The following is a 288,358-nucleotide window of genomic DNA, read 5'->3' as shown; positions in this document are numbered from 1 at the left end:
TCTGACCCTGTAATAATTTTTTTTACAACTTGCTTTGCGTCACACCGACACAGATAGGTCTTACGGCGACGATGGGACAGAAAAGGCCTAGGAGTGGGAAGGAAGCGACCGTGCCTGTAATAATTAAGAGGAGAATTCCTCAAGGCAGTATTATTTGATCTTTATGTTTTCTTATATATATATCAATGACGTGTGTAAAGAAGTGTAATCAGAGATAAGGCTGTTTGCAGATGATGTACAGAGTAATAAATAAGTTACAAGATTGTGAGCGGCTGCAGGGTGACCTCAATAGTGTTGTGAGATGGACGGTGAGCAATGGTATGATGATAAACGGGGTTAAAAGTCAGGTTGTGAGTTTCACAAATTGGAAAAGTCCTCTCTGTTTTAATTACTGCGTTGATGGGGTGAAAGTTCCTTTTGGGGATCATTGTAAGTACCTAGGTGTTATAACATAAGAAAAGACCTTCATTAGGGTAATCACATTAATATGATTGTTAATAAAGGATACAGATATCTGCACATGGTTCTGAGGGTATTTAGGGGTTGTAGTAAGGATGCAAAGGAGAGAGTATATAATTATCTGGTAAGACCCCCAACTAGAGTATGGTTCCAGTGTATGGGACCCTCACCAGGATTACTTGATTCAAGAACTGGAAAAATCCAAAGAAAAGCAGCTCGATTTGTTCTGGGTGATTTCCGACAAAAGAGTAGCGTTAGAAAAATGTTGCAAAGTTTGGGCTGGGAAGACTTGGGAGAAAGGATACTAGCTGATCGATTAACTGGTATGTTCCGAGCTGTCAGTGGAGAGATGGCGTGAGAGGACATTAGTAGGCGAGTAAGTTTCAGTGGTGTCTTTAAAAGTAGGAAAGATCACAATATGAAGGTAAAGTTGGAATTCAAGAGGACAAATTGGGACAAATATTCGTTTATAGAAAGGGGATTTAGGGATTGGAATAACTTACCAAGCGAGATATTCAATAATTTTCCAATTTCTTTGCGATCATTTAAGAAAAGGCTAGGAAAACAACAGATAGGGAATCTGCCACCTGGGCGACTGCCCTAAATGCAGATCAGTAGTGATTGATTGATATCCATATGTGGCTGGGAGGCGTGACCAGTCTTAGGGAAAATAATGGATAGGAAGTGCATTGTGAGATATGACCTTTTGCCCGAACAGCGACGAATTCTTGATGAAACGGCCATTTTGAAAAATGTTTGTTAAGTCTATTTAACACCAGTGTTAACACTTAACATTCGTTATGCTCCTATGTGACATATGTGTACTTGGCTCTGTTTTACGGCCGAATGCCCTTCCTGACTTCAACCCTTAACGGAGGTATACATTCACTATTATCTGTTTCTGTGCTGGTTCCTTGTATATGTGTAGATACGAAGAAGAGAGTATTGAGACAAACACAAAACACCCAGTCCTCAAGTTAGAAGAATTAACCATTTACGATTAAAAACCCCAACTCGACCGGGTATTAAAGGTTGGGAACCACTGAACCGAAGACCTCAACGTTGACCATTCCGCCAGGAGCCAGGCTACTTAGAATCTAATATAGTAGCCATTGAAAACCCAAAGGCTTTATTTCATATTCGTGTAATGTCTCCCATTGTTAGGCGATACCCCTTGATAGCAAAATATTATTTTCATTTGAGGAATATTAATAGGAAATACGGATTCTATAGTAAGGAATAAACTATACTTCAGTTATATATCCTTACAAATTATACTTTTAACATGTTCTTTTCCGGTATATATGTCATTTTCCTCACTGCCTTGATGACAATTTCAAAATTTTCTCCCTAGTGAGCATAACTTTTAGTTATCCATAGGAATATGCCAGCTGTCTAAAGAATAATCGCACATTGTCCCATATTTGCGCTTTGTAGGCAGCAATTACAAATGCCGGAATAATGCAGGAATGACATCTTTTGAGCGTGAAAGGTAAGTTGTTGTGACAATAGTGAGGACTTCGGAAATTCAGATCTTTTCTTTGGAAATTCCCTTTGTTAGGTTTCCCATGGGTATGTTTCGTCACCAAATATTTCTACAACGTTACAGATTAGAGTCTGTCTGCGTGCGAACTTACAGCTTCCTAGACCTTCCAATTTTTGAGATTTCTTTTTATAAACAATCCATTACAACTTCTGGTGAATTCTTGGTTCCGAACTATTCTGGCAAGCTTCCTCTTAAAAGGGAGTCAGTGAATGGAAAACCAGAACTCATTATGATAAAGGAAAGAACTCCCTTTTCAAATTTCAGATTTCTTTCCGGAAACCCTGTTTGTTGGGATAGCTGCACTCCTGCGGGTTATGAATTACCTGCTTCATAGGCCTTCTAGCCTTTGAGACCGTGAACAGAGGAGCTGTCTATTAAACAAACAAACAAACAAACAAACAAACAAACAAACAAACAAACAAACAAACAAACAAACAAACAAACAAACAAACAAACAAACAAACAAACAAACAAACAAACAAACAAACAAACAAACAAACAAACAAACAAACAAACACATAAACCCCAATGGCACTACAGCCCTGACGGGCCTTGGCCTATCAAGCGACCGCTGCTCAGCCCGAAGGTCTGCAGATTAAGAAGCGACGCTTGGTCGAAGTGATCGATCTTCTCTACCGTTATTCTTGGCGCCGGGGCCGCTGTTTCACCATCAGTAATTCCTCAATTGTTCTCACAAACCAAGCAAGTGGGCTACGCGGTTTGAGTGAAGTAGCTGTGAGCTTGCATGTGGGGAATGTTGGGTTCGAATACCACTATCTGCAGTCCAGAAGATGGCTTTCCGTGGTTTTTACTTTTCATACCAGGCAAATGTAAGGGCTGTACCTTAATTAAGGCTTCCTTCCCAGTCGTAGCTCCGTCCCGTCATCGCCATCAAGACCTCCCTGTAGCGGTGTGACGCAAAACAAATAGAAAACACATTTGCACGTGGGCGGAGTAGGCCTCAAAACAGCCCTCAAATCCATGTGACATTCCCTGATATAGCCAGGAATTCTTCTTCTTCTTCTTCTTCTTCTTAGGGACCGGATATCTGAGTGCGATCGTCACTAGTATTAATTTATTTATATGTTTATTTACATATGTATTTGTTCACATTTAATTCTTCACCATAGTTTAATTCTCGTGTTAAGAGATGGTTTATATCTGAACCCCTTTTAACAAGCTATGTACTGGAGCTTGTGACATTCGTCATGCAACTGGGGAACAATGGGATCAGCCTACAGTCTGTACTCTAGCTAGACGATTATGAGGGGATGGGGGAGTGGGCAGGAAATGGGATGCACTAAATACGGGGCTGCTGAAAGGGTAGAACGATTTGTATTCACCAGGATCTGAAAATAACAAAAATCATAGAAAACCACTTCAAGGACGGTCGACGTCTGGAATCGAACTCACGTGTATCCTGTGTCTAGACCCATGGTCACCGGACTTTAATTTGCTGAAATAAACCAGTCTCTTAGATGTTAAACCGATTACAAGTTGTACTGTAAACTAGGCAACAGGTTATAATTTAAATTATAAGGGGGTGTGAAAGAGGAAGTGTCAAGTCGTTTGTGTCAAGAATTATAATAAAAGCATTCAGGCTCTTTAGATTTTTTTCAGTCGTGATATTACCAACATTTCGAGCCAGTGTAACATTAGGTTCGTCACAATGGGAAGAAGCGCAGGTAATTTTATGACTATAAAAGCCTATAGAAAAATATTTTCATGATATTCGGAAAATCTTGAAATTTTGGTATGAGAAGTTAATCAGTTAATTAATTAATCACCGCTGATCTACAGTTAGGGCTGTCACCTAGGTGGCATAGTCTTTACGAGTTCTTCACCTAGTCTGCTCTTCAGTGACGGTGATAAGGCCCCCGCAGATCCCGCTGGGTGGGTGGGGTGGGGGTGGAGGGGGAGTTTGGGACGGCTTGTGAGGTGACCATCACTCTTTCTTACTTCAGTAGGTGAAGAATGAGTTTACATATTGATAAAGCTACAGCACGCAACACAGTATTATGGTATTACAGAGGAGTAGGCCGTTGTAGTGCAGTACTTTCGTCAATAGGAGTACGGCAGGGTGCGAAATCAGAAAGAAATGGTGGGGGGGAGAAGGAACATAGCGCTTAATTACTAGTGTTTACTTCAGACAATAACCGGCAGGGGAGGGGGTATAAAATTCCCCTGTAATTTAATTACTCCCTCCCCCAGAAAAATGTACATTTTAAATTTTTTGTTTGAATTTTGTTATAACAAGAATGATAAACATTAGAGAGTTATTCCAATCAGCTGAGAAGTTTATGAGAGTCTGTTCCTTTCTTAAGGAACGCCAGACCGTGCACGATTTGTCCTGATTTATTGTTTTAATAGTGTAATCTTTCTCTGCTGGCTGAACGAATTTGTCAGCTTGTACACTCCTGGAGTGAATATGTCCTATTGGCTACCTATCGGAAATATACGCTCCTCAAGAAGTACAGGAGTGGTGTAAGCTCGAGCAATAACAAGAGAGGAGAGCTTCAAGTAAGTTACATTTTGGCCGGGTATCAGATGGGCTTGCCACAGTGAAACATGAACAACAGGCTGCAGGTCTGGATTGCCACTGCTGCGTTGTTATTGCTGAAGGTGTGGCAGTCGTTTGTATTAGCCTATTGCTGATGTTTTTATGAAAATATGCACAGTAAAATTAATTCATTTCAGTAGTAAATTATGTGTGTTCTGCGTTTTCCTGGTTATTTTATAATGAAAGATTTCCTCCTGGGAAATTTGTGTGTGTGTGTGGGGGGGACCTTTGAGATAAAATCTTCGGTGGGGGTGGGGGGAATCTCCACCCTTCCTCCCTGCGATTTCGCACCCTGGAGTACGGTAGTTATTTCTGAATTAATGTGGCTATTCCAATAATAACCAACCCTTCCTGCCTCTCACAACAATCAAAAAGGCTTTTGAAGTAATTAGTCAATTCTGAGAACCCAGCAGTCAGCGAAGATGCGATAACAAAGACATCTTCCTTATCTAAACTCTAAGTACTCAAGTTTCGAGCCTGGTTATAACTCTCGGCAGTCAGTGTAGCTAAGTAGGCCTACGATGGATAGTTTAGATTATTGCTTAATATTGTGACGTTAGCGTGCTTTGGTTTCTGTAATTGGAATATGCGCTCGTGTGTGTGTGTGTTCGTACGATATATGTGTATTGTTTTAATTCCTTCGGATTTGAAAATTAAATCGTGTAGCTTATCATTATCATTATTATTATTGTTCCGGGTATTTGTGGACCGCAGAGGTGAAAGAAGGTGCCGGGATGAATGGGTCCAACTACAATGTCAAGAAAAGAATTTAAAACTTAAACTGAAGGTTATATTTTCTTAAATTCAACCTTAGCAAATTTTCATAACAATGAAACGTCAGGTAAAATGACAAATTTTAGACAAGACAAGAAATTTCAACATTTAATGACAGTTTAAAAATCTGGGCTTCAAGCCCCCTCGCTTTACAATTCTTGAGCTCCTAGCTCAAATTTACATAAAAACACAAATTTACTCAAGGTCAGAAATCCCTCAATACATGGAGCACTTGCTCCCAACTTACAATATCAAGCCTCCCAGAGGCACTTTTACAACACTTGAAAAGAGCTGACGTGCTCTCAGTTTTCCAAGCCCATTCAAGGCAATATTAGAAAATTACAATCACTCGCCATCAAGGCACCACTTACAAATTTGAAACAGGGGTATCTAGTATCCAACCTATTGGGCCTTTGCGGAAAAGAAAAGGTTAAGTAAATGGCCCGAAACACAAATTGAGTGGAGGCGTGTACTTGCACTTCTAGATATAAATTCTTGAAACCTAAAGGGCACTAGGCCGATGAAACAGGGGCTATTCCCAAACTTTTTTTTTGCTAGGGGCTTTACGTCGCACCGACACAGATAGGTCTTATGGCGACGATGGGATAGGAAAGGCCTCGGAGTTGGAAGGAAGCGGCCGTGGCCTTAATTAAGGTACAGCCCCAGCATTTGCCTGGTGTGAAAATGGGAAACCACGGAAAACCATCTTCAAGGCTGCCGATAGTAGGATTCGAACCTACTATCTCCCGGATGCAAGTTCACAGCCGCGCGCCTCTACGCGCACGGCCAACTCGCCCGGTATATTCCCAAACTACTGAGGTAGCACGCAAGGAAATCACTTTAATACATTGCAGAAAACAAAACGTGGCACCTCAGACCAAGATGAAGGGGATCTCGAGAGGGTACAGCACTCTCTATCCCCAATTTACAGTTGGAGATATTATGAAGTAATTACATTAGCCGGAAGAAAGTTACATTTTTAGAAAAGAAGGTTACATGGTTAACGATTTCGGACCTTTCCCTCGGGTTAAACTGCGGAGCTAGCAAGCAAGAAAGAACGATGTTATGTGGCCATTACCTTATGGAAGTTCTAGCAGCTGACGAAGAGGCCTCCCGCCTCCTGCTTGACATACACTCAGTAAGATGACAATCAATTGGCCAAGAGACATGCAAAGCCGCAGTTTATAAACCCTCGGGGAAAGTTCTAGACCATTCATGATTAAACTAGCCACAACCTATCATGTTTATTGGGTACTTTCAAAGTTACACTCAAAATCGGAGAAGAAGGCTGTGATAGGTTGAAAATTAATTACGGAAATTTGGGATTGGCTAGATTAAAAAACTGGCGGAAAGAAAAGATAAATATTGTCAACCCAAAAATAAATGAACATCAATTAGTAAGAACACTTATGAATACAAAACTTCTTTAACTCAAAAGTTCTTTCACCTCGCACCAGGGTGCATGATCATAGTTTTTAATAGTGACATGTGTGGAAGAATGACCAAACTTCTTGATGAAAGACAAACAAAACAAGTAGAAAGACAGTCAGTTCAGGAAACTTCACAATAACAAAATTAAATCAGTTTTTAGTGGTGACATCTTCAGAGTAAAGTTCTAACTTGTTGTATTATTGGTTTTACATTTGATGGATAGGAGATCGTTTCAGGCGCTCATTTTGAACGCGCGGCGTAGAGGTGTACCTCCCAGTACAATTATTAGTATCATCGTTGCTGTTCATTGTAATATTAAACAACATTGTACTACGACAAAACTTGTAACGTTCCTTATCAGGAAACGACGGGGCCCATTCTCAATTATTGTGAGGGGGGGGGGTCGAACTTCTTAGCACCGCTACTACTGCTCTTAAATTATATCAAAGAAGTTGAAAATTTATCAAACATCTCCCTTGGTAAATTATTCCATCCCCTTATCCCTCGTCCTATAAACGAATATTTGCCTCAATTTGTCCTTTTGAATTCCATCTTTATCTCCATTTTATAATCTACCCTACTCTTAAAAACCCCACTCAAGCTTATTTGTCTACTAATGTCATTCCAAGCCATCTCACCACTGCCATCTCGAAACATACCACTACGTCGGGCAGCTCGTCTCCTTACGTCAAGGTCTTCCCCAGCACAAAGCTTGTAACATTTTCGTAACACTATCATCGAAAATAGCCCAGAACAAATCACGCTGGTTTCCTTTGGATCTTTTCCAGTTCTCGCTTTAAGTAATCCTAGTGTGGGTCCCATGCACTGGAACCATACTCTAACAGTTCGGCTCCATGGCTAAATGGTTAGCCTGCTGGGCTTTGGTCACAGGGGTCCCGGGTTTGATTCCTGGTAGGGTCAGGAATTTTAACCATAATTGGTTAATTTCGCTGGCACGTGGGCTGGGTGTATGTGTCTTCTTCATAATCATTTCATCCTCAAGACACGCAGGTCGCCTACGGACGTCAAATCGGAGGACCTGCATCTGGCGAGCCGAACTTGTCCTTGGACACTCCCGGCACCAAAAACCATACGCCATTTCATTTCGGGCTTTACGTCGCACCGACACAGATATGTCTTATGTCGACGATGGGATAGGAAAGGCCTAGGAGTTGGAAGGAAGCGGCCGTGGCCTTAATTAATGTACAGCCCCAGCATTTGCCTGGTGTGAAAATGGGAAACCACGGAAAACCATCTTCAGGTCATTTCATTTCATACTCTAATAGGTGTCTTACCAGTGACTTATATGTCCTCTCCTTTTCATCCTAAAAATGTATTAGTTTATTATTGTGAATCATCGGCACTATTTTTAAATAAAGCTTCGTCATTTTATACTGACAATGGATCATGACAACTAAAGGCATAGTGATTTACGCAAGTGGAGTTACATATCGCCTTCTGTTCCCTATCACTACATGTGCTTCAAAAGGCGGTTTGGAGTGGTGTCTTAAACACGCTAGCTGCCATTATCTTAGAGAAGTATGACAAACCGACTAACGATACCAATGCCACAGTGGGGCGAAACGCTGGTCATTTCACGATTTAAAAGACTGATTTTTTTCTATAATATCCGCAATCGATGACGTCGCTTCCTTTCTGTGAACTTCAGTTTTGATAAGAATACTGTGCCCTTTTCGAGGCTCGCCTTATGGGTGCTATGCAGTAATTAAATATAGAAACTTAATTTTATTAGGGAGTACTCTTCTCATGGGGTACGTCATGATTAAAATAAGTGCGGTTAATATTCACAACGAGCAAGTGTAATAATCCGTCCCGAACGTCATTGCGCCTTCGGTTTGTTCAGTCTATTGAATAAGCCTATTTCCCCTATGAAATTTAACAACGGAGGAGTAGCCTTGTAATTCTGTTTCCAAGATACCATGTTCTATCTCAGATAAGGTCAGTAACATTTAATTGTTCACGTAATAATAATATAATAATGAAAGAAGAAGAATCCCACCCTTGGCAGTCCTGAAGATGGTTTTCCGTGGTTTTCCATTTTCACACCGGATAAATGCTGTGTCTGTAACGTAATTAAGACCATGATCGCTTCCTTCCCTATTTCGGCCCTTTCCTATCCTTTCGTCGCCGAAAGCCTTCGATGTGTTCGTGAGACGTTAAACAAGTAGAGAAATAAATAAATAAATAAATAAATAAATAAATAAATAAATAAATAAATAAATAAATAAATAAATAAATAAATAAATACTCTTACGGTTTCAGAGAGTTTGTTAGACAGGAGTTGACGTATTTGTGCACCTTCAAATACCACCGGATTGAGCCTGATACATCGCGCGAACATGGGCTCGGAAAGCTAGTGCTCTATTATCTGAGCCACACTCAGGCTGGTAGTATTTCAATGTGACATTATTGGATTCCGGAATTTTAAGAGGACTTGGAATACCAGTACTAAAAACAGAAATTTTTAAAAAGTTTATTATTTTGATCTTACGTAGAAATTATTTGGGTGTGGTCAATGGATAGGAAATGTCCTGGTATTTGCCTGGAATGGAAAATGGAAAACGACAGGAAACCATTCTGAGGACTGCCGACCGTGGGGTTCGAACCCACTCATTTCCCAAATGAAGTGCTTGGCTCCATAGCCGTAGCGCGCTAATGCGACCAGGAGTTGGAAGACTAGAAACAAAATATAATGATATTTTAATACTTTTTAGCAAATAGTCAGAACACTGGTAGACATTTTTGGTTGTAGATGAAAAGGTTGTAGGCATTTCAATTACTTGACCTTTAAAAGTATTTGTAATTTTGGCAAATGGGCATTTTAAGTAGACACCATTTTGGTGTAGACATTTAGACCTTCAACCAGTTGGAGCTGTTGAACATCCGGCCTGCTTTGGCGTTGGCCTTCTTAGCCGAAGTTGGTGGGTTCGAACCCGGATCACTCCGGTGGTATTTCAATGTGCTCAAATTCATCACCCTCAGGTCGCTGTGAGAAATTGCTTTTGGCAGTGCAGTGCCTCCAAAGACCGTAAAAATAGTTAGTGAGACGAAAAATCGAATAAACCAAACCAAAACCCACGGCGCAACAGGACCATGGCCTTCAAAGTGACCACTGCACAGCCCGAACTCCTGCAGATTTCCAGGTGTCGTGTGGTCGACACGACGAATCCTCTCGGCCGTTATTCTTGGCTTTCTAGACCGGGGCCGCCATCTCACCGTCAGATAGCTACTCAATTGTAATCACGTAGGGTGAGTGGACCTGAGTGGACCAGCCTTAAGTTCCAGGTAAAATTCTGACCTGGCCGAGAATCGAACCCGGGGCTTTCAGGTACAGGGCAGTCTACTCTACCCCCACACCGCGGAGCCGGCTCGAGAAAACTAATAACATTATTTATTTAGGCTGTTAACACTTTGATGAGCAGTGGACTAACTCGCTTTCTTTAGTTTTTTGTTTCTGAGATTTGTCTGGTTTGGACAAAGTGGAGACACGACAGGTTTTCTCCTTCCACAGTAATCGGCCACAGCAAATCATCGTCGAGAAGATAGACCAGCCGTCACATTCCAGTACCTGGCCATTCCATCACCTGCCTGCTCAGTACTTGACTAAATAACTCAAGTTAATGCTATACATGATAATAAGAACGTACACACCCATGCCTGGGGTCGCACTCGAAACAGTAGCTGAACGAGGGCACAGTCACAAGGTCAACATCTCGATCCCAATCAGCGTCGGCCGGCCGACAATTTACCAATTAAACACACGGAGTTTGTTGTAATGGAGACTTATATCGCCCTCCTTTAGGACTCCACCCTAGATTTTTCATGTTTATTGTACTTAGTCATTCATTTTCTGTGAGTGATTTCAACCTTGCTTCTTGTTTTGTGCTGTCAGTACGTAGCAATTTGCAATTTACGATGTGTTCACACACTTTCAGCGTCCCGTGTTCACCAGTTACAAACGCCTGATGGAGTCTTGTATTATTGTTCTTATTCTTTCCTTCTTTCTTTCTTTCTTTCTTTCTTATCAGTGTTTATTAAAATTGGAATAGAGATTTATTTTTCCCGAATTAAAAAGGGCTAATTTGTTTTCTTTCTTTCTTTCTTTCTTTCTTTCTTTAACAGTTGCTTGAATTCAGTACGCTTGTCAGATGACATCCGTGGTTTTAGAGTAGGTAGTACAATACTGCGTGTATTTAGAGACCCGAACAACTGACGCTTCTTCCGTATTTCTTGGCCGATGTTTCAGTAGAACGAAAAATAACATTCTTTTTTTTTTTTTGCTAGTTGTTTTACGTCGCACCGACACAGATAGGTCTTACGGCGACGATGGGACAGGAAAGGGCTAGGAGTGGAAAGGAAGCGGCCGTGGCCTTAATTAAGGTACAGCCCCAGCATTTGCCTGGTGTGAAAATGGGAAACCAAGGAAAACAATTTTCAGGGCTGCCGACAGTCGGGTTCGAACCTACTATCTCCCGAATACTGGATACTGGTCGCACTTAAGCGACTGCAGCTATCGAGCTCGGTAAAAAAAAAATTTTGGTGAATTGCTACCGTTTAAATCAGGACAAAGTGAAGACAGACTTCTTCTTCTTCTTCTTCTTCTTCTTCTTCTTCTTCTTAATCTGCTTACCCTCCAGGGTCGGTTTTTCCCTCGGACTCAGCGAGGGATCCCACCTCTACCGCCTCAAGGGCAGTGTCCTGGAGCTTCAGACTCTGGATCAGGCGATACAACTGGGGAGGATGACTAGTACCTCGCCCAGGTGGCCTCATCTGCTATGCTGAACAGGGGTCTTGTAGGCGGATGGGAAGATTGGAACGGATAGACAAGGAAGTGGGAAGGAAGCGGCCGTGGCCTTAAGTTAGGTACCATCCCGGCATTTGCCTGGAGGAGAAGTGGGAAACCACGGAAAACCACTTCGAGGATGGCTGGGGTGGGAATCGAACCCACCTCTACTCAGTTGACCTCCCGAGGCTGAGTGAACCCCGTTACAGCCCTCGTACCACTTTTCAAATTTCGTGGCAGAGCCGGGAATCGAACCCGGGCCTCCGGGGGTGGCAACTAATCACACTAACCACTACACCACAGAGGCGAACGTGAAGACAGTCGATCTAAATGAAATAGTAGTTATTTTACCGTTGCTGCTAGTTATTCTTTTGTTAGGTAAAATTATGACGTTCTACGTTTCCACAGTAAACTCGTGTCCTCATCCGAGGTGGTGCAGCTTTTTCAGCCACACCCTCAATGGAGATGACCTGCATGTACCAGCCGCTTCCTATCCTTGCGCCGCCGAAAACCTTCAATGTACTAGTGCGACGTTAAACCACTACCACAATATATACCAATAATGGCATATCATGTACAGGATGCTCCGTAAGTTACTGCACAATCTTTTTTGTATAATGCAGGGATAGAAATAAGATTACAATATTAGGCTATATTCATTTTGTCTAAAAGTGTTTTATTTCAGATTTATGGTTCATAATGTGCTGTCTTGCTACGTATTAAAATATAGCCTTTGGACGTGTCACGTTCGCATACATAGCGATTAAAAATTGCAGGATTTAATAGAAAACTTAATCTTCGCGTGGCCTGTGGAAGAGAATACTTGCATGGCCATAATGCATGTGACATCAACAAAAATCTTGTAAATTCTCCTGTTGAGGTTTATGTATTCATTATATATATATATATATATATATACATATTTTTTTTTTTTTTTGCTATTTGCTTTACGTCGCACCGACACAGATAGGTCTTATGGCGACGATGGGACAGGGGAGGGCTAGGAGTGGGAAGGAAGCGGCCGTGGCCTTAATTAAGGTACAACCCCAGCATTTGCCTGGTGTGAAAATGGGAAACCACGGAAAACCATCTTCAGGGCTGCCGACAGTAGGGTTCGAACCTACTATCTCCCGAATACTGGATACTGGCCGCACTTAAGCGACTGCAGCTATCGAGCTCGGTATATTTAATTCTAAAGGGGTTGTTCCATTCGGTATCACTCCAGTACGGTAGATGTTTAGCATCCGATTGTGTACTCCCCTTGCCTAGTTGATTCCCACAAGAATAGCTTTTGTTTACTGTAGTAGGTCTTAAAGGATTCTATTATATTCTGTAAGCACTACAACGACGAGTACATTTCTGTCTGCACTTCTATCTACGTAACATCGAACATGTTTTGGGAAAGAGAGTAAGGTACAAGATTGTGGGCGACTCCAAAATAACCTGTTGTGAGATGGACAGACGATAATGGTGTGATGATCAACGGGGTTGAAAGTCAAGTTGTGAGTTTCACTAGCAGGAAAAGTCCTCTCAGTTTTAATTACTGGGTTGATGGGGTAAACGTTCCTTTTGGTGATCACAGTAAGTACCTAGGTGTTAATATAAGGAAAAATCTCCGTTGGGGGTAATCACAAAATCGGGATTGTAACTACTGTCAAGCCTACACATCTCTGCACATGGTTTTGAGGGTATTTAGAGTATGTAGCTGTGAACTTACATTTTCGAGATTTTATGTTCGAATCCCACCGTCGGCAGCCCTGAGATAGTGAGTGCAACATAATACACTGATGTCATAAAAACAGAACACCTTGAAAGACTGGAGACAGGAAGTTCATATTCACAGGACATGTTCATTAGTATGTTCTGCAGAAACTATTAGCATTTCAGTCACCTAGGTTCAGCCTGTGTCCTGTTGCCTAGTAGGCACTCGGTCCTCCATGGGCGCTGTTAACTTTTTCTATGCATGATGGTATCGATGCGTATAAGGCGTGAATGGCGTCGTGGGGTATAGCGATCCACGCTGCACTCGCCTAGTTCCACAGTTCATCTTCGGTGGCTGGCATTGGCTCACCGCGCCGCACCCTTCGTTTCACCACATTCCACACCATTTCGATTGGCGACAAGACAGGTGATCGGGCGGGCCAGGGCCACATTCTGACATCCTGTGACAACAAGAAGGCACGTGTTCGTACAGCAACATGTGGTCTTGCATTGTCCTGCTGAAATATGGCGTCTGGGGTGTCGTGCACAAAGGGTGTGGCTACGGGTCGCAAGATGTCATTCACGTAGGTCAGACTGGTCACAGTGCCCTGGACACGCACAAACTGTGATTTGTGGTTGTACCCAATTGCACCCCAAACCATAAGGCCTTGAGTTAGCGCTGTATGCCTTGTGCGAACGCAGTCAATGTGATGCCTACCTCCCTGTCTGTGGTGAACCAAAATGCGGCCGTGATTTTCAAACAAACAGAACCTGGATTCGTCCGAAAACACTACCTGTTGCCATTCCTGTCCCCAGTGACGTCGTTCCATACACCATTGAAGTCTATCATGTTTATGTACAATAGCCAAAGGTAGGCGGAGAAGAGGACGGCGCGCCGGTAATCTAGACCGTAATAAACGGCGACGGACTGTCACTCCTGCTAGTGTACGATGTGTTACAGTGTTCCACTGTTGCGCCAGAGCCGAGGAGGACGCAAAATTGTCCTGCAATGCCATTCGGATGAGGTGTCGATTTCTCGGGGGTTGGTCTGGGTGGTGCGACCAGACACGTCTCGTCGTGCTCTACGGCCTTCTGTTGAACCATTCTGTACTCACCCGTTGCACTGACGATACGCTTCGTGCTACACGAGCAGCAATTTCCCGGATGGATGCATCAGGTTCCCTCGTGCCAATAATGCGCCTTCTTTCAAACTCACTCATTTGATGGTACAGTTCTCGCATGCGTCTGCGAGGCATCCTGCACGTCTGCTCAAGTCACACTGATCCATTACCTTCGCTTTATAGCGACAACGAGAGCCGCAGACACATTTTACCAGTCGGTGGTGGTCGCCGAGATATCGGTGTGGGCCTTGAACCTGGGGACCGACATGGTTCAATTGCGATTTCTTCAGAACATGCTAATGCACATATCCTGTGAATTCCTCTAGTCCCGGCCGGGTGGAGGATTTTAGCCGCGCCTATTTAATTTCTCTTGCTTGGGGACTGGGTATTTTTCTCAATATAATTGTCTGTGGTAAGATCCCAAGTAGAATATTGTTCCAGTGTCCACGAATCTACTACGCTGGCGTAGCAGGGGGAGAGAAGATACTCCTACGTGGCGCGGCCCAGGTGGCGGATAGGGGAGTCCTAACTGGCTTGCCGGCGGACTTGAGGGAAATAAAATAACTCTCGCGGACCGAACACACAACCTCCTATGGGTTGGGGACGCAGACGAAGAATACACCCACGGTATTTCCTGCCTGTCGTAAGAGGAGACTAAAAGGGGCGACCAAGGGATGATTGTATTAGAACCATGAAACTACTTGTGATTAGTACCACCACGCGGGGAACACCATGGGTCGATTTACTTGCGCGTCGTACCACTATGTTAGGTACCAAATAGGTTTGTGATTAGTAGCACGCAGAGCACTGTGTGGTCAGCCCCCCCCCCCACTTAGAGTGCACTGTCGGCTTTTACAGTACCTGTGATTAGTACCATTATATGAACGCCACCATGGGTGAGTGACGCCATGGTTCCGGCTTGCCTATGATTAGTACCCACTATATGAGGAATACCACGGGATAGTACGAGTCCCTGTAGTTAGTACTCTTATGTGATGAACACCATAGATTTGCCTTGTCTGTAAATGGCACCGCAATGTGTAAAACACCATAGGTCTGTATTACACGCGCGAATTTCATTACCTGTGAGTAGTACCATAATGTGTGGAATACCGCGAGTCTACGCTACTTTTGATTAGTACCGCACCATGACGAATACCATGGTTCTACTTTCGTAGCGATAAGAGCCATTATGAGGGGCCGATAACCTGGATTTTGGACCCCTTTAGACTGCAAGCATCATCAATTCAGTGTTGTGCTTTAGGAGTCCCTTAGTCCGTAATACTATTGTTTTACGTCAGTTTCTGTGAATGTGAGGCACTGCGGGTCGGATCCACTGATTGTTTTAAATTTATATCCATCCATTCATTCTTCGACCTCATGTTTTGAATTCTGGTCAGTGGAGGATTTTGGACTTTTAATTTGTCATTACATTTAGTCTCATTTCGTACCATTAGGGGCCGATGACCTAGATGTTAGGCACCTTTAAACAACAAGCATCGTCATCATCATGTTCCAGTGTATCTGACCCTCACCAGGATTACTTGATTCGAAAACTGGAAAAATCCAAAGAAAAACAGTTCGATTTGCTCTGGGTATTTCCGTTACGGAAATATTGCAAAGTTTGAGCTGGGAAGACCTGGGAGAAAGGAGACGAGCTGCTCAACTAAGCGATATGTTCCGAGCTGTCAGTGGAGAGATGGCGTGCAATGACTCTAATAGACGAATAAATCTGAGTGGTGTTTTTAAAAGTAGGTAAGATCACAATATTAAGATAAAGTTGAACTTCAGGAGGACAATTTGGGGCACATATCCATTTCTAAGAAGAGGAGTTAGGGAGATATTCGATATTCGATAAATTTCTAAATTCTCTGCAATTATGGAAGAAAAGGCTAGGAAAACGACAGGTAGGGGATCTGCCACCTTGAAGACTCCCGTAAATGCAGAGCAGTGGTGACTGGTGTCTGGAAATAGCACATGATTCGTTAAATGAATGTACTGAGCATAGATTACACTACGTGTAGTGACTTAGTTGAGTTTGTGATCTTTAGATCTACAAACTCTGGGAGGAATATATTTTGTATTGAATAACTCTGAAAGAAATCAATTTCAGAAGATGTTGTATATACCAGTTTAGTCTTACATTTACCTCTACATTACACCTACAAAGTCTGTGCAGTGACTTACGAATCACCGTTTACACAGCGTGTGTTGAAAAACATAGTTTGAAAATACTATTCCTAAAATACTATTCCACACGATAATAATTAACTTCGGAGACACGTTCTCTGACAGTAAGCTTGTTAGTTATCGATAGGGACCTGAACAATTAGCATCTATTTTTTTCCAAAATTAGCATCTATTTTCCTAAAATTAGCGTCTGTTTACAAAGTTAAAATAATCGCATGGTATTATTAATTTTAACGATTCGAAGTTTATGAAGTGCAATTATCGTCCTTGGTTCACATACAATACAAATTCATTGTTTAAAAGAAAGCATTGTCAGTACTTCGATACTGCTTTTTTCAAATTGCACCGTCTGTCTGTAACCAATGTGTTGTAATGAGACAACACGCGCTCAAATTCGGTATCCTTCAATTTTGCGCGTGGTTTCGGTGTCATAATACCTAAATCGTACCCGATCAATGAAATCGAAACTTACCCAGTAAATATACTTCACGTAGAGTTCTCACGAATGGCAGCTCTTCATTTGAAAACTCAGTAATCCAGGCTCTTAGCTTTTTGCTTTCCAGCTTTTCCAGAGGTATATTTGCTTTGGCAAATACATCAACTGTGCGTTTCGAGAAGTTATCTGTGGAAATTTTTCGTCGTTTACAAATATCTAACTGTGTAAGCACAGAAGATTGCTTTCTTTGAGACGTACTTCGTTATCGCTTCGCTTACCCACGTGTTTTTCAGATTTAACATGTTTCATAATGCTATCTATTTTTCCCACCCAACTCGGCAATTACAATACTTGCAAATCACTGTCGCTGAATCTGTGGCATATAAACCATCTTTGCGTATTTCTGAGCCTTTCGTGCGCAGTTTTTGTCGTGCGCCCCATAACCTACTGTAAATAATCGCCTCGACTATCTACACTTCACTAGTTTCAATTTTGAACAACAGGTAAACAACGCTGCGTCTATCGCGTTATTCACGTGACACTCGATTTATTCGATAATAATCGACATAGATATTTTTCCCTTTACTATTCCCATTGTAAATATCGACTGAAGTCAACAAGCAACAATCGATAGGCTACTTTTGTTCATCGATCGGAACGGTCGAAAGATTTATGCATCTTAATGTATTTTGAGTATTTCTGACGATTTTTCCGAAATATGTTTTCGCCAGTAAAATAGCACATTTTCGCAGAATTCGCACCAAAATAGCATATTCATACTAATTTCGCATTTTGGATCACAATTCGCATATTGTCGCACTTCTATTTATGCGCAAAATGGTTTTATTCTACATTAAATTTACCGTAGGTTTGGATTCAGTACAAGATTCAAAAATTCATATTTATCGCAAATGCGATTTTTTCAGGTCCCTAGTTATCGATAACTGAGTATATGTATTAAGCTTAAGAATTTTGTTTTGTCCGGCTCTTCGGCTGAATGGTCAGAGTCGTGACTTTCCTGTTCGAGGTTACTGGGTTGGATTCCCGGCCGCGTGGAGGATTTTACCTGTGTCTACTTAAATCCTCTTGCTTGGGGACTGGGTGTTTGTCTCAATCACTTTGCATATACTTGCAGCACACCACTTCCATACAACACAAACAGGCTCGCGTTAGGAAGGGCATCCTGCCGTGATATAGAGCCGACTCCACATGTGAGGTATAGTTTGTATCTGCCACTTGAACAGGGTGCGGGATAAGCAGTTGGATAAGATTAATGAGAATAATTTGATAGGATGATCTCAAACATTTACAACTGCTCTGTTTTTTGAGGACCCCTCTGAAAGGAGGACGCAGAGGAAGAATACACCCACGGAATCCTCTGTCTGTCTTTCCTTTTCCTGCTTTGTGAAAATAAGGTCTGTTTTCTTCGTCGTTTGTTTTATCTCGTTTGTTGTATCACGCTGGATCCCTTGTATTCCATTGTTTTTAAAGCATGACTTTTGTTTTTCTATTTGCCCGTTGTTTTAATTAAGACTGTTGTGTTCCCCTTACCTTCTCTTGCGACGATTAGGTGTTCGATTTTTATTTTGTTGTTAACTGTTTTTAATGCCGAGTATTGATTTATATTAAATTCTGTTGTTTAACAAGAATTTTAATTTGTGAAAATTTAGATTTTATAATTCCACCTTTACAATACTGTAATTGTCTTTATTACAAAAGACTACATTAAATTACACTCGTGAAACATGTTTCGTCCTCTTATAGGACATCTTTAGTCACAAATACAAATACATGACATTAAAAATAAGGCGAGGACACATTAAAATAAGTAAATGCAAAGTCTTTGTATACTGTGACGCGGGGTGACAGCGTCTTGCCAATCTTCAATGTTAAAATGGTGAATTAAAATAATATGTTAAAACTGTTGTTCAAAACAACGAATTGTCAATTATAATTTATAATTTGCAAACGGTGCAATGCTACCAGGCTGCAAATTTATAATTTATAATTGACAATTCGTTGTTTTGAACAACAGTTTTAACAGTTAACGGTGTTTTATAATTGACAATTCGTTGTTTTGAACAACAGTTTTAACATATGATTTTAATTGGACTTCATGCTTCTTATCATGTTCACGCCGCACCATTTTAACATTGAAGATTGACAAGACGCTGTCACGCCGCGTCACAGTATACAAAGACTTTGCATTTACTTATTTTAATGTGTCTTCGCCTTATTTTTAATGTTATGTATTTGTGTTTGTGACTGAAGATGTCCTATAAGAGGACGAAACATGTTTCACGAGTGTAATTTAATGTATTTTTGTAATAAAGACAATTACAGTATTGTAAAGGTGGAATTATAAAATCTAAATTTTCACAAGTTGATACTTTGACAATACGACCTCTAATATTAAATTTATAACGTGCAAGAATTTTAATGTTTAATGATTTTTAGGGCTTCTTTGGTGGCTACGATTTTTTAATTATTTTTCTTAGTACTGTTACGTTTTCCTATGCAATTTCTACGTCAGTGATTACGACGAACTATTGCATTGGTTTCTAGTTACACAATTTAAAATTAAGTATGGTGTTACTCGTACTTAACTGCTGAATAGGAATTGTTGCTACTGGTTTACGATTCTTTTAACGGTAGTTTGCTCATTATGGATCATTGCTTGGTTGTCAGGGTGACTGTTGCGCAAATTGTAGTGCACAACAGACGTGATGGTGCATGCTTCATCTCTTCACTGGCATAATCGGTGCATGATTATTAAATTAGAAGATCCGGTTATGTTGCTAAGAAGTGTAGGCCTATATCCTCCTGAACGGTGCAATGCTACCAGGCTGCAAATTAAATTGCGACTCTCACATCTTATTATAAGGACCATCGTTACAGGCCTTGGTCAAGGAAAAATGGCTTTTATAGCATGAATATCTGTCATACAATCAGGCTATCCCTTTCAGTTTAAAATACTCCAGTTTCCTGCCAAACTCTGCATTACAATGGCTGTGTAACGCTCAAGAAAATGTTCTCTGGGCGGCTAGAATTGATTTGAGGAACAACTGCTCCTCCTACGGACAGCTGTACGTAGCTTGTTAAGAAGAGAGCTTGGTAGTCCTCAAGCCAGAAAGTAGAATATATTGTTTACAACTTTTTTTTTTTTTTTTTTTTTTTACAATTTGCTTTACATCGCACCGACACAGAAACAATACCTGACCAATTTATTATAATCACTGTGTATTTTCTTTCCCACCAAGTTTAACTGATTTGGTTCTTCCACAGATGAATTTTCTACCGACGGATTTACTCCATTCTTCTGATATGTACCGGGGCAATTATATCATGTTAATAGAGGGACTCGGTTAATTGTTAATCAATTATCTTTACTAAATCCACACATTTGAATTTATTATAAAATTTTCTTGTAAAGGTGAATCTTCATTTTCTGTTAAAAATCTTATCATGTTTAATATACGTAATATTCACTATTGTTTCCGCAGTTGTAGTGTTCAATGTGATAGACAAAACAAACTATTTTTCCACTAAGAAACTGATCGCAATTTCGATGTTACTCAAAATGAACGATGCTTTGTAAAACCAAACAGCACAGCCAACCACTGCATCTCAGATCCTGTGTATCAGTTGAAAAAAAAAACCCCTGGATAAATATTTCAAGATATCACGCAGGATAACGCAAATTACTGGGCTCAACATGAAAAAAAACCCGAAGTGTTTCAGAAACTTGCTCTGGGTGATTGTAATTGTGTGGCCAGGTACTGTAGGTCTTATGGCGACGATGGGATAGGAGCGGGAAGGAAGTGACCGTGGTCTTAATTAAGGTACAGCCTGGTGTGAAAATGGGAAACCACGTAAACCAGGGCTGCCGACAGTGGGGTTCCAATTCGTGATCTGTAAAATTTAGTGGTGTAGTGGATGACCATTGAGGCGGGAAAATGGAGTCATCATCATGAAGAAAAGAACAGAAGTGGAGAGTTCAAGTCGGTTGTCAACTCGGCTCAAGAAACAAACGGACGATGAAAGCCGGTAAAATGAAAAACTCCCTTGACCACATTAGAAGGAGAACCTTCAGTATAAAACGATAACGAAGCATGGGTGTTAATAAGAAGAGCATACAATTGTTGAAAGTAATTTTTCTGAAATTATCTTGAAAACTAGTTTCTGAAGCTTACTTCCTTTCGTAAGTTAAGTCATGAATCATTATCACTGTAACCTGAATCTTATGAATAATATAACCAGAGTCTACAAATATTTAGGTATCGTTCAGCAAAACAGACCTAAAAACAGAACACGCGTTGGACCTTGGAGAGAAATGTTGGTAAATATTACTAGCCAACGTCGAACTGAAGAGAAAGATTTTTGGTCCATGATTTGTACTTTGTTTCGTCACTTGTTCAGAACGTACTGATGTCTATTGCAAGTATGAGCTATTTCCCTTACAAAGAATGGTACATCAAAGAGACCGTTCTGTAGTGGTCACGGAACCATTCCCGGACGCACAGGGCGGGGCCGGATATATGTGAGCACGCCCGCTTTTAAAACACGTCGTCGTTATTTCCAGAGCTAATTTTAGTGCCGGAGCGAATACAGCGCAAAATGTATCCTGGTAATATATTCCAAGTGCACACAATTTAAAATCATCATTTGAACTTTAAATTATTTCTACTCATAACTTACTTGTTACGCTGTCGTAAACGAGAACTTAGCACAGCAACTTTCCGCCACTTATTTTAACAGCACATACATCCTGGTCATCCGTATGAGCAACCTATCTTGAAAGATAGGTGGTATGTGAGCTACCGATATCGGTGCTCTTCGTTGCGCTCCTCTGTTGGTCATTATTTGAAGTAATTAATTTTATGGGTTAAAATTATAATAATGAGTTAGTTAATGGATTGTTGATTGATTTTGCGAAAGAATACGTATTAAAAATTTTGATTATGCAGTTATTTGACTAGGAGCTCGAACTTTATTCTCCTGACGTTGCTGACACAGTAGATTGACTTTTTTTTTGCTAGTTGCTTGACGTCGCACCGACACAGATAGGTCTTATGGCGACGAACAGTAGATTTAAGTGGAATACGGCATATACATAGATACCATTACTTTTGAAAGATCAATTTTGTCTTATATTCAGGTATTCATAATTTCATGAATACCTGAAATTAATACATAAGGTCATCATCATCATCATCATCATCCCTTAACGGTATCTACCTATAGATTCAACTGGATCGTGGCAAGTTTAGTTTATTTCAAATTGAATCTGTATTCCAGTATTCTTCATCCGGCCGCTATAATCGTATCGTCGCTGTGAGAGCAAAACTTTCTATTCATTATTTTCCTTACGACTGGTTACGCCTCCCAACCATGCAGTCCATCAGGACTTGTTTCGTTGTGTTCATTTTCCTATGCCAACATGTAAAGGGAAATGAATCTCAAATGCATTATGCTGTACAAGTGAGTAAATACGTCATACAAACATAAATTCTTACAGTCCGTTACAGTAAAGTTCATTTTCTTTACTCACCAGCATCGGAAAATGATCACAATGAAAACTGTTCTGATGTGCCTGGGAGGCGAGACCAGTCTTCAGGAAAATAAGGGATAGAAAGAGCATTGTGGGGTACGAGGTATTGTTCCCGCAGAGATGATGTAACTTTATGGTGTTCTTAAGAAATTCCATTCATCGTTACCCGAATCTTCTTCGACCTGTTTGTCTTTTCATTTGTAGTCCCATAGTTTGTTTTGCCACAGTTTCTAGGTAAATCTGTGTAATATTCCGGAATCATCTGTATGCTTTCCTCTATCTTTCGTTCAAACTCTTCTCTTTTATTTGTTTCCATTTCTCATTCTATTTCTCATTGATTTTTTAAGATACATAAGAAATAAAATTTATGTTTACTAAATGCACTTTGTGTTCTTCTGTGTCACTCATCATGTCTCAGCCACATACTTATAATTATTATTCGATAAATCTTTATCTGTTACGTACGCACTCTTTGTGATTGTAAGTGACCTTTACACAACAAGGTGTTCATTAGGAGTGTAATTTATATACAAGGTGAAGCGTAATTCGCGCACTTGGGCGTCGCAGCGCGACTCCTCACATGCCAGCAATAAGAAAATGTATCTTACAAAATTTCGTCTTGCGAGTATATCCGGCAGAAAACGGACGTTAAAGAGTAGCAATCTGGCAACGCTGTAACCATATGTAGAGTAACTACCGCTGTCAGCACGTCCACGTCGTGCTGTACAGTTGGTGCAGTGGATAGAATTTTTGGTTGGCATGCAGGAGGTCGATGGTTCGATCCTGGGTTGAGGCGCATTTTTTATTTGCTAATTTCCATCTGACATTACCTACTGTGATACAGTAAGACACCGTTTCTGAGGTCACATGTATCCTACATTTACAACAACAACAACAACATAATAATAATAATAATAATAATAATAATAATAATAATAATAATAATAATAGTCCGCCTCTGTGGTGTAGTGGTTAGCGTGATTAGCTGCCACCCCCGGAGGCCCGGGTTCGATTCCCGGCTCTGCCACGAAATTTGAAAAGTGGTACGAGGGCTGGAACGGGGTCCACTCAGCCTCGGGAGGTCAACTGAGTAGAGGTGGGTTCGATTCCCACCTCAGCCATCCTGGAAGTGGTTTTCCGTGGTTTCCCACTTCTCCTCCAGGCAAATGCCGGGATGGTACCTAACTTAAGGCCACGGCCGCTTCCTTCCCTCTTCCTTGCCTATCCCTTCCAATCTTCCCATCCCTCCACAAGGCCCCTGTTCAGCATAGCAGGTGAGGCCGCCTGGGCGAGGTACTGGTCATACTCCCCAGTTGTATCCCCCGACCAAGAGTCTGAAGCTCCAGGACACTGCCCTTGAGGCGGTAGAGGTGGGATCCCTCGCTAAGTCCGAGGGAAAAACCGAACCTGGAGGGTAAACGGATGATGATGATGATGATGATAATAATAATAATAATAATAATAATAATAATACATTGAGATACGTACTAAACAGCATACGGTTACCAGACGCAACACGCAATGTTGAAAGGCAGAATTATTGGGACCATGGTGATAACACATACAAATTGTAACCGAGTTTGGACATTATTCGCAGAGCACGTTGCTAGGCCTACTGGTAACGTAAGGCCCTAACGAAATGTAATGGACCTGAACGAGGCAAGAATAATAGTTGGTACTAATCTATGGGACCATTGGAGGAGTGTACAAAGAAAACAGGTTTCACATCTAGTAGATGAAGTGGTGCGAATAAATTCACGCCCACGACGTGGAAAGGGCGCCTTTCAAAGCTGACCAATGAAAACAATTGTTCGTCCATTTCTAGGATCGTAGTATGTAAGTGCAAATGGTTTCTAGGGGACCCACTGCAATCGCTGTTGATCATTAAGATGCCAGATACCATACCACCTGGACTACATTTACGAAATAAAAAACATACGCCTCAACCCAGGATCGACCACTCGACCTTCTGCATGCTAACTCAAAACTCTATCCATTGCACCAACTGTAGAATACGAGTAATGTTTGCTGACAGAGGTGGTTACAGTGTTGCCAGATTGCTAATCTTCAACGTCGTTTTTCTGCCGGATATACTCGCAAGATGAAATTTTGTAAGATACATTTTTTTATTGCTGGCATGTGAGGAGTCGCGCTGCGACGCCCGAGTGCGCGAATTACGCTTCACCCTGTATATCTATTTCTTTATCCCGAAGTTTCAGCTCTCCTGCGGCGATTTCACGTATTGGGAAGACTTGAGTTCTCAATGATTCTGGAAGCGATACCGGCGGGAGCTTTGGTTTCTCACAGGCGAGGTGGAGGCTGAGGTATCGGACTAGAAGAACGTTATAATGTTGGAAATCGGTGACATCAGTTTGATCCGAAGACAGATGTTTTGAATGATCCCAAGACTTCTAGTTCCAAATAGAGGAGTAGTTCCCGGAATGGTTGGAATGTTACAAAGGGCTCATTTTTCAGGTGGCAGCCACAACAGCGAACTAGAAAGCTATAGATCAATTACAAAATAAGAAAAATGAAACCTTTTGAGAATATAATGAAGATTTGTTGTCAAAAAAAATCGATTTTGGGCTGCAGTCTATCTGGAATTAGCGCCGTCAATTTAACGTAGATCATTCTGCGCGGACAGAAAGCAGACACAGTGGTAACCAGACAGTAGCTACAAATGGCGCCGTGCTTTAACCGAGTTTCCACTGGCGTTTCATTTACGTCACACCAAAGCCCCTTACACATGGTAACGTAATCGAAGGCAAAATACGTATATTGCAAATACACTGACTGACAGAGCAAATGCAACACCAAGAAGGAGTAGTTCGAAAGGGATGAAAGTTGGGAAAAAAACAGAGACGGCACGGACGAATAATTGATGTTTATTTCAAACCGATATGCAGGTTACACAATGCGCACGGCATCGACTCAGTAGGATGTAGGGCCACCGCGAGCGGCGATGCACGCAGAAACACGTCGAGGTACAGAGTCAATAAGAGTGCGGAGGGTGTCCTGAGGGATGGTTCTCCATTCTCTGTCAACCATTTGCCACAGTTGGTCGTCCGTACGAGGCTGGGGCAGAGTTTGCAAACGGCGTCCAATGAGATCCCACACGTGTTCGATTGGTGAGAGATCCGGAGAGTACGCTGGCCACGGAAGCATCTGTACACCTCGTAGAGCCAGTTGGGAGATGCGAGCAGTGTGTGGGCGGGCATTATCCTGCTGAAACAGAGCATTGGGCAGCCCCTGAAGGTACGGGAGTGCCACCGGCCGCAGCACATGCTGCACGTAGCGGTGGGCATTTAACGTGCCTTGAATACGCACTAGAGGTGACGTGGAATCATACGCAATAGCGCCCCAAACCATGATGCCGCGTTGTCTAGCGGTAGGGCGCTCCACAGTTACTGCCGGATTTGACCTTTCTCCACGCCGACGCCACACTCGTCTGCGGTGACTATCACTGACAGAACAGAAGCGTGACTCATCGGAGAACACGACGTTCCGCCATTCCCTCATCCAAGTCGCTCTAGCCCGTCGCCATGCCAGGCGTGCACGTCTATGCTGTAGAGTCAATGGTAGTCTTCTGAGCGGACGCCGGGAGTGCAGGCCTCCTTCAACCAATCGACGGGAAATTGTTCTGGTCGATATTGGAACAGCCAGGGTGTCTTGCACATGCTGAAGAATGGCGGTTGACGTGGCGTGCGGGGCTGCCACCGCTTGGCGGCGGATGCGCCGATCCTCGCGTGCTGACGTCACTCGGGCTGCGCCTGGACCCCTCGCACGTGCCACATGTCCCTGCGCCAACCACCTTCGCCACAGGCGCTGCACCGTGGACACATCCCTATGGGTATCGGCTGCGATTTGACGAAGCGACCAACCTGCCCTTCTCAGCCCGATCACCACACCCCTCGTAAAGTCGTCTGTCTGCTGGAAATGCCTCCGTTGACGGCGGCCTGGCATTCTTAGCTATACACGTGTCCTGTGGCACACGACAACACGTTCTACAATGACTGTCGGCTGAGAAATCACGGTACGAAGTGGGCCATTCGCCAACGCCGTGTGCCATTTATCGCTCGCTACGTGCGCAGCACAGCGGCGCATTTCACATCATGAGCATACCTCAGTGACGTCAGTCTACCCTGCAATTGGCATAAAGTTCTGACCACTCCTTCTTGGTGTTGCATTTGCTCTGTCAGTCAGTGTATTTATGGCTATAGTGTGCTAATTCAGCGACCATTTTATTGAAACAAAAATGAAATGGCGTATGGCTTTTAGTGCCGGGAGTGTCCGAGGACAAATTCGGCTCGCCAGATGCAGATTGTTTTATGTGACTCCCGTAGGCGACCTGCGCGTCTTGATGAGGATGAAATGATGATGAAGACAACACATACACCCAGCCCCCGTGCCAACGATATTAACCAAATTCTGGTTAAAATTCCCGACCCTGCCGGGAATCGAACCCGGGACCCCTATGACCAAAGGCCAGCACGCTAACCATTTAGCCATGGAGCCGGACACCATTTTATTGGACGTAGATCTTGATAGATGGGACTATCTCGTGACATGACGTGGGAATGTTGTGTGCTGGATCTGCCGCCATTTGGTTGGACGTACTGTAGATCATAATGGGACTTTTTTCGATTTATCGGAACTCATATCTCCCCTGTGAGTGAAGTGAAAGTTTGCTTTATCTGTACCCCCAGCATGTCATAAGAGGCTGCTAAGAGGGGAAGATTCAAGGAATCTGTACTCGGTCTCTTGTCTTCTAAGCTCGAAATCATATCCATCAGTCTATAGTTCTAGATGAAGCGGAGACATCTGCGTACACTGACTCACAAAAGTATGCGACCACCATATTATGTTTTCTGATTTGAAGCACTCTTCCAACATTTGAATCCCAAAAGAAGCAATTGCCAGTCCATTTAGTAATGTGAATATTGGCATACAATGTAGCACACACAAGTCACCGTAAAATGTAATTAACTACATGGAATTTTAAGTTTAGTTATAAGGCACCACAATATGCAGCCACGCAAATATTAGGGCACTTGTCGTGCAGGCAGGAACAGGTTGGAGTGAGGGGTACTTGTAGGCAGAACAAGTTCATTATGTCCTCCGTTCCTGTTTAGTAAACACGAACGTTTTACAGCACGATGGGGCGGAAAGGGAAAAATACATTATTTGAAAAGACACAACTTGTTATTTTCCATCATGCTCAAGGGCGTTCTGAAAAGAGACACTGCCGTATTGTTACAAATAAGTAAGAGAACTGTAGGTGATATTATAAGCATACTCAACAGAGAAGATATAATTGAAGACAAACCTAATACTGGGTGACGAAGGAGCTGAATAGAAGAGAGGAAACTGGAGTAATAAGAAAAATTAAGAAAAATCCAAAGTTACCGGCAACAAAAATTTCTGCCGCAGTACTGCAGGAATATGGGAAGGAAGTTCACCCTGCAGCTGTGCGGAAAGTTATCAAAAGAGAAGGTTATAATGGCAGAGTGAGCAGGAAGAAACCCATGGTGCATGAGATAATAGAAAGAAAAGTTTGGACTTTGTGAATAATAATAATAATAATAATAATAATAATAATAATAATAATAATAATAATAATAATAATAATAATAATGTTATTTGTTTTACGTCCCACTAACTACTCTTTTTTACAGTTTTCGGAGACGTTGAGGTGTCGGAATTTAGTCTCGCAGGAGTTCTTTTACGTGCCAGTAAATCTACCGACATAAGGCTGTCGTATTTGAGCACCTTCAAATACCACCGGACTGAGCCAGGATCGAACCTGCCAAGTTGGGGTCAGAAAGCCAGCGCCTTAACCGTCTGAGCCACTCAGCCCGGCACTTTGTGAATCAGCACATAAATAAACCTGTCGGTTGGTGGGGCGAAGTAACTTATGTAGATGTTAGTCAAATGCGGATGTTCTCTTCAAGCAGAAGAACTTTTCTTTTTTTTTTTTTTTTTTTTGGTAGGGGCTTTACGTCGCGCCGACACAGATAGGTCTTATGGCGACGATGGGATAGGAAAGGCCAGGAGTTGGAAGGAAGCGGCCGTGGCCTTAATTAAGGTACAGCCCCAGCATTTGCCTGGTGTGAAAATGGGAAACCACGGAAAACCATTTTCAGGGCTGTCGATAGTGGGATTCGAACCTACTATCTCCCGGATGCAAGCTCACAGCCGCGCGCCTCTGCGCGCACGGCCAACTCGCCCGGTAGCAGAAGAACTGGTTTGGAGAAAACCAAATGAAGAGCTTCAATTGAAGAATCTGCAACCTACAGTTAAACACGAGGTGGAGGTGGAAGTGTCATGGTTTGGGGCGCCATGTATTCATCTGGCGTGGGCGTATTAGCATTCATTGACGGTAAAATGGACAAGCACATGAACTTGAATATTTTGTAAAAGAACTTACCGAAAAGTGATGAAAATTTAGGTCTTTCAGTCAAGTTCAAATTATATCAAGACAATGACCCGAAACATAAATCCGGAGATTGTGAAACTATGGACGCTGTATAATTGCCCTAAAGGTTTGGATACACCTCCTCAGAGTCCGGAGATAAACCCTATTGGAAATCTATGGGATGAACTGAAGATAAAAGTAAGACAAACGCCAATGACATCAACGAAAGCTTTAAAGGATAGAATAATGGAAGAATGGAAACAAATAAGTTCAGATTATACAAGAAAACTCATTCACAGCATGTCTAAAAGCTTGAATTAAGTGATAAAAGAAAAGGGACTTCACACAAAGTATTGAAATGTATTGTGGTGTGTTTGATTCACATTTCGCCCGAAAACTTTTGTTGCTGCGATAATGGGCATGTTTTTTATGTATTACTGTTTATGTTATTTTTGTTAAATTATCAAGTAAGAAAATGATTTTATGTTATTTATTACATGTGCCCCATTTTAATTCATGCCAAGCTTCTTCCTATGTTTTTCTGTTTAATAAAAGTCTAAAAATAGCACAAAACACTAGTACCCGATTACTTTTGTGATTCACAGTATATCTTTTTGGACTTTTGGGTCTTCACCTGAAATTTATAGAATTTGATACCAAACTCAGGCTTTTCTTTTTAAAAGCACATCGGCATTTAAGAGTGCATTGGATGATATCAATGGCGGACTGTGATTGGCTTTCTCCTCCCAAGGTACTGGGTTCTGTCTCGACTGAAGTTGGTGGCATTTGAGGGAGTAAACCTATGACAACTTTAAGTCTTCGGGGCAAAATAATTTCCAACACTGTTGTATCTAATAAGAACGTTAGCAGTCATTACTATTTTATATAATGAATAAATAAATAAATAAATACATAAATAAATAAATAGCCTACCAAACATCCCGCACAATCTACAACAAAAAATGTCTTTCCCAAAACACCAAGATACGTCACTATGAAACAGTTCTGAAGCCAGTAGTTCTATATGCAGCCGAAACCCTGTCTCTAAATGCCAACAAAGGACTCCTTGAAGAACTGGAGAAAAGAGAACGCAAAATTGTGAGAGGAATCTTGAGATCAAAGTACAGAAATGGAATCCATCAAAAGAGATCCAACAAGGAAGTCTACAGCAAAATAGAGAAAATTACCGACACAATCAGAAAAAGACGGGCACGATTTTACGGTCATCTGAAAAGAATGGACTGAAGAAAGTTAACTAAAGAAATCTTTCACTTTTTTGATTCAGACCCCAAAACCACAATTCCCTGGTTTAGAAATACCAAAGAAGACCTGCAAATGCTACATATCTCAGCTGAAGATGCCCTTAACAGAGATCTCTCCCTTAAGAAAATATTGACGAACGGGCTAAACCGAGACGAGCAACCGAAGAGAAGACACGGTGCCCCTTGGACAGAGGAGCGCAAGCAGGCCCACTCACAAAGAATGAGGGAAATTTGGGCTCTAAAGAAGGCCAAGTTCAGTGTCAAATGCAACAAGACTTAACGTGGTCCTTGATGGCCCCAGCGAATTATATATCTAAATTAATTAATTAATTAATTAATTAATTAATTAATTAATTAATTAAATAAATATGTATAAGAATAAATGAACAAATGAATTTAAAAAAAAGAGTCTTTTCCTTAATGATGCGGCAGACAGTAGTGTTTCCCTGGTCACTGAAGTCATTTCCTGTCACAAAAACAAAAAGGACTATTGTGTGAAAGAAATATTTTCAAACGACTGTAGTCAATGTCTCATCCTGTGATATGCCCTTTGATAATGAAATGTTTCTTGTCATAGCCTTTGATCTGAGGGCTGGTTCAAGGTCCACTCAGCCTACGTGATTACAATTGAGGAGTTTTATGACGGTGAGATAACGGCTCCGGTCTAGAAAATCAAGAATAACAGCCGAGGGGGATTCGTCGTGCTGACCACATGACACCTCAAAATCTGCACGCCTTTGGGCTGAGCAGCGCTCGTTTGGTAGGCCCTGGTCATTCAGAGCTGTTGCCCCATGGGGTTTGTTTCGTTTATCAAATTATTTAACTACCTGTTCTACGTCAGTACCAGCTTATTGAATAATTAAACAAGAAAAATGTTCTTCGCATTAAGTATTACAGAACGCATCATACGTCAGGTTTCACACATGAAAGTGCTAAATGAATTCAAACGTTCATCGTTAAGTAGCAGAAGGGAGATTCTTCAACAAATATTCTTATACAAACTGGAAAATAATCTTACTGATGACAGTGAGCTACTTGCTCGAGTGAACTTAAATGTGAAAATTATGAAGTTACGGACACGACAAAAATTTTGTTTTGAACACTTCCAAACAGAACTTCTGCAGTCGTTAGAATGTGTGAGCTTGCAACCGGGAGATAGTGGTTAGAACTCCAGTGTCGGCAGCCCTGTAGATGGTTTTCCGTGGTTTTCCATTTTCACACCAGGAAAATGATGGGGCTGTAGCTTAATTAAGGGCTCGGCCGCTTCCTTCTCACTCTTAGCCCTTTCCTATCCCATCGTCACCATAAGACTTGTCTGTGTCGGTGGGACGTTAAGCAAATTTAAAAAAATACAAGTTAAAACGTGTAACCTTTGTTAACGAAATTGCCGCATGCAATTGGAGAATTGATTCTACTATGTTATTTCAAAACTTCAAAACATTTTCTTTGTTAAACATATAATTTAAAAAGATGAATTACTCTGCAGTAAAATCATATTTTACTTACTATATCAATCAATCAATCAATCAATCAATCAATCAATCAATCAATCAAAGGCCAGGTGACAGATTCCCTGAATGATTACCTAGTCATTTTTTAAATGATGTGAAAGAAATTGAAAATTTTTTGATAAATTAATCCCTTGGATAATTCCTCTTCATATAACTGAATACTTGCCCCAGTTTTTTCTCCGGAATTCCAACTTTATCCTCATGTTATAATCATTCCTACTTTTGAAATCTCCTCTCACACTTGTTCGTCTACTGAAGTCACTCCACGCCATCTCTCTCCCCCATCTGGGAACATACCGCTTAGTAGAGCATTATGTTGTGAGAGAAATACTGACCCGCAACACACATTTTATCAAGAGGTTACTCACACAATATTGAACCTTAAATGACAGAATTTTACCATCCGAAGTTCTAAGTTGTAACTTTTTATTTCGCATAACGATTTTCGCAGGTGTAACGACGATATGCTGAGCGAAATTGAATCAAAGTATAGCAAAGCTAACGGAATGAAATCACGGTCAACGGCATTTCGTGAGGAATAAGATACAGTAGTTCTGTTTTCAGACCAACTTTTCTGTACGCAAGTGAAAGCTGGGTGGCCTCAAGATATCTTTTTCGTAAATTAGAAGTAACGAGAATTTTTGCAGCATTATAGCCCGCGGTTCAGTGGGTCCCGGGTTAGATCCCCGTCTTGGTCGGGTTCACCTAATTCCTCTAGCTCGGGGAGTGAGTGTTTATTTGCTAGTTGTTTTACATCGCACCGACACAGATAGGTCTTATGACGACGATGGGACAGGGAAGGGCTAGGAGTGGGAAGAAAGCGGCCGTGGCCTTGATTAAGGTACAACCCCAGCATTTGTCCTATGTGAAAATGGGAAACCACGGAAAACCATCTTCAGGGCTGCCGACAGTTGGTTTCGAACCTACTATCTCCCAAATACTGGATACTGGCTGCACAGTGAGTGTTTTGTTATCGTCCTAATACACATATTCATCTGTATCCAACACATAGCACATGAACCACCACAGAAACACACAATCGAATACATCTCTCCATATAGGGTTATCGTCAGGAGGGGCATCCGGTCGTAAGCCTGGGCTTAGTTAAAGTTAGTGCTGACCTTAGATAAATGAAAAATGACCAAAAAAGAAGAATAGTATTAAGACATTTATTACTATAATTTAATATCATCATTATCATCATCGTCAACATCATCAACATCATCAGGCCTCTGTGACACAGGCGGCATTGCTCCGGCCTCTCACCTTCGGGTTCTGCTGTTCAAATCCCAGTGACTCCATGTGAGACTTTTGCTTGCCAAAACGGAGGTTTTCCTCCGGGTACTTCGGTTTTTCCTGTAAACTTTCATTCCTGCTACTCTCTCCAACATCATTTCATTTCATCTGTAAGTCATGAATCATTGCCCCAAAGGAATGTGATAAGCTTCGGCAGCCGGCACAGTTCCTATCCTTGCAATTAGATGGGGCTTCACTCATTCCATTCCTGACCCAGTCGAAAGACTGGAAACAGGCTGTGGATTTCCATCTTCTTCTTCTTCTTCATCATCATCAGAAAGAGCTAACAAGTATACGAAATGCATTGATTGAAAAAAAAGGCACCTTCTGAAATGTGCGATTATACTGCATTTGAGTCCACATTAACACACAAACAGTGCTCATCTGAATGTTTTGTAGTTTATATTTCCAGTCATAGAACACACATTATATCGACTAGTGGAAGGAAATTAATATATATTCAGTTGGTGTCACAGATTACTTGGGATAACGCGAATCAAGGTCGGTATATCTGAACGACCCACTGCGCACTTGATCCGTCTGACATCACACAGGTGTTAGAGAATACCGTTAATACTGGCCGACGTAACTCAAGGTCAGAGCACAGAGACCGTGTCCAGTCAAGGTAATGAAGTGGCGAAAGTGCTTATTGCATTTGCTTTATCCCTTGCCTGAGGATATAGCAGTCAAAAGCACTATGTGTTGCGCTACTGTTGAGGTTTAATTTACTACGATTGATAGGTGGAAATTCTTCAGCTTAAATAGAAGAAATTCGTAATATCAAATAGTAGGAAGGGAAGGTTTTAGATGTTAGAAAGGTGGGGGGAGTGGAATTGTAACCCAAGTATCTCCTTAATTATGCTACCTGAAGTTGAGTATACTGCGTTTCAGTATCCCAGGCCACTGAACTTGTGAATGATTTGGGAACTGTACCACAAATTGAAACTGGATAGACGCAAACTTCAATTGATTCCAATACTGGAAAGAAATCCATTTCTAAAATTTAAGCATTGAATAAAAATAAAGTTTGCTACCTAAATTGGCAACATTACATTTTCTTCAGTGCATGCATATATCGTAGACCATTAGCCTATGTACTTCAGCGTTCAGTCCGCAATACTGTGTGAATTAAGCAAGAGCCTCTACAATCCTCTATTTAGTTCCTCTATTCTTGTCATTAAATCACTATAAACTAAGCATCATTGCCGTGGTCTTCCTCTATTTCTCTTACCCTCCATGGCCAAGTCCACTATTCTCCTCCACTCACCTCTCATGACAACCCTACTAAAACCGGCGTATGCGTATGGCTTCATCCATCGAGTTTATTCCTTAGTCTCCACGAACCTACTACGCTGGCGGAGGAGGAGGAGAGGTGATACTCTCACGTGGCGCGTCCCAGGTGGCGGATAGGGGCATCCTAACCGGCTTGCCGGCGGACTTGAGCGAAATAAAATACCTCTCGCGGACCAAACACACAACCCCTGAGGGTGTGGAACGCAGACGAAGAATACACCCACCGTATCCCCTGCCTGTCGTAAGATGTGACTAAAAGGGGCGACCAACGGATGATCAAGTTAGAACCATGAGACTACTTTTAATTAGTACCATCACGCAGGGAACAGCATGGGTCGCTTTTACTTGAGCGCAGTACCACTATGTTAGGTACAAAATAGGTTTGTGATTAGTAGCGACAGTGTGTGGCGCAGGATGCATTTTACAGTAAGTTACCTGTGATTCGTACCCCCATACTAGCAACACCATGGGATGAGCGACATCATGGTTCTGCCTTGCGTATGCTTAGTACCCACTGTGTGAGGAACACTACGGGATAGTGCGAGTCCCTGTGGTTAGTCCATTTATGTGAGGAACGCCATAGGTTTGCGTTGCCTGTATAGCTTTGCGTTGCCTCTAAATAGCGCCGCAGTGTGCGAAACACAATAGGTCTGTATTCCATGTGCGAATTTCATTACCTGTGAGTAGTACAATAATGTGTGGAATACCGCGAGTCTACGCTACTTTTGATTAGTATCGCTACATGACACATAGCATGGTTTTATTTTCCTAGAGATAAGTACCATTATGAGGGGCCGATGACCTGGATTTTGGACCCGTTTAGACTACAAGCATAATCGACTCAGCATTGTGCTATAGAAGCAGTCCCTTGGTTAGTAATACTGTTTTCTTGTGCCAGATTCTGTGCATGTGAGGCACTGCGGGTCGGTTCCACTGATCGTTTTAAATTCGTATCCATCCAACCATTCTTCGTCCTCACGCTTCGAATTCTGGTCAGTGGAGGATTTTGGACTTTTAATTTGTCATAACATTTCGTCACATTTCGTACCATTAGGGGCCGATGACCTCGGTGTTAGGCCCCTTTAAACAACAAGCATCATCATCATCATCATCATCATCATCATCATCATCATCATCATGTATTGTGCCGGACTGAGTAGCTCAGACGATAGAGCGCAGGCTTACTGAGCTCAATAACGTGGGCTCGATACGGACCCAGTCTGGTGGCATTAGAAGGTACTACACGCCACTCTCGTGTCGATAGATTTACTGACACGTAAGAGAACTCCTGCGGGACAACATTCAGGCTCCTCAGCGCCTCAGGAAACCGTAAAAGTAGTCACTGGGACGTAAAATGAATATTATATAATGGTACCTAACTCATTAATATGACTGATACAGGTTAGAGATACTAGCATTGAACACAATAATCCCACTTAGCATAACATTTGATTTTCTGAAATGGCTCTCTCGATGGTTACATATTTTATAGACGTTTTTAAGTCAAAATTTTAGAAGTGGAGCCCACCTGCACTGGCTTATCGCCCATAGGACATGTATAGGCCTAACAAGCATATTATAGCGGAGAGGAGCTGATAATTTGTATTTCCTTGCTCCTTCAAACATCAAACAATACGATAGCGATGATTTAGTTAGGTCACAAAAATAATCGTACCGGGCGAGTTGGCCGTGCGCGTAGAGGCGCGCGGCTGTGAGCTTGCATCCGGGAGATAGTAGGTTCGAATCCCACTATCGGCAGCCCTGAAGATGGTTTTCCGTGGTTTCCCATTTTCACACCAGGCAAATGCTGGGGCTGTACCTTAATTAAGGCCACGGCCGCTTCCTTCAAAAATCCTAGGTCTTTCCTATCCCATCGTCGCCATAAGACCTATCTGTGTCGGAGCGACGTAAAACCCCTAGCAAAAAAAAAAAATCGTGTGCTCTACAGCCCTTCAGAAGTAATTACTTTAATAATAATAACAATATAAAGCGTTATCATCCCCTTTGAGGACGTTGCTGCAGTGGACATGGAACGTAGCGCGACTCCGATGCGGGTATATAAGCACGGACATGTAGGCAAAGGGATTCGTGTGGCAGTTGTGTCGTGCTGAGGTGCGTGTGTTAAATGCGGCCTTGTGAACTATGGCGACGTTATTACTAAATGAGTCCAAACTGGACCAACGTGCTGTTATTCTGTTCTTGGCTGCCAAAGCACAAACACCGTTGAACATCCATCAGAGAATGGGGCAACATGTCTGGCGAAAACCACCGTTGTGGAATGGTGCACAAAGTTCAGAGTGCGGGTCGCGTTTTGAGACAAGATGCCGGTCGATCTGGAAGGCCATGCGGAAGGTACGCCAACTCAAGTGGGAGACACCCGAGCACCCGCCCTATAGCCCTGATTTCTCCCCATGCGTTTATCACGCCTTCGGTCCCCTGAAAGAGGCTTTCAAGGGTCGACGCTGCCTGTCGGACAAGGATATGCAGCAGGCGGTTACGGACTTCTTACGCAGCAGGACACGGTGTTTTACCAGACGGGGATCTTCATCCTGTTGCGTCAGTGGGATGAGTGCCTCAATGCTCACAGCTATTTGGCCTGACTGGCATCTCGATTCAGGACTTAGCCGTCGAACGGAAACTTTTCGATCGCCCCTTATAATAATAAAACAACCATCAGTCTTCGGATTATTATGCATTTAAAAATACCAAAATGTGCACTAAAGTACCAAATATGCACGAAAATGTTTAGATATGCATTGAAAAAACATAAGCATGCTGCCATTTAGCAATAATTTATATTATATAAATAAATGTTACACTTTTAAACATCGACAAAATAAAAATAAAAACCTTTACTCCATCTTCTCAACGAAATTCACAAGTATTAATTTCACTTAATCACAGCATGATGCAACAGGTGCTAAAAAACAAACTGCACCCATTTTCACTTAAAATGGTAGTGTACTCTCAGGAAGTGGATTTAGCGATACAAATAATTTACCAAGGGAAATGGCTGATAAATTTTCAACTTCTTTGAAATCATTGAAGAACCGGCGAGGGAAAGAACTGATTGGGAATGTACCCAGCTGGATGACAGCTCTGAAAGCAGTTCAATCGTAATAGATTGAACACTCTCTTCTTCACATGGGAGCTTTCTCCAACTAAACAAAATCAGAGACTTGCGGTATTGATGCACTGCCAATATTTTCTTTGCCTTGGAGAGCACCAACATTATTGTTTACGGAGACCGGATATTTTTAACAGTACATTCCGCATATTTTCCGAAAAAACTTGCTTTATTAGGTTACTTAGGGATCGTTCAATTTCTTCAACAATTCCAGCACTGACGCAAAATAAGAGTCCTTTTCCTTGCAATAACTTGATGACTAATGTTATTAGAATGAATGAATAAACTTTGCTGAAGACTTCTTGTGTTTCTTTAATTGAAGCAGCTTCTTTAGAATCGAGGCCTTCAACTACCTTTTTTTTTTCACTTCAAAATAATCGGTATAATGAGTCAAGTTCCACATCTAGTATGAACTGATGAGGGTAGGAACGGCACATTACCAACCGTATCTAAAACCATATTCTTGCGCCGTGGAGCCTTCAGAAATACTCTTTTCACTGTAGAGATAAATACGTTTATATCAGGAAAGTAATCACGGACTGCTTCAGCGACTCGATGAAGTCTATGTGATACATATGTGACGTGTATCACCTTGAGATATGATATCCCAAGACCTCCCATGGCTTTGCATAGATAAAATGCAGTATCTAGTGCAGGCCATGAGAACATCAACGTAAAGAATGCGTGATGACCACGAAAAACCAAGTGCATCAATGAAAAATGCAGTAACTGTAGAGTGATTCACCTTTTTGTTACGTAACACATCCATAATTAGTAGCTATTATTTAACACTCTCGTCTTACTCTCCTAAAAATCCGGACACGAAGTTAATTGCAGTCCTTCGATCAACACCCGTTGTTTCGGGCAGCGAGGCCCAAATATATTTTCCATCAGCCTTTTCCATTAGTGTGCCTAATGCCACTTTATAAAGATCAGGAACGTAATTCCTCCTAATAGCGGATTCATCCAGGACTGGTTATTTCTTATACTCCTTTAGAAACTGAACTAAGTTTTTATTGTTATGTTTGCCGAGACGGTTACGTCTCAAAACTCACGAGTTCCAAAACTTACGGGCTAAAATTAGTTACAAATAGTATGAAAACTCACGACTACAAACTGGTAGCTAAAGTAAACATTCTAATGAGTCTCAAAATTCACGACTCCGGTCAGCAGGTGCTTGGGATGACAGTAGGAGGGATGAGGTGCGCCGTGACTCACGCTTCCCTTACGACAGGCAGGGGACACTGTGGATGTTATTCTGCCACCCTAACACACAGGGGAAAAGTAATGGCTGACGAATGATCGAGACCGAGGTGTATTATTATTATTATTATTATTATTATTATTATTATTATTATTATTATTATTATTATTATTATTATTATTATTATATTTTGCTGTTGTCTTAAAGCTAATATACAGTAATGCGCAGTTTACCTTTCACACAAATATATAATAATGACGTGTGGCCTCCGGGGAGGTCTGGTGCAGTTCTTTAGAGTTGACGCCGTATGGGCGACCTGCACGTCTGTGAAGATGAGGCCCTACGGGAGATGACGTTTAATGCTGAAGACGGCACGAACACCCAGTCCCCGAGCCATAAGAATTAACTAATGAAAGTTAAAATCCCCGACTCGACCAGAAATCGAACCCGGGACACCCAAGACCCCTTGGACCAAAGGCCAGCATGTTGACAATTTATGCATGCAGCCGGACAACATAAAATTAAAGTAGATATTGTACCGGGAACACCGCTACGACAGAAGTCCGAAGTATGTTTGTTGAACTTCGCGCGAGATGGAAGGTAGGCAGCCCGCCGAACACAGTGACGTACCCAGCGAGTGACGTGGCCGCCGTAAGCCAGCTCTCCGCTACCATATATGGTAATGATCCAGCTCGTCCTCAAAAGTACATCTTTGAGCTAATTTATCGCTATTTTGACACTGCCATCTTAAAGGCCCTTACAATAGACATCATCTGTTCAGATTTGAAGAAAATCCACCGAGTATTATAGAAGTTATAAGGGTAAATAGTACCCGAGTTCTAGACACTTCCATGCGAACGTGTATAAAAGGAAGACCACCCGACCTACGAATTCAGTGTGTCTGTCACTCCGCCGTCTCTGTGACACGGGTGACAAGAGAAGTCTTGTGTGTGTCGAACTTCTAGTCGACAGTCTGCGATATCCAAGTTCGGTATTTCTCTAAGTGTTGTATCGGGACTTTGCCATATTCTTGAAGTGCCTGAATGGGACTTTGTTTTCTGCGAGCATCGTATTGGAACTTTGTCATATTGACACATTGGGACTTTGTTTTTTTGTCGTGTGTCGTGATTGGACTTTGTTTTTTTCTTAAAGTGCCATATAAGAACTTTGTTTTTTTTTCTGAAGCGTCTCATTGGAACTTAGTTATTTTCGCCAAGTGTCGCGATAAGACTTTATTATTTTCTTAAGGTGACATACTGGAACATTGTCATCGAAACTTTATTTTCTTCGAGTGTCGTGTTGGGACTTTAACATTTCGACACGTTGGAACTTTATTTTCTTCGAGTGTCGTGTTGGGACTTTAACATTTCGGCACATTGGAACTTTGTTTTTTTTGAAGTGCCACATAAGGACTTACTTATTCGACGACGATTGAATTTTCACGTGTGTTGTGTATCACATTGAACTTACGCGAAATATTTTTGAATCAATTTCTGGAACATTGAACTTAGGGGACATTAAACATTACGTTTAATTGTGAAATATGCGATGCTTTCCAAGTGCTGCACAGGGACTTATGTTTTGATTCTTAAAGACTGCGACAATTCGGAATACGCATATCGCATTTCCAGAAAGCCTAGAACTTTCCAGTATTTTGAGTGATCCATAATTTATGAAGTCAGACTTTTTCTTTCAAATATTATTTTCTTTAATGGCTATTCACTTCGTTTATTAATGCAACAGGACAGTTTCCGAGTGCTACTTATTCAGTTCATTGCCAATATGTTTTAAACCTTCAGAACTGTGCATTTAGGGCTGCAGTAACAGTAATCCTCTAGAACATCCTGACTTACAGTGAGCTTGCCTTATGAACTTGCATTTCTACCAGTACTTGTTCTTCGAGTGATTATTCTAGAACGTTTTTGCAGTAATCATAATTAAAAAAGTCATATCTGTTCAGACAGTGCCCTGAATGTGTGGAGTGCCGTACAGGAAATTCAGGTGCGAATTACGTCTCGAATCGAACCCAGGAGCACGTACCAATCTTCGAGACATTCCAGAACGTCGAGACTTCCAGAACGTCGAGACACTTCCGGAACCTCCAGACGTTCCAGAATTCCTCATCCGAGCAGGTGTGGTCCCTGTCCAGTCGATGTCCAGCACCATCCCAGGACTTGGAGGTACCAACCAGCCACGACATTTCCACGCTGCTGTATGAAGGTGATATGAACTTGCTTTTGATGATCAATAAACTCAATTTATCAAAATAATCTCTCAATTTGATAACTATACCTCTCTCTGTACCAGCTCCAATGATAAAGCCACAACAGAGATTAAGCCTCATGCTCGTTCATTTAATATCAAGCGCCTTAAAGATATGAACACATTTTTACGGGTACAATATATTGCCCGCTGCTAGTTAAAAGAAACTGTCTGTTGGTAATACTGTGGTTTAGTTCCATTATGCGGCCAGAAGGCGGCATTTACTTGAATAAGGAATTTTATTTAGAGATATGAAAGATCAAGAAAGTTAATCCACTCATTTAGTTTCAACACTTGGAGATTCATTTGGAAAAATGGCGCACTCCTATTTTTCGTAAGAGTTCATCTATTCGCTTATTTCAATAGATTGTCTACCCGATACACTTAAACCGAAAAAAGAAAAAATATTCATGACGCGTCCGATTATTCTGTGCGATATAACATGATGATATTTGAAACTCATTCGATAATTTACATAATGGGATGGAAGTGTTTCGATTATTAAAAGTATTCCATTATCCCATCACTAATAGGACTGGCTCTGCTCGTGAGTTTTGAGACTGGCCCAGGTAGAGAAACCTGTTCTTACTAAACCTCTTCCTGGAATTCGTGAGTTTTGGGACTCGTGAGTTTTGAGACTCGTGAGTTTTGAGACGACACGGCCTAGACAAACGTTTTACACAAGTCTTCAATGAATTTACTCCGTGTTGTTTCAGTCCTTTTTCTTGCAATTTATCTTCCAGGTTTAACAAAAGCTGTGGTTACAAGAGGCTGGTGTTTTGGTTTCAGTTTACCATTTATAATTTATTGTGTTTTGGCGTTTGAAGATGCTGAAGTTGATACTTCTAGTTACCTTTACAGCTGAACTATAATATTTACAAAACATACTTCCGTCAGTTGAAAACTCTTCAAGCTCGCGTACATATGCGTTCAATACATCATTGATAGTTTTCTTCTCCTTAGGCTTTATAAATTAAGTAGCAACTACACAGTCCTTAAACGTACTATGAATCGCAACTTGTTTCAACACAACCAAAGCAGAACTGATAAGAAATGATTGTGCATGAAAAGACATTGCATATATCAATTCACGAAGTGAGGGAACTAGGTAGGCTACTTGCCTAATTGGGTTGCAGGTAGACAAAGCAATGGTCGGATGTAGAGCTGGCATTGCTCATCTTAAACGCCCTTCCCACTTCTCAAACAGGCTATTTGGCGATAACCAGCACAGCTCAACTTCTTGAATACGGCATGAGTCATGCACAGGATTCCAGTGCTTAAGTTATCTCAAAGGCATGCCATAATTTTCCTATATTGTCCTGCAGAAGCCGACGTCTACACTCAAAATGCAGAAAAATTTGAAAATATGCCCTAAGAGGAGGAAATCACATAATATGCACTATTAAGATAAAACTACTCCAAATATGCAATTCCATATACAGTATGCAAAATCAAGAATTATCCAAAGAATAATAATAATAATAATAATAATAATAATAATAATAATAATAATAAAATAAAAATAATAAGGCCTACGTTTCACTGAATACATTTTTATAGTTTTCGGCGACGCCGAGATGCAAGAATTTTGTTCCGCAGGACACGAGACACGAGACTGGCGTATTTGGGCACCTTCAAATACCACCTGACTGAGACATAATCGAACTTGCGAAGTTGGGCTCAGAAAGCCAGCATTCTATCGCCCGAGCTATTTCAGCTCAGCCTGAGAAGTACATAGACAGTCCCAGAAACATAGGAATTAGAAATCTGGAGTTAAATTTCAACATCCTGTGTGGGAATCGATTCCTAGCGTAGATGTAAGGATAGTTCCTCAAACATTCTATTTTTTGGGTGCTGTCGTTGTATAAATACTGGTAATACGAAAGAGTTAGTAGGTCATGCATAATACTGCTCTTTCTAACGAATGCTTCGCGTTACTCTTGTAACAGACCAATGGTCATCCTTTTGCTTGTATCTTCTCAACACTAGGCAAGGAGAGACCTAATTTCTCGGCCTGCCTTGAAGAGAAATGTCGTGAGTTCAAACAGGACGCCCACAGACCGAGTACAGGTATGATTGCAGAAGGACGCTGGGCGACCTTGTTCTTCTGTTCTTCCAACTGGTAATCCCAGCTACCCCAGCCGTGTGGTCAGTTACGTGACCTGCCTAGAACAACTTGCGTTCAGTGCAATACATTCAGCGGAAGAAAATTACCAGAATGAATTTCAATATTGTTGCTTTTTGAAGTGTGGCGAATTGTCCACATTTTTACCCACTGGTTACTTCTTATTCGTTGTTAGCACTTAGGAAGGTTGTAGAACATCCTTTGAACTGATTAATAATTTGAAATATTTCGAGTACAACGCGGTTGGTCCGCCTTTGTGTGTATTACCTTATGAAGTTATCTCTGAGATCGCTAGAATTTACTTGGCCCATTTGGGTGAAATCATGCCACGTCGTGTGATCTCTGGAGGAGTCTGGTTCAAGACTTTCTATTAGACTCCCAAAGGCAACCTGCGTGTGTGTTTTTATCATGATGGAGATGATGATGATGATGATGATGATGATTGCAATGAGGCAGGAAGAGGATGAATGTTGGAGTCGGCCCATAGCCTACTCCTGTCTGCTCAAGACCTAACTTCACCATCTTACGGAAGAATCATATGCTCTCACTCCACACGAACACTGTGAAGAGTTTTGGAAATAAATCCAGGCTCTTGACACGAAATCTAGTGATTATCTATCTACCATATAACAAGGTTAAAGGTAAAAAACCGAAATCCACGACCAGCGGAATTCAAATTTCATTAAAAATACCTAACTTGACAAACAAATTTTATAATACAAGAGATTCAATCACAATATTGAATGGGAAAGACGGCGTAAATGTTACACAAATATGAGTAAAAGTAGATTGCAGAGATATTTAGTGGCAAAGTCTAGATTGAAGAGAGCACTTAAGATTCTCATACAAATGTATTAAGTGCTAAGATGAGGTTTGACATTCTCTTACGAAATGATAATACCATGGATGACTACCTACACGGAATGCTATGAAAATCAAGTAGGAATCGAAGTTTCACTTAATTTCACCTCTTAGGCCAAACAACACCAACACCAACAACATTAATTAAGTAGAGAGATACCCGAATATGGTTTTCCACAACAAACATTGTGATAACACCTTTCAAAAATACGAAAAAAGTATTTTTATATTAAGTAATAATCAACACTCGTAAGGATAGGGGAATACATTTGTTCGAAATAGGCTGCCATCCAATGGGAGAAGAGAGAAATTAGTTGACGCAAAGAGTTTTGCGAAGTTAGGATGGACTGAAGTTACAAGCAGAAAAGGGTATAAAGAATTAATACTATAATATACAGATTTAAAGGAAACGAATTTAATCTCGTCAAATATTGATCTTGCATGCATCGATATTGGTGTTTCTATGGTAGAGAGATGATTCGGGTGGGATGGAATTCCGTATGATTGGTTTCTTCTCGATAAAATCTCTCTCATTCAACGTAGTGAGATTGCCATTTTGTAGTACGTAACAACATTAATTAACGTCATCTATTGTAATAAGTCCGAACCAAGCTCTTCTGTATGCCCTGAAAGTTTCTACACTAAATCACGAAGGCAGTGGTTTCTAGTATCGAAAGCGGTAACTGACAAGACAATCGCTAATGCCTCTCATTCAGCACAGTGAGATCGTCATTTTGGAGCAAATAGCAACGTTAATTAAGAGAGAAATTCCTCAAGGCAGTATTATTGATATATCAATGATATATGTAAAGAAGTGGAATCAGAGATAAGGCTGTTTGCAGATGATGTTATTCTGTACAGACTAATAAATAAGTTACAAGATTGTGAACGGCTGCAGGGTGACCTCGATAGTGTTGTGAGATGGACGGTGGGCAATGGTATGATGATAAATAAGGTTAAAAGTCATGTTGTGAGTTTCACAGATAGGAAAAGTCCTCTTCGTTTTAATTACTGTGTTGATGGGGTGAAAATTCCTTTTGGAGATCATTGTAAGTACCTAGGTGTTAATATAAGAAAATACCTGGGGTAATCACACAAATACGATTGTTAATGAAGGGTACAGATCTCTGCACATGGTTATGAGAGTTTTTAGGGGTTGTAGTAAGGATGTAAAGGAGAGGGCATATAAGTCTCTGGTAAGACCCCAACTGGAGTATGGTTCCAGTGTATGGGACCCTCAGCAGGATTACTTGATTCAAGAACTGGAAAAAATCCACAGAAAAGCAGCTCGATTTGTTCTGAGTGATTTCCGACAAAAGAGTAGCATTACAAAAATGTTGCAAATTTTGGGCTGGGAAGAATTGGGAGAAAGGAGACGAGCTGCCCGACTAAGTGGTATATTCCGAGCTGTCAGTGGAGCGATGGCGTGGAATGACATCAGTAGACGAATAAGTTTGAGCCGTGTCTTTAAAAGTTGGAAAGATCACAATATGAAGATAAATTTGGAATTCAAGAGGACGAATTGGGGCAGATATTCATTTATAGGAAGGGGAGTTAGGGATTGGAATAACTTACCAAGGGAGATGTTCAATAAATTTCCAATTTCTTTGCAATTTTTTATGAAAAATGCTAGGATAACAACAGATAGGGAAGCTGCCACCTGGGTGATTGCCCTAAATGCGTATCAGTATTGATTGATTGATTGATTGATTGATTGATTGATTGATTGATTGATTGATTGAAGCCTCCAGACGAGCCTTCGCGTGTTGAGCATGTGGAAGATGCCCACGCGCAGGCATGTGACAGCAATCCATTGGTGCACCGAAATAACGGTTTCCAGCTTTTCCTATGATGGACAGTTCTCCTTTTCATTAACAAGGGTAAGTTCCTCGTAAGTGTAATGAACATTTTGCGGGCTAGTTTTATTTTGTACACCCGGTACGTGTAGATGGACGCCAGTGGTAGATATTAGCAACTATGGTTGACAACGTCCACTCGTTAGTCGAATAGGGATTTATATCAGAGGAGACTTATTTCTGACAGATTAATGCATCCTTCCATTTAGCTCATATCGTCTTTGAGTCTCCCGGTGCTACTTCCATTGTGTACTAATGGGATGCGATACGATCTTCTCCATCAATCAGCCTTCGGGAATTACAAAACGCTATCCTGTGGACGTGGTATACGAGCTCTCAAGCGCTGTACTAATGACTTGCTAACCTTTTCTACTGTATCCCACACCTAGAAGTGTACACGTATTTCACTGTTGTCCCAACGAGTTACCTAGGATTTCAAATGTCACTCTTTCTTCCACTCCCATGTACAGTGTGATTCTGTAGTCGCCCAGATCTACAAGATCTGATAGAATCTAACGTGTCATGTGAAGACGACATTCGAGGCGGTTATAAGGTAATCTTTCGATAATTCAATGCCTTGTGTTTTAAATACACTGAAATTTTACCTTGAAAATGTAATACAATATAACAAGATCCAAGTTCAGAGAGTGGAGAGATACCCGAATATGGCTTTCCACAACAAACTTTGTGATAACACCTTTCAAAAATACGAAAAAAGTATTTTTATATTAAGTAATAATCAACACTCGTAAGGATAGGGGAATACATTTGTTCGAAATAGGCTGCCATCCAATGGGAGAAGAGAGAAATTAGAAATTGACGCAAAGAGTTTTGCGAAGTTAGGATGGACTGAAGTTACAAGCAGAAAAGGGTATAAAGAATTAATACTATAATATACAGATTTAAAGGAAACGAATTTAATCTCATCAAATATTGATCTTGCATGCATAGATATTGGTGTTTCTATGGTAGAGATATGATTCGGGTGAGATGGAATTCCGTATGATTGGTTTCTTCTCGATAAAATCTCTCTCGTTCAACGTCGTGAGATTGCCATTTTGTAGTACGTAACAACATTAATTAACGTCATCTATTGTAATCAGTCCGAACCAAGCTCTTCTGTCTGCCCTGAAGTTTTCTACACTGCCTTCGTAATATACATCACGAAGGCAGTGGTTTCTAGTATCGAAAGCGGTAACTGACAAGACAATCGCTAATGCCTTTCATTCAGCACAGTGAGATCGTCATTTTGGAGCAAATAGCAACGTTAATTAAGAGAGGAATTCCTCAAGGCAGTATATTGGACCTTTATATTTTGTTATATATATCAATGATATGTGTAAAGAAGTGGAATCAGAGATAAGGCTATTTGCAGATGATGTTATTCTGTACAGACTAATAAATAGAGTCTAGCTTAAGCCAGTAAGGAGGACGGACGTATCGTGTGGCGTGCGCCTGCTGAGTGGAGTGGAGTAGGAGTGGGGAAGCGGTAGGGTCAAGCGGTCGGCAAGGAGATAGATAGGATGAGTTGGGTAGACGTAGAGGCTATGAAGAAAGTAGTAAAAGAAGTAATACAGGAGGTATGTCCGTTTGAGCAATTAAAGAAGATGCTTCAAGAACAAGTCCAGGAGCAAGAAAAGACGAGACAGTGGATCCAGGATTATATGAAAAATTCGAAGGCGATGATAGAAGGCAGCGAGAAAGAACTGGTGTCACTAAGAGAGAAAATAAAAAATATGGAAGAAGAGATGGTAAACCTGAAGAAAGAAATTGAAGTCTGCAGACAGGAGCGTAAGAAGAAATCCATATTTATTTATGGGGTGGAGGAAGAAAAGGCAGAATCTAAAGTGGACATTATTTACAAAGTGGTAGATGTCATACAAAAGAAAATGAAAATAAATTTCAGTGAGGTAGATATAGGCAATGTGGAGAGAGTTGGCAAGGTGGGAGGGCACAGGCCCATAAAAGTGTCGCTGCTATCTTCATTGATGGCAAATATAGTGACAAGGAACGCTGGTAATCTACAGTGTGAGAACATTAGAGTTAAGAGAGATTTCGGAAGAGAAGAGAGTAGGAATTTTAAAATTCTCAAGAAACATTTTGTGAAAGCAAAAATTCAGGGATTGAAAGCGTATATTAGTGGTCAGATACTTGTGGTGAGCGACAGGAATTGGACCCGAAAGTGGACAATATCGAAACTGAAATTAATGGATGAGAGTTTGAGGCAAGAAGAAACTAGCAGGGCGGAGAGTTCGAGGCAAAAGAGTTTGAGGCAAGAAGAAAAAAGCAGGGCTGAGAGCTCGAGGTAAAAAGAAACTACCAGGGATGATGTGAGGCAAGAAGAAAAAAGCAGGGCTGAGAGTTCGAGGCAAGAAGAAACTACCAGGGCTGATGTACATACAGTAAAGGGAGGAACACTGAGTAGATGGGGTTCCTGGGAAGCGATCGTAAAAAGAGCTGAAGAAAAAGGAAATGCAAGGAGGATGGAAGTAGCCAGAAAATTAATGGACGAACTAGTGTCGGAGGTCTGCGCGAGGAAAGAAAGCAGGATGCAGGAAGAGATGATAGAAAAAGAATAACAGGGGAAGACAAGTGGACATAATCGGAGCGAGAATAATGGTTTGAGGGAGCAAGCAGAAGTAAGAAGTGCCGTGATTAAAGGGAGAAGCTTGAGTTTGAAGGAAGTATGGGACAAAAAGGGAAAAATGGAAGAAGGAGTAATTACGAGAAGTAAAAATTCAAGTAACAGTAGTAAGTAACATGGTTTGCCTATGGATGGATGATAAGAGAGGTAGCGTAATTTATGGTGGTGTCTGTATGTGTATTGTAATTGTTGAAGTAAATGTGGCCTAGAAGGAGAGAGGTAGCGAAGTTCAGATGGTATTTACTCAAGTAATGGTGCCTGTATGTGTAGTGCAATTGTTATTGAAGTGATGGTGTCTTTAGGTAAAAGATGGATGGATTATGGATGGATGATAAGAGAGGTAGCGAAATTTGAGTTCGATGGATGGAAATGAGGAGAGGTAACGAAATTTAAATGGTATTTATTCAAATGGTGGTGTATATATGTGTATTGTAATTGTTGAAGTAAGTGTGGCCTGGAATAAGATGGATGGATTGTGGAGTTCGAGGGATGGTTGATAAGAGAAGTAGTGAAGTTTAGATGATTGTAATGGTAAAATAAACGAGGACTGGAATTGAAGTGTTAAGTATGAATAGGTGATGATGATGGAATGATGTTAAGAAAGGTAGCGAAGTTTAAACGATGGCATTTATTGAAGTGAAAGTATCTTAATGTGTATTATAAATGTAAAGTAATTGAAGACTGGAATTGAGTGTTAAGTATGAAAGGTGATGATGGATGGATGATAAGAGAGGCAGCGAAGTTTAAATGGTATCGGAAAGTGATTTATTAGTTAATGGTAGATCGGTAAGCAAAGTTGGTTGTAGATGAATATTTGTGTTTTTAGATATAAGATGGCTGGACTGTGGAGTTCGATGGATGGATGATAGTGTATTGTATGATGGATGAAGAAGAATAAGAGATAGCGAAGCGATAAGGTATTTTTTAAGTGTACTGTAATTGTTTGGTATTTATTCAAGTGATGATATGACGACTGGATTTGAAGTGTTAAGAATGGAAGGTGATGATGAGGGATGGATGATAAGTGAGGTAGCGAAGTTTAAATGGTATCGATGATGAAGGAGGTAGCGAAGTTTAGATGGTATTTATTCAAGTGATGGTGTCTGTATATATGGATGAAGGATAAGAGAGGTAACGAGGTGATAAGGTGTTTTTAAGTGTATTGTAATTGTATGGTATTTATTTAAGTGTCTTTAGGTATAAGATGGATGAATTGTGGAGTTCGATAGATGGATGATAAGAGAGGTAGCGAAGTTTAGATGATGGATGGAAATGAGGAGAGGTAACGAAGTTTAGATGGTATTTATTCAAGTGATGGTGTCTGTATGTGTATTCTGATTGTTGAAGTAAATGTGGCCTGGAATAAGATGGATGGTTTGTGGAGTTCGATAGATGGATGATAAGAGAGGTAGTGAAGTTTAGATGGAGGACTGGAATTGCAGTGTTAAGTATGAAAGGTGATGATGGATGGATGATAAGAGAGACAGCACAGTTTAAATGGTATTGGTAAGTGATTCATTAATTAATGGTAGATCGGTAAGCAAAGTTGGTTGTATATGATTATTTAAATTAGATTAAGCATGGTTGAATAAGACGAGCAGGAACAGATAAGTAGTGCAGAGATAAAGTTACAACGTGAGCAGAGTACGTAGTAGCAGAATGTGTGTGCAACGGAAGTATGGAATCAGCAACTCAGAGGGAGACAAGTAGAGGAAATGTAGGAGGAATGGAATGTGCAAAGGTTCGTGTGTTTACTCAGCAGGGGCACGAAGGTCTGTGACATTCATAATACAGCTTAAATTGCATATTCTGGGAAAACAATAGAAATATTCAGGAGAGAAGTTGGACGTGACATGAAGAGGCCGAGGATGACTACCGTGTTGACCTTCATTTGGGGCGTCACGTTTCCGGAGTATCCTAGGGGATTCATGCCATGTCCAAGAAGTATCATTATTTTACTAAATTGTTTTATTCATTTTCTGTTCATTCCGTACATTATTTTCTTTTCTTTTTCTGTACAGCATATAGAGTGTGAAATGTATTATTTTCTTTTTTTTCTGACAGTACATAGAATGTGAATTTTGGCTTAGGCTGGACATTGTTATTTTTCTCTTTAACGGATCAAATAGGTATTCTTACTGTAGATCTGGAGAAAAATAATAAATCAATCAATCAAAAAAGACTAATAAATAAGTTACAAGATTGTGAACGGCTGCAGGGTAACCCCGATAATGTTATGAGATGGACGGTGGGCAATGGTATGATGATAAATAGGGTTAAAAGTCATGTTGTGAGTTTCACAGATAGGAAAAGTCCCCTTAGTTTTAATTACTGTGTTGATGGAGTGAAAATTCCTTTTGGGGATCATTATAAGTAAGAAAAGACCTGGGGGAATCACACAAATATGATTGTTAATGAAGGGTACAGATCTCTGCACATGGTTATGAGAGTTTTTAGGGGTTGTAGTAAGGATGTAAAGGAGAGGGCATATAAGTCTCTGGTAAGACCCCAACTGGAGTACGGTTCCAGTGTATGGGACCCTCAGCAGGATTACTTGATTCAAGAACTGGAAAAAATCCACAGAAAAGCAGCTCGATTTGTTCTGAGTGATTTCCGACAAAAGAGTAGCATTACAAAAATGTTGCAAATTTTGGGCTGGGAAGAATTGGGAGAAAGGAGACGAGCTGCCCGACTAAGTGGTATATTCCGAGCTGTCAGTGGAGCGATGGCGTGGAATGACATCAGTAGACGAATAAGTTTGAGCCGTGTCTTTAAAAGTTGGAAAGATCACAATATGAAGATAAATTTGGAATTCAAGAGGACGAATTGGGGCAGATATTCTTTTATAGGAAGGGGAGTTAGGGATTGGAATAACTTACCAAGGGAGATGTTCAATAAATTTCCAATTTCTTTGCAATCATTTATGAAAAATGGTAGGATAACAACAGATAGGGAAGCTGCCACCTGGGTGATTGGCCTAAATGCGTATCAGTAGTGATTGATTGATTGATTGATTGATTGATTGATTGATTGATTGATTGAAGCCTCCAGACGAGCCTTCGCGTGTTGAGCATGTGGAAGATGCCCACGCGCAGGCATGTGACAGCAATCCATTGGTGCACCGAAATAACGGTTTCCAGCTTTTCCTATGATGGACAGTTCTCCTTTTCATTAACAAGGGTAAATTCCTCGTAAGTGTAATGAACATTTTGCGGGCTAGTTTTATTTTGTACACCCGGTACGTGTAGATGGACGCCAGTGGTAGATATTAGCAACTATGGTTGACAACGTCCACTCGTTAGTCGAATAGGGATTTATATCAGAGGAGACTTATTTCTGACAGATTAATGCATCCTTCCATTTAGCTCATATCGTCTTTGAGTCTCCCGGTGCTACTTCCATTGTGTACTAATGGGATGCGATACGATCTTCTCCATCAATCAGCCTTCGGGAATTACAAAACGCTATCCTGTGGACGTGGTATACGAGCTCTCAAGCGCTGTACTAATGACTTGCTAACCTTTTCTACTGTATCCCACACCTAGAAGTGTACACGTATTTCACTGTTGTCCCAACGAGTTACTTAGGATTTCAAATGTCACTCTTTCTTCCACTCCCATGTAGAGTGTGATTCTGTAGTCGCCCTGTTCTACAAGATCTGATAGAATCTAACGTGTCATGTGAAGACGACATTCGAGGCGGTTATAAGGTAATCTTTCGATAATTCAATGCCTTGTGTTTTAAATACACCGAAATTATCCCTTGAAAATGTAATACAATATTACAAGATCCAAGTTCAGAGACAAGGCAGGCCGAAAAGGAAAAGCTGTGAAAATTGTCAGATGCAACTAATGGAGGAGCCTTATATTACATACCTCTCGATTAAATATACTGCCCTTTCTTGTACATTTACCGGGCGAGTTGGCCGTGCAGCCGTGAGCTTGCATCCGGGAGATAGTGGGTTCGAGCCCCACTTTCGGCAGTCTTGAAGATGGTTTTTCGTGGTTTCCCATTTTCACACCAGGCAAATGCTGGGGATTCTTCCTTCCCATTCCTAGCCCTTTCCTATCCCTTCGCCGCCATAAGACCTCTCTGTGTTGGTGCGACATAAAACAAATTGTTGAAAATTGTAATTCTACATTTTCTATTTGAATGATATTTCGTGTTTCCTGATTTTCTCCTTCGACAGTAAAGTTGCAACGGATTTTGCACTATCTCTGACTGATAGAAAATAAATATGAACTTCGAATTGAATTGATTTTTCTATGAGAAGGGACCATTCCGATCTTCTCCACATCATAATATGTAGCAGTCCGAGACTATGAAGCTACGTGACTCACTGTGAGCATGACGTGAGGATGGATTATGCATGGTAGGTCAGAAAATGTATTGTACGGGTCTGCCTACTTGCTAGGGGTTTCACTACTGGACGAAGCGCTGACCTTTTGTTGGTCTCTACTCATCGTCCACCATCAGTTCATAAATTTTACCGAACATGTGAAGGTTAGACATCTCGCTCAAGTACTTGCCCTTGAACTTTTGGCGTTATAGAGTATGGCTTGAACCTACACCCAAAGGAAGATGCGTGGTTTACTACACCCAGTCGGACAGCTTTGCTACACTTCTTTGTACCGAGTTCGATAGCTGCAGTCGCTTAAGTGCGGCCAGTATCCAGTATTCGGGAGATAGTAGGTTCGAACCCCACTGTCGGCAGCCCTGAAAATGGTTTTCCGTGGTTTCCCATTTTCACACCAGGCAAATGCTGGGGCTGTACCTTAATTAAGGCCACGGCCGCTTCCTTCCCACTCCTAGCCCTTCCCTGTCCCATCGTCGCCATAAGACCTATCTGTGTCGGTGCGACGTAAAGCAACTAGCAAAAAAAAAACAAAAAACAAAAAAAAAACACTTCTTTGTGTCTTATATTAAACGAGGAAGCAGAGACTACTGTCTCCCCTGATAGTCACCACTATGTGGGGATATATTTACTTTTTAGTTGTTTAAAATCGCACCGACACACAGGGAAGGCTTTTATTTTTACTACTAACAGTGTTCGGTCTCAGAAGACCATGTGGCCAACATTTACAGAGTGAGAGGGAGCATACAATCATAGATCTTCGCGGTTAAAACACATTCATAAATTATAACTTAATACTACAGTCTGATAAATATTGACGAATTACAGCGCAAAATTGTGGAGTTAGGTTTGACAGGATGACAACTGAGGTTGGTAGTGGGATATTTAACATCACTAGAGAAGATTACAGATAGTTCTGCTGTTGGGAGTACTCCAATGGAAGATTTTCGACGACGAAGAGATGGAAAAGGGCTGGGATTCGGAAGGTACAGTCGGTGGTCCTAGTTAAGCTACTTGGTGTGAAAATAGGAAACCACGGAAAAATATCTTCAGAACTGCCGACGCAAAGGTGGGATTCGAGCTCATCATAAACCGAAAATAAAATCACAGCTATGTAATCTGTACAGGGCTTCGCTCAGTATATGTCGACCCCTGTGGATGGGGGACGCCGACGAAGAATTCACCCACGGTATCCCTTGCCTGTCATAAGAGGCGACTAAAAGTGGCGACCAACGGTTGATCAAATTAGAACCATGAAACTACTTGTGACTAGAACTACCACGCGGGGGAACACCATGGGTCACTTTTACTTGCGCCTAGTAGGCCTACCACTATGTTGGGTACGAAGTAGGTTTGTGGTTAGTAGCAAACGTGAGCGCGACGGCTTTTACAGTACCTGTGATTAGTAGCACTATATGAGCGACACCATTGGATGAGGGAATCCATAGTTCTGGCTTGCCTATGATCAGTACCCACTATATCAGGAACACCACGGGATAGTATGAGTCCTTGTTGTTAGTACCATTATTTGATGAACACCACAGGTTTGCGTTGCCTGTAAATGGCGCCGTACCGGGCGAGTTGGCCGTACGGTTAGGGGCGTGCAGCTGTGAACTTGCATCCGGGAGATAGTGGGTTCGAATCCCACTGTCGGCATCCCTGAAGATGGTTTTCCGTGGTTTCCCATTTTCAAACCAGGCAAATGCTGTGGCTGTACCTTAATTAAGGCCACGACCGCTTCCTTCCCATTCCTAGGCCTTTCCTATCCCATCGCCGCCGTAAGACCCATCTGTGTCGATGCGATGTAAAGCAAAATAACAAAAAAATGGCGCCGCGGTGTGCGAAACAGCGCTAGGTCTGTAATACATGTGCGAATTTCATTACCTGTGAGTAGTACCATAAAGTATGGAATACCACGAGTCTACGCTATCTTTTTTATTAGTACCGCTACATGATAAATAGCATGGTTTTATTTTTCTAGCGATAAGTACCATTGTGAGGGGCCGCTGATTTGGATTTTGAACCCCTTTCGACTACAAGTATCATCGATTCAGTATTGTGCTCTAGAAGCAGTCTCTTGGTCAGTAATACTATTGTTCTACGCCAGCTTCTGTGCATGTGAGGCACTGTGGGTCGGTTCAAATGATCATTTTAAATTCATATCCATCCATCCATCCATCCATCCATCCATCCATCCATCCATCCATCCATCCATCCATCCATCCATCCATCCATCCATCCATCCATCCATCCATCCATCCATCCATCCATCCATCCATCCATCCATCCATCCATTAATTCTTCGTCCTCACGTTTTGAACTGTGGTCAGTGGATGTTTATGGGCTTTTAATTTGTCATTGCATTTCGTCTCATTTCGTACCATTAGGGGCCGATGACCTAGATGTTAGGCCCCTTTAAACAACAAGCATCATCATATTCAGTATATGTCGTGGAACTACAAACCCTTCAACAAACAAACATTCCACAGCTAATTGGTCCTCAATTGTTCTCTGATTCATGAAAGGGATATGTACGTAATACTCTATTTACATTCTCGTGTTGATTCATGAGTTTGGACAGCAAGTGGTAGAGTGAGCGAGAAAGTAAGTCAAGGTACTCTAAATGACAAGGCTTGTTGGCAACTGATAATATTGTGGTGGGAGATAATTTAAAGTGATCTCTGTGGCCAACTCTCACAAATACAAACGGTACCAAGTTTTCTCTCCTATTAAACTACCTATGTACGCTTAAGAGTTGCATGAGCCAACACAGTCCAGGTGGGGAACAATATTGAGCAAAATATATTATTCTTTGTAGTTTAGTTCAGCTGAGTCTCCGTGGATCAGGCGCAGCGCGGCGGCCTCTCACCACTGGGTTCCGTGGCTCAAATCCCGGTCACTCCATGTGAGATTTGTGCTGGACAAAGCGGAGGCGGGACAGGTTTTTCTGCGGGTACTCCGATTTTCCCTGTCATCTTTCATTCCAGCAACACTCTCCAATATCATTTCAAAGGAGTGCGACAAGCTCCCGCAGCTCGTCGCTGGATGGAGGCTTCATTCATTCCATTGCTGACCGGTCGAATGACTGGAAACAGCCTGTGGATTTTCGTTTCGTGTTGTTGAAATGAAAGATGACAGGGAGAACCGGAGTACCTATGCCACCTCCGCTTTGTCCAGCAAAAATCTCACATGGAGTGACCAGGATTTGAACCACTGTATCCAGCAGTGAGAGACCGGTGCGCTGCCACCTGAGTTACGGAGGCTCATATTGAAATAATAATAATAATAATAATAATAATAATAATAATAATAATAATAATAATAATGTTATTGGTTTTTGTCCCACTAACTACTCTTACGGATTTCGGAGTCGCAGAGGTGCCGGAATGTTGTCCCACAGGATTTCTTTTACGTGCCAGTAAATCTACCCACGTGAGGCTGACCTATTTGAGCACCTTTAAATACCACCGGACTGAGCCAGGATCGAAGCTGTCAAGTTAGGGTCAGAAGGCCAGCGCTCTGCCATCCGAGCCACTCTGACCGGCAGGAAAATGAATAAGAAGAAGTGGCAAATCAAGATAAATTTAGAATGGGGGAAGTTGAGTATATCTACGCCTTAGTGCGGTGACCAGATACGGGGTTGGGGATGTTTTACGGTCGGATGCCAACCTCAGTTGAAGAGCTGATGGAGTTGAAATTGAATTTGTTAAGTGGATGCAAGGAATCGGCTGTGGTCTACAGACAGAAACTGTCCTGGTATTTGCCAGTAAGTGAAAATCGGAAACCACAGAAAACTGCTCTTAGGACAGCCGACGGAGAGGTTCGAATCCACTATCTCCCGAATGCAAGCTCAGAGCTTCGCGCCTCTAACCGCACGGCCAACTCGCTCGGTAGTTTTGAAAATACTGAGGTCCTGGATTCGATTCTCTGCCGCGTCAGGGATTGTACCTACCACAGAAACACGGAATAGTCGTAAGAATGTAAAAAATGGTATACTTTTAACTAAATAAAAATGAAAATTAGACCACGATTCATGAACGGGTTTCATAACCAGTGAAACAATAAATTAATAAGAAAGTTCTCATCTCCTGTAGGTGGGGAAGGTAGACGAGGAATACACCCACCGTATCCCTTGCCTGTCGTAGGAGGCGACTAAAGGGGGTGACCAAGGGATGACGACATTAGAACCATGAGACTACTTGCTATCAGTACCATTGTGAGCGGAACACCATGGGTTGACGTTACTTGCGACTAGTACCACCTTGCGAGACACACCATGAGTCTACGTTACATACGAAGAGTACCATTATGTGAGGAACACTTCGGACCTGGGCGTTGCTTGTGATAAGTGTCATCGCGTGCATTCCACCGGTTGGTTCCACTGTGTTCAGAATGGGTCTGCGTTACCTATGAGTGGTACCACGGGGTTGGCTGTCACCCGTGAATATTACCACTATGTGAGGAACACCATTGGTGTGTGTTGCTTGTGATTAGTACCCTTATGTGTGAAACACCATGGGTTTGTGTCACCTTTGTGTGGTGTTATTGTGTGTGGCATGCCATGGATCTACATTACCTGTGATTAGTACCACTGTAGGAGGAACATCATGGTTCTGCTTTACCAGTGATAAATATTATGAGAGTGGTAACCTGGATTTTGGACTCCTTTGGACAACAAGCATCATCTCCGAAAATAAGGAATTGTGAATTGGATCCATTGATTGCTTTGGATTCATGGTCATTTTTTCATCATTTGTTCTAGATTCTAGCCAGCGGATTTATTTTGAAGTTTTAATTATCATGTCATTCCGTTGCAACTCGTACCATTAGGCTGTTAAGCCCCTTTAAACAACTACAATACTCATCAGAAAATTCTCAAGTTATTTCGCGGAATGGATTTGGAAAATGGAATGCCAATATTATTTTCCTCCTTCAGGCTCCACTTTTCCTTCACAGCATTGTGATTATCAGACCCGAATGTATTCGTAGTTCAACGTTACTCTAACACGCACTGAAATTCAGCGACACTGGGATAGGAAAGGTATAGGACTGCGAAGTAGAGGCCGTCATCTCAATTATGGTACAGATCCAAATTTTCCTGAGCTGAAAAGGGAAAACCGCAGAAAAATTTCCTCTAGAGCTGTTGGCGGCATAGTTAGAACCAGCCTTCTGCCGAATACATGTTGAGAACTACGACCCGTACCGCATAGGATGTGAAAGGAGGAGAATCTGCGTTATGCTAAACCTGTATTCTTGATGTGAAAAAACTCGCGGTAGAACTACAGCAAGATAGCCATGGGGAGTTCAGAGTCACTTTAAGATCAACAGGTGATGGGACGTTAAAAAGTAACAATTAGTTACATTATTTATTTATTTATTTAATTATTTATTTATTTATTTATTTATTATTTATTTATTTATTTATAAAATAGTACTTTCTGTCCGTCTACTTGACGTTTGAACAGCGTCGCGGCCTTAAGTTCAGAGGGTCCTGTGTTCGACTCCTAGCCGTCTCAGGAATTTTAGCCGCGTCCAGTTAATTGTCCTGGTTCGAGGAGTAATGGGTGTTTGTAATCGGCTCAATGCACACCTCTTCATAATATACATATCACACTTTCAACCATCACCGAAACAGGGAATAGTCAAAAAGACAACCGGTCGTAGAACAGGGCTTAGTTCGGAGTGAGCTGAATTCGTTGTTTGAGACGTAAAGTTGTTAGTTTATATTCGAGAGATAGTGAGTTCGAACCCCACCACCAGCAGCCCTAAAAATGGTTTTCCGTGGTTTCCCATTTTCACACCAGGCAAATGCTGGGGCTGTACCTTAATTAAGGACACGATCGCTTCCTTCGCAGTTCTAGCCCCGTCCGATTCTAGCATCGTCCTGCGATTTCCCGGAAGTCAGAGTGACGTAGAAAGCATAACAATAAACTAAAACAGAGCCAAGTCCATATACACGAACCCTACCAGGTTGTGAGAAACGCTGTGAAGACGTAGGTTAAGTGAATCTTTATGCCCACGGATCAAACTTCTGGAATAAAAGCAGCATACATGTTCAATTACATGCAGGTTCTTCAGGTTTAACCACATCAAACAATAAGCTAAAGGCTCATGGCTTGTGATGGTGAAAGTCTTTTCGAGTTAATTGTAGCATTGAGCGTGGTCGGGGCACAATAGGTTGACATGAAACAATACTTTACACAGTTCACGGAAGTTACTATTTTGTGTTATAAAAATTAACCAGGAAGTTTACCTCTCGTTTCTAGTCCTCTCACTGAGAGTTAGGAACTGAATGATATTAGTACCTTTTAAACCGGTCAAGTTGGCCGCGTGGTCAGGGTCGTGCAGCTGTGAGCTTGCATCCGGGAGATAGTAGGTTCGAACCCCACTGCCGGCAGCACTGAAGATGGTTTTCCGTGGTTTCCCATTTACACAACAGGCAAATACTGGGGCTGTACTTTAATTAAGGCCGCTGCCACTTCCACCCTACTCCCAGGCATTGCCTATCCCATCGTCGCTATAAGACCTATCTGTGTCATTGCGGCGTAAAGGAAATAGTAAAAAATAGGTACCTTTTAAACGATCATTCTGAAATGTCCTCCTAAGAGGGCTTCCAGCTTGTATGAATGCATGGGCGAATATGAGAATGAGTCACGTAGTGCGTGGTTATTTCCAGTAATGATACGATATACACTAGTGTCCAGAAGTTAAGCATAATTACTAAACGAGGCCGTACCGCCTGATAGGAATGTCAGACGGATTGCTGAACAAACGGAAGTTGACTCACACACCATTGTCATACAACTTATCCCAAAAAAAATCTGTGTCAGAAACGTTCTGATAGCTAAGGTACACATTTGACAACAACTAACAAAACTTGGCAATGTCTTCCACAACAAAATATGCTGTTAATAGGGTGTACAGTTACCCGTAACGGCCACACATGCTTCACAGCGACGTGGCATGCTCTCTATCAGATGGTCCATGAGCTCTTGTGTCAGTCGATCCCATTCCTCCGACAGGGAAATGCGAGGGTATTGGAGGGTCCTTGGTGGGGGCTGACGGGATGCAATTCGCCTCCCCAATGCATCCCAGGCATGTTCTATAGGATCCAGATCCGCAGACCCAGCTGGCCAGTCCATGCAATGAATGTCTTCCCCAGCCAGACATTCACCAACCAGAGCAGCGCGGTGTGGTCGGGCATAATCGTCCATTAAAAGGAAGTCTGGACCAGCCGCACCTCTGAAGAGTCGCACATGTGGTTTCAGTACCTCATCCCTATATCTCCGAGCGTTAACAGTATTCCTCGGACCACCCATGAAGATGTGAATGTCCGTACGGCCATTCAACATGACGCCACCACCACCACTATACTGGTCCCATTCCACGATGTTCCTGTGATTGTATTGGCTACCCGGTTCTCTCCAGATTAATGTGCGACGGGAATCGTTCTGCAAACTGAAGCGGTATTCATCTGTGAAGAGCACATGCCTCCATTCATTCATGGTCCAGTTTCGATGTCGACGGCTCCACAGTAAACGGGCCCGTCTCTGTGCTGGAGAGAGTGGGACGCACACCACTGGACGTCGGATAAACAGCCCTGCTGTTCTGAGCCTCCAGTACACAGTTTGCCGGGAAACGGCAACCCCTGAGACGGCTGCAAGCTCCGCCAACAATTGTCTTGCAGGTGCACTCCGATTTCGTCGGGTGGTTAAGGCCAGATATCGGTCCTGCTGTGTGGTGGTTACCCTTGGTCGACCTGGTACTGGCAAACAACTAACATCTCCTGTGCCTTGTCAGACGACCAAGAAGGCTACCTCCTTGGATAATACGACGACCTGAATTCATTCTACATTTGCACACTGGCCCGAAGGAGAATACGGACCCCTCCATTTATCGGAGACTCTTTCTGTCCATTGTTGGCCGGCATCCTGATTCGGTTGCTTTCACGGATGGTTCGAGAGCAGAAGCGGGAGTAGACTGTGCGTTCGTTTTCGACAATACTAGGTTTCTTTTTCCTCTCCCGGAAGCCTGTAGTGTGTACACAGCAGAGCTCTATGCCATTTGTGAAGTTCTGCGGTATACGCTGTCCGATGAGCGTCGGCACTTTCTGCTGTGTGCCGACTCCTTGAACGTACTACAATCTACAGCTACGTGTTTCCCTCGGCACCATGATGCAGCGGATCCAGGACCTGCTGGCCGGATGTTCGGATGCCGACAACAGAACTACGTTTATGCGCCTCCCATGCCACATGGGTGTAGAGGGAAACGAGTTAGCTGATAAGGCTGTCGAGAAGGCTGTTATATTGCTCCCGTTGCCTTACAGGGTTCCAGCCAGTGATATTCGCTCTCAGCACAGGCATTTGGTTATGTCCCATTGGGAGATGGAGTGGCAGGCCACTCCACTTCCAAATAAGCTGAGAGCGATATAAAGGAACTACGAAGGTATGTAAGACTTCGTTTCGGGATTTTCGGAGAGAAGCAGTGGTATTTTGTCGTCTTCGGATCGATCACGGCATAGTAACGCACTCCTACCTACTGAAGGGTGAACGCTCCCTTGGTGTGCACTAGTGGTGGTCATCTAACCCTGGTACACATCCTTACGGAGTGCGTGGACTTGGCCGATCTGCGCCGTGGTCTACAACTCTCGAGTGTCATTTCCCTCATCCTACGAGATGATGATCAGTCAGCAAACCTCGTCATCCGTTTTATGGGGGATAGTGGCCTTTTTTATCGCGTGTAAAAGTATAATTTCTATTAGTGTATTTTTTAACTACACTTTTATCCCACTGACTGTATGTTAGGTGGTGTTTGTGTTTTTAATTATTAATTTAATGTCTAACCTGAATGATTTATATATATCTGCACTTCAAGGCAACGACTTATTCCATTGCAAATTATTCTATTTCATTTTATCAGAAAATAAGGTACTGCGAATTTTATTCTCCGATTATTTTAATTTCATAATCATTTTTCATCAAACTTTGTTTTAAATTCTAGTCAGTGGATATATTTAAAAAATTTAATCATCATGTCTTTTCGTTCCAGCTGGTACCCCTTAAACAACAAACATCATCATCATCATCATCATCATCATCATCATCATCATCATCATTATAAATTCATCTAAAATTTACTCAGTAAATCTGGTGTTTATTGTTTGTTCTAGTTCGAACCCCACTTTCGGCAGACCTGGAAATGGTTTTGTGTGGTTTCCCTTTCCACACCAGGAAAATACTTGGGTTGAACATTAAGGCACGGTCGCTTCCTTCCACCTCCTAGCCCTTTCCTAAGCTATAGCCTTTCTAAGATCTATGTGTGTCGGTGCGACGTAAAGTCAGTTGTAGAAAAAGAGTTTGCTCTTAAAAATATCCCGAAAATTGATCACCCGAATCTTAAATTATCGTGTTTTCCTTAGGTGAATATGGCGTGGTGTGTTGCAGTCTGCATTCTTGTGATCACTGCGACTAGAGTGTACGGACAAAAAGTAGTTGATGAGAGGGTGATCCAGAAGGCTCACCATTTTGCACCAGAACTCTTCATGAAAGCGGTAAGTAACCTGATGTACTTCAGAAAGTTTTCTATTTTAAACTCGCATGAAAGTCTGTTATTCTTGATTTGTATGCATACTGTAATTTCTCTCAACCATGTTCCAGACATACTTCTCCTTTCTCAGAATATTTTAAAAGTTAGTAAATGATTTTGTACGGTTCCCTGGTTGAATGGTCATCTTAGTGGCCTTCGGTTCAGAGTTCCATTCGCAGTCCGGTCTGGAATATTAACCATTACTGGTGAGTTCTCCTAACTGGGGTCTTCAATTATAAACGGTCATCCTCCATAGCGTAACGTTTAGTGTTATTAGTTGTCCTCCTCGAGAGCCCGGCTTCGATTTCCAGTACTGCCAGAAATGTAAGAATAGAAGGAGGGCCGGTATTGGGTTGAAATGATACATGCAACTCACCTTCTCACCTTCAGTGCGAGTGCCTGAAAAGAGTTGCACCTCCTTGTGATGAGGACACAAGTTTACTTTAATTACACACAACACCCAATAATAAAGACATCCCTCTCTATGAAGTTGACGTCAGAAAGGGCATCCAGCCATAAAACTTGGCCCAGTACAAATGTGTGACACAGTTAGTACCCAGCACCCCACTAGGATGTGGGAAATAAATGGTAGAAGTAGTAATTTCTCCAGACATATAACTATATACACCAGTTAGTTCTCCTCCTTAATAATAATAATAATAATAATAATAATTGTACGACCTAAGCTACCAGGAGCAGACATTTCAATTTGACGCCATCTGGCTGTCTACCCGTCAATTTCGACGTTCCGTTTTAGTCTAAGCCCATTAGATGGCAGACCGAGTAAAACGAAACTCTCTTGGGCGTCCATGGCTGAGATTTTAATCAATTTTGTCGGGTAAACACCAAACGTGTCACCAGAGATATTTTACATGCCGACATCGTACGATATGGAGTGACGAAAGGAATTTTGCCATCCTTCAAAAATCCGACTACCTCTGCCAGATTTAAACCCGCTATCTTAGGATTCGGAGGCCGACACTCTACCACTGATCCACAGAAGCAGTTCCGTTTAGAACATGATTAGCCCTTAAATGCACAGCTTTGTATATGTGCACAGGAGGATGTTCTTTCTTGTAATAATTGCTTTACGATTTTACAAGTGTTCATTTACTTCTACCTTGCAGATGAACTCGCTAGGAATCACTAGTGAATTAAAAATTAATGATTTTTCTTGATAATCAGCTGGACTGATATAAACTTTAAACAGCTAAGGTAAAACAAATAAAATATTCTTTACTTCAGAGAATCCATGAGCAAGGGCATCTATAACACTGAAGTGTGGCAATAGATACAGTAATCGTACAGCTTTGTATATAGGTGTATGTAAACATTCAAAAGTCTTTACAATTGACTGATCCACATAAATAAAAGTTATTTTGACAAATATATTTTAAAACATTTTTCTCTCTTTTATAATCTGCTTACCATCCCGGATTGGTTTTCCCCTCGGACTCAGCGAGGGATCCCACCTCTACCACCTCAAGGACAGTATCCTGGAGCGTGAGACTTTGGGTCGGGGGATATAACTGGGGAGGATGACCAGTACCTCGCTCAGGCAGCCTCACCTGCTATGGTGAACAGGGGATGGGAAGATTGGAAGGGATAGACAAGGAAGAGGGAAGGAAGTGGCCCTGGCCTTATGTTAAGTTCCATCGTGGCATTTGCCTGGAGGAGAAGTGGGAAACCACGGAAAACCACTTTCAGGATGGCTGACGTGGGAATCGAACCCACCTTTACTCAGTTGACCTCCTGACGTTGAGTGGACCCAGTTCCAGCCCTCGTATCACTTTTCAAATTTCGTAGGAGAGCCGGGAATCAAACCCGGGCCTCCGGGGATGGCAGCTAAACACATTAACCACTACACTACAGAGGCGGACTAAAATATGTTTCTGATATTAATGCATTACTTTTGGAATGATAAAACCATCACATTTGAGAGATATAATAAATTGCACATTTAAGCGTTAGATTACTTTGTTAGGCGCTTTAGATACGGGAGAAGACAAAAATTATACTAATGCAATTAAATATTTCCCCGGAACGAGGAGGAATGGTTAGTCCACAGTTTCATTCCTGGATCAGTTGTAGGAAACTGCAGTCGTTAGTTAAGTGTGACCCTACGAATTGGGTGCCGCACTTTGGCGCGGTTGATTTCCTACCTGCAGATGCGGTGAAGGTTGGGTTAGTAACTCGGAATTGTGTGTTTTATTTGCTGTAGTAGTCTGGTTTCGAGGCTGAATGGTAACCGTTCTGATCTTCAAAAATGTACGAAATGCTTGAAAGCTTTTTCTTACTCTAAAAATTGTGATAGCCACGGGACGTCCAGTTATACGTGGAATCCGACTCACAGGGAAATTATTTTTCATTACGAAATTCCCACGCGAATTGTCCGGGATTCGAACCCCATCCGCCTTGGTAAGAAACCAGTGGCAACGCCACCAGGCTATCATGCCCCTCTGATCCTCACATCATGGAGTTCCACAAGTTCGATTTATGACTGAGTTATGGAATTTTAACCCTGTATAATGCATTCCTGTGGCTGTCTGACCTGGATATTGGACCCTTTATAATGGCAAAACAGGAATCATCTCAAAAATAAGGCATTGCGAAATGGATCCACTGATTGCTTTTGATTCATGGTCATTTTTTCATCATCATTCGTTTTAGATTGTAGTCAGTGGATCAATCAATCAATCAATCAATCAATCAATCAATCAATCAATCAATCAATCAATCAATCAATCAATCAATCAATCAATCAATCAATCAATCAATCAATCAATCAATACTTATCTCTATTTAGGGCAGTCGCCCATGTGGTAGATTCCTTATCTGTTGTTTTCCTAGACTTTTCTTAAATGATTTCAAAGAAATTGTAAATTTATTGAACATCTCCCTTGGTAAGTTATTCCAATCCCTAACTCCCCTTCCTATAAATGAATATTTGCCCCAGTTTGTCCTCTTGAATTCCAACTTTAATTTCATATTGTGATCTTTCCTACTTTTATAAACGCCACTCAAACTTATTCGTCTACTAATGTCATACCACGCCATCTCTCCGCTGACAGCTCGGAACATACTACTTAGTCGAGCAGCTCGTCTCCTTTCTCCCAAGTCTTCCCAGCCCAAATTTTGCAACATTTTTGTGACGCTACTCTTTTGTCGGAAATCACCCAGAATAAATCGAAATGCTTTTCTCAGGATTTTTTCCAGTTCTTGAATCAGGTAATCCTGGTGAGGGTCCCATACACTGGAACCATACTCTAGTTGGGGTCTTACCAGAGATTTATATGCCCTCTCCTTTATATCCTTACTACAACCCCTAAACACCCTCATAACCATGTGCAGCGATCTGTACACTTTATTTACAATCCCATTTATGTGATTACCCCAATGAAGATCTTTTCTTATATTAACACCTAGATACTTACAATGATCCCCAAAAGGAACTTTCACCCCATCAACGCAGTAATTAAAACTGAGAGGACTTTTCCTATTTGTGAAACTCACAACCTGACTTTAAACCCGTTTATCAACATACCATTGCCTGCTGTCCATCTCACAACATTATCGAGGTCACGTTGCAGTTGCTCACAATCTTGTAACTTATTTATTACTCTATACAGAATAACATCATCCGCAAAAAGCCTTACCTCTGATTCCACTTGTTTACTCATATCATTTATATATATAAGAAAGCATAAAGGTCCAATAATACTGCCTTGAGGAATTCCCCTCTTAATTCTTACAGGATCAGATAAAGCTTTGCCTACTCTAATTCTCTGAAATACATTTTCTTGAAATAGAGCAACCCATTCAGTCACTCTTTTGTCTAGTCCAATTGCACTCATTTTTGCTAGTAGTCTCCCATAATCCACCCTATCAAATGCCTTAGACAGCTCAATCGCGATACAGTCCATTTGACCTCCTGAATCCAGGACATCTGCTATAACTTGCTTGAGCTTCAGTGGAATAACCTTTCCTATAAACTTCCTTCTATCGAACCTGTTAGTAATTTCGCAAACATGTCTAATACAATCAGAAAGAATGCCTTCCCGAAGCTTACATGCAATGCATGTCAAACTTACTGGCCTGTAATTTTCAACTTTATGTTTATCACCCTTTCTTTTATACACAGTGGTTACTATAGCAACCCTCCATTCATCGGGGATAGCTCCTTCGACCAAACAATAATCAAATAAGTACTTCAGATATGGTACTATATCCCAACCCATTGTCTTTAGTATATCCCCAGAAATCTTATCAATTCCAGCTGCTTTTCTAGTTTTCAAATTTTGTACCTTATTGTAAATGCCATTGTTGTCATATGTAAATTTTAATACTTCTTTAGCATTAACCTCTTCCTCTATGTGGACATTATCCTTGCAACCAACAATATTTACATACTGCTGACTGAATACTTCTGCCTTTTGAATATCCTCACATACACACTTCCCTTGTTCATTAATTATTCCTGGTATGTCCTACTTGTGACCTGTTTCTGCCGTAAAATACCTATACATACCCTTCCATTTTTCACTAAAATTTGTATGACTGCCAATTATGCTTGCCATCATGTTATCCTTAGCTGCCCTTTTTGCTAGATTCAATTTCCTAGTAAATTCCTTCAATTTCTCCTTACTTCCACAGCCATTTCTAACTCCTATTTCTTTCCAGTCTGCACTTCCGTCTTAGTCTCTTTATTTCTGTATTATAATAAGGTGGGTCTTTACCATTCCTTACCACTTTTAAAGGTACAAACCTGTTTTCACTTTTCTCAACAATTACTTTAAACCCATCCCAGAGTCTGTTTAGATTTTTATTTACTGTTTTTCACCGATCATAGTTACTGTTTTAGAAACTGCCTCATGCCTGCTTTATCAGCCATATGATACTGCCTAATAGTCCTACTTTTAAGACTTTCCTTTCTATCACATTTATTTTTAACTACGACAAAAACAGCTTCATGATCACTCGTACCATCTATTACTTCAGTTTCTCTATAGAGCTCATCTGGTTTTACCAGCACCACATCCAGGATATTTTTCCCTCTAGTTGGTTCCATCACTTTCTGAATCAGCTGTCTTTCCTTTCCTACATTATGAAGTTTTAATTACCGTTTCATTTCTTTGCACCTCGTCGGTACAGGCCGTTGACCTACCTGTTAGGCACTTTGAAAAACAATCTTCATCATCATCATCATCCCCGTGGATATATTGCACGAAGAACTGGAGTTAACTATAATCACTATATAAGACTACAAGCTCGCTTGCTTACTTTTTACCTCCTAATTGTAATAGTGGACACGAGTTATACTTGTGAACTAATGGCCAGTTGCATGCGAAATAGTTCCGTGCTGTGAACAGTCTTACGGAGTATTGCATTATCAAACTGGTTTGACACCCACTGAATATTTCACTAGTGGTGTATGTCGAGGTCACGGCGATAGATATCTAAGATGTTAAGATAAAACTGGAACACCGCCAAGTGAGCAGGCGACAAGTAACGACAGCGGTTACACTTTCTCTCAATACATTGTTGTTGTTGTTGTTGTTCTAGTTTGTCTAACAAGGGAACATCAGCAAGTGTGACATTGATGAGATTCAAACTTTCACATGAACAAATCCACAGCCTGTTTCCAGTCATTCGACCGGGTCAGGAATGGAATGAATGAAGCCCCATCTAGCGGCGTGGATAGGAATTGTGTCGGCTGACGAAACCTCTCGCACTCCTCTGGGGCAATGATTTATAACTGACTGATACAACTTCATTGGAGAGTGTGGTTGGAATGAAAGATGCCAGGGAAAACGGAGTACTCAGAGAAAACCTGTCGCGCCTCCGCTTTGCCCAGCACAAGTCTCGCATAGGGTGATCGGGCTTTGAACCTCGGACCCCAGCGGTGAGAGGCCGGCGCGCTGCCACCTGCGCATCGGAGGCTCCTCAAACTTACATTTTGTAGTTCCAATTGTCAAATACAGACACGCGACAGATTCTCGTTAGTATTGGCCACGCGAAAAATTTGTACTGAAAAGTAAGCAAGCAATGCAAGAAAGCCTGCGTAGCGAAGTCAGAACGGTGCTGGACTTATGTCCTTTGTCACTCGTGCTTTGAATCACACTGCAGAAATCATTTTTAATTTTTACCTAGAATAAATCTATAATTCCGGAACCATGCTTTGGACGGTGAACGTTATAAAAGGACGAATATTTAAAAATAGCAATTGGTTCTAGAAAACATGTGTGATGACAGTATTCAATATCTCATTGTAAAGAATAAGGGCCAGTGTATCTAGTAATAAGATCTTCACCTCGGTATGATGTGATCGGGTGAAATGCTAAAATGTCCGCCAGTATCCAGTATTCGGGAGATAGAAGGTTCGAACCCCACTGTCGGCAGCCCTGAAGATGGTTTTCCATGGTTTCCCATTTTCACACCAGGCAAATGCTGGGGCTGTACCTTAATTAAGGCCACGGCCGCTTCCTTCCCACTCCTAGCCCTTTCCGGTTCCATCGTGGGCCATAAGACATATCTGTGTCGGTGCGACGTAAAGCCAATAGAAAAAAAAAAAAAGGAAAAAAAAAAGGTAAAATGTCCATGCCGCGCGGGTAACAATTAGTGAAGTTATGCACTCTAGTAGAACAAACGTCGTGTGTGCTATTGTTCGATTTGCTTCACTGAGTTTTATAAGTTTCTTTCTTTCTTTCTTTCTTTCTTTCTTTCTTTCTTTCTTTCTTTCTTAATCCATTTACCCTCCAGGGTTGGTTTTTCCGTCGGACTCGACGAGGGATCCCACCTCTACCACCTCAGGGGCAGTGTTCTGGAGCGTGAGACTGTGGCTCGGAGGATACAGCTGGTGAGGAGGACCAGTACCTCGCTCAGGCGGCCTTGTCTGCTGTGCTGAACAGGGACCTTGTGGGGGAGGGAAGATCGGAAGGGATAAACAAGGAAAAGGGAAGGAAGCTGCTGTGGTTTTAAGTTAGGTACCATCCCGGCATTTGCCTGGAGGAGAAATGAGAAACCACGCAAAACCTGTTCGAGGATGACTGAGGTGGGAATCGAACCCCCTCTACTTAGTTGACCTCCCGAGGCTGAGTGGACCCCATTCCAGCCCTCGTACAACTTTTCAAATTTTGTGGCTGAGCCGATAATCGAACACGGGCCTTCCGGAGTGGCAGCTAATCACGCTAACCACTACACCACAGAGGCGGACGTTTTACAAGTATATGGCGAGAAATCAAATAGTGAACATTTAAAAAAGCTGTGGTGCGAAGAAAGATTTTCTTTTGCAAATTGTCGTGCCATATGGATAATAACTAGCTTCAAAATTATCCAAAACGCATTTCAGTCGATAGAGCAGCTTTTCAGCATCCCAAAACGTCCAAAATCGTGAGTGCCGGTCATCAAAAAGCTCATTCGGAGCTTCTCAAAGTTAAAGTGGTCAAGCGTCTTGACGTGAATTCTGCGTTATTGGAGCCCAGCCCAGCCGAACACATGTACTGTCACAGTGCTGGGAACATTTTGAGCAAATACTGTCTAGATACTTCATTTTGACAATACTAATCACGTGGTAGGTATTCTATATCAAAACCTGCGGCTATGACCATCAACAGAGCTCCGTCCGAAAGATTTTGCTTTAATTTTAAGTATAGCACACACTTCTAATTTACTATTCTCATTTTTCATAACTATATGTTGTTTAGCGAGAGGATTCGTCGTGCTGACCACACGACACCTTGTAATCTGCAGGCATTAGGGCAGAGCAGCGGTCGGTTGGCAAGCCATGGGTCTTCGGGGCTGTTGCTCCATGGGGTTTGGTTTTATATATTGCCTATGTTGACGAAATTTTACTGACATTAGTTAAATGTGTAACCCCTGTGGGCGGGAGAAGCAGACAAAGAATAAACCCACGGTATCCCCTGCCTGTCTTAAGAGCCGGCTAAAAGGGGCGACCAAGTGATGTTGAATTTTGAACCCATGAGATTACCTATGATTAGTACCATCACATGAGGAACACAATGAGTCTACTTTTCTTGCGATTAGTACCACTATGTGAGGAATACCATCGGTCTGTGTGTGGATCACTATGGGTTTACAATACCCATGTATAAACTCCGTACGGCTCTACTTCTAAATTGACGTTTTAGCAGATTTTGGCTCTGTCTGGTGGTTATGCGCTGAAGCATAGACATCCAACCAATCCCAAGCTGCCATTCATATCGATTTATATCGGCAGAGCACGATCTCGAAACCCAGTTGCCAACTCTAATATTTACATTCGCCACGTGGTTAACCTATCTCGCTCAGCGTGTATGATATTCGGTACGGTTCGCGATCTTTTGCATTTTCCTTCAATATTTAGTGTGTTTTTCATATTGTTGAAGGGTTTCAGTGACTCTGATATCAGTAGAGTGTTCCCTTTGTAGGTCATAACCTCCTACCTGTGCCAGCCATTAGTCGTTAGTGATGTACTATTTCCTCATTCTCTTTTATTGTTCATAATATATTCTCTTTTAGTGCCAGATATTGTTAGAAAGAGTAGTTCTTGTGAATTTGTTTTCAATCCATATTCATTCGTTTTTCTGAGTACTGTATTACAATTTAAAAGGGCAGTTTACCGCGGTCATATTGCATCAGCTGTTCTCGCAAGCGTAGCGCGCTGGCAACAGAGGGAAGGCGATGCTCATTTGTTTTTCGAAACTTCAATTTAGAAGTAAGGCCGTGCGGAGTATAGTATCCGCCACTCTGTCCAGGTTCGGTCGGAACACCACAAGGTGGAAAGAGAAGGCTACACTTGCTGGAGTGTTTCATCATCTGGTTGTGGGCACCATGGGCCTGCGTTTCGAGGAACACCACGGGTCTGTGCGTTGCCTGTGATTGGTACCACTCTATGAGCGACGCCGTGGGTTTGCGTTGCTTATGAGTGGCGCCGTTATGTGAGAAACACCATAGGTCTGCTTTACCTGTGAGTAGTACCCCAATGTGAAGAACACCGTGAGTGCACGTTACTTGTGATTAGTACCGCTACACGAGAAAACCATGGTTCTACTTTACAGATGATAAGTAACATTATGAGGGGCCGTTGACCTGGATTTTGGTCCCCTTTTAAACAACAAGCATCGCCGATTCAGGATTGTGCTTTGGAAGCAGCCCCTTGGTCAGTGTATACCGTTGTTTTACGTTAGTTTTTGGGAAGGTCGGGCATTGCGAGTCGGATCCACTGATTGTTTAAAGTTCATAACCATTGTTCACCGCCCTCTTATTGAATTCTAGTCAGTGGATTGATTTTGGAATTTTTTTTTAAAATTGTAATATTGTGAGTTGGTTCCGCTGATTGTTTTACATTGATAGTCGTCCTTTATTCTTCATCATCAAGTTTGGAATTCTGGTCAGTGGATGAGTTTTGGATTTTAAAATTGTAATTATATTTTGACTCAATTCGAATAATTAGGTGCCGATGACCTAGATGTCAGGCCATTTTAAAGAACAAGCACCGGGCGAGTTGGCCGTGCGCGTAGAGGCGCGCGGCTGTGACATTGCATCCGGGAGATAGTAGGTTCGAATCCCACTATCGGCAGCCCTGAAGATGGTTTTCCGTGGTTTCCCATTTTCACACCAGGCAAATGCTGGGGCTGTACCTTAATTAAGGCCACGGCCGCTTCCTTCCAACTCCTAGGCCTTTCCTATCCCATCGTCGCCATAAGACCTATCTGTGTCGGTGCGACGTAAAGCCCCTAGCAAAAAAAAGAACAAGCATCATCATCATCATCATCATCATCATCAGTTAAATGTATGAAATTATACAGTCTACTATTTATTGTACACTAGAATAAAAACCTGCCTGCCATCATTTATTGATGGATGCAATACTGTCTCTTGGCACAGGCCAGAGCAAAGTGTAGCTTCCACTGAAGTCCCAGTCTCGTCCATGACTGTGACAATATGGAATCTACTGGGGTGTGGATCTTCTTCTTCTTCTTCTTATGACGCCGTCTCCCTTCGAAGCTTGGCGATCCAATTGATTATGATTACACGCGAAACGGCAGCACGGAAAATTTCTATCGACGTATGTCCATACCACCGCCGCAAGTCTTTCAGCCAGGAATTTCTCCGTCTTCCCACAGATCTTTTCCCGTCAATATTCCCTTGAATGATCAGTCGGAGAAGTTCGTATCGTTCACCTCTCATGATGTGCCCGAGGTAGCTGAGCTTACGCTCCTTGATGGTTATGAGAAGCTCTTTCTTCTTGTTCAAGATGTTGAGGAGTTCTTCATTTGTCTTCTTTTCTACCCAAGATATTCGGAGTATTCTTCTGTATAAGTACATTTCAAAAGATTCAATACGCTTCTCCAATAAAGGGCTAAGCGTCCACCCTTCGAAACCATACAGAAGGACAGGAAAGACATAACACCGTGGCATTCGAACTCTGAGCTGGAGGTTGAGTTCTCGGCTGGTGAATAAGGTCCTCATGGTATTGAACATATTTTTTGCTTGTCCAATCCTGGATATGGATAGTGCTAAATGACATTCGGAGCACAAATAGTGTCTGCGTGTTATGAAAGGTGTTATTCATAGGGTTAGTTGTGCTACAATAGCACTGTCTGGCCCAGTGAGGAAAGCAATGACAAACTACCTCACTTCTCGTCTTGCCTAGTACGCCTCATTTTGGTGCTGCTATTGGTTTTTGTGGTTTTTCTATAAATGCTTAGCCTTTGACCCCCTGTGGGTGGGGGACGCCGACGAAGAATACACTCACGGTATCCCCTGCCTGTCGTAAAAGGCGACTAAAAGGGGCGAGCGAGGGATGAAACTACTTTTGATTTGTACCATCACGCGCGGAACACCATGGGTCGCTTTTACTTGCGAGCAGTACCATTCTGTTAGGTACCGAATAGTTTTGTGATTCGTAGCACTCAAGCGGGGTTCAGTGTGGTTTTCCAGTACCCGTGAGTCGTACCCATGTGAGCAACATTACGGGTCTGGGCGTTGCCTGTGAGTTGTACCACTATATGGGCGACACCGTGGGTCGGCGTTGCCAGTGATTAGTACCCACTATGTGAGGAACACCACGGGAATGCCGGCGCCCGTGATTAGTACACCTAGGTGAGGGACCTCATCGGTTTGCGTTGGCTATGAGTAGCGCCATTGTGTGAGAAACACCATAGGTCTGCGTTACCTTTACGACGAAAAATACTTGTGAGTAATACCTTAATGTTTGGAACACCGTGAGTTTACGCTACCTTTGATAATACCGCAGCTTGAGAAATATGGTTCTACTTTACTCGCGACATGTACCCTACTGAGGGGACTTAGACCTGGTTTTTGGACCCCTTTAGACATCAAGCATAATCGATTCAGGACTGTGCTTTATACGTGGTCCTTTGGTCAGTAATACTATTATTTATGACCGCTTTGAGTCGGATCCACTGTTATTTTGTTTGTATGTTTCTTGTTTTTTTGGGTTCATGTCCCTCCATTCATTTTTCATGACATTTTTATTTATTTTGGTCAGTGGATTTTTTGAACTTTTTGTTGCTATTTCATTTCGTACCATTAGGGCCCGATGACCTTGATGTTAGGCTCCTTTAAAGGACAAGCATCATCATCATCATCATCATCATCATCATCATCATCATCATCATCATCAGCTTAGCCTTTGGTGGTGCTATTTGAGGATCCAACTGGCCTCTCTCTGGGCTGGTGTTGCCAGATGTACGGTTTTGCCCCGAACAATACGGTTTTTCCTCATTTTGTTCCGCTTACGGTGCACCCTTTAAACCGTACGCCTGATGTTCCGTTTTCTTTAAAATATCACGGTTTAAACAATAGTATAGTATCGAAAAAGTGCGCGGTTATGATCAAAATATTCTCACCAATGATCAGTCATTACAGTTGAGAACAGCATCTCTGACAGTGTGCTAGCGGTACTGGTGGGCATATGCTGAAAAAAGTATTTTCATTAATGGTAATTAAATGGAGTGATGATAGAACCAGATGCTCAGTAGATTTAATAAAAATGTTCTTGTGTACTTCAACTATGTTACAAGTTATAAATCTCATTTTCCAACCGTATTGGAGTTCAGAGTATCAAATTATTATAATTAATGAACCACCTTTCCAATACACAAAATCCTTATATTTAGGATGAAACCATTTAATCACAAATTGGACATGTTTCACTCAACTTTGTGAGCATCATCAGCAATAGTTAACATAAATCATTGGTGGGTCAGGGCCCTGATCCTGGTGTATATCACAAAAGAATGTCTAATATACATTGATAAAAATATATAAATTTAACACTTTAAAAATAATCAATAAGATTATTTATGTCTATTAAACAAAAATATTAATCATTCAAATTGTTTAAAATGTAAAACGGAATGGATGGCTTAAATGTTAAAAATAGTATATGGTAATTAGATGTTCTTAAAATTTTGTGTATTGGAAAGGTGGTTCATTAATTATAATAATTTGATACTTCAACTATGGTCAGAATTGTAAGGAAATGGATAAGATGCATCTTCAATTGACAAGTACTTGTGAAATGTTCATTTCAAGGTAAAAACTAACGCATTATTAGTTTGTAATAAATTAAGTACCTACATATTTCACGCTTACGCTGTTACATTATTACCGGTACCGGCATTTATTTGTTAATATAATCCTGGTCTCTTCTCTTAATCATGGGTATGGAGCCTTAATTTAGCGCTATATTGCAGGGAAATGGAAGTGTTCCTTATTTGCCATCCGGAAATCTGGCAACCCTGCGTCTGGACTGATGGCCTAACAAACACAGACAGAGAATATAAACTTCCCCAGTGAGGAAGTGCGCGAAAAGCCAAAGTATACCAGCACAGTTCATGTGTTCCTAAATAAACGGTGCCGTAGTATTGAAAAATAATCTTTCAGGGCTGAGAGAACCACTCTCTTTTTCACAGCTGAATGCAGTACGGCCCATATTGAAATTCAAAGTCATTTTCTTCTGCTTCGGGACAGTATCAATTTATACAGGGTGAAGCGTAATTCGCGCACTCGGGCGTCGCAGCGCGACTCCTCACATGCCAGCAATAAAAAAAATGTCTCTAACAAAATTTCGTCTTGCGAGTATATCCGGTAGAAAACGGACGTTGAAGAATAGCAATCTGGCAACACTGTAACCACATGTAGGGTAACTACCGCTGTCAGCACGCTCCTGTCGTGCTGTACAGTTGGTGCAGTGGGTAGAGTTTTTGGTTGACATGCAGGAGGTCGATGGTTCGATCCTGGGTTGGGGCGCATTTTTTATTTGCTCATTTCCATCTGACATTACCTACTGTGATACAGTAAGACACCGTTTCTGAGGTCACATGTATCCTACATTTACAACATAATAATAATAATAATAATAATAATAATAATAATAATACACTGAGATACGTACTAAACAGCATGCGGTTACCAGGCGCAACACGCAATGCTGAAAGGCAGAATTATTGGGACCATGGTGATAACACATACAAATTGTAACCGAGTTTGGACATTTTTCGCAGAGCACGTTGCTAGGCCTACTGGTAACGTAAGGCCCTAACGAAATGTAATGGACCTGAACGAGGCAAGAATAATAGTTGGTACTAATCTATGGGGGTCCGCCTCTGTGGTGTAGTGGTTAGCGTGATTAGCTGCCACCCCCGGAGGCCCGGGTTCGATTCCCGGCTCTGCCACGAAATTTGAAAAGTGGTACGAGGGCTGGAACGGGGTCCACTCAGCCTCGGGAGGTCAACTGAGTAGAGGTGGGTTCGATTCCCACCTCAGCCATCCTGGAAGTGGTTTTCCGTGGTTTCCCACTTCTCCTCCAGGCGAATGCCGGGATGGTACCTAACTTAAGGCCACGGCCGCTTCCTTCCCTCTTCCTTGTCTATCCCTTACAATCTTCCCATCCCTCCATATGGCCCCTGTTCAGCATAGCAGGTGAGGCCGCCTGGGCGAGGTACTGGTCATACTCCCCAGTTGTATCCCCCGACCAAGAGTCTGAAGCTCCAGGACACTGCCCTTGAGGCGGTAGAGGTGGGATCCCTCGCTAAGTCCGAGGGAAAAACCGAACCTGGAGGGTAAACAGATGATGATGATGATGATGACTAATCTATGGGACCATTGGAGGATGGTACAAAGAAAACAGGTTTCACATCTAGTAGATGAAGTGGTGCGAATAAATTCACGCCCACGACGTGGAAAGGGCGCCTTTCAAAGCTGACCAATGAAAACGATTGTTCGTCCATTTCTAGGATCGTAGTATGTAAGTGCAAATGGTTTCTAGAGGACCCACTGCAATCGCTGTTGACGATTAAGATGCCAGATACCATACCACCTAGACTACATTTAGGAAATAAAAAACATACGGCTCAACCCAGGATCGACCACTCGACCTCCTGCATGCTAACCCAAAACTCTATCCATTGCACCAACTGTACAATACGAGCAATGTCTGCTGACAGAGGTAGTTACCATACATGTAGTTACAGTGTTGCCAGATTGCTAATTTTCAACGTCGTTTATCTGCCGGATATACTCGCAAGATGAAATTTTGTAAGAGACATTTTTTTATTGCTGGCATGTGAGGAGTCGCGCTGCGACACCCGAGTGCGCGAATTACGCTTCATCCTGTATAATACATGAAAATCTACAGAATAGGACATTTTTGACCTCTAAACTACAGTAAACAGCAAATTTGTCTGATCTAGTTCCAAAAAATCTCTATTTACCAAAATGGACAAAAGCTTTTCGAGCAGAGTAATTGGCTATGCGGTTAGGGTCGCGCAATTGTGAGATTACAATCGGGTGACAATGGGTTCGAACCCCACTGTTGATAGCCCTGAAGATAGTTTTCCGTGGTGTCCTATTTTCTCACTGGGGCTATACCTTAATTACGGCCACGGCAGATTCCTTCAACTGCTAGCCTTTTCATATCCTATCGTCGCCGTTAGACCTATCTGTGTCAGTGCGACGTAAAACAACTTGTTAAAAAAAGTTTCGTCGACAAAATTTGTCAGTATCTACTGAATATATAAGTTCTGTTCACGCATGTGTTTGAGGTATCACTGAAAAATGGTTTGATGTTATTTCCAAGCCCGCAAATCCCCGACGAATTTGTCCTAGTTAGTGATTATATTCATAGGCGCAATTCGGGGGAGGGGGGGAGGGCAAATTGGTGGCAGTAACACCCCTCCACCGAAATTTTGAATGAAACCTAATTTTCTTAATATTACACACATCGAAATACATATTTTACAAGTATATTTTTCGTTACTCTGGTTAATTTAGTTCAATGAAACAAAATGATCGCAGCAAAATTGTATAGGCTACCTATAGAATGATGACACAAATAATGTATCTTATAGTTCAACTTTACCTTTCACCCCTCCATTCTAATTAAAATGTCGCTAATAATATTCGAAAAAAATCTGACGGATGGGCGGCGAACGCCACGGACTGTGAACTATGGCTTTACACGACTTTCACGATTATCATATTTTCAAATTACCTACCGTACGCGTAGATGCCGACTAGTAGACACTGCATCTCCTTCAGTTATATTTAATGGCTGTTCTGTTTTGCTGCATTCTTCGGTATTTTAATAGCTAAGTGGTAAGCAAGCTCCCGGCCTTATTCATTTTCTTACGTTTAATATGTGCCAGTTTCCTTTGTCTTCATTGCAGTATTCTAAGTCAAAATGTGAGCTTTATGTAGAAACATTTTTACGATCTTATAGTGAAGAAAATGTACTCAATATTGTTCAATCTCTTCACGGAGGTACTGTAGCAGAGAAATGTGGATTTAATTCAAAGCAGCAGAGTTACCAAGAAAACGCAACAATCCGTCGAAAATAAGTTGTGGGAATAAAGCTCCATATGAGACATTGCAACAATACTACAAAGCTACAATGCTGATTCTGTTATTGCCACACTTAAACAAGAGATGGAGACCAGGCTTCAAGAAAAATAACTTGGATGTTCTCAACCATTCAAGTCAAGTTCTAAATGGAAGTTTAATAGACATGACCAGTGGACAAGAAACGTTTTCTATCTGAGCTGCATTTTGTTTTACAGAATGGAAGAATAAAAAACAATATGTGCAAGAAAGAGCTGCCGGCTTTATAAAGAAGTATTTGAAAAGAGTGTTCAATTTCATTTTTGAACTTTTCCGGTATTTTTACAGTTCAAATGAAAACAATTAATCATGCTCATGGCGTGTATTTACTAATAACTTGAGAATATATATATATATATATATACACACACAGTATCAGCACTGCTTTAATTTCTTTCACTGTCGGCAGCCCTGAAGATGGTTTTTCGTGGTTTCCCATTTTCACACCAGGCAAATGCTCGGGGCTGTACCTTAATTAAGGCCACGGCCGATTCTTTCCCACTCCTAGGCCTTTCCCGTCCCTTCGTCGCCATAAGACCTATCTGACCGGGCGAGTTGGCCGTGCGCGTAGAGGCGCGCGGCTGTGAGCTTGCATCCGGGAGATAGTAGGTTCGAATCCCACTATCGGCAGCCCTGAAGATGGTTTTCCGTGGTTTCCCATTTTCACACCAGGCAAATGCTGGGGCTGTACCTTAATTAAGGCCACGGCCGCTTCCTTCCAACTCCTAGGCCTTCCCTATCCCATCGTCGCCATAAGACCTATCTGTGTCGGTGCGACGTAAAGCCCATAGCAAAAAAAAAAAAAAAAAAGACCTATCTGTGTTGGTGCGACGTAAAACAAAATAGCTATATAATTTCTTTCACCGAACGAGTTGACCATGCGGTTAGAGACGCGTATCTGTGAGCTTGCATCCGGGAGATAGTGGGTTCGAACCCCACTGTCGGCAGCCCTGAAGATGGTTTTCTGTCGTTTCCCATTTTCACACCAGGCAAATGCTGGGGCTGTACCTTACTTAAGGCCACAGCCGTTTCATTCCCATTTCTAAGCCTTTCCTCTGCCATCGTCGCCATAAGACCTATCTCTCTTGGTGGGACTTAAAGCAAACAGCATGTCTTTCAAGTGCATTTATGTTGTGTTATTTATGTGTGTGTGCTGACGTTCACTTCAAGTGCTGAAAGATGTTCACATGTATTCCATTAATAATCTCAACCCTCTACTGCATGAATTATTTTTCGTTTCCGTATGGTGAAGAAAATTTCAAGCTTTAATGTTCAACATACGCTCAGTGGTTTAGATATACCAGCAATTCTTAACTGGGCCTAATAGCTTAACACTCGTATGTGATGTGGATTGCCATATTGGAATATATATATACGATTTTCCACGATTGATCATTTTCCCTCCTGGTAGCCTCCGGACTGAGCAGTTCTCCGAGCCTTCTCCGTCGTTCTGCCCAGCCTCCGCCTCTGCTAACTGGTGTCAGCGCATTCTTCGTGGTCTCCTCGGTCGTCCCCAGCCTTTGCCTGGACTGCCAAGCCGCTCCCGGCCAGATACTGCTGCCTTCAATTGACTTCACCTACCCGGAACTCATAAGAAGCGAGGAGGTATTCCAACTGGTAGTTGGGCTGGTTGCCTACCTGCCTCTCCCCTGCGGGCCATTCTTCACGGCTACTCACCTCTACTGGGACGTGACTTCACGCCTGCTACCCACGGTCACCCGACCCTCGCCTTGCTGGTTGCCTACCTGCGCCTGCACCTCGCCTTGCGGGTTGCATACCCGCTCTTGTCTCCGCTTCGCACTTCGTCTTCGTCGCAGCCTCCTGACTGCCACCAGCCCTCCATCCTCGGCCTGTTTCCAGGCTGACCAGAGCAATTTGTCTTTATAGCGGACCTGGTTCAATCCATAGTCCAGCTATAGCCCTCCGGTCTCCGTAGCAGGACTGGTAGTGTAGGTTGAGCACTTAGCGTCCTGCTTCGGCCTCAGGTCCCCGCTAAATCTTTTCTCTGCTGTACCGACAGCCTTCGTAACTTGTGTCGCCTGTTGACCGCAGCTCGCATCCTGTCAGTGGCCCCAACCACTACCAGAAAAACTCGCCCTGGTGCGACCTCGACAACAGGAAGACACTTTTCTGACAGTCCACTCCTGGTGTTTGACACTCCCCCCCCTGCTGCTCGCTCTTTTCCACCCTGCCCGACTGCATAGCTGTTATTTTGGCTGCCCCCTCAGCCCTAGTGACTAAGGCCCCTGCCTTGGCAGGGGCTAACTTTCATCTCTCATTCTAACTTACTTATCATGACTAAAGTTGGCAAGAACCCTTCTGGTTCTTTGCAGTCTGCTTCCACCTCAGGCCCTTCAGGCCCCTGTAATCAAAGAATCTTCAAAATGAAAAACCCTAATAGAAACAGCCCAAGTGTGCTGTCCAACGCCAATCCTGCTGCAGTGAGCATTATGCCCGAGAGGACAACCAATTGTTTAAGAGTTGAGGTACCTCCAAGTATTACCCCGCCTTTTCTACGCAAGACTCGGTCACCTCCCCCCCCTCCCCCCCCTTCTGTCACCCCTACATCCTCGGTGGTCACCACTACAGCTGATCCACCCGATTCTGGTCCTGAGTCGGAGCCGCCTCCAGCCACCTGTTTGAGGATAAGATCTTCTTCGCTTCCACCTCCGTTGTCAAGAGCCAGGTCCCCGGCCACCCAGTCTGTTAGCCTGGACAACCTCACTCCAGACTCCGATGATGCTGCCTCCACGGATGGTTCTTCTGATGACTCATTTACGTCGCCCACTGGACGTTCCCAAAGAAGACGTATGAAATGCCATGATGTGAAACCAAGACCACTGGTTGTGTCCAACAAATTTGATATCTTCAGTAAACCTTCTGCTCCCCCCACTTCGCCCCCAAAAACCCCCGCCGTCAAGCCCTCCACTCCCTCCCGTTCTTCCCCCCCACCTCCCCTCATTGACAATAATTCTTTCCAGCAATCTAGAACTGATTCTAACTCATCCCCTCCTGCGCAAAACTCCTCCCAGACTTCCCGGACTCCAAGAATCAAGATTCCCCCTGTCTATGTCAGGGACGTTAAGGACATTAATCAATTCACCGACCTTCTGAAGGCAAATCAGATTGAATACGCAATCAAAGTACTTCACGACGGCATCCGGGTTCAAACCCGCTCTTTAGAAGACTTTGAAACGTTGAAAGCCCTCATCCGAAAATGCAACGGGCAATATCACACTAGACTCCTAGTTGACAAAGCCTACAGGAAGGTGGTAATCCGTGGCCTCCATCACTCTCAATCCCTGGAAGAGATCGCCGAAGAATTATCGTCCATTGGTTTTCGCATAGCATCAGTAGCCCAGATGACGTCCATGAAGACCAAAAGGAAACTCCCGCTCTTTCTGGTCACTTACTTCGATGACCACGACGACGATCTTAAGATCTTCGACATCAAGCACCTCCTGCGCACCGACGTCAAAATTGAGAAATATAACAGCCCTTCTGGTCCAGTCCAGTGTTTCAAATGCCAGCGCTACGGCCATCTCTCAGGAGGTTGTCACTGCCTCTCAAGATGCGTAATCTGCGGAGACTACCACACCACCAACGACTGCCCCAAAAGAGGCGACCGCTCCCAGAAGCCTCGCTGCGCCAACTGCGGTGAACAACACACCGCAAACTACCGAGGATGTAGTCACTACCTCCGACTCCTGCAATTGCACAACTCCAGGCTCCCCTCTGCCCGCAAAGGCCCCTCCGGTCCCCCTCCGTCAAGACTTAAAGCTAACATAACTTACGCCAATGCAATGAACCCCCAGCCCTCCGAGTCAAATCAGACCACCACTCCCAATCCGATAAACCTTTCCCTTTCCGACTTCCCTCTTCTACCAGGAACTACGGCCCCCTTACCAGAAAGGGAAGCTCCGTTAAACCTTACCTCCACCTCTAGCGCTTCTGACATACTAGAACTTTTCAAACTTCTCACAGATCCAACCATCAAAAGTTTAATCTCACTTATCAAGAACACTCTTTCTCGCATTGCTGCTGCCCCTACACCTGCTGCCAAAAAACAAGCCCTCTTTGAAGCCTTACTTGAGTGGTTCCAAGATGCCTAAACTTTCCACCAACCGGGCATCCCCCAGGGAACTGAGGGTCCTCTTTTGGAACGCCGAAGGCGTTCAACGTCAACACGTCGAATTGTGTGAGCTAATCAAGGAACTGAAGGTCGACATCGCCCTTATTTGTGAAACCTGGCTCAAACCCCGTCACTCCTTCCACCTTCCCAACTTCAAGTCCTACAGAAACGATCGTCCCAACCGAGAACATGGCGGCACTGCCATCTTTATCAAAAACACCCTTTCCCATCAACGTATCCCCACTCCACCTGACCTTTTCTCACTTGAAGCCACAACCGTCGAAGTAGCCACACACAAAGGACCCCTCAGTCTCTCTGCGTGTTACATCTCACCTAATGCAGTATTTGACTCAGCTGATCTGGATAAGCTCATCCGCCCTGGCCACCAACACCTGCTTGCTGGGGACTTTAATGCCAAGAAACCACGGTGGAACAGTCGCACCTCCACAACTAGAGGCAACCAACTGGCCCGATACTGCGACAGAAAACTCCTGCTTACTCACGGTCCTGATAGGCATACCCACTACCCCCATAACCCCAATCATATGCCCGATACTCTAGACATTGCCATTTCCTCTAACATCCGTCATTATATCAAATTGACTACCATTGATGCCCTAAATTCAGACCATTTACCAGTTCTTATCAATATTGCTTCCAGTCCCATTCACTCCCCAATCCCCATCCCCATACATCTACGCAAGATCAACTGGCAATCCTTTCGAGACTATCTACAAACGCATGTCAACGGTAACCCCAGCATAAAAGGTCCGGAAGACATCGATGCCCTTACAAAGGAGATCACTACCGCTATTATCTCTGCCGCTGAAACTTCCGCCGTGGGACCCTCGGTGGCCAGGACCAAACCTGAACCTCTACCAACTGAGATTCTACAACAAATTAAAATCAAAAACCGCACCCGCAAGCAGTGGCACCTATCCAGAGACCCATATCTAAAATCAGTCTGGAATCGCCAGAAAAGAAATCTGACCACCCTCATCAGAAACCACAAAATAAGTTCTTGGAAATCCAGATTAGCTGAGCTCAGTGCTGCAGATAACTCACTGCACAGGATGGCGAGACGATTCACTAGGAAAAGGACTGGCATCCCTACCCTACATGGTCAACAAGGATTGGCTCATTCAGATTACGAAAAAGCTAACGCTCTTGCAGACACTCTTGAAGAAACTTGTACCCCCAATGTAGACCCGTCCGATGACGATTTCATTGACCTTGTCGAGGAGGCTATTGACAACCTCGACGATTTCAATCTCCCCCCCGAATTCAAATTTGTCTCACCTTCTGAGCTCCAGGCTGCTATTCGCAAACTTAAAAACCGTAAAACTCCTGGTTTAGACAACATCTCAGCCACGTTCCTAAAAAACTTACCCAGGAAAGCCTTAACTTTTATAACCAAACTCTTCAATGCCATCTTCAGATTTGCACACTTTCCCAAACCATGGAAACTGGCAAAGGTCATCATGATCCCCAAGGCTCTCTCTGACCCCACTTTCCCCCAAAACTACAGACCCATCTCTCTTCTCTCTATTCTCTCCAAACTTTTTGAATCTATCCTACTTTCTCGTCTGCAAGCTATCATTGAAGCCAAACACCTCCTCAATGACGAACAATTTGGTTTCAGAAGTGGACATTCCACAGTCCACCAACTTATGCGAATCACCGAGGAAATTACAAAAAATTATAATCATAGGAGGCACACAGGAGTCTGTTTTCTTGACATCTCGCGTGCGTTTGACAAGGTATGGCACGAAGGACTAATCTATAAACTCAATCTTCTTCAGATTCCCAAATACCTGATTCACCTTCTTCATAGCTATCTCTCACAAAGAAAATTCCAAGTGCAAGTCGGCAACTCCCTGTCGGAACCCCGCCCCATCAACGCCGGGGTCCCTCAGGGGGGGGTCCTCTCACCGGTTCTCTTCAACCTATTTATGTCAGACATACCTCGTCCACCGCACGCGAATGTCTACATGTATGCGGACGACACCGCCATCTCTTCTGTATCCTGGCAACCACCCAGAGTACAAAATTACCTCCAAGAAGCCCTCTCCACTATCGAACCCTGGTTTCGACAGTGGAGAATTAAAATTAATGTCACTAAGAGCAGTGCTACTCTTTTCTCCAAAAGAACTCATTCTGACCCACTACCACTGGTCTTTTTCGGCGAGGTGATCCGGTGGTCAAATGTCACCAAATACCTGGGTGTTTCCCTCGACAGAAGATTAACTTTCAGACACCATATTGAAAGAATTTTGGCCCAGGCATATAAACGCCTGTACGAAATTATACCTCTAATGAAAGCCGACAATGGGCTCAACTTAGAAAACAGGCTCCTGCTGTACAAAACCTCCATACGGCCAATCCTTGAGTATGCCAGTCCTGTCTGGGGGATCGCAGCCAAAACGCACCTAAACAAAGTTCAGCGCTTTCAAAATCGTGCACTTCGCATGATCAGCGGTGCGCAATGGTACGAACGGAATCGCGATATACACAATGACCTTCATGTGGATGAAGTTTACTACAGAATCCTGATCTCGGCACAAAGATTCTACTACAACCTGAACTCCAACCCAAACCCACTCATATCCAACCTGGGTAACTACGATACTGATGGTCTTATCCACAAGCGACCAAAGTCCCTCCTAAGTTAAATCCACCCTCCGGGGTGCAGGTCATATCCTGACCAGTGCGATTCCGTTCAAAAAGTACCACCTCATAACACCTATGCAGTCTAGTTAGAAACCTATCGAAAGTTGCACTCAAGGCCCCTAAGGCCGAAGGGCTAAAATTGCTCACGGGATTGGGTTCCGACCCTCTTATCCCACGAGATGTGTGGTCTACTACGCTAAGCTTTTAACATTCAAAGACCGAACATTACTGCCTACTGGCCATGGGTACGTATTGCAGGGCGCAAGTATACTTGCACGACCGTAGGTCGGTAATGTCTTTGAGGTTGAGCCAGAGGTACTCCTGAAGCCTGTGGTAATATGATGGGGAGGGTCCACGTAAAATAAACGGTGGTTGGTTCGCGTAGATGTTGACGGGGTGGAAGGAGTACCTTTGGCTGTTTTGTCTTATGTTATGTAAAAAAAAAAAAAAAAAAAAAAAAAAAAAACAAGGCATCACTGGGATATGTGTTTAATTGACTGTACAGTTGAAGGTGTGCCGTAAAACTACCTCTGTCTATAATATTTATCCATTTACACAGGTGAAAAGTTATTTGTTGCCTAATGGCAACAGTATGCAGTAGAGGGTTAATGTATAGTAACATGTGTATTGATTTGGTGGTTTAATTATCTATTTCTTTCTTTTTCCTCAAGTTCCAATGAATTCAGAAACCTGTCTGAGGTATTTTCATGCTTGCGGTGTTTGGAAACATACTGCAGGAATGCGATCACCTGGGAGAAGTTACCTCTTTGGCTTTCTGGCCATCAAAAGCAGTAATTAATGACTTTAATTCAAATCGAAAGAGAAGACTTTATTTTGTGTAAAAATACGATGTGATCAGATTGTGAAAAATGTTACCTGCTTGATATTCACTTTTACAGACAAAAACGGGCCAAGTAAGAAATAAATTTGAATGAGATCTACTTTTCAATTGTATGTGAAAATTATTTACTTTGCAGAGGTTTGGTTATTGAATTAAAGTTATTATATATATATATATATATTTCGTGTGGTTATTTCTAGCCGAGGGCAGCCCTTGTAAGGCAGACCCTCCGATGAGGGTGGGCGGCATCTGCCATGTGTAGGTAACTGCGTGTTATTGTGGTGGAGGATAGTGTTATGTGTGGTGTGTGAGTTGCAGGGATGTTGGGGACAGCACAAACACCCAGCTCCCGGGCCATTGGAATTAACCAATGAAGGTTAAAATCCCCGACCTGGCCGGGAATCGAACCCGGAACCCTCTGAACCGAAGGCCAGTACGCTGACCATTCAGCCAACGAGTCGGACATTAAAGTTATTAATAGAATATTCATGGAGACGTAGACAGTATTAACAATAATGTTTTGGTCACAAGGAGGTCTCAAAAGGGAAGACCCGTGGATCCCCCGGTAATCCCTGCCCCCATATCAAAATGCTCAAATTACGCCCATGATTATATTGATCAGTTTATGGTGGAAATTTCTATCACTATTGTCACAGATCGGCTAAGCCGTCGTAAAACAGACTTTACAACGAAACGGTTTTATCGGGCATCTCTTCACACAGAATGAAGGAAGCTCAAAGCTCCAAATAAAAATCAAGATAAAGACGAGAACATTCTATGCAACGTTCAACGCTCTATCAGTCATATGCCTTAAGAACTAAAGAGTCGTGTTCTGTTTTATGTATAACTGAGTAATTATTTTCCAGGTAAAGTACGTTAACGTCCTCTCTTCTTTTAGCCCGACAGAGCTGAAAAGGATGGCTACCCAATGGAGACTCACTACGTCCTGACGGATGACGACTACGTTCTTGCGCTCCATCGTATCCCTGGAGAGGAATCTTCACCGCCCGTTCTCTTCCAGCATGGGCAAACCTCCATGTCGGACAGCTGGATCGCCTTCAGCGAAAATCGCTCTCTTGGTGCGTATCGATCGTCGTTAGACATCGGAATTATATGCTTTATAAATCACTAATATAAGCATGCAACTATGCTCCAAAAAGTGGTGAGTTATGTATTCAAGTTGTTGCTTGAGTCCTCAGTCCATAAACTGGTTCCATGCTAACATTTTCATTTCTACGTAACTGCTGCATCTTACATCTGCTGTAATCTGCTTTTCATATTCATACCTTGGTCTACCCGTCTCGTTCTTAGCGCCTACACTTCCCTCGAAAACCAACTGCACAAGTCCTGTGTATCTTGAGATGTGTCCTCTCATTCTATCTCTTCTTCTCGGCAAATTTAGCAAAGTCGATCTCTTCTCACCAATTCGATTCAGTATATCTTTATTAGTGATTCGATCTATCCATCTCACCCTCAGCATTTTTCTGTAACACCACATTTCAAACGCTTCCATTCTCTTTCTTTCCGAGCTAGTTATCGTCCATGTTTCACTTCCACACAATGCTACGCTCTTCAAAAACATCTGTCTACTTCCTATATCAGTGTTCAAAGTGAGCGAATTTCTTTTCTTAAGAAAGGCCTTCTTTGCATGTACTAGTTTCCATTTTATGTCCTCTTTACTTATAAACCAATCCAAACCAAACCCCGTGGCACTACAGCCCTTGAAGGGCCATGGTCTACCGACCGACCGCTGCTCAGCCCGAAGGCCTGCAGATTACGAGGTGTCGTGTGGTCAGCACGACGATTCCTCTCGGCCGTTATTCTTGGCTTTCTAGACCGGGGCCGCCATCTCATCGTCAGATAGCTCCTCAATTTTAATTACGTAGGCTGAGTGGACCTCGAACCAGCCCTCAGGTCCAGGTAAAAATCCCTGACCTGGCCGGGAATCGAACCCGGGGCCTCCGGGTAAGAGGCAGGCACACTACCCCTACACCACGGGGCCGGCCCCTCTTTACTTACGCCACCGTTAATTATTTTACTATCCAAGTAAGGATGTTCATCTACTTCCTTTAAGACATCATGTCCTAATCTAATATATCCTGCATCACCTGACTTCGTTCGACTGCACTCCATTACTTTTGTTTTGGACTTATTTTCATCTTGTACTCCTTACCGAAAACTCTGTCCATACAATTCAGCAAGTTCTCCAGATCTTCTGCAGTCTCAGATAAAATAACAATATCATCAGCAAGTATGCATTTATTTTGATGCTATTAAACACTTGTATGAAATTTCAAACGTAACATTGCTATTCTAGACTGACACGATTCACCCACGCCAAAACATAAAATCATGATCATGAATAAACAATAGAATGAAAAAACAAAAAGCACACTACTTATAGCTGCGGCTGTTCCACAAGTACAAACCAAGATAACTAGAGTACAAACAATCCATCCATAGTTCGGGAGGTGTATCAGTCTATCATATTGCATTTACTACTCAAACTGATACTTTTGATGAAGCAGAGATCTCTTTAACTGCTTGCTTCATTAGAAGAGCTAGGTACCTATTATGAGAAAAACCAACTCAAACCAAATCCAGCTAAGACTCAAATCTGTGCGTTCCATCTGTGGCATGCGCAGGCCTCTCAGAAACTCAAAGTACTATGGAAGGGGAACTTACTGGAACACTGCTTTACACCAAAGTACCTGGGAGTTATGCTGGATCGCACATTAACATATAAGAAACATTGCCAAAACCTGAAACAAAAGATAGCTGCCAGAAACAACATTCTTCGAAAGTTATCAGGAACAAGTTGGGGAACACAACCACAAACAATTAGAACATCAGCTCTAGCTCTATGCTATTCTACAGGAGAATATGCCTCCCCGGTTTGGTACAGGTCAGCTCATACGAAGCAGGTCGACATCGCTTTAAACGAAAGCTGCAGGATCATCACTGGATGTTTGAAACCTACACTCATTGAGAAGGTCCATCTTTTAGCTGGTATTGCTCCCAATGAGATTCGTAGGGAGGTAGCAGCTAGCAAAGAAAGGCTCCAGGCATCTTCTTCAGAAGCACATCCTCTCTATGGATACCAACCAGCCACACAGAGGCTAAAATCTAGGAAAAGTTTTCTCCGCACATCAGTTAACCTTGAGGGGAAAGTAGAGAATGCTAGAGTCACAATGTGGAAAGAAAGAATCCACCACCTTTCCAACTGGATAGAGCCAAAGGAAAGTCTTCCATGTGGACACCAGGAGAAGTGGACAGTATGGAAAGCCCTTAACAGACTCCGTACAGATGTCGGCAGAACCAAAGTAAACTTGCGGAAGTGGGGCTTCTCAAGTGATTCATCACTTTGTGATTGCGGAGAGCAGCAGACGATCCAACATCTATGTCAGTGTGTTTTATGTCCTTCAATGTGCACTATGAAAGACTTGATTGCAGCCTCCCCCAACGCTATTGACGTCGCCCAATACTGGGCAAGCATCATCTAGCTCTCGAATATTGTTGCTCTATCTGTGATTGTATAATAGACTTGTATATTTGTGTAGTAGGAATGTAGATATCTTGTTGCTTTTTGTTAAATATCTATAAGTAAAGTTGATACTTCTTACACAAATAAAGAAAGAAAGATCAGTCTATCAGTGTTCACAGTGAAAAAAATATGCACTCGTCTCGTATACATTGTGTTATTTAGTACACATGATATTAGTAAGTGAAGAAATACTCTTTAATACACATTCCCGTTTCATTTTACACTGCACACTCTACTTTTAGTATCCATCATTTACTTTGCAGTACTCTACAATGATCTCTCTGCATTTACGCATGCGTGAGGACAGTATTGTTGGGAGATCAGAAGAATGCACGTGCCCGGTGAGGCACGGGGCGAAGGGGTTTTCACCAGTAGAGCCAGTGACGCAATGGTTACCATAGCAACTACGCTACTACCCAGGCGACTTTATATTATCTTCTACTAGCAGCTCTTCGCCCTTGACAGCTGTAATCCACCAAACTGCAAAATGTGAGTCAATGCTTTCGTCTAGCAGATAAGAGCAGATAAGAGCCGATCTGGCTGGGTAGAACAGGAAGTTCGTGCTTGCAGGCCACATTCCTCATTCTTGCATTCTTCTCATCTCTACACAGTACTTGAATTCGGGAGCGAGTGTAGGTGTTAAACATTCTAGTGGATCCACATTAGCATTACCAGCCAAATATTTCTTTGTATCCATCATGATGTAGCTGGAATTTCGTTTAAGGACATCACGATATTTTGTTCGCAGGCGAAATACGGCATTCCCTGGGATACCTGCTAGTTCACGCTTCACGTTCTCCGTAATGTCCAACGAATCACCAAGATGCAAGCCACGTGTTTCTAGTTTCTTGATTGATTCTAGCTGGTATGATTTGGAAGTGTGTCTTCATTAGTACAAGTTCCCTTTTTAAACGGTTTCATTGTCGGAAGAGTTCACGGCATTAATTACTTTACAATGTACTGAAGGCTGCTTGTGAAACATGTTAAAATATGCATAATAAAAGTCGAAAACATGCACAATAAATCCGAAATTTGAAATTTATGCACTAATCTCAAATATTTGCAAATATCCATGTATATGCATTTTTGAACTTAATAATTTGTTCAATTTAAGGTTCAAACGCACTTCCTTGTCGGGTTGGGAGGTCTACATATCGGCAAACGAAGTATGCATTTACATACGAATCCGATGTCTATTCATCACGAGGTGGTGGAAGAGCTGATATTCTGAGAGTCGGACGGTCTGTGTCCCGTCCTGAAATTAATCCGAATGATATAAGTCGCAGTGAGGTGGCGGAGAGCGAGGAATTCGAGTCGGAGGGAATTATTCCTTTATCAGATTCTAATATTTTTTTTAAAAAGTACTTTTTAAATTTTCTCAAATACTGCATTTTCAAAATATTATTTATTCTAGAATATAATTTTATTGAAATATTTATATTTTAAGTGTGCGAATATTTCCTTATACTGGGTGGCCCACTTAAACCTTTCACCTGCATCCGGGAGATAGTATTTTCGAATTCCACTATCGGCAGCCCTGAAGATGGTTTTCCGTGGTTTCCCATTTTCACACCAGGCAAATGCTGGGGCTGTACCTTAATTAAGGCCACGGCCGCTTCCTTCCAACTCCTAGGCCTTTCCTATCCCATCGTCGCCATAAGACCTATCTGTGTCGGTGCGACGTAAAGCCCCTAGCAAAAAAAAAAACCTTTCACCGCAGATATATCTGGAACAACAAGAGATATTGAAAAATGACTTTCACAGGCATGAAGGCAGGGAAGGGGCTAATTAAAGTAAATAGTATGAGCCAGTAAAAAAAGTAGGAAAATAGTACTTTCAACATTAACTTACGTTTTTTTAAATGGACACCCTGTATTATTTCGTGCGCAATCGTTAACATGAAAAATCACATAAGTAATGGTGTTTGTTTCATCGCAATAGGTCAATTACATCCCGAGATATTGCAACGTGAAATTGACGCTTGAGATAAACGAAACGCGCAGCAGTTGCACATCCCGAGAGTCAAGCGCGGAACTCACTGTCCTCTTACTCGCGATATGATTGCCGTACTACGATGCGACAGACACTGTACTTAACGCTATTTGCACTGTTATCAAGAGGGACGAAAATAAGAGAAGGGTTTCCTGCCACAGCAAAAGGATATGTAAATAACGGTTTCTCTCTTGCGTGTTTTATTTACCTACACAGTACATTGCAGTACTCTGTAATGTACTACTTCAGAATGTACATAATTCGTACAGCAAAGTTACTGTAACGAAATTCTCTTATTTTAATCCCTCCTGATAACAGTGCAAATAGCATTAACTACAGCGCCTGTCGCATCGTAGTACGGCAATCATATCGCGAGTAAGAGGACCGTGAGGTTCGTGCTGGAATCTCGGGATGTGCAACAGCTATGCGTTTCGTTTATCTCAAGCGTCAACTTCACGTTGCAAATATCTCGGGATGTAATTGACCTATTGCGATGAAACAAACGCCATTACTTATGTGATTTTTCATATTAACGACTACTTACGAAATAATACAGGGTGTCCATTAAATAAAGGTAAGTTGATGTTGAAAATACTATTTTTCTACGTTTTAGACTGGCTTATAGTATTTACTTTACATAGCCCCTTCCCTGCCTTCATGCCTGTGAAAACCATTTTTCAATATCTCTTGTTGTTCCAGATATATCTGCGGCGAAACGTTTAAGTGGGCCACCCTGTATGTGCTGCTGTGAATGATTCATTACGTATTTACATTTTGGACACAACTTCAAATCCTTCAAACTTCCGTAATTTCTTTCTTTCCTGAGATGTTAAGTATCCGGGTATAATATGCCATTCGCCTGTTGTTTATTCCTCGCGGAATAATTTGCTTCATAATCCATATGACCGTGGCATTTCACCTAAATGCCGACATCAGTGGCATCCCGTAATGGCAGTTCTTAGACCACAACACGTGGCTTTTGTCATGTGGTCGGAAGTAGCCCGGTCATCCTCGAATCAACGTGGAGATCACGGATGGATACATGATGTTCTTTACTTATATCAGTTTCAGTTCTCCCGATGAGGGAAGAATACCAAACTGCACATAAACACGCATTAATGAACACATCCCTCTAAATAGGGTTGGTGACAGGAAGGTCATCCGATCGTAAAACTGAGCCAAATCAGCATCAATTACTGACCCAATAAATTGAGAAGAAGGCCAAGGAAAAAAGTAGAAGAATAAGTAGTAGAATATTATTTATACACTGCTGTGCAAAACTTAGGGACGAAAGAAACTTTCGCATGTTGTGTCACTGCCAAGTAATATAGCTTGAATGAAACTTGAACCATAAATAGGAAGAACTGCTACAGTATGGTACGGTCGGCAATGAAAGGAACATGCGATCAGGTAAACAGAAATTACTCTTTTATACACGCAAGTCACGGCGACTCTTGGTGGTCCCTTGGAGATCACAAAATAAGGGATATGGTTCTTAAAAGGGTGTGCGATCACCACCGATAGCATGCTCTGCAACGTGTTCCCATGCTGGCCACAAGGAGTTTTTGTGGTAGGGCGTTCCATTGCTCCATCAGCGCGGTTAACAACTCCTGGATGGTCGTTGGTGGATATAGACGTGCTGCTATACGTCTGCTCAACATGTCCCACACCTGCTCGATGCGATTTAAGTCGGGGGAGTAGGCAGGCCAGTCCATTCACCGAATATCTTTTCGATCCAAGAGCTCTTCCACCTGCGCTGTTCGATGCGGTAGTGCCTTTTCATCCATAAAAATGAAGTCAGGCTCAAATGCATCCCTGAAAAGAAGCAATTGGGATGGAGTACACTGTCACAATAACGTTGAGCTGTGAGTGTACCCCGGACAAATATTTGGAGATCGGTACGCCCATGCAACATTATGCCTCCCAACACCAAAACACTTGGACCACCGAAATAATCATGTTCGGCCATGTTACTTGGTGAATTACGTGTTCCCAGCCCTCGCCATATGAGAGTACATCTAGAATCACTACTCAGACTGAATATGCCTGCTATATTCGTGTGTTATCTTTCGTGTGTATCTATTAGACCGTAATACTAATAATAATTTGTCTAAGCATTTAGCTTCGTTGGTAATCTTTGAGTACAGTAGTTCTTGCAAATTTCATTTCTGTTGTGCTTAGTAGTGACATACGGTACGGTACCGGTATCGTAATTAGGATACGTCTGAAAGTAGTTTAAAAATTACTGTAGTGTGTGTATTACCTTCGATATTCAGTAATTAACAGCAGTTTTTATCCTGTTAGGGGTTGTAGGATTTAAAAAAAATAGAGCACGACTAAGTAGTATTGAAGTGTAGTCGTATATTAATTACCTTATTGTTGTGTACTATCCCAGACAATATATCCCCCCGTTCATTTTTTTGCAAATAAGTTATTTTATTTTTTAAACTTAAAAATTTCCCCCCCGTAAAGAATGGCTAAGGAGCGCGAGTGTACTTATTGTGGGTGTGGTGAGGCATTGAGGGGTATGAGGGAGGAGTTGGAAAGTTTGAGGGAGATAATTAGGAGTCTCACAGAAGACAGGAAGGAAGATAGCACTCCCTCAAACAATGTACAGGTTACAGTAGGTGTACAAGAGGGAGGGGAAGGAAAGGGAGGAGTTGTAGAAGACAGGTGGTCTAATGTTCTAAGGGGAAGGAGATTGCAGGCCAAGGGCTCTATTCAGGATCAGAATTCAGGACAGGTGTCTGTGCGAAATCGGTACGAGTCACTCCAGGTAGAACAACAGAGGGAAGATGAGGGACAGGGAACTGTTGCTGAGATGCATGGAAGTAGGAGGAAGGGAAAAGGTAGGAAAGGGAAATGTAGAGTAGAGGATAGGAAAAGACAGGTGGAACAGGGTCATGGGAAGGAGAAAAGGGAGGAGGAAGTACCTTCTGCAGCTATCAGGAAAGATAGGGCTGACCAGGAGGGGAGGGGATCAAATGAGTTGGGCAGGGTTGAGGCTCTGGTCATGGGGGATACCATCGTTAGACACGTGGGGAAAGTGTGTGGAGGAAAGGGAACCAGGGTAGAATGTTATCCAGGAATTAGGTTGAGGCAGATGTTGAGGAAAGTAGAAGAGAGGGAGGGGGGGGGGGGAAGGAGAAGGTGGTAGTGTTTCACGTTGGTACCAACAACGTAAGGCAAGCTGATATAAGTACCAACATAGTTGGAAATGTGTGGGATCTGGTAAATGCAGCACGGGTGAATTTTAAGAAAGCGGAGATTGTTATTAGTGGAATACTGTGTAGGAGGGATACTGACTGGAGGGTGATTGGGGATTTAAATGAGACTATGGAGTGGGTATGTGGGAAACTGGGAGTGAAATTTCTAGATCCTAATGGGTGGGTAGGAGATAGGGATCTGCGCTCGGATGGCCTTCATTTAAACCGCAGTGGTACGTATAAGTTAGGAAATTTGTTTGGAAGGGTAATAGGGAGGTATATTCAGGGCAACGGGATGGCCTAGGGAGCGGTGATAAGGGAACAGGGAACTGGAAATCAAGTAGGGATGACATAAAATTGTTAGTGTTGAACTGTAGAAGTATTGTAAAGAAAGGAATAGAATTAATTTAATAGATATATATTTACCAGATATTGTAATAGGAGTTGAATCATGGCTGAGAAATGATATAATGGATGCAGAAATTATCTCACGGCACTGGAGTGTGTATCGTAGAGATAGGATAGGAATGGTGGGAGGGGGAGTTTTCATACTGGTGAAAGAAGAATTTGTAAGCTACGAAAAAGTTAAAGATGAGACACATGAGATTCTAGGTGTAAGGCTCATTTTTAAAGATAACAGGCAACTTGATATATTTGGAGTGTACAGATCGGGAAAGGGTAGCACTGATGCGGATTAGGAATTATTTGATAGGATAGTCAGCTATGTGGGAAACGACATGGAAAGAAATGTGACTGTAGCGGGAGATCTGAATTTGCCAGATGTAAATTGGGAAGGAAATGCGAACGACAGGAAGCATGACCAACAAATGGCAAATAAGTTAATATGGGAAGGACAGCTGATTCAGAAAGTGATGGAACCAACCAGAGAGAAAAATATCCTGGATGTCGTGCTGATAAAACCAGATGAGCTCTATAGGGAAACTGAAGTAATAGATGGCATTAGTGATCATGAAGCTGTTTTTGAGGTAGTTAAAAATAAATGTAATAGAAGGGAAGGTCTTAAAAGTAGGGCTGTTAGGCAGTACCGTATGGCTGATAAAGCGGGCATGAGGCAGTTTCTAAAAAGAAACTATGATCGGTGGAAAACTGTAAATAAAAATGTAAACAGACTCTGGGGTGGGTTTAAAGAAATTGTTGGGGAATGCGAAAACAGGTTTGTACCATTAAGGGTGGTAAGGAATGGTAAAGACCCACCTTATTATAATAGAGAAATAAAGAGACTAAGAAGGAGGTGCAGACTGGAAAGAAATAGAGTTAGAAATGGCTGTGGAAGTAAGGAGAAATTGAAGGAACTTACTAGAAAATTGAATCTAGCAAAGAAGGCAGCTAAGGATAACATGATGGCAAGCATAATTGGCAGTCATACAAATTTTTGTGAAAAATGGAAGGGTATGTATAGGTATTTTAAGGCAGAAACAGGTTCCGAGGAGGACATTCCAGGAATAATTAATGAACAAGGGGAGTGTGTATGTGAGGATCTTCAAAAGGCAGAAGTATTCAGTCAGCAGTATGTAAAGATTGTTGGTTACAAGGATAATGTCGAGATAGAGGAAGAGACTAAGGCCAAAGAAGTAATACAATTTACATATGATAACAATGACATTTACAATAAGATACAAAAGTTGAAAACTAGAAAAGCGGCTGGAATTGATCAGATTTCTGGGGATATACTAAAGACAATGGGTTGGAATGTAGTACCATATCTGAAGTACTTATTTGATTATTGTTTGGTCGAAGGAGCTATACCAGATGAATGGAGAGTTGCTATAGTAGCCCCTGTGTATAAAGGAAAGGGTGATAGACATAAAGCTGAAAATTACAGGCCAGTAAGTTTGACATGCATTGTATGTAAGCTTTGGGAAGGCATTCTTTCTGATTATATTAGACATGTTTGTGAAATTAATAACTGGTTCGATAGAAGGCAATTCGGTTTTAGGAAAGGTTATTCCACTGAAGCTCAACTTGTAGGATTCGAGCAAGATATAGCAGATATCTTGGATTCTGGAGGTCAAATGGACTGTATCGCGATTGACATGTCTAAAGCATTTGATAGGGTGGATCATGGGAGACTACTGGCAAAAATGAGTGCAATTGGACTAGACCAAAGATTGACTGAATGGGTTGCTATATTTCTAGAAAATAGATCTCAGAGAGTTAGAGTAGGTGAAGCTTTGTCTGACACTGTAATAGTTGAGAGGGGAGTTCCTCAGGGCAGTGTTATCGGACCTTTATGTTTTCTTATATATGAGTAAAGGAGTGGAACCGGAGGTAGGGCTTTTTGCGGATGATGTTATTCTCTATAGAGTGATAAATAAGTTACATGATTGTGAGCAACTGCAACGTGACCTCGAAAATGTTGTGAGATGGACAGCAGGCAATGGTATGTTGATAAACGGGGCTAAAAGTCAGGTTGTGAGTTTCACAAATAGGAAAAGTCCTCTCAGTTTTAATTACTGCGTTGATGGGGTGAAAGTTCCTTTTGGGGATCATTGTAAGTTTCTAAATGTTAATATAAGGAAAGATCTTCACTGGGGTAATCACATAAATGGGATTGTAAATAAAGGGTACCGATCTCTGCACATGGTGATGAGGGTGTTTAGGGGTTGTAGTTAGGATGTAAAAGAGACTGCATATAAGTCTCTGGTAAGACCCCAACTAGAGTATGGTTCCAGTGTATGGGACCCTCACCAGGATTACCTGATTCAAGAACTGGAAAAAATCCAAGGAAAAGCAGCTCGATTTGTTCTGAGTGATTTCCGACAAAAGAGTAGCGTTACAAAAATGTTGCAATGTTTGGGTTGGGAAGAATTGAGAGAAAGAAGAAGAGCTGCTCGACTAAGTGGTATGTTCCGAGCTGTCAGCGGAGAGATGGCGTGGAATGAAATTAGTAGACGAATAGGTTTGAATGGCGTTTATAAAAGTAGGAAAGATCACAATATGAAGATAAAGTTGTAATTTAAGAGAGAGGACAAACTGGGGCAAATATTCATTTATAGGAAGGGGAGTTAGGGATTGGAATAACTTACCAAGCGAGATGTTCATTAAATTTCCAATTTCTTTGAAATCATTTAGGAAAAGGCTAGGAAAGCAACAGATAGGGAATCTGCCATCTGGGCGACTGCCCTAAATGCAGATCAGTATTGATTGATTTGATTGATATGCTCTCATCTGAGAAGAGCACGCGACTTCACCTCACGTCGGTCCAGACCTGAGCTCTTGGCACCATCACAAACGGTGCCGGCGATGTGCGGGTGTCAACGGAACACAACGTAGTGGTCATCGGGCCAACAGACTACCCCCATGTCCACTGTGGAGTGAGAGATTGGGTGCCTTGCAATTCTGTTTAAATGTGGTTGCACCGGGCGAGTTGGCCGTGCGCGTAGAGGCGCGCGGCTGTGAGCTTGCATCCGGGAGATAGTAGGTTCTAATCCCACTATCGGCAACCCTGAAGATGGTTTTCCGTGGTTTCCCATTTTCACACCAGGCAAATGCTGGGGCTGTACCTTAATTAAGGCCACGGCCGCTTCCTTCCAACTCCTAGGCCTTTCCTATCCCATCGTCGCCATAAGACCTATCTGTGTCGGTGCGACGTAAAGCCCCTAGCAAAAAAAAAAATGTGGTTGCAACTGCACTCGCTGTATGACGTATCTTCTTGCCAGTTGCACAATGTAGCGGTCATCAGCTGCTCTGTGCCTGTGATTCGGAATGCTCCCCATGCACGTGAAACAATGCTGTGAGCAATACCAAACTCCTGGGCTACATTCGTCACACTTCGTCCTTCTTCCAGTTTCCTGATGATTCTTCCCCGTGTGAAGTCATCCAAATGTTGTACCCGGGCCATGTTGTAATGAATAACACCACTACAGTGCACCGTAACAGCTCGCTGATTGACTCACACTGTCTTGTCCTGTTCCTTCAACAGCCTCTGTGGATCCGTGGTAGAGTGTCGGCCTCCGGATCCCAAGATAGCGGGTTCAAACCCGGCAGAGGTGGTCGGATTTTTGACGGGCGGAAAAAAAGTCCATTCGACACTCCATGTCGTACGATGTCGGCATGTAAAAGATCTCTGGTGATACATTTGGTATTTACCCGACAAAATTAATTAAATCTCAGCCATAGACGCCCAAGAGAGATCCGGTTTACACTGTCTGCCATCTAGCGGACCTAGAGTAAAACGGAACGTCGAAATTGACGAGCAGACAGCCAGATGGCGACAAATCGAAATGTCTGCAAACGGTAGCTGAGGCCATACGATTATTATTATTATTAACAGCCTCGTTTCGTGAGGCAGACCCATTTGGCGCTGTAGTCGCGCTGACCTCACGCCATGTTCCTATGGACGTGTGGGAGACCTCTGGGAACATGTTATCGCACTTTTAATTTATTTTCACCGTGTAGCTGCCATGTTTGTTGCTTTATCTATCTCGTCCTTAAGTTTTACAAAACAGTGTATTTTTGCCTCCTTAACTCTCTTCTATTAGACTAGTATTACCGACAGCTGAAGCTTGTAACATTAAATGAACAGAATAATAAAATATACTAAACATTAGTGTTCAATGATTTCTCAATAACAATGATTAATCTATGCCTCTATTATCATGATGATAAATTGCTCACCGAGCTCGATAGCTGCAGTCGCTTAAGTGCGGCCAGTATCCAGTATTCGGGAGATAGTACGTTCGAACCCCACTGTCAGCAGCCGTGGTTTCCCATTTTCACACCAGGCAAATGACTGTACCTTAATTAAGGCCACGGCCACTTCCTTCCCACTCCCAGCCCTTCCCTGTCCCATCGTCGCCATAAGACCTATCTGTGTCAGTGCGACGTAAAGCAACTAGCAAAAAAAAAAAAAGATAAATTGCTCAGTAATAGCATCAAGTATCTAAAATATAACGTAAGCACAGAAGAGGCTAAGGTATCGCAATACATCTCAGGCCTGAAGAGAGTGAAGGCTTATAACTATTCTTTACGTGTGAAGGCACGTCATTCTCGGGTAATACATCAAGGTGCTGGCAGTTGGTTTTATAACGTCTTGTTTATTGCAGCGTACCAGTTGTGGGAGAACGGCTATGACGTGTGGCTGGGGAACGTGAGGGGAAACTTGTACTGCAAGAATCACATCACAATGAAACCTTCAGATCCAGAGTTCTGGAAGTTCAGGTAAATGTTTGTTTTTCTTTTAATGTAATTCTTCTTTCATAGTCCTTATTCCTTCTTGTAAAAGAGCCAGTAGAACGCGAGTATTACTGAATCGAATTGAATTTATTAATAACTACAGGACGCGTGTTGCTCCAGTGCATTCCTTATGAATAGGTGAAATAACGTTTCTTGATATGAAATAGCTCCATGCTCGACCCGGGTACTTTCTTGGATGTCTATTTTTACGATTTATATTGCTTGTTAATTTTTTGTCAAGTGAATTTTTGTAAATTTATTTATTGTGACGTTGATTGATATTTTAAGAACTAGGGGACCCGTGCGAGAACTCTCGCATGTTCATAAAGTATGGGGTGGAGTAGCCACCTCGTGAACTACCGGTGAACTAAGGAATACACAAATCTGTGCAGTATTAGGCAGTCTTGCTCACCACTTAATATAATCTTTTATTTTTTAACTTATGGTATCCACGTCAACGGAAGCAAATACAAATGCATTATTATACTGACGAATGTTCCGGAAGTAATTTTTAGTTTTACTATAATTCCTTTGTTAACTGATAATTACAGCATATTATAATGACATAAAACAGGCGTCCCAGCAGCCAAAATTTGAGCGGACAGGAATGATGGCGCGTATTTTCCTACAGCAACAGTATTTGCAAATCGCACACTTCGTACAATTTTTTAATTCATTTTTTAAAGAAATTATCGATACTTATGAAATGAGAGTGCAATTTTTCACTGCTAATGTATATTCTCTTTCTTTTAAATGCTCATTTGTCACTATCGGTTGCTTGTGAGCACTGCAAAAGAGATCTATATTACTGAAATAATACATGTGATTCTTTCGTAATTTTAGAGTTTGTTGTGTGTTCAAGTTCTAGACTATTTTGTTTCGCCTGGAACTTTGTCCTGGTTGACGCCCATATTGTGTGGGAATTAGCCAGTCCTTTCAAACAAATAATAAAAATAAGTGATAATTGCATTTTTGTCGCCTACAGATATGATGTACACGATTTCAAATGTCGTTGGACTGTCATTAGTTGGCCTAGTGAACCAGAGAACTTATTCTCGGTCATTTAGGACATTCTTATCAACCCTTCTGACTCCCATGCCGATGGAAGCTGAGCTTGGACTTCAGCGCCATCCATAGTGTAACAATTCTTCTTAGCAATCCAGAAAAGTATGGCTCCGGAAGCAATATTTCTTGATGATTTCTACATGTCACTCCTTACAAACCCCCAACCATAGGTGCCTTACCCCTACAGTATTTTTCTCCAGATAATAAGTCATACGTGTACCAAGTTTGATTGAGAGCTACATTCGAACATACACAAAAATATCCATAGTCTCGGTCATTTTGGACATTTTCTTCTTCACCCCTTTTCACCGCAAATGGCGATAAGAGGCTTAAACGGCATCCGGAGTGTCTCTGTTCATCTCACCTATTCCAAACGTTATGGATTCGACACTAATATTGGCCATTTTCGATTATTTGCTCATGTAATTCCTTCCCAACCTCCATCCTTGGCCTTAAGTAAGGTAGAACCCTGTCTGGTGTAAAAATGGGAAACCATGGTAAGCCATCTTCAGGGCTAGCGACGGTGTTGTTAGAGCCCACCGCTTCCTTAATGCAAGCTCACAACTAAGTGACCTGAACTCCACAGCCAACACACTCGGTCAATTTTGAGATGAAATTGGATCTTCCAGTGATTCGTATTCCTCGTTGTAAGCAGTCATTTAAAAATACAAGTTAGTCCTTTTTTCCTTACCTACGAGATATATAATGACGAATTTATTGAGTAATGCCTGCATCTTAGTTCCAGTGCTTTCTAAATCTTGAAAAGTCCGTTAGAGTGATTTTTTCTTGCCAATATAATAATAAGAATAATAAGAATAATAAGAATAATAAGAATAATAAGAATAATAAGAATAATTTTACCGGGCGGTACACCTCTACGCCGCACATTTAAATCGTGCGCCAATTAAAACCTTCTCTACAGGAGAAACACTGAACTTAAAACTAGACCTACTTAAACTTTTACTCAGAAGATGTCACTGCCTTAATTTTGTGATTGTGAAGCCTCCAGGACTGTGTGAATTTCAACATGTTTTGGTTACCATTTATCAAGAAGTTTGGACTTTCTAAACCAGATGTCACTACAAAAAATATGATCATGCACCCTGGTGCGAAGTGAAAGAACTTTTTTGAAGAAATTTTGTAGTCATAAGTTTTTTCTTTACTAAATTTCGTTCATTCATTCGTGGGTTGGCAATATTAATTATTTCTTTCCGCCAGTTTTGAATTTAGCCAATCCAGAATTTCTGTAATTAATTTCTAGCCAATCACAGGTTTCTTCTTCGATTTGGTGTGTAACTTTAAGGTAGCTAATAAAATTGAGAGGGTGTGGCTTGATTATTCACGAAAGGTCTCGAACTTTCCCTGAAGGTTTATAAACTGCGGATTTTCACGTCTCTTTGCCATTTGATCAACATCTGAGTGTGTGTATGTGAATCAGGAGGCGGGTAGTGCCTCTTTCATCAGGCAGCAGTTCTTCAACAAGGTAATGGCCGTTTAACATCTTTATCTCTTGCTAGCTCAGCAGTTTAACCCGCGGGAAAGGTCCGAAACTTTTACCATGTAACCTACTTTTCTAAAAAAATAATTTTCTGCCGGCTTATGTAAAAACTTCATAAAATCTGCAACTGTAATTCGGGGATAGAGAGTGATTTACCCTCTCGAGCTCCCCTTCATATTGGTTTGAGGTGACTACGTTTTGTAACTGGTTTTCTTCCTTTCTGTAATATCATACATTATTCTTATACAAGTCACCTCCATAGTTTGGGAATAGCCCCTGCTTCATCGGCCTAGTGCCTTTTAGGTTTTTAGTATGTATTTTTAGGAGGGCAAGTACATGCCTTAATTCAACTTGGTGTTTCGGGCCATTTACTTAACGTGTTCTTTTTCTGCTAGGGCCCAGTAGGTTGGGTACGAGATACCCCCGTTTCATTTGTGTAAGTTGTGCCTTGATGGCAAGTAATTGTAAAGTCTGATATTGCCTTGAATAGGCTTGAAAAACTGAGAGAGTGTCAGCTCTTTTCAAGTGTTGTAAAAGTGACTCTGGGAGGCCTGATTTTGCTGGAGCAAGGGCTCCATGTATTAGGGAATTTCTGCCCTTGAGTAAAGTTGTGATCTTTGTAAATGTGAGCGTGTAGCTCAGGAAATGTAAGCTAGGGGCTTGAAGCCCAGGACTGGTAGAATTCACTACCTTGTATTTTACTTGACTCATTTCTAACTTGCTTATGGGACCTGTTATATTGTTATTCGTTGATTTTTTGAAATTCTAAAAACAGAAAAGAAAATATAACCTTTGTTAAAGTTTTAAATTCCATTCTTGACTTTGTAGTTAGACCCGTTCACCCCGGCACCTTATTTCACCTCTGCTGTTCCACAGATACCCAACGGAATAATAATAATAATAATAATAATAATAATAATAATAATAATAATAATAATAATAATAATAATAACTCACAGGACGTGCAAATAAGTGGTACATTTTAATACTCCATATTAAACGCATTAGTATATCGTTATAAAAAATTTATGAACTTTACTATTCATATTAACCAATATTATGATACAAATCTCATTCAAATTATTTTCATTAAGAAAGTCATTTGTGTAATACACGGTTCAAAAACGAAAGTTGCTCATTGTTTGGTATGTTCATACCCCTATAGTACGCAGCCATACTGCATTAAAAATAAACCTTCTTCTTTGCCATAATTAAGGATTGACATGGAAAGCATTCATTGGACATTGACTGTACAACGTGTCATAAACAAATTGATCGCTGGTCATACACAAAAATTTATTTGTGGTAACTAAACGTCTTAATAAGAAATATTGCCACCTCTCATATAAATAACAGACTGACAACGCCTTCTCATGCTTCTGACAAGGCGCCGTACGTTCAGTTTAGGCAGATGTCTCCACACTATGAAAAAGACGTCTTCAAAGGCTTGTAGTATTTGGGTTTGTCACTCGGATGAGTTGTTCCAGTTTGGATTGGCCCTCCGTTCGTAGTACGTTGTGCCCTTGTGGGAATAAATCATTTATGAATACTGCGTTCCCTCCAAGTTGACTCACGCCAGGAAGCACGTGTGGTACTACGATTTCGTGAAAGCACCGCCGAGGAGTTAAGGGTCCATTGCGAATGATCAGGAGATCAGTTTTTGCCTACACTCACCATAACAGATCCACCTCGGTAGGTTGTACAGCTGTCGGATTACATCGCTCCCTGCGTCTTCTCCAGACCCGCAGGTGACCTTCTGAACGACATAACGGGAAACAGGATTCATCTGAGAACTGCACAGGACGCCAGTGTCTTAGTTCCCAGTGCAGATGATCTTTGCCAAACTGCAATCTCCTGGCACGATGTCGCCTTTCCAGAGCAGGTCGTCGATATCTTAAATTGGCCTCTTGAAGTCCCGTCTATGACTGTTTGGTCACTAACTCATAATCCAGAAGCCTACTATACGTCCACTTGTAGTGCTCGTGCTCTAACTTGGCGGTTCCAGAGAGCACGTAGACGCACAAAACGATCCTGTAAACGTTTGCACAGATATCAAATCGTATTCTAAGCAACCACTAGCATTCTGGAAACGTACCTCTGCGAGTGGATTCATCCGACAACTGCTTCCCTCGTTGCCCACCTCGGTCCGCACGATCATCGACGACTTGTAAACACTGCACTACACTGCAAACAACTCAACCTTCGCACACACTTTGAATTGAAACACTCGTACCTTGCAATTGCCATTCGAATGACAGTGGAGCCGTCTGCCATGTAAAAAAGTATGCAGTAACTGTACAGTCACCATCCCGTTCTGCATTCGTACAGTGTAGTTAGGTATATCGAAACACGTGACCAAATTTCTTTCTTGACTGGTATAGAATAATGAAGTTACAGATGATAACTGTAAATTTATTAGGAGATGTATCTCTTCTACTGTGTGATTAAATCATTTACTAATTTTTACATTTGCTATTTCTGAGAAAACTATCCACCATGCACAATACCACAAGACTGGAACAACTAAAAAAATAACGGTAAATGTGGGGAAATCTGCAGCAAATAGTACTACATGCCCAGAACTTCTGCCAAATTATACTTCCTGGGAGCAATGAAATCGCCCAATGTATCGCGTATTAGAGACGTCAGTTTACCGGATTTTTCTTAAAGTGTTTCCTGTAATGTTTTGGTAAAACCACTTACACGGGTGTCACACAATTAGCACAGAGAATATATTTCGCAACGTTGAATACAGGCGAAGGAAACATAACTGGCTACGCTAATCAGCCATTTAGAGAGAGAATACCATTCTCTAACCCTCAATATGCAGAAAATTAAGTTAATACGAACGTTTATATTTCAAATTCATGGTTAATTTGAACTTTCCTCGTTGTCCCTTGTTATTCCTATACAACTCAATACTAAAAGTTTGGTTTAATTCGAATGTTAAATTGTTTGAATCGAAGTAAACTTTTATTAGATCTGTAATGTATTAAAACGTTAAGGAAGTTAATATTAATACGTAGACTTTCACGACCACTAAATGACATTATGATAATTATTTGGAGATATTAGGTCGTGTAATATTAAATACCAGCTGACGCGTTTCGATCCTGCGATCAGGATCGTCTTCAGAGCAATAAGGAAGCAAAATGGCAAGTGTCACTCCATAGTAACCAGACTCAAGAGAGAAAGAGACCCTGTTATAAATGTAGTTCATTCTAGGGCCTCCAGATGTGGACGAGTTAACTTTGGAGGGTAACCATGATCTACTCCGTATACAGCCGTCACCTTTGTTGAAATTGTTCAGGCGTTTAGCAATTTCTATCGCCTCAAGAATGATTACAGGAATAAAATATTTATCTTTACAAATGACAGAATTTGCATCAAAAATTATTTGATGGTCATTATGTGTGGCATGTTCTGCCACAGCAGACTTCTCTGGGTGGCAAAGACGTAAGTGCCTGTGATGTTCTTTAACCCTTGTTGCTACCTTCCTACATTTTTGGCCAACATAAACCGATCCACAGGAGCAAGGAATCATCTGAAGGTACAGAACCATTCTACAAATACTGATCACGTTATTTATTTGATTTCTATTTCTAGCGAAGCATTTCAAGAGCAACTCTACTAATATATGGATCTGGTGGGGACGTAAGTCAGTTTTCACTGTAATCCAAACAACAGGAGGCTACAACCCGCTGTACATAAGTGATAACAAGGTATACTTACACTGCAATGTCTAGGAGTTAAGCCGCAACTTGTCCGTCCACGCCGTTAAGTGGCTATGCATACCTTCCAGGCGTTCTACATGACGATACGAACGGACTTCGTTCCCAATTATATACATCCCATCTGATTATCACTGACACAGTCCACCTTAGTTAAGGATCCATTGCTCAACTTATAAATTAACTGTGGGTTTATGACAAAGTAATGAACAATATTTTAAAATTAACTTAATTCCTTTTTACGCACAAAAATTGAATTCTTAACTTCTCTTCTGTGTGCTTGTGATTGAACCAACCGGCGTTATTTTTATGTCCTTTATTTTATGTCTTTTATTTACAGTTAGATACACTGCGTGGAAGGGAAAACTAGTATCGAATTACTGGAAATGGAATTGTAGTTGACAGGAGTAGTCTTCTTGTTAGCTAACATTGTATCTTCTTCTCCTTCTATATGCCTTGCCCAGTCTCTCGGACGTTGGCGATCAGTATGGACAGTGTTCTTCGATCTTCGCCAACACGGTAGAGTTGTGCGATGGTTCGTATTCCAGCCCAGTCTTGAATGTTCTTGAGACATGATGTTCTTTCTCTGCCTACTCCTCGCTGTTCTTAGATTTTTCCCTTTAAAATGAGGTGTAATAGTGCATATATTTCACCACGTAACACATGCCCCAAGTACGCAATTTTCCTGCATTCGATGTTAATCAGTAGTTCTGTTTTAAAGTTTGCTCTCTGTAATAATTATTCGTTCTAGACGCGGTCTATCCAGGAGACTCTTAGTATTCGTCTATGAAACCACATTTCTAGAGCTTCCATCCTTTTTATGGTGGTCGTTTTAAGGTCCAAGCTTCAACTCCATAAAGAAAAATTAACCAAACCTAACATTTAACCATGCGTTGTCTCAGTTTTAAGTTTAAGGCGTCATCAACACAGTAAAACCCTCGCCTTCTTGAATACTGACCTTGCCACTTCTATACGGGTCTTAATTTCGAGATCTGGGTTTAAATCATCTGATATCCAACAACCAACCTTTAAGTTTTAGAATAGATTCAACTCTTCCTCGACTGAAAACCATTATTTTAATTTCCTTAGTGTTGATTGTGAGAGCCATCTCTTCCCCAAATGTATTAAGCTGTCTAAGTACAGTTGTAGGCTTTCAATACTACTGGCAAGAAGTACTGTGTCATCTGCATATCTGAGTGTGCGTATTAGTTCTCCGTTGACCTTGATTCCCACTTCTGTATCTGATACTGCCTTAAATACAGCTCCCGAGTAGACGTTGAATAATAACGGGGACAAAACACAGCCTTGTCGAACCCCTCGCCTAATTTCCATGTAGTATGATATATCACCATTAATCTTCGTTCGAACCCCACTGTCGGCAGCCCTGAAGATGGTTTTCCGTGGTTTCCTATTTTCACACCAGGCAAATGCTGGGGCTGTACCTTAATTAAGACCACGGCCGCTTCCTTCCAATTCCTAGGCCTTTCCTATCCCATCGTCGCCATAAGACCTAGCTGTGTCGGTGCGACGTAAAGGAAAAAAGTAAGATTCCAGTAGAGGTTTTCGATGATTCCTATATGTTTACTGTATTATGATGAGTTTACAGTGTTTTACATTATCAAATGCCTTTTCATAATTTAGGAAGCAGGCAATAAAATCTTCCTGTTGGTCCCAGCATCCTTGGAGAAGAGTTGTTAAATCCAAATAGAGCCTCACGAGTTCCATAACCGTTTCAAAATCCAAACTAGGTATCTTCTGTCTGGTATTCACATTTCTTTCATATTCGGACATGTATAATTCTCAGGAAGTACGAGTATTTCAACAAATGGGTCATTAAGCTTATAAGACGATATTCATTGTATTTTTTAGAAGTTGATTGTTTTGGCAGGGCCAATCCTTAGGTATTTCTCCAGAGTTAAATATGTTGTTAAAGAGGTTCAATATCTTATTAATTTTGTCCATCATTGATAACTTAAGATTAAATCTCACCAGGGCCAAAAGCTTTTCCGTCTTTTAATTAATTTATAGCATGAGTCATTTCCGATTTCAAAATTATTGGCTCATTTGCGTATTTATGATTGACATATACTTGTAGTCATTTATCTAAAAAGAGGTCTGTAATATAATTTTCCCATGTTTTGAGTCTGTAAATATAATTTATAATAGGTTTACCAAAGTTATCTTCTAAAACATGGGATATCTTCCGCCTGAAGAACTTGGGTACTACATTGATGACCTTATGCATGTTAAAGGCGTCATGCTTTCCGTTGAAAGGCTCTACAGTTGTATATTTTTCATTCATACTTTCCTGTTTGGCTTTTCTATTTTCTCTTCTAATTCTATTATTAATCTGCCGATATTAGTCCTTATTGGATTTAACACTCCTGCGTTTCCCCATGAAATCCAGTATGTGTTCTGTTACCTATTTCTTCTTCTTGTTTCTATTGTCTGGCTGAAGGTATTTTTTCTTCCTGTCAGGAGAGTTTGTTAAAAATGAAGCCGTGTTTTCCAGTGTTGACTTAGTTAAATGTAGCAAAGGCTTTTCAGTCTGTCAAACACATAGCAAATACAAATGTAAATTAAAACACTAAAAGCATATCTGTAAACACACACTAAGTGATTTGATAGAATCTGAGGATGTTCTTGTAGAACGAAACATGTCATTCTTTGTATGTTAGTGTGTGTTTTACAGATATGCTTTTAGTGTTTTAATTTACATTTGTATTTGCTATGTGTTTGACAGACTGAAAAGCCTTTGCTACATTTGTCAGGAGAGTGGTTTTTATTTATTTCCATTGATTCTCTACCTCTTTAATGTTAAATTATAGTTGCTTTAATTCTTCACTGGGTTCATGAGCAAGTTGTTATTTTATTTGACAATTCCTTACTTTCATCGCAGTTATTCTGCTTGAATGTTTGTCTTTATAAAAAACTTTTAATCTCATTTGTTCATCAGCGACTAGTGGGTTATGATCGGAACCTACGTCTACCCCTGGATATGTACTAACCCTTTTAATAATGTTCCTGAATCTTTTATTGATGAGGATATAATCAATCTAATTGCGTTTTGGAATGTCTTGCTCATTATCAGCAGGCGAAATCCAAGTGTACAGTCTACGGTCTGGAAGTTGGTACCATGTATTAGTGATTACGATTTCATTTTCTATACAGAACTGATACAACATGTCTCCACGATCATTGGATTCACCAAGTCCCCAATTTCCCACCAAATCTCCACGCTGTTCCTTTCCGATTTTTGCATTGAAATCTCCCATTATTTTTTTACACTATCACTTTTAGTTGCTTTCACGATGTGTTGAAAGTATTTGTAAAAGTTCTCCACCTCATTATCATATTTTTTTTATCTGCTATGGGAGCGTATACTTGTATTATATTGATCTGGAAAGGCTGACCATGTAGTTGTATGAACATAAGTCGATCTGATATTGGAACGAATTTAGCGACATGTTTCACAGCTTCTGACTTCACAAATATTGTTACACCATTACGGTGACTTTTATAAATGAACTTTGTTTTAGAAACCGAGAAAATCTGATCATTATGCCTAACCCCAGAACACCACGTGGAGCTGGAATTGCTTGACGGCTGTCATCAGATGAAATGATACACTTCCCTGGTAACTAAAAGATCGGAAGGTAGAGCGTAGGGATACTAATTAAAATATCCGTCATTAATTGCTGTTGTAATAGGCGACGATGGCTAGCGTATGCTACCGACTCAAAACTGTATACAATTAATTGCTTGCAATAGAGTCTGGGCCGTTTCGAATTCGAGATTCAAGTAAGTACGTTGTGTGATACAGTTTAATACGAACACGTGGATAATTCGAATGTTTCTTCGGACGCTTCAGAATAACTAATTTCTATTGTAGTAGGCCTTTTAACGGGCATGCGCAATATGTCATCCTTTAGGAATTGTGTTGAGGTCGGTATTTCGTGGACAAGGAAGCTTTAAATTACATGACTTTCATACTTATAAGCTATGTGCAGAGCGAACTAGAGGGATATAACAATTCATTTGAATATCCCATTAATTTACTGCAACTTGTACCGTAGTTGATTTACTTACAAGATAGTGATGACGAGACTTAGACATTTACTTTCAAAAAACGTGAGGAAACCTTCAATCTAAAATGAAACAATATTATCATGATTTTCAGCCTACAGAGCACGAGATACAAATTTATGAAAACATAGTCCACACCTTAAGAAAAGAAAACACCATATTGATAATAGAATAACATATTACATTCTATAAGAATATTTTCATATTCTATCAAATCACTTATTTAAACTGAGCCGTGCGTTTAGGGTTTTGTAGCTGTGAGCTTGGATTTCGGAGATAGTGGGTTCGAACTGCACTGTTGGGAGCCCTGAAGAAGCTTTTCCGTGGTTTACCATTTTAATACCAGGCAAATGATGGGGCTGTACCTTAATTAAGACCACGGACGCTTCCTTCCAACTCCTAGCTCTTTCCTATCACATCACCGTCATAAGACATCTGTGTCTGTGCGCCGTGAAGCCAATTGCCATAAAGAAACTTTTTAAATGGGTATGTACGTACCGAGTTGTTTACATTGTATAGCCTTGTCACTAATTATGAAAGGGAAATGTTACGGACAAATGAAAAATAAATATGAAAATTAAAACTGTGCGTTCAATACCACAAAAATTGCGAGAATTTTTTTAATCAAACACCTTTTTATTACTCTATCAACCTGTATAATGTATGTATAATGTATACACAAAAACTGATGACATACACTTTCTGAAGTTCATTGTCCCAGTTCCTTAATGCTAAACAAATGTTGTCAAACACTGATCACATTTTAACTTTGGTTGTTTTTGTCGGTTCCTTAAGTAGTCTGTGGCACATTAACACCTTATACTGATCTAATAATTAAAACATTCAAACACTGTTACGCCATGAATTAAAACTGATATAAGAATGAACCAAAACCTGTTGACATCTTCTAATTGCACTTATATGTTCATCTTTCCATCCGTATGTATTGCCGAAACGATCGTAAGTTCAGTTGTCTTGGTTTCCGTCGGTGTTCCATAATGAAGTGAATGGTTGCTGCAGTGAGCCATAGAACTGCGTTGTTGACCGTGGCCGGGAGGAAAGCATATTCTATGTTGAGAAGTCGATATTCTAAGATGGGATTTGGAGTCATGTGAAGTATGTTGCATATTTTCGCGAAAGACCACGCCCATATGTCCGCACTGACACAAGACTTAACACGATGTATTAATGTATCTCGTTGTTGACAATGTTCACAGATATTGCAGTCAGACCGTCCATGTCGAAATAACTTATCCTTTGTTGGTATAGTTTCATTTATTGTTAAGTATAAAGTTGTTTTCCATTGAAGAGGAATCCATTTATTAGCAATATTATTCCATACTAGTTTGCAGTGTCGCGAAGGATACTTTGCCTGTATTTGAGGTGGTTTAATATTCTGGTTCATTATATGGTTATAGATGGATTTTGTTGTTACAACTGAAGTTGGATCTACTAAAGTTCTTGTAAGGTTATCTACAAAGCTCAAAACTCGTTTGAAATGCAGTGGCAAATTATGATGGGAAGTGAGAAAGGCCACGCTTCGGATAATATTATTCAGAACCGCCTTAGTATAATCGTCATCAGGTCTGCACTCACAATTAGTAATATTTCGCCCAATAAGTGCAGTGCATTTAGCTTCTGCAGAAACCAGTCCTAACCCTCCACACTTAATGCTTTGGTACAATTGTGTTCTGGCTATCTTGTAGTGGTGTCCTCTCCATAGGTAATACCCTATAACTAGATCCATTTTCTTGACTATTATAGGTGGTGGAGGTAAAATCTGTGCGACGTACCACAGTTTGCTTAGTGCAAAGTTGTTAACTGTCCAGACTTTTTGACTTATATTGAGGTTTCGAAGGTACTGAGCAAATAGGACAGCGCGAACTGTATTGAGCAATTTTCTCCAGTTGTCATCTATCATCTGGGTCAAATTCGCAGAAAATGTTATTCCCAGGATTTTATGTGTTTCGGCAGAGGGAATCCAGTGATCTTGTGTCGGCCAGGGCCCAAATGGTAGTATGGCAGAATTATGTGGATTAATTTTCGCTCCAGAATGTTGATAGTCGTCGGTGACCAATCTTAAAGTCTTCAAGCTGTTTGGGCTGTGTCAAGATAACAGTGATGTCGTCCGCATAGACATGCGCTTGTAAGGACGTTGCACCTCGTTGTATTCCTGGAAGCTTCAAAGTTAATTGTCTAATGAATGGTTCCACACTGATGGCGAAAAGAACTGCAGAGAGTGGACAACCTTGTCGAATCTATCTGTGAATGTGGATTGTTTTGGAGATAAAGCCATTCATTTGTAATCTGGATGTTGCATTATTGTATAAGTTTCGTAGTGTTGTGATTATCCTGTCGGGGAAACCAAATCTTCGTAGGACAGACCATAGATAAGAATGTCGAACACGGTCAAAAGCTTGTTGAAAGTATATACTGACGAGTGCGGCAGAGCTGTTGGGTTGAGAGGACATGTGCAACACAAAATTACGTAGAGTTGAGAGTCCATGTATGATGTTGGAGGTATTCAACACATTACGTTGCTCGGAACCAAAGATATGAGGCAAGGTGAGTCATATGGGTCTGGCAAGAATTTTTGCAAACAACTTGTAATCTGTATTAATTAGTGTCAGCGGACGGTAATCCGACAAGGATTTGGGCGATTTAATCTTAGGTACTAACACCATTATTCCTTCAGCGAAATTGTTCATCTGTGCTTCACTTGTGAATAGTTCTTGGAAAAGTAACAGCAAGTCGTCCTTTATGTATTGCCAATAGGATTTGTAAAATTCGAAAGACAGACCATCAGGGCCGGGTGATTTTTACAACATGCGTCGTTGATAGCTTGTAACAGTTCATCTTGGTGTATGTCGCTCTCTAGTTGCTGGGCTTCATCTATTGATAGTTGTTTCTGTATAGCTTGCAAAAAGACTTGGACTGTTGTGTTTTGTTGAGGCGAGTCCTGAGCGAAAGCTAATTCAAAATGAGTGGTTGCCATTTGAATAATATTGTCAGTTCCGGTAATGGACCCCCCTGTGATTTGTAGTTTTGAGATAAATTTCTTCCTATTTCTACCCTTCTCCTTGGCAATATGGTATAACGACGTCCTTTCGTCTTCGTCTAAGGAAGGAATACGTGTGCGTGCCTGTACACCTTGTATATCATGTTCTTTCAGCCGACAGAGTATATGTTTAATTTCTGTTAATTTATGCTGCACGTCATATCCGTGCTGTTGCGCGCGACTGTAGTCGTGTAAGGCTTGTTCGTAGAATTGCTGTGTGTGTCTTCGTTCCAGAGCTTTATGAAAGGACAAATTTCGGAAGAAACGTCGTATGGCAGGTTCAGCCGCGTGAATCCACCAGAGGAGGTGTGAGGAATAATGCCGTTTCCTGTCGACTAATCGTTCCCACATCGCAGGAAAATTTTCTATAGCATCTGAAGTCTTTAAAAGGTTATTGTTCAACTTCCAATATCCTCTTCCTATCACTGGAACATGCGTGTCAACACGTAATTGAAGGAGTACTGTTTGATGGTCAGAGAAAGGAACTGGGATGACTGTGTGTAATTGTGGACATTGAATGAGAGAGATAAACTCTGTGTAGTCGAGATGCTGAATTGTGGCGGGAAAATGTGAATTCAACATAATTCCCGTGTTTCATTTCCCAAGCATCTCTTAAACGGAGCTGCTGGACTAGTTCTGAGAGCGCTACCGAGTTGTTAATGTTGGGTCCGGTTTGATCCTTCGGGTGGAGGACGCAGTTGAAATCACCTGCAAGTACAAAGTTGGTTCCTCGCGTGAGATGAATATTGAGTTCTTCGAGAAAGACCTTTTCTCGTTCTAATCGGTTTTGTGATCCTGATGGACTATATATATTCATGAGTATGAAGTTTTCATAACGAGCGGAGAGCACTCTACCGTTTGGATGTGCAACAAAGTCATGAATGTCAAGACCAGGTCTATATACAATAGCTGTTCCTCGAGTATCCTCTCCTAAGTTAACATAGTATTCATATGGGCTTAATATATCTAAATTGTAGGTACAAACTTCTTGGAGAAATAAAATATCAATGTCATTGTCTCTAATAAACTTCTTAATGAGTGCCCACTTCGTGATACTCAAAATGCCACAGATGTTTGCCGTAGCAACAGTACGCAGAATCATCTCTGGAAAGTAGGTGTCACATGTGCTCTGTGCACGGGTAAGGTCAGGATGACATGGTGAATCGGTCTTGGTGGAGTGCTGGTGCTTGAACACAATAGCCAGGAGACTAAAAAGTGTGAACAAGCTGTATATCCGAAACATAGTGCGACCGTGATGATTTGAAAGGACATTATTCTGTAAATTGGCAACTAAGAGCTGTATCCAGTTCTTCAATGACCGATCTTCTCCTTACGCTGCAATGCTTGCGTGTCCTTGGTCGAAAGGCTTTTGGTGGAATTAGGTTTATTTCGATTCCCAGAAGTTGGGTTTCCCTTAAACAACCGCTGGTCTTTAGGACTAACTTGCTGCGATTGGATTTTACGTGTTTTGATTGTTAGAGAGCTATCGGAATCTTCTGAAGTATCAGCTGGTGTATCGATCGTGGGGGTGTTAACTTCCTCCGCCAATTTAATTTTCTTGTGTGTGACGTGCTCTTTACTTAACTGGGCAGTATTGTCAATATTAACGGGATCGTCCTGTATTGTGGACTGATCTACTTTCAGTTGTGAATCTAGTTGCTCTGTAACCTCCATGTGTTGGTCTGTAGTGTGTTGTGTTACGTGGCTTGGAGCCGGCTCTGATGTGGTGAGTGTGTGCATATCATCTGTTGACACATGAACAGCTGTTTCGCTCTCAGGGTCAAGTTGTTCCCCAGCAAGTAAGGTGTTTACAACAGTTTGCGATTGGGAGTCCAGTGTGGCGAGGTCATCTGTGCTAGACCTGTTTACGAGGGGAGGAAAAGCTCCACTCGTCAATTGTAACTCAGATTGGAGAGTGGTGGCTGTTGTTGTGGGTACATAGGGACGAAATAGTGTGGCAAGTGATGTCGGTTGTCTCAAAACATTGCCCGCACGACGGGGACAGTCAATACGCAGATGATCCGAGGCGTTGCATATAGCGCATGTTTTTTCTTGCCCCTCATATGTGACTTGTCCCCTGTACCCCTCTATGGTTACGAAGGATGGAATTTGCTGTTTTAATTGAATTTTTATTTGTCGGATACCATTGGGAACTGGTAGACGGTAGAGCTGAGACCACGATTCATCATAAATGTCTTTAACATGACCGTATTTCGTGAAATAATTCCTGATTTTTTCGTTCGGCAATTCCGGAGGAATATTAAATAGACGAACTCTAGTCGCCTCAATTCCAGCTGCTTCAATAACTACCGGTACTGTCTCTCCACTAAAAAGTTTGAGTGTGCAACCTGTTTCAAATTTACGTAATATTCTCTCCATAATGGTTGATGAAATTACCTTTATGTATATTGCATTAGCCGGGACATCCAGTTGGAGAGCTGCTAGCTGGTCGATGTTTACTTGCAGTGTTTCTGAAACCCAGGTGTGTATTTCCGCTGCTGTTGGCCTTGTATAATTCCGCTGGAAACTGCATTTCAGCGTATTTTTACGAATGCTTTGCATGATTACTTTCAAACTGAACAATTACTAACTCAAAAACACTAATCACAGAGAATATTATCAAGACTTGTTGGTAAAAGTGCACTTATCACTGCGGTGTTCTTGTTGTACGTAAGACAAAACTGGCACGTCTAACTCGCTCCGCTCTCTGCGGACACCTGGTGGGAATGGTATATGGACTTATCTTCGTGCATACTGTAGCGTGTTGGCGGCGTAAATAAGTAAATAAATGAGTACAGAACCTGGTAGCAACCTAGTTCTAAGATTTATTAACTTAGCACTACAATTACAGATTTACACACACACAGACGATAGCCGAGATTACAAGTTACACAAGTACACGGTTACACACACGATTCGCGCTCTCTCTCTTAGTTTCTCATGTCCCATCTACAATGACACACACACACAGATCCCCGATTATTTACACTACACTCACTCAGCCACTCAGTCACACTCGTTAGCGCTGTCACGGTCCACAGCCTACACGTCAGTCTCGCAGTATCCGCTGTTCACTCAACCCGTCGAACCCCGTTCGCAGTCTACACACGTCGCCACACAGTGTTCCCTTCTTCGCCGCCCCAGAACACCCAAGGTTCTTCTCCAGCAGCCAGCCACAAGGGACGTGCACACACACACGCGACGCCAGGGGAGCAGGAACGAGTCCTCGGCTCCAACAGGCAGATAATTCATCAGGCTGCACTCTCCCAGGCCATCACTGACTGCGCTCCAGCGAACTCAATCTCGCTCTCACTCACTCTTACCGTTGCCTACGAGATAAGTAAAGGCCTCTGCATGCGCGGTCTTTTCAAGTACTAAATTGGCAGAGTAGCAGTAGTTCAAATAGAGCCGCCAGATGTCAGGCTAGCCCTCCATTTCTCACCATGGTTCCAATTGGCATTTTCGACAATAACTTACACATAGAAGCACATTATAAACAAAACACATTGCGTTTTGACTAGAAAAGTGATACGACGTTTAGTAACGAAAAATAAATGTATCACACAGTAATTCAAGAAGAGCTCATACGAGTCAGATCGTATAGTTGCGACTGGAAAGTAGGGCCATACTAGCAAGGTGACCTGAGAGGTGTCTGTGTTCTTCTTTCTTCATGTCTGTATCTACCTTTCTATTCTCACCTTCTTAAATTTAATTCCTCTTACTGTCTAGCCTATCTCACTGCCTCGGGTAGTTAACCCTGTGGGTGGGGCGGTAGAATATCGGCCACGGTAGCCCCTGCCTGCAATAAGAGGCGACTAAAAGTGGCCCCAGGGGCTCTAAACTTGAGAGCGTGGGTTGGCGACCACAAGGATTTTAGCTGAGTCCTGGCATTGCTTCCACTCACTTATGCCACCTCGTCACTTTCGTCCACCGGTATCCTACGCGTATTCGACCTCCCTTGATCAACTCTTGTTCTTTTTGTCCTCGACTGTATTAGAGTATTCGAGACCTAGGGCGTCTTTCATTTTCACGCCCTTCGTGGCCCTTGTCTTTCTTAGACCGACACCTTTATTTTTCGAAGTGACGGATCCGTTCCATTTTTCACTCTGATTAGTGTTATATAGAGGATGGTTGCCCAGTTGTACTTCCTCTTAAAACAATCACCACCACCACCACCACTCTCTTCGCTCCACTTGTACGTCGTTTGAAACATTTGTATTTGCCTGCGAGAATGCATTTCCATAGCTTCTTTTCTTGGGCAGCTTACGCGTTTTATTACGAAATACGATGAATACCCTGAAAGAAGTACTGGAATTGAATTTGGAAGAAAGCGTCTGGTTTTAGCAGAAACGCTAAAGCACGTGCTTTCAAAATGGCCACTACATACTATACTTTTCGAGGAAGGTTGCCACATGGTATTTTTCTCGTCACATCGACGTGATATAATTTTGACCCATTTTTCTCGTCATTCTGTATTTGCTGGGAACTTGTGGAAAGAAATTCCGCTACCTTTGTGAAGTTTACTCTTGCAGAATGGTTCATAGCAAAAAACAATTGTTGAGGACGCGCAATAGACATCCTGTGAATAGAATGTTCATAATAAATATTCTTCTTTTCTTTCTTCTTTTTCTATCGCTTTTTCCCACAGTTGTGGGGACGCGGGTGCGAATTGTATCGCACATGTGGTTCCGACCTTGTTTTACGGCCGGATTCCCTTCTTATCGCCAACCTTGTATGGAGGTATGTGATCACTATTACGTGTTTCTGTGATGTTTTTTAGTGTAGTATGTTGTATGAAGAGGAAAGTGTTGGGACAAACACAAACACCCAGACTCCGAACCAGAAAAATTTAACATGAAATGCGCGATTAAAATCCCCGACCCGCACGGGAATCGAACTCGGGACCCTCTGAACCGAATGCCTCAACTCTGACAATTCAGCCAAGGAATCGGACGTTTACAATAAATACTCTCTCGGCGATAAGTACAGAACCTCGTATATATTTATAACTATTACTTTATCTTAAACTTACATGTATATAGAAAGTATATACTCCCTACAAGCTGAATACACAAATCAACACCTTACATAATTATTTTTAAGGTCTACCTGATCTAAAAACTCACTAACTTAACATTTTGCTGCACAATTTCTATATACGTCAGTGTTGAACAGTGGGGGACTAACACGAAGTCTAGCGGCGACTCTGGAACTAGAATGTATTTCACGCTGTGTAAGCTGCCATGCGGAGGCCTTTTACTGATCACGTAGGCAACGCTCTTACTCACTAACTCCGTCTAACTCTCACTGACTGACTGACTCGATTTTTTTTCCCTTTCTTTTCGGGGGGGCCCCGAAGCCCGCTCCCCCCGCGTGACCAACGACTCAATGTACATGGCCTCCGACATGCTATTATTTCTAAGAAGAAGAAAGAGATAGCAGGGAGGAGTGGGAAGTGATACAAGGAGTATCTGCCGGTTTCCGAGTCAGACTCGCTACCACGGCAAGAGTTTGTGTTAGGTATATGGTGTTGAAGTATGGTATTGAAGGGCCAGGGAAAAACCACATAGGCAGAAAGAAGAAAGAGCCTACATGTAAAACCTGACATCTTTTGACAGCACATGCAAGGATGTGGGCTGGAAAAAGACCAGAGGTTGTGTTAGTTAGGAACAGGTAACATGCACAAAACATAAACCAATTCCTCGCCATTCCATCGCCTGGAGATCAGTCCGTCTGGGCACTGCTGGGACTAGCGCGGTCCTTGCTGGCTGCGGAGCCATGCGTCAAGTACCACTAGGGCCTGTCGCACGGCTCCACCTCCTTGGGGTACCTCGTACCCAGTCTCCGATCCCGGAGAATGAGGCCAAGCCCGCCGAGGCGGGGGCCTCCTGGAATGGGGTGGGTCATGGTGCCGGGCCTCCCTCCTCTCTGCCCGCGCCATGGCCCTGTAGACTGGGCAGCTGCGGTGGGAGGCCGGGTGCCCCCCCGCGCAATTGGCGCACACCGGCGCCTCCTTAAGTGTTGCGCAGGCCGTGTAGTGGTGATCACCACCACAGCGGTTGCACTTCACTTGGAGTCCACAGCTAACTTGACGGTGCCCCACCTCAGACAGCGGAAACACTGCAAGAGCTGCTGAGGGGGACGTTTTACTCTCACCTGACTGCCGCTACCCGCTGAGGTCCTCTCCTGATTGGCTCCTCGGTTGACTGCTGTCCTGGGAGTAGTCTTGGGTTGCGGCTGGGCGGCTCTCTCCTGGTGGGCCGGCGTCGCCTTCTGCTTCGTGGTCCGGCGTCGTCTTCTTCTTCTTCCCGGGCGTGTCTTCTCGGCAGGGGAGAGGCCTCGTCCTGGTGACGCTCCTCCCGGCCTGGTGACCCCAGGGTAGCTGATAGCTCCGCTGCGTCGCCGTCTTCTTCCTTCTCCTGGCTGGCGGCGGCGGCGTCGGTCGGTGCTAACGCTTGACTGCGTTCCCTGTCCTGTGGGGCGCACATCGAGGTCTGCAGCTCGATAGACGTGCTGGCAGGCTGGGCCTGGACAGCAGCCTCAGAACGCCATGGGGCGTCCTCCTCCACTGAAGTCGCACAGTCGCGGCGCCAGAGGGCGTCATGCCCCACCTCCGTGGTGGCGTCGCTGGTCGCCGGCTGGGTGGCCAGGACTAGGTCGGTATTAACCGCCCTATTCCTTAGCCTCCTCGGCGTCTCCCTGGTCTCCGTCGCGGCCCTGACTGCGCCGGTGTTCATCCCTGGCACTCCGTCCCTCCCTGGTAGACGGATGACCTGGAACAGAATAGAGAGCTCCTTCTCTGCGTCGCGCATCCGCTCCTGGTCGTGATGCCTGATGATGAGGCCTCCTGGTAGGAAGCTCTCGACGGCCATGGTTGTCGAGACGATCCTGCCTCCTCGGCGAGGGCGCCGCATTCTGTCCAGGACGAGGCCCCGTTCAGAAGTTACAGGGCGCCCCGGCCTGTAGTACACGAGCAGCGCTTCGTGCGCCGGGTCGGTGTAGCCTTCGGAGAAGAAGAAGCCTTTAGGGGGGTCACACTCGTCCCTGTAAGGCTCCGTCTCCACCTCAATCTCCGGCTCCTCCTGCGGCAGCTCCGGCTCAGGTGCCGGGGTCTCCGGCACAGGTTCCAGCGTCTGCGGCTCCGTGTTGCTCTCCGGTGTTGGTGTCATGCCGGTGAAGAGATCTCGGAGCAAGTGCCCGATCGCCACCGCCCGTTCTTGGGTTGTCATCGTGTCCGCCTGGTTGTCCATCCTGGTCCTCCTGTAACAAACTCTGAAAGAGAAAGAGCGAGCACTGAGAAGTGCTCAGCTCAGACAAATGCTCTTCCGAAGTCGTACTAATAAGTACAGCTGCCTGGTTAGCACTAGAAGTACTGAGCGCCTGGCAAGGAGAGAGAGAGAGCGCAGCGAGAGGCACGTACGTCCTTTCACTTCGGCAGCCACCTCGTCCTTGACTGACTCGATTTTTTTTTTTTATACGGGGGGCCCCCGTAGCCCGCTCCCCCGCCGTGACCATCGACTCAATCTACATGGCCTCCGACATGCTATTAATTTCTAAGTAGAAAAGAGATAGCTGGGTAGAGTGGGAAGTGATACAAGGAGTATCTGCCTGTTTCCATGTCAGACACGTTACCAGGCGAGATTGTGTTAGGTATATGGTGTTGAAGTATGGTATTGAAGGGTCAGGGAAAAACCACATAGGCAGAAAGAAGAAAGAGCCTACATGTAAAACCTGACATCTTTTGATAGCACATGCAAGGATGTGGGCTGGAAAAAGACCAGAGGTTGTGTTAGTTAGGAATATGTGTCATGCAATCATAACCATTTACCTAGCTTTTGTCAATTATTATGGGGGATCAGTCCTACTTGTCACTGCCTGGTGCGGCTCGGGTCCGCTGGCGTCTGGGCTTTGGGCCACAGGTTAGTCCCTTGGTCCAGCAGCCAGCAGTCCCTGGTGCCAAGTCTCCTTTTAAGGAGAAGGGGATTAGTGCCAAGCCTTACTTGTTGTAAGGGGCATCTTCTTTCCCGCCTGATGACGTCCCTTCTTTGCGGTGTTGGTGTCACACACTTGTCTCTGTAAATATATACACAAATATACACACATCCTATTATATATACATTATTACTTTTCTTCTTTAGAGTGCGGGCCGCATTTCCGCTCTCGTGTCCTGTAGAACAAGTACAAGTACAATTAGTAGATTAATAGTTAATGATATTAGCAGGCGTGGGTTTTTTTTGACCACTCCTTTGTCGTTGGTGGGAGCGGGTTGGATTGGATCGTCTCTTTCTTGGCTGTGTTGCCTTCGTCGTGTTGTATTACTTCTCTCAATCCTCGCTCGCTTGGCCAAATCTGTAACATAGTAATAACATAACACAATCTAGGGAAAGGATGTATGTTGTAAACAAGCATGCACATATATACAGGTGTTGCGGTGTGTGTGCATAGTGTTAAGTGGTGCGGTATTGTGAGTTGGTGTCAGTTTAAGAGCGAGGGCGGTTTTGGGCCCCCGGCCTCCTGGCCCTGTGCCTGAACAGAATGTGTTTCGGTGTGGGGTATTTAGTGTATAGATCGACGTCATAGCGTCCTATTCCACTGACTAGTGGGTTGACCTTACTACCCCATGACTTCTTGTACATTCGGAGTGTTTGATTTCGTATGTGTTGCCTTATCGAGCTGACTTTCGCAATTGCGCGTAGGTGGCGTATTGGTGTGTCATACGGGAGTCTAGCCGCTGCTCGAATGCATTTGTTTTGTATTAGTTCCAGCTTATCCAGGTTTGTCATAGCAGTGTAGCCCCAGGCGGGAGCTGCGTACGTTATTATCGGCCTAATTAGGGCCTTGTACATGTTTATTGCTACTCGCTTGTTAATACTGGATCTTTTATTCAGTATTGGATAAAGCTGTGCCAGTCGTGCGTTTGTTTTCCGCTGGATGTCTTTAATGTGATATAGCATGGTTAGTTTTCTATCTAGGACTACTCCTAGATATTTGACCTTGTCGTGCCATGCTATATCTCGATTAAATAGTTTGAGCGGTTTTATGTTATCTGGCATACGTGTGCGTCTGTTCTTCCTAGTGAACATCACAGCTTGGTATTTGTCAACGTTGACCTTGATACGCCATTTGGTTAGCCAGGGCTCGAGAGTTCGCAGTGCTACTTGTAGTCTCTTTCGGGCGCATGCTAGCTGAAAGTGTTGTACTGTGATAGCAGTGTCATCCGCGTAGAGGTGCGTGGTAGTGAGTTCCGCTGTCGGCATGTCATTCGTAAATAGAATGAACAGGATTGGCCCTATAAGTGACCCCTGGGCTACGCCCGCCCTGATTGGTCGCGTGCTTGACAGCGTGTTATGAACATCTACTTTGAACTCTCGGCCTTCCAGGTATGATTTAATTAATCTTATGTACCCTGGGTGGAATTCGAGGTCTATTAATTTCGCTAATAGGCCTTCGTGCCAGACTTTATCGAATGCCTTCTGGATATCAAGGAATACCGTGCCTGTGTCCCTCCGCTTGTTTAGTCCGATGGTCGCTTGTTCTAGGACCCGGGTAAGCAGTTGCGGGGCGGAGTGGCCGTTTCTAAAACCGAATTGTTCGTTTCGAATGATTCCTCTTTCCTTGATATGTGCTATGAGCCTTTTCAGCAGTATTTTCTCAAATACTTTGCTGAGGGCGTCCAGGAGACTGATGGGCCTATAATTATTAGGGTTAGATTTGTCCTTGCCTGGTTTGCCGAATACAAGAATTCTCGCCTTTTTCCACTGTTCCGGATAATACTGCAATTGGAACATTGCATTGTATATTTTAGTGAGTAGTGCGAGGGCTTTCGGTGTTAGCTTTTTGATTATTATATTTTGAATCTCATCTGGGCCGGGTGCCTTCTTCGGGTTAAGGTGATCTATTATCCACTTAATTTCGTGGATATTAGTCTTCTTAACCTCGGGCTTAGGTGCGTTTGCTAGGAATTCCGCTACCTTGGCCTCTGTTTGCCTAATGAAGGCGGGGTCCGACGGTTCGTCATTGGGCTTAAAGGCCTCCTCGAGTGAGTCGGCTATCACCTCTGCTTTGTCTTGATTTTCGTATACTGGTCCGTTGGGTCCCTTAATTGTTGGGATCACGTGTGGTTCTCGCGTGAAATATCTCGCTAAGTTCCACACCGGTCTGGTATTTGTGTCGAATGTACTCAGTTTGTTATTCCAGATCCGTGACCTATACTCCATTATTTCGGTTTCGATTTCGACCCTAAGTTCGTTTTTACGTATCCGGTCTTCATCGCGGTGGTGTCGGGCCCAGTTGCGCTTGTGTCTGTTGCGCTGGCGTATTAGATCTTTAATGTGGGCCGGTATTTCAATGTTAGTGTTTTGTCTAGGTTTGTGTACCGGAATGCTCGCAGTTGTGGCTGCCTGGATCGCATTAACGAGTGTTCTTAGTGATTCATTCGTTTGGGCTGGGTTTACTATTTGTATGTCCTCAGTCCCCTGCAGGAGTGAATCTAATTTTCTTTCGAATTTACCCCAATTGGCTGCTTTATAGCTGAGTCGGCGCTTGGCGTTATTCTCATATTCCTCCGGGTTCGCTTCCAGTGTAAATATTACTGGTTGATGCCTCGACCCTAGGTCGTTAATGGCCTTTATGGTGTGTCTTTGAGGAATATTTCGCAGTAGGGCGATGTCCAATATGTCGTCGACCTGTTCGTTTGGTGCTAGGAACGTGGGTTCACTGGGGGCTGTTACCACATAGTCCTGGGATAGCATGTGGTTGTACAGCCTTTCGCCGTCTGCGTTAGGTTTCAGGCACCCCCAGCTGGCGTGTTTCGAATTTAGGTCGCCTCCTAGGATCGTGTTTCGATTTTGCCTTAATACCGATTCTATATCTTGAGTGTTAAGGTGTTTAGGTCTGGAGTATGCCGATATTACATTGACGAGTGTTCCTCGCACTGGCATGGCAATTCCGCACGCTTCCAGCTCGACCAGTTCTGGTAAGTCTATTTCCATATGTTTGATGTCCTTCCTTACCAGAACTGCCACTCCTCCGACTCTATTAGCCTTATCGCTTCTGTGTATTTTGTAGCCTCTTATAGTGAACTTCTTCCCCGGTGGGAGGAAGGTTTCAGTTAGGAGAGCTACGTGTATAGTGTTCGCGGCTAGGAAGGCTTCGAGTTCGTATTTCCTAGACCTGACGCCCTGGCAGTTCCATATTAGAACTCGAAGCTCCTGCGTGTTATTATTGTTATTATTATCGTCTTCGTTTGGTTGTTCAGCCATCTAGGGTCAGGAGGTCAGCAATGGCATTAATCAGGTCCTTCAGCCAGGGGAATGGTAGCATGTTGGCCATCATAACCCCAGTGGTTATGGCTGCCGTGAGGTTCAGGTTCGGGAAGAAGGTTTTCAGGATTTCTTCGATCCTTTCCCTGAACGCCTTTACTACCATTTTCCCTTCTGGCTTCTGTGCCTGTTCTTGTGTAGGTGTTGTGATTGGTGTGGTGCAGGGGGCGGGCGTTGGGGGCGGTGGTGCGAATGCCGGTTTACTAGTGGCAGGTTCACTGCGGGGGGTGGAGCTGGCCTGGGGGGGCCCTGTGGCTGCTCGGGATGAGCTTGCGTGGGCTTAGCCTGCCTTTGATTTCTTGCTTGGGTCTGGGCCTTCTTTTTGTCTAGATTGGAGTTCTTGGTTTGAACGGTAGTGGGGGCTGGTTGGGCTGAGGGCCCGGGGTTGTGTTCACCCACCGTCCTTAGGGGTTTAAAATTTAATATTCTTATGCCTGAAGGGCGCTGTGTGCCTGAAGGGCCTTGTTCTTGGCCCTTTGTGTCTGAGGGACCTGCAGGACCTGAAGGGTCCTTTTTGCCTGACTGGCCTGGTTTATTTTTGCGTGACGCGCCTTTGGCTGAAGGGCCTGCTTGGGTTTTAGGGTTGCCACGCTTATTACCCTTTGGCCCTTTGCCTTGATTGACGGCTTCGAGTGTCCTGCGGCTGGGACAGTTTCTGAAATTAGCCGCGTGTTTTTCCCCGCAGTTTGCGCACTTGGAGTACGCAGGGTCGTTGCCATGGGGGCAGTCGCGAGACAAGTGGGAGGCGGCGCATCTGCGGCACCTGGGCTCCAGTCGGCACCCCGCCCCTGGATGGCCATGCCTCTGACACACTCCACATTGGGGGCCAGTGGCTGGGGGGCGGTACGGCTCGACTGACACCAGCATGTTCGCGAGCATCCTCATTTTCCGCATGTTGTCCGCTCCTGGGGTATCCGCCACGGCAACTAGGAAAAGGTTGCCCTTGGCAGGCCTATTTCCTGGTCTCATTCGCACCACGGAGAATGCGGGGATATCCTGCGCCTTCAGGGCAAGTTGGATTTCATCCGCATTACTTCCGTTAATGGGAGTCCTCACTACGAATCGCTTCATAGTGCTGTTGGGCAATATTCTTACAAAGTTAATATTCAGCCGTTTCAGCACCTCGATAGCGATTTCATAGCTCTCAAAGCTAGTCATATGCAGCCGGATTGCTTCGTGCGCATCTACTCTCGGCCTAGAGAAGTAGTAGTTTCTCTGATCATGCGCTAGTTTTTTGAGGAGCTCCTCTTCTAGTGACTTGGTGTTCTTGGTGTACACCGTAAGGGGTGGGGGAGTTGCCACCTTACGGGTGTTTGGTTGTGTTCGTGGTGGTGGTGGTTGAGGTGGGCTCAGCCGAGCCTGCCTCGTGTGGGTGGCGTGTTGAGGCTGGGTTGGGCCGATAGATGTTTCTGTGTTGCTATCGGCTTGGGTACTTGGTTTACGTACCCCGCCTTTCTGAGCCTTGCGGCTCAGGGGCTGCGCTACTTTGCCTTTCCCCTTCCCCCTCTTCCTCCCTTTTGCCTCCCTGAAGCCGTCGCCCTGGTTTCCCGGCCGGGTGGCTGGGACCTCGGGTTCGGTCGCCACGCGCTCGCACGGTTCCTCTCCCTCCGAGCCTTCAGAGTCGGCATCCTGGGATGTGCTTGATGCATCTATCACCAGTTGTTCCTCATCTGAGTCGGAGTCCGATTTGCCAGCTTGCTTGTGGTGGGGTTGAACTTTACATTGGGCCTTTCGCCCAGTTTGTTTATTCTTGCCCTCTCTCCTTACCTTGGGCGCCGCCTCATCACACAGGTTGGCGGGACTGGGTCCCGCTTTCCCGGCGTCCGACTGGCTTGCCGCTGGGTTGGGTTTGGGGGCAAGATTTGTGTTAGGGGGAGAGGTGGCCTCCTGTTTATGTTCAGGTATCTCCCCAGTCACTTTCCCATGTGCGAGTTCCGGCACTTCAGGGTCGAACCCCGGTTCCCGCTCACTCGCACATAACGTCAGGCCTCCTAGTTCGCTTTCCCCGCGCTGCGCGCTCCTTTCTCGGGGCTCAGCTCGAGTAGAGCCAGCCGGCCGAGTGGGCAGCAGCTGCACAGGTATGTGCTTGCCAGTGGCTACTGACGGGGTGGCTATGGGGGTTGTCCTGGTAGTGGTGGTGGTTGTTGTGTTCGTGGTGGTGGTGAGCGCGAAGTACTGCATGGCGCACCCTGTTACGTGAGTTTCGTGCGTCAGGTTTACTTGCACAGAATCAGGGGTGACTGTTCTGTGCTCCTCTGGCGCATTTCGCTCACTGCTCACGGGGGGCACGCAGTGGTGGGTCGCCAACAGTCCCCGCTCGGCCGGGTCCGTGGCCGTAGCGGGGGCCGTTAGCGCTGAGCTGCGCGCTTGTGGACACCCATCCAAACACTGACCAAGGCCTATGTTGCTTAACTGCGGTGACAGCACCGTGGAGCACAACATGGTATGGCCGTTGGTGGCCTGGGTAGGGCTACCTGAAGGCAGGAAATGGAGGTAGTCCTTAAAAGTGCCCTTGTGTAGTGATATGGGGCTGGTCAGCCCCACCGTACTGTGGGTGGTTGGCGGGGGGTTGCGCTGTGAGAACAGCGCTGTTCCCTCCGCTGGTGGGCTGACGGCCGTGGAGTGAGTAGCTTGCCGTGATAACGGCTGCCCCTCACTCGCCGTCAATTCTTGAAGTTCGTCGCCTATGTCTGTAGTGGCTCCAGACTCGCTGACAAATTGCTCTTTCCTAAGTGCATGACAATTGCCCTTTTGGTGATTACGAGTCTGTTGCCGTGTGTTTTTGTGTGGGGACATTCTAAAGCGAGCTAGTAGACGCGGGATGATCCGTTGTTAAGCGGGTCCCTGGCCTACAGATTCCCTATCTAACCCTAGGTACTGAGAAGCGGTAACCGATTGGGACAGGTAGTGTAGTCTCTCGTGGTCTCGAAGGTCTCGGTGAGAGGAGAGAGACAGCGGAGCGACAGGCACGTACGACCTCTCGCTACGACAGTCAGCTGCTCCTTGTTGACTGACTCCTATCCTATCCCTGGTTTCGATTTACTTTCCCCAAGGGGAAAGTAAGTGATAAAAGTTAGAATTTGCCGACCTAGAAGGTCTCTGAATTCTGTTGAATGTGGTACCTAGAGCTTGCGATAGGGATTAATGAGGAAAGAATGTGTAAGAATGAATAAGATAAGAGGATACAAATATGGACAAGAAATGTGATACAAGGAGTAGTTGAGAGACGGCCCTTTCAGGTAGAGGTAGAAAGAAAAGTGTGTAAGCAGGAAATGGAAGGTACAAAGAGGGAAGTGTGAAGAAGGAGTTAGTGTGGTAGAAAGATAATGGGGTTGAAAGTCTGAGGCAGATTAATTGATTAGTGTTTTAGGGTGCATTTTCTTGTAGAAGACTTTGCTGTCTATGGCATGAATTTGACGAATGAGTTCACTAGAGTGAAGCTGATTAGGACGATAGAATCGTTTGGCGTTACTAACGATTTGTTGACGAATTGTGGGCATATGTAACATAGTGGATATGGTTTTGTTGGAAAAGTGTGGTGGGACATTTGCAACCATACGCAGAATTTTGTTTTGAAAGGTTTGAAGCCGCTGAATATAGCTAGGCTTTGCCGTACCCCAAACAGTGGACGCATAGAGGGTAACAGAAGAAATGAGGGTTTTGTATATTAATAGTTTGTTTGTAGTATTCAATTTTGATTTTCTGTTTAATAGACAATAAAGAGCACCAAGTGCTTTTTGCGATTTAGAAAGAATGTTGTTGAAATGCGACCGGTAAGTCAATGTTCGGTCTAGCGTTACACCGAGATATGTGGCTTCGTTACTCCAAGTGATGGGGTGGTTAGAAAACTGGAGATTGGTATTAGGTTTTCTGTCAGCACGTAGGGTGAAGTAGACGGCTTTAGATTTAGCTGGATTAATTTTTACTCTCCACATGATGCACCAGACTTGAAACTGGTCTAAGGCTTCTTGAAGATCTCTAATAACGATATGAGGCATGAAGGACTCAGCCATTATGGCAGTATCATCCGCATATAGGGCTAATTCTGTTTTTTGTGTGGTAGGGGTGTCAGCGGTGTAATGAAGGTATAAATAGGGCCCAAGAATACTACCTTGGGGAACACCCGCTGTGATAGGCCGTAGAGACGATTTTTCACCCTCAAGTTCAGTGAAGAATAGACGATTGACAAGGTAACTGTCCATAAGTTTCCATAGGTAGAATGGGAGGCCATGTAGATGAAGTTTGTAAAGAAGTCCAGAATGCCAAACACGATCAAATGCTTGTGCAACATCAAGGAAGACTATGCCCCGACCCCGTTTGGTGTTTAGGGTTTTTGTGATAGAGTTGACAATACGGACAAGTTGTTGGACGGTAGAGTGCCCGGGTCTAAAACCAAATTGCTGCTGAGGGATTTTTTGATGAAAGGGAAGAATGGAGATCAAACGTTTGTATATAAGGCGTTCAAAGATTTTCCAAGATTATCCAGGAGGCTAATTGGCCTATACGATGCGGGGGCTGAAAGTGGTTTTCCAGGTTTAGGGATGGGTATAATTTTGGCGAGCTTCCATGGGGAAGGAAAGTGTCCCAGTGAGAGGGAAGCATTGTATATGTTGACCAAAAGATGAATCATAACAGGCGGGAGGTTTTTAATGATAAGGTTACCAATGCCATCAGGGCCAGGAGCTTTGACATTGGGTAATTTTTTGATAATATGATAAAGTTCCCGATATGTAACAGGAGACATGCCCTCAGGGCTGATTTTGGTTGAAAATTGCTGCCGAAGATGAGTGACTTCCTCTTCAATGTCGGAGGTGAACTCAGGGTATTGGGGTTCCTCATTGGGTTGAAACTGTTTTTCGAGATGATCAGCAATCAAATCAGTTTTGTCTTCAGTGGTTATAGCAGTAGTATGGCCATCGATAAGAGTTGGGATATGCGTGGGGGTACGTTGTAATGCCTTAGTCATTCTCCAAATACTGTTATTTTTGGTACTTAAGTGGGTGAGGGTAGAATTCCAAGTTTGATTTCGAAAGTCTGAGATCTGTTGTGCACAACGACGACGGAGTAGGTTGTATGCCAGTTTATGTTGAGGAAGACGGGTGCGTTGCCAGCGAATACGGGCAAACGTTTTAAGCTTGATAGTAGTAAGTATGTGTTCAGGTAGACTAGCTACCGGGCGTGATGGTAGAGGGGTTTTAGCAGCAGTGGCAGCAGTGCGTATTGTTTGAGTAAGAGAAGTAACTGCTTGATCTATGGTGGCAGGTGACGAGAGATCGAAATTGAGTTCAGAAGAGTAGGTGGTCATAAGATCTCGGAAAGTTTTCCAGTTGATATGGCGTGTATTTATGACATTTGTGGGCGGTTTGGACCGAAATTTTAAGTCAGAGGCAATGGTCATCAAGACAGGGTTGTGGTCGGAATCGGTCGCCCAGAGAGTGTGTAAATCAATGTGATGAGGAAAATCATGGATGAGAGCAATGTCGAGAACATCAGGGGAATGGTTAGTCTGATAAGGAACATAGGTAGGGTCTGTGGGGTCAAGAGGTGTGGTATTGTTTAGGGAACAGAAATTTAAGATTTTGCGACCTAATTCGTTGGTTAGGCGAGAATGCCAGAGCGTGTTTTTGGCATTGAGGTCACCAGCTACAATTGTTGGATAGCCATGGTTGAGAAGGAGATCAAGATCAGAAGGATAGAATTTCTTTTTGGGGGGACGGTAGACTGCTGTTAGAACTAGCGGCCCGTGTTTTGTATGGAGTTTGATTGCTAATGCCTCCATACCCTGAAGGTTTGGAATGAGAAAATCATGATATTTGAGATGAGGCTTTAGTATGATGGCTAGCCCCCCACCATCACCTGTCCTATCTTGACGAATGACTTTGTAGCCCGGGAGGGAGAATTTGTGATTTGGTTTGAGGAAGGTCTCATTGACCAGAGCAATGTCTATGGATTGTGTCCGAAGTATATGATAAAATTCATCTTTCTTGTTGCGTATGCTTTGAGCGTTCCAGAAAAGGAGACGTGGATAATGGGATATAGATGTGTATGTGCAAGAAGGGGTGAAAGCTGGTGGTGTATTAGTACCCATTAGCGACGGTGAAGAGATGACGGTAGATAACTTGTTCAAGAGTCATACCCGGGGGTGGGTAGAGCAGATCAAGGAGAGTGTTATTTATGCGTTGGATAATACCAGAGGTCTGTAGTTGGTACATGAGAAACTCGTGTTGTTGATCTAGGGGCAAGGTTGAAAGAAATTGTATTGCTTCTTGGCGGGTAGAAGGAAGAGTTGAAGATGGAGAGGTAGTTGGATGCTGGCGATGTATGGGGAGATTTGCTGTGGGGTTGGGATGAGGAGGAGTTATAGCATGTGATGAGGAATGGCGAAGAGATGAGGCATACTGACGTTTGGGAGGCAGAGTCTGCTGGGTGTGGGAGAGAGAACGAGGTAGCTCAGAGGCATCGTCGGTGTCTGGCTGCGAAGGAGGGGCTAAATCGGTGGTCTGAGGGAGAGGTTGACCTGAAGAGGAGGATTGGGAGAAATGTGTGAGTTGAGTAGGTGTGGGGAGAGGCGGGAAATCCGCCTGACGAACTGTGAAAGCTGGGGCCTGTCTTTTGGCAGCATTAGCCCGAGTTTGAGTTGCTTTAACAATGGCCGGGCAACCCTTGAAATTAGCCGTGTGATTGCCTTGACAATTCACACATTTAAAGTCTTGAGGGGTAGTAATGAGGCACTCAGCAGTACTATGCGGGCCAGGACACTTGACACACCGAGGAGGCATGTGGCAGTTCTTCTGGGTATGACCTGTGCGCTGACAGCGCTTACATAATGGAGGGCCCAGAGGAGTTTTGGGCTTCTCAAAGGTAACTTTGAGATCTAGTAAGGTAGTTTCGTCGAAGATCTTTTTGGCTGCGTCAGTAGCCTTAAGAGTGGCTGAGTAGAGCGGAATCTTCCTGCGTTCTTTAATAGTGGTTGAAGGATTGTCAGTAGAGGGGGTATTATAGGTTTTAAAGAGCTGCACTGTTTGATACGCAGGGTACCCCTTGTCAGTAAGGGCTGTAGTGATGTCATCGGAGTTGGTATCAATGGGCAGATGCCTAATGATGACGGAAAACATGGTAGGAGGCTCAGCAGACTGTGTGAAGAAATTAACATTGTCCTGCTTGAGGGCCTTGATTACATTGTAATAGTCAGCTTTGTCGTCAATATAGTAGCGGATCAGTCCGCGACGTATGATCCGCGCCGTGAAGGAACCGTGAATATTAGCTTTGAGGAAGGCCCGGCGTTGGGCGTATGGAAGAGGGTCGTCTTGGAGGGTAATGGGCGGTGGTTTACGACCTGGTGGAGGTACAGAAGAAGGGAGTGTGGTGTCAGAGGGTGGTACAACGTCCATAGATTCTTGTGAGAGGGGCTGGTAGGCATTATTAGTTTCAGTTGGGGTGGGAACAGTGGTAGTTAATCGGACGGTCTTCTTTGGTGGAGGATAGACAAAGCCCTGTTCGTCAATACGGGTACGAGGGTCTCTTGATCTCGGAGAGCTCGAACGGCTGGAAGAGGCATGTACATCAGAATCTGGAGGTAAAGACGTAGCAGCCGAGGAGGTAGAAGAAAGAGTTTTTGGTTGGTGCTGTTTAACATAATCAGTAGGGTTGGGAACCCGGGATGCCTGAGCGGCGAGCTTTAGCCGCTGTGAATGACTGGATTTTGACCCAGTTTTGAAGGTGGGTGGTTTGGCGGGAGTATTGAGTTTCGTAGCTTTAGTGTTCTTGGATTGAAGGAATTCCTGGTAGTGACGGATTTTCAATTCCGCAGCAGTTAATGTAGCAGGGGTGAGCTGAGAAGCATCTGGGAGTGTGTCGTGCGAGGCTTGCCCGTCGCCTTCGAAAGATGAAGGCAGGCGGTTATCACAAGACTCATGAATCGGGTATGAATGAGGGCCAATGTCCGAAGAATGCGACATATTGGCAGTTTTAAAGGTGTGGTGTACCCAGATGTCGAAAGAAAGACGTGTATTGTGTGGAAAAGGCCTACCTAATCGCAAGCTCTAGGCGCCAGGAGGAAGACCAAGGGCCCGAAGGCCGGTCAATGCTGGCTATAGTGGGGGGGGGACGGGTCACACACCCGAGGGTGGACCATATACTAAAGGGAGAAGTGCCTTTCAGTAGCAAAAGTGCGTCAGGTAACAGTTGATGAGTGGTGTCTCCACGACAAGAAGCACAATTTACCACCTACGGGCCCAGACAAATTTGCTCGGGATAGTTCACGGTGATTGGCTGCAAGAGCAACCGCGTCGACCAATCAGAGCGCTGGCCGAGTTCAATGCAAGGAAGAGCTGCTGAAACGATCCGATACGTAGCGCATCCAAACGAAGAATAACCTTGACTGACTCGAAGTTACTCCTCTCCTTATATACCTGCTCTGGGCCTTCCAGAACAGTCCGGATGCTATATGTATCAAGGAACCTCGCGAGATGGAACACTCCAGATTAATCGTCGAGTAATTTCCGTCGTCCCATGCGGCGCAACCACGGACAGAAGAGAGAAGGGCCCGCCCAGCATTTAAATGTTGCTCGCGATTGGCGCGCTCGAGCCTAAGGGGGTGGAGCGATGGGTGACGAGCTCGGCGCGTAGCGACTTGGCATGGCGGACGCTATAACCATTACAATACTAATCACTGTACGTCGACTAATCGCTATAGTTCAGCTTGCACTGAGTATAATCATTCATGTATTAAGATAATGTTTTACTTGTAAATTAGTAGTTGGTATAAGACAGGATAATGAACAATATTTTAAAGACAATTTAATACGTTCTTACGCGCAGCAAATGAATTCTCAAGTTGTTCTGTGGTTATACGTACCGGCGTTAGTTTTATGTTTAGAGATACAATTTATTATCATTTTCCTTTATTTACATCTACATATTTATTTTACTAGTTGGCATGTACATGTCATACATACGATGTAATACTTCATCAGTCAAGTAGATTTTATTCCAAGGTTAATGCAAATTATTATTTGAGAAATTTGTGAGTGAATGATCATGAGTTTGATGGGTTCAATACAATATCCTGATATCTGAAAAGTATGATATCCTATTAACATTGAATTATGGAAGTTGTAGGTAACAGACCCACTGACCTACGAAATGCGAGTTATTTTTTCACTCGGTATCCTTAACTGGTTTCCTTTGGTTTGAAACTAACGTGGAAAATTAGATTATTGCAAAAGCTGTGTGAAGTATTTGAAGTGAACGCACACAAACATTTTAAGTATGATCTCTGTTTTCTTCAGCTGGCACGAGATGGGAATGTACGATTTGGCCGCCTCCATTGACTATATTTTAAACACGACTGGACATGAGCAGCTCTTCTACGTGGGTCATTCCATGGGAGGAACCATGGCGTACGTGTTGCTCTCCATGCGGCCTGAATACAACACCAAGATGCGGCTTGTAATCAACTTGTCGTCCAGTGCATTTGGAAGTCACGTCACCTCACTGTCGACGTATTCCGGGACGATTAACTGGGGCCTCTTCAAGGTGAGATAAATGGTATTAATATTTGTCACAGTTAACGGGAGATACAAGTGATTCTGCACTTTTACGGTTTTTAATCTTTAACAATCTTCCATGTCATGTTTAGACATCTATCAGGTTCCTTTGTATTACTTTACATCAGTCAAATAGAATTTATTCCGAAGTCATTGTAAATTATTATTACATATTAATTTGATCTTTGCTGTGGGAGACTACATTTTCTCAGGAAAACATCAACATTGCAAGATTTTTATTTACAACTTGAAATAATAATAATAATAATAATAATAATAATAATAATAATAATAATAATAATAATAATAATAATAATAATACAGCCTCAGCCACCACGTTTCAGAAATTTTAATTTGACGCGATTTAAGCTGCAGAAATCCAGACATGGGTGAGGTAAGGCTGCAGTTTGTACCCCCCTTCTTTTCAATGCGTAGGTCTATATAGAACGGGCGATAAAGGAAATCACAGAGGAATTTAAAAATGGAATCTCAATCTAAGGTGAGGAAATTAAAACTCTGAAATTTTCGGATGATATTGTAATTGAACTGAAAATCTGGAGAAATTGCCGAATGGTATGGACAGTCTTGGGGAAGGAGTACAAGATGAAAATAAATAGGCCTAAATCCGAAACAAAAGTAATGGAGTGAAGTTGGACGAATTCAGATGATGAAGGAAATATTAGAAAGGTAATGAAGTCTCAAGCGAACCGTCACGTGTGAAACAATAGAAAAGTGTAACTTCCGATATTTAGTTACGTATCTCAGAAACTAAAAGAGGTATTTACATGAATGTTCTTTCGATATATTCATAATACATTCCTAATTATTTGGGTTTGAATATGGAGCTTCTATGTTTAATATTTTGAGTCAGAAAGAACATTGTTAAACATATTTTTAAAAAAAATATTAAAATTTCTGTTAACTGATGTACCTTTTTCTGAGAAAACACTCAAACCAGACCAAAGAAGCTTTGCGTACATAATATATAAAACGTTTCTGAGCTGCTGAACTAAAATTATTGTCCGATTGTTTACAGGAGTTGAGAAATTTCGTTCTTATAAAATATATCCTAGATGAAAACTGAAATTTTCTGTAAAATGTTTAGTGCTTTTCAACCTGGCCTCCATGAACTAATCAAGATATCCGATTAAATTTACCTCCAGAAGCAGATCAATATTGTGTCTAAGAGACTAGCAAGTTTCAAATACATTGATGTGACAGTTTCTGAGAATAAGGTACACAAAGTTGTAAAATTGACTGGTAACAGGCATCTAATGATATTCAGCGTGCAGAGTTATGTTTAAACCTAATTTTATTGCCTCAAATATAACTTCAGCACAAGAATTTAAACACCAAACTCTTCAAGAAAGGTTCGAGATCTTTAACTTCAGAAACGAAAATTGACACTTTTGAGCTTATCGCACTTCCCGGTAGTTAAATAACTAACAATGGTAGAAATAACGACGCCATAAAATGCAGACTACAAGAAGCAAGGAAGGGCTTTCTTAAGAAAAGAAATTTGCTCACTTCGAACACTGATCTAGGAATCGGAAAGATGTCTGGAGTGTGCCAGTGTACAAACATGGACGATAACTAGCTCAGCGGCAGCAAAACCGCGCATAGTGTTCTTATTTATATCTCAAAAAGTAATTGTCCGATTTTGAAAATACTTACATATTTGAACTTGAACGCAGTTCACCTTTTAGGCCAGCTGTATGAATTTGTGCCTTTCTATTTAAAAATATGGAGTTAGTATCAATATCTCGGTTATTAATCACGCCATGAGACTAAGTAGCACGTTATTTTACAAGGGCCTAGGTGCCATTTACGAACATGAAAACAGAATGCCGATATCTTTAATTGTTTAGAAGTTATTTCTGTGTAACATGTTAGGTGAATAACCCTGTATATCGAGCTTACAGACCTAGTCCAGAAGGTGGGTTAGAGTGAGTGTTACTGTGAGCTGAGGATTTAGTTGCTATCTGTACTTCACAGAATCGACTGTAAATTGCTTCAGTGTGTTTCCCTTAATAGTGTTGTGTATAACTGTGTGTTGATGAGGAATAGACGTAGCGGCAATAAAGTGGTTTCATGCAAGGGAGTGAACGTACCTCGTGTGATATTTACAACTGTTTACACCAAAATAAAATCGCATTTAGAACGATAACCACAATGCAACCACAATTGCTTTCCTGTTAGCAGACTTAGGACTGTCACTAATAATTTACAAGCGTATGTGCATAATTCGCCCAAGTTACTGGTTTGGTTAATATGTGGTTAAAATATTGATCAGCATCGGTTAGGAAAGATTCGTAAAAGTATTTAAAAATATCTTCTTTTTCTTCTTATTGGCCATTTCCCAATTACCTGCGGCCGGTACTTAGTGTGTCAATCGCACGTGGATTTGTAAATTGAATAATAATCATAATGATATGTGTTTTTACGTCCCACTAACTGGACTACTTCTACGGCTTTCGGAGAGGCCGATGTGCCGCAATTTAGTCCTGCAGGGGTTCTTTTATGTACCAGTAGATCTATCGACAGGAGGCTGACATATTTGAGCACCTTCAAGTACAACGGGACTGAGCCAGGATCGAACCTGTCAAGTTGGGGTCAGAAGGCCAGCGCTTCAACCGTCTGAGCCGCTCAGCCCGGCATTTCAATATTCGACGTCCTAGGCAAATGGGGGGGGGGGGAATTTACGCACATCTCTAGTAAACAGACTATATTTTAACTATGGTAGGCCTATTTATGAACGGGTGAAGAGTCCCCTTGAAGATAACTTACACCATCCACCATCCCATTATTATAACGTAGAAAAGTGCTGGAAACATGGAAAACACGGCGTACTTGTAGCTTAAGAAAAATCACAATGTATGTTCCATCACTACCTCCAGGGCCTCAGAGTCACAGAGATGCATGTGGCTGAAACGCGGCTGCGTTCTTGTACGCTATTACTTCTGATTACTTTTGCCACGTTCATCGGTTTTCTCTTTCTCTCTGACTCGTTTGGCCAAATCTTTCCTGTTCTGACATTTCTTGTCCTTTAAGTAATAGCCTCGTTCTCCGAAAGTGTCTTCTCTTTCGAAAGCATTGTTGGAGAAATTTAATCTCATTGTTGTGCCCCTTGAAACGTCAATCATATCAGTCACCTTTTACACTTATGATTAACTGGTATCGGAACTGATTAGGAAAGAATCAGTCGTGATGTTGCGATAGATATTATCCTGACAGTCATGAGGAGTTGAAAATGGAAACTAAGATAGACCGCTTCTAGGATTCTAAACAATTGTATTCGAATCCTTATCTCTTCTCGGTTATCCCTACAAGGTTCCCTACATCTCGTGCCAATCTGCGTACTTGAATTGATATCCTCCATGACAGAGCCGGGTATCAAACACGTAGCATCAATAATTTTTATTTTTATTTCAGGTTATTATTGCTAAGAGTGCTCCCAAAGCGTGTGTGAAATCAGCCAACAGGATCTTGAGCTGCAGTTTAGTTTCATACTATAACTGACTTTAGTGTATGGGCTATGTTTGGAGAGGAGGAATCGTGTTCGAAACTCAAACACTGGAAACTTTCAACTCTTCATCATAGAAAGTGTTAGTACCTATGACTGCGCTGTCCAATACCAGGACTAAGTGATCCCTCAACATCACCAATTCAAAGAAAAAATGATAAATAATTTTCCTCTTATTTGCAAAGTTTACTAGACATTTCGTAAACTAGCAATAATTCCCTGAACGAAATGGCGATGATTGTGATGGCGACTGTTGTTTTAAGAGGAAGTACAACTAGACAACCATCCTCTGTTAACAGTAATCAGAGGGGGAGGAATTAAGGTATCGGTCGAAGAAAGGCAAGGGCCACGAAGACTCTCTATCCCTCGAATGCCCTAATACCTTCAGGGTCGAAAGATAACATGAGTTGACCATGGATAAGATAGATGAAAATGAGGAGCCTGGCACAAGGAAGAGGAAGCAGTGTCAGGACTCACTTCAGAGCCCCATGGTTGTCAACCCACGCTCCCAAGTTGAGAGGCCCTGGGGCCCATTTTAGTTGCCTCTTACGACAGGCAGGGGCTGCTGTGTGTGTTATTCTACACCCCCCACAGCACCATGAACAGGATGATCCCTTTTTAGAAGCAACGCATGCTCTAGGGATATGATATAATATGATCTGTGAACAAAGAAATACTACCCATGAATGCCTTATTGTTCAACAAAATAACAATACCAATGAATCGATATCCACGTATTTCCCATGTGAATACACGTGACTTTTGTACCGTATTTGTAGATGAATGTCTTAATTGGGCAAACATACTTTAAGTTAGGGCGTGCAAGCAGCGGTGAAGAAATCCTGTGCACAGTGCATCGGTCCCGCTCGGCTCGGCTGGGACCAACGCTTCGTCTCTGGGCTACTCGGCTAAGCTCGGCTCAACTCGGCTCGGATTTGGAGCGCTACGGAGCGAGTGAGAAAGAAGGAGACAGGGGGAGCGAGCGAGACAGGCGTGGAGAAAGAGACAGCGCTCTTGCTCCAAATCGAGGAGTGGGCGTCTCCACTCTGGTCAACCAAGCGGAGTCGTCTTCTGCACCGTGCACAGTGCATGCACCAGGCGCATGCACCCTGAGAGGCCCTGCTTTAAACACTGAAAACTTTTGTAACCCCAGAAACTTCACAACATTGTTAGTATCCAATAAGAACTCAAATAATTTTTTATTTACTTGTTTTGGAATACTTAATACAGGAATCTCAATCTCATGTTGTATGATGCTCTTAAGTTGGTAGACATTGCACGTCGAAGTTCGTGTCTTTTTGGTTTGTAGATGGCAATCTTTGGATCGAATCACAGATTAAAAATAGGATTGAGATAAGTAATTCCACCACATCACCTTAAAGAAAATACTTTCTTCCATTCGATACTTCCCATTGTTTTCTGAAATACAAAACAGTGGAATTTTTGTGACGATAATTGATCTATGTAGTTGAAACATACTGTACGTCTTAAGCTCTGAAACAAGGCGACCGTGACAATTAAGAAAGAGAATGCGGATAAGAATTATTGTAGTTCAATGGGAGAAAGTACCTATATTGTGCTGTACTCGAAAAACATGGTTGAGTGAAAGAGAGAGATTTATAGTACTACTTGCTCATATTTCGTAGGTACGCCGACTGTTATTGGAACAATGATGTAATAGTGAAAGTTCTAAAATTGAAAAGGTCATAATAAGAATATACATATCCAATGTACTCACTGGATTCCAAAGTGAAAGGAATAGGCATGCGAAATCTAAGAAAGACTTACGCGATATCAGGGCTTTACGAAGTGAGAAAATTCGTTCACTCCTTTCACACCATGCAAAAGGTAAACTTCCTGCTGTCTTCCTGGGGATAAAGTTTTCTGGCAGCTAATAATATGCTTGTGAACGAGATTTTTGGTGCTATGGAAAAAGTGTTTGAGATGAAAGAAATCTTACCAAGAACTCAAAAGGATATGAGAAAGTACGGCCGTGCGTAGTCGGTGGAAGCTGCAGAAAAATGAAGAAATACAGGCTATGAAAATGACAAACTCAATGCAGGTGAAATTAAATACATATAGTCGAAGTCGATTATAACGACCCCGAAAGGACCACCAATCAACTGTCGTTATAGACGAAAGTCGCACAAACCGGCTTTATTTTGTTGTTGCTAAAAATGTCGTATCTGTAAGTTTAAGGCTGCACACTAGCATGGTTAATTAACAGAATTTACAACTTCCAAAAAAGTCAAATAAACGTAACTGAAATAAGTACTGTATTTACGGTATAGTATTTGTGAAGTGGGACTACAAGGAATTTAATTGATTTTCGCTTGAAGAATAGGTCAATTGGTCAGTACATTATTTGTTTTTTTCTGCTTAAATATATGTAAAGATTCTTCAATATCTTTATATTCAAATTAACTAACTACCTTGATTTTCATATATTTCTTTTTTTTCGAAAAGAGACTGTTCTCCCAAATTGTAGAAATCGTCAATGTGATACACACAATTATTTTGCGACGCTGAGGTTTTTTCTTCGGTTTCTAATCGCCGTATTACGTATGTTTTTTCTTCAATATTAATAAATTTACTTTTCTTCTGAGACATCTTCACCGCCTTAACTATTTAACAGACTGATTTGAAATCTACACTAAGCGTTACAAGCAATCCCCAAATACGTAACAAACAAGAATCAACACTGGATGTTATAGCCGATGTATTTCTCCGAAAATGTGATCAAAATACTTCGTTTTATACGGTATGTCGTAATAAGCGATATTTTAATTACAGTGTTTATATTACATTTCGCCAATACGCCAATACGTCGTTAAAGGCGATGTCACAATAAGTGGTTTCGACCGAACTTAACGAAATAGTGCATGATTTTTGCATTCTCACTTGTTGTACTCCACCGATATTAACATTCTTAACTGCCTTTACACTTATGCCTTATGCAATGCCTCAATTCTCCAGATAAAAATTCGTCATGCTCTTTTACTCCACATTTGGGATGAGCAGTGATAGCTTGGAAGTCCTTGAGGCCTGTTGCACCATGAGGTTCGGTGAACATTAGGATAAAATCTAATCAAAGGATTCAGTTTATTATTCCATCTCCCTGAGTCATTGTCGCTGCTGTTAACAATTCTGCATGTCGACAGAAATTTACTTCAACCACTGATCGACACAATAGTCAAAAATTGATCATGTTTCTCATTACCTGATACATTCCATGATAGAATTCCATGTTTTTTCGATGTCTGCTGGTGGAATAAGGGTCAACAGGTAGCACATTCTCACGTGTAGTCTGGTTCCTAAGATCTGTCTTGTCATCGGTAGTCGGTCCTGGTTTCCACACTTACTATAGTTTCCCCAGGAGCTGTAGGTGTGCAGTTCGTCCTCTAATGTCTGGGTATAATTCTGGAAAATAGAACGCAGAGACTTAGAGTAGGAGAAGCGTTACTTAATCCTGTAATCATTTCAAGGGGAGTTACTCAAGGCAGTATTATTGAATCTTTAAGTTTTCTTCTATATATGTGAATGATATCAAGATAGTGAGCGACTGAAAAAAGACTTCGTCAATATCGTGAGATGGACAGCAGATAATGGTGTGATGATAGACGGGATTAAGTCAGGTTGCGAGTGTTACTAACAGGAAAAGTTCTCTCAGTTTTAATTACTCCGCTGATGGGTTGACATTTTCTTATGGGTATTACTGTAAGTATCTAGGGGTAATATAAGGAAAGATCTTCATTGGGATAATCACATAAACGGGATTTTAAATAAAAGCGTACAGATTTCTGCACATGGTTATGAGGGTGTATGGGGGTTGTAGAAAGGATGTAAAGGAGAGGGCATATGAAGTCTCTGATAAGACCCCAGCCAGACTGTGGTTCCAGCATACGGGACCCTCACCAGGACTACTTGATTGGAGAACTGGAAAAAGTCCAAAGAAAAGCAGATTGATTTCTTCTGGGTAATTCACGACGAAAGAGTAGCGTTACGGAAATGTTGCAAAGTCTGGACTGGGAAGACTTGGGAGAAAGGAGACAAGCTGCTCGACTAAGTGGTATGTTCCGAGCTGTCAGTGGAGAGATGGCGTGGCATAACATTATATTAGTAGACGAATACGTTTGAGTGGTGTTTTTAAAAGTAGGAAAGATCACAATATGAACATAAAGTTGGAATTCAAGAGGAGAAATAGGGGAAAATATTAATTTATAGGAAGGGGAGTTAGGGATTGGAATAATTTACTAAGGGAGATTTTCAATACATTTCCAAATGCTCTGCAGACATTTAAGAAAAGTCTATGTAGACTTCAGATAAGGAATCTGTCACCTGGATGACTTCCCTAAATAAATATCAGTGGTGATTGATTGATTGATTGATTGATTGATTGATTGATTGATTGATTGATTGATTGATTGATTGATTGATTGATTGATTTATATGCCAAAATAGGGGTGGAAATATCGTGTTCGGATGTGCCGTGATTCCATTTTAGACACACCGCTTGTGGTTTAACCGGTACGCCCAGTACCTGAACATTGGCACTCTGCTGTACTTCGTATAGCTGATGTCTGGATATTTGATTATTTGAGGGTGCAGTGGGGAGGAAAGTTGTATAAGATAGTTTACATCACACTTGACAATTGATGAGAGTACTACTTTATGGCAGTACGTCACTCATTCATTCTCAGACATAAACTGAAATTCCTCACTATATAACTTGTAGGTCTAATGTGTGTTCACTCGGCTTATAAATGGGTCATGGTGCGGTCCGACTCATACAAAACTTCTATTTATTTTTTTCAGTTGGTGAAAGAGTAGTCTTGCAGAAAGAATTTCACGGCCTAGGCGTTCTATTAGTGGCTTCTTCTACATCATACACGTGGGATTTTCAGTAAATAAGGTAACAGAAATTCACATATATTTACTCCTAGTTAGGAGTTTAGAATTTGTAATACGGACTTCACAATCACTACATTTGGATTTATTTTCCCCTTTCTTTTATCCGTTTGTGACATCGAAAACCTAACTATAAATAATTTAATCCACTGAAGTGAATATCAGTATTTAGCATCTGAAATTAGATCATAATAATGGTAGAGATTCTTGTTAATGGATACATCTTCCCCTCGTAGGAAATAGGGAGTGTCAGATAGAAGGAATGAAGTACCATGGAAAGTGAGAAAGTACAGTACACGCAAGGGAATGCAAACTACCAGACCTAATACTGGGCAATATTTGGTTACTTGAAGAAAGATAAGAAGGATGTGAAGAACCTAACGGAGTTCGTGAAATGAATGAATGACTGGGTAGCCACAAAAGATTGAGATAATTCGGGACTCCAGACAACAGATTAACAGATCAATTGGTTTAAACAATTCAGGAAGTTATTGTACGTTTAAATTATTATGGATACTGGGGATTGCAGATTCCGACTCATTGGCTGAATGGTCAGCGCTGAGGCCTTGGGTTCACAGGGTCCCGGGTTCGGTACCCGGATGGGTCGGGGATTTTAATCACCTCTGAATAATTGTTCTGGCTCGGGGACTGGGTGTTTGTGTTTGTCCCAACACTTCCATCTTCATATTCACACAACACACTACACTATCAACCACCACAGAAACACGAAATAGTGATTACATCCCTCCATATAGGGTTGGCGTCAGGAAGGGCATCCGGCCCTAAAACAGGGCCAAATCCACATGTGCGACACCAGCGACCACGCAGATGTGGTAAAAGCGGTGGTGGAAGAAGAAGAAGACTGGGGATTACAGGTTTCCTGCGAACCGAGCGAGTTGGCTGCGTGTTATGCGCCGCATAGACAGCTATCTGAGAAATAGACGGTTTATTAATCCCATCTCATCGTCACCATAAGACCTATCTGTGTCGTTGCTGCGTAAAGCAAACTCAAAAAGAGTCCTAAAGGACGCCAGTGTGCATGCTCCAGGAACTGAATAATTTACTGCAGCACCAAGTGTTTATAGTGTATGACAATATTTCTGTCAAAGTTTTGTACAAATATCGTCAGATGATGTTTAATGATCACTCCGTTGACTGAATCAGTGCAGTGTTGTATGCCAGCCAGCCTGCTAATGTCTTCATGCAACTATTGTATTCTCCAACATACTCCTCTTAATTTTGTGTCATAGTCACCTCTTGGCCTTTCCTTACCAATCTTACCGCCTATCACACTCACTCACTCCCCCCACACCTCAAAAACAACTGAATAATTTCTGGGTGTCCCTAGATGCATCATATCAGCCTATCTCTTCTCCAGGTAAAGTTTTATAACATTTTTTACACTCATCAACTTGATTGAGCATTTCTTAATTTTGTGATCCGACTTCCTTTCTCACATTCAACTGCCTTTGGCAACACCATATTTCAATGACCTCTATTTACTACAATTTCTCTGTGCCAGTTATCCTCCATATTTCAAGCTCATACAATTCAACCCTCCACACAAAGTATTCAGGAACATATTTAGATTGATACTTTCACGCAGTGGCGTGCCGTGACCCTCGAGACTAGTGAAGCACTGTGTTACAGTGAAGAGTAACTAACTGGATACCCAACACACTATAATAATAACAACATTAAAAATAAATATTTTGAAGTCATCTTCATACAGTACAATTCAGTACTGCACGTATGTGTGTATGTTCAGTCCGTCAGCGATTCCGCTGGTGGGATCCTCAACAGCTCTGCCATCAGCTGTCATAGATGGCCCTAGGCATCACTGAAGAGACGTACTAGGGAAATGAGGAGTGAGGTAGTTTCCCGTTGCTTTCCTCACCGAGCCAGAGTTGCTATTACATATCAGTCTGCCAAGCGCACTGAAATGCATGCACCAACTGACCCTGTGAGCAACATTTTCACACCATTCATAGCAGGGACTGGCTGCATAAGGATTGGCATTACTAGCATCGCTCATACCTCAGGCACTTTCATATTGTCAAAGCCAAGGATAAGACAGAGGCAGATCTATGAAAGTAACAAAATTGCTCTATCCTATACCATAAAACATAGTGTACTGTAAACACTAGGTCCTGCCAGCAAAGGCATAGTACTGCACGTACAGTATAATAATTGTAATTAATTTTAGTATAATTAATGTTTAAGACACGTCCATGCAGTTCAATGGCCACCGTTTTAGGATATACCTCTTGAAAATGTGATGAAAGAATATGTTAAGACATAAGCTGTCCACTATAAAAATATGGGGGGGGGGGGCTATAAAGCTATTTTCATGTGAATCCATTTTTAACAGCTTTTGCTTCAAAATCTTCCGACTGAGATGATAGCATGGCCCTTGCACTCATAGAAGGTTACCGTGGTTTGGAATATCCTATCTCCGGTTATTATCCGATATATTCGTGACATTTAATCAAAATATGTTCACCTCTATGCTGTCCGGTGCAATGACCAAGCAGTTAGTGTGTTGGCCTTCAGAGTGAATGGACCCGGGCTCGATTCCCGCCAGGCCAGGGCAGTTTACCTTCAATGGTAGATTCCCATCGTTCGGGGACTAGCTTGTGACGTCATGAAAATCTTCTCTCCTATCTACAATTCACACACAGCACGAAACACTTCCTTCCATCCTAGTTACACACAGAATATTCACTAGAAGATGCAGCCCACCCTCGTCGAGGATCTGCCTTATAAAAACTGTACCAGCCTGGGATAACCACATGAAATTATTTACATCCATGCATTTTTAAAAGTTTAAATCATCTTTTTAACATAAATAAAAATGTGAACTCACCTAACATTAACGAAGTTGGAAGTCCATACGCCTTTCAAAGAAAATTCCACATTGTCTGATTTTCACCAACAGTCGAAATTAAGTTGATATTACTGCTAGGTTGGTTAATCTTCTTTCACCCGTCATATTCCTTGAATAATATTTTATTCATTTAAGAGCAGAAAAGGATCCACTGTCACTGTAAACACGGGAATTGTGGATATTAATTTCACAAGAGGGAAGGTTTGGGGGAAACTTGACGACAAAGCAAGAGAACTATTTATCAGCTTAGGTAATTCAAAACAGTCCTTGTTTTAGTGGAATTCACTGCTGCCATATAGTACTATTGATTCGTTTTTCAGTCGGATGCTATCAAAATGTTTGCCATATGATTTCAGCAGACTTGTAAATTCATTTTCAGGAAACATTTTACTGTAGTCCTGAAATTTGTCTTTGGGAAAAAGTCCTAGAAAGTGAAAATTAAAATGATCTTGGAATCGGGTTTGAAGATGAGAACCAATATTGTCAAAAATTTCAAAGAAGATTCGCCTGAAATTTGTATTTCTTCTTTCAGAAGGATCTCCTACATCGGAAAGAGTTTGCTGAGATTCGCAATGTGATGTTGAGTTTCAGTAATTTTCAGCCTACAGTACACAATACCAAATGACTGTTTCTGAAGAATTCTGAATAAAACATCTGTGAAAGCAAAAGTTTTGTCGAAGATATTAAGAAAGAAACAGAATGTGAAATCTTGTAATGAAGAGAGGAAACCGAGTACAGGCGCAAGAATATCAGGTTCTACTTCCTGTGGATTATTTAGCATGGCAGTGAACACATCACACAGTTGAAATTTGTTCCTCGACACTGTTTTTACGAGTCTACAAGAATAATTCCACCTTGCGGGTGAAACTCTTGGAAGCCTACACTTAAAACGCTCATCGAGAAATGTTGCTCGTTTCGGAAATCTCGTAAAAAAGAAACAAAAAGGAGCAAGTTCACTCAAAGTACTAAAAATACCTTACATTCAGGTATCACAATGACACTTTGTGATAAAACCAAGTTCAGAACATGGGCATAACAATGAATGAATAAAGCCTCGGAATGAGTTTCTTTTATCAGTGCCTGTGGCCCGTTTAAACATTCCGCCCCATTATAGGATTGAGCAACTAATTTGTGATTAATGTCGAATTCCGTTAAGGACTGTTTAATGATCTCGGCTATTGCTGGAGCTCTGCGATCAGAGCTCTCACCATTGAAGCCTATGAATCGTTCCTTTTACTTCACCCTCATACAAATATCTCATTACAAGATATATTTGAGTCTTGTTTGAAACATCTGTCATTTCGACTACTAAATACTGCTACAAAATTTGCTGATTTCAGTTCATACTTTATTTCTTCTAACAAAGAAGATACAATGGCATTAATCAGTTCATTTTGAGTTCTGTTGGAAATTCTTTTGTATACTGCGCTGTTTCTAAGTGGTTCGCCAACAACGGGTCATATTCTGCCGTGTACTTAAGTAATTATACATAATTGCCGCGATTTGTTGATGATTCTGATTCATCGTGACCTCTAAACGATACTCTTATTTCCCTAGGAGACGGACAGCATTAATGACCCTCTTCAAAATATCCCTATTTTGTCTAACACTTCGATTGTGTTCCGAAATATCCTTTTCCAGTTTTATATCTAATGCAGTTTCTATTCTGAGTTCTCCGAATGCCACTAGAGATACGGATACCCGTAAGTGTCCCACTGTCGTTTCATGACCTGTTATAGATTTTGAAAGATTGCCTAAATGCGTGAAACCAGTCTTTGTCCAGCTTGTATTCTTATCGGCTGCAAATAATAGACAATTCCAGCAGAAAACAGCATTTAATTCTGTACTACTAGCAAGCCAATCATGCCTCACATACGAATTTATGGGAAAATGGCGCGTGAATGCTTTATACTTCTGAATAAAATCGGGGTTATGTGGTTATGTTATCGTAATTCTTTCGTACTTAAATATTCTGATTTCCTATTTTATTCCCACTGCCATAGCATTTTGAAATTAGTTCGAATTTTCTCTCTGCGATTCAGGTAACACTTGGTGTCATTTGACGCAATGTTAAGGGTAGACTCTACTAAACCAATGGCGAAGAATAGGTCAGGAAACTAAGAAGGTAAGATTTTTGATGATAGTGGATACGTTGAAACTTGAGGCACTCAGTATAGTTTCTTTTTGATGTGCGATCAGTTTTAAATGTCCCACGAAATCACACCTGTGGTTCTGAAAATGTCTATTATTATAAGACGATTAAGCTTATCATATAAGTAAAAGGCATTCTAGTTACAATATCTGAAAAATATACATATGGGCAGAGAAAGCAAAAGAAGTGAATTTGATTGTTTGGTCATTGACAAACGATGTAATGTAGCACATAACTCAAGTAATTTTACAGTAATTCTGAATCAGAAATTAAAGTTAAAGCAGGGATTTATTTGAGTGAAGTTTACTCGAAAGTGAGTTTTCCTCGAATTCGTAATGTCCCTGTAGAACAGATTTAAAATTACTGACTGAGTGGCTACGTGGTTTTGGTCACGGAGCTGTCAGCTTGCATTCAGAACATCGGGCAATACTGGAAGTGAACCTTCATTAAGGCTATGATCGGTTATTGTCCACTCCTAACTGAGTAGTCCCTATTTGACCATGTCCAACCATTTTGAGGCATACAGTACAGAAGGCGCCTGCAATGTAGACAACACAGCCTACACTCATGTTCTACAGTCAATAACTTCTTTGACTGGCGCCTACAGTGTAGGCAACACAGTGTACACCTGTGTACGTACTACAGTCAGTATGTTCGTGGACTGGTGTTAAAAGTTCAAGCTTATCATATAAGTAAAAGGCATTCTAGTTACAATAGCTGAAATATATATATGGGCAATGATGATCAGGGTGATCTCGACTTCATAATCTCAAATGTTTCGCCAGCGGATTTGCCTGGGCAGAACTTGAAATTTGCCCGTTGCTCAAACTACGACATTTAAGTTCCACCGCTCACATTTAACTACCGTGCACAATAGAGACCGTAGTTCTGCTTATTCTGTATACACGCAACTGCCTCTTGTTGGGACTAGCGAAGAACTGCTACAGCAACATCCTGTGCTGCAAACTCTCCGCTGTAGTGTACCACTAAGACACTAGATGGCCAGTGTACGAACTTAGTAACTCTACTACGTATGTGTAGTAAAATGGCATTCATTACCTTCAATGTCGAAGTCAATAACAGTTGGCAATTTTCAGAAAATATTAAAGTACGAAGGAAATAATATTCAACGATGCAAATTCCACATAAAAACACAAAACTGCACTGAAAGCTGAAATAATACAAAATTTTATTTCTTTAATTTATACATTTCAAAATAATAGCAAAGTTTTATTGTACCTGTGGCATTTTGAAAATGGACCCGATTATTTTCAAAACATACGATAACTTCAGAAATATTTTCTATCCTTCTTGTTCCGTTGAAGCCCCTCGGATCACGTGGTTCCTAACTCAGGTGAGATTTCTTCTTAGCACAGTATTCCTTCACCCTTGTGCTGTGGGTTGCTTTCCTTTCCTGAGCCCACTTCACTCCTCTAGGACGCAATGCTTCTGTTGTCGGTGACTGGAGGGTGTCGGATGTTCTGACCAGCATTGATCAGCATTCTAAATTTATCTCTGTTGAATACATCCTTGGAATACATTTTATAAAATTCTAGATCTTTTTGAACCGGTTATGTTCATCTAGCATTTGTCAACTTCCCTCCAGAAAACGTATTGAAGATCTTGAGGCCAGTCTCTTGTTGTCCATTCTGACCATGTGACGGTAGAGGATAAATCTCCTCTTTCTCATAGCTGATGTTATGCCCTCTAAAAGTTTGTAAAGCTCGTTGTTATGCCTAATTCTGTAATTACCTGTCGTTTTGACGGGGCAGATGATACTTCTCAGGATCTTTTGTTCTTTGAGATTCAAATTCTAGAGTTGTCCCTTTCTGACCATGTTCAAGCATTCTGAGAGTACAGTACCGATGCTCTTACTACGGTTTCATAGTGTCAAAGTTTGAGGCAAAGTGAAAGGAATTTGGACTTGTAAACTTTCTCACAGGAGTGGAGAGCTCTCTCCAGTTTGGTACCGTGCACCTGGCCTTCATGGCTAGATCCTCACTAACGTTTGAGGTTATCCATTCTCCGAGATATTTGTAGGAGTTAGTCTTCTTTTTTTCTGTATTCATGGTTTCTTAAATTAACCCTATAAATCAAGTAATATATATTTGTATAAATCGGACTAAAATGACAGAACACATTAAATTCAGTCCCCTTAAGCACTGTAAAAAGCTATTTACTCGCAGTAATTTCTTAAATGAAAGAATACATTTTATAATTTATATGAAATACACCTTTTCGTTAGTGTATAAACACGATTACGAGATCATTATTGTTGTTACCAATGCCCAATATACCGGGTGGTACAGCTGCCCCTATTCACGCAGTTTTATGCAAACCGAAGATTATAGTCGAACCTAAAAATATTGACCTTGACTACTCACTCCAATGTCTGCTCTTACAACGCTTTCCATAATTCGTTTATTCGTGTCAAGCAAACCAGCATTAATGATAAAATACCGATTGATGGTAAAGAATCGTGAAAATTATGTGTCGCAGAAACGTCCTGTACAGACAATATTATTGGTGAATGACTAGAAGTAGCAGCAACACAACAGCGCTAAACAGCAACCCGTGATAGCCGAGCTTGCTAAAAGTTAGAGGAGAGTACCGGTGTTCGTTAGTAGGCGGTTCGAGTCCTGTGTACGACGAATATTTTTATTGCGTTGTTGATGTTCGTGAGAGTCGTGTTGTTGACGACAAATCTAAATCATGATCAGTTCTCATATTGCAGGTACTCAGCTATGTTTGTTTTTTAAGGAGCTCTTAAAAGAGCTATTTGCAATAAAGTGAGATTGTACCAACAGCGGTGCGATGGGCTTATGCATGGCCATTCGATTAATGAAGCAAATGTTCAAAATGACCACCTGCTTCGTTAATGCACATCTGAGCACGGTGGAGGAGAGACATTCTTGCTTGCTGCAACATATGTGGTGGAATCTGCCTGCAGGCTTCCGTGATGAGCCGCCGTAAATGATTCGGGGTCTCAGGCTCCTGCTCATAGACTCTTTCCTTTAAATAATCCCAGAGGAAAAAGTCGAGTGGAGTAAGGTCAGGTGATCTAGCCGGCCATGTGACAGGACCCCCTCGTCCAATCCATCGTCCAGGATATGTCCTATGCAAGTGGTTCCGTACTGCCAACGACCAGTGTGGGGGAGCTCCATCCTGCTGGAACCACATCCGTAACCGTGTCATAAGGGGCACATCCTCCAATAAGAGTGGGAGGTACTCACGAAGAAACTCTAGATAGCGTCGTCCCGTGAGGTTTCCTTCGAAGAAATATGGTCCAATTATCTTGTCACCTAGTATCCCGCACCACACGTTGACGCCCCATTGTACCTGAAATCGAGCTCCCCTGATCCAGTGAGGATTTTCAACGCTCCAGTAATGGAAGTTGTGACGATTAACAGTTCCGTTGTTGTGAAATCTGGATTCATCACTAAAGAGAATGTCCATTAAGAAATTCGCATCAGCTTCAGCTCTTTGTAATATCCATTGCGAAAATTCTATCCGTTTTGGAAAGTCATCTCCGTGAAGTTCCTGGTGCAGCTGTTGATGGAAAGGGTGGAATTTATGGCGGTGCAATATTCGCAGTACAGATACATGAGTGATGTTCAGTTCATTTCCTATGGCCCGTGAGCTTGTGTGCGGGTTGTATGCAATTGCATTTTGAACAGCTTCGTCGTTATTTCCAGACGTCAGTGGAGCATCCCGAACGGGGGGTAATGTATGAAATGACCCCGTTGCACGCAACCGTCTTTCAACACGTCGAAATGTATCTGCAGTTGGCAGCCTTCGTCCAGGAAATCGTTCTTGATACAAGCGTCTGGCTTCCCGTGCATTTTGCCTTGCTTCTCCATAAAGTAGTACCATATTCACATAATCATCCCGTGAATACATAATGTTTGCTTTCGTGCTAACCGTACAGTACGTGCTCACACGTTGCTGCTAGGATTACGATATGCTGTTTCATGTGCCCTACGTATGAAGTGTAGACCGCTGTTAGTTGGTCTTCGAGTCGAACGTGCGCAGTTGCTTGGTTGAATGGGTGGGTCAGAATGTTGACAACGCGTGCACTGCGCTTCATTCCCTGTAGTCGTTTGCCATATGGAAGTCGCATGTTATTATTCCTTTCGTATGTATGCTTTCTTTGTAAAGGTGGCAAATTACTTTTGAGACTTAAGAACGTTAAATATTTATTACGAATGGCCTTACAAGTATAATATAAAAATAAAATTGAAAAGCTCGTAACTAGATTCGAACTCTAAATGCCTGCTAACATATTATATGCTCGCTGCGATTGGTGCCATATAGCCACTGCATGCGACAAAGAATTGGTCTCGTAGCTCTGTACTAATGGAATTACCTAGGCTATCGCTTCGATACTGATCGTTGTTGTTAAAAGTTCTGAACTCGAATGTGCAAACACCACAGTGAACTAAAGAATCGCGTCTCTCTTACGCCCAGATAGTTGCAACCATTTTCTACGCGTTACTTGGTTGAATGAGTCCAGCGTTATGTTTCAGGTGGTATTCACAATCGGTGCGTATGTGGCGATATTTATGATACCTGTTTATTATAACTTCCGTAGAAGAATATCGGAGACTTCAGAAAGGTCTTCGTAAACGATGCCTAGGCGAATACGAAATGACATTAAAAAATGCATGACTCAAGAATGGTTGGAACCCTTCCTGCTTCAAGTAACCTATCGAAGTACGTCTTCCATACGTAATTCCGCGCAGCTATTTGCAACGTACAAGCGCCATCCTTGTAACTCTGTATTCACGAGGAGAGCGGAAGTTCCCGCTTCGACAAGTTACTGATGAGTTACAGCCTTATGGTCCCGTTTCATGCCTTTTTTGATCGCTCTAACGGTAGTAATTACATGGCGTAAGCTATCACATCTGCTGTACACATTTGCGTGCCACAGATTATAAACTACAGTGCAAAACACGTTTCTATCAATTTCGATGTGATGAGACTGTACAAAATGGTGGTGCATTGACATGTCTGTAATTGGTCTTAGCCTATCACGTTTTCTATGATACCACGACCGCCCTTTCTATCAAAAGAAAATGGCCTCTTGGACCAATCAGGTGCGCAATTCTCTACCGACAGCTATAGGCGTGTTTATGGTTTGTACAGTATAGTAACATTTCGTAAAAATTAGTAGAGTATTGGACACCGCTCTACATAAAATGGTACAGTGTTTTCGAGATGGTCCTCACTTACAGCCTCTTGTACCATTTTTCCATTGTGCGGAGAAGTCTACATCGGGTTAACTGCACATAACATTGCTGTAAGGTGTTGCGCAAGATGGGACTAAGAGGCATTTACGTCCAAGCTGGTTGCATATATTCGGGAAAAAATAGGGGCAGCTGTACCACCCGGTATAGATGACTTGACAAATTCCTTTCAATCACTCCTGTTCAGAAACAATACTGTATCAGGCTTTCTCAAGCCACGACATTCCAAACGCCTTTGTCTGTTGTACGACATAATTGTGGTGTTTTTTGCAGGCCTACCTCGACGTGACCGGAAGTTATGAGCTGTTGCCGTACTCGGAGTCAACAATAGCTGAATTGTACTTCGTATGCGGAAACAGTACGTCAGCGCATGCAACGTGCAAGAACTTGTTTTCTCAAACATTTGGGAAAAGCGATGGTGTCAGTGAGGTAAGCAGGGGGTTAACTAATCCATAATATTATTTTCGTCTTGATACTAACGTCGTAAATAAAGCACTTTTTTTTCAGCGTCTTAATGAATAACATACTCTGGTACTTGCTTACACTGGACCTTTCCAATTTACTTAATATTTTTAAGCTTTCTATCTATCTATCTATCTATCTATCTATCTATCTATCTATCTATCTATCTATCTATCTATCTATTTAATTTGATCAAGGATAATGTCGCCTTGTCCTTATCATAACGACTCTGTTGGTAACATCAACTGTCCAGGATATTCGTTAATGTATCCAGATGAGATGTTGATTGGATCATCAGACAAGGAAGAAGCGCAAACAGCAATAGCTGAACTAGAGAAATGGACTGAGGTGAATCATCTTAATATAAATAAGGAGAAACCTGTCCAAATGGTGTTCAGAAAAGGAAGGAAACATGCAGCAAAAGACACCATAATATTAGATGGTGTACTGCTTGAAGTGTTCGCCCGGAAGGACGTGGGTTCGAATCCCTGTCAGGAAGTTGTAAAATTTAAGAAACGAGATTTCCACTTCCGGAGGTGCATATGGCCCTGAGGTTCACTCATCCTACACCAAAAAATGAGTACAGGTTAATTCCTGGGGGCAAAGGCGGCCGGGTTTAGAGCTAACCACTCTACCCCATCATGTGCCGTGGTTAACAATGGTGGAAGCCTATACCTTCCACACCTCCAAGGGCCTTCATGGCCTGTACGGAGGTGACTTTATCTTTGTCTGCTTGAAGTTGTTAACAAGTACAAATACTTAGGAATCACCATGCAATCAACAGTAAGTTCTTTCAGGATACATATTCAGGAAAAATCCACAGCGGCCATCAGAGTCACTTATAAAATAAGAAGTATAACTCAGCTGTCAACTGATACGTCGATGAAACTCTTTCATAGTACAATGGAAACAATAGTCACCTATGGTATTGAAATAATATGGGAAAAGCTGTCATTGATTGACTTAATGGCAATAGAAAAGGTGAAGGCGTATTTCTTGAGCAGAGTAATGGGTGTGAGCAAGGCATCCCCTTCAAGGCTGGTTTATGTTCATATAAGGGAAACCTTCTTCACAGAGGATATAGATTAAAGTACACTCTGCCAGCTACTAGATCAAGCTAGAAGCTTCAACGACTGAGAGAGGTCAAGAGAGAAAAGATAGAAGAGGAGTTCTACAGCACAAGTGCTATATAATACAGAAACTGGACTAAAGAAAGTCAAGAACAAAGGCAAGTTCTTAGCAGGCTAGCCATACATGGATTTCACCACTGTATCTGCAGGAATACCACCTTCCATAAACCGAACGAGTGTGGTTGCTTTCTCTGTGATCAAAAGTGCAGTCTATATCATATAACGGTATGCCCGAAGAGAGTAAAATCAATTAGTCAATACAGTAGGGAATATTCGCAAGTTATTGAACTGAAAATATAAAAATTGCATTTTTGAAAAGAATACTACCGGACGAGTTAGCCGTGCGGTTGGGGGTGCGCAGCTGTGACCTTGCATCCGGGGGAGATAGTGGATTCGAACCCCACTGTAAGCAGCCCTGAAGATGGTTTTCCGTGGTTTCCCATCTTCATGCCAGGCAAATGCTGGGGCTGTGCCTTAATTAAGGCCACGGCCGCTTCCTTCCCACTCCTAGGTCTTTCCCATCCCATCGTCACCATAAGACCTATCTGTGTCGGTGTGACGTAAAACAAAATCGTAAAAAAAAAAATACTAGATTAAGTAATGTTCTTTCGAGTGCACCTTTATAAATTATTATATTAGTTAACTACAGAAACACCAACACGCGAAAGCTTTAACTTAGCCATTTGTTTCCTCAGCTACAAGTTAATGATGTTAGACGTATTTTCGTTCTTAACCTGTCTATCAGACGTTAATATCTTGAAACTTTCATTTCAATGATATTTTAATAAATATTTTAGTTTTGCACTTAGAAAATAAGATTTAAAATTACCGTCTGAGTGGTTTTGATCACGGAGTTGTCAGCTTGCATTCGGACCATCAGGCAAATACTGGGAGTGGACCGTCATTAAGTCTACGATCGGTTACTGTTCACTCCTAGGCCTTTCCTTTCTCATCGTCACCATAAGGCCTGTCTGTGGCAGTGCAACGTAAAGAAAATTTGAAAAAATCCAGAGGCAAGCAACTCAATGTTGAAAGCATCCTAGAGATATGAGTTACGAATTTTGGTAAATAAAATATAATAAAGTATGAGAATATTTTCTTTATTTATTGCTGAAAATTAAAATAATTTTCTTAATTATCGTTATCCAGTCGATTAGATTAGCAGTGTGCCTGTTTCTACCACTAGGAGCCCTCATGTGAGTCAGTGCATTGTTTCACTTAAGTACCACTACGAGCGCTTATGTGAGTCAATGCAGAGTTTCATTTAAGCACCACTACGAGCGCTAATGTGAGTCAGTGCATTGTTTCACTTAAGCACCACTAGGAGCGCTAATGTGAGTCAATGCAGAGTTTCACTTAAGCACCACTACGAGCGCTAATGTGAGTCAAAGCATTGTTTCACTTAAGCACCGCTACGGGCGCTAATGTGATTCAATGCAGAGTTTCACTTAAGCACCGCTACGGGCGCTAATGTGATTCAATGCAGAGTTTCACTTAAGCACCACTACGGGCGCTAATGTGACTCAATGCAGAGTTTCACTTAAGCACCACTACGAGCGCTAATGTGAGTCAAAGCATTGTTTCACTTAAGCACCGCTACGGGCGCTAATGTGATTCAATGCAGAGTTTCCCTTAAGCACCGCTACGGGCGCTAATGTGATTCAATGCAGAGTTTCACTTAAGCACCGCTACGGGCGCTAATGTGACTCAATGCAGAGTTTCACTTAAGCACCACTACGAGCGCTAATGTGAGTCAATGCAGAGTTTCACTTAAGCACCACTACGAGCGCTAATGTGAGTCAAAGCATTGTTTCACTTAAGCACCGCTACGGGCGCTAATGTGATTCATTGCAGAGTTTCACTTAAGCACCGCTACGGGCGCTAATGTGATTCAATGCAGAGTTTCACTTAAGCACCGCTACGGGCGCTAATGTGACTCAATGCAGAGTTTCACTTAAGCACCACTACGAGCGTTAATGTGACTCAATGCAGAGTTTCACTTAAGCACCACTACGAGCGTTAATGTGAGTCAGTGCATTATTTCACTTAAGCACCACTACGAGCGCTAATGTGACTCAATGCAGAGTTTCACTTAAGCCCTTATAACTATATTCGATGTGGATATTTTTAAAAAGTCAAAAAGACGCTTGAGAGTATTGAACGCCGAAGAATTATATTTGTTCTTGAATTCTCATTGATTAATATTTTAAATTATTTTTATATTTTAAATTCTTGTAATGACAGGTATTTGACAATTCTACAATCATATATTCACCACATTTCAGTAAAACTACATTATTACAAGATAATCTGTAAGGGCATTGAACCAAAAAGACATTTCAGAAATAATTATAGTATAAGTTAATTTGGCTATGATTTAAATAAGAAAAGGAAACGAGTGAAGAAACAAACAATTTTAGGTTGTTAATCTGGAGCTGCATTTAGGCCGGAATTGATTTTTCGATTTTTTTAAAGTTTGCTAGAGCTGTCCAATGCTCACAATTTTAAACCACCATGGGCCGTTTAGGCCTTCAACTTTCGGCACAATTGAGGAAATCGGTTAATTTCACGTTTTTTCAGTAATGGAGAACACTACCTTATCCGCTAAGAAATATTTTCGATATGAAAATGGGTGAGCTAGTGATTTTGATCATTGATGATAATAGATGATAACGCTGTCTTTTTTCACTAAGTTTGCAGATTTTCATATCCTCAAATTTGGTATAACACATTCATTTGTTTTAAGTTTCGCTAATTTAATGTCTCATCTTTTCGTGCAACCTCCTCAGAGAATGTCGACGATCATTATGAAGTAATTCGTCTCTGTTCGGGCAAAAGCTCATACGTCCCAATCCTCTTCCTTTCCATTATTTTGCTCAAGACTGATCACGCCTCCCAGCCACATATGGATATTTAGCTCATCAGAACAATATTCGTTGTGTTCATTTTTCTATGCTTACATGTAAAGAAAAATGAACCTTACTATACCGCACTCTAGGAATGTGTGTTTGTATGACGTATTTACGCACTCCTACAGGATAATGTACGAAGACAATAGCGTTAATTTTATTAAAGTCCTTTAGCACTGAGATGCCTTCTCTGTATTATAATGTAGGAACACCTTCATCTATCACAGAAAATTTTAAATTTCTGTTTATAATTAAATAGCTAGTTTCGAAAACTCACCAAGACGGTTCTTGACGAACTTGGGCCTTGTTTTCATGTGTAGACCTATCTACGTCCTAATATTTTATTCCAGAACTCACTATCTCATCGTATAAGTCCTCATAGTGCCCATAACAGTTAAGTCGTGGAGTCCATACAGTCTGACACCGTGGTTAGCCGGTTCCAGTCACCTTGCTTGAAAACATTTCACCATCAGAATATTGGCCGGTAGGGCAGGGAAGGTGATGTTATACAATTTCTAATCACTAGATTGCATACCAAAAGTCTGTATTAAATTCCAAACCTCTCTGTAGTGCTCATATGGAGTGAGGGCATATGACGCTGTTGATGGTGATTCGTCCGTCGGATGGGGCCGTAAAGCCTTGAGCAGACTTGTTGGTGCTATTTGACAAGAGTAGGCTATGTGCCGTCACCGCATTTTACCCTGTCCGTTTCTTTTCTTTCTTTTTTTGCTTTACTTCGCACCGACACAGATATGTCTTATGGCGACGATGGGATAGGAAAGGCCCAGGAATTGAAAGGAAGCGGCCGTGGCCTTAATCAAGGTACAGCCCCGGCATTTGCCTGGTGTGAAAATGGGAAACCACGGAAAACCATGTTCAGGGCTGCCGATAGTGGAGCTCGAACCCACTATCTCCCGATTACTGGATACTGGCCGCACTTAAGCGACTTCAGCTATCGAGCTCGGTCCTCTACGTTTCTATTATCATATACCACACCATTCATTTCATCTCATTAACTCCTCTGATAAGGTTGACGTCAGGTAGAGCATCCGGTCGTAAAATTTCGCTACGAATTTTCATCTCACTTCATACACTACCCCGTAGAGAACAAGGACAAGATTTGGACATATATACACTACCTCATCGTAAAGCAAAGGGTTGGAAGTCGTATTTTTTCCAAAACTGTACTAAATCAGGCCGTCATATCTTCCAAACTCTGCTAAGTGTAATATGCATGCTTACGAGTTAGCTCATATTTCCCATTTTTGATTAGGGAATAGCATGTTCTTGTGTTCAAAATAGAAAAGGAAAATTATGTTTTTGCAAGAATAGCTACAATGCACACTTGAATGAATACCAGATGTTCAGGAAGAAATCAGTCTATTCTCGGAGGAATTCTTACAGATTGTTCAGTGTAGTACAGGAATGCATAGAAGAAGGATTTTGAAGAACTTCTGAAGTTATTTTCTCTGTCTGAACAAGCTCAATTGAACTACAATCAAGTTCTAAAGAACTTCACAGATGATTCAGATGTGGCTGATCACACAGTAGTAAAAGATGCTCAAGAAAGAGCTATTTGTGTAACATCGCATAGCAGTTAAAGAATAGTAGTGTACCGTTCCCGTCTGAAATACAGTCTACCGGCGCCAATCGGAGAGCTGCGTGTTCGGTTCTTAAAAAATTGATCGGGCTAAAATAAATTAAAAATCTCAGGATAAAATAATACCATGGGTATACGAACGGGAAACAGTATCATATTTCCGAAATAAAATACAAAATAAAGGGGTAAGATGGATTTATTGACTAATAAACATTATTGAAATTCGAGATAAACAAAAAATAATTAAAATATGGCTCAAATAAATGCCAAAAAAAATTAATATGTGCCGAGCACATAATTAACATAAATTTACAACAATTTACAAAGGACGGGCAATGTCCCGTTTCAAAATGAAAACATTTACAAATAAACGCAACGACCTGGGGAAGAAATTCACACTTCACTTCGACTTACGCAGTTAAATTCATTTTAACGCATCCTGACGGATATCATTTAAATTATAATTACAGGACATACCGCGACAGAATAAAATTATGCTAAATCCGATCCATAATAAAACTATATATATACATCACTTATCATCAAATCAATATTTCAGGGACCTTAGCTTACATCTACACTGAATTTACTTAACAGACCGTTCTGTTATAAATTGGATGGCTTAGAAGCCTGTTTCCCAATAGAATGAGTTTCGGACTCATATTTAAGAACAAATCTTTTCAACGCTGGCCATGTCATAAACCACAACAATCCAAGTAACAGAAATTAATACAAAAAAAACACTCTCGGAGAAACCTGTAATGACATGCAATAAAAAATAATATCATCTGTGTATTCAATATCTGAAAAAAATTAACAATAAGATACTAAACTCCTTCATATAAAAAGAACACCGAACTCCAGGCTGAGCTATCCGTCTGTTGATCTTTCACTAGCACGCTGTAATATAAATCACGGAACACTTCTAATGCTCCAGCTATGAAACATCTTACTTCGCCAGAAAAGACTCTAACTAATTGGTTTGGTAAATCTTGCCTGAGAAATTCTAATATGTTTGAAAACATAAATTACGCTGCCATTCACTTCTCTGTTCATTTAATTAATACAAGGCCTCAAACTCCAATTAAAGCACAATACACATTCCTATGGCCTTAACTACATATTCCAATATAACACGGCTTGCAGATATGATACTCAACACATCTGGCCTAACACTTTGGGGTCCGTGAGTTCGATTCTCACAATCATAATGAACACTTGAGGCAAATCAAACCTCTCTCTTTCCATGCAGCTGACACCATTATATCTTTCCGATATTCACACATAGTAATCTCAGTTACAGGCTAATCTTGCCTTTTTCTCGTAAAAACATAACTCAATACCAATTAGCTAGTTTCCTCTGCGGATCTAGATGATATTAGTTCGACGGTGCACTTATACGTTGGTCATCACTGCCATGTATTCCTATAAACGTGCTACATGCAGGAAAAAAAATACCTTGCTAAATTTTATTCCCAGACCAAACTTTAGGCTGTGTAGCCTTCATACTAAAAGAGTCTACATCTTGTACCAAAATGGAATACACAGTTACCTTTAGACATATATATCCTCATCTACACCTAATCATTTCCCTCTTTCCCATCTTATAAAAAGGTAATAAAGTAAAATATAAAAATCAGGGTTCCAAACATGCATTTCCCTGAAACATGACACTAATCTATAAAAATACAACATAGCTCAGTCACAACAAGACTGACATTTACATTTACATTACACTGGGATCAAATTAGCCTAATTCCTTCTATCTAAGCATGCCTATAATTAAAAATGAACTTAACTGGTAGCGTCTCAGTTTCTTCATGATTCCAGGCCACAGCGTCCAGCAAATTACGCCATTATTGCACCAAACTGCATGGCGTTATCAAATACTCTGCAAGTCTTTTCTTCTCTCTTCATTATGTAGAAATAGTGCTTCGCACACACCATTTAATTGTACCGATACGATAACGACGGTTCGTACAAGTTCTTCGCGAAACCGAACGCGTACCGGACACGGTATTTGCACAAATCGTATGCAGGGTACGGAAATATCGACAGTAACTATCGTTTTATTGATATAATCCCGTGTCACCACCGCACTTTGACATACGTGATACCTGATATTATTTATATAGCAAAGGTAATTGCTCTGTTAATATACTATGCACACTCGTAACTGCAATCTAACACTTGCATTCATGTAATGCATATTTTCAGAAAGGAAAACGTTTCAGCTTCACAAATTTACTACTCATATGTTCAAACTGGTCACTTGAAAAAAAGTTACTTTCCTATACCACTGGCTTAATATCAAAAACACCGACCCGCGCGGTTCACACTTCAAAAGCAGAGTGACTTTCCATGTTCAGAGGCTACTATATACACCAAGCTCTAGGTATTAGTCATGTCTTAGGGGATTCCACTGGCGTGATGACGTTACTGCTCACCCACTACTCTACAAAGCGCTGATTCAATAAAAATATGTTAATTATTTTATTAGTTCAAATTAAGTATTGCAACTGTCTACAGGTAGTTCTATTAATGTTTAACTGGCTTCTCTTTCATATTAAAACCGTGGAGTCTAGCTTTATAACAAATTGCCTGATAAAATAAAGAGTAGTGCAACACTGTAAATTTAGAAGTTGGTAAGACTGACTTAATTTGTTTTGTAAATCCCTTCATTCTGCCATATCGCTTCCAGGGCTGTGATTGGTCCTTTTATAATCGGCCGCTCTCAAACACTCTCGTGCATCCCCGAGTGACTCATTCGGAGTACGCGATATATTCACTGTTGCTATGCTTAGATAAGAAGCTATTACTGATGTCACCCGATGACGGAATACTGCATTACGCAACTTCTAGGTCGCATCATGACTCCCTTCGAATATGAACTGCAAAATATTACAACATATTATATAATTGATATTTGGGGCATATATGATATGGCACAGTAGTACAACGTTAACGCTGTGGCATTATGTTTGTTCTTCAATTGTCATTGATTTAATATTTTAAATAATTTTTATATTTTAAATTCTTGTTAATGACAGGTATTTGACAATTCTACAATCGTTTATTCACCGAATTTCAGTAAAGCCTTACTATTACAAGATAAGTTATAAATCTGATGTCTCTGTATATATTAGTTAATATGAAAGTAAATAAGGAGAAATTTGGAATAAATCACTAACATCCCATTGTTTTTAGTGCTTGCTATCGATCTTCGAAGTGTGTAACCTACAATATGCATGGGGATATTTTATTCTAAAACTCGATAAGTCTACAGTTTACCAAATAGACCTAAGTAAAGTAACGTTGTTTATTTTGGAAACTAATCGATATTCTAACGTTAATAACCTCAAAATAGGGATTTAATTTGTTAAAATTATTCTTAATATTACTTCGAAAATGTTTATCTTATATCACAATGAAGTAGTTTTGTCTAAATAATCTCCGGTTCACACATGCATTTGCTGAGAAATCAATATTTTTTTACTTAGTGAGTTTTGGAAACGAACCCTTCAATTCCTGGCTTTAATTTTCTTTTTTATTGTATTTACAGAAGGATGTTCCTTTACTGGCTGTGATGGGAATGGGAGGAATTTCAGCCTTCACTGCTTGGCATTATGTTCAAGTGGTTCAGACTGGTGAGTACGATAATTTACCATAGGTATGCGAATTATCACGTTAACATTGTTGAATGTTGGGTTCCTTGTTATTTTCTGATTCACAGCGATGTAAAATTATCATTCTTATGTACGTTTTCCAGTATCGCCTTAGCACTCGCTGTCTTTGTGAACATAGCTATGTTACAGGACCGATGACCTAGCTGTTTTTCCCCTTTAACAAACATCATAATCAGCCTATAGGACTCGTGATGAGGTAGCCTCCGTGGCTCAGACGGCAGCGCGTCGGCACTCGCAGCTGGATACCGTGGTTCAAATCCCGGTGACTCCATGTGAGATTTGTGCTGGACAAAGCGGAGGCGGGACAGGTTTTTCTTCGGGTACTCCGGTTTTCCCTGTCATCCTTCATTCCAGCAACACACTCCATTATCATTTCATAGCATTTATCACCCATTAATAAATCACCTTGGAAGTGGCGACCCCATTGTAATAACAGCCTATAAATGTTTCATTCATTACATCCCTGACCCGGTCAATGACTGGAAAACAGGTTGTAGGTTTTATTTTCAGGACTCGTGTTAAAAGTTTTCATGTATTAAATATTAAACTAGAAAAGAAGAAATGAGTAATAAGGGTTTATTCGAATGGACTCGAAGAAAGTGACGGCAAACGAACTATACTTCGGCGCACTCTGTCTAAACTATTAAAGATACTGACAAACTGCATGGCAAGAATTGTAGTGCAACATATGTTCTACATAATAGGTCCTTGCAGCCCATACCTATCTCTGAATATTTGACCAATATTATAGTTATTATGTTTAAGAGTAGAAATTTTGGGCGAGATACGGTAATAGAGTCCTACAAATTCACATCCGCTGAGAAAACTTTTACACGGTTTCTGCTGTTGCTTAGAGAATCTCTAGACCAGGGCCTCTCAGGGTGCATGCGCGTGGTGCATGCACTGTGCGCGGTGCAAGAGACGACTTGGCTTGGTTGACCAGAGTGCAGACCCCCCACTCCTCGATTTGGAGCAATAGCGCTTACTCTCTCTTTCCTCACGCCTGTCTCGCTCGCTCCGCCTGTCTCCCTCTGCCCCACTTGCGCCGTAGCGCTCCAAATCCAAGCTGACTTGAGCCGAGCATAGGCGAGTTGAGCCGAGCTTAGCCGAGTAGCCCAGAGATGAAGCGTTGATCCGAGCCATGCCGAGCGGCAGCGATGCACAGTGCACGGAGCTCTTGCGCCTCTATCTGCACGCGTGAGATTTTGGGCGTTTGAGAGGCCCTGCTCTAGACGAAAGTTTCCTTTCATATACGAGGGGCGTACTAATATTGTTTTGCACTTTATTTTTTGCACGTCCGGGTATGGTACACATTTTACTTTTGAAGGTGGTGATGTGTAACTAGTGTCTTGTTCCACCGCACACGCACAGGGCCAACGAATGCACTCGTCATAGCCATTTCATAACAAAACTGTCAGCGTAGGAGTAGACAACTTGAAAAGCAGCCGTCAGGGGCAACGCTATACAACAGAAGGCTTGACCACTGCAGAAATTCATCGGCGCTTGGTGGCAGTCTGGAGAACATGCACCGTCACGGAAAACAGTTTACAACTGGGTGGAAGGTTGGAAAACAGAGCGCACATCTGTGGACCAGGTAACCAGTTCTGGAAGGAATGTGACAGTGTCAACACCAGCCAACATTGCCCGGGTCGAACAGGCTATCCAAGGAAACAAACACATCACATTTACGGAAATGGAGGCAGGCATGGATATTAGCCGAAACACCCTGTAGCGGATCCTGCACGGCCACTTACAGTTGGGGAAGGTGTCAACCACGTGGGTGCCTAGACTCTTCTCTGCAGACGAAAAGCAGAGGCGTGTGGACGTGTACAGAGAACTTCTGCAACGCCATTCTCAAGATCATGGCTAGGCTTGTGACTGGTGATTACCATGAGCCACAAACGAAACAACAATCGATGCAATGGAAGCATAGGGGCAGTCAACCGCCAAAGAAATTTCGAACAATGCCATCACCTGTTCGGGAACATGAAGAAACATCTGCGTGGTCGCCGTTTTGTGTATTTTTCAGAACTGGACACAGCTGTCAAGAATGGTTTCAGGAAGGTCTGGAGAGACTGACACGTCTATGGCAAAAGTGGATAAAGTTACAAGGAGATTATGTTGAGAAGGTGGACGTAACAAGTGATGTGTGTTGTACTTCATTGTGTAGAAAAAATAAAGTGTAAATCAATATAGTACGCCCTTCGTACAATGTTGAATTGTGAAGAAAGGAATCCGAGTAGTAACGATTTCAAAGATACAACTCGGAGAAAATAATTCCATGCGAAAACATTTATCGGCTTGCACTGCCGAAATCATTAAGGCTACAACAAACTATTTTTTTTATATTTTTTACTGTTTGCTTTACATCAGACCGACACAGATAGGTCTTATAGTGACGATAGGATAGGAATAAGGTACAGCCCCGCCATTTGCCTAGTGTAAAATGGGGAAACCACTGAAAACCATCTTCAGGTCTGCCGACAGTGGGGCTTGAACCCACTATCTCCCGAATGCAAGCTGACAGCTGCGTGACCCAGCACTGTACGGAAATTTCACGAGTACCATATACCTACGCTATACTTTTTGTTTTTGTAAACTGTATAAATCTTGCTAGAGATTCAGGAAGAAAAATCTATAACTCGAGAACTGCTGAAAGTATTTTTATCCGGTTTCCTCCTTTGCCTAGAGAATCTCGCGGAAAATGTTTCCATAACGTTCCTTAAGAAACAATACTGCCTATCTGACAATTTTCCTTAAGAACTGGTCAAGCCTCCCAGCCACATATGGATATGGAGTCCATCAGAGCAACTTTCATTGTGTTCAGTTTGGTATGCTTGTGAATAAAGGAAAATAAACCTTATATACAGTACACTGTAGGAGTGTGTATATACGTCATGCAAAGAAAAAATAAACCATCCATACGGCACGGTACGGCAAGATTCCTTTTCCTTTTCACGTAACCATAAGAAAATGAACACAACGAAAATTGTCCTGATGGACTGCATATCCATATGTGGCTGGGAGGCGTGGCCAGTCTTGCAAGGGAAGTAAAGGATAAGAAGAGGATCATTGTCAGGTACGTGGTATTCTTAAGCTACTATATATTAGATATTGGTTTGTGATATTATAAAATCGAGCGGAAGCGGTGTCTGCCAAACAAATCTAACAAAGTGACGGTACGTCAAAACTTTCTCGGCTTAGGCTGCCTAAATTGTTCACAAAATTCACAAACTATATGAATCAGAATTATAGAGCTTAAGAAGTTGTACAAGTAATATGGATCGCGACTTGCCCGCCTTTACAAGGTCGCTCACAATAACAGCTTTTATATTTGTTAAAAGTAGAAACCATGTGCTTGGTATGGGGAGCGCATTACTAAGACTCGACTTTACGCTGCTTAAATCTTTAAGGATATCCTCGGACTATGCGAGTGTGAATTATTCGGCACCTATAAAGTGTGCTATGAAAAATTCCACCAGATCACATGCATGTAAATAATCCGTCTACGTCTTCGTCCGTTTTAGCGAAATTGGTTTGCAAATCTCTGACTTAAAACAATGATAGGGGCAAAATCATTATTTAAATGCAAGTTAAGACGATCACACAAACTAATATTACTAAACTCTAAATAATACCGTTCCAAATTCTGTATTATCTGATATATACAATAATTCATCACGGACTGACAAATAAACTCAGACAAGGACTGGTGCATATTTTTAACATTAATCAGCATTGGAAGCGTTATCTCAAAGGAGGTTTTGTGTAACCTCTGACAGTCAGTCTATCCGAGGTTTATTCAAATTCATTTCACTAAAATAGTTGAAACTGGTACACTTTTCTGTTTTAATTAGTGTTCCTTTTACGTAACTCAGGGGACGATATCACTCCGATTCGCAAAAAGCGTGGTTGACACGGTCGGACCCACGGGTAGAAGCTAGTAGGTGATATTTGAAGAATTCTCTCTAAAATAAACGACAGGCCCTTGTGTAGAAAATGTGAGGTAATGAACGTTTCTTGATAAGCAGGTACAATTCATTTGTAGGCAACAATTCACGGTAGCAACGTTAGGTACCTATTTTCATAATCAGTTAGTATAGTAAGCAAGAGTTCTGTGAATTCAAGTGTGATTAATTAAGGTAATTATAATAAATCCATTATGATTATGGACTTGTTTTTCTAGGCAAATTCCAACAGTTCAACTTCGGTCCGGAGGAGAACCAACGACGATACGGATCACGTGAGCCTCCCGAGTACAACCTGAAGATGGTGACTGCTCCAGTGGCGATACACTATGGGTATACAGATGAGCACAACTCAGAGAAGGTTTGTATCAGGCATATACGGTAATATGTATTATTTTCATAACTAAATACAAGTTATGGTTTTCCGTGGTTTCCCATTTTCACACCAGGCAAATGCTGGGGCTGTACCTTAATTAAGGCCACGGCCGCTTCCTTACAACTCCTAGGCCTTTCCTATCCCATCGTCGCCATAAGACCTCTCTGTGTCGGTGCGACGTAAAGCCTCTAGATAAAAAAATACAAGTTGTTTCCAGACAATCGGCTGTGTTGGGTACGTTTTTCGTATGCAGTAGACATCGTAATTAAATCTCAGCCAGGCTACGTCATTTAGGACTGATAGACGTGGTTGAAATACTCGCCAAGTAAAGAACCTCTTTCAGGACAATACCTGAACAAAACTGTGAGAGGAATCTTGGGATCGAAGTACAGAAATGGAATCCATCAAAAGAGATCCAACGAGATACAGCAAAATAGAGAAAATAACCGACACAATCCGAAAAAGATGGGCACAATCTTACGATCATCTGAAACGAATGGACAGAAGAAAGTTAACTAAAGAAATCTTTCACTTTTTTTATTCAAACCCCAAACCACAATTCCCTGGTTTAGAAATACCAAAGAAGACCTGCAAATGCTACATATCTCAGCTGAAGACGCCTTTAACAGAGATCTCTTCCGCAAGAAAATATTGACGAACGGGCTAATCCGAGACGAGCAACCGAAGAGAAGACACGGTGCCCCTTGGACAGAGGAGCGTAAGCAGGTCCACTCACAAAGAATGAGGGAAATTTGGGCTCTAAAGAAGGCCAAGTTCAGTGCCAAATGCAACAAGACTTAACGTGGTCCTTGATGGCCCCAGCGAATTATATATATATATATATATATATATATAATGTTACGTCACTACTCACTTTAACGATATTAGGAGACGCCAAACAATTGTTAATAAAAGAATGGAGACAACGATCGTACGAAATTAAACATTATGATAATAAAACCCATCACCTGTAGAAATCCGTAAATGCGACAAGCTTTTTTCTTATTTATTTTTATTCTTTCCGTCGTGGAACATCTGGCACTGTGCGGGCACTTGATAGCAAACCTAACCTAAACAATGCGGTCTCTCTTATTGCAAGTACAGCTGTTTAGGTAAATTTTAATGTGACAAATGAAGAGAACAAGCATGAAATATACTTAAAATAAGGATCTGGCTTTTAACAGCCGCAGTTATCCAAAGAATTCTTCCAGTCACTATGTATACATTCGGAAGTACAACTCGTAACATACGCTAGTTATCAGCTGGTGGTTTGCCACGCTTTCTGCAGCACGGCTCTATTCAGGAATGGCTTCTGCTACACATACACCAACTGGCAATAATAAAGACCATCTCCAGAACCCATTTGAGAATAGATTCTGACGGTTTGGACTCTATAGTTGGGAACGAAACTAATTTTTAACGTTTCAAGAAGACGCGACCTCGAACGCTCTCGATGCAGTGCATGGCTGACGAGATGGCAGTGAAGGTGACATCACTTGGAATGACGACACGCTGGTAGCAGGGAAGTTGACGGCGCAAGATGATAATTCAAATGAAAGCAGTGATCAGGTTTACTCATGGTTACTGTGTGGTGAGCCTACTGCTCAAGTGACAGAGACAAATGACTGCGCATTAAGGTCTTTTGTATCAATATTGCATAATATGATAATATGATACCCTTATCCCTTTTGTCATTGGGGTCGAGTATGAAGTGAGACGAATTTTCATAGCAATTTTTTACGACCGTATGCCCTTCCTGACCTCAACCTCATCACAGGAATTAATGAGATGAAACGAATGACGTTATATGAGTAACTAAAACTGACTTTATTTTATATGTAGGCCTAAAAGTCGTGTTCACCGTTTATTGTCTTTTCACATTTAGAGATACTGCCTTCCAACGAAAATAGCCGGTATAACTCAAATACAGTCATAAGTTCGTTAAAGAATAGTGCGGAGTGTTAACATGTATAATTTATGGCATAGAAGATATGTATTCACCGCACAAATGTTGAGGTTATCGCATATTGGAACCCCCATTAATTTTTTGGCAGTAAAATTGGAAAACGGGGTATAATACCCGAGTAAATACGGTATTGATAGTAAATTATCAAGATTTACTCATATCGATACCATTGCAGCATCCCTAGTCTCAATAGGATCACAAATAGTGGCATGCTTATTTATTGCTAAAACAGTAGTTAATGATTCATAAAAATGTTGCATCTGCGTAAGATATAACAATACAATATTTAGAATTAAACATATGCTCAAACAAAATACTTTTGTGTGCATATTTTCATATTCACAAAGTGATTTTGTAACTTCACGATATGAAAATATGACTAACTATTAAAGTATCTCTTGCAGGTTAACTTTAACAAGACATTAGTCTTATAGCTCATATCTTTAGCTCTTTACCTAGGGGCTTACTAAACATAACCTCATTATGTTTCCCTCTATTATTTCAGGATATCCTCCGAGTAGCAGCCATTCTGCCGAACGTGACAGAGATTCGAAAAGTCCCAGCGAAATATTTCAACCACCTGGATTTCATTTCTCACAAGAGAGCAAAAGAACTTCTGTATGACCACATAGTGAACAGCCTAGAAGAGTATTAATCATCACTAGAAATGTAATTAATTTTTACTTTCAGGAAGTAATATTTGCTAAATTGCAATCATTTAACTCTATCAGAGAAGTACAAATGAGAGACTGTACGAGAAATCAAGAAACAGCTGGTTTAATTCTCTTGTACTATCTCAGTTCCTAACAGATTTCAACACCATTGTACAGTTTTTCACGGTTTTACATTGCCATGTTCAACTCGACGATTTGTTCACAGACTGTTTGAATATTATGAATATGAAGCGAAGTGGCGAGATATGCGAGATATGCTTCATATCCTAGACTTCAGTCGTTGAGGGATAGGATGTATGCGATAGATCCAGGCCAAAATATCTTAATTCTTTTAAGTGGACCTGTCATAGAAACCTCAATGTGTGAAATGAAATGACATTTATTACCCAGCAACTGGCTGGTTAATTCTATTTTCCTTTTCGGTGGTTGTTTAGGAAGACTTAGAGCAGCCTGCAGTCGAGGAAAGATGAGGCCATGTCCTGCACATAGAATTCTCTATCGACAAACAGAAGTTTAACAGTAAGGATGGGCCTGTGAAGTGAAGTGAATACAACTTGCCATAGTCAAACGTTGTTAAAATGCGTAGTATTATAGCTATAAGGTAAAGACATTCAAATACACTTTATTCGGTCTTGGTCGTTAGTGGTGTATTGCGAATTTCCAGACCAGAAAGAGGATCACTGAATCATGTTTATCTTCCATCTATACTAGACTTTACTAAAGTTGGCGTCTGACAGGTAAGGTTGGAGGGAGGAGCATTGCACGTGCTATTTCACGATGTTGCCACATTCAAGCATTCTTTTCTACATGCTCTTACCCCTCGCTTCCGGCTCACTTGTTCCCTCTTTCATTCTGACTGCTGTGATCTGCTGTAGACTACCTGGCCAGGCGGTGTCGTCCCATTTGCGATCACTCTTATACAAACAATCAGGTTCTTATCAGTGACAATGACAGGTTTGGCAACTCCAAGCAAGATGAGCTGCCCTGAAGTTTTATCTCCATGGCAACCGCAGTCGCCCCTCCCTCGTTTCCATGGCAATCACACAGCCACTCCCTTTATCCCGCCTCGGCAGGCAGTAAACGGACCTCCCTCTAAGAAATGTCACACGCCAACTCTTATTATTAGCAGTATAGGCAAGTAAAAACCACGCCCAATGCTCCTCAGCTACAGGTATCCCACGGGAATCAGCTGTTCATACGATTACGGAGAAATTACTTTTACTTGACATTAGCTGATATTATCACGGAAATTGTTTCGGATAAAACATCACATATTCCACACGACTTGAAAGGTATTAAGTATTATCGATATCAAATTAAGTAAATGTAAGAGAGCAGCATTGCGAATCTTCCCAACGAAAGAAGTGCCAACTTAGATTAAGTAATATTTTAGTTGCAGATCAGAAATGGAAATCTTTAGAGAATACACACGGAGAAACAAATGGATTTGAAATCTGTCTAAATGGAGTACGTTGGTGGGAGAGCATTCACACTAAGAAGCAACTGCGCGGTGATACTCCTATCGACGACACCACAATCGTCTGCCGAATTCAATACAAGGGAGATGCATGCGGATCTGTTCTGCCCTTGGATGTAAGACAAGCTTGTTAATGAGTGAGTGAGTGGCAACCGAAATCTACGTTTGTGAGTTGTTTGCAGTTCAATTCTGCACATTAAATCATGAAATGTGTTATGGCTCAGTTTATATTTACTACTGCAAACCATGTGTTTTGCCTGGCTCCTGGGCTAAATGGTCAACGTACTGGCCTTCAGTTCAGACGCCCTGGGTTTGATTCCAGGCGGATCTAAGAATTTCGACCACTTCTGGTAATTTTTCTTGCTCGAAGATACTGTCTGTTTTTATCTCAATACATGTCTTCGTATGCATACAACACACTACACTGCCCATCAAGCAATGTCAGACACTATTTGTGCTCCGAATGTCATTAATCAGCAGCACCCATACCCCAGCAACTTCCATATTGCCACAGACATGGATGAGACTGGGACTTCGGTGGAAGACTCACTTTGCTCTGGCCAGTGCCAAGGGACGGACATAAAAGTACTGCATCCATCAAGAAATGACAACAGATAGGACTTAACAACACAAATTGAAATTCATGAATATCTCTGTTATCATAGCCGGTACGGTAAAAATACTGCACATAACGTAAATTATCGGAAATATAATTCTATATAATTTCAGTTATGTAATATGTATCGATATGATAGCATAGATATTTGAGAATTAAATCTTAGGCCTTCCCTTAAACTACCATTTCACTCAGCGTGAATAAAATTAATTATATTCTAGATTGTAGTGCCTTATTCCCCGACTTTACATACCGATTTTTATTAAATTCTCTTCAGCCATTTTCTCGTGTTGCGCGTACGTACAGACAGACAGAGATGATTGAACATTAAAAAGTGTATTTTCTTGTTAGTGTGGACACAATCGATACATAAATACCACTCTTTTTAAATTCTGAGCAATGTGCAGACAAAACTTCTTTTTTCATATATATACATTCGTACGTGTTAACTCAGTCATCCTCTCAAATCCAAATACGATTTCAAGATTGTGAGCAACTGCAACGTGACCTCGATAATGTTGTGAGATGGACAGCGGGAAACGGTATGTTGATAAACGGAGTTAAAAGTCAGGTTGTGAGTTTCACAAATAGGAAAAGTCCTCTCAGTTTTAATTACTGCGTTGATAGGGTGAAAGTTCCTTTTGGGAATCATTGTAAGTATCTAGGTGTTAATATAAGGAAAGATCTTCATTGGGGTAAACACATAAATAGGATTGTAAATAAAGGGTACAGGTCTGTGCACATAGTTATGAGGGTGTTTAGGGGTTGTAGTAATGATGTAAAGGAGAGGGCATATAAGTCTCTGGTAAGACTCCAGCTAGAGTATGGTTCCGATGTAAGGGACCCTCATCAGGATTACCTGCTTCAAGAACTGGAAAAAAAATCCAAAGAAAACAGCTGTTTTTTTCTGGGTGATTTCCGACAAAAGAGTAGCGTTACAAAAATGTTGGAAATTTTGGGCTGGGAAGAATTGGGAGAAAGAAGACGAGCTGCTCGACTAAGTAGTATGTTCCGAGCTGTCAGCGGAGAGATGGCGTGGAATGACATTAGTAGACAAATAAATTTGAGTGGCGTCTTTAAAAGTAAGAAAGATCACAATATGAAGATAAAGTTGGAATTCAAGAGGACAATTTGAGCAAATATTCATTTATAATTCGGGATTGGAATAACTTACCAAGGGAGATGTTCAATAAATTTCCAATTTCTTTGAAAACATTTAAGAAAAGGCTAGGAAAACAATAGATACGGAATCTGCCACCTGGGAGACTGCCCTAAATGCAGATCAGTATTGATTGATTGAAAGTTTCCCGGGTGCAAACGTTCCAGGTTTTACAACAACCCCTGGTCTTTATAATAAATTTCAGGATAAGAAAAGTGTTCATCCTAAGAAACCAAACAGATAGCGCAGAATTCTCACCCTGAAAAAATTAGATGACATTGATCTTCGTTGAAAAATAGGTACTCAAAATATCCCTTAGGTGGACTTTCATCTCACGGGTAGTATGAAAGAGAAAATCTGCATGAAAGAACAGAACCAAAATATCTGACAATGTTAACTACAGCGAGTGATGTAAGTAACAAACTGTTACTGTAATGGTATTGTTGTATGGTTGCATCACCGCCGCAGAACTCGGCCAACACACGGCAACGACTGTCGCACTCGCCGATAGGGAAAACACCGCGCAGCTGATTCTTAGTCCGAAAGCGTTCACTGTACTATTAAAATGACTGAGTGCTTGCTGAGGTATGTGACTACTGGATTTGCTTCGACAATTGTTCATATGGAAAAAGAGGAAATATGGATTGATCTGCACTTGTACTGATAGTCACACAAAAAGAGAAATCGCGGTCTAACGTTGTGTAATGAAATGTACACCCTCGGATATCAATAACATATTATTTCAACAGGGAATTGTTCAGCCTAAGAGTTCCACAGTGTCCATCTGGAGAAGGATTAAAAGGAAAATTAAATTTACCTCAGTTGTCATGTTCTATAGGACTCGGATACTGTATGTGAGACACGAAACTCAAATATCAAGAAAATGTAGTGTATTCCATATCGTTAACAAGACATCACCAAGATCGTGTTATGACATTCATTAACAATTCTACAAATCTTATAAGTACATTGATAATGTTTAGTTATTATTCTGTATTATTTCTGTACTTCTACATTTTAAGTACCTTAATTTTCTTTTATTTAGCATTAATTGTAAATATTGTAATTTGTTATGATTGTTACTTCTTTGACCTTGTGGCATAATCCTTACAAAAGAAATAGACACAAATAAAAGAAATGTAACTACAAACAACTAATTGTACATAATATGTTATTAACAAATATAACGCAGTTGGGAAATATCCGGTGGTAATGATCACTAGTAGTAGTGTGATAATGAAATAAAGTTAAAACATAATTCAACAACAACAACAACAACAACGACAAGGAATTTCATGGAAAGAAGATTTTACACGAAATACTACTAGTTTAAAATTCTAAATCCAGCATCATCATTTACAAATTCACACACAACTTAGGTATTTCAAAATATTACTCTATGACTTACAGTAGCAGTCGAAATACTAACTGTTATCTTAGCATTGTAAATACAGCACGTTCATATACAAATTAACACATACATTAAATAATTGAGATTCCTTAACAGTTTATAGTGGGTTGAGCGTTGTATTAAAATACTAGCAAGATACCCGTGCTTCGCTACGGTATTATACTGAAATTTATAATTGAATGGTTATTGTATTAGATATATAATCCGCCGAAATTCGCGATCTGACTCGTTTTCTGCGAGAATCCACCAAAATTCTCGATCTGACTGGTTTTCTATGATTTTACGGCACGTTTCCTCCCACATTTGAATCTTCCTTTCCAGCAATCGATTTCGTACTTCCCGGGCTAGGCTCAGGTATTCCTCCCGGTCAGTTGGGTCCGTAAATCTTTGCCATCTTTTCCTATAATATTTTTAATATGGATAAAATCCTTCAGGAGATCCGGCGTGGTGTCATATTGGGTGCCTTGGCGGCACTGAACTATTATGTGTTGCTGGAATGGCTGATGACAGGGAAAACCGGAGTATCCGAAGGAAAAACCTGTCCCGCGCCCGTTTTGTCCAGCATGAATGCCACATGGAGTGACCGGGATTTGAACCACGGAACCCAGCTGTGAGAGGCTGGCGCGCTGCCGCCTGAGCAACGAAGGATCCTTATAAGTACATTAATAACAGTAAAATCAATTGGTCTCACCTCCTTCTACACCCCACCGAAGTTAAGTTTATTTACCGCCAACCCCCCCCACCATAAAAAATTAAAAGAATGCTTATTTCTTTATGTTTAAGGAAGATTCCAAACACCAATGTTCACGTCTATTACCTTCAGTTTTGAGATATAAGTATCCCCATAAAAATAATTCACTTTTTTTCACTTCATTTCACAATAATCCTCCCCCCCCCCTTAAGTGAATTTTCCCGCAAATAATACTTGTTTCTTTAATAGTAAAGGATCTTCTAAATACCAATTATCACGACTCTAACTTCTTTAGTTTACGATTTATGTGTCCTCGTGAAAGGAATCCAACTCTTTTACACTCCGGCCTTCCAAGATGGTTTCCCCACCAAAACGCGTTCTTCTTTGTTTTTAAAGGAGGTCCAAATAAGAATTTTCACGTCTGTAACAACTTTAGTTTTTATTAGATGTATGTATTCTCATACAATTCAGTCAATTAATTTTTCAATTCTTTCAACCCCCCCCCCCCCCCCCACTTCATTGGATTTTCCGAGAATACGTGTTTCTTTACTTTTAAAGCAGATTGCAAATATCAAATTTCACGTCTGTAACATCTTCATTTTTGAGATATCAGTAGCCTAATTAAAAGAATTCATCACCATTTTCAGTCACTTTTACCCCCCCCTTCCACCCAAGTGGTATTTTCGAAAACTAAAAGTACACGTTTCTTTATGTTTAATAGAGATAAAAAATACCATTTTTCACTTCTGTAACATGTTAAGTTTTTTTAGATATACTGTAAAAATTTTCATTTTAAAATTTCACCCCTTTTGAGTTCCCCTTAAGTGGAGTTTCAAAAAAAAAATCACCTATATTTCTTTACATTTACTGGAGATTTACACCCACTCTTTACGTCTGTAACATTTTACGTTTCCAAGATATTCTGTAGATATAGTCTTTCAAACAATTCACCCCAATTTGTCACTCCTGTTTAACCGCCATTAATTGGCTTTTCCAAAAACTAAAAAATACGTGTTTCTTTATTTTTAAAGGAGATCCCATATGCAAATTATCAGTTCTGTAAGATCTTTCGTTTCTGAGATATGTGTATCCTCAATTAAGGCATTCAACCCATTTTTCACCCTTTTACACCCCTCCTATTAGGATTTACAGGAAACAAAAAATACGTGTTCCTTTATTTTTAGAGGAGATTCTAACTACCAACTTTTACATCTGTAAATTTTAATGTTTTAAGATGTAGACACGCTCATTTTAAAAAATTCACCCCCCCTTTTCACCCCCCAATATTTGGATTTTCCACAAACGAAAAAATACGTGTTTCTTTACTTTTAAAGTAGATCCAAAATACCAATTTTCGGGTCTGTAATATCTTCAGGTTCTGAAATATAAGTAGCCTCATGAAAGGCATTCAACCCATTATTCACCCTTTTACACCCTTCCTATTGGGATTTTCCGAAAACAAAAGAATACGTGTTTCTTTATTTTTAAAGGAGATTCTAAATACCAATTTTTACATCTATAAACTTAAAAAGTTTTGAGATATAGATACACTCATTTTAAAAAATCACCGCCTTTTCAACCCCCCATTAATTGGATTTTCCACAAAAAGAAAAATACGTGTTTCTTTATTTTTAAAGGAGATCCCAAACACCAATTTTCAGGTCTGTAATATCTTCAGGTTCTGAAATATAAGTAGACTCATGAAATGCATTCGACCCCTTTTTCAACCTTTACCACCCTTCCTATTACGATTTTCCGAAAACAAAATATACGTGTTTCTTTATTTTTAATGGAAATTCTAAATACCAATTTTTACAACTATAACCTTTAAAAGTTTTGAGATATAGTTACAGTCATTTTAAAATATTACCCTCTTATCACCCCCCTTAATTGGGTTTTCCAGAAAAACAAAAAATACGTGTTTCTTTATTTTTAAAAGAGATCCCAAACACCAATTTTCAGGTCTATAATATCTTCAGTTTCTGAGATATAAGTAGCCTCATTAAAGGCATTCAACCAATTTTCACCCCTTTTCACTCCTCCTATTGCGATTTTCCGAAAACAAAGAAATACGTGTTTCTTTATTTTTAATGAAGATTCTAAATACCAATTTTTATATCTGCAAACTTTAAAAGTTTGGAGATATAGATTCACTCATTTTAAAAATTCACCCCCTTTTCACCCTCCCATTAATTGGATTTTACAAAAACAAAAAAATACGTGCTTCTTTATTTTTAAAAGAGATCAAAAGTACCAATTTTCAGGTCTGTAATATCTTCAGTTTCTGAGATATAAGTACCGGTATCCTGATTAAAGGCATTCAACCCATTTTCCCCCATTTTCACCCTTTTTCATCCCTCATATTGGGATTTTCTGAAAACAAAAAAATACGTGTTTCCTTATTTTTAAAGAAGATCCTAAATACCAAGTTTTACATCTGTAAACTTTTAAAGTTTTGAGATATAGATACACTAATTTTTAAATTTCACCCCCATTTTCACCCCCTTACCGAAGGAATATCCAAAAATCCTCTCTTAGCGAGCACCTACATCATAATATGAATATATCCCCAAAATTTCATTTCTTTATGTCCAGTAGTTTTGGCTCGGCGATGATGAATCAGTCAGTCAGTCAGTCAGTCAGTCAGGACAAGTTATTTTATATATATAGATGACACAATCACATAGAAATGTACACACAATTTACCGAATGTTGAAGTCCATTCTTGAAGCATGTTTCATTTTTGGGAAAAGGCTTTAAGACAGCTGCAGGTAATGTATTTCAATCATCATTTCCCAGATTTACGAACGAATATTTACATAGTTAGTTTTCTGCGATCTACTTTTTACTTTACACGAATGGTCTGTCCTGCTTATGACACATGGCTCTTCTAGTCGACTGTTCAACTCTCTACAAGTTGTCTTATTCGTGTAGGCATTATACATGGCACATAACCGTGTTCGTTTACTTCTAGTCCCCAGTGCCTCCCACCCAAGTTTTTCTGCTATACTTATCCCAATACTTCTAGTATTGAAATCGTTAAGCACGAATCTTGCAGCCTTTCGCTGTACAATCTCAAGTTCCTTAAGATTTGGATCCTATACGGCTGCTCCATATTCCAAGACTGGCCTAATAAGTGATATATAGCCCTGCGCCTTCGCCTGGAAACTGCTGCCCTTTAGCACCCTCGTCACGAAGTGTAAAGTCCTGTACGCTTTAGAAATAGCACTTCCTATGTGGGTGTCCCATTTTAAATCTTTCTTTATGTGGGCTCCTAGGTACCGCCGTGAGTCCCTCTCAACCAGAGCGTCCGATCCAAGACGGTATTGAAAGTCCCCTTGCCTATATTTCTTTCCCACTCTTATGAGAATGCATCTTAAAAAAATTATTTCCATTTTTGTTATTGAGTGTCCACCTATAAATATGGCATGCTGTAGACCTTAAAAGAGCAATCAATAATTTACAACTGGTAGGTTCTACCGAAACTAACTGAGCAAATACATTTTTAAACTACCTGAAACAGAAAACATATGGTAACAGTTTTACACCTGAAAATGAAACAACTTAATTAAAATAGAATGGTAGGTTTCGTTCTTGAAACAACATCATCAGGATCTATCAAATCGCACTCAAATATTTAGAATCTGGAGACTGGCTCTACTATGTTGCGATCTGTGCGACGTCCCAGTAACTACGAGTGTAAACTTGATATTTTACCATAAGCAATTATTGCTTGAAATGACGTTCTCATGTGGAAACTTGTGAGCTCATGTGAGCAAATAAATTTCGTCAAAATCCTGGAAAAGTATTGCATGTTCAACTATGAACACCTTAATACCATTAACAAAAGTGAAAACAGAATGTCCATGTTTTATCTTATTTTATTTTATGAAATACTTCCTGTCATGCAGAGGCAGAGGCTGCCTTGTGACAAAGTATACTTTTACATTTATTTTTAGAAGAGAAATGTTGAAGTTAACCTAATTGTAACAGTGATTTCTTAGAATTATCAGTGAGCCCCTTAAAGCTCCAATCATCAGACCTACTATGTCGATTTTCTCTATCTGGTATTTCTCCCTGTAGTTAGGAATTGTTGGTAGGTAAATATTCCTCTTCTCGAGGTTAACATCTGAGGGCTGCGACTTATGGCTTTCGAAGTGAATTGTGGGGTCGATGATGTAACCTCTCTTCTTATTCTTGAAAGCAATGATGTCGATCTTTCTGTGGCTTTGTTGTCCGCTAAGCCATGAACCTCTTCAAATACCTGGAAACCATGGTATTTTAGCGTTGTCGCAATTAACCAGCAGATGTTATGATGACGCATATTCCTTACAAGTTCACCATGAGGGCAAGATCCCAGAACATGAGCAAGAGTTTCAATCTCTCTGAGGCAGCGCCTACAAAGTGAATCGTTCTGAGATCTTCCTGGTACCGAACTAACTGCTGGAATGTTTGCTGACATCTCAGTTGCTTCACGCCATTCACTACATGATAAGCCTTGATGGTATCGAATCCAGGAATTGGCAGGAGTATATTCATTGTACAAACATTCACCTCTTCCTTTCTGCTGCAAGTTACACCACTCACTGAATGCCCTTTCTCTCAGTACTCTTCTCACTTTTCTGGCATCAGTTATTTCTAGGCGTCGATGTAGCAAATTGTCAGATGGAGGGACATTGAGTGATTGTAGTGAGAGAGTTGTTTCTTCTTTCATATTTCTCGTAGCACGGATGTGTTCTTGACCTGAGCTTAATAGTACCTTACAGATGTTAATGTGCTGAAGATGAGCTTCCCAAGTGGCGCAGAAGAGTCCCAACCCCTTATATTTTTCTCAGTGTAGACCATTCCGTTAGGGATGTCTGCAGGTATTTGAAGAATTTCCTTAAGAGCACTTCGTATTAGTATGTTTGTATCAGCAACGAACTTTTTGGAATCTTCTCTAGCTTGATAGTTTGGAATGGGTATATGACAGACGGGCATATAACTGTGTTTATTACTTTAAATTTCTGGTCAGCCTGTAATAGTGAATAAGAAACCAATTTCTCCATTTTATTCTGTAACTTTTTGAGCTCCTGTGTAGGTTGAAGAATTATTTTATTCGAAAAGTTAACTCCCAGATAGCGGATTGTTTCCCCACGTTGCAAACTCGATATATCATAGCTCTTAAATTCAGCTGGGTTTTCGATTAACTTCCCGCGTTCGATGCAGATTGCCGTAGATTTAGTTGGGTTGATATAAAGCCCTATTTCATGAAATCTCCTTGTGACTATTTTCGAGAGCTCAAGTGCTGCTGTTCGACTATTTCCTATGACAACCAAGTTATCAGCGAAACCCATGATCGTTAAAGGTGGAAGATGTGGTACTAAAGAAAATCCATAGTGGCTTGTGAGAGATTCTTCAGTTCGTTTAAAATATGATCTGTCGCTAGATTGTAGAGACAGGGAGAAAGAGGTGAGCCCTGCATAACACCCCTTTTTAGGCTTAAGGTGGCTGTCTTTCCAGTTACAGTTACTATTCTTGTAGTGCTTCCTGTCTGGAGATTAACTATTAGTTCCTTTAATTTCTCATGTATTCCTAATGTCCTCACGACTTATTTGAGGTGGACATCTGAACTAAATAACCCTGTGTAATTTATGAATATCTGTAGATTTAGGTGCATGCTTAAGTTTGTTCAGGTTTTGCAAAGAGATGGCACCAGCGAACAGTATGCAGAGTATGAATTAGACACGCCAGTGGATTCATCTGATATTAACCGACCAACACACACAGGTTGATTCCGCCAAACACCAGCGTCTGTGTTGTATCGTTCAGTGTCAACGTCAACGCTTGTGCCTGAAAAAGATTATTTGCGACCCGCATTGCTTTTCTTATTTATTCAAACGAAAAAGTCTGTGGAAAGTAATCGTTTGTTGGTAGAAACACATGGTGAACACGCTCCATCAATTAGAACATGTGAGACATGGTTTCGAAAAGTTAAATGTGGTGATTTCAATGTGAAAGGCAGTGCGTGCTCTGGTAGACCACGAAAGTGCGAAGCCAACGCCATCGCCAACAAATGATTAATTTAAATCACGCATTGATCGAAAGACGACCGGAATGGGCCATAAGACATGGCAAAGTGATTTTGTTACACGACAATGTGCCGCCTCACAGAGCAAAACAATTGAAAGGAACCTTGAGATTGCTTGAATGGGACATCCTTCGGCACCTGTCGTACTGCCCCGACCGGGCGCCATCAGGCTATCACCTCTTTGCATCAACGGGGCACACGCTCGCAGACTAGTCCTTCAGCAATTTCGAAGAATTTGGAAAACAGCTCGACGAATGGTTTGCCGCAAAAGACAAGCAGTTTTTCTGGCATGGTATTCATAACTTACCTAAAAGATGGGCGAAATGTATAGAAGCCGATGGCCAATATTTGGAATAAACAAGAAATTAATTTTTCCTTGAAAATTGCGTGTTTTCCTTACCACAAAAACCGGCAAAAATTTATGCATACACCTTGTAACCTACCTGGATACTAGAGACGCGCAGTATTTGAACTTGAGACGAGGAGAGATGTGCCGTGCTGCATATGCAACCACCATTACGTATGAGTATCCTCACAAACAGAATTCAACTAATGATAGGCAACACTCTCACTTGAGTTTCTCGAGACTGAAGTCACAGATCTCGAGACTATCGCGAGAATCTCGAGACCGATTCTCCTGTGCTGCGATCTTTGTGACGTCCCAGTAACTACGAGTGTAAGCTTGACAGTACGGTATATGCGTTGCCTACGAGATAAGTACAGGCCTCTGCATGCGCGGTGTTTTCAAGCACTAAATTGGCAGAGCAGTAGCAGTTCAAATACCGCCGCTAGATGTCAGGCAAGCCCTCCATTCTTTACCACATTCCCAATTGGCATTACGAGAATAATTTGCACATAAAAGCACATTAAGGAGGTAAAACATTGAGTTTTGAGTAGAAAAGCGATATTTCTATGATATTTAATAAATAAAAGTAAATGTATCACACAGTAATTCAAGAAGAGCTCATACAGTCACGTCGTATAATAGTGACCGGAAAGATCACTTCCAAGTAGAAATGAAAATACTCCACTGTATATTTAAAACCACTTCAGTATTCACATAGCAGGATTTAATGTTATGAAAACTTCACTTACCGATATGTTTCTTGTGGTAATTGCGTCACGTCGTGTAGGCTACATCTACAACTTCATAACTTTCCTGTTGAGTGGCTTAAAACTGTACTGCTTCGCACGACCGTGTTTGTCCGTCACTTTTCTGCCAACATTGTCCAATAGAGGATTCAACAACTTGATGAGCAAAAGAGACCAAAGTTTATCATTGTCACATTCACTGCATTTCAGTTCATTAAAAAACCTGGTTTTACAGTACTTAAACAGTTTTGCTCTAACATTTCTTCTCGGCAAAAGTGGAATAGCATTAGAGCAAAAATCCACAAGAAGTAGCACCAGAGAGATAAACGATGGCTTAGGGTATCTAAGTCCGCCCCTATCTTGTCTCTGAATCAGCATATTCAGTGGTGCGTTTGTGGTGATTGTTGTGAGCATGTCCAGGCAGTGATCGCAAGTTGTGTTCTCTTCAGCCACTCTTACGAGATAACCACATACAAACGTCACGGATGCTGCTTTCAACGTTGTTGGACAAGCTGAAAAAAAAATAGGAAAGAAAATTTTTGTTTCAAAAAGCATGTTAACATTGGAATTAATATAATGTGATTATTCGTACTTACTACTTAACGGGCGCATTAATATTTCCATCACAGCATTCGGTAGCTGAATTTCTGCCATCTCCATCTGAGTCTCTTTATGCTGAGTTCCGAGCCAATTTTGTGAAAAATTATCAGGATTCATCTCGACATTTGCATGCATAGATGCACGTATGATTCCACTTTTCAGCGTGGTCTCAATTCCATGCGTACAAGCACGAGCATCCATCATATCATTAAATCCTCCCAATTGCCTGAGGTGACTAAAAAACAGTTCAACATCGTCACTGGAGAAATTTCGCGTTAACACATAGTGGAAGCCCATAGTTAACAAGTACTTGATACACGCAACCGTCGACTGTGTAGTAATGACAAGAACACGGTAAGTCTCCGTACTTAACGTCTCATTTTTGTTTCTTCCTGCACCCTGAAGTTTCTCAATATAAGGCAAAAAGGTATCAGTTAGCCATTCAAGTCTTTCATCACTAACGGAAAAGAAATGCAACTTATCAGAATTTCGTGAGAATAGAGCATGAGTTCGATTGCAAACATCGTGGATATCGAACCACTTTCTCATTACATTCATGAAGTGTACCGTAGCATTAAGACTCTCCTTATCGGGAAAATGTTCACTTGCAACAGAACTACAGGTTTCCAGAGCAGCTGTAATTGAGACTGAAAATAAAAGTTTCGCACGCTTAACGTTCATTTTCTCAAAATTGGAGGGGTATACCATCTTTCTGGTCAAGTAGCGAACTGGAGAAAAAATTAAGTTCCTCTGTAGTCTGTACAGAGTTTTTACGTGCTTTCCTGAGATTTCTTTTCCGTCATCTTGAAATGACTTTTCTAGAAACTGTGACCGAACATTCTTGATTATGTGACTTTGATCATAGCTCAGAAATAGTTTGTGAGTTTCATCTAAAGGATGGGCCGTTTCTGGTTTAACATGCCCACCACATAACTTTTCATACATAGACACGTTCACTTTGGCATTATCGGTCACGATTCTCAACACCGTAAATCCTATTTCTTCTACGGCTGCTATTACTTGCAGTGTTCTTCTTTGGAGCTCAGTTCCGTCCAAATTACAGCAAAAGAAAAACGCCACGGGAATTCGAAAACTTGCTGCCAGACCTCTGAACATAAAGCAAAGCAATCTGTTAGCTAATTCTCCTTCCGTAGCAAGTTCATTACCCCCATGAAACTGGTCTAATTGTCGATCATATATAAGTTTAGGCTGTATTGCCATTTCGTCGATAATAAGAGAGCCAACCTTTTCCTGTTCCGTAGAAAGTGTCTGTAATTCTGCTTCCAACCTATCTTTTATCTCCTGTGTAACTCCTGTTTCTCCAGATGATCTGCCAATATATTTCATTAGCGAACTTTTGTGTGGCAAATGCAATATTTCCATCTGCCTAGCAAATTCGTAGCCTTTTGGCGATTTCCTCTGCCACAGAACACAAATTTTTATAATACCTTCTGTATACTGTATCTTTTTCTTGCCAAATGCCTTCAGTTGTTCAAGTAAAAACGTAGCTTTCAAGTCCTTCGCTTCACTAGAAACCTGAAGTGTAGCAAAGAGTTTATCTGCATACAATTTTCTCTTTCGTTTCTTCACTTCAGCAAGCAACTTCCTATTCTTGCACCTCAATTGTTTTATGATAAGCTTTTTCCTTTTGAGAGTACGCGATGCCAGTTGTCTCGCATTTACCTTAGTTGTGGAAGTTGACTGTACTTTATACTGGGGGGTCATGTCAACTTGGACTGAACGTGAGATGGCTTTTTCGTCTTCTCTTTGCTCTTCTTGTACGTCATGTGAAACATTTGTACTTGGCTGCGTGAATGCATCTTCATAGCTTCGTTTCTTGGGTAGCTTACGCGTTTTATTAAGCCTGCTCTTGTCATGAAAATACGATGGGTACCCAGAAAAAAGCGTTGGAATTGAATTCGGAAGAAGGCGTCTGATTTTAGTAGAAATGCTGAAGCACGTACTTTCAAAATGTTCGCTACATACTACAGATTTTGAGGAAGGTTGCCACATGCTATTTTTCTCGTCACCCCGACGAGATATAACTTTGACCCATTTTTCTCGTAATTCTGCATTTACTGGGAACTCGTGGAAGGAAATCCCACTACCTTTCTGCAGTTTACTTTTGCAGAATGGAACACAGCAATAAACCATTGTTTATCACGTGCAATAAACATCCTGTGAATAGAATGTTTACAGTAAATAACTCTCTCGGCGCCAAATACAGAACCTTGTATATTCATGAATATTCATAAAAAAAAATCTTAATTTTATGTTTAAATAGAAACTATGTACTCACCACAAGCTGAATACACAAATCAACGCTTTATATAATTAATTTTAAGGCCTATATCACATAAAAACTCACTAACTTAACTTTTTGTTCACTATTTCCGTATAAGTCTATTTTAAACAGTGGAGGAGTAACACGCAGTCTAGCGGCGAGTCTGGAACTAGAACGTATTGCACGCTGCATAAGCTGCCACGCGGAGGCCTTATTACTAATCACGTAGGCAACGGTATATGATAAGCAGTTATGGCGTGAAATAACGTTCTGATATAGAAAAATGTGAGCCGATAAATTTTGTCAAAAGCCTGGAAATGTACTGCATGCTTAAATATGAACCCTTTAATACCATTAACGAAAGTGAAAACCATTACACGTGAGTGGAAAGTGTAATCTAAAATGACCGAGTTTGCTCCAGTTCTTTATACAGGGGTGATGGGCAATACTCTTGAGACCGATTCTCCTGTGCTGCGAGCTGTGCGACTTCCCAGTAACTACGAGTGTAAGCTTGATAAAATATCATCAGCAGTTCTCATATGGAAACGTGTGATGGCTTTTGGTTTACGGACAAGAGAGGAAGACCATATCACCATGGTTGATGGAAGTAAAAGATCTTCAGGAACTGGGAGGAAAAGTAGGAGACTAAAAAGATCGGACACTTCTCAGGAGGATGCTTAAACAAAAGACGTTCCAGGACAAACCACCAAGAAGGAAGACAGGTACCCTCTGGATAAAGGTGAGAAAGAAGCAACACACCCAGAGGATGCGCAATATCAGGGTCTTTAGTCGGCTTATACCAAACAAGAAGAGAAAGAAGAAGAAGAAGTGATTGTATGATCCTTACCATATCGATACGCACAGCTCCATCTGTCGGCATGAATTCGAATTACAACTGCATTAAGCTGACCGTGCTCTGAGTCGTGCCCTTTTCCACAAAGATACTAAGAAAATGACGACATTTTGAAAAGCTGAAATTGACACCAGATATAGGTTACCAGAACAATACAATGGTGCTATCATATTTGGAGAGTTTAATGAAAAGAACCATTTATCAGCGAAATGAATAAATCGTCACCATTCTGGCATTTTACGATTGGGTGTGTGTGCTTCATCGGTACAATGTACATGGAAGAAGTACTATTTAGTACATACGCACGTTGACTCCATACATACAATGTTGAGAAATAAATTTGATAGATATTTATTAGTAGACTATTTTCTTTAGTCCTATGTATATCGTGGATGGTTCATGCCAGTAAACTTCCTTACTACTCGTATATGGCAAGTAGCCAGGATTTGCTGCTTTTTGTAATTACTGTATATGCAAGTGAGAGTGTGGAGATTAAGTGCTTCAATACTCCTGTGTAGTGCCCTTGGCATAATACCAGTACATCCAATCATTACCGGAATTATTATAACGTTGTCGAGTTTGCTCATGGTTATTTTTTTGTGTGTGTGTGTGGCCATATCTGTGTACTTGTGTATCTTCTCTGTATGTGTTGATTGGAGGTTGTGAAGATTAGGGCAGGCTAGGTCTATTATGAAGCAGATTTTCTTGTTATTATCTACATGAGTTATACCTGGTCTATTGTAGGTAATTTTTCTATCAGTGATGACACATTATTATTATTATTATTATTATTATTATCATTGTTGCATTTGGAGCTGCAATTTCAAAAGGAATGGAATTGTGGAACATTATGATGATCATGTTAATTGGTACAGTTTTAAGGAACATGACATCAAGGTCAACGACGCTAAAACGAAGAACATACTATCAATATTTTAGAGTAAGTGCCGCCAGTGCTGAGATTAGAATCTTGTAAGTCTGATTGCTTCAGCAGTTCAGTGTGCCTACCATGTGGCGGCGGCGGCGTTGGTGTATTGCCTTACGGTCGGTCGGTCGGTCGGTCGGTCGGTCGGTCGGTCGGTCGGTCGGTCGGTCGGTCGGTCGGTCGGTCGGTCGGTCGGTCGGTCGGTCGGTCGGTCGGTCGGTCGGTCGGTCGGTCGGTCGGTCGGTCGGTCGGTCGGTCGGTCGGTCGGTCGGTCGGTCGGTCGGTCGGTCGGTCGGTCGGTCGGTCGGTCGGTCGGTCGGTCGGTCGGTCGGTCGGTCGGTCGGTCGGTCGGTCGGTCGGTCGGTCGGTCGGTCGGTCGGTCGGTCGGTCGGTCGGTCGGTCGGTCGGTCGGTCGGTCGGTCGGTCGGTCGGTCGGTCGGTCGGTCGGTCGGTCGGTCGGTCGGTCGGTCGGTCGGTCGGTCGGTCGGTCGGTCGGTCGGTCGGTCGGTCGGTCGGTCGGTCGGTCGGTCGGTCGGTCGGTCGGTCGGTCGGTCGGTCGGTCGGTCGGTCGGTCGGTCGGTCGGTCGGTCCGCACCTGATGGCAATGGTCGTTAAAACATAAAATCTATATGGTCTGACACCGTGGTTAGTCGGTTTGTGTCCCATGGGTGGAACAAAAATCACTATCAGAATGTTTCCCGTCAGGATGGGAAAGGTGGTGGTATACAATTTCTATGCGTGCAAAAAGCCTGGATTCAGTTGCAATATTCCCTCTGTAATATTCATATTGAGTGAGGACATATGGCGCTGTTGGTGGTACTTGGGATGAATCACGCAAAACTTGTCCGCTAGGCAGCGTACTGGTAATACCCGGTATGCGCTTTCCGCTGCTCGATTGTTTTACATGAGACTTATATGGAGTATTCCTACATTTGTTATCATCGAAATGAAACTTTAGCTTTAAATGCATAAAGATGGAGTTACCATATTCTGTTAATGTTTTTAACAAGACGGGAAATGGTATAGGTGCAATAGCGATTGCGGATTTGCAAGCAGAATTGAAGAAAAGGGGTGGAAAAATATCCAGAAAAAAGCAAAAGTTGATTGAAAGGTAGGGACTAAATGTAGCAACTCCTTCTTTTAGCGTTTTTTGTTAAGATTGAAGTCTTTAAGTACAAATAGCATTTTGAAAACATTCCTAATACGGTATTTTTCTTTTCTTTGCAGATTAGAGGCGTACGTAAGGCTCGACATTGGTGTGACAGCAGTGCCTGGGGCTACATCCAGTACGATTGTATTTCATTTCCTTGTAGTGCACGAGTTCAAGGATCTTTTCTCGGACCATAAGACAAATATAAATATTTCAAGTTTGGAATTAATGAATTATTTCTTGTTCAGGAAGTCTGAAATTGATGGTTCTCCAGTGTTAAACTATAGGTCATTGTGTGATTCAGAGTACCGTACCACACACGGTGTTATGGCTGTTTTCCTGCTTCTATATTTTCTTGTTCTCGGAGTTATTTCCAAGGTACCGGTGCCACACCATGAAAATATCGAAGGTACAGCGTTCTCCTTAAGTCTTCGTCTTTCGCCTAAAATTATCAAAACAGGTCATATTAACTCCTCAGAATGTCACTACCTTATTATAAAATTATTTCTTAATTAATACTAATTAGCTTGCTTACCAGTTTCAGTAATGACATAATCTTCAACTGTAAACTGTTTCGAGCAGACCTTGATATTAGGAGACACGTTTTTATTTCGTAGGTCCTACCTACGAATCGCATGGAACCCACTTTTTACGGAAAGGATCCTGCTTAGGAAATTGATGGTATGAATAGGGTCGACCTTGATTTTGGGACATTGGGACACAGCAATAATCAGGCATGGCATTTTTTTGTTGCCTTTGTTGTTGTAACGATATATTTAATGTTTAACTTCATCATTTAACTATGTAACTTCCATTAAAAACACATGCAAACAAATGACGATCGACAAGCGCATACCGGGTACTACTCGTGAGACATCTATCGGTAGTGTTTCAGCACATCCCTATTCCTCCGTCGGACGGCGACATCAAGCCTTGAACAGACCTCTTGTTCTTATTGAACAGGTGTAGGCTATGGGCCAACATCAGGTTTCACCCCTTCCTGACATTATTATTATTATTATTATTATTATTATTATTATTATTATTATTATTATTATTATTATTATTATTATTATTATTATTTCATATTCAGACGCGCCGGTCACCCACGGGAATGAAATAGAAAGACCGCTACAGGCGAAACAAACATGCCCTCGGAAACTCCTGGTACTAAAAACCATACGATAAATGAATGAATGAATGAATAAATAAATAAATAAATAAATAAATAAATAAATAAATAAATAAATAAATAAATAAATAAATAAATAAATAAATAAATAAATAAATAAATAAATAAATCTTATTATAAATCTCCACTGTATGCATTTAGGGCTATAGTCCGACTCCTTGGCCGAATGGTCAGCGTTGAGGCCTTCAGTTCTTATGGCCCTGGGTTCGATTTCCGGCCGGGTCGGGGATTTTAATAGCTTTTAATCAATTCTCCTGGTTTGGGGATTGGCTATTTGTATTTTTTCCAACACTTTCTTCTTCATATTCAGACGACACTCTACACTACGAACCTCTGGAGGAAAAACGCAATAGTGATTTACATCCCTCCACATAGGATTAGCGTCAGGAAGGGCATCACGACCAGATCCACATGTTCGCACCCGCGACCCCACATATGTGGGGAAAATAGGTAGAAGAATAAGAAGCAGTGACCGGGCGAGTTGACCTTGCGGTTAATGGCGCGCAGCTGTGAGCTTGCATCTGGAAGATAGTGAGTTTGAACCCCAGCCCTGAAGATTGTTTTCCGTGGTTTCCCATTTTCACACCAGGCAAATGCTGAGGCTGTACTTTGATTAAAGCCACGGCCACTTTCTCTCCACTCCTAGGCATTTCCTATCCCAGCGTCATCTGTGTCGGTGCGACATAAAACAAATTGTTTTAAAAAATGCATTTATGGTGTCGTCCCGATGGCAGTTTCACTATCATTTTTTGCCTGGTCTTTTCTTAAATTATTTTTAAAACGAAAATGTATCAAAGATCTTCCTTGGTAAAGTATTGCAATCCCTGATTCCTCTTCCTGGGAACGTTTATTTGCCACAGCTTGTTATAAGGGGAAGTACAAATAGTTAACATCTTGACTCCTCCAGGAGACTGAGAAGAAGAGGTCCGGCTTTCCGAAGAGCGAGAGTATCAGGAGAAGAGATGAAAAGATTTAAAACTACAAATGCCCAAAGCCGCACTTATCTAATACCGTTGGGGTCGGAATAGAACGAGTTCTGACCAAGGAATGTCGGACAGAAAGATAAAGGCGAGGAAACTGTCGCAAGTGAAAGCAAAGTCAGACACAGTTAAGAGTTCAGTGGTCGCCACGCTATACAGCTAAATTATTCTATCGTAGGTTACAGCAAGTTTCTGTTTTGTCACGTCGAGAGAATGGTACAATTTCGTCCTCGAATCTGCTGTGACTTATGCAAGTGTTTCTCCAGGAACGCCTCTGAATGAACTTGAGAATGGAGTAACGCCCTATATCCCGCTCATCGGAGCCTAGCTTTCAGCAGTCATGCGAGAGTGACTGTATTTACATATCACAAAGGTGGAATTAAATTATAGCTTATACTCTAGCAAACTGCAAATGAGCCATGACGTAAAACTAGCCAATGTCTTGCTAATTCTATCCTTCCTTAATGGCTGAGAGTAAGATATGCTTCCCTTGTGACCTTAATGCAAAGGCTTTATTTTTAACCACAAGTGAAGATAGGCAAGTACTTCCCTTGCGACCTTGAGAGCAGGGAACCTGTACCTTGACAGAATTCGCTCATATAGCAGGACGACCAGTCTTCGCAGTTCTTTCGGCGGAGAAGCACTTCTTTGTGAAATACAGGTAAGGATATAAGTGCATTCAATATATATTTTTTATGTTGTGCTATACAAATCTTGCAAGCATGATCTCGTACGGGAGCAAACTTTCTTTGGAATGAGATCATTTGCTAATAAGCCACTGAAGTCAAGTGCAGACATAGCAATTTGAATTCTATTTCGACGGATATAGTATACGGTATTTCAATTTAAAAGATATTCTTCGGCCTAGTTCACGTCTGGGATTTAAATTTCACCCAACGGTCCTCAGTTACTTCGGTTGTTGGTCTTTGGCCTTCTCTTCCAAATAGAGCGGGTTCGATCTTAAGTGAGGCTGGTTTGAGTGGTATTGTGTGACATCGGAGAGGTCTAGTGCAGGGTTTTCTAGCTGAAGTCCATGAGTAAATTGCATGTCTGGATGTGTGGTGATGATGATGATGATGATGATGATGATGCTAATGAGACAGGGAGAGGGTGAAGCCCGGTGTCGGTACATAGCCTACTCCTGTCGAATAACGCCAAGAGCTCTGGCCAAGGTCCACGTCTGTGGTGTAGGCCGCTGGGTACCGTGGTTCAAATCCCGGTCACTCCATGTGATATCTGTGCTGGACAAAGCGGAGGCGGAACAGGTTTTTCTCGGGCTACTCCGGTTTTCACTGTCATCATTCATTCTAGCAACACTTTCCAATATCATTTCATTTCATTCCATCTGTCATTCATTAATCATTGCCCCAGAGGAGTGCGACAGGCTTCGGCAGCCGGGCTCGCCGCTAGATGGGGCTTCATTTATTTCATTCCTGACCCGGTCGAATGACTGGAAACAGGCTGTGGATTTCCATTTTCATTATTATTATTATTATTATTATTATTATTATTATTATTATTATTATTATTATTATTATTATTATGCAGGCTCTGTGGCTCAGGCGGCAGCGCGCCGGCATTTCACGCTGGGTTCCGCGGTTCAAATTCGGCTTACTCCATGTGAGATTAGTGCTGGACAAAGCAAAGAAGGGACGTTCTTGCTCGGGGACTCTGGTTTTCTCTGTCGTCTTTCATTTCAGCAACACCATCAAATATCATTTAATTTCATCTGTCAGTCATTAGTCATCGTCCCAGAGAAGTGCAACAGGTTTCGGCAGCCGGGCTCGCCGCTAGATGGGGCTTCATTCATTCCATTTCTGATCCGGTCGGATGATTGTTGTTGTGATTGTTCAACATACAGCTTCATTATAGACTATTATCCCTCTCGGTGATCAGTCTGATAGCCTCTGTGAATTAGCTAAGCGCCACTGTGCCTCTTCGCCTCTGTACTCGTGTGACGGAGAGCGGCTGGTCCCCACCGGCGGCTATCCTAGGAATGGTTTTCCATGGTTATCTCTTCTCCTGCACAAAGGCGAATTCCGGGACAGCAAAGGCCATGGTCGCCAACCCTCTTTTTCTCTGATACAAATATCCTGTCCTGAGAGACAGCGTCACCGTCAAGGAGGCCCGCCTCCCTCTTCAGGGGAGGAATGAAAACATTTACTTGGGTGCTAAATACCTAAATGGCGAGTTGGTTGGATTAACTTCGATTTAATGGCCCATGTTGACAATTGGCGGATTTTTTAAGTATCAGCGTGGCCGTGACTTAAGCCTATCAGATGTACGCGAAAGTCTTTCTCGGTTTCACTAAGAGATGGCGCCAGCGAACAGTACAAAGCGTATGAATTTGATACATACGTCAGTTTGTTCGTCTGACATTAACAAACCCGCACACACAAGTTGAGTACGCCAAACACTAGAGTCTGTGTTGTATCGTTCAGTGATCATGTCGACGTTAATGCCTAAAAATATTATTTGCGGCACGCATTGCTTTTCTTATTTAATCAAGAAAAAGCGGCTGTGGAGAGTCATCGTTTGCTGGTAGAAACATGGTGAACACTCTCTATCGATGAGAACATGTGAGACATGGTTTAGACGATTTAAAGGTGGTGATTTCAATGTGAAAGACAGTGCGCGCTCTGGTAGACCACAAAAGTGCGAAGACTCTTGAAGCCCGGCGAAACCATCAATGCACAACGCTATCGCCAACAAATGATTAATTTAAATCACCCATTGATCGAAGAATGACCGAAATAGGCCAGATGGCATGGCAAAGTGATTTTGTTACACAACAATACGCCGTCTCACACAGCAAAACCAGTGAAAGACACCTTGAAATCGATTGAATGAGATATCCTTCCGCACCCGCCGTACTGCCCCGACCTGGCACCATCTCACTATCACCTCCTAGCATCAATAGGGCACGCGCTCGCACAGCAGCACTTAACAAATTTCGAGGAAGTTGGAAAATGGCTCGACGAATCGTTTATTGCAAAAGAAAAGCAGTTTTTCTGGCATGATATTCGTAATTTACCTGAAAGATGGGCGAGGTGTGTAGAAGCGGATCGCCAATATTTTGAAGAAATATAAAATGAGCACTCCTTGAAAATGACGTGTTTTCTTTACCACAAAAGCCGGCAAAAACTTATGCATACACCTGGTAAATACGGAATGACTGACAGAATCTCCCTTATCTCTACTTTATTAGACACATAACTTTCTGTTCTCGTTTTCATCTTAAAATGTTACATCTTCATACAATTCTTTTTATGAAGCATTCATGGAACCTGAAATGAAAATTTTCTTGTAGGTTACCTATACCATTAATTTTTAAAATATCTTTATCTTGATTAAATTTTTTGTCAATCTGCTTTATGTCGCACTGACACAGATAGCTCTGATGATGACGATGGGATAGTAAAGGCCTAGGAGTGGGAAGGAAGCAGCCGTGGCCTTAAATAAGGTACAGTCCCAACATTTGTCTGGTGTGAGAATGGGAAACCACGGAAAAACATCTTGAGTTTTGCCGACAGTGGGGTTAGAACCCACTACATCCCGAATGCAAGTTCACAGCTGCGCGCCCTTGACCGCACGGCCACCTCGCTCGGTTTATCTGATGAATCTTCCCTCCAAGTATTATAATGATGTTACATTTCTCTCTCCGATCGTCCTCTCATTTCTGAAGACTGTGATCTTGAAGGAGACTATGATGTAGTGTTGTCCATCGTTCTCGGAGTTTTGCCAGTTTTCCTGCCTGGAGTGATGTTCCAGTTACTCTCATAATAGTGTCCGTGCAGTGTATAGGAGCTCATGCCGATCTCTCTTTTCAGGGACATTTCTTGCGGTGAGGAGACTTTCTAGGCTCCCTTCTCTACGTCGTGCAGTGTGGCCAAAAATCGTAGAATTCTTTGTGTTCATATAGTTGACAACCTGTTCGTTGTGTGTAGCTTCGGAAAACTGTCAGGAGAACACGATGCATCCTTCTCTAACATCATATTTCAAAGACATGGATTGTTTTTTACAATGTGCTTTACGTCACTCTGGCACAAATAGGTGTTATGGTGACAATGAAATAGGAAAGGCGTAGGAGTGGGAAGGAAGCGTCCGAAGCCTTAATTAAGGTACAGTTCCAACATTTGCCTGGTGTAGAAATGGGAAACCAAAGAAAAGCATCTTCAGGCCTGCCGACAGTGGGGTTCGAACCCACTACATCCCGGATGCAAGCTCACAGCTGCGCGTCCCTAACCATACGGCCAACTCGCCCCGTCATCGATTTTCTATAGATCCAGATTAACCTCAGTACTGTACATGAATACGAAAACCACTTAATTCCGAACCAGACTTGACTTCAATGCGAGAGAGATGGAACGATATTTCCATGAATGTGTCACTTGCGTCATGATACTTTTGACCATTGCAATTGTCCTTTCTACTTTAGCCTCACATATACGTGTATACTTGGGAACAAAACATGATGGCCTCAGTTCCTGGAAGCGAGGTGGAAGCCAGCAGTCAATCACACCCTGCACCCTGCTGAGTTAATGAGTTCAATGTTGCCCATGTTCGGTGGGGAGAGGTTGCCAAACCACTTTCTTCAGTTTTTACCCTTTCTGCGTGTCGAGTGCAGCAGATGATTTGGCAGCTCCGGCTACAGTAGACGTCGTAAATCCTATAAGCCGCTAATAGGCACCGGACTGCCGCTGAGAGTACTGATGTGAGGGGAGGTCGTCATGTTTCGTCACCAATCCATAGCTAAATGGTTAGCGTGCTGGCCTTGGTTACAGGGGTCCCGGGTTCTATTCCCGGTACGGTGAGGAATTTTAATCATAATTGTCCGCTGACACGGGGGCAGGGTGTCTGCACAATCATTTCATCCACATCGTGACGTGCATGTCACCTACGGGCATCAAATTGAAAAACCTGCATCTGGCGAGCCGAACTTGTCCTCGGACACTCCAGGCACAAAACGCCATACGCCATTTCACTTTTTATTTTTACCAAGTATACAGGTTATGGCTGGCCTCACGGTGTAGGGTTAGCGTGCCTACCTCTTACTTGGAGGCCTTGGATTCGATTCCCGGGTACGTTAGGGATTTTTATCCAGATCTGAGGGCTGTTCAAGTTCCACTAGCCTGCGTAACTGCTGTTGAGGAGCTACCTGATTTTGAAATGGTGGCCCCGGTCTAGGATGCCACGAATAACGGCCTAGAGGATTCTGCTGACCATATGACACCTCATAATCCTCAGGCCTTCGGGCTGAGTAGCGGTCGCTTGGTAGGCCATGGCCCTTCGGGGCTGTTGTGCTATTGCTTCTTTTTAAATACTGGTTATCACTGATCCAAGATTTAACATTTTGACGACATTTTTAGTTTATTTAAATATGAATGTCGTCGTTAATTATTGGCCCTATCAAATATCATCGTTTGGTTTTCTTCATACTGATTTTCAGCCACATGTCATTCTTTATAGCAGTTACACGAGCAGAAAATGTTCTCATTTCCATTTCATCCACAGAAATGAGAGCAGTGTGACCTACGTACCGGAGATGTGAAACTTCCTACCTCCGACTGAAACTCCTCCACCCCATCCATTAAGTGCAGTAATCATGGCGAATTTACTGTAAATGTTAAAGAGTACTTGTGAAAATATACAACCTTTACGTCCACTTTATTGCATTGTATTTATGCACCAGTAACTACTTGTATGGCTAATGAAGATGTCGAGGTGCCAAGACGTTGTCCACAGGAGTTCTTTTACTTGCCAATAAATCTACCTACACAAGGGGTTAACGTATTCCCAAGAAAGCCGGTGCTGACAGGTGTGAAAACTACCGCACCATCAATTTAGTATCTCAAGCCTGCAAAATCTTAACACGTATTATTTACAGAAGAATGGAAAAACAAGTTGAAGCTGAGTTGGGAGAAGAACAATTTGGCTTCAGAAGAAATGTATGAACACGTGAAGCAATCCTGAATTTACGTCTGATCTTAGAGGATCGAATCAAGAAGAACAAGCCCACATACATGGCGTTCGTAGATCTAGAAAAGGCATTCGATAATGTTGATTGGGCCAAGCTATTTAAGATTCAGAAGGTGATTGGGATCAGATACCGAGAACGAGGAATTATCTACAATCTGTATAAAAATCAGTCTGCAGTGATAAGAATCGAGGGCTTTGAAAAAGAAAGCAGCAATCCAGAAAAGAGTGAGGCAAGGCTGCAGTTTGTCCCCCCCCCCTCCTTTTCAATGTTTACATAGAACAGGCAGTAAAGCAAATCAAGGTGGAATTTGGGAAGGGAATCACAGTCCAAGGAGAGGAAATCAAAACCTTGAGATTTGCCGATGATATAGTTATTTTATCTGAGACTGCAGAAGATCTCGAGAAGTTGCTGAATGGTATGGACAAAGTCTTGGGTAAGGAGTACAAGATGAAAATAAATAAGTCCAAAACAAAAGTAATGGAGTGCAGTCGAACAAAGGCAGGTGATGCAGGAAATATTAAATTAGGAAATGAAGTCTTAAAGGAAGTAGATGAATGTTGTTACTTGGGTAGTAAAATAACTAACGATGGCAGAAGTAAGGAGGACATAAAATGCAGACTAGCACAAGCAAGGAAGAGCTTTCTTAAGAAAAGAAATTTGCTCACTTCAAACATTGATATAGGAATTAGAAAGATGTTTTTGAAGACTTTCGTGTGGAGCGTGGCATTGTATGGAAGTGAAACATGGACGATAACTAGCTCAGAAAGAAAGAGAATAGACGCTTTTGAAATGTGGTGTTACAGAAGAATGCTGAAGGTGAGATGAATAGATCAAATCACGAATGAAGGGATACTGAATCGAATTGGTGAGAGGAGATCGACTTGGCTGAATTTGACGAGAAGAAGAGATAGAATGATAGGACACATCTTCTTTTTTTTGCTAGTTGTTTTACGTCGCACCGACACAGATAGGTCTTACGGCGACGATGGAACAGGAAAGGGCTAGGAGTGGGAAGGAAGCGGCCGTGGCCTTAATTAAGGTACAGCCCCAGCATTTGCCTGGTGTGAAAATGGGAAACCACGGAAAACCATTTTCAGGGCTGCCGACAGTGGGATTCGAACCTACTATCTCCCGAATACTGGATACTGAGGACACATCTTAAGACACCCAGGACTTGTTCAGTTGGTTTTTGAAGGAAGTGTAGATGGTAAGAACGGTAGGGGTAGAGCAAGGTATGAATATGACAAGCAGATTAGAGCAGATGTAGGATGCAATGCTTACGTAGAAATGTAAAGATTAGCACAGGGTAGGGTGGCATGGAGAGCTGCATTAAACCAGTCTACGGACTGATGACTCAAATAACAACATTAAGTGATTCCATTAATATTTTCATAAATCAGTAATGACTCTACTTTGTAATAGGAATCAAAAATTTATGGCTGAGAATTTTCAGAATGGAAATAATATTATACAGTGACCACCAAGAATTGTTTACAGCCAGCTCAAACTAGGCGCGCATACTGAGCTTACGGGGCCGGGCTGAGTGGCTCAGACGGTTAAGGCGCTGGCCTTCTGACCCCAACTTGGCAGGTTCGATCCTGGCTCAGTCCGGTGGTATTTGAAGGTGCTCAAATACGACAGCCTCGTGTCGGTAGATTTACTGGCACGTAAGAGAACTCCTGCGGGACTAAATTCCGGCACCTCGGCGTCTCCGAAGACCTTAAAAAGTAGTTAGTGGGACGTAAAACAAATAACATTATTAGCTTACGGGAAGGACAGGCTGTATTCCCCACTCAAGGGATGAGCAAGAAACGGTGACCTGTAAATCGTGCCCGGTGTAGTCCGGTCCCTACCTGACAATCAAACTGATTCTCATCAGCCATTAAAATGGTTAAATGGCAAAAGACAACTTGAAGATCTTTAACGTAGGTGTGTATAATTCATCATCATTTTCTTTTGATTTATGTATTAAATTAGCTGATTCTCATCACACTTTATTCAGGCTTTGGACTGACTAAATGACCATTTTTTCACTTAGGCATGTTTAAAATCAGCTCGTAAACATCGTCATTATATTGGACCATGCACTAATGTTGAATAAGCTTTTGGATTATGATATGGCTTTCGAACATGTTCTGATGTCACCACCCTCTTCATACTATCGTACTCTACTCCCGTCCGGATCCATGGCTAAATGGTTAGCGTGCTGGCCTTTGGTCACAGCGGTCCCGGGTTCGATTCTCGACAGGGTCGGGAATTTTAACCTTAATTGGTTAAATTCGGTGGCACGGGGGCTGGATGTATGTGTCGTCTTCATCATCACTTCATCCTCATCACGACGTGCAGGTCGCCTACGGGAGTCAAATCAAAAGACCTCCATCTGGCGAGCAAAGCTTGTCCTCGGACACTCCCGGCACTAAAACCCATACGCCATTTCATTCCATTACTATTTTCCCCAGCCGTTCGCCAAGTCTCGTGTACATAGGTTGCTTTCCTTCATTTTCCACCCATGTTGAGTTCTGTCCTCATTAATGCGCGTGCTATTCCTTCTGCTTCTGTCTTATAACTCCGATCAAGTCTTTAATTTCCAACAATATTGTTGATCTTGCTGTGTCAGCCTTCTACAGCTTTGGTAATTCGATGCAGCCGTCCGTAGCAACTCCATAGACCGATTGGGACTTCATCATTTTCCAACCGCCTCTCCACAAAATAATAGAAGAACTCCGTCAACTTGGCGACATCAGGTGATATGGAATGGATCTCAAGCCGGCCATGCAAGGCATCTTAAGGCCGGAGAAACACAAGCGCAGCACACATGCGAATGTACAGTCTCACTTCTTCATTTTCCTTGTAAGCTCGAGTCAGTCCCAATTCCTGGACTTTTCTCCAGAGACATTGCTTTATATGGTAATAACATCCATGCACTTGGGCAGATGGGAATATACCTCTTAATGCAGAAATAACTGCAGGTCCAAAGTCAACTGTTACATTCTTCGGGTTCCATTATGGAACATGTTCTAGTATACTACGAAATAGGCGTATGTATGTTTCTTTTTCGGTAAAAATACAAATGACACTTGATGGGTGTTGGATTCATTCTTCAAACTTCCTAAGCCTGCATAAATCGTGTATATTTGAAAAAAAAAAAAAAACTGCTCGATACAGCTTTCGAAGGGCCCCTCCTGAAAATAACAATTCTTGTTTACTCTTCAGAACTTCTCTTCCTGCTTTGCCACTAAAAACCATGATCCTTTCTACTGACTTGCCGTCGCTTAAAAGGAAACTACTACCGTCCTTCATATTTAATATTTTTGCTTGAAGCTGAACTTCTTGAGATGATTCTAATTCGTGTCGATTTCCTTGTAGTTTAACCCGTAGGTTGTATAACGTCCTCTTCACTACTTGCTGTTTTGGCATTTCCATGAGAAAATCATGCCTTCGACTATCGAGGTCACCTGACTCTTCAGAATATGTTTTAGACATATTTGAAATTCTGCTCCTCTATGTAAACGTTTTCACATTGCGCCTATTACTAAATTAATAACTTATTTAAGAAATCAAAGTCTCTTCCTCTCATGCTCTCTTTTTCGCCTGCTTCAGTGAATTTTACTCTTCCAAACGAGCGTCATACGCAACTCCACATTGATGCTCATTTGAACTTAGTACGTTGCCGTCTATCCGCCTCTGTGGTGTAGTGGTTAGCGTGATTAGCTGCCACCCCCGGAGGCCCGGGTTCGATTCCCGGCTCTGCCACGAAATTTGAAAAGTGGTACGAGGGCTGGAACGGGGTCCACTCAGCCTCGGGAGGTCAACTGAGTAGAGGTGGGTTCGATTCCCACCTCAGCCATCCTCGAAGTGGTTTTCCGTGGTTTCCCACTTCTCCTCCAGGCGAATGCCGGGATGGTACCTAACATAAGGCCACGGCCGCTTCCTTCCCTCTTCCTTGCCTATCCCTTCCAATCTTCCCATCCCTCCACAAGGCCCCTGTTCAGCATAGCAGGTGAGGCCGCCTGGGCGAGGTACTGGTCATTCTCCCCAGTTGTATCCCCGACCAAGAGTCTGAAACTCCAGGACACTGCCCTTGAGGCGGTAGAGGTGGGATCCCTCGCTGTGTCCGAGGAAAAAGCCGACCCTGGAGGGTAAACAGATGATGATGATGATGACGTTGCCGTTTTCGTCTTAATCGTTCCTCGACATCGCGTTGACCTTTGTTTCTGAAAGTTCCGTCTTCACTCGTTTCTTTTATGGTATACGAGTATCCTTCAAAAACGGCGTACAGCTTACCATTGTTGGTTGTAGTACTGTAACTTCAAAATCTAACAAATAACAGCATTAACACACAAAGCGCCCGAACTGAACACTAGGAGAGTTAGACCAGTACTGAGGGTGGTAAAGAGGAAGCTGGAAGGGTAAACTAGAGGTAAATTACAATGCTTAGGGGTATTCCAGCGGTTACTTATCGGGTTGAAAGTCCAGCGGTCACTAGTTAGGTACAAAATTTGCTTTACGTCGCACCGACACAGATAGGTCTTATGGCGATGATGGGATAGGAAATGGCTAGGAATGGGAAGGAAGCAGCCGTAGCTTTAATTAAGGAACAACCCCAGCATTTGCCTGGTGTGAAAATGGGAAACCACGGAAAACCATCTTCAGAGCTGCCGACAGTGGGGTTCGAACCCACTATCTCCCGGATGCAAGCTCACAGCTGCACGGCCCTAACCGCACGGCCAACTCGCCCGGTACTGGTAAGGTAGAAGGCGATCCATGATTGATGGGAACTAGGTAGTCGCTTGGACAGAATAATTAAACTGGAAGCGATTTACACAGATTTTGTTACGGGCGCGATTTTCACTGGGCTTGATTTACGTACAAGGGTAAGGAACTGCCTGGCGTGAGGGCATCCCATCCTCTGTAGAGCTTAGTACTTGTAGTAGCGAGACACGTGATATACTTGACACATTTAGACTCAGTTTCTTCAACGAATGGTTAAATAGATTTAACGGACACAATTTAACAAAATGACCGTCTAATCAAGAATTATTAACGCTAACAAGTTTTCAATACCTGCGTTAAATTAACATGACAGAAGCTCTGCGTTAAACCTCGTAGCAGCTGTTAGAATTTCAAAATGGTTAACATGCAGAAGACGCAAGTTTGAAGCTTTACTGCTGAATGAAAACTATTTATAAACCTGAAGAAGGCGAAGGACAAACCATACTTAAAAAAAACGACTTTTTTAAGATTTGTCAGATTAAAGTTTTCGATAAAAATGCCTAATTGCCAAAGCTATAATGAACAAGAGTACCAGAAGGAATTGAAAATTGGCCTACTGTTTAACACTGTTGAACTGTTGCTATTTAGTTGTTCACTATGTTTGACTATGTGAATTACTGGACGGTCTCTGGAGATGAACCAAGGAACGGTGTTGTGTGGCCAGTAGCCCTGTGTTCAAACTCAGAGGCCTGCACGCACCTGCTGTGTGGGGTGACTGGACTTTTGAGTGCAACTGAAAGGTCTTTCAATCAGTATTACCGTCTCCCAGGTACACCAGCGAGGCGGACCCCTGCTGCGTGAAAAGAATGGAGACTTGTTAATACTCAGCAATTAGTAGGTGTGGTTATTCATGGTTGAATATAATTGTACATGTATGTGTGCATTTATTTGGTCATCCTGAAATAAATTAGAGTTATAAAGCAGACGCTATTTTATTCGTAACAATACTTACCAATAGCTTTTGATAAATGTTTAAATAATAGAAGAGAGACAGTAGCAGATTAAAATATTTTCCTATCTACGGACGAAACTAAAAATGCTGCTAATAGGTCAGTCGCTAATGTTAACATAGGAACCCCAACGCTTGATGATCCAGGTAAAACATGTTTCTTAACCTGAGAAGAGGTGGAGGAGGTTAGTAATTATATTACTCGCTTGTTTAATGATTCCTTGTATCTGTTGTGGCTTGCCGATTTTAAAAATGAAAACGCTTTGCTACGAAGAAGGCTGCGACAGGAATACAACAACCAATATCCACGTTTAATACATTTAACCTGTCTAACACGTGGTCTTCACCAAGTTGCGCAAGAAAGTTGAGACTGTTTCCCGGGCGTTGATCCTTTTATTGTTAACGTGGGGAAGATATTTCACAACGCACCCTCAGGAATAAAAATATTTAAGGAGACGGCACCTTGCCTCCATAACCAATTGTAACTCGGACAGGGGAATGGATACAGGCTGAATATTATGGCAAAATTGTTAACCTAATTAATGTCTTTGACTAGGAGAAAAATGCCTCTATACTTGCAGTGAAGGCAATCGTTTCATCAATTTTGTTTGAAGATCTTTCATATATTCAAAATACACTGACTGACAGAGCAAATGCAACACCAAGAAGGAGTGGTTCGAAAGGGATGAAAGTTGGGGGAAAAACAGAGACGGCACGGACGAATAATTGATGTTTATTTCAAACCGATATGCAGGTTACACAATGCGCACGGCATCGACTCAGTAGGATGTAGGACCACCGCGAGCGGCGATGCACGCAGAAACACGTCGAGGTACAGAGTCAATAAGAGTGCGGATGGTGTCCTGAGGGATGGTTCTCCATTCTCTGTTAACCATTTGCCACAGTTGGTTGTCCGTACGAGGCTGCGGAAGAGTTTGCAAACGGCGTCCAATGAGATCCCACACGTGTTCGATTGGTGAGAGATCCGGAGAGTACGCTGGCCACGCAAGCATCTGTACACCTCGTAGAGTCTGTTGGGAGATGCGAGCAGTGTGTGGGCGGGCATTATCCTGCTGAAACAGAGCATTGGGCAGCCCCTGAAGGTACGGGAGTGCCACCGGCCGCAGCACATGCTGCACGTAGCGGTGGGCATTTAACGTGCCTTGAATACGCACTAGAAGTGACGTGGAATCATACGCAATAGCGCCCCAAACCATGATGCCGCGTTGTCTAGCGGTAGGGCGCTCCACAGTTACTGCCGGATTTGACCTTTCTCCACGCCGACGCCACACTCGTCTGCGGTGACTATCACTGACAGAACAGAAGCGTGACTCATCGGAGAACACGACGTTCCGCCATTCCCTCATCCAAGTCGCTCTAGCCCGGCACCATGCCAGGCGTGCACGTCTATGGTGTGGAGTCAATGGTAGTCTTCTGAGCGGACGCCGGGAGTGCAGGCCTCCTTCAACCAATCGACGGGAAATTGTTCTGGTCGATATTGGAACAGCCAGGGTGTGTTGCACATGCTGAAGAATGGCGGTTGACGTGGCGTGCGGGGCTGCCACCGCTTGGCGGCGGATGCGCCGATCCTCGCGTGCTGACGTCACTCGGGCTGCGCCTGGACCCCTCGCACGTGCCACATGTCCCTGCGCCAACCATCTTCGCCACAGGCGCTGCACCGTGGACACATCCCTATGGGTATCGGCTGCGATTTGACGAAGCGACCAACCTGCCCTTCTCAGCCCGATCACCATACCCCTCGTAAAGTCGTCTGTCTGCTGGAAATGCCTCCGTTGACGGCGGCCTGGCATTCTTAGCTATACACGTGTCCTGTGGCACACGACAACACGTTCTACAATGACTGTCGGCTGAGAAATCACGGTACGAAGTGTGCCATTCGCCAACGCCGTGTCCCATTTATCGTTCGCTACGTGCGCAGCACAGCGGCGCATTTCACATCATGAGCATACCTCAGTGACGTCAGTCTACCCTGCAATTGGCATAAAGTTCTGACCACTCCTTCTTGGTGTTGCATTTGCTCTGTCAGTCAGTGTAATTTCAGTATTATTGCAACTACAGTAACATAAGCAATCATCTACACTAAACATGCCAGAAGTTCTTGAGGCAATAGAACATGTTCCAGAAACACTGAGTCAAGTATCAGCGGAAACTGTTAAAGAAAGGGCGACAAATAAACTTAACAGTATTGTAGAGAAAAATATTTGGTATTCAGAAGTGTGCAAAAAGAATTACGCGTTACTCAGTTAGGGAATCTCAAGCATCTCTGACATTTCATGTTTTTTTTTTATTTTGCTCCTATTATGTCGTGTGATGTTGAACGTAATTTTTCAAAATATACAACCTATGAGATAATCGCCTGGGACTCCCGTTCTATGCCTTTAGGAAATACGTTATTGTGCAGTGCAATATATGTAGTAAAAGAAAAGTCAATGTAAATGAGATTTTTGAACATCAATACCTGAAAAAAACATGACGTATTTTTATTGCATAAGTATTGCAAACAGTTAAACATACAATGTTTTCCGTGTTTTGCAGCAGATGTACTGCCTTCAACTGTACATCATAGGCCTATTTGCTTACAAAGAACACTGCAGTCACAGGCGCTTCCACCTTCCCTTGGTGTGTTCCTAACTTCTTGGTATACTTTCTGATTGCCCTCTGCCTGCTAATCACTAATAAATACATAAATAAGAGATGAACACTCAAATATTAAAAGACATTTTGCTTGCTACTCCCAGAGTAAAACACATGTTAGAAAAAAAGGACGCCAGCCCGTGGTGTAGAGGTAGCGTCAGTAGCGGCGATTGGGGGTTAGAAGTGGGGGGGGGGAATATGCAGACAACAGAAAGTAGCCAGATTGAGGGATATAGCGGGCGGTGGGGTTATACACATCAAAACTAAAAGCTACAAAATGATAAGTTTTTGATGGTTCTTGAGCGAATTTCGACAGAAAGGTAAAGGCTGTCAGTTTACTAAATAGTTTCTTTCTTTTTTTTTTTTTTTTTTTTTTTTTTTGAGATTTTGATTCATTACTATACTTTCACCAAAGACACAATATTACGCACATTTTATAATTAAATAGAAGTACGGCGTGGTTTTAAAATTTTAAAAATCATTTAGTATTTGACTTCACTCTAAGAAACTAACAGACAATATGAAAGAGATTGCCAAAGTGACGAATGCACGCGACAAGCAGGTGAATCATACCTCAGTGTCCACGACCTTGGCAAATATAAACCCCTGTTACCCTTGCTCATAGCATTTGCGAAATCTCCACTACTTGCTGTGGTGCTATACAAATCGGTTAGCCACTACGAACATGTTGTGCGTATTTTTGATAATAATTTTGTTAATATTTAAAAATTTGCACAAACTGTTTTTTAATAATTCCTATAATTCCCAGTTTCAGTCTGCTAAAATGTAATTAAAATGTAATGTTTTCTCTATAAAGTGGGGGCAACTGCCCCCCTCGCCCCCATTAGTCGCCGCTACTGGGTAGCGTGCCTGCCTCTTACCCGGAGACCCCGGGTTCGATTTCCGGCCAGGTCAAGGATTTTTACCTGGATCTGAGGGCTGGTTCGAGGTCTACATGGCCTACGTGATTAGAATTGAGGAGCTATCTGACGGTGAGATAGAGGCTTCGGTCTAGAAAGCCAAGAATAACGGCCGAGAGGATTCGTCGTGCTGACCATACGACACCTCGTAATCTGCAGGCCTTCGGGTTGAGCAGCGTTCGCTTGGTAGGCCAAGGTCCTTCAGGGCTGTAGTACCAAGGGGTTACGTTAGGTTTTGGGAAAACGGTCTCATACTTTAAAAGTTACCTATCGCTGACCTGGAGTTTACACTGATACTTCACTGTCAGGTGGAACTAACACTTCTGTTTGATTCCACATCTCAGTAGAGACGTCTCGCATGAATATTGGTGCTGATACAAGCGACAGTATTTCCCAGATTGGTTTTAGCAATTAAGTAATTCACCCAGTGGAGTAGCCGGCTGTGGAGCTTCGGGAGACGAGTGGGTGAGGACCACACCGTCGACAGTCCCCAGAATGGTTCTCAACGGCTGCGCATTTTCGCTTCCAGGTGAATGCTGGGACTGTACCTATTCATAGGGGAAAGCCGAATCCTCCCACCTCCCTACCCAATTTCATTCTCCATCATTCAATTCATCTCCATTAGCTCCTCAGCTGAGGTTGCCGTCAGGAAGGGCATCCGACCGCAAAAACACGCCATATAAATTCATCTCACCTCATTCCCATCCTCATATCAGGAAACGGGACTAAGTAGGATACATACATACATACATACATACGTACATACATACATACATACATATTGCACCCATAAGCGAATTTGCCTAATTTAATTCACAATTAAATTGTATATTTCACATATGAGATACCACAGTGAGGCTGTGAAACTAGCAGTCACAAAGGAACTTTCTGGCGCCAGCCTGATGGCGAGAGAATCCATGAAACTCTTCTCTAGACACGACCAGATTGTAAACCACCCATCCAATAAATTTTATGACACCGCCGGGGAGTGGTCACTTGCTGTGCGTTCTCACAAGAAAAGCACGCGGTGAAGCCTGACCTATTTAGCTAGGACAATAGAGGACCAACGACAGTAACCGCCAATTCGTGGGAGGAAGCGGATGCACTATGTTTTGGAAGAGCGCGAAAGTCTCAACCAATCAGAATATTCTAAATTTGAATGAGCTGTCATACCGGGAGATCTACTATCAGTATCTCGCGATCTGAAGCCCGATGTGGTAGTGAAAAACAGTGTCCTAACTTCTTTATAATATTTGGTGAATTATCAGTGCCAATCTGTGGTTAATCAGTGCCTAATTAATAAAAATTCAACTTCGAACGGAGGAGTAATAGAACCCAGAATAAGGAGCCATCATGGCTGAACGAGGCCATCCACCGGAAGAAAATAACACCAGTGACGCGCATCATCGTGTGGATTATTCTATGATCATTTCCCGCGGCGCAATATCACATGTGAGTCGGACAGAATTTAGGAAGTTTTGAGTATAAATTTTGAAAAACCATAACCTACGGATGTACGAGAAAGCGCTCCTGAGGACTAGATTATTACGCCACATCCCTTCCACGGAACTATTTTCCTGGTGGTGGGAGGAATTTTTATAAAACCCAGCGACCACAGGGTCGAACTCTCAGTTACTCTCAGTCGAATTCTCAGTTATTCTCAGTCAATTCTCAGTGTGAATCAAGTTCTCAGTCAGTGTTTTGAGTTCTCAGTGTGAAATCAACTCTCAGTGTCTTCGAAGTTCTCAGTTCACAGTTGTTTTGAATACTCTCAGTTATTGTCTTGAGTACTCTTAGTGTTACTTTAGTATGCACAGCGAATCTACGTTTTGACAGAGTGACAGAGTGTGTCAGCAAAAATGCATTTTTAGTCAACTTTATTTTGGCTGGTACGAAAGCGACTAGACACTTGTAGGCATTTTAGAAAGCCTTGTATTATTTACTTGGGAGAATATGCATTTCAGAAAATGAACACTTTCACAGACTTTTACTGTAAATGCAGGGAGTGTAGGCAAGAATTACACTTTCAATTTAAATGAACTCACATTACTAGTCGAGGGAAACAAATTCATGTTCCAGCAGATTTACATAAAAACATTTCTAACCAGTGGGGAGTGTTACATGTGAGATCAGTATATAATTTTCTCCACGACATAAACTGTATTTAGCTTGTTTCTACCATTCTACAAACTGTTTGGCAAGCTAGATGTTTATGGGCGGAAACTAGTAAGACAAACGGGAAGGTGATTGACTTTATTCAATGGAGGCCGCAACAGCAGACCTTGAGGGAACAGTTATGCCCCAGTAGGGTTAACGTACTATAAGCTGTAGGTAAACAGAGCTGAGGGATCGTCGGAAGGCCAGCAGGTGTTTGCAGGTAAAGAGCGAGGCGACCTTCATCTACACTACAGGCAGGAGGCTGCAGTGGCATCTTCTAAACTTTCACTGGAGTGAGAGAAATGCGAGTGTTTTTATGCTAATATAATCGTGTGGCACGGCATGGCAAGAATGTGTCAAATTTGCGTGTGTAATAAAAATATGGAATACCACATCACCTTGAAGATGGAATTCTAATTTCCACCATGACGGGGACCGGTGGGTGAACTGACCTGCTTCCACCATACAGGTATGAGCATAATTAAATCATGTAAATAATATGTAGTACCGTGGCAAAATCGATGATCAGTGTAGTTTAGAGTACTAGGTAAGGGTGTAAATAATTCACAGTTTTATAATACTGCTATAATAATAATAATAATAATAATAATAATAATAATAATAATAATAATAATAATAAATGATGTTTATGTTGCACTTTCAGATAGGCTTATTTTTGTGCACTTTGTTTAAGTAGATGTTTGTTTGCGTGTATTTATGGTTGATATTCTGTAGTATGTCATTTTGACAGTTAGTCAGCTATCGATTTTAATCTACGAGTGTAATGTCAGTTTATTATTTTGTTATTTCATCAGGATTTTAGATCGATGGTTCTTGAGTCATATTTTCTTTTGTTGGAGTTTTGATGTTATGGACACCGTCGCGATGATTTCAAGGTTTATTTTCATGGTTTTTGCGCATTTCAGTTTGTTTATGTTGCGGAATCATCTTTCAGATGGCCGGTTTCGATTTGTATTTATCCCGCGTATTTTTGCGACGATTTTGGGTAGACGCGAATATTTTATCTCTGTAGTTGCGGTTGCGCACGTTTCAACATTTGTGTTTTGAGAGGCAATCTCGTCACTTGTTTTGTTTATATAGTAACAATGAGCGCCATTGATGAGTCAGCTCTGTGATTTTTGTGATGTGTTAACAGTGAATGATCGAGAGATCGAGCTAGATGGTTAATATCCCTGATGATCTACGTTAATGATGGAAATATGATATTTGAACCATGTCTTGAATTTACATAAGAAGTCGTAATATGCACGACAGATATTTTTGCCCGCCGGGTACGAGCGAGGCCGTATTGTGAGAATAATGAATTATAATGACGTCGCGAATTAATGAGGAAATAGAAGTGTGAAATGAAGAATTTAACCACGTGCGTTAAAATGTGTTACGACATGGGTATGATACTACAGGCAGGAGCCTGTATTTGTTAAATAATTCCAGGGAGAATAGATGCTCGACTAATAATGCTAGCCAGTGTACAATGTGGACAGAGCGACGAGTCAATGTGTTTTGTATATTTATGTAGAGTCACGGATAACGTGAAAGAACAGTAAACTTTTCCATCAAGGTTAGATAATATTATGTCCAGACGTTTGTAGTCTGAAATTTGAGATTGCCGTCAAATTCGCAATATTTTGCTACTCGCAGCGGGGTATATGTTTTCTGGTAACTCCGAGTTTGTTTTGCGCATTTCTATCCTTATTGATTTCCAGTAGGCCGCGATGGTGGGACCCAGTTTGTTATTGTTTTCTTTCTGAGTGCACCTTTTACCGTATTTGTGGGACGCAAGCGTATGTGAATTATTTATATTTGATGTGTTGTAAATAGATAAGTGTAGCTAGTTTTGTTTTGATTTCTGTATTTTTTTTGATCGGAGCAGTGTTTCTCCGTTAGTTAACGTAATGATGTAAATTAGATGTTAGATGTTAGGTTTATAGGTCATCGATTCTGTCACAGTCGAAATAGTAGTGGTATGCTCATACCAGGCATCTAAGTAATTACCAAACTTTCTTTTAAAATCCACTACATTTTTATTTTGAAATGAAGCGATCTTTAAATAAACCAATTGTATAAAACTGCCGCAAGAAATGGTAAATAAGATGGTATCTGCCTCCATCTAGTGGTGATACCACAAATATGAATTTATAAATGAAATGCAGTTAGCGGCAAAGTCAATAGAAATGTCAATGTACAAGGACCGCTATCATTCGATAATGTTAACATCAGGCACTTGGCCTAATTTTGTTTTATATTTAAGAAGTCCAGTCTATCACAGGCAAGCAAGTGAAGTCTAACATGTAGATGAGTGGTTGGATACACTCAGATGTGATGTTTCGATAATTGATTTGTTTAATCAGAAGGTGTGGTATAAGACAACAGTTATGTAGGAAATGAAAGTGATGTTCATGGTTGTTTTGTTCTGTTTCGAAGAACTATTTCCTTAAGTGATACACTTGCTTAGTGCAGTCCATGTTTATTAAAATTTGGGTATTTTTCCCAAATGAGCCTACATGTGTTAAACATTTAATAACTCTGATAAGTCAGTGGATTGATCGACGTAACAGAATTTAATTTACTTTATTGTGAGTCTATTTATTAATTTGGATATTTGAGAGATAGTTTCTCTGTTATATATTTTGTATTTCAAGAAGGTGGTTTTTCTGACCAGAGTTTTAATGGAGTCATTTTTTTTTTTCAACTTGAAGTCAATGTCAAGATAGTCTGGAATATTTAATTAAGGTGTTGACCTTCAGTCAGTTTATTTAGGCAGTTTATGTTTGTTTTGGAAGGCAGACCTTCAATTTTAAATATTTTATTAGTCTCTTTTATTTCATTTGTTTACATTTTCCACTAGTTCAGTTTACGTTTCATTTCAGCATTTTGCATTTTACTTGAATAAATTAGTCTTTTATTTAACTTTAATTCAGTCTTGGGTACCGTCATTTTAGTTAGTTTACCCCTTCTTTTCATTCCCTCACTCCTCTATCAGCGGGTGGCCTCTCCGGGGATATCGAACGGGCACGACTGAGAAGAAGAGTCTACATGCAGCGGTGAGTATGATGTATATGTCATTTATTATAGGAGCAGCCGGCGCAAAGAAGAAAGAAGAGATCACCGCAGTTGGTGCCTTAAAAGGGCACAATACATACATACATACATACATACATACATACATACATACTGCACCCTTGGAGAGCTGTATGGTGGGTTCAATACATACATACATACATACATACATACATACATACATACATACATGCACACATCATCGTTAAACAATTCGTCTTACACCTCGGCTGAATTACCTGGATTACCTGCTGATGTCTTAGAGCCTTTTTCCAAAAATGTAAGATGCTTCAAGAATAGACTCCAGCATTCTGTAAATTGTGTTTAATTTCTATGTGATGGTGTCATACTTTAATGCAACGCCCAACCTACTATAAATTGTAGCGCTAAGGAATCTGAATTATGTAAGGTATGTGCGAATTTGTATATGAACGTGCTGTATTTATAATGCTACAATAATAGTTAGTAATTGGACTGCTACTGTAAGTCATAGAGTAACATTTTGAATTAATTAAGGTACGTGTGAATTTGTATATGATGATGCTGGAGGATTTTAGACTGACAAACTAGTAGTAGTAGTCGTCACCCGGCGGCCCCGGGTTCGATTCCAGGCCGGGTCAGGGTTTTTAAATTGTAAATGGTTAATATCCCTGGCCTGGGGACTGGGTGTTTGTGTCGTCCTCTTTTAATATATATATTTTTAATGTTAATTCTTCGGGGCGTCGACCCATGTGGATCTTTTGCCATATTGTATGAACCTGCGTGTAATTGGAATTGCGGTAGTGTGGAATGTTTTGTGTGAGGAAAGGAAGATTAAGGACATCACAAACACCCAGTCCCCAGGCCAAAGTTATCAATCATTACAATTAAAAAACCCTGACCCTGCCGGGGATCGAACCCGGGGCCGCCGGGTAATAGGCGGACGCGTTGCCTCCTACACAGCAGGGCCGGTATGTCGTCTTTAATGTTCCTTCCCTCTCATTCAACACTTTACACTTCCGCCATCTCCAAATACACGCAAGTTCATAACATATGGTGCAAAGTAGGGGCAAAAGACCTTCTGAGGTCGACGCTCCAAATAAAAAAATTAAAAGTAGTAGTTTTCTGCTATTTGTTTTATGTCGCGCCGACACAGGTAGGTCTTATGGCGACGATGGGACAGGAAATGTCTAGAAGTGGGAAGGAAGCGGCCGTGGGCTTAATTAAGGTACAGTCCCAGCATTTGCCTGGTGCGAAAATGGGAAACACTGGAAAACCATCTTCAGGGCTGCCGACAAAGGTGTTCGAACCCACTATCTCCCGGATGCAAGCTCACAGATGCGCGACCCTAACAGCACGGCCAACTGTTGAGTCTTTTGATTCAGAAGATCGCGGATCGGTGATAGTAGTAGTAGTAGTAGTAGTAGTAGTAGTAGTAGTATGTTCTAATTTTGCTGTATCACTGTGAGTGACCACTGCCACAGGGATATTTTCCAATTGCGATGTATTTGTTATTATTATTGTCATTGTTGAGTCTTTTGATTCAGAAGATCGCGGATTTCATTCTCTACCTGGTCGAGAATTTTAATCGCATCAGATTAATTTCTACGACTCGGGGACTCGGCATTCCTGTTTACCCAAGTCTCTCCTTTTCATATACCGTGCACACAACACATCACACACCCAAACATTGAATACATCCCTCCACATAGGGTTAGCGGCAGATAGGGCATCCGGCCGTGAAACAGGACCAATTCCACAGTTCGCACACACGACTCCATCATGGTGTGAGGAAGGAATGAGAGAAGAAGAAAAAGAAGAATATTATCATCGTTACATAATTCGACAAGTTGTCTCATTGCTTCCGGCTGTAGTATTGCGTGTGTCGTGGTTCTTTTTCTGCATTTTAAGCAGGTATAATCATTGTACAAGATTCCAGGAATAAGTACAGGGCAGTAAACATCGTAATACTTTTCTTAAGTTCAATTACATGTTATTGCAATCTGTCTTCAGACGTTATGAGTCAGCGGTTTTATGCATGCACGACGGATGGAGGTGGGACTTCTTTCCGCATCACATAACCTCTATAGTTCCTAATAAATGCCCACTCTAACAATAATTCTTGAATTTACCGTAAGTATCATAAGTAGAGTCTGAAAACAAATTTTATGTACTGTAGTTCGAATCCACATACTTTTTAATTTTCAAAGGCCATCAGGAGAAGCTATTTCTCGGACATTAGCAACCTGTTTCCAGAAATAATTTATTCTAAGAGACCATGTAGCCTATAAGGTCGTTCGTGCTACTGGTTACAAGTATCTCAACAATCCCTCTTTTCCTTCTTTCGTTACGGCCTCTGTAGGACCACGGGCAGCTTTGTCATGGTATGGGTTTTCTTCTTCCCCTCCTAAAACCTCTTCAACCACTCTCTTCTTCTCTCCGTTCTTCAGCTGTTATTTTCAGTATCATCTTCTCTTACCTCACCCCTCCCCCACTCTAACCAGTTCCTGTACATCCTGTGAAACTGGAACTACAATTTTAAACAATTCTAAAAATGATTTAGTGTAGTATAAAACTACAAACAAATTAAAAATATTATAAGAACATCTTGAAAAGTAATTCCTCTATAATATAAGTTTGATTCGAAATTGAGGCCAGTTGAGATGTCTCAAAATGAAGATAGTCCCATTGGGAGATTTTATCCCCCCAGCCCACGAATTCATCAGTGGTGATCTCGAAGACTCTCACAATAAACGACAAATTAACTGTTCGATTGTATTGCGTGCATATAATATACTCAGTCAGGTATTTCCTTAAAACAACATTGGAAATAATGACATGGTCTTCCTTGACAGTTTGTTTTTCAATTCCCTGGACAGATATTGCTTGCCCCTTGACTTCGCATATCGCCATCTAGATTTTACAGCATAAACTATTAGAAGTCAGTTGCTCTCGGCTCTGCTCGCGCTCATGATGTTAGCTCAAGGAGCTGAGTTTTCTCATTGTACATCTATGAATTTAAAGATCTTCTAACTCTGGAATATTCTGAAGTGTTACTTAATTCATGTTCGTGCGCTACTTCCGAGTACTGATCAAAATTAATATTAACTTTCTCTTCTTTCTTTCTTTCTTAATCTCGGACTCAGCGAGGGATCCTACCTCTACCACCTCAAGGGAAGTATCCTGGAGCGTGAAACTTTGGGTTGGGGATACAACTGGGGAGGAGGATCAGTACCTCGACCAGGCGGCCTCACCTGCTATGCTGAACAGGAGCCTTGTGGAGGAATGGAAATATTGGAAGGGACAGGCAAGGTAGAGGTAAGGAATCGGCCGTGGCCTTAAGTTAGGTACCATCCCAACATTTGCCTGGAGAAGAAGTGGGAAACCACGGAAAACCACTTCGAGAATGGCTAAGGTGGGAAACGAACCCACCTCTACTCAGTTGACCTCCCGAGGCTGAGTGGACCCCCTTCCAGCCTTCATACCACTCTTCAAATTTCATGGCAGAGCCGGTAATCGAACCCGGTCCTCCGGGGATGGCAGCTAATCACACTAACCACTACACCACAGAGGAGGGCAATAAATTACTGAACTCTCAACAACACACGTTGCCAGGCAGTTCCCACTTCCCGCTCTAGACTGATAACCAGAGTACTGAAACTACTGAAAAATCATGACACCGGTCTGTGTGTGGTAGACGGAAGAACCGCTGGTCTGCGATTCCGACTCACTCCGGTGGTATTGAAGGGGTTCAGAAACGTCTGCCTCTTGCCGGTGGCTTTACTGGCACGAAAAATAATTCCCGTGGGGGAGAATCCGACTCCTCGGAGTCTCTAAAAACCGTGAGAATAGTTATTGGGACGTAAAAGCAATAACATTATTATTAAAATCATGACTATGTTTGTGATGATAATTGTTTTAAAGTGTATTTTACTGAGAAGGGAATGAAATATCGAACTAATGAGGTTATAGGGATAATTCTGAGAGTATCGTTACCATGTGCCTGGCGTGCGTGGCAGAATATCAAGCACGTTTCCTTCGTAATATCTTCGTCCTTCTCGTGACTCCATTTTATATGCAGACCTGCACTTGTCATAAAAAACTTTTCATAGGCCACTTTTCGTATATCGCCCTTCGTTTTCATTGCTTAAGTCGTATACAGCTGAGAAGTCACCAAGGACTCGTAGACTTTCATGGGTGTGGCTCCTAAAGTAGGCAGGGTTCCATTTCGGAATTACTGACCTTGTGTATTAGTCAGAGTATTGAAAAAGATCATCCGTTTACAAGTAACATTGACAAGCTTGTAATGGAAAAGGTTCAGATGACCAGGACGAGCACCTTGTGAATAAAAAGGCATATACTTTTTAAATAAGGTAAAATGAGAAAGAGTGTCTCCGGGAGCTCAGGTGACCTCTCACCTCGGGGTTCCGTGGTTCCAATCCCGGTCACTCCATGTGAGATTTGTGCTGGACAAAGCGAAGGTGGAACAGGTTTTTCACCGGATACTCCGGTTTTGCCTTTCATATTTCATTCCACTAATACTCCTCAATATAATGTAATTTCATCTGTCAGTCATCAATCTGTCACGTACTTACAAGTGAGGTACTACACGACAGTAGTTGCACGACCAGGGAAGATTAAATTAGCCAAGCAATTACCGAAATGTTCCCAACGGAAGGTCGTAGCAAGGCGTGGAAACAACCCGAGCCCACTGCGGTTAGGTGGATTAAGCGATTAATAAATGTTACTGACTAAAATAAAAACCAGTTTCAAGTTGAACAGAGACTTTAATGTAAAGATAAGAAATGAAATGACAAAATTACAAGTCCCTAAGAAGAAGTTTTTATTTTATTTAAGCCAAGAAATATAGGTCATTAGACTTTGACCAGGGTTAAAATTAAATAAGTCTGTTTTCGCAGTTCAGTTCCTTGAGCAAATTATCAATGTTTAAACATAAGTGAAGAAACGGAATACTTATGAGAATCCCAACTCAGAGATCTTAGATTAGTTACAAAATAATAATGGATTAGAAAAGTGTTTCTTCGGATGAGCTAAGTCACCGATCAGAAGATCCACCAGAAACAAACATCAGGAACGCAAAATTAAGAAAAAAAAATTTACGTGAAAAATATGCACGAAGAATCACCCCCAAAAAGGAAAATACTTTTACAGAATCAGATATTTAAAACATTAACCACCGCGTAACGCAAATTACGAAGTCACATCACCAGTCCCACGTCAAACATCAAGAACCAACATAATACAATTACCGCAAGTCAAACGTAAGAGCATTCAAATGTCAAGTCAAACACAGCATACACCCGCACATAAAGTTATGTATGTCACCATAGCAAAGAGGTAAAGTGATCAACTAAACCAAAATGGCGGCTCCCCGAACAGTTACCTACCCGAGACAGAACTAGTCATCAGAAACAATTTTCAACCCTTACATTCACCTTATTTCACACTTTAGTACGGATAGTAGGATATTTAAGATATAATTGGTTGAATTACTCCAGACGTAAGTGACAAGGATTCTCATTTTTAAATGTAGTAGTGCAGGACACATATTAGTTACTAAAACATGTTTTGATGTATGAATTACCTTTAAGAAAACGTGCTCAGAATGATTATCAAACCAAATAATCCTACAAATCATTAAATCGAAGCCCCACGAAATACTGGTACTGTAATTATTTCTCAACAAGGTAACTTTAAATTACGGATTCCTTTTGTCCAAATAATTTCTCACTTTCGGAGGTAATAAAAGTTTACATAACACGATTTAGATTAATATATTCCAAAGCCATTTAGTAAGAATCAATCGTCGTAAGGGCTTGTCACTTCATGGTAGTTCCGGGACCAACAAGAACAGAAATGCTACTTACAGATATCCATGATGAAAAGAAAACTAAATCAAAGAAATTTGATGTATCGCCATATGGTGATACAATCACCCCGGATCAAAGGTTAACATTTTTCCTCCTTCTTCTGCTCAAATATATTCCAAAAGTCCAGCCGCAACAGCAAGAGTTGATCCTTCTTGTACAAATCAATTCGTAATGATAATTGCCAATCACTCGATTGTCGTGAGAGGCCTAAGATTCACCGCCATCTAGCACCACGCGTGACGTCACGCAAAGCCGAACATAGCCGAATCCGCTCCGACCAGGAACAGGCTCTTATTGTAGCCATAGCACCCGACAGGGGTCAGCGGCTTCGCGCGCATTGGGACTCGCATTAATGTAATAATTTCAGAAAATTCCGTACTGAAATATACACTTTCACTGTAGTACTCATGATGACATGAGATCATCCCCAGTAGTCACTATTAAAAGTAACTTGAAGTATATTTTAAAATTCGAAGTTCTTTTTCTTTTCAGAAATATAAATTCAAAGTACACAATAAATTGTTATTATCACATTGTCAGAAACATAATGCTGAATTTCAGCGGGATAGGAATATACCATAAAATAATTTTATTCAGGACCGTTCTATTAGTTTTGTGACTTCAGTCAGAATCCTTGGAAAACTTTCTGTAAATAAAGAATATTCACTGTTACAAAAAGAATATTATCATGACAGCAAACGATATATGTTTAAAATTCAGTGTAACTTTATTATTGAAGTAAAACGGAGATTCGTTTAGATACCAGTTCTCAATAAATAATACAACTGTACGAAGATAATATAGGCAATGAAATGATGTCTTTAGTTAATCTCCGATTCAACCCAAACCTCGTAATTATCTCTGTTTCAGTATATATCTCCATGACAGTGAGAAGGTGGTGGTGATTATTATTTTAAGAGAAAGTACAACTGGACAACCATCAACGCTTAACAAACTGACCATAGGAAAGGTCCGACACTTCGACAAATGAATGAATCGGCCAAAGAAAGACAAGGGTCACAAAGGGTGTGAAAATAAAGACTCCGTAGCATTCGCAGATCTAATACCGCCGGGGTCGGAAATGAACAAGAGTTGACCAAGAGAGGTTGGACACGACTGCAAAGCCATTTATAAGTTTTATGATTAACAACAAAATCTAGGGTATCCATGCGAGAACTCTCGTATGTGAAAACCTGACCCACCCGCCTTCCTCCCACTTCCGTAAGAAAGGTAAGAAGATGTTATACTAACTAAAGGCTAGAAAACAGACGCAACAAATAAATACTGTAGACGACCCTACAAAAGATCACATTATTTATGTTAAAGAAAGAAATCACACACGTAGGCTTATCGCATAACTCTCACTCAACGCAAGACAATTACGCACTGATTTAAAGCCTAAAAACATACACGCAACAAATAAATACTGTTGATGACTTCACTACAGAAGTGAGCCGCCGGCGGTTCACAGAGTGAGGGAGTACACGAGGCTTGTACCAGAGCAACACAGTAGAAGGAAAATGTGAGAAGGCAACGAAGCGATGGCTGTTCCCGCAATTGTGCTTCCTCCCTACAAATATACTTACAAAAAAGAAAATGTTATGTAGATACTTCAATAACTCACGGGCAAAAATGCCTCATCCTTTTTATCTATCTTTCACAATGCATTACAAAGTACAGTATAATGTCCCTTTAATCACTAGAAATTATGGGTGTCTGAAAGGGGGTGTATTCACTCCTTGTAGGTTCATAAGAGCAATACTGTTTTCTTAACGTGGAATGAGCTAAAGCGAGATGTGTTCCGTGTCTATATTTCTTTCTGCGTACCAAAATCTTTACAGATTCATTTTATTTGGTGATTCTATATGACAACGCTAAAAATTCTGAATCTGTCCGTCCTAAAGAAACGTGTTTTTATGTATACAAAATAATATATATCTTACTTTCAATTTAATTATGGAATATAAAGTCAGAAACAAATTGAATACAATTGATATTTGACAAAAGTGTATTTTCCACACACAAAAAATACACTTGAACAATTTTTCACAAACGTTTATTGAATACTATATACAAACGTTCTTCCTTAAAAACAACTTTGCAAATAATGATACAGTCTTCCTTGACCGTTTGATTTTCGCTTCGATTGATAGCTACAGAATGATTAGAAAAAACATTAAATTTTGCACTATTTTAGACTGAAGATAGCTGTCATTATCAGGCATTAAATTATGATTTCAAACCATTTTTTGACAGTTAAGCAATAAGACTCACCTGTGCTGAAAGAAAGTAGCTGTTGTAGATGTTTGTTGTATTACGAAAACGGAATGTCCATGAATCTGCAATACCGAGTCAACCCTGTCCATGAATGAACTGTTAGGTTTGATATTAAAAGAAGGCCTAGAATATCTTATTTACGACAAATCAATGGTAAGTTAGAAATAGTTCCATGGGAAACTCTAAATGGATGAGGATGACCTGTGGAACTATGTATTTCCCGTGCTAAAGCCGGAGCTAATTTTAGTGAAAATGAGAAGCATGTTTTGAACAAATCGTTAATTCGTCACTGCTCGTAGAAATGTTATACCCTTTGTTAAGATTGGTTGGTTGTGAGAGCCGGTAAAAGGGATCTGTATTATAGAAATAAAAATGTTTGCCTGGTAACGAACATCAGAAGAAATTATACCGTCCTCTATAACTTATAAAAAATACCGTCTTCCTGTAATTTTGTTTTACTCTGTTCCCAGGTGACTATGACACCCAGAGTATCTGTGTACATTACCATAGTAATGGCGTTCTGTGTGACTGGAAGCGTGAATGCAGACATGGCACTCCATAAAGCTCGAATCCGTGCTCCTGAGTTGTTCATGAAAGCTGTGAGTATAAAAGTGCTCGTTTGAGTAAGACAGGAGTGCTAACCTAAATCGTAAGTATTAAAAATATTTTCGTGGCTGATTGTCTTCAAATGTTCAACCCTCAAACGGTGTTGTGGAAACTTTCTTCGTTACCAACGAAACTGTGTACTCATACATACTACTTCCTATTTATCAGTCTATTGTTGGTCATTCTGAACATTTTTCCGGCAGTTTAAGGTCAACACATATGTTATCTGTTTTCTTTGTGCATCGCCGAAAATTTTCGGTGATGCCATTAGTGACCCGACGACACCATAAGTGCTTATATTTTTCTTTGCTTTTGTCAAAATTTGATGGTACTTCCGTTGATCAATCGCGGGTAAAGAAGCGTAGCAAATGATGTGAAACGATGCCTGAAGTAAGATAGAGGAGAGATTCTTCCTTTATGCTTGCTAGGGACCCACCAACCCGCCCCCAGAAATATTTTACTTATATAGAGGAATCGTACCTGCCGACTTTCATACCGCGAAGAAAACACGAGATTTTTTTTTATATTATTCAACTCCTTCTCACCGGACAAAAAACTAGTCTCCCCTGGAGAAATCATCAAGCATATTTAGTACCGTGTAACTCCACCTCTGGACTTGAAAATCGTCTGGATTCTGTTAGGAAGAGAGTCCACGAGGTTATGCAGGTACGTCGCATCCAGGTTAAACCACTCGCTTAGAATTTGATCGTGCAGTTCCACCAAATTGAGGGGATGCTGATGTCAGCGTGTTAGCCTCTGTTCCAACATGTACCACAGATTTTCAATTGGTTTCAAGTCAGGTGATTTTTCAGGCCAATCGAGATGTAATAGGGTGGGAGAGTGTTCATAATACCAGTCACATATGCCTCCAGCGCGATGAACTTTACTGTAATCTTGAAAAAATTTGTATCAATAGCAAACTCATCATGCAGATGTTGACAAAAAGGCAACGCCTGATTATGCAGAATGTTTAAATAAACATGCTGGTTCATGTTAGTGATCATATTTATGAGCGGTTCGAATCCATGATACGAAAAACCCCCGCAAATCATCACAAACCCAACTCCAGCTTGAACCTGACCTTGCACACATCAGGATGGAATATTTCATTCGGCCGTCGTGCACTCGACGACATGCGTCATTGGAATACAGGCAAAACGTGTTTTGTCATACCACATTACGTTCCGTAAGTCAGCTACATGATTATTACCCCATTGAAGACCCGCAGCTTTGTGTGCTTGTGTGACCAATGACCACACGCGAGGCGACCGTCTCCAAATGTTCATTGCATGCTGTTTCTGTCGCAGTGTTCTCCCGCTAAGAGGTAGGAATGGACCTCCCTTCACTGACTGCAGCAATTTCTGTCGGATTTGGAAGCGATTTTGATTCACACGCCTGGAACGCGTCTCCGGTCCCTCTCAGTCAGGATATGTTTCCAACCACAATTCTGACGTCGTGTTTCGTGGCCACTGCTTATAGACACGTTGAAGAGTCCGCTGCGAAACACCAACATACAAAGCAACTTCACCCAATGTATGGCCATGGACACGGCCAAATACCATTGGCCCTTTCTGCCACACCGTCACATACTGACATCTACCCATGTTGATGTACACTGTCCGCTTGAAAAATCAATGTCTCACTGATCGCTACTGCCTTATGCTCATGTAGATGCTTTGCGCGTGCGGTTGAGCACGGGACTAGTTCGCTGCGCCATAACACACGGTTTAACGATCCATATGTGCGTGCGCACTTTGTCCGGTGATCTTATTACGGTGCACTGTGAGTCATTCCATATTTTGAAGCAGCTTCCCTCAGGGAAAGGTTTCTCTCCATGACAGTTCTTACAGCTTTTCCTATACCCTCCGGGACAGTCGGTTTGTTTCTCTTCTTAATGTACGTACGAACCATCATTTTCCTCAGTCCCAAGATAATTTCAAATTTCCATAAACACTTGTACTTACTATGGAGCACACTTTAACAGTGCTCAAAAGTGCCCCCAAACGCAGTGTTGAAATCTACCCTGCAACATTTTGTTGAGCAGCAAGACCTTACAACAGCTACTGACAAGTTTCACAATACATTAATATACTGTATATTATCGCAGAAACAAACTTACCTTTTATGAAACAACACAGTTACGAACACCTTTCAAAGTTCACTTGGCAAAATTACTTTCAGTGTAAGTTAATACTTGTTCACGCACTCACACAGACCTGGCGGGAAAATGGACGTCGGCTGAAGAGCAGCAGTGCCAGTTTAGTTTCATCTTAGGACATTCAGTACTTTGGTGGTTTATTCCAATAGTCCAAATGTGCCCCCCTTCTCCCCAGTCAATAATATTACACAATATATAAAATCAAAATGCTCCGAAGTAGCTTAATAATTTCTGCTTTCTTATACGTGAAAACGAGTTCTCTTTTAACTGAAAGAAATTGACGTTAATATTAATAAAAATACTGAAATAATCAGTTTTCTCCCCTAAAGGTGCATCAAATTGACTTACATTTTAATGTTGAAATTAAACAATTTTCACACTTGTGCCAAAAGTTGAAGGCCTAAAGAGCCCAGAAAGGTTTCAAATTGTGATTCTTGGATAGCTATATAAGTAAAGAAAAAATTTCGAAAATCACATCCTTTCCTTTTTTATTCAAATCCTAATCAAATTAAGTAATTCTTTCTGTAATGTGTTCCTTGGTTCAATACTCTCAGTCATTTCTTGATTTTTTTATAAAGTCCACACCGAAATTGTCTCAACATTAGCGCTCGTAGTGTGGCTTAAGTGAAACTCTGCATTGACTCAACATTAGCGCTTGTAATGTGGCTTAAGTGAAACTCTGCATTGACTCAACATTAGCGTTTGTAGTGGTGCTTAAGTGAAACTCTGCATTGACTCAACATTAGCGCTTGTAGTGTTGCTTAAGTGAAACTCTGCATTCACTAGACATTAGCGCTCGTAGTGTTGCTTAAGTGAAACCACCGCCGTCTCAATCTCTATATACTGCCTGCTCTGTGCCACGAGAATTGCGTTTATAGCGACATTGCAGATGGCAGCACTTACCGCACCCAGAGAACATGTTGGTTAGATGAGAGTTGGTCCGTAACATCAATGTAAAATGAAAAATAATCTTTAACATGTTACTAATTGAGAGAATACAGAAACTAACATTCGACATTTGAGCTTGGCTTAAGATATAGAAACGTAAAATAATACAGTAGATATTATATTAGGATCATCCCATGCTGCATGGTACATGCCAATTTCAGAATTTTCTCGACACGAATAACGGAGCACCTTTTCCGTACTTTTCTTACTGTTATTTACCAGCAGTGGGCGCAAAAAAAAATTCTATCACTATTTCGCTGACCCTTTGTTTATGACCAGTTTTCAGGATACATTTTATAGCACATAATGCAGTGCGTGCGTTCGTCATGTCATTAAATCCACCACCCAATCTCACTGAACTAAATAGATCTATTGCGTCTCCAGAAAATCATCTAGCGAGAACATAAAATAACCGATTTTGTAACAGATAAGAGACACATTCCACTATAGATTTCACAGTTAGCGAGACAGCATCTGCCGTCTCATTAGTGAGACACTTCAGTTTTTCACGTTTTGATTCCAACCGAATTATTTTAACGTACTTGATGAAATCATCATTCAACCATTGTAATTATTTTATCTGCTGGTGAATAGAAATGCACAAAATCTAGATTGTTTTTCCGAAAGACATTACGGTAATCATTTCTGAACTACAAGGGATAGATCGGAGATTTCTAAGCCTTTAACGAGGAAGTAGGCAGCAGGACTAGATAACTTCTCTGAAAGTCGGATTACAAGAAAACACAACAGTTTATTCGCGAGAGCGTGAGATTTTACAATATCTGTGCCGCATACACTTTCAACATTGACCACACAAGCAAACTTGTCACTGCAGCTTATAAATCTCATGTTTATTCCGTATTGGCTCAACACAACTAAGGTTAAGTTAAGAGTAAGTTCCCACCTTCAGTTAACAACACGGCGTAAGGGAGGACGTTAAATACGACAAGATTGTCTTTAAGACACATTTTAATAATCCTACCAAACTCAACTTCAACTACGGTTATTTTATCAAGATTTCCCCGATAAATCACATATAAGAAAATCCTGTATTCTTCAATTTATTTTCAAGATCGACAAAATGTACACGCCTCCAACATGAAGAACCTTATCGCTGTTTTTAATTCGCCACTTGAAAACTGACTTGTTGTGTTTTTAACCAACATGAATGAACTTTATCTCATCATCTTTATCATATGTTTTAATTTTCGAGCCATTTTATCATATCTTTTAGCTTATGTATCATCTTAACATCAATGTATTTTAATTGTCTTGCCATTTTACCAATTTTAGCTGAAGATGTTCCATATCGGAACGAAACATGTACTAGAGGTTATATGGATTATATTATGTAATTAATAAGTCTATTATATAGAAATTGTTAAGTATTGGAAGGTGGGAACTTACTCTTAACTTAACCTTAGTTAAACTTGTCACTGGTTCGGTTCTAGAGGAGCCGTACCTAATTAGCCATTTAATCAGCGATCAGTTACACTCCTGTCAGTTGGTCTGAGAGTTTTACATTCTGCTCTAAGTCTTTCCTTGGGATATCCCGACAAATGCAATCAACATTTTCCATTTACGCTACCTGTCCAGAGTACTTCGTGACGGAGCTGACACAAGACCAGGAGTTCTGCCATATTCATAACCGTTTGGGATACCTTTCCACACGCCACGTAGTAGCGCGTGATTTGTTCTGACGGCCCGGATTTTGGCTTGCAAAAATTTTGGTTTTGATTTTAAAAAATGGTCGTTTTTCCATTATATTTGGCTGCTTCCTTTACTTTTTTCAAACGATCAATTTCTGGGTTGTCTTCGAATTGTCTCTGTAATCTTTTACCTTTATTATGGTTAGTCATCAGCTGTTATCGCAGTCTCAGAATTCTTGATCGTAGCCTCTAATGTCTGATTTTCTGACCTCTGCTGTCATTCTTACTCGTTAGAATATTGACTTCGATTGATACTATTTCCTGCTGTTGAAGAGCATGTTTCATCACAGATTTCTTCCGAAGAAATATCTTGTCGCTGTCTGGTCTTTCGTGGAGCTATTTTTCTGGTTTAAAGGTAATGGGGTAATTCGAAGACCGACTAGGCACGCTCTCTGGCTTCAATATATTTTTATTTTATTTTTATTTTATTTTTATTTTTTACCTCCATCTCTAAAATTGAGGCTTCAAACACGGGAATAATCGGATGGAATCCATTGATTACCCTTGGTTTATCCTTGCCTTGATATAGCGTTAAGCCTATTTTACCAAAGTTCTTTTACTTGGGTGGATAACAGGAATCCTCACACCTGAAGAATTTGGATTTCCTGCTTTCATATACAGAGAAGAACACAACAATTAATCATTTTACAACCAGGGACACACACATAAATGCTTGATGCAAACGCACTGGAACACAATAACGTGGGTACGGAGATAAGTTTGGGTGCGTTAGCTGGCGCCCCTAGCGGAGGTTCGTGACACTAAGAGCTCACGCTGAGAAGCACGTTAACCGCATAGCATAGAGCAGGCAGTATATAGCATTGAGACGGCGGTGAGTGAAACAATGGTTTAACTCACATTAGCGCTCGTAGTGGTAGAAAAATGTAAAGTGCTAATCTAATCGACCGGATAACGATGATTAAGAAAAGGATTGTAATTTTTAGGAATACATACAGAATATATTCTCATACTTTATTAACTTATTTACCTAACATTCGTAGCTCATATCTCTAGGTTGTTTCCAACATTGAGTTGTTTGCCTGGAGGGCTAGAAACGTGGATTATTATTAAATGGCTGTTCATTTCTGGAACATACATCCTGCAGTAAAAGGTACCCAAGCATTTGAACATGATTTGCACCAGTGGAATGAAAGAGTATTTTTTTAGCACCAGATGGCCACAACACCACTACAGGTGGCGGAATGAATACTAATCTCACATGTGGATAGATAACAAACGATTTCCAATCAAGTCAGTAATTTACTTTGATCAAACGAAAAATATTAGATTTTACCATACTGTTTCAGCCTGAGAGAGCTGCAAATGCCGGATACAAGATGGAGACACATCACGTGCAGACGGCTGATGGCTACATCATTGGCTTGCATCGACTACCAGGGAAAAAGTCCTCCCCTCCAGTTTTGTTCCAACACGGACAAACTTCTATGTCTGACAGTTGGATTGCCTTCGGTCCTAAACGATCTCTCGGTATGTATGTCCCATAGATTGATTTCCAATATAGTTTGAAAAAGTAATTTAAAATCTTTATGAATACCTTGTTTAGTATTTGGGTATATGAAAACCCTACTTTGAGAAAAACTACCACGCAACGAAATTTTCCTTAATTCTGGCAAAAGGGGAAACTTCGATTGGTGGTAGTGATTAATTATTTCACGGGGAAGTACAGCTAGATTGCTGCCATGGCACTCTCTCCTGTAAAATAATAACCAATGTCATAGCTTTTTGTTCCCATCTACTACATTTACAGTTTCGGGAGACTCCAAGATGACCGAATTTTATCTCGCAGGCAATTTTTTATGTGCCAGTAAATGTACCAACATGATGCTGACGAATTTGAGCACCAACAAATACCATCGGACTGAGCTGGTATCGAACCCGGCCAGCGCTATACAGTTTGAGCTGCTCCGCTTCGCTGTCCTGTACAATTGTATCTAGTAAATTTGAATGTGGTTTCTGACGCATTTTTGTGCTCATAATTTTAGGTCAGTGTATTTTTCTGCTGCTGGTGTATATTATTTAAGGAAAATAGTATTGGATTACTTCAGGCCTGCAAAGTTAAGGTCACTGATAATTGTTTAAATATTTCAACTGATTTATCCGAACTTAGCGTGCTGATTATAAACGTGACCAGTTTTTTCCTGCAACACAAAATGCATCTCAATACATAGAAAATACTAAGGTGGAAAAATGTACTTACAAAATCAAAGTAAAAAAAAACTGTTTTCTTGTCTATTGTTTTCGCAGAAAAATATTCCAGAACTTAATTACTGGTAATTTAAAAACTTAATTGTGCCTTTTCTCTCTCTGAGATTTCCTCCTCCTGGCATGTTTTTTCTCTTGTAAGTTGTCTATGAGTATAATGTCAGTCAAAGTTCTAGTTATAACTGGGCTTGAAAAGAAAAAAGAAAATAATTCAATGTAAAAGCATTTTAAATTGGTACTAATGTACCCGTGCTGCCTCGCAGCATTCCTTATAAATAGGTCAGATAACTCGTCTTGATATGTCTGCCATAGTCATATTGTTTTGCCCTCCCTTTGCAATAGTTTTATGAACATGTAATAGCCGTACTTAATAACTGATTCAACCGTAATGTAGTTTATAGTGCTTCTTTACATACAGTCTTCATTGTGCTTCGACCATTCTTAATACACTGACTGACAGAGCAAATGCAACACCAAGAAAGGGTGGTTCGAAAGGGATGAAAGTTGGGGAAAAAACAGAGACGGTACGGACGAATAATTGATGTTTATTTCAAACCGATATGGAGGTTACACAATGCGCACGGCATCGACTCAGTAGGATGTAGGACCACCGCGAGCGGCGATGCACGCAGAAACACGTCGAGGTACAGAGTCAATAAGAGTGCGGATGGTGTCCTGAGGGATGGTTCTCCATTCTCTGTCAACCATTTGCCACAGTTGGTCGTCCGTACGAGGCTGGGACAGAGTTTGCAAACGGCGTCCAATGAGATCCCACACGTGTTCGATTGGTGAGAGATCCGGAGAGTACGCTGGCCACGGAAGCATCTGTACACCTCGTAGAGCCTGTTGGGAGATGCGAGCAGTGTGTGGGCGGGCATTATCCTGCTGAAACAGAGCATTGGGCAGCCCCTGAAGGTACGGGAGTGCCACCGGCCGCAGCACATGCTGCACGTAGCGGTGGGCATTTAACGTGCCTTGAATACGCACTAGAGGTGACGTGGAATCATACGCAATAGCGCCCCAAACCCTGATGCCGCGTTGTCTAGCGGTAGGGCGCTCCACAGTTACTGCCGGATTTGACCTTTCTCCACGCCGACGCCACACTCGTCTGCGGTGACTATCACTGACAGAACAGAAGCGTGACTCATCGGAGAACACGACGTTCCGCCATTCCCTCATCCAAGTCGCTCTAGCCCGGCACCATGCCAGGCGTGCACGTCTATGCTGTGGAGTCAATGGTAGTCTTCTGAGCGGACGCCGGGAGTGCAGGCCTCCTTCAACCAATCGACGGGAAAGGGAAATTGTTCTGGTCGATATTGGAACAGCCAGGGTGTCTTGCACATGCTGAAGAATGGCGGTTGACGTGGCGTGCGGGGCTGCCACCGCTTGGCGGCGGATGCGCCAATCCTCGCGTGCTGACGTCACTCGGGCTGCGCCTGGACCCCTCGCACGTGCCACATGTCCCTGCGCCAATCATCTTCGCCACAGGCGCTGCACCGTGGACACATCCCTATGGGTATCGGCTACGATTTGACGAAGCGACCAACCTGCCCTTCTCAGCCCGATCACCATACCCCTCGTAAAGTCGTCTGTCTGCTGGAAATGCCTCCGTTGACGGCGGCCTGGCATTCTTAGCTATACACGTGTCCTGTGGCACACGACAACACGTTCTACAATGACTGTCGGCTGAGAAATCACGGTACGAAGTGGGCCATTCGCCAACGCCGTGTCCCATTTATCGTTCGCTACGTGCGCAGCACAGCGGCGCATTTCACATCATGAGCATACCTCAGTGACGTCAGTCTACCCTGCAATTGGCATAAAGTTCTGACCACTCCTTCTTGGTGTTGCATTTGCTCTGTCAGTCAGTGTATTTGCAAATGATCTTGCCCGAGATAGTGCACCATACAATTGGCCGTGACGGAATTCTGGTTCGGGTAAGAAGACTACCCACTTTTTGAAGAGTTTGTCTCTGCACTTTATTAATGGTCATGCAGAAGGCTAGTCGACTTAATACCTTCCCGTCTGTGCGTACGTCGATGTTTTCTATTAGAAGCATGTAAGTCATAAGGAAAGTTCTGCCATCTGTTGAGTATATTTAGAAGCTGGGGAAGATCAGAGAATCAAAGAGTTTATACCATAGAATAATATTCTCCCATGATCCAAGGAAGTATATACTCTTTGGCTTGACAGGTAGTAATCAAACATGGCTCCATGCAATGACATTACTGAGGATGAAATTCACATAATTAGATCAGAATATTAATGAAAGTGTTAGTCGCTTAGCAACCCGCTAAGTACAGAATGTATTGCGGGTTAGCCTAAGCCGTCACCTGCATATTTTTTTTATGTTGCTTTACGTCGCTCCGTCACAGATAGGTATTATGGCGACGATGGGACAGGAAAGGGCTGGGAGTGGGATGGAATGGGCCGTGGCCTTAATTAAGGTGCAACCACATCATTTGCCTGGTGTGAAGTGGGAAACCATGGAAAACTGTCTTTAGGGCTGCCGACGGTGGGGTTTGAACCCACTATCTCCCGAATACTGGATAATGGCCGTACATAGCGACTACACCCTGAAATTATTGGAGTGATGAATTGATTTTATGATTACTCAAATTTGGCTGAACTTAGAGAGCTATCGATGTCTCATGATTCACCGGCAGATAATTCTGGAGAGAATAAGACAAATATGAAGCAAATTGGTCCAGTGGAACGGACGGACGGATTTGCCAAAGCTGTTTTAGTAAACACTTTTAGTATATAGATAATTAATATTTTGCTTCGTCAGTAATATTCCCCGTGTCTGTAGATATTATCATTGAAAATAATCGTTTTCTAATGATTGGTACTTGATGAAATTTTAAAGTTACGTTTTCTGAATTTGGTATATTAATATCTATATGTTGTCAGTTCTATTTCAATTGCGAGTACGGATTCATTAGCAACAGCGGGTGCCAGAAGGGATATAAATGGCTGAAATCCCGTCTGTTGCAAAAACTAGGAAAATACAGTAAGTTAAAACCTAGTTCCATTGGCAACATCAGAACTTCTACCGTAGAGGAATGGATAGTCTAATCAAAATATGTGATTATTACCTTAAATGCAGTGACGACTATAAATATTTGCAAAACAAAGAGATTTCAGTGTTAGTTTAGTGGCTTCTAATATTTTTTGTTGTATGTCGCTTCTCAAGTCAGATTAGAAATCCTGTAGTTTGGGGCCGCCAACCCTATGCGGCACAGAATCCTTCACCCTGCACCAAAAATATTTGGTAGAACTGCTTCGCTCTCCGAAAACTAGGCTATTAAGCGAATAAGGACCATGTTTCCACAGTTCTAGAAGTTCGCTAGACGTTTGCAAACGTTCTCTATAACAACGTCTACAGTAGAAAGGTCATTTCCGAGTCTGAGAAGACCGCAAGCTCAACAATGACTTCTACGTGCCTAAACCATCTTGCAATCCTGAAAGCTAATGGTGAGCGGTCCAACTCTTTGGACATACAGCTGACGACTGCTTTTATAGGACGGAGATAGGTAATTCAAATTTCGCTGTAAAAATGTGAACTGAATTTTATCTACGAGCAAACAAGACTTCTTCATACCAACATACAATTGCAATGGTGCAATGTGTAATAATCATAAAGCTGTTGAAATAAATGGACAAAACTATGTTAATTTTATGTTTATTTATTTGCTGTTTCCTATTATTACATGGATGACAGCAGAAAATCGGTCCAATAGAACGGACGGACGGAGACTGAAAATCAAGCCTAAAGAATGGACAGGACCCAAGCTTTAACCAATCATATGTCTAAAGGCAATGCCTTGTCGATTCAACCATTGTCTTCTGTCTTCAGCTTGTCGTTTCATCTCACAGTAGAAACTGCATCCAACGGTTTGCATCAATACTTGAAGGAATTGCTTCCTAGGTCAACATCTTCCCTTCTTTCCTTAGACCTTTCCTTCTAGCAGATTAGTTAGAAAGGTATTATGACGCACTGTGTGTGCAATGAATTTAGCTGTTCTTCTATGTATTGTTATCATCAGCTGTTTATTCTCCTGTATTTATCGCAGAATACTTTCGTTGGTTCTTTTTTTCAGTCCGATACCGAGCTCGATAGCTGCCTTCACTTAAGTGTGGCCAGTATCCAGTATTCGGGAGATAGTAGGTTCGACCCCTACTGTCGGCAGCCCTGAAAATGGTTTTCCGTGGTTCCCCATTTTCACACCAGGCAAATGCTGGGGCTGTACCTTAATTAAGGCCACGGCCGCTTCCTTCCCACTCCTAGCCCTTTCCTGTCCCATCGTCGCCGTAAGACCTATCTGTGTCGGTGCGACGTAAAACAACTAGCAAAAAAAAAAAAAAAAAAAAAAAATCAGTCCGAGTGACTTTTAGCATTCGCCTCCAGACAACAACTCAAACGCCTCAAGCCGTTTCCGACCCTGTTCTTGAGATGTCCAAGATTCACATCCATATGAAGGTACGCTCTGCGCAAATAACATCACAAAATTTTCCTAATCTCAATATCTAGATGTATATTGCTCAGAAGATTTATTTTGTTGCTGAATGTTTGTTTGGTAAGCGCTATTCTTTTTCTTATGTCTTTGCTGCAACGGTTAACATTTGTGTTTAGACTTCCGAGGTAAGGGAAACTGGTGACTTATTCCACTACTTTGTTAGCAAGCCTGATGTTGGTGTGATTTTGCTCAGGATGTTTACTTACAACGAATATTTTTGTCTTCATCACGTTAAAGTTTAAGTATAAATCTACTAAATCTGATGACAGTATATTCAGCATCTTGGATAATTCCTTTTCTGAGTCTGCAACCACTGCCATATCATATGCAAATCAAATAGAATGGATTTTTGTCCATTTATTTTAACTCGTTTTGAGTTCGTCTTGAACTTCTTTATAGCTTTTTCGATGAATACATCAAAGAAGTGCGGTGATAGTGGGCAATACTATCTTACTCCCTTCCTGATTTTTACTTCCTGGCTGCTTCCTTTGATGTCTAGTATTGTGGTATGATCTTCATAAAGTCGTAGTATCAGCTTCCTATCTTTCCAGTCTAATCCCGAAGATTTAATAATTTCGAAGAGTTGGTCCCAATTTACAATATCAAAAGCCTTTTCAATACTTACAAATGCTATATACGTGTTTCTACTCATCTCCATTCTTCTTTCTAATATTGTTCTTAGAGCCAAGATTGTTTCTCTTGTCCCCATCGCTTTCCTCAAACCAAACTGGTCTGGGTCAATTTGGAAATCAAGTTTGTTACTTATCCTGACTTTTATTATTGATAATAATATTTTGGATAAATGAGAGAGCCGTGTTATGGTTCTGTGTTCAGAGCATTCTACACTACGTCCTTTCTTTGGTATCATAACAGTTCTGCTTCTGGTAAAGTTTTCAAGAATTTCTCCACTATCGTAGTATCTGCAGATTACATCATAAGGTAGGTCTTTCATTTTCTCACGAATATTCTTTAGTAGTTCTCCGGGTATGTTATCCGGACCGCAAGCTTTATTGTCACTTATTCTCTCAAGCGCTGATTCAAATTCTATTCTTGTGATAACAGGGCCCTGATCATCTTCTTCTATATCATTTTACAGTTCAATATTCCATGGTTTTACTAGATACATTCCCACCATACAGTTCTTCAAGGTATTCTTTCCCCCGCAGGCTGACTTCATCCTTATCTATTAAGATTTTCCCATTTTTATTCTTTATTATATAACTTTTTACTTTCGCTTTCTGATTTAAGGCTCTGATGTGTCAATTAGCTCCGTTAGTTTTTCCTTCAGCAATATCGTTTCCAATGTTTTTAGTTATCTCAGCCATCCACTCCTCCTTTGCTTTTCTACAAAGGGTTGTAATGTGATTTTTAACAAGTTCCTGACTTCTTATGGTATGCTCCTTCCTGTACTGGTTTCTCTTTACTATAGATCCAATATTTCTCTTGTAATCCACAGTTTCCTTGGTTCCAAAATTTCTTGTTCCCAGTGTTCCATGAGCTATACAGGGTGGAGCGAAATTCGCGCACTCGGGCGTCGCAGCGTGATTCCGCACATGCAAGCAATAAAAAATGTCCCTCACAAAAGTTCGTCCTGCGAGTATATCCAGGAGAAAAAGAACGCTGATGAGTGGCAATCTGGCAACATTGTAACCACATGCAGGGTAACTACCTCTATCAGCGCATGTTCGTCATGCTGGACAGTTCGTGCAGTGGATATAGTTTTGGTTTGCTATGCAGGAGGTCGAAGGGTCGATCCTGGTTTGAGGCGTATGTTTTTTATTTCGTAAATGTAGTCCAGGCGGCATGGTATCTTGCATCTTAATCGTCAACAGCGATTGCGCCAGGTCCTCTAGAAACCATTAGCACTTACATACTATGATCCTAGACATGCATGAACATTCGTTTTCATTCGCTATGAATATATACGCACCACTTCATCTACCAAATGCGTTACAGCGTGTTCAGCGTTACTCAATTTTGTAAATGTAGGATACATGTGACCTAAGAAACGGTGTCTTACTGTATTACAGTACGTAATGTCCGATGGAAATTAGCAAATAAAAAGTGCGTTTCAACCCAGGATCGAACCCTCGAACTCCTGCATGCTAACCCAAAACCCTATCTACTGCACCCACTGTACAGCACGACTAATGTGTGCTGACAGATGTAATTACCATACATGTGGTTACAGTGTTGCCAGATTGCCACTCTTCAACGTTCTTTTTCTGCCGGATATACTCGCAGGACGAACTTTTGTGAGAGACATGTTTTTAATTGCTGGCATGTGAGGAGTCACGCTACGACGCCCGAGTGCGCGAATTTCGCTTCACTCTGTATATAGGCTATCAAACGTTCTTTAATATTTTCCAAGTTCGATTCTTCAAGCCTTTCAGCCAATTCATTCGTTTTGTGGGTAAAAATATCTTTATTGTTGTTGTCCTCTAGTTTGGTCACATCTAGAGGTTTTGTTTTTCGATGCCGGTTCTTTTTCAGTTGGATATTGCATTTGGCCATGACTAGGCAACGATCACTACCAATCTGCTCCAGGGTAGCTATGGCTTGTTTTAACTTGAGTGCGATACCTTCTCTTGAGAAGGATATAATCATTCTGATAACGAGCAGGGTCACACGGGGCTTTCCCGGTATAACTTATCTCCACCGTAATGGTACATCAGTTAACGTGTTTGTCATGATCATATTGTACTGATCACAGATATCAAGTAGTCTCCCTTCTCGTTTTTTTTCCTGATACCCAGTCCGAACTTCCCAATTCCTTCTCGATCTTGATGACTTCCCACAATAGCATTAAAATCTCCAATAATTATTACATTATCTGATTCCTTTGTCAGATTCTGTATTTGCTCAATATGTTCATACATTTCTTGAATTTGTTCATCTGAGGTGTTCGATGTGGGAAAGTACACTTGAACAACAACTATATTCCTGGGATTTGTTTTGATTTTTGCAATAGTATCCTTCGATTTACGTGATAGGTGTTCATCACATTTCTTGCCCATTTCCTTCTAAGCAGAAGTCCTACTCCATTACTTCCTCCACTGCGTTGCCACTGTAGATCATTCTGAAACCATCACTGTAGAAATCGCCATTCCCTGGCCATCTGATTTCACACAACCCCGGAACATCCATGTCTTTCTCATTCATTACATTTTTGGCTTCTTCCAGTTTTCCTGCCTCCAGTAAGTTTCTTAAATTCCACATTTCAATGTTCATCGGTTAATTCTTTTGAGAATTTCGCTGTATGACGACGAAAATAACTAAGGTGGTTTCCCGCTGCCTTCCTCAATGCGCAGTAACCACATCATGTCCCAACATCCATGGATGCCACGATAGGATGCAGCTTTTTGCGGATACAAAGTCGACGGATCGGTCTTTGTATCAACAAGAATGATATAGCTACTGCCACTATATCATGTCTTCAGTTGATCCGCGGGTGCAAGCACCACTCTCACCGAGAACTCCTATCAGCCAATGGGATACGCCGAGTCGGGGTTGAAGACTTCCCCGCCAATATCCGTCTTCCACAGAGTACAGAAAAGCCCCTACTCAGTTCTGAGCTCCTCCTCCGTGAAAGCTGAAGCTGGACACGGGATCTAGGCTTAGCCCCCACTAATTTCTTCAAGTTGGCATCCGTGACTCAACCCAAAATAATAGTTTTAGTACGCATAACATATTTCAAATAGATTTAACAGTATACGTTAAAATTACAGAAAATATTTCCACTATAGTAGTACTCTCATTATTTCTGCAACAAGTGATGTATTCTTAGTATTGTGCTTTCTTTGTATTGATACTATAGGTCATTCCATGTTAAGAAAACAGTATTGCGCTAACGGCAACAACGTTGCCATATGAAACGGCTCTGCTCAACAGCAACACGGGAAAACCATGGCACGTAAATTTGTGAAATTTGATTTCAAAGTAAAAGGGGGAAGAAACTAATGTGAAAATTATGTTCATGAGTTCTGGCTTGTTTCTTTTAAAAAATCTATCTTTCTTTATAGCATATCGGCTGGTGGACAGCGGCTATGACGTGTGGCTGGGAAATGCTCGTGGAAACCTCTATTCTAGAAATCACACCACACTGAGCCCTGAAGAGCCAGAATTCTGGAAATTCAGGTAAGTTTTAACTTTTACCAGCCTAAACTTAGTCAAACTCAAACTTTTATAACTCGGCTCCTGAAAATGTTACTTAAAGGAAAATTTACTTGCTTAACACTCATTCATTACAGTTTTCGAAATATTGTCCTGATTTCAAGAAGCATTGTAATTACCGGTGACAAGCTTCTAAAGAATTCACGGCACCATAAGATCAGATCCATCATCCATGTGTGTATACCATTTCTCAGAGCAGTTCGGGAAAGAGAAGTTGCAAAGAACATGACTCTGAGATTAGTGGAGTTTCGTTTTACCTTCTTCCTGTGCAAGCCATTAGCTATGAGTAATTTGTTATTTACTTATTCTATTTTATTCTTAATGATGTATTTTCGTTGTAGTATCGGATGCTGTTAGTGTTGTTTGAGTCATCAGTCCACAGACTGGTTTGGTGCAGCTTCCATAACACACTATCCTGTGCTACATCTGCACTAATCTGTTGCCATATTCATACCTTGGTCTACCCCTACCGTTTTTATGACCTGTACTTCCCTCAAAAACCAGCTGTGCAAGTCCTGGGTATCCTAAGACGCGCCCTATCATTCTGTCTCTTCTTATGGCCAAATTTAGCCAAAACTATGTCCTCTCACCAAGTTGATTCAGTATCTCTTCATTCGTGATTCTATATACCCATATCACCTTCAGCATTCTTCTGTATCACCATTCAAAAGATTCTATTCTCTTTCTTTCGGAACTAGTTATCGTCCATGTTTCACTTCCATACAGTGCCATGCTCCAGACGGAAGTCTTCAAAAACATCTTTCTAATTCCTATATCAGTGTTCGTGGTAAACAAATTTCTTTTCTTAAGAAAGGTCCTCCTTGCTTGTGCTAGTCTGTATTTTATGTTTCCTTATTTCTACCATTATTACTTATTTTACTACCCAAGTAACAATATTCACCTACTTCCTTTAAGACTTCATGTTGTTAGTAAGTTTAATTTATGTGAATTTGTTTTCACTGGTGATTCATTAGCTTTTCACATTTTACCAAGGCTCTGTGCCGCGGTCGTATTGCACCGGCTGTTCTCGCGGCAGCAAAGCGCTGGCAACAGAGATAAGGCGATGCTCACGTGTTTTGCGAACTGTCAATTAAGAAGTAAAGCCGTGCGGAGATTAAATGAGGTCACGGAGCTAGTTAGAAATAGAGGATTGTGGAGGCGTTTGGTAGATTCATAAAGGCTTGCAGAACTGGCATTTGAAAGACATAACGGTCTACATTGAAGATGTCTGTTTATATGTATGTATGACGTTAAAAGTGAGTAAACGGTCGGCAGCCCTGAAGATGGTTTCCCGTGGTTTCCCCACTTTCACAGCAGGCAAATGCTGGGGCTGTACGTTAATAAAGGCCACAGCCGCTTCCTTCTCACTCCTAGCCCTTTCCTGTCCCATTGTCGCCATAAGACCTATCAGCAAAATAAAATAAAAAGTGAGTAAAGATTGGTAGATACTTTTCTAGAAATGAACCTGGAAACCACACCTTAAAACGTGCAGGTTCTATGTTCTGATGTCCATAAAAACGCATAATCGTCGACCATTGTACTCGCCAGCGAGTGAATATCTATGTTGATGATATAGTGATGTATGTTAGAAATTTTATACAAAGGATGACTGACACACCGAGCGAGTTGGCCAAGTGGTTTGTTCACATAGATGTGAGCTTGTATTCGGGAGTTTGTGGGTTTGAACCCCATTGTCAGTAGCCCTGAATAGGATTTCCGTGTTTTCCCACTTTCACACTAGATGAATGCTGAGGCTGTACTTGAATTAATGCCATAGGCGCTTCATTCCCAGTCCTTTCTGCCCTCTCTATCCCATTGTCGCTATGAGACCTGTGTTAGTCGGTGCGCTGTAAAATTGATGGAAAAGGAAGTTGACCGACTTTCCTAACGTATTCCGTACCAACAAACTAAGTCCAAGCCCTTGCTGTCAAAAGAAAATACTATCAGATACTCTCTCCTGCCTAATTCTTGGTAATATCTGGAGCAATTGCTTTTCCATTTCGGCTCAGTTTATTTGTAACTGTGAGTTTCTTCAGTCTACCGAAACGTAATGTGAGTAATAAATTTATAAACTATCTGCAAGGAAACATATGGTAACAGCATTACGCCTGAAAAAGAAATAAATTAAATTAGAATGAAATATTTCGTTCTTAAAAGAACATCATCAGGTTTTGTGAAATCACATTCAAATACGATTTAGAAATGCATAAACGTTTATGTTTATTTCTGATGAAATGCTTGAAATATGGAACATTTATAGACCTTGCCCGACTGCCTAAATTATTTATCTATCCTTGGAAGGAGAGAAAAGAGGAAGTCTTTAAGATAAGTTCCAGATTTCAAGCATGTAAATAAACATAAATGTTTATACATTTCTAAATATTTGTGTGTGATTTGATAGAACCTGATGATGTTCTTTTAAGAACGAAATATGTCATTCAATTTTAATTAAGTTGTTTCTTCTTCTAATATAATATTGTTACCATATGATATATTTCAGGTAGTTTTAAAATGTATTACTCAAAATTAGTTTCGGCAGGCTAATGGACCAGTTATAAATTAATTTCTTTACCATATTAAAGACTATAGTTGGAATTTGTATTCAGTTTTTTTATTTTCTTGTTGTGTTCATACTAATTAGCATCTTGTTTTAACCAAAATTCAAATATCACTATATTAGCTCCACAATACAATAGCATATTACTAATTTTTATCTGAAAAAAAATCAAATATTTAAATATCAAAATTCCTTGTGATGGAATAATAATATGTTTGATTATGTTTGCTACATGGCAGCTGTGAGCTTGCATGCGAGAAATCCTGAGTTCAAATCCCACCATCGGCAGCCACGAAAATAGTTTTCCTTACTTTACCATTTTCACACCAGATAAACATGGGGACTGTACAGTCACTCAAAAATGTATTATGGCTTGACATAGTGTAAGTTCTTCGTAGCTACTCTTTTCTCAGAAATAATAGAACCAACAGATATAGTGTTCCTTGTGGGCATCCAAAGACATTGTATATATCCATGGGAGATGAATTATATGTTGATAACAATTAAAGTTAAGTCTGATGGAATATTAAATACGAGGAAAGTACAATACCATGCTCTCATTCATTTTTTGATATACTGCACCTAAATTAAGGCTTCCTTATCAGTTCTAGGCACTATCCATTTCATCGTTACCAAATATTTGATATTAGAATGATGTCAGAATGCCATTGATATTATATATAGGAACGATGATCGCTGACATCTTGGGGGTTGGTACTGATCGAAAGCGGAACGCTACTCCAACTGAGAACAGCACTGGTAAATTCAAAGTTGCAAATGAACTGAGTGATCCTTTCAAGGCAGGTAAAGGCGTCCGTCAAGGCTGTTTTGTTTAACATCTATGGAGAGTAGATACTGAGAAAACACTGGCATTTCTCTGTTCATTTCCTCAATTCATGATCTCCGAGGAGGCTATTGATCAGTTTTCTGCATCTCTTACGGTCCTCGGACAGACGTGCTGCACCAAATATATTCAACCCAGTTATACTCTTTATAATATTCGACCATCAAGTGGCAACTAGTCCACAGTCTTTCTTGCCGGGAACATTTCCAGGAACGATCCGATTTTATATGCTATCATTCTCAGGTCAAATAATGTGTCAAAAAATTGTAAAAGCTATTTGTTTCCATATCGATGATAATCTGTGAAGCTGAGCTGGTTTATAATGGAATCACTGAAACCTATTCAAGGTATGTATAACATTCTTTGCCAGTATTATATTTCAAAATAATTGATTTTCTTCAGGTGTGTAGCACTCTGAGTCCACGTTTCAGTTCCATAGAGAAAAACTGAAAATACGGCACCGGATACTACTCCCATTTTCAGATGTAACGAGATAGAGCGATTCTTCCATATGGCCGCCATCGTCTTCGAATCCCTTTCACCATTTCAAGTGTGATTTCCTTCTCCAAGGATTCAGGCTGACTCATAATATGACCAAAATAAGATAGGTGTAACCTTGTAATAAATGCCTGAATAGAAGCACCTGGATTGATGTTCTGATGACCCACTGATTCGTCTTCTGGGTGGTCCAAAATATACTTCAAATTCCTTCTCCAGCACCATAGCTCAAATGTATCACTGCGCTTTCCGATGATTTTAAGGCCAAGCTTTCACATCCATATGCTACTATGGGAAAGATATATCGACCAAATTAAGCACATTTCAAATGCTCCATTAAAATTGTGCATTACAATGGCAGAAAAAGGATTAAAACGAAGTCCATAATTCACAATACTCCGATTTCAATCAGTACCAACCCCCAAGATACTCGAATAAAAAGACTTGGGCTAAGTTGAACCTGTATATGATGACAACGATCCCAACGACTCATGGATTTATAATTCATCCTGCATTAGAACTGAGACCTGAAAAACCTAACTAGTGAATGTTCATAAAGGACAGTGTGATTCTCGCGAACCAACCGTGCAAACTGGAGATCCCCAGGGGGACGAAATTAGGTACGGTGACGGAATTTGGACCCCTACCTTATTATTATCATTTAGTTTGCATCTTCCAATAAAAACATAATTTATTGTAATCTGTCGGTTGTCCACAGTTGGCACGAGATGGGTATATACGACCTCCCAGCAACCATCGACTATATTCTGAACACAACTGGCCAGAGTCGGCTTTTTTACGTGGGACACTCCATGGGAGGTACCATGCTCCATGTGCTGCTCTCTGTGAAGCCAGAATACAACGCTAAGATGCGTCTCGTCATCGGCTTGGCACCGGGAGTCTTCTATAACCACTTTAGTTCCCTACCGACCATCTCGGGGATCAGAAGTTGGCCAGTCTTAAAGGTAGCTACTACAAATGTTATAATATAATATAATATAATATAATATAATATAATATAATATAATATAATATAATATAATATAATATAATATAATATAATATAATATAATATAATATAATATAATATAATATAATATAATATAATATAATATAATATAATATAATATAATATAATATTTATTTATTTATTTATTTATTTATTTATTTATTTATTTATTTATTTATTTATTTATTTATTTATTTATTTATTGTGAACATAACAGGTCATTAGTCCCAATTACAATGTTCACGACAATTGTTACTTACATGTTAAAAAGACATATTAAGAACAAAAACCATTACCTAGTTAGAGTAATCCTAAAACTTAATTACTCTGACACACAAGTCACATTACTAAAATAAAAAAATAAAAAAAATTATGGTTAATGTAACTAATAATACATTACATTACTAATACATTCTATTTAAAATCAGTATAATATTTAAAACAATTATTTGAACAGGATTTCCACTTGGAATGTAATACATTTAAAAAACAAGGTTTACAACATTTATACTAGTTTATACTATTTTTCCTTTTTTTTTAATCTTCATAATCTATTAAATTATGTTCAGAAGTACAGTGTTACATGTCGAAATGAATGCAGCTTCAGCCATACTAAATATATCAACATAAGGATGAATATTGTTGTAAAGCCTCATTGCTCTGTTAATTGGGGAGTTCTTATGTATTTCGGTCTTAGCCTTTGATAGAAAGAATATATTTCTAGGACGACTTAGTTTATGTGGCACATAAAATGTTATTGATTTCAATATGTTTGAGTCATCAATTACAGAATTAATTATTTTATACAGGAAAGTCAAATCTTTGCAACTTTGTCTGTGGCGCAAGCTATTCACACCTTGTTCCTTCAGCATACCTGAGTAATTTATGAAGGTTGGGTAATTTCCTGTGATTTTATAAGTCATGAATTTTAAAAATGTGTTTTGAGTACTCTCGATAAGATTGATATTTTTTGTGGTCATTGGGTTGCAAACAACTGAGCCATACTCAAGTCTGGACCTTACAAATGAGTTAAACAAGGTTAATAGTGTCTTTGGACGAAATGATAATGAATTCCGTATAATGAAGCCTAACATTTTAAGAGCATTATTCGTAATTTTTTGAATATGGTCGTTGAATCTTAAATCTTCATTGAATGTTATTCCTAAATCCATTTTTGTCTTGACACGAGTTAATATGTCAGTATCCATATAATATAATATAATATAATATAATATAATATAATATAATATAATATAATATAATATAATATAATATAATATAATATAATATAATATAATATAATATAATATAATATAATATAATATAATATTAAAGGCGACTAAAAGGGGGCCAGGGCCTCTCATCTTGGGAATGTGGGTTGGCGACCACGGTTCCCCTAGCTGAGTCTGGCGTTGCTTAGAGTTACTTGCGTCAGGCTCCTCGCTCTTGCGTTTCCTTTCTGACCTCTCTTGGTCAACACTTGTTCTTTTCCGACCTCGATGGTATTGGATTTGCTAGCCCTAGATAATCCTTCCCTTTCTTGTGCCGATACCTTCATTTTTAAAAGTGTCGGACCTCTTCCATTTTCCTTCTGTTTAGTATTGGTAGAGGATGGTTACTAAGTTGTTCTTCCTCTTAAAACAATAAATACCACCAGCACTTAATTTTACGTAGCGAGGACGAAACCTGGTAACCCTATCGACCATTTGACTTGTGGAGTTTTCAGTAGAGATTTGTGTAATATGAAAATATTATTTGTGTAAATGTTATTTTGTATGTAAAAATGTTTTTCTTTTTTATTAATACAGTACTTTGGCTTTTTATATTTTTCTTGGCATTGATTAATTTCAATTCATAAATAACAGTATAAAATAATCGCAACAACTTAAAAAAGGGAAAAAATGCATTAAAGAATCAAAAAGGCTACGGAAGCTGAAATAGGCAAAAAAGACAAATTAATAATTGGCCCTTCCTTTCCTAAACGTACGGAAACATGTTTGTGTCTATGCGAACCTTCGCTATGTCCACACGGATAAAATAGGCTTTTTGCCTAACTTTCGGGGTCTAGTTATCAGAAACAGTACTAGTCGCGAAAACTGGATTAGCTTCTGCACAACAAATAGGTCAATTTTTAAGTTAACTAATAGAGAAATATTGTGATATTTAGTAGGAAGGCAAGTGTATACCCAGATGATGAAAATTATAATAAAGTAGCTTTATGGTTGGTTTACTCATCTTGATGAAATTTAGGTGTTGTGGTAAAGTATTCGCTACGTCTGTTTTCTCTGAGCTTACCTTCGCGTGATTTTCCTAGCTATCCCGGTTGCCAGTACAAAAAAAAAATAGAAAAATAGATTAATAGTAAAAGAAACATAAGTCATAGCATCCATTCACCGTCAGGTTATACGTTCAATCAACAACACTGTACATATATATACCACATTAGCACAGAGAACAAAGAGACAATCAAAGAAGTAACAGCTTGTCAGTTTTCCACGGCGTTGTTGGTGCATCCTTAAGGCTATTATGGGTACCTTCATCTTTTCTTCGGTGACGTAGAATATTTTTATTAGATGCCTTGGCAAAAATCACAAATTTTGCATGTTTCTCTAGAAGGGAGTTTAAATCCAACTTGTTCATAAACATGTCACTTTACCAGGACTTCAATTTTTAAATGTTGAAAACATTTCTTAGCATACAAAGTAGAGGTCCCCATACCACGATAAAAGTAAAATTACTGTAAGCAATTTTCTCAGTTGTGCCGAAAGTTGAAGGGCTAAAGGGCGAGGTAAGGTTTCAAATTTTAAATCTCGGATAGCTCTCTCCAGCTAAAAAACAAATTTTGAAAATCACTTCCGGCCTAAATGCAGTTCAGAAAAAATAGCCCAACATCGCTCAGTTCTTTACCCGTTTTCTTCTTCTTCTTCGTGTTCTTCTTAATCTGTTTACCCACCAGGGTCGGTTTTCCCCTCGGACTCAACGAGGGATCCCACGTCTACCGCCTCAAGGGCAGTGTCCTGGAGCTTCAGACTCTGCGTCGGGGGATACAACTGGGGAGGATGACCAGTACCTCGCCCAGGTGGCCTCAGCTGCTATGCTGAACAGGGGCTTTGCGGGGTGGTGGGAAGATTGGAAGGGATAGAGAAGGAAGAGGGAAGGAAGCGGCCGTGGCCTTAAGTTAGGTACCATCCCAGCATTTGCCTGGAGGAGAAACGGAAAACCACTTTCCGGTATGGCTGAGGTGGGAATCGAACCCACCTCTACTCAGTCCATCTCCCACCGGGCGAGTTGGCCGTGCGCGTAGAGGCGCGCGGCTGTGAGCTTGCATCCGGGAGATAGTAGGTTCGAATCCCACTATCGGCAGCCCTGAAAATGGTTTTCCGTGGTTTCCCATTTTCACACCAGGCAAATGCTGGGGCTGTACCTTAATTAAGGCCACGGCCGCTTCCTTCCAACTCCTAGGCCTTTCCTATCCCATCGTCGCCATAAGACCTTTCTGTGTCGGTGCGACGTAAAGCCCATAGCAAAAAAGTCCATCTCCCGGGGTTGAGTGGACCCCGTTCCAGCCCTCGTACAACTTTTAAAATTTCGTGGCAGAGCCGGGAATCGAACCCGGGCCTCCGAAGGTGGCAGCTAATCACACTTACCACTACACCACAGAGGCGGACACCCGTTTTCTTCCTGATTCAAATCTTAGTCAAATTAACTATTTACTTAATTCTTTCCGTTATGTGTTCCTTGGTTCAATACCGTCAGGTATATCATTGATTTCTTGAAAAATATTTAAACTTCCCGTACAAAGCTGGAAAGTCTGTAACCAGGAAATAACCAGGAAACCGTCTATCGTAGGGCAGGGGCATTCGAATTGCAGATCCGAAACCCAATGCCGTTTTTCCGGGGCCTGCAGGGTTTATACGATGTCAAGAGTAAGAAAGAGAGAATCAATTACGATTAAAACAGTATAAATATTTTAGAGAAAATGTGTCACTTCAGATGAGGTCTTCATTCATTTCTTTCTTAACTCGGTCGAATGACTGGAAACAGGTTGTGGATTTTAATTTTCAACCAGAGGACCCGTTCTGCTCCGCAACAGTCGTTAAAACAGGCAAGAAAACATGTCTTGATAAAAATTGCTCCATGCCCTGCCCGGGTAATTTATTGAGCGTATTTTTATTACCAGTTAATTATGTATCAAGTGAATTTTTCTAGATTTCTTTATTGTGAATTTGATTCCTTTTTTACGAACTATTTCGTAGTTTTAGACTTTGTTGTGTGTTTAATTAAAAGTTTTAAATTATAATGTTCCGCTTGGAAGTTTTCTTTGTGGCAGCCCGTATTTTGTGGGAGGTAGTTAATGATTCCAATTAAATAATAAAAATAACTAATTATTGTTTGTATTTACACGTCGCGTTATGGATATGATGTGCATGATTCCTGCTGTCACTGGGACTTTCCTCCATTAGCCTAGTGGACCTGAAAAATACGAATTCAACACTATGATCTCGGTCATTTTGGACATTTTATTTCTCATCTGTTCTGCCCCGCATGCCAGTGAAGGTTGTTGCAAGTTGCTTTACGTCGCACCGACACAGATAGGTCTTAGGTCGACGATGGGACAGGAAAGGCCTAAGAGCAGGAAGGAAGTGGCCGTAGCCTTAATTAAGGTACAGCCCCAGCATTTGCCTGGTGTGAAAATGGGAAACCACGGAAAACCATCTTCAGGGCTGCCGACAGTGGGGTTCGAATCCACTATTTCCCAAATACTGGATACCTGCCGCACTTAAGCGACTGCATCTATCGAGATCGGTAGTGGAGGTTGAACTTGAACTCAAACAGCATCCAGAATAAATAAAATTTAGGAAAACTCAATCGTCAAACATTACCAGTGTTCGTCCCAGTGTGGCATGGGCTCATCAGTTGGATACCGCACCTTCCCAGGACACTGACCGGCTAGCACGCCGCTAGAGACACCACCGCAAGCTGTACATGAGTGTTGTAATTCACCACAGTGACCCCGAAAATTATTGATTCGGCACTGTTGGACATTTTCTCTTTCACCCCTTCTCCCCCTCCCCCAATGGACGAAGGTGGCTGAACTAGGACTTTAATGTCATCATTTTCATAATGTACAGGCAAATCTTAATTTCTGTTTGTATAGATTACGTCGTAACTTATCTTTTCAGGAACTTCTGCGGGCGACAGAGAGATACGAACTGCTGCCATATTCAGAACCGACTATCGCCCTGTTGTACTATCTCTGTAGTAATAGCACAGTGCAGATGGCAGCTTGTGAGATGCTGGTGGAGGAAACGTTCGGGAAGACTGATGGATTGAACAAGGTAAGTTATTGTATATTACGTAGTTGGAAGGAAACATAATTTTCTTAATAAAATTTTCGAATTATGACAATAAACTATTATTATCTACTTTATTTGATCCATTTGTTGTCCGGGGATGGTTTTTCACTTGAACTCAGCGAGGGTTCCCACCGCTATTGCCTCCAGGGCAGTGTCCTGGAGTGTGATACTTTAGGTCGGGTATACAGCTGGGGAGGAGGACCAGTAACACTCCCAGTCGGCCTCACCTCCTACGCTCAACAGGGGCCTTGTGTGGGATGGGAAGATTGGAAGGGATAGGCATGGAAGAGAGAAGGATGCGGCCATGGCCTTAAGTTAGGTACCATCCTGGCATTTGCCTGGAGAGGTGGGAAACCATGGAAAACCACTTCGAGGATGGCTGAGGTGAGAATTGCACTTCTACTCAGTTGACCACCCGAGGCTGAGTGGAAGGAAACGGGAATACTGTCATTTTATTTTTAGAACTCAGTGAGCACATTATTATCTTCTGGAATGTAACTTAGTTTACTGGGCAATATCTTACTGGTTTTCATTTTTTCGTAGAAGTTTAACGTTGCACTAATAAATATAGGTTGCTGGCGACGCTGGGATGAATTAGGACTGAGGAAAATGGCCCAATATTGGCCTCGTGTGGAAATGGGAAACCATGGAAAACCATCTTCAGGCCTGCCGACGTTAGGGTTCAAATCCACCATCCCCCGAATGCAAGGTTACAGCTACACGACCTGTACGGTGCAATCAATTCGCTCAGTGACAATGCTTGAAGTGACTGTCCACATGCCTGGCTTCGTGGCTGAATGCTCATCGTAGTCGCCTTCGGTTCAGAGGGACCTTGTTTCAATTCCCGACGTGGTCGAAAATTTTAACCTTAAATGGTTATTTTTCCTGTCTCGGGGACTGGGTATTTGTACTGTCAGAACATTCCTGCAACTCACACACTAACCTTCACTACAAGAACACGCAGTTCTCATGCACGGCATAGGCCGCAGCAGGCTTGGAATATCCAGACGAATTTATTCTTCTTCTTTTTGCCGTCATTTCGGCCATCTACTGACCACATTATTTCAGCTGTCCTTTTCCTTTCCCTTGTGCTAGGGCTGTAACTTTCGCCTAGTATTCCCGCATTCGAATCCTATGCTGTTCTCTCCTCGCTTCAGTCCCTGTTTTGCTAGTTTTTAATTTCGGGTTTCCTTGGAAATCACGATGCTCTTGGAGTTTCTTCTTGAGCGGAATACGTTTCTCCTGTGTTAAACCCACTTCTTGCAAGTCTTTCTCTACCTCGGTGAACCACGCCTCCAGGGCTTTTTTGTTGAGAAAGTAATTAAAGATCCTATTGTTCAGCTTTGTAGAATTCATACGGGAAATGTGGCTATAGAAAACAATTCCCCTCCTGCGAATGGTGTCTGTGATCTTTTGTACATGTGTCTATAGTTCATGATTATGTCGTCTTCTACATTCACCATTGTCTTTGATTGGCCTTAGGATTTTCCTTAGGGGAGGTTGTAAGCTATTTTGGGTGCAAAAAAATTTTTTTAGATTTTTGGTAATTTTGGTAGCTGGAGGTCCGTTTTATAATGTGCATGTGTTTTTTGCTGAAAAACACCCCCAAACACCATTTAAAGTCCATTTAAATGCCACGTGACGTAAGAGAGCCACGCCTCCTTACTGGATCTGTTCCTTCAGGCCTGGGAATTGCAATATTTTTTGTCTTCCAGATTAGTTTCTTTTAAATATCTAGGAGATGCGGACAGCAAGGCTTTTGCAAGTGTTGTCCAAAAGAAGCCTTATGGGGAAATAATTATTGAGAAACTGGAATGTATTGGTCATATCCAGAAACGAATGGGGTCCCGTCCCCGGAGACTGCGCAGTGAATACAAAGGGAAAAAATTGGAAGATGGTAAATTAATATCAGAAAAGGGTAGGCTGAGTGACAAAGAAATAGATACATTACAAGACTATTATGGAATGGCTATAAGAAGAAACACCAGTAGTGTGGAGGAAACGGGGAAAGCTGTCTGGGCAATTTTCTTACACAAAATTTCTACAGATGAAGTTCCCCAGCACTGTCTTTGTCCCAAAGGCTTGTCTTCCTGGTGTAAATATAATAGGTCCAAAGTTACAGGAGAAAGCTATTCACATAAACATTCATTGCCTATGTCTGTGGCTGATATAATCATGCCAATATTCAGAAGTCTAGCACATCCTGACCTTCTGAAAAAGTGCTTACATGGGAAAACCCAAAACCCTAATGAAAGTTTTAATAGTGTTATGTGGGCTAGGGTTCCGAAACGAGTATTTGTGGGGTATCAGACACTGATTCTAGGAGTTAATGATGCAGTATTGGCATTTAATGTGGGAAATGTGGGGCTACTTCAAGTGCTGCAGCAGCTAGGTATTCAATCAAGAATGAATGCACTGAAGATTTTCCAAGATCTCGACAGGATGCGCGTTTTTAAAGCTGATTTAGATGCAGAAAAGCTGGCAAAGAGCGCCAGGCGGCTGCAGAGGTCTAGGAAGAGAGCCAGAGATGATGAGGACAGCAGTGAAAGTCCAGAATATGGCTTTGGCATGCACTGAAGGTACTGTCAACTTTAAATCATTTTTTCTCAAAATCTTACCATGCTAACATATTATTGCATTTTGTTCAGGAAGTTCTTTACCCAGATGTGTGAAATTCTGTATAGTTATTAGCTATGGTGTTACTGACTTTCTATTGTTTTGTTCCTAATTTAATCATGGAAGTTATCCAACATTTTCATGGTAAAATATGGGGAAAATTCAGTGTACTTTAAAAAAATTATATAGAAAATAAACTTTTCACTCGGCATTAAAACAAAAAAGTCACTTTATTGGCAAAGCATGTATCCATCACTGTTCAAAAGTTCAACCTCATAGGTTTATTACTTTCTGAAACAACTGCAGTAAAAGTTCGACAATTTAACATTGCCAGTATAGGGCTTACAACCTCCCCTTAATGTCTCCCTTTCTTTAATTTCTAATTTCTCAATGAGACCTTTCCTATTCAGAGTAACGCATTCTGCAGCATATAAAGCCTTCGGTCGTATTATTGTGCAGTAATGTCGTATCTAGGCGTTAACGGATATAGATTTGTTCCTGTAGACATTTTTAGTTAGTTGATATGCCGTTTCCATTTCCCTGATCCGTGATGTAAAGGCTTCTTCAGAAGGACTCTGATCTACCCACTCTCCAAAGTATTTGAAGTTCACCGTTCGTTTGATTTTCGCTTCTCTTACCTCTAGCACTCTAGGTGCTGACTTAATATTTGTTAGAAATTATGTTTCCTCGAAGGAGATCTGGAGTCCCGCCTTAGCCGCTTGTGTCTTCGGCTCATTGATTTGTTCTGAGCTATGTCTAGCGAGTCAGAAAATATTTCAGGTTCACCTGAAAGCAATCAACGTTCAGATTCATATTTCTGTAGCCAAGTCTGACTCCTTTTCCAACACTCTGCTCATTCCTTTCCCCCGCTCACGGTTGAATTTCTCAAGTACGCAGTTGAAAAGTGAAGGCAAGAGACCATCTCCTTGCCTGACTCCCGTCCTGATTTCAAAGGTATCCGAAATCTCTCCCATGAATTTCACTTTGGAGGTGGTGTTAGTAAGAGTCTGTTGGAACATTGCTCTTGTTTTATTATCTAGGCCAAATTCTTCCAGGATTTCGATAAGTGTAACTTGGTCAATTCAGTCATAAGCCTTTCTGAAGTCGATTATTTCTCTGTTTCTCTGTTTCAGGTAGGTGATGATAATCTTTATGATTTGTTAGACACATGAGCGTCCTTTCCTGAAACCTCCTTGCTATTTATCCAGCTGCGAGTCGAACTGTTCCTCTGCTCTAATTTGAAGCGCCTTTGAAAGAATCGTTTAGGTAATTAACAGCAGAGAAATGTCTCGATAATTTTTCACATCCATTATGTTACATTTATTATGACGAGAGTGGATCAGTGCAGAAGACCAACCACATGGAAGTTCTTCATTTTCCCAAATGTTGCTAATTATCTCCGTTAGTTTATCTATTGTTTTGTTTCCTGCGTTCTTCCACATTTCGGCAATTATTGAAACCCTGGTACCTTGTTGTTCTTTAGCGAATGTATGATCTGTCTAGTTTCTTATTTTGTACGTGGTGATGAATCAGAATGGGCAGGCGCATTGTTTCCGAACGTTAAACTGGATTGTAGAGCTTCGCAGTTGAGGAGTAATTCGAAATAATTCGCCAGGATATGACAGTTGCCCTGGTTAACGTAGGCAACTTTACCATCTGGTCCCTTAAAGTGTAGACTTGGTGGACTGTATTTGCTGAGATTCCGAGATATAAATCTCGAGTATTGTTCTTCTTAATATCCTCATCTATCTGTATTAGCTGGTTCTTGTCGAAAGTACCCTTAAACCCGCGGATAGCTGAGGCAGCATGCTTTCTTGCGTCTAAGAATTTTGATAGACTGTCCTGATTCTTCTGTGAGTTCCATTTCTGACGAGCAAGCTGCCTTTGCCTCAAAGCGACATCACATTCGCAAGTACACCATGGATGTTTCTTTGGTTTTGTTAATGGAACCGTATTGTTAGCTGTCTTGACTAGTGATTCTTGTCGTTGCTCCCAATTATCTGGATCTTGAGACTCGAGCTTCTGGTTGAACTCTTTAGTGGATCTGAGCTTCTCTGAGTCCAACCTGTTGATTTTTTCCATTATTCCTTGGAAGAAGTTTTACCTGAATCTTTTAGAGATAATGGTCTGAGTCAAGATTCGCACTTCTAAGAACTTTGACGTTTTGGATTTCCTATTGTGCTTTCTTTGCGATAGCAACATGATCGATTTGGAACTAGCCAAGGATGGTGTTTGGGGATATCTAAGTTTTCTGTTTCCTGGACAAGTGTTTGAAGGCAGTTGATTTCAGGATCAGATGAAATGCCTTGCAAAGTTCTATGAGTCTCGCTCCATTTCAACTTGTTTTTCGGTGAGCACGATACCTTCCCACGATGTTCAGGAATGTTCTCTCTTTACGGATTTTGCATTAAAATCACCATGCAGAATGACTGCATGCTTCTCTGGAGTTTTACAGATTATATTTCCAGTTCCTTCCAGAATACATCTGTTCTGTGTGGCTCCATATTATTTGCCTTATTGATTGGAGCATGCACATTTACGATAATGTAGATTTTGTTCATACTTCGAAGATGAGGATTTTGACTCGGCTGTTAGGAGGGGAAAATCTGTGACGGAATTGAGAAACCTTTTGTTGACAATGAATCCAGTACCAAGGTGAGGAATATTTCTCGCTACGCGCTTACCTGGTTTGCCCATCGTGATCCTGTAACCCTGAGATTCAAAGGCATGTTCATCCAAAAATATCGTTTCCTGAATTGCTACAATTAGGATTTGTTGTTGTGAAAGGATGTCGGTGAGATGTTTCAGTTTGCCAGGTTTTAACAGCGAGTTCACATTGCAGGTTGCAAAGAAGTTCCGTTGCTTGTGTTTGATCTTGTATTTTACGTGTCTCCGAGACCTCCGAGCACGTCGATGCAAGCTCTACAAAATCCGAAAGCCTGCATGCGTCACTCAAACAGACGATGGATTGCGTTCCACCTGGGGTAATAGCTTCTGCTGAACTTTCCGCCATGCTTCTGACAGTTGAAAACTGTTGATTGGGGCGGGCGATGTTTCACACCAACCAAGTTACTACGAAGATTGTGAGCCTTGGTGAGAGCTTCATTTTGTGCTCAGGCTGGCATTTCCTCCATACCTCACGCTTCGGTTTTCCCGCCCGTACTCGGGTGGCTGATTGCAGTGGTTTCCCACCTGGGCGATGGGTGCGCCACGTCCCTACGTCACATAATAATAATAATAATAATAATAATAATAATAATAATAATAATAATAATAATAATAATAATAATAATAATAATAATAATAATAATAATAATAATAATAATAATAATAATAATAATAATAATAATAATAATAATAATAATAATAATATTCCGATCACAGAGGTAAAGGAAGCACGAGAACTGAATAGGCAGACTGAGCACATAACTAAAATATCTGAAAATTTGTATTTTCTTCCTTTTATCCACATCATAGTATAATTACAAATAACAGTAAGAGCCCATGGCTCTCAATCAATAATATAATCAGGAAATAGTAGGAAAATACTCGGAAATACATCCTGAAAGGGCTCGAATTTAGAGCAATCGCCCAGATGGCAGTTTCATCAGGTGACATGATGTCACTGCTTACAGTATTACCAATGTACACTTGTAAAATTATGTCCTACATAATAAACTTCCTCACGTGGGAGAAACCTATGTTATCCTAGTATAAAAGTGCATCCACAAATAGAGCACTCTCTTGGCCAAAGTATGACTTTCTTGATAAAAGTTCAGTAACTTGCTGTTAAGAGCGCCACAGTAGAGTTGGTAGCCTAAACGTGCGGAGAGGCCAAATATCCAGCATATTTATTATTATTATTATTATTATTATTATTATTATTATTATTATTATTATTATTATTATTATTGTTAGATTCAACCTGAAAATTTTTAATATAATTTAAAACAAACTTCAAGCAAAATAACTGTAATATATTATTTTTAGAATTCATTGCATGGAATTTTAGAAATAAAAGTTCGAAATGAAAGTGGCATATTGGATGGTTTTCAATTCAACTCCATTCAATCAGGTTTTAACATCCAGTCTGCGTATTGGATACCCAACATTTTTTATAGCACCACTATTTATTAGCGTAGGTGTGTGCCTGATAATCTGTGTATTTGTAGTGTTTGTTCTCCTGTATGTATTTTTGGCTCAAACTTGTAAGGATTTGATTGTAGCCTATATGTTAGATAATAGTCCGACAATTACCTTGCAGTGAAGTGGAGAATTTAACAAAAATATTTTACTTACAGAGTGAAATTCCATTATTGGCGGCAATGGCATTGGGTGGAAACTCAGCATTTACAACAGATCACTTCGTCCAGCTGATTAAATCAGGTAGGTATTGTGCTAGTCTGAATAGATTCATTTGGTTCATAGACCACGTACAGTCCCACATAGGGGCTATGTAAGGGTTGTTCGATTGAAACTTCACAGATCTGGCAACACTGTAAATAACTGATGGAACAGCTAAGAGGTGGAAGAACTATATTGTTTGATGTTCTTAGTAATAGTTCAGAACGTGGTCAGTCTGAGGTGCGCGTTCACTAAGTGGAAAAAAGTGAAATAATATTCGTGTTTAGTGATTGTACTCAAACAGGTACCCAGCCATTCTCCCGAATCCGAATCGTACATGTACACACCATACAGACACTGTATATAAATGTTTAGAGTTGTATTCTGTGACAGGTAGAACTACCACCAGACAGCATTAGTGTTGTTACCAGGCCTGGTAGGGTATAAAAGGGATGTGATCAACGTCAGATGTTACACAGCTCCACAATGTCCACCGATAGTCAAGCAACATTGGTCGTGGTCACCAACTGGTTGGGTGACCAACTTCTTCGCTTTCATCACATATGCCTTGTGCCGTCAAGAATAATCCAAACCCACTCCCAACATTGGATAATCATGATTCCCTTGGGCTCTGCCACCAGAAACCCAAGGCCACTCTTTTTGACCCCTTGGGGTGCAGATCACATTCTGACCAATTCGATTGTTACAAGGCACCATCACCCCCCACAACCATTCTATCGAAAGTCTAATTAGTCGAAAGCAGCACTCAAGACCCACAAGGCCGAAAGGCTAAATTCGCTCAAGGAATCTGGGCTCCGCCCACATATGCGTTGAGACGCGTGGTCTGTCTGCGTCGAGTGATCACTGAGATGCCGCGTACTCGTGTGAAACAGCACAATCAACACTTGACAAGAATTTGAAGGGGCCTCATTGTGGGTCTCCATTTGGTCGGCTGGTCCCGCGCCCTTAACACCGCAAGACAAACGGTTGCGTTTGAAATGGTGCCGTAAGCGGGAAGCATGGATTGCTTATGAGTGGCATCGTATTGTGTTCAGCGGAGCTACACTGACATCCGATCATTTCTTCTGGGTGCTTCAATTTATTTGTCATGCAGTGTATAAGAACAACCTTATCCTGAACATCACGGAGTTCTTCAAAACAAATCAGCACATCTCTAACTGGCATACAAAACAAAAATTTAACGTTGCCTAAAGTTGGTCACCTCGTGAGAACATGCACATTGTCACTGCATGCTTTTATTGAAAACTCGCACTTAGTAGGTCAACTTTCCGGGAATCTCTCCTATTACATTCGGTCAAATGAATACGAAATTAAATTCGGAACCGTGACTTCGGGAACTTGGCTTCGGGGAATTCGATTCGGGTAAATTCGGAAAAAGGTAGCTTCGGGAAACGTCTGCTGGTTTCCTACCAATGGTGCGGGATGGCATAGAATGTTGCAGGTAGTTCATTACTTGTTGTCGGATGGCAGGCGAAGATGTGAGAAGGTTACGATGGGCTTGGTGCAAAATACGACGATCCTCCCTTGTGGTGTTCACATATGGTCGATCGGAGTCTTGACGACGAGTATGCCTGTCCTCACCATCCCATGCAGTCCAACATCGGACCACTGCCACATCCGCATGCCACACAGATCTGGGTATTGCATAATGGAGTCTACGAGTATAAGACAGGGGTGAAGCACTGTACAACCTTAAACGATCCATAGATCATTGTGACAAAGCCCAAAGTTTAGGAGGGCCTCTACAATAAGAAATGGAGCCAAAGATCAATAAATAACAATCTTCCGAGCCACTGGGCTCATAATAATACCTAAGGGTAATAACACAATACAAAAGGATGAACAGGCACTTGTTATTCTGTCGAAAATAAACAGGGATCAAAAGATCCAATGTAGCTGGAGCAGAAGGACCACACTGCAGTTGGAATGGAACATTTTAGGGAAAAAGCAATCAATATGCAAAAGTCGGAGGCTACGACAGCACTCCTTACAAAAGTAGAAAAAATCCGACGTGGGCACAGCCCATAGAAGCAGAGGCTAATCCACACTACAGGGTGACTTAAAGCAGCGAAAATAATGAGAAAAAACAAAATTTAGAAAAGGGAATTTTGGACACCCAAAATTCAAATAGAACAGAGGGGAACAAGGGTATCGCACTCGTGCCTCCTAGAAATTTTAATAACTCACCCGGGTATAATCCGAAGACCTACCTAACTTTGAACATGTTAAACGGAAACCGTAACTTCCTAGAACACATGCCAAATACAGAATTTAATAGTAAAATTCCTAGCTATCTTCTTCATGATACCAAGTTACAAGGTATCTTCCACAAGTAAAGTCTACAGAAAGCTTCCCAAAGTTAAAGTCCAAATGATCATGTATTCTCCCTACCTTTCATGATGACATGTATCCTTAGTGTCGCCCCTTAAAATCCAGCCCCATATCGCCGAGTATCGTCACTTCCTACAAGCCGCACTGCCTCCAAAATCAAGACCACCTCTCAGCGAAAATGTCTCGCCTTATAAAGGGTACGGTAGATCGAGACTAAAATGCTACTTTTTTTCTTTGCTAGTTGTTTTACGTCGCACCGACAAAGATAGGTCTTATGGCGACGATGGGACAGGGAAGGGCTAGGAGTGGGAAGGAAGCGGCCGTGGCCTTAATTAAGGTACAGCCCCAGCATTTGCCTGGTGTGAAAATGGGAAACCACGGAAAACCATTTTCAGGGCTGCCGACAGTGGGATTCGAACCTACTATCTCCCGAATACTGGATACTGGCCGCACTTAAGCGACTGCAGCTATCGAGCTCGGTGTGAGAGACTAAAATGAATTAATCCTCAATACTGATTAGGCACTTTCTCTAGCTGTTGTTTTCATAGCCTTTTCTTATATGATTGCAAATAAACTGAACATTTATTAAACATCTCCCTTGGTTCGCTATTCCAATCGCTAACTCCCCTTCTTATAAACGAATATTTACCCCAATTTATCCTTTTGAATTCCAACTTTCCTACTTTGTGATCTTTCCTACCTTTAAGGACACCGCACAAGCTTATTCGCTACTAATGTCATTCCACGCCATGTCTCCACTGACAACTCGGGACATACCACTCAGTCTAGCAGCTCATCTCCTTTCTCCCAAGTTTCGCAGCCCACACTTTGCAACATTCTTGTAACGCTACTATTTTGTCGGAAATCACCCAGAATAAATCGATCTGCTCTACTTTGGATTTTTTCCAGTTGTTGGGTAAAGTAATCCTGGTGAGGGTCTCATACACTGGATCATACTATAGTTGGGGTCTTACTAGAGACTTAAATGCACTCTCCTTTGCATCCTTACTACAACCCGTAAATACACTCATAATTATGTGCAGAAATCTATATCCTTTATTACAGTCCCATTTATGTGATTACCCCAATGAAGATATTTCCTTATGTTAACACCCAGATACTTACAACGATCTCCAAAAGAAACTTTCACCCAATCAACGCAGTATTTAAAACTGAGAGAACGTTTTTTATTTTTGAAACTCACAACCTGACTTTTAACCCCGTTTATCATCATACTATTGCCTGCTGTCCACCTCACAACATTATTGAGGTTATTTTGCAGTTGCTCACAGTCTTGTAACTTATTTCTTACTCTATACAGAATAACATCATCTGAAGAAAAGTCATCTGAAGAAAAAGTCTTGTGGAGGGTAAACACTATATAATCTTGTTCAGAGTTCGAATAGGTTTCAGAACTCTGGGAGTGATTATGTCCAGAACCTCTGAAACCAACAGGAGTATGCTATCGTTTCGATACACTGGTCATGAAATACGTATAGTGTGGGTTTCTAGACACAAGTCTAAGTCTGAATTTTGAATTTAAGTTATGGAACACGCTACCCTCTGAATACAACATGAATACCATTTTAAATACTCGTACACCTTTGAGATGTGCTCAGTCTTTAAGTTCACTGTCTTCAAAAGATAGGGGCTGCCTGGCCGAGGCGGTAAAGGCGTGCTCGGTTCGCCCGAAAGGACGTGGGTTCGAATCCCCGTCAGGAAGTCGTAAAATTTAAGAAACGAGATATCCACTTTCGGAGGTGCATATGGCCCTGAGGTTCATTCAGCCTACACACAGAAATGAGTACCAGGTTAATTCCTGGGGGTTAAAGGCGGCCGGGCGTATAGCTAACCACTCTACCCCATCACGTGCCGCGGTTAACAATGGTGGAAGCCTTTACTTTCCACTCCTCCGCCTGTACGGAGGGGTCTTTGTCTTTTTGTAAACCTCGTTTCCTCCTATAGTACTATGTTTCGAAATACAGTGTCTATGGGTACCGAACTCAGAGAATTAGAGTTGAAGTGTTATCTGATCTCGTAATGATTAAGAGCGACGTTCCACAGGAGAATAATATTGAACCTTTATATTTTCGTGTATATATATATAAGTGATACGCGCAAGAACTGGAATCACAGATAAGGCTATTTGCTGATGATGTTATACTGTATAGAGTGGTAAATGAGTTGCAGGATTGTGAGCAACTGCAGGGGAACCTAGGCAGTGTTCTGTGACGGACAGCGGACTGTGGTATGATGGTGATGAAAAGTCAGGTTGTAAGTTTCGTCAAAAGGAAAAGTCCTCTTAGTTTTAATTACTGTGTTTATGGGGTGGTAGTACCTCCTGGAGAACACTCTAAAGACCTAGGTGTTAATGATGTAAGAAATGATCTTCATTGTGTTAATCATATTAACGAGGTTGTTAAGAAAGGTTACAGATCTCTTCACACAGTTACAAGAGTGTTCAAGTCTTGTAGTAAGGATGTAAATGAGAGGGCGTATAAATCTCTGGTAAGACATCAATTGGAGTATGGTTCCAGTGTATGGGACCGACACCAGGTCTACTTGATACAAGAGCTGGAAAAGATCCCAAGGAAAGCAGCACGATTAGGTTCTGGGTGGTTTGCGAAAAAGGAGTAGTGTTACGAAAATGCTGAATACTTTGGGCTGGGAAGACTTGGGAGTAAGGAGACGAGATGCTCGACTATGTGATAAGTTTCGAGCTGTCAATGCTGAGATGGCGTGGAATGACATTAGTAGATGAACACGTTATAGTAGAGCTCTTAAAATTTGGAAGGATCATAATATGAAGATAAAGTTGGAATTCAAGTGGAAAAATTGGGGTAAATATTCATTTCTAAGTTGAGGAGTAAGATATTGGAATAAACTATCAAGGGAAATGTTCGATGAATTTCCAAGTTTTAATAACATAAAAAAAATCTAGGTAAACAATTGATAGGCAATCTGATTCTTGGGCGACAACCCTAAATGCAGATCATTGATCATTGATGATTGATTGATTGATTGATTGATTGATTGATTGATTGATTGATTGATTGATTGATTGATTGATTGATTGATTGATTGATTGATTGATTGATTGATTGATTAAATTCGTCAGACTGGTTGTATTTGAAGCTGCTCACGTAAGACAACACCTGCGGGACAAAATTGCGACACATTGGAATTGTCCAAAAACCATAGGATTAGTTACTAGGACATAAAACACATTACAATATTAACACCTTTAAATTCTTTTAAGATTATTTTCTGAAAAGCTTACAGCTCCAAGATGTCTTTTGACTTCAATGAAATTGTCATCGGTCATCAGAATATACCACTGGGTTATTGTATAGGAAATGTCATATTTTGTAACGAAGTTATATTTAGTAACATCATCAGATGATCTCAGTGCATTGCGTAATATAATTTAAATATCCCTGAACATTTGTGTTCTAGTATAGCGTATCAGTTCTAGTATGTGGTGTGATCTGGAAATTTGATCTCTGTTTTCCTGGAAGAGAAACGTTCCATTTTTTTTAACGGAATAGGGGTATGTATGAAGCTGGGACAAAACTACACCACTATCAGGCAGTAATTGAACCAGAGTGCTTGTATGCTTCAGAATGACTGGGATTAACAACCAGGAAAGACATTGAAGAAATTGAGAAGAAGGAAAGATTCTAAGAAAAATCCTCGGTCCAAAGAAATGTACTGACACATATCGATTACACAGTAACAAAGAAATATATAAAACATGCAGTAGGATTTCAGATGTCATTCGAAAGCGAAGAGTTACATTTTTGGGACATATTTCAAGAATGCCTGATGACAGACTTGCCAAGAAAATCTTTAACCACTTCAATAAGCCCAATAGGAAAGGCAGCTCTTATGAAAAATGGTTTGTTAACACGAAGAAGGATTTGCAAGAAATGAACATCACACATCAAGACATTCGCAATAGAACCACCTTCAGAAAAAAGCTACACTCATTTAAGGGTTTCCTAGAACCAGAAACAGCGACCAAGAAGAAACAACAATGGACGGCTGAAAGAAAAGAAGCAGCAAGCAGGAGGATGAAGGAGTACTGGCGCCAAAGAAAGTTTAAATCATGAGGCTTATTTATGTGGTCCACAGCTGGTCAAAATCGATATAATAATAATAATAATAATAATAATAATAATAATAATAATAATAATAATAATAATAATAATACTGTGAATAATATTTTGATAATATAGGTAATTAAAATTGAGGCTGATAGAATATTAAATGCGAGAAGAGTATAACATCATGCGCTCATTTTGTTTCTTTAGCGTGTATGCAATTTTCCAAATAAAGTACTTATATTTTTTTCATTAATAGGAGGTGTTTTCATCTTGTAGGTAAATTCCAACAGTTCGACTTCGGTCCAGAGGAGAACCAACAACGATACAGATCGTCCACTCCTCCCGAATACAACTTGAAGATGGTGACTGCTCCAGTGGCGATACACTACGGACAAACGGATAAGCTAGTCTCCGATCAAGTGAGTTTCCGAGTAACAAATAACATAACTTGTATAGCAATAATTGCAAAATGTGAAAGAGATGCAGGACTAGTTGTAATTCCTGTAGATCTAGAATGAGCAGATAGAGAGCCAGTTCTTGTGTGTGTGTGTGTGTGTGTGTGTGTGTGTGTGTGTGTGTGTGTGTGTGTGTGTCAAGGACGATCAAAAAGTTTCCGTTCGACGGCCGTACAGTCCTGTATCGGGATGCCAATCATCTCATCCCACCGACGCACCAGGTTGAAGATCCCCGTGTGGTGAAACACCGTGTCCTGCTGCACATCCTCGTCTGACAGGAAGTGTCGACGTCCATTGCTAGCGCACGTTGTTGTCCGTAATTTTGAGAGGCTGGCCTCGTAGATCGACCGGCCTCTTGTGTCGAAACACGACCCGCACGGAACTTGGTGCACCATTCCACGACGGTTCTTTCCGACTGACATGCTGCCACATACACAGTCTTCATTCTCCGATGGAGGTCCACCGGTGTTTGTCCTTCGGCAGCCAAGAACAGAATAACAGCACACTGGTCCTGTTTGGACGCATTTGGTATTAACCTCGCCATAGTTCACGTGGCCGCATTTAACGCACGCACCTCGGCACGACACAACTGCCACATTAATACCTTTCCCTACATGTCCGTGCTTATATATACCTGCAACAGAATCGCGCTACGTTTTAGGTCCTCTGCAGCAACGCCCTCAAACGGAAACTTTTTGATCATGCCTTATACGTTGAGTTTTCAGGTCGAAGGCTGGTTGGATCCCCAAACAGCTCCACCACCACCTGTCACATATAGCCTAGGCGTCACTGTAGAGGCATACTAGGGAAGTGAGGAGTTAGGTAATTTCCCGTTGCTTTCCTGAATTAACTATAAGGTCCTATTAAGTATCTCTCATCCCAGCCCGCTGAAACATCGGCATCAACCCATCCTACCCTACGAGGGACGCATTCACACCATTCATCTTAGGAACTGACTGCATGAGGAATTGTATTACTAGCACCGTTCAAAGCTCAGTCACTTTCATCTTGTCGAATCCAAGGATGAGAGTGAAACAGGTCAGTGAAAGTAACGAATTTGTTCTTGCCCATATCCCAAGACATAGTACACTATAAACATTATTTCTCACTAGAAATTATAAAGAGCAAGAAACGAAATGGAAAAGTGAGGAATAATTAAACTCCCCACCACGGGGCCTTTATCTGAGTCCTGGCAATGCTTCTAATTACTTGTGCCAGGATCCTCACTTTGATATATCCTATCCGATCTCCCTTGGTCATTTCTTGTTCTTTTCCGACCCCGACGCTATTAGAGGGATAGGGAGTCTTTCATTTTCACGCCCTTCGTGGCCCTTATCTTTCTTTGGCCGATATTGTCATTTTTCGAAGTGTCCGATACCTTCCAGGTTTTCTGTCTGATTAGTGTTATATAGAGGATGGTTGCCAATTTGTACGTACTTCCTCTTAAAACAATAATCACCATCATCACCACCACCACCTCAGCCACACAAAAGTAATATCGTCGGAGTAAAAAGTGAAAATGTATGACCAGAGCAGAAATAACAGAAAAGAAGAGGAAGAAATCGGGCACAAGTAGAAGTAATCTTTCACAGCTGTCAAGGGATGAAATATTCTTGACCGTGCTCGATAGCTGCAGTCGCTTAAGTGCGGCCAGTATCCAGTATTCGGGAGATAGTAGGTTCGAACCACACTGTCAGCAGCCCTGAATATGGTTTTCCGTAGTTTCCCATTTTCACACCAGGCAAATGTTGGGGATCTACCTTAATTAAGGCCACGGCCGCTTCCTTTCCTTTCCTACCCCTTTCCTGTCCCATCGTCGCCATAAGACCTATCTGTGTCGGCGCGACATAAAGCAAGTAGCAAAAAAAGAAAAAGAAAAATCTTGAAACAAAATTTATTCTGACTTCCTTCCTTAAATATTATTAGCCATATATATATATATATATACAACTAGTACTGGTTATAAGATTATTCTTTTCCTTCAAAAAGCAGGTTTCTTCAAGTATGCCCGTTCCTATATAATTGATTCAATAAATAGTACAATCTCCGAGAAACGATCTGAACAATGAGAAGATAAAATGAGCAGCTTAATTGTTAGTTAAAAGGACCACTTATAAATAGCATCCTATTTCATTTAGAACAGAAAACAGGTTTTAAAATGTTATTTTGAAAAAAGTGACATCATATTAACTGACCCACTACTGGAAAATAAAATTAATATTGGTGAACATGAAATCAAAATTTTTGATAAATATATTGAGGTGAAATTATAACTTCTAATCTAAGCGAAAAATCAACCTGACAAAATAGAATAAATAAGTTAGACAAAGCAAATTACGTCATTATACAATAAAAAGCTTTCCGATATCGACAGCAAAAGAATTAAGACATTATAAACAGTCACACAGCCAGAGGTTACTTATGCAAACGAAACTATTTTCAAAACTACTAATACAGCTGAAATTGATTAAATACTTAAGATAGAAAGAATAATATTTAGGTGTATAAATAAACAATATCAAGTTGATGGCCATTGAAGAATAGCTTCAAATACCACAGTTTATTAGGAAATCGATCCAGTATTGAACACATTTAGAAAGAAAGGCATCTCAACTTTTGGATAACTTATTAGAACACCAGAGACTAGAATTAGTAAAATAATAATAATAATATGGAATACCATGATTAAATGGATTACAGAAATTAAGAATGATATAAATGAACTACAAATAACATTAAATGATCTCAGGAACAAAACAGACAAAATTAAGATTCTCAACGACTCACAAGTGAGACTACAAACCAAAATTAATAAAAGGGCAATAGGTAAAGTGTTCTCAACTGAAGGAAAGATGTTGGCAACTGACAGGGTGAAGAATTATTGGAAGCATAGAAAAGCTAAATTTTCTTTGTATAATTGTTTGGTGTGGTCCTTTGTTGGCCATAAAATGTTACAGTTAAAATACAATCCTATTTCATTAAATCATTTAAGATATCCCACCCTTTTGTTTGCATCATCTCGTTCTGATTTCTCAGATGAATTATTTTCCTTCTAAGATGTTAACATTCATCAGTAAGATACGACAGACGCAAGTTGGTCATTAATAACTGAAATCTTTTATTTTATGGCGTAAAATCAAATGTAAAATAAATATGTTTAACAAATTGTGTATGCTGTTCTCGTTCCTTTTCCAAATATATTTTGTGAAGTTATTTTACATACTGTCCCGTTTCATGGTCGAATTGTCAGTGTAGCCCAGAGAGCCCCGGATTCATTTCCAGGCCCGGTGGGGGATTTCAATTAGAAATGATTAATTTGCTTCGCTCAGGGACTGGGTGTTTGTGCTGTCCCCAATCTCAGTGGAACTCGTACACTATACACAACACTATATTTCATCACAATAACACGCAGTATCCTATACATGGCAGATGTCACCCTCTCTCGTCGGAGGGTCTGCCTTACAACGGTTGCACAAATCTAGCAATAGCCACCAAAATTAATTAATTAATTAATTAATTAATTAATTAACTTATTTATTTACTTACTTATTTATTTCATGGTCAACACAGGATAACTCGAGTCAATTATACAAAGAAAATTTAGCTTTTCTATACTTCCAATATTTCTTCATCCTCTCAGATGTCGACATCCTTTCCTCAGTTAAGAACACTCTACCTTTTGCTCTTTTATTAACTTTGATTTGTAGTCTCAAACACGGGTCGTTGAGAATCTTAATTTTGTCTGTTTTGTTCTTGAGATCATTTAATGTTACTTGTAGTTCATTAATATGGGCCTGGCCGAGGCGGTAAAGGCGTGCTCGGTTCACCCGGAAGGACGTGGGTTCGAATCCCCGTCAGGAAGTCGTAAAATTTAAGAAACGAGATTTCCACTTACCTTCCACTCCTCCAAGGGCCTTCATGGCCTGTACGGAGGTGACTTTGCTTTGCTTTGCTTTGTAGTTCATTAATTGCTTGTCCAGCCCGTGTCCCGTTTCCATACCGGGTCGGGTATAAGGTGACATGAATCTGTCATGGCGGTTTTTTGACCGAATGCCCTTCCTGACATCAACCTCATCAGAGGAGTTAATGAGATGAAATGTTGGCGTTATACTGATAGTAGGAAGGGAGAGGGTGCAACCCTGTGTCAGCACATAGCCTGCTCCTGTCGAATAGCACCAAGGGGTCTGCTCAAGGCTTAACGTCTCCATCCGGAGGACGAATCACCATCAATAGCGTCACTACATATGAGCACTGCGAAGAGGTTTGGAATTTAATCCGGGATTAATGGCACGAAATCTAGTTATTAGAAATTCTATACCACCAACCTCTCCTACCCTGCCCGCCAACATTCTGACGCTGGAAATGTTGACGACAACGGGACTCGAACCGGATAACCACGGTGTTACACCATTTAGACTTCAGCGCCTTAACGATCGTGACCACCAGGCGGGAAAGTTTTGTTCATTAATATTATTCTTGATTTCTGTGATGCATTTAATCCTGGCATTGCTTGTCCGGTGTTCTAATAAGATGTCCAAAGAAAGAGACACGCTTCATTCTAATTGTGCTCAATACTGATTCGATTTAATTATAAACTGTGTTATTTGTAGCTATTCTCCAATGACCATCAACTTGATATTGTTTATTTATACACGTTCTAATTCTTCTTCTTCCTATCATAAGTATTTTATCAGTTTCAGCTGTATTAGTAGTTTTGAAAATAGTTTCACTTGCATACGTTGCAAAGGCTCGAGTGTTCATCGCCATATCTAACTAATTATGAGGCACATCCATTGAGGTTCACTGAGGCTATAAATGTTAATAATGAATGCGTTGTAACATACATGCCATGTTACCTGTTTCAGGATTCGATCAACCTTTCCAAAGTCCTTCCAAACGTTGCAGAAGTCCGTAGAGTTCCGAGCGAGTTCTTCAACCACCTCGATTTCATCTCACACAAAAGAGTGAATCAACTGTTGTATGACCATGTAGTAAAAAGTATGGAGCTGTACTGAGAACTTGGATCGCATTCATCTAATCGACAATGAATCGTTCGTGCGAGATTTAGAATTAATACTATTATAAGTGTGTGTGTGTAGGAATAGAAGATATCGGATAGTGTATAAGAACTCCTCTGAATATTAGTTAGTGTTTTATATAGAACGAACTCTTCTGACAGTGTAAGTTGTTCGTGCAATACAATATAATTATCAACCAAAGAGTGTAATAAAAATGGAAATAGCAAAAAGCAAGCAAGTTTGTAGTTTACGTGTTTCTTAATATGTAACCCGCTGTGCGGAAAGGGTTTTAAAGTTTGAGTTATCACTTTTGAGATTTTTGAGATTCTAAAATTGGCATAAGATATACAGAATAAAAAAAGAGTCCATGCTTCTATGTGCAATACTTCAGAATATATTAATTATTGGGCAGTATGGAACTGCGTCCAAGCTTCAACCTTCGAAAAGTGGCTGTGGATGTGCGCCCATTGGTTAGCGGTCAGGTAGGTTCATCCCCCGCTCCCCTCCCCTCTACTGAATTATGTTGTGTGGAGTGATGTCAATTTTAAGTGAATCACTTCAGGTCTATATAAACTTGCAGGTTACAGTAATGAAAGACACGAATCCATTGTCAGAAACACACCACAATCTAATAACAAGAATATTTGCGTTCATTTGCCCATGCTCATATACAGGGAATCAATTCAATAAAAAAGGGCACATACGAACAAGATCTATCTGTGTCGGTACGACGTAAAGCAACTTATTTGAGTTATATTTAACATGCAGGCTACTTATTGTGAAAACAGGTATTTTTCCATCTATTTCTGCATATATAGTAGAGTTGTGACTTTGAGAGAACTGTGGAAAACCGTAAGTTAGTGTATACAATTTGAGTTACGTCAGTTCTTCTTCTGCTTCTTCTCTGTCTTCTTCTTCTTATTATTATTATTATTAGGTACGTGATTTTTGTACTTTAACTTAATTGTTTTATGTGTAGGCTACTTATTGTAAACACAGATATTTTACGTCTAATTCTCTATATTTATTGGAGTTGTTACTTTATGGAAACTGTGAAAAATCACAAGTCTATGTAGAAAATTTGAGTTTTGTCGATTATTATTATTATTATTATTATTATTATTATTATTATTATTATCGACTACGCAAGTTTTGTACTGTAATATAATAAGCATATAGATTACTGCACAAGTACCGATTTTTTCCTGCATTTCATTTTTAACTTACTTGTTTTGTATTATGTACTTATCGTGATTACAATGAAAATTCCCGGTTCTATGATGTCATTTAAAAGACTAGGCAAATAATTGATAGAGAATCTTTCACCTAGGTGAAGAACTAAATGCAGATCATTGATGATTGTGTGTACAGGAATTTTTCATCTAATTCTGTATGTTTATTAGAATTGTCACGGGAAAATAAGTTGTAACATCAAAACTTGATGCGAAGAGGTGGCTGCAAGAGAAACCTGAATCTGAAAACTAGATGACGCATAGGAAAGCTGTTCATAGAATGAATACCAGATGGCAGCAGCAAGCATTGGATGTTGTTGCTGCTATCTTATCATACACACTACACAGATGCAATAGGAACGGTGACACTAATGTGCTGTGAATCGGATCACTGTAGCACTAGTCTGGACTGCATTATTTGCGAGCACAATGTGTGAAAATACAAAAGAGAAGAACATCTTGTGATCATCATCATCAGGTAAGTTGGAAAACAATAGAATTCTTTTTTTTTTTTTCATTGTGGTCTGAGTATTGGAGTTGGTCTTGACCGGCTTCAGGGACGGCACGCTTTTGAAGTACTCCACGTAGACTGTCACTGATAAAGCAAGCATGCTATTGGTCACACGAGAGACGACTGTAGATAGACATAAATCTGGTGACTATCAACGGGTGGTACTGCTTAACGTTTGAGTCGCCGATCGTTAACGAGCAGAACGAGGCACTTATAACAGAGGATGGTTGCCTCCTCTTAAAACATTACTCACTATCACCAACACCACATCTGACTGTAACGTGAATTTTTATTTCAAATATCCTACTTTTACCAGAGCATATTTAAATCTAATTATTGGGCATGAGGATATCTAACATGCACACGCATACAAACACAGAGAGAGAGAAAGGTTAAAAGATAGGTACTTGTACCTCGCTTGAATTGTGGAGGTACCCGCTGGCTTGTATTGAGTTTATGTTTATATTTGTGTTATTGTACTGTAGTATTATCGGATTTTTCGTGGTTGTGTTTGGGGAGGGCCGGGGATTAAACAGTTTAAAAACTAGAGCTGCCAATCGATTAAAAATTTTGATCGGTTAACCTTGTTACGGAGTATTGTGGATGTGCAGAGGTGAAAGAAGGTGCGGGGGTGAACAGGTCTCAAAAATACGAAATTAAAGTTAAGATAAAATTTAACAAGGTTATATTTTCTTTGCAAAATCAAGAAATAACAAGAATGGCAGGTACAGAGTAGCAGAGTAAAAAACGAGAATGTACAATGACAGTGTTACAGGATTTGGGCTCCGAGAGCCAGACACATAATTCTTGAGCAATGAGCCCAACTTTACTTATATCCAAGGTTCACAAAGGGGCAGAAAACCCCAATCATGCCTAGGAGCACTTGCTCCTCTTTACACGGCAAAGCCTCCTCGAGGCATACAACAACTCAATTTTCAAGAAAGAGCAACTCGCTCTCAAAATTTAAGCCTATCAAAGGCCACACCAAACTCCACATTCAAGTTGTCCTCCAAGGACATGAAAACAGGGGTAAAAATACCCAACCTACTGAGGCCTATTAAGTAAAGAAACAGGTAAATTACATGACCTCTAAAATACCAACTTGAGAGGAGGCGTTCTTGCACTCCTAATACACTTTATATAAAACCTACTTGGTACTAGGCCGTTACTGCAAGGGCTAATCCCATACTAAAGAGGTGACTTTTAGAAGGAAACAATTTACATTACGTTAAGGAAGAAATGGTTGTGAAAATAAGTTCACCTCAATGCAATATGAGTGGGAGCTCGAGAGGGTTAAGCACTCTCTATCCCAATATGTAGTTTAAAAGATAGAATTGATACTAAGTGTCTTTACATTTTAGGGGAAAGGTTACATGGTAGAAAGGCTTCGGACCTGCCCCGAGAGTTAAACTGCTGAGCTGACAAGAAAATAAGTTATTAAACGGCCATTACCTGGTGGCTGAACTGCTGCCCGAAGAAAGAGGCGCTTCCCGCCCCCTGCTACGTACTTTACGCACTGATAGATGTTACTGAAGTGGCCCGGAGACCCGAAAATCAGCAGTTTATATACCCTCGTGGAAAGTTCGAGGCGTTTCAGGAATGAGAACACCCTCCCACAAAAATTTTATTGGTTAACGACGAAGACCCCTACACTAGATGAAGAAGAAACACATTATTGGTGGAAAATTAATTACAGAAATTACTCATTGGTCGAATTCAAAGCTGGCGGTAAGAAAGGGTTAATATTGCCAACTTAAACAATAACTGAAAGAAATTTAACAAAGAACGAACTTATGAATTCCAAATTTCTCCAAGAAACACAGTTCTTTCACTTCGCACTAGGGTGCATAATTGTAGTTCTTCAGTAGTGCCATCTGTAAGAGAATGTCCACACTTCTTACTACAGGCAAAACAAAAATACATCGAAAACGACCCAGTTCAGAAACTTCAAAATTTACAAGTAGTGACATCTTCTGAGAAACTTAAAAATTAACACAGTAGATAAAGTTCAGACTTCCTCCAGTAGAGGAGTTTCAACTGGCGCAAGGTTTGAATTAGCGGCGTGGAGGTGTACCACCTGGTACAAACATAAAGGCATTAATCGATTAATCGAATTTTAACCGGTTTCATACACTATAACTTCAAGAAAAACACCTGGCATAAAACATGTTTATAATTCGATATGCTATAAAGAGGACATAGGGGCTGCCTGGCCGAGGTGGTAAAGGCGTGCTTGGTTCGCCCGCAAGAACGTGGGTTCCAATCCCCGTCAGTAAGTCGTAAAATTTAAGAAACGAGATTTCCACTTCCGGAGGTGCACATGGCCCTGAGGTTCACTCAGCCTACACCAAAAATGATTACCAGGTTAGTTTCTGGGGGCAAAGACGGCCAGGCGTAGAGGTAACCACTCTACCCCATCAAGTGCCGAGGTTACGGATAGTGGAAGCCTTTACCTTCCACCCCTCCAAGGGCCTTCATGGCCTGTACGGAGGTGACTTTGCTTTGATTTGGGACATACTTTTTATTTTTTATTTTTATTTTATTGGTGGCTTGCAAGTAATAAAAATGTAAAAAGCAGTTAAGGTAATATTTTTAATGTATTTCAATATTGGTAATTTAATGATACTGGACTTTTTCAATACTTCTAAAATATTGAAACCTAGGATCAAGAGCAGTAGCTTCCTGGTATGTTTTCAAATTACACCAATAATTCATCCTAGACAGTATATACAGTATTCATATTCAGTGTTTGTGAAGTTCACAAGGATGCCACGCCGCGTGATGATCGGTCCCGCTGTATCCCACAGGATATAATGCAAAGACATTTCTGATAGGGAACGTGTGGACAAAAAGGCAGGAATTTGAAATCCTGACAGGGAATTCCCAGAGCAGTGATAAGCAGCTACTGAAAATGGTGGGCCAATGGTGCTTCAGTTTAATTGTCAGAAAGGAACAGTAGAAAAAGTGAAACTTAAAGCTTAATTTGTGTGTGGCTTGTGAACCGATGCGAGGAAAACTTAGTGAAAGTTTCGGATTTAAACTAAACGATTGTGTAAAGGTGATAGACAGTATTTTGTAAGAAATGCGGAAAATCGTTCAGTTATACTGAAAGTACATGGAGTATTCAATATCATCTCAAACGTATTCATCCTTTCCAAAGTGTATCTGCGTCTATCAGTGTCTCTACTAGTTCATTCTGACTCAACGTTGGAGCATGTTATAGTTAAGCCTGTGTCCTCTGATAAGGAAACTGAAATTACGGATAAACTAGTGACGTGGGTTGTGCGGGGAAGTAGGCCGGTCAACATTTGTCTTTGATCATGGTCTAGAAGAGGTTTTACGGGAAACTCTCAAATCTCACACTTACCATCTTCCCCCTAGAGACACACACACTCATACAAAAATAAAGAAATTACGTAGAAAATAAATCGTAGATGCTTGGGGTTTACAGCTCAGTTGATTGATTCAAAATTGGAATTTTAAAAAACTTTACGCTCCGCCTCTGTGGTGTAGTGGTTAGCGTGATTAGCTGCCACCCCCGGAGGTCTGGGTTCGATTTCCGGCTCTGCCACGAAATTTGAAAAGTGGTACGAGGGCTGGAACGGGGTCCACTCAGCCTCGGAGGTCAACTGAGTAGAGGTGGGTTCGATTCCCACCTCAGCCATCCTGGAAGTGGTTTTCCGTGGTTTCCCACTTCTCCTCCAGGCAAATGCCGGGATGGTACCTAAATTAAGGCCACGGCCACTTCCTTCCCTCTTCCTTGCCTGTCCCTTCCAAACTTCCCATCCCTCCACAAGGCCCCTGTTCAGCATAGCAGGTGAGGCCGCCTGGGCGAGGTACTGGTCATTCTCCCCAGTTGTATCCTCCGACCCAAAGTCTGAAGCTGCAGGACACTGCCTTTGATGCGGTAGAGGTGGGATGGTCCCTCGCTGAGTCCGAGGGAAAAACCGACCCTGGAGGGTAAACAGATTAAGAAAGAAAGAAAGAAAGAAAGAAAGAAAGAAAGAAAGAAAGAAAGAAAGAAAAAACTTTACATTAATTGTGGTAGCGTTATTACTGAGTGTATTTATATTCCAGTTTAGGGTGGGTTTCGTAATACTCGTTTGTTTACTTGTGGCTTCTTCGTTTATATTGTATTGTCCTAGGATGTTTAATTACGCGGTATATAGCCTGCTCTGTCGAATAACACTCAGGGGTCTGCTCAAGGATTAACGTCCCCATCGACGGACGAAACGTCATCAACAACAGCATCATATGCCCTTACTTCATGTGAACACTGTGGGGAGGTTTTTGATTGTAACGAGGCTTTTGGCTCGGCCAACGCCCCGATAGTGATTTCCTTTTTCCACCTGCGGGACTTGAATTGGCTAACCATGGGGTCAGACAAAACAAACTTGACGCCTTAGGGATTATGGTACAATCCGGGTCTATTTCAGAGGTTGAAATATGACCTTGTCCATCGTAGATCACTTTGGAGAAAGGCCACGATATAAGAGCTTGCAGGCAATTTATGTCTACTTTATGTAATGTATACGCTGTTGTTGTTTACTTCATACTCTGGGTAGAATTCACCTCCTAAGGCGTTGGCTTATGTTAGTATTCTGAAATAACCTCAGCCTCTGTAGAGTAAAACCTATTTGTCTTAAACGATTTGAAATTTTTCAAGAGTGTAGCCTGCATTCATCTTGTCGAGGTAAGCAAACATATTCATTTGTTCAGTTTGAGGACGAGAACTTTTGAAGAAGTCTTCACTGGCGACGGTGCAATGACCATTACTATGTAAGCTTCTGACATTTTTTTAAACCACAACTCGTCACCTTTCTTACAGCAAAGTGGTATTTTTAATTGTATTGCACCGAGAATATTGTGTTATTGAAACGGATGTTCCACATGACATAGCAGGTAACATCTTTCTTGGAAGGAAGATTGTTTAATTAGCCAGTCCTATGGTGTATAAATAGCGTGCCTGCGTCTTACTTGAAAGCAACGGGTTCGATTCCTGGCCAGTACAAGGATTTTAATTCTGGACTGAAGGCTGAAACCTGGCTCACTCAGCTTCGAGGGATCAACTGAGGAACAGTGTGAAACAAGAGGCTGCCGGCTGTGGAATTAGAACCCACGATCTCACGAATGCAAGCTCACAGGTACCCAACCATAACCGCCTAGCCAGTTCCCTCAGTGAATAAATAAATAAATAAATAAATAAATAAATAAATAAATAAATAAATAAATAAATAAAGGGCTTAAATTTGACGTGATTGTTGATATACTGATCTTTGACACAGGTCTCTTAACGTATAATTTGAACCATATGTATGTTAAATGTATTGGCAGAGATTCGATCCGCGGCCACGTTCGTAAAAGGTCAGGAAGAGATCCTTCAGCCATCGCGCCCCCAATATAAATAAACAAACAAATAAATAAATAGACGAACAGAGTTTCGCATGCTTGATGATGATGACGTTGTTTAAAGGGGCCAACATAGGCCTATACGTCCTCAGCCCGTGTCACATACATCATTACACCTTTTCTTTAAAAAAACAAAGTCATCTCCATACAGGCCATGAAGGCCCTTGGAGGGGTGGAAGTTAAAGGCTTCCACTATCCTTAACCTTGGCACTTGATGGGGTAGAGTGGTTAGCTCTACGCCCGACCGCCTTTGCCCCCAGGAATTAACCTGGTACTCATTTTTGGTGTAGGCTGAGTTAACCTCAGGGCCATGTGCACCGCCGGAAGTGGAAATACGTTTCTTAAATTTTAAGACTTCCTGACGGGGAATCGAGCCCACGTCGTTCCGGGTGAACCGAGCACGCCTTTACCGCAACGGCTAGGCAGCCCCTTACACCTTTTAAAGGTAGACAAATTAAGTTGTTTGAGCTATTTCTATAGTGATTATCAATCAATCAATCAGTGACAACTGATCTGCGTTTAGGGCATTCGTCCATGTGGCAGATTCACTATATGTTGTTTTTCCAGCCTTGTCTTAAATAATTGCAAAGAAATTGAAAATTTATTGAACATCTCCCTTGGTAAATGATTTCAATCCCTAACTACTCTTCCTTTAAACGATTATTTTCCCAAAATTGTCTTCTTGAATTCCAACTTTATCTCCATATTGTGATCTTTCCTACTTTTAAAACAGCACTCAAACTTATTCGTCTACTAATGTCACTCCACGCCATCTTTCCGCTGACAGCTCGGAACAACCACTTTAGTCGAGCAGCTCGTCTCCTTTCTCCCAAGTCTTCCCAGCACAGACTTTGCAATAATTTTGTAATGCTACTTTTTGTTGGATGTCATTCAGAACAAATCCAGCTAATTTTCTTTGGATTCTTTTTCCAGTTCTCAAATCAAGTAATCGTGGTGAGGGTCCCATACTCTGGAACTATACTGTACTTGGATGCTCTCTCGTTTACATCCTTATTACAACCCCTAAATACCCTCATAGATAGATAGATAGATATGGATTATTTTAACTGGCAAAGTTAGGGGCACGTTTCCCTGTCTTACACTTAACCAGTGAAATACATAAAAAATACATAAAATACTGAATAAATAAAAAAGAGACTGAAACAAATTACTATGGCACTATGCTATCCTGCTGTACATAACAATATCTATACACAATATAAATTAACATTTTGCTTCCTACGAAGAAATTAACATACAACGAATAATAATAATAATAATAATAATAATAATAATAATAATAATAATAATAATAATAAACCTACTAATATTTACAATGAATTTGTCCAGTTCCAGAAATATATACAATACAATACAATACAATACAATGGATTTATTTTGTCTGCCAAGATTAAGGCCATTAGGCCCTCTCTTCCATCTAACCAGAAAATACAGTATCTACATGTGCAAATTAAAATAAATAGGCTTAGGCCTACAATTGAAACATCTTGCAACTACTAAATGCAATATTATGATGAAAAGCAAAAAATTAAAAATAGGAAAAATAGGAAAATGATGATGATGATGATGATGATGATGAAGAAGAAGATGATTATTTACACAATTATGACATGATTACCTAATTTCAATTAACCTTGATAATAACAGTGAGATTATATAAAGTCTATAGTTTGAGGAAGGCTAAATCTACAAAATTTCCATAACATACAAATAACAATATAGGACTTCATCTATTACTTACTAGGTACCGGTGACGAAGTTGCCTAAAACTAGCAGGTGAGGCTCCTCTAACAGAGACGGGTAGTGTATTCCACCGTCATGCCGAAGAAATAACAAAAGAGTTTGTGTATCGTATGGTGCGGTGAGGTGGAATAGATAAGAGTGTATCAGATTTTGGCCGTGTTCCGAAACTGTGATTGGATGAGAGGTGGTGAAATTTACTGTACAAGTAGGGAGGTGAGCATGAGGAGAGTATTCGATGAAGAAGGCATAAAGCATGAAGATTACGGCGCTGTTTGAGTTTTAGCCAACCGAGTTCATCGTAGGCAGGTGTAACATGGTCAAAGTAACGCAGGTCACACATGTAGCGAATACAGGCGTTTTGCGCGCGTTGTAGTTTGTCGTTAAGAGTAGCAGTCAGGTCGTTGTACACGGTGTCACAATAGTCGAAATGAGGTAATACAAGAGTGCAAATGAGGCGTTCTTTTAATACTCGAGAAAATATGTTGCGGAATCTTCTAAGTGAGTTGAGTGTCGCAAATACTTTCCTGGAGATGCTGGTAACCTGCTGCTTCCAGGAAAGATGTTCGTCTATAATAACACCGAGATCTTTGACAGATTCGCTGAAATCAATGGGCGAATTTTGTAGGTAGAGTTTTGGTAAAGTGAAGTTGCTTTTGGTTTTTAAACAAAGCCGAGGATGTGAAATTAATATAGCTTGAGATTTTACGATATTTAATCTAAGTCCATGCATGTCAGTCCAGTTGCAGATTTCTTGTAAGTCTCTATTGAAATTTTTAATTTCGTCGGTTAGTCTTTCCGGTTCACAGTGCAAGTATAATTGTATATCGTCAGCGTACATGTGATGTCTACAGCTGTTTAGCGACGACGTAATATCATTGATATAGACAGAAAATAGAAGCGGTGCTAGGACGGACCCCTGTGGAACACCAACTTCTATGGATCGCCAGGAAGAATATTCATTACTGTTATTTCTTACACACTGCAGACGACTGCGGAGGTATGAATTCATCCACTGAAGACTGTTTGTCGAGAACTGGAGTTTAAATAATTTGGAAAGTAGTATGTCTATGTCAACTGAGTCGAAAGCTTTAGAAAAGTCAAGAAGAGCTAGGATGGTAACTTGTCTTTTGTCCATCGCATTGCGAATTCGTCGGTAACCTTAAGTAGTGCAGTACTAGTGCTGTGGTAACGTTACAGTTTTCGTGTGTTTACTGTGGGTAAAAAAACATTACAAAATGGGGATCGGGATAAGGATAACTATGCAGGAAACCACAGCTGAGTACTCTCTAACACTATTTATGAATAATAATAATAATAATAATAATAATAATAATAATAATAATAAGAAGAAGAAGAAGAAGAAGAAGAAGAAGAAGAAGAAAGACTATGAGGAGAAGAAAGCGAAGGAGAAGAAGAAGAGGACTGTCGTACTACGAGCTCGTTTCACAGAGATATTTTGAGCACATCCTTTTAAATATTCCGTGGTTTGATATCCCTCTGACCTCCTGCGGAGGGAGGTTCCATTCACGGCCGGCCACAACATTGAAGGAATTGTTGTAGGTTGAGGATTTATGCTTAAGAATAGCGCGTAATGTCGAGCTCAACGCTCTGGTGTTTTTATCATGGTGTTCAGAAAGGCTATGAAATCGTTCATACAGGTAAGATGTGGATTTTAAGGTAAGGATTCTGTGCAGTGAAGTCAGGACATGCAGCTTGCGTCTGTCTTCAAGGCGTAGCCATCCGAGGTCGACGTAAGACTGGGTAACATGATATGAAAATTTCAGATTACATATAAATCTTACACAAGCATTCTATGCACGTTGTAGTTTATCTCAAAGCTAGGTTTTCGCGTCTTTGTAAACTACGTCACAATAACCGAATATTGGAAGAACGAGGGTTTCAACTAGTTTCTTCTTTAAACTGAACGGAAAAGTAATTTTGAAATTGTTTAATGTGTGCAACATGGCAAGAACTCGTCTGCTCACAGATATTATCTGATCCGTCCACGAGAGGTGCTGGTCAATGGTTACTCCGAGATTTCTTACGCTCTTGCAAAAGGGCAAAGCTTGATTTTGAAGTCGTACGTCAGGGATGGACATGTTTTAATTACTGGAAATAAGACTTGGGTGGGCAATTACTATGGTTTGTGTTTTTTTCGGGGTTCAAAATAAGTCCATGCCGGGAAGACCATTTACTTATGGCCCCTAGATCCATGTTAATTTGCTCGATTGCTATCGAAACGTCTGTTGGTTTTGCATGGATGTACAATTGTACGTCGTCCGCATAGATGTGACGTTTACAATGTGTCAGCTGTTTAGCTAGGTCGTTAATATAGACAGAAAAGAGCAAAGGAGTAAGGGTTGACCCTTGTGGGACACCTATTTTCACATATTGCCGCGAAGAAAATGTACCTTGACTGACGACACGTTGTAAATAAGACCCCAACCAACTCAGAGTACTGTAGGAGAACCCTAGGTGACAAAGTTTGGATAGGAGCAACTCATGGTCTACAGAGTCAAATGCTTTGCTGAAGTCCAATAATACTAAAATTCGATTACAATGCGGTCGTGAAAATTCAATGTTCAATACTAGAATTGCCTGTTTTTGCTCATCAATAGCTTGTCTTATATCGTCAGTCACGCTTAGTAAGGCAGTACATGTACTGTGGTTGCGTCGGAAACCTGACTGGTGTGGGTCTAGTATGTCGTCGTCGTTTAGATAGTTGGTGATTTGATTATGCACTATGTGTTCGAGTCCCTTAGCTACAATTAAAAGTATATTTATAGGTCTGTAGTCACTGTTTAGTCTAGGAGATTTTGTCTTCGCTAAAGGATGTACCAGGGCCAATTTCCAGACAATTGGTAATACACTATTTTGAAGGGAGAAATTGTATATGAATGTCAATACTGGAATGATAGCGTCGACAATTTTCCTTAGCATTGTAATACATATGTTGTCGATCCCTGTGGATTTAATTTTAATTCGCATGATAGCCGCTTTCACTTGAAGGGGTGAGACATAACTAAAATAAATTTTGTCTTTGCCTGCGGGTGGTGTGTTGTAATTTGCACACAAAAGATTTTCTTTTGCTTCTTCGTTTAATTGTACATGGGAGGATACGAAGTGACTATTCAGTTCCTCAAGAGAAACTCCCAAATCGTCAACTTTGTCCGGTTTATTTAGTCGAAAATGGCGGATTGTCTTCCATAAAGTAGCGGGTCTTACTTCAGGTTTTATAAGGTCATGGGCGTACCGTAGTCGAGCGTTTCTTACTGTCTGAGTCGTTTTATTACGTAGTCGTTTTTAATAGATAAAGTTTTCCTCTGTCGGGTAATGTTTATATTTCCTATGAGCTGCATCCCGCTTAGCCATCATTGCTCTAATATCATCATTTAGCTACTGGGAGAGTCTTTTACAGACGCGTGCTGTTCGTAGAGGGGCGTGTTTGTCAAAAATGTGTAGTATCATGTTATTGAAAGTGGTGACCATGTCGTCAATATTAGTTTTATGAGTTAACTCCTGCCACGACATCGAAAAAGCGTCTTCCACTCATAACCATGTGCAGAGATTTACCTTCATTTACAGTCTGATTTTCAGGATCGAATCACTTGGAATATTTCGTCCATGACAAACGTTATTCTTAGGAAGGTGATATGCTAGCATGCCGGCCTCGTATGCCTTTGCTGGCGAGATGTAGTGTTTACAGTGCACTATGTCTTCTGGTATGGGCTATATCAAATTTGTTACTTTCATTGACCTGTCTCAGTCTTATACTTGGCTTTGACAATATGGAAGTGACTGAGGTATGAGTGATGCTAGTAATACCATTGCTTATGCAGCCAGTCCCTGTTATGAATGGTGTGAAGATATCGCTCATAGGGTCGGTTGGTGCATGCATTTCAGTGGGCTTGGCAGACTGATATGTAATAGCAGCGGCTGGCTCGGTGAGGAAAGCAACGGGAAACTACCTCACTCCTCATTTCCCTAGTACGCCTCTTCAGTGACGCCTAGGCTATTTATGACAGCTGTTGGCGGAGCTGTAGAGGATCAAATCAGCCTTCGGGCTGAATACCCAACATACCGGCCTCGTGCTGTAGGGGCCTCGTGCTTGTTACCCGGAGGCCCCGGGTTCGATTCCCGGCCAGGTCAGGGATTTTTACCTGGACCTGAGGGCTGGTTCGAGGTCCACTCAGCTTACGTGATTAGAATTGAGGAGCTATCTGACGGTGAGATAGCGGCTCCGGTCTAGAAAGCCAAGAATAACGACCGAGAGGATTCGTCGTGCTGACCACATGACACCTCGTAATCTGCAGCTCTTCGGGCTGATCACCGGTCGCTTGTTAGGCCAAGGCCCTTCAAGGGCTGTGGTGCCATGAGGGGGGGGGGGTTGATGTGCTAGCATACGACATTTCCAATAATTTATCATTATTACAGAAATATTTCATGGACGTTGTTTGAAATCCTGATCCGAATGATACATTGTATTTGTTCTCTTACAACGCCTGTTTACTTCTACTTAGGAGAAGGTGGTTCGTGCATAAGGAAGCGAAGAATAACGGCCGAGATCGTTCGTCCTGCTGACTACACGACACCTCATAATCTGCAGGCCTTCAGGCTGAGCAGCGGTCGCTTGATGGGCAATGGCTCTTCGGGGCTATTGTACAACGGGGTTTGGTTTGGTTTGGTTTGGTTTTGGTTCTAGGGTAGGAAAATATTGTGTTTAATAATATACGTTCGAACTGTGAATGAAAAGTTCCTGAGTTAGATGCCTAATGATTCTTGAATAACATCAGTTGATGTCCTTCACAGTAAAATGTTAATTAGTGCGTTCTATAGTGAATTATCACTCTGGCCACCAAGCTCCGTCCTTGACAGAGCGTGTTACAAGTTTACAAACACAGCGCTGATTATAACAACCAGTAATTGTTGAGTAGTCGATGTGAGAGCGTGTTCTCGAAGTTTAGTCCACAAGGAGCGTGAATTTTACCACTATTCTCAACGGTGTATTATAGAAAAATCGGTACGTACTGTATTTAGAATTCTATTTCTGACCATTCCTTATGCAGGATAATTTTCTTTCTGAAAATAAAATATATATCGTTGTTGTTGTTGTTGTTGTTTGAGTCATCAGTCTATATACTGGTTTGATGCAGCTCTACATGCCACCCTATCCCGTGCTAAAATTCTCATTTCTTCGTCACTGCTACATCCTAGATCTGTTATAATCTGCTTGTCATATTCGTACCTTGGTCTATCCCTACAGTTCATATCACCTGCACTTCTCTCAAGAACCAACTGAACAGGTCCTGGGTGTCTTAAGATGTCTTCTATCATTCTATCTCTTCTTCTCCTCAAATTTAGCCAAATCAATCTCCTCTCACCAATTTGATTCAATATTTCTTCATTTGTGATTCGATTTATCCATCACATCTTCATCATTTTTTCTCTAACACCACATGTTATCGTCCATGTTTCACTTCCTTGCAATGCTACGCTCCAAACAAAAGTCTTCAAAAACATATTTCTAATTCCTATATCAATGTTCTAAATTATCAAATTTCTTTTCTGAATAAAATACCTTCCTTTGCTTGTGCTAGTCTGTATTTTATGTCATGTTTACTCTGCTATTCTTAATTAGTTTACTACCCAAGTAACAATATTCATCTACTTCCTTGAAATTCGAGATTTATGTTTAGGGATATACGTAGAGGTAGACTTCACTGGGGTATGTATTATAGGGCCTATTTGACTAGGATATAGCGAAGTAGTAATATTAAGGGGACTAATACTGCAAATGTCAAATTTCTCCGTTAATAATAGTTGTTTCGAAAAACAGTTCATTTTAAAAGTTATGTGAAATAATTTCCGATCATTCATGCTTTATAAAATTTTACCTTACTATTTTTAATAACGAAGGTATTTGCAATTATTATACGTTTTACAAACTTGTAAATATCTCTAGAAATTCTATGTAAAATGTGTTTATAACAATTATTATTAAAAATCTATTTTTACGTCAATTTTTATTATACGTGATATTATAATGGAGACATTCTCGAATTTATATTTCTATGTCCAAGTCCATCAATGGCGAGCATCGCTGACGCGTAAATATTGTACTACAATCGTTATTATAAGGAACTCGCTGGTGATGGTGGTGGTGGTGGTTGTTATTGTTTATTGTGTTTGCTTTTTCAAGCTGTCGAGGCAATTAGTCATTCTTACTTATCAGAAAGATAATGAAAAATCATATAGAAATGACAAGAAAAACATGAAGGAATGATGGCTCGAAGAATGAAGTGGTCTACAATTAATAAATGGTACAGTAATAGAGCGACATGATTGGCTACCTCCACGGTTGTAACTACGATATCTTTGTAGTTAAAACATCGTACTTTTGCAACTAACTCCTTAAGTAATGGTTTCGAGCTGTCTTTGGGCGTATCATTAGTAGCCTCAGATTCCCTAACACTACAAACATCGTGGGGGATTGTCATGCCCGTGATTTTATCTGCCATTTATCGAGTCTTTCATCTGAATCAAGTCACTACTTCTTATTGACTCATGTAATTTATCAAGATATAACCTTCGAACTACTTTGCTTGGAAGATCTGTTCAAAGAGCTAACGACTGCATTTTTCGTAAGAGCTGACTGGGTCGCATATCACCCAATTCAAGCCCCGAATGAAACTTTTAAGTTGCCTATCTTCACTTCCACGATATAATCCCAAAAGTCTTTGTGGCGCGAGTCTGTGTGTGTGTGTGTGTGTTTGTTTCCCTCTTCCGAATCCAATATATCGAAAACATATGTACGTTCAAGCTGGAAAACTAAATAATCAAACTTCGTGTATTCTCTTTTAATTCCGCTAAGCTTGAACTGCGTTTCACCTTGGCTGAACCAAACATCTGGACGTTCTAACCAAAACGGAGGTATTTTCACACTCACCTTGCTAGCTTCCTTCGTATTTTCCTTATTACTCATTCCGTAATTACTGTTCTCGTTATCTTGAGATATCATTTACATTAATGTTAAGTTGTATGGTGGACAAGCTGGAATTGCTGAATTCACACTCTCAGTCTCACAATTCACCAGATTAAACTGTACCGCCACTTATCACGTCGGGGTCACCAATGTTACTGTATCATTTATTAATTGTAGACTACAGTCATTTTAGAACTGACTCCATATTCCTTTAATCAATAACACACTTATTTTTCTGACATCTCCATGGCAACCAAGCAAATACAATCTCCTCTAATCTCTTTACCTATCTTTTTATCGTCTAATTATGTTTAGTTTGTTTTTGGTTTCATCTTGTCACCATGGAAACGCTACAGAGGGAAGAAAATGTTATTAAATATCCCTTTGAAAAAATCAAATTATTATATATTTAAAAATAGAATATGTGACGCGATGTTACCTAGCAACCGTGCAGGCTGTGATGTGAAGTATTGATGGATGGCCATGATGTACAGATTCACGGCCTGTGCAGCTCTCAAGGTACTGTTGCTGGGTAAAATCATGCCACATAGTTTGTTACATGACACTATTTTAGTACACAAACATCCGGATGACTTCCAGCTCTAAGACATATACAGGACGTCCCAGAAGGATTGAGGGATATGACAGGAACGCTAAACTGAAGCAAAAATCTTCACATGAACAGATGCCCTAATCCGAATAGTTTACAAGATAGAATACATTTAAAGTACATTTGTTTATGGGCTAGTGGGGCGCACGAGTGTGCCTTACCCACCCAACCTCTTTGACGTTTTATTGTAGCCCAACCCACCTCGTTGCTTTCAACCTCTTTGCTCGGGATGTCTTTCTACCATTTTAATAATAATAATAATAATCGTATGGCCTCAGCTACCGTTTGCAGACATTTCGATTTGACGCCATCTGGCTGTCTGCTCGTCAATTTCGACGTTCCGGTTTACTCTGTCTGTCATCTAGCGGACCTAGAGTAAACCGGATCTCTCTTGGGCGTCTATGGCTGAGATTTAATTAATTTTGTCGGGTAAATACCAAATGTATCACCAGAGATCTTTTACATGCCGACATCGTACGACATGGAGTGTCGAATGGACTTTTTTCCGCCCTTCAAAAATCCGACTACCTCTGCCGGGTTTGAACCCGCTATCTTGGGATCCGGAGGCCGACACTCTACCACGGACCCACAGAGGCAGCACCATTTTAATTAAACTAGCCCGCTGAACGCGCAGCTGTCCATGGCATGTTGTGAGTAAATTAGTGCGAGGGATTGAGAGTGTATCAGAGAGAAGCATCGGTTAACTGTGTTTGTACACGCGCTGGCTAAAATGCCACACATTAATATGCAGATATGGTGAATGTTTACGGCTTTTGCGATGGTAGTGTTCATGCTACTGTCGAGGAATGGCTTCCGACACGTCGAATTCCTGATCGTAGATGGTTTAGAAGAGTTCTCAGCACTTTGCGTGAAACAGGTATTCTTCCAAGTTCCCATTTTTCTTCCTAACGTGTAGTTCAACAACGTGTGCAGAAACAACAACACATTGTTGAAACAACGCAGCATAGTCCTACTACCAGCACATAGCGACTTTCTGCATATAGACACGTGTCGAACAGTACATGCGGAAAACTTGTACCCATTTCAAAACCCTATGTGCTGCATTAGAAGTGGATGACATTGTGAAGCACATTCCATCATATCTATATAAATTAATTCTTACATCGGGGTTCGACTAAGTATAAACACAATGCTGCAACAAAATATTGCAATAAATTAGTGTATGAACTACAACCATTCAGTCAGCTGTCAGCAGATAGTCTCGGTAGGCGATCTTAAATCTTGACAACGAACTGGTGTATCTGACTTGAACTGGCAGGGAAATTCAAGATCGTAAGAAATTCTAAGGATGAAATAAAAAATCGAAACACATGATAAACATCCACAGGGAAGCAACTCAATGTTAAAAACATCCTAGGGATATGAGCTAAGAGTTTTAGGTAAATAAAATATAAGAAAGTATGAGAATATATTGTTGCCATTGATGCTTTCACGGCCCGTACTTATAAACATGATATAGGCCTTTGGCCTCATGACGTGTGAAGAAAATAAGGTGAAACTCTTTACGTTTCGCAGAGAACTGTGCTCTGCGTCATCAGAAGAAGATCTCGACGTACCACAAGAAAGGCTTCTTAAACAATGGGCTTTTAAAATTTAGACGTTACAATAGAAGTGGAAATGGTACGTTCATTCGCCACCAGATGGCTCCCCTGGTGCGGTACAGCGTTAGCGTTCGAAGCGGAAGCTGACCAAACCATCAGAATCAGTATGAGAATACAATATGAGAATATATTCTTTATGTATTCGTAAAAATTACAACACTTTTCTTAATCATCGTTATGCGGTCGATTAGATAGCAGTTTACCTTTTTCAACCACTACGAGCACTAATGTGAGTCAATGCATTGTTTCACTTAAGCACCACTTTGAGCGCTAATGTGAGTCAATCCAGACTTTAACTTAAGCTCTTATAAGTACATTCGGTGTGGATATTTTTCAAAAAATTAAAAAAAAAAAGCCTGAGGCTATTGAAACCAGCAGCACATTACAGAAAGCATTATATAAATAAGTTCATTTGGCTAGGATTTAAATAAAAATGGAAACGATTAAGCTGTCCTTCTGGAAGTACATGTTTTCTAGTTGGATAAACCTGTCGAACCCTTTAGCCCTTCAACTTTCGGCACAATTCAGGAAACTGTGTAATTTTACGTTTTTCATAGTATGGGGACCCCTACTTTCTATGCTAAAAATAATTTGAATATTAATACTTTATGAATAATAAGCGATAACATAATATATTTTTGTTACAGCTGTTATAATATGTTATTTCATAGGTCATACTACATTTGCTTATAGATCCAACTAAACCTTAGCAATACAATAATTCATATTACAACCATGTAAATTTATTTGTGCAATGCATAGGAATAGAAATAAGGGAGCCCGAACAGGTATTGAGGTCTTTCCTTGAAGCACATTAAATTGTTGAGGGAAAGCTCTAAAACTGCCGCAAGTAATGCATTCCGGGTATCGAACAAATATCCACCACGGTTTGTTTCCGGTAATCTCGTTTTTACTATACATGAATGATCGATCCTGCATATGTAACAGGGCTTTTCTAGTCGAGTGTTCAACTGCCAACACTCCAGCCCACACCCCGTAAGCTAGTTTATTCGTATAGTTGCTATATTGTAATATTGTACATGATACATATTTGTGCTATTTTCATTCTAGGCTTCAATGTCATTCCCTCCACAGTTTCCCTATCATTCTTCCTTCACTACTTCTAAGATCAGTAATAGAATGTCGGCCTTCGGATCCCAAGATAGCGGATTAAATCCCGGCAGAGGCAGCTGGATTTTTGAAGGACGGAAAAAAAGAGCATTCGATACTCCATATCGTACGATGTCGGCATTTAAAAGATCTCTGGTGACACACTTGATGTTTACCAAACAAAATAGACGGCCAAGAGAGATTCGCTTAGCTCTGCCAACTAATAGGCCCAGAGTAAAACGGAACACACTGCACAAAATTTTATGGTCTATATACATATTTACATATTAATCTATACACTGAGTCAGAAGTGATGTATTCAGCAGCCAGATGGCGTCAGATTCAAATGTCTGCAAACAACAGCTGAGGCCACAGTATAATAATAATAATAATTAATACTTCTAAGATTAAAATTAAACACGAACCTAGCCTTTCGCTGTATCATTTCTAGTTCATTGATGAGGCCCGATTTGTGTTAGTGGACAGAACAAGTTTGCAGGCAACTAAGAAGGTAATAAACTCGTTAATTTTATTCGCAAAAGAATGCTGACCAAGAGGCAATTGATTAGAAATCATCTTACGTAACTGAGTTGACATTTGTGCTTTCAGGAATACAGTTTCCAGTTCACCTTGTATGTACAATAATGAGTATGATGTCGCCAAGGTAAAGCGTTCCTGTACGTATGTCAGTACCTTGAGAAACAAGTTTGTGATGTTTTGTTACGTTATCTTCTTATTATAAGAGAAAACATACGGTTTGCAGTCGTATCTGTTGATTTGCAAACGGGTCAAGATGTGAGAATAATTACTGAGGAAAAAAGTTGAATACATTACTAGCAAACTCCGAAGTACAAATACATTACCGTTTGATGAGAGAGTCAAACTCGTACAATAACAAGTGATTATTTATTTATTTAGCTTTTGGAAACACATTGCACAAACATTTATGGTCTATATACATTCATCGAAAGGGGGGTAGCAGCCTTTCGGAAGTTGCAAGGCGGCAGTCTGGATGATTGACTGATATGGCCTTGTAATGATACTCAACATGGCTTAGCTGTGGTGATACTGCTACACGGCTGAAAGCAACGGGAAACTATAGCCGTAACTAACTCCCGAGGACATGCAGCTCTTTCTGTATGAATGATGTACTGATGATGGCTTCCTCCCGGGTAAAATATTCTGGAGGTAAACTAGTCCCCCATTCGGATCTCCGGGTGAGGACTACACGAGAGGATACTGACATTCTGCGAGTCGGAGCGTGGAATGTTAGAAGTTTGATTCGTTGTGGTAGGTTAGAGAATCTGAAAAGGGAGATGGATAGGCTAAAGTTAGATGTAATTGGTATATGTGAAGTACGTTGGTAGGAAGAACAGGATTTCTGGTCAGGCGACTACCGAATTATCAATACAGGAACAGAGGAAATGCAGGAGTTGGTTTAATAATGGATAAGAAAATAGGGCAGCGGGTAAGCTACTACGACCAGCATAGTGAAAGAATTATTGTCGTCAAGATAGACACCAAACCAATGCCCACCACAATAGTGCAGGTCTATATGGCTACTAGCTCAGCGGATGATGAGGAAATCGAAAGAACATATGAAGAGATAGAAGATTTAATACAATATGTAAAAGGTGACGAGAATCTAATTGTGATGGGAGACTGGAATGCAGTGGTAGGCCAAGGAAGAGAAGGATAATTCGGATTGGGACAAAGGAGAGAAAGAGGAAGTCGGCTGGTTGAATTCTGCAATTGATCATAATTTAGTCCTTGCCAATACTTGGTTCAAGCACCACAAACGACGGCTTTATACGTGGACGAGACCTGGAGACACTGTAAGGTATCAAATGGACTTCATTATGATTAGGCAGAGATTCAGAAACCAGGTGTTGGATTGCAAAACTTTCCCAGGAGCAGACGTGGACTCTGACCACAACTTGTTGGTCATGAAATGTCAACTGAAGCTGAAGAAACTGAAGAAAGGAAAGAATACAAAAAGATGGGATCTAGACAAGTTGAAAGAAAAGAGTGTGAGGGATTGTTTCAAGGATCATGTTACAAAAGGACTAAATGAAAATGCTGAAGGAAACACAATAGAGAAAGAGTGGATATTCATGTAAAATGAAGTCAGCAGGGCTGCTGAAGAAATGTAAGGAAGGAAGAAAAGATCAACTAAGAATCAGTGGATAACTCAGGAGATACTAGACCTGTTTGATGAAGGACGAAAATACAAGAATGCTAGAAATGAAGAGGGCAGAAAAGAATACAGGCGATTAAAAAATGAAGTGGATAGAAAGTGCAAGGTAGCTAAGGAAGACTGGCTGAAGGAGAAGTGCAAGGATGTCGAAGGTTTTATGGTCCTAGGAAAGGTAGATGCTGCATACAGAAAAATCAAGGAAACCTTTGGAGAAAGGATATATAGGTGTATGAATATTAAGAGCTCAGATGGAAAGCCACTTCTAGGGAAAGAAGACAAAGCAGAAAGATGGCAGGAACATATCGAACAGTTGTATCAAGGTGAAGATGTAGATAATTTGGTTCTGGAACAAGAAGAGGCTGTTGACGCTGATGAACTGGGAGACTCAATTTTGAGGTCGGAGTTTGACAGAGATGTGAACGACCTAAATAGGAACAAGGCACCTGGAATTGATGACATTCCCTCTGAATTACTGACTGTCTTAGGAGAAACCAGCATGGCAAGGTTATTCCATTTAGTGTGTAAGATGTATGAGAGAGGAGAAGTGCCATCCGATTTTCGGCAGAATGTTGTTATACCTATTCCCAAGAAAGCCGGTGCTGACAGGTGTGAAAACTATCGTACCATTAGTTTAGTCTCTCATGCCTGCAAAATGTTAACACCTATTGTTTACAGAAGATTGGAGAAACAAGTTGAAGCTGAGTTGGGAGAAGATCAATTTGGCTTCAGAAGAAATGTAGGAACACGTGAAGCAATCCTGACTTTACGTCTGATCTTAGAGGATCGAATCAAGAAGGACAAGCCCACGTACATGGCATTCGTAGATCTAGAAAAGGCATTCGATAATGTTGATTGGACCAAGCTATTTAAGATTCTGAAGATGATAGGGATCAGATACCGAGAACGAAGAATTATCTACAACCTGTATAAAAATCAGTCTGCAGTGATAAGAATCGAGGGCTTTGAAAAAGAAGCAGCAATCCAGAAAGGAGTGAGGCAAGGCTGCAGTTTGTCCCCCTGCTTTTCAATGTTTACATAGAACAGGCAGTAAAGGAAATCAAAGAGGAATTTGGAAAGAGAATCAAAATCCAAGGAGAGGAAATCAAAACCTTGAGATCTGCCGATGGTATTGTTATTTTATCTGAGACTGCAGAAGATCTCGAGAAGTTGCTGAATGGTATGGACGAAGTCTTGGGTAAGGAGTACAAGATGAAAATAAATAAGTCCAAAACAAACATAATGGAGTGCAGTAGAACGCAGGCAGGTGATGCAGGAAATATTAAATTAGGAAATGAAGTCTTAAAGGAAGTAGATGAATATTGTTACTTGGGTAGTAAAATAACTAACGATGGCAGAAGTAAATCAAATGCAGATTATCACAAGCAAGGAAGAGCTTTCTTAAGAAAAGAAATTTGCTCACTTCAAACATTGATATAGGAATTAGAAAGATGTTTTTGAAGACTTTCGTGTGGGGCGTGGCATTGTATGGAAGTTAAACATGGACGATAACTAGCTCAGAAAGAAAGAGAATAGAAGCTTTTGAAATGTGGTGTTACAGAAGAATGCTAAAGATGAGATGGTTAGATCGAATCACAAATGAAGAAATACTGAATTGAATTGGCGAGGGGAGATCGATTTGGCTAAATTTGACGATATTAAGAGATAGGATGGTTAGGACACATCTTAAGACACCCAGGACTTGTTCAATTGGTTTTTGAAGGAAGTGTAGGTTGTAAAAACGGTAGGGGTAGACCAAGGTATGAATATGACAAGCAGATTAGAGCAGATGTAGGATGCAGTAGTTACGTAGAAATGAAAAGTTTAGCACGGGATAGGGTGGCATGGAGAACTGCATCAAACCAGTCTATGGACTGATGATTCAAACAACAACATACATATTTACATATTAATCTACACAGAGTCACAAGTGATGTATTCAACAGCCTTATCAGTTGCGAAGAAGAACACCTGCTTCCCATTCTCGACTACTGTGACGTCATTCTTATATACGCAACAAAGGAGCAGGCTTTGAAACTTCAGCGAGCACTTCATTGTTGCCTTAACATTTGTTTACAAACTGATTTAAGGTGTACATGATAATATCACACTATTTCACGGCTGAAACCTGACCAAAGACGAACCATAACCGACTACAGTTACAAGCCGGAGTCATGTAAGTTTGACAACGTCCAGTGGAGGCCATGGTGAAAGCGCGGGATCTATCCGTGTATGTTGACGTCGAGTGAACTTCGTCTCGTGTTTCGTTTAATTTTTCACGGATATGTTCGAGTATATATAACTAGATAAGTGATAGAATAAGCATACGTAGAGCCTATTATCGAGGTAATGTGAAGGTTAACCAGGGCTGAGTAGCTTGGACTGTAGAGCTGACTTTCTAAGCCCAGCTCAGTCCGGTGGTACTTGAAGTTGCTCAAATACTTCAGCCTCGTGTCGGTAGATTTACTGGCACGTTAAAGAACTTCTCCGGGACAAAATCCCGGCATCTTGGCGTCTCCCAAAAACCGTAAAAGTAGTTAGTGGGACGTTAAATCAATAACGTTATTATTTGTGAAGGTGCGGACTGATTTGGCTTATTAATAAAATGTTTCGTGTATTT

General features: G+C 41.3%; 2 protein-coding genes across 2 annotated transcripts; both read left to right on the top strand.

The window, feature by feature from the left end:
• Positions 1 to 62,207: 62,207 nt before the first annotated feature.
• On the top strand, positions 62,208 to 171,268 carry LOC136875737 (lipase 3). Its single transcript, XM_068228286.1, has 8 exons — positions 62,208 to 62,333; positions 86,816 to 86,996; positions 99,726 to 99,840; positions 133,905 to 134,151; positions 153,152 to 153,307; positions 162,542 to 162,626; positions 166,852 to 166,994; positions 169,481 to 171,268. Exons 1-8 carry the CDS (start codon positions 62,208 to 62,210, stop codon positions 169,628 to 169,630), a joined length of 1,203 nt encoding a protein of 400 aa, XP_068084387.1. The 3' UTR covers positions 169,631 to 171,268.
• A 63,674-nt stretch (positions 171,269 to 234,942) lies between these two features.
• Positions 234,943 to 264,511, top strand: LOC136875980 (lipase 1). Its single transcript, XM_067149596.2, has 6 exons — positions 234,943 to 235,112; positions 239,766 to 240,012; positions 245,240 to 245,395; positions 252,331 to 252,415; positions 259,108 to 259,250; positions 264,152 to 264,511. Exons 1-6 carry the CDS (start codon positions 234,946 to 234,948, stop codon positions 264,299 to 264,301), a joined length of 948 nt encoding a protein of 315 aa, XP_067005697.2. The 5' UTR covers positions 234,943 to 234,945; the 3' UTR covers positions 264,302 to 264,511.
• The last annotated feature ends 23,847 nt before the right edge of the window (positions 264,512 to 288,358 follow it).

This window comes from Anabrus simplex, chromosome 6, assembly GCF_040414725.1.
Source record: "Anabrus simplex isolate iqAnaSimp1 chromosome 6, ASM4041472v1, whole genome shotgun sequence".
NCBI lineage: Eukaryota > Metazoa > Arthropoda > Insecta > Orthoptera > Tettigoniidae > Anabrus > Anabrus simplex.
The sequence above is the reverse complement of the archived record's forward strand: the minus strand, read 5'-3'. Positions and strand labels throughout refer to the sequence as shown.

Excerpts from the sequence above, each read along its gene's own strand:
- LOC136875737 (XM_068228286.1), top strand. The coding sequence starts at position 62,208 with ATGGCGTGGTGTGTTGCAGTCTGCATTCTTGTGATCACTGCGACTAGA. Across the intron at positions 99,841-133,904 it reads CCAGAGTTCTGGAAGTTCAG|CTGGCACGAGATGGGAATGT; the intron begins GTAAATGTTTGT and ends TGTTTTCTTCAG. Across the intron at positions 162,627-166,851 it reads TGTTCAAGTGGTTCAGACTG|GCAAATTCCAACAGTTCAAC; the intron begins GTGAGTACGATA and ends TTGTTTTTCTAG.
- LOC136875980 (XM_067149596.2), top strand. The coding sequence starts at position 234,946 with ATGTTCATGAGTTCTGGCTTGTTTCTTTTAAAAAATCTATCTTTCTTT. Across the intron at positions 235,113-239,765 it reads CCAGAATTCTGGAAATTCAG|TTGGCACGAGATGGGTATAT; the intron begins GTAAGTTTTAAC and ends GGTTGTCCACAG. Across the intron at positions 259,251-264,151 it reads ATAAGCTAGTCTCCGATCAA|GATTCGATCAACCTTTCCAA; the intron begins GTGAGTTTCCGA and ends TACCTGTTTCAG.